This window comes from Lepidochelys kempii, chromosome 9 (genome assembly GCF_965140265.1).
Source record: "Lepidochelys kempii isolate rLepKem1 chromosome 9, rLepKem1.hap2, whole genome shotgun sequence".
Lineage (NCBI taxonomy): Eukaryota > Metazoa > Chordata > Testudines > Cheloniidae > Lepidochelys > Lepidochelys kempii.
In genome coordinates this window covers 77,486,735-77,775,092 of record NC_133264.1, presented here as the reverse complement: position 1 = coordinate 77,775,092, position 288,358 = coordinate 77,486,735, and the positions used below count along the sequence as shown (strand labels likewise).

Here is a 288,358-nt window from a genome sequence, read left to right as displayed (position 1 = left end):
AGCCGAAACTGAAAACTGAGCCCCACCATCCTGGGTGTGGGGGGCCAAAACCAAACCCCACAGGCTTGAGCCCCGCTGCCCAGGGCTGAAGCCCTTGGGCTTCAGCTGCATGCAGTGGGGCTCAGTCTTTGGCGTTGACCCTAGGCCCCAGCAAATCTAACACCGGCCCTGGCGACTCCATTAAAATGGGGTCGCAACCCACAATTTGAGAACCGCTGCTCTAGACCCTGTTCTCAGCCCCTTTCTGGGCTACCTTGGAGGGTTTCCCCTGCTCTGGTATAGAGCGCTGGAGCCTGCCCACTCACTATGGCTCCAAACCCTATGTCAGGGCCTTCTGAGCCAGCAAGCAGCTCCACACCCCAGACTGAGCTCTCCCAGCCCTTTTTTGAGGACCAGGTGTCCATTAAGTGATCACCTGATCCCCTTTGTCCCACCCCATCAGGCTGGGAAGCTGCTAATTAATTATGGCACAGGTGGGACTGGCCCCAGCTCCCTTTAAAGGGCCAATCACTTGCATACCCTGGCTATACTCTGATCTGCTTGTTTTCTGTGTGGATTTCTCTGAGACCTCCGGCAACCTTGCACAGAGTTACCTTGGGTTGTGGATAAAGGGGTAAAATCCTGGCTTCACCATGGTCAATGGGACTTTTGCCATTGACTCCAATAGAGCCAGGATTTTACCCAAGATGACCACAGCAGCAAGCTAGTATTCTTGGGCTGCATAGATGCTAACCTGCTCACTGGGTATCAGACCAGTTTTGGGAATCCCAGTCCCTCAGAGTCCCTGGGCACTGTAGCTTCCCTGGATCTCTGGGCTGCATAGCCCCTATCAGCTTGCTCGTGTGAAACATGCTGATCAGTGATCATGCTGATGGTTTGTTGCCCCAGCCTCTGGCTGAGGAGATGCTGCCCCTGGGCAGGGGGTCTACATTACCGAGTTCTGAGCAGCTCAGACTAGTATTTGATGGGCTTGTTTGGCAGGTGGCTCCCTTAGCTGGGGCTCAAGATCTGATCCCCAGTAAAATGCCCTGCATCTCGCCCACTGGCATTGCTAATCCACCTCCCTTCCCCCCACATTTCTAACCCCTCAGTGGCACACTTTCTGATGAGAAAGGAAAGAGGCATGATTTAAACGTGACCTCTCACCCCAAGCTGTGCCTGTAATCAGATGAGCAAACATTAATAGGCTGAGCCAGGCAGCAGAGCCCAAAGCCCAGCTACACCCAGCCCCCACGACAATTCAATTTCTTTCCATGAGATCAACATGCAGCTTTAGCAAAGCCACTTGAGAGGTCACTGGACTGAAACAATCTGGGCTGGCAGGAATGGTTACGCTGCCTTCAGGGGAGATAAAATGGAAACTAAGCAGAACTTTCCACAGGCAGCCCTGCTGTACTCACCTGAGCCACCCACCCTGGTATCCAATCTGCCTCAGTGTCTCCCTTGTTCCTGTCCTGCCTTGGTGCACACCTTGGACCTCACTTTCCCTTCAGTTCTTCTTTCCAACAAGAGACAGGCCTGTTAGTGTCCACCAGCATTATGTGGGAGATGTGACCGGGTGCTGATACTGATAATGCCACACTCAGGGCAGACTGCAAGAAACCCCAAACTGGTGGTTTATTCTGTAAGTAGATTCATCAAACTAGTAGCAACAGAGCTTCTGTAGCATCACACTGGTTAACAGGAAGCAAAACACAATTCCCTTTAGGCATTCCAGCCCTTGGTTCCCATCCAGACAAACTGGTCTAATATAGTGAGAGGATACTGAAAACCCAATTCACCGCATGTAAGGGTCTACCAATCCCAAAGGATCAGACACTTACCCCCAGGTCAATTAAATATTTCAGATCTTACCCAAATACCACGCTGTCAGCCAGTCCTTAGTAAAGTAACTAAGAATGTATTAATCAAAGAAAAGAATTGAGTTATAAATGGTTCAAAGATCATATACTTACAAATGACTGAGAAGTCCTTAAATCAGGTTTGTATCAGTGATGGAATAGTCTGCTGCCTTGCAAAAGTCTCTCTGGTAACTTCCAAAAGATTGGAAGGTCCTCAGTCCATTGTTCAAAATACTCCTTTTAGTTGTAAATCCACAGTCCAGGGAATTGGAGCAGGAATGAGGCAAAATGGAGATGTTTTAGTTGCAATTTATACCCTCTCCCACATGCAGGGAAAGTTACTATCCCATACAATGTTCATAGCTCATGTGCATGGAAAGTTACTGGCAAAGATGGAATTTTAGGTCACATGTCCATATCACATCCTTACATGTTTTGCTGAATCACATGCTTGGCCATTGGCCCCTTGCTGTCTGAGGCATCCTCAGGAAGAGGTATCTGGAGAGTTGATCCTTCTTAATGGCCCATCAAGCTTGAGTAGTCCATTCCCAATGGGCTGGCGAGACTGGGTATAAACTACCTTGTTGGTGTCACCCCAAGAACAAACACATTTGAGCTACAAATACATAGCCAATATTAATAATTTCAGATACAGTGATGATAGATGGATTTAACCAGGATACTCATCCCTGACAGATTGTAACTTATCCATTGATACCTTGCATGATGCACTTTGTATAAGATTTGTTGTAATTGTATAACAGTGGTAGGAACAATTATACAAATGATCATCTTCACTCATACAGCGCCACAGAAGACCCAGGGTCAGTGACTGCGGTTTGGTCCCTTGGCTCTCATCCCCTGGGAGCACGTATGTGGGGAACATGAGGAGCTGCTGAGAGAAGGGTACGTGTTTTGTAACACAGCACTGCCCCCTGTGGATAAGTAAGGAGTGACATTAAGTGGCTTAAACCTGAGGGTGGCCTCAATGATTCAGGACCTTGAGGGTGGGGAGCACAAAGAAGGGGGAGCCTGAGAGCTCAGACACGGATGCAGGGGACACCCCAGGGACGGAGATGTCACTATCAGTGGGGTTGGATATTTTATGGCCCCAGCACAATGGGGTCCTGAGCCATGGCTAGGGTAATACCAATGAATAATAATAGTAATAAATAATAACAGCTGTTGGCCAAAGCAGATTGAAAGAGAAGGGGGCAGTCTCATGGCACGAGCCAAGGAGGAGGGAGAGCTGTGTGGAAGTGCTGCTTGCTCAAGCCAGGGAGAGGAGGCATCGTAAACCTGCGGGTTCTAATAGGAGTCTAAAGCAAGTATTTAAAAGGGAGCAAAAATGAGTCCTTCCCTCATCCACCCCCAGCACCTGGATGCCAAATCCGCCCCTCCCCCCAGTGAGTTACAGAGCCCAGGTGTGGTGCAGGAACACTAGTGGGTACAGCTGCGCTGGGCTGGGAGGAGAGTCACTGGGTCTCCCCCTGGCTCACACACACAGTGCCGGAAACTGTCCTGCACAGCATGCCTGCGGCGCTAAACCCCCAGTCGTCCCCCACCCCTGCGGAACCTGCTGTTCAGCCTTGTTCTTCAGTGACACCCTGGGGAGGGGAGTTTAATAGGGATGGGGGTGGGGAACAGAGGGTGAAGAGTATGGGGGGGGTGTTTTCCATGTCACTCAGGAAATGGCGACTCCCATTGCTGTAGTGAGTGTCCCATCCACATGAGAGAGAAACGATGCCAGGTTGTTGTGCTCACTGATCTTAGACCTGGATAATACGGAAACCTGGCTGGAGCTGGGAGTGAAACGGGGGGCTCTCCAGGAGACGGTTGAAGCATACTGGTGGGATGTTGTGGGGGACACTTACCCTGTCGCTCCCTGTGCTCCCTTGGATACAGGCCATCAATCTCCAGGCCTGGTAAGCCAGCATCTTTCCCCTGTGTAATATTGTAGCTATTTTCATATTTGAAAATAATTCAGCATAGAGGTTATTGATCACCTCCATCCCCTAGGGCTGTGCTGTGTGGTGGACCAAAGTCACCTGATGCCTGGGTCTTTGTACCCACTGGCAGAAGAGGGGTTAGTGCCCACTGGGGTGGAGAATGTCTCTGACATAGTATGCTGCATCCATCAGGTAGAGGGGAACCGAAGTGAAGCTGAATGGGACAGAGCAGCAGAGCAGGTGGGTAACCAGAATAGGAGACCCTTGAGTAGGGCTGCGCAAGCCGCTCACAGGTGAGGCTTCAGGGCCCTTCCCACTATGCTATCTGCCCGAGGCAGCCAGAGAAATGACCACCCTCTCATGGGAATGCTGCACTACTTCAAAGGGTGGCAGTTTTTCGCCAGCTAAGCCAGTTGGAGCAAGATCCCATTTGTTGAGGTGGGTTATCATTAAAGCATTGTCCAGTGCTCTGGGCCCAGGGACATTATAAACAACAGCAAATCTCACAGAGTCTGGTCTCTCCTTACCCCAGCAGAGTCTCAGGAGTAAATGCCAACCTCCTTCAGGAAAGCCTGAGAGAAGAGTTAAGCCTTGCAGTATGCCTAGGATGCCTAGAGACTCAACTCTCTTGGACCAAGGGGGATACAAGTCCCCAAGGGCTCTTCCCAGAGCCTCCTCCTCCCACTCCCCCCCACACACACTGTTACACCTGAGGGTTGTCTTTGCCAATACCTCAGATGATACCAAATGCCATCTGATTGCATGAGGCCAGAGATTTTTTATTATTCTTAGTACCAAAGTGTGATTGGGGCACCATTGTGCTAGGTGCTGTACATACACACAGTCACAGGACAGCCCCTGCTCTGAAGAGCTTACAATCTACATAGACAAGACAGAGGAGAGGGTGGGAGTAAGAAGTGTTGTTGTGCCCACTTTACAGATGGGGAACTGAGGCACAGTGAGATCGTGTGACTTGCCCACGGTCACACAGGAAGTTTGTGGGAATTGAATGCTGTTCTCCTGAGTCCCAGAGCCCTGCATGAACCACAACAACCCCTTCTCCTAAATGTTCCCTTCCCCCCCCCCCCCAAGTGCTAGCTGCTCCCTCCAGTGCTCCAATACCAGGGGCTCTAGGAATGCAGCAGGTAATTCGATTCAATTAGATATTGATTCTCCTCTCACCCGTGTAGATCAGCAGAAACTCCTGTGAAGTCAATGCAGTTACACCATTGTAAAACCAATGTGCGTGAGCAGATAATCGGGTACATTAACTGCAGGGGGTCTTGCCTGAGGCAAAGGATCCCAGTCCATATTTGCAGTGACCGTACATATTTTAGTAAGGATTAAGCTCAGGAGTCATTTTTAACTCTTGGGGCTTCTCTGCAGAGTGGGTAATGCACTTGATAAGGGAGTGATTTCTAAAGCGGCCCAAAGTGTTGTGCATTGCTTGGTCACTGCAGACCCTGCTGGTAACAGTACTACATTAACACACACTAAGGGAACAGCTACTGTGCACCAGCAGGGTCTACCTGGACCAGTTAATGAACAACGTTAGGGCAACTTCAGAAATCTCCCCCCTGTCAACAAGCCCCTGGAGTGTTTCCCTCCTACATTCCCATGTCCATATTTTAAGCTTCATAGATGGAGGAGCTTTGTCCTGTTTGGTTTTCAGCAGCAGGATCTGCTGGCATTGCCTCTCCCTGAGCTGCTCTACCCGCCTCACCCATCAAAGCCAAAGTTTCTTCTGCACTCACCATGACGGGGTTCCCTTTTATCTTCAGACTGGAGCGGGCTGAGGCATTTCCTTTGGTCTGATCCGGAATAGATGGCTGGCATTCCCTTGTGCTATAACCCAAGCTCAGCTTCCCCAGCAGGTTCCTTGTCTGTCCTATTTCTACCTACCTAGCTAAGGCCTCATCTACACTGGAAAGGGTTTGCCAGTATAGCTCTACCAGCAAAGCCCCCTGGTGGAGATGGAATTTATATGGGTTTTTAACAGCTCCCTGAATGAAATAAACTGTAGCAGCAAATGGAATTTTTTTTGCCAGTTTAACTACATCTGCACTAAGACTTTTGGCTGTATAAAAGTGTGATAAAGGATCACACCTCAAACTAATATTATTATACTGGGAAGCATTTCTAGTGTAGACCTAGCCTAAGGCTTTGAGAGAGCACCATTCTCTGCAATATCTGGGTAGCTTTGTCAGCCACATTTATGGCCTCTTCTAAACTCTTAGGTAAATGAATTCTGATTTTACCCCTACCCACAGTAACAAAATAACCCTGAATCACTGACTCTCTAGTAGCTAAATCATATTCTACTAAGCTTTCACTGCCAGGTGGCACGCCATACCAAAAGCACTTTATGCATATAGGTGTAGTGAATAGAGCATGGAATCTGGCGTTGAGATACTGGGATTCTCCTTCTAGCTCTGCCACAGATTTGCTTTAAGACCTCAGGGCAAATCTGTTCCCTTGTCTGTGCCTCTGTTTCCCCATCTGCAAATCACGGATAACAATCCCCTCTTATGTAACGTGCTTGGAGATTCTTGAGTGGAAGGTTCTCTCTGAATGCCAAGTATCATGTTATTCTTCTGTTCTGCAGCCCCAGCTTTCTGCAGCCACTCCAGGGGTGCAGCCTGGCTCCAGTATGCATGGACTGTAGGTTCGAATTGTTGCTTTAATGTCTCTTTTAACTTCCATAGTCACTTTTCCCCTCAGGTGGTAAATCTCTATGCACCTCGCTTTCTCATCCTCAGAATAACAGAATTAGAAAACAGAGCCTCCTTCTCTCATTCCATCCATTTGCTTTTATAATTCAGACTGCTCTGCCCACACTATCCATTTATCAGACACTCCGCTGAATGACTCTGGCAGAAAAAGCGGTGCTCTCAATCCACCATGCTGAGCCCCAGCCTTCTTATCTGTCATTTCAGTGCCGCTATTCCAGTACTGTAATTGCTCTTATTATGAATCTGCCCAATCCCACTAATTGCCTCCAGTTTGTAACTCACTGTTATCAATTTGTAACCCATTTCTCCTTGGTTTAGGAGTTGCTGGTAGTGCATTCAGATCCTTTGTTAATAAAAGCAAATGCCCACAAGGAAGCCTGCACCTAAAACTTAAACTTCAATAACCAGGAAAGGACTGACTATAAAAACAATCATTTAAAGTTCCAGTTCCTGAACCTTAGCACTCCCAGGTCATGTTCAGAGATCATAAACTCCCCTGGTTGTTGCATGTACAATTCCAGCAATTCCAGTCTCAGGGAAAGAATTAGCTCTTAATTCCCTGAAACCAAATCAGGACACAATATTACCCATATTGTTCCAATTTACACCTCCTTAAGAGTTTCCCAGTTCCCTTTATAGTCTCAGTCTGCCTGTGTCCTGAATCATCCAAATTTCCAGTTGCTAGTTCTTGAACCTTGCAATCCTAGAGTCACCCAGTTGCTGAGTCTTGCAACTTTTTTTTGGACCCAACCACTGGATACTCTATATGCAAATAAAGAAATTCTGATTGGCTGTTGTCAACAGCTCTCTTTGACATCCTCTTCTCAATCCATGCTCAGATTGCACAGAAAGCTTTCTCTGCTTCCCTTGTGCTACAGTTACCCAATCATTTTAAGAGGCAAAGACGTAAAATCCACATCACTATAGGCCAACTTACCTTCGGAAAAGGGTTATGTCACAAAGACAATAACCATAAACCCAGGGGTCAAACTGGAGGGGGGTGGGGAAGAGTGCTATTGCGCCAGGCTCCAACCATGCGAGCTGCCAGAATGACATCGCTCACAGTAAATTGTACAGATCTGTGATCCTCTCTCTCCTTCCTTACACGGGGAATGAAAGAGTTAACGATCCTGACATTTAAATTATCATTCTGGGTCATCTCAGTTCATTCTTCACTGAGATGAATGGGGCAGTTACACCTGTCAGAGATGTCATTCCAGGCTCTTTGCAGAGTCATATAGACATCTCGGCATTGGTTACACTCGGTTCACACTTTGAGATTTTCTTCCCAGCCATACCAACTACAGGCTTGCTTTTTAAAACAAAGAAGGCTGAGATTTGGCAGAACACGGCCGAGGTTTCACAAAGCTGCTAGTATAGAATGTGGATGCATTTTGGCTGCTTCTGATATGTATCAACCCACCCCAAGAGTTCCCTGTTCCTTAACCCAAAGCACAAGTGCTCTGCAGCACCATCTGGGGTTGTGGAAATGTACAGATTAGAACCAAATTACTAGAGCCCTGACAGTGGCCCTACAACAATAGCAGCAAGAAAAGGGCTAGCCGCCTGGCCCCGACAGTTAAATACACAAGATGGAACAATCCCACGCTGGCAGGGTAATGGACTCAATAACCTTTTCGGCCTTTCCCAACTTTAATGTCTATGACTCCCTGACCCTCTCTATGGGTCGGAGGTTTCTGCCCCATTGCACCCAGAAGATAGAGACCGCTCTACCACTCTCCGAAGACAGAGACAGAAACCCAAGGGAGGAGAGGTGAGGATGGGTTTTAAACTTGCACTTCCCAAAAGCCTCCCCTTTAGTTCTTCACCTGCCTCCTCTCACCCATTGGCTGGCTCCTCTTCACTGCCACGCCCTGACTCGCGGAGCTGCTGTCGGTTTGCATTTGGCACTCCTGGCTTGCTGAGGGGAGAATTAATTGGAAATATGCTAATCGGGCCAGGTGCAGACAGCCTACCCAGCTGTTCATTTGGAAGGGGAGATCTGAGCAACATTTGGGCTGGAGCTGTACCGTAAACCAGTCACCTCTCCAGACACCAAAGATCTCATTGCTACCACAGACAAGGCAGAAGAGGTCAGATAACTTTGAATTCAGAGGGAGGGCACTTGGCTGGATTTTATCATCTATCAGTCCCCATCACCCACATGCCACCCCATACCACATGCTCACATGACTGCTTAAAGGGAGCCCTTCCCCTTCAGTGATTCAGCTCCTTTACTAGATCAGTTGGGGTGATTTGATGGGATGAACCATCAAATCAGCAAGAAGGGAGGCCATGTACATATTCCAGGAAAATCTCCTTGGATGCAATTCATTTTCAGATTCAATGGGCTACATTAAGGGATCTGAGCTGGTGTTTTCTTCTATCGGGCTATCCTCTTGCAATGCAAAAGTTCAGAAAAATGGTTCAGTGTCCTACATGAACCCATCAACTTAGTATGTCAATGGGAGAAAAGAGGTGCTGGGTCATGTTCGTAGAAAGAGCACAGAACATACAGGCTGCTTAGTAGACTCCGTTTGGGATGCTGGCCAGCAATGGTCACCATCTCACAGGGGAATGGGACATTGTTGCATCAGTACCACAGCTACACACACTGGACCCAAGTGGTCCACACAGCAATGACCCTTTGATACAGTTGCCGGACCCTGCTCCCCACTAGGCTATTTCCTGTGCCCCTTACCCTTTGTGTCGAGGTTACACTCAGCTCTGGACCTTGACAGTGAGGCTAGAAAGATGATATACAAATATCCATCTAATCTCCTGCCGAGAAGAGAGAGGCCTTGATACCCAAACTGAAATATCTCACATTTCCTAGCTGCTGTTATCACCAGGCACTTGGGCAGAAGGAAAGGGGGGAAGTTTGGGAAACCAGTGACCCTGCCAGAGCCTGTGGTATCCCATGAAAGTCCATTTAAACTGCTCAAGGAACCATCTGTGAAATCAACACCGTATAGCGGCTCTGCCTTTTAACAATGCTCCACTATGTAGCCTTGTGATAACCTGCCCCATTCCAGAGACACATGGCCCTGGGAGCATAGCCCAGCCCCATGGCATTCATCTCTAAGACATTGCTCACTCACACCTTAGCCTAGAGTGCCATCAGCAGCTGGAGCAATTGCAAACAGCTAGATAAAATCCCAGATGCCTTCCATGCACTAATGACCAGGGAAACGTCACACCCCACACCTCTCTCTTGTTTTCTTATAGCAGAGACATGAGCCTCATCCTTTATCAGTTGGTGTCACACAGGCACCATGAAACATTCTTTCTATATAGTTCCGAAAGGCCAGTCTGACCAAGCACAACCATCTTGCAACGGCTCTCAGTAAGGGACACTGACCCCTCATTCTGGCCGCTGCGGGGACTCCTTCCTCCTGGCAGCACAGTGTAACAAAAGGGGGGGGGGGTAACTTGATGAAACACTCAGAGGCGCTCCCAGCAAATTGGACCAAATGCTGTGAAGGTGACACTTCAACTCCCTTTCTCCCTGCCCTGAATTAATCATCAGTGGGCAGCCATCACAAGTGGGGAGGGAAGCCATGTAAACAAACCCTTGGGGGAGCGGGGAGGGATTAAATCATTCTTCCAAGGGGACTAGAGAGCTGATCGCAGAGGCAGCCAAGAGCAGCCCATGGACTTCTACAGTATGTTCTGCAGTTGGTCTCCTCTTGAACACCAGAATGTGGCCTGTGGAGATGACATCTCCCATCATACAGTGCTCCATCTTAGAGCTCTGCATGCTGGATCCTGCAGTCTCTGCGGGCCACACTACTGTGTTAGAGATGATGGTGGCTGTGCTCAGGTTGATTTGATGCTTCTGACAAGTTGCCAACACAACCCTCAACTGACCACTGCATAGGGCCCCCGTCTGGGCGAACAGGTATATGACATAGCAATTCAGTAACCTGTGGGGCTCACTAGCCATCAAGAGCTGCCCACTTTTCCTCAGTCAGGAAGGAGGACTTGACTGGGAGAAATAGTAGTGAGGTAGGTTATCCCTAAGCAGAGGAAAGTGTTTGGGGAAAAGGTCATTGTCCAAAGGAATATTTCCAGAGAGGGCTGCTGGCAACCAGCATGTTGGAAAGCTCCTGTCCAAAGATTCATCTGCCCAAGTCATGCTCCTGCCCAGAGTATCCTGAGAGTCAAGCGGAGACAGTTTATTTTTTGCAGAGCTAACAGAAACCTACCAGGCTAATTGGGGTGAGTAGGAGAATGACATCACTCTCTCCTGGAGAAAGGAGACCTACTAATGGAAACCAGGTGGCAATGCCCCCTCCAGGCCTGACCCCAGCTCTCTCTGGAGTATGACCTTGTCTGTGGGATGAAAGGAGCTATCCACCGCCTCTGCGTCACCCCAAACAGCTCTTTCTAATGCAAACAGGTGTGGGTTAGGGTCCATCCCACACTAGTGCAACCCCCCTACAGGCCAGGCCCTGGCGTAACAAGCATCTGTGTCCTGAGGCCAGGGCACACTTCCCTAATGGATTCCAGGACAAGCAAAATTGCCAAAGGGTCATGGCCGGAGACAGGCTGAATGGTTGTGCTGGAATTTCAAGGACAGGGTGGACAGATGGTCTGTGTCAGTCAAAGAACAACCCCGGACCTTGGCCCTCTCCCCACAACACTGGGTACAGAGATTTTCTTTCCACCCAGACAGCTGCTGTATGAACTGCAAGCAGCTTCAGAGCTGAGAAATAGCTACTCACCACAGCATGGATGGGCTTACCCCTGCTCCTAATGGACAGGTGGTCACATCTCAAATCCCACAATGATCATTAGATCCCTCTTTGTCAGTCTCACCAGAAAAATCAAGGACTGAATAGATCATACAATACAGACAGAACTCCTCTCCCACCCTGAGGGGGTGTCAGGGGACAGCTTTCAGGGCAAATATAACAAAACACTTCTCCCAAAGCAAGCCCTTCAAAACATCTTGCCTTACTGACAGATTCTATCCCTCTATCTGTCTGAAAAACTCAGGTGGAAGCTTCAGGCAGGCAGACTTGAATGAGGTTTGCCAGATTTCTTGTGCCAAGTCAGGCCAGGCTGGAAACACAGATGCTTTTCAACCTGTAGAGGCTTTAAGATAAGGTGGCAGGGGTCCCAGTGTATCAGTGACTAGAGGGGTGGGCATTTCCACTGAGCTCCTCTCCCCACAGTCCAGGGGCCTGATGTTACTGAGAAGGAGAAAGTCACCATTCTTCTGGTTTTATTCCAGTCCTTTCTCTTTGGTACATGTTATTCAGTAGGGAAGAAAGGTTGCTATTTCGCCATGCCCTGATGATAGGCACCAGTGTACTGTTTCTGCAGTTGTCCAGAGTATCCTGGCATTCAGTGCAATATGGGCCCAATCTGAAGTCAATGAGAATCTTTCCATTGACTGCAAGGCTTTGGATGTAGCTTTTGTATCTTCCTGTGTCTGGAGACCTGAGGTCCATGCTACCTACCAAAGGGAATTATTTCTGTTTATTTCTGGAGACTCACTGTTTGCTTTAGAGCTCTTACCCTCACTCTCCCTCTTCCTCTAGAATGACTGCTCTGGCTGCTGAGCGAAGGGAACTCCCTCCAGGCGTCAGAGACTGTGAGATGGCACTGAACCAGACTCCATTTCACTCCCGGTCCCTGGAGCTGTGAGTAACTGAAAAGTGCTTTTCTTACCACTATTCCTGCAGGTATAATGCTCCAAGAATAGCATTTATGCATAAAATTGGAATCCTTAATATGGGCTATATAATACCAGACCAGCAACCAGCACCATAAATCAGGCCTCGTAAATCTCTGATAATGCATGACCTGCACTCCGGCTGCAGAGCAGCTACAGGTAACTCAGCTCTGAAAGGAACCAAACTTGGTGACAGCAGAGAAATTAGCGATGGAAAAGACCTCATAGGGCCAGCCCCAGAAGCCAAAGTAGGCTTGTTCCCTCCCATTACTCCCATCCAGGGCTTTGTACAGACTAGTCTTTTACCTCCTCATGAGCAATGGGTCTTCCACCCCTTCCATGGGGAGACTGCTCCACAGTCTAACAGTCCTCACTCTTAGGAAATATTTCCTGCCATGCAGCCTAAATTTTCCTTGGCTCAATGCCACCCCATTTCTCATGATCCACCCTAACTAACTCCCCTCCCTCCTTGGTGTGAATCCTAGGGAAGAACTCTGTATCTGCTGTGTGTCTATTTCCCTCGCTCACACAACAGTCACATCTTTCACATATCTGCAGATGGTTAACACATCCCTCTTGGTCATTTTTCAGCTGGCTGGGCATACGTAGCTTGTTCACTCTTTATTACTCCTAAATCCAGTCTCTTGGCCCCTTAACCATATCTGTTGCTCTTCTCTACGTTACTCTAAATCTGTTGGTCTCTTTCTGGTGCAGAGGTGCACAGAAGTGAGCTCTGTATTCTGGGTAGCCTCACCAGAGCTCTACTGAGATTCACTAACCTTGATGCCTCTGCAGCCCCAAATTCTCTCTCACTGCGCTCAGATCTAATTTCATATTGTACCAAATTTCCAGTTTTGTACTGTCTAAAAGACTAATAAAACAAAATAAAAAGACGTTAACAAGATCCAGCTATAACAACAGCTTAGCTCATGATCTTTCACCAGAGGATCATTCACCCATATCTCTCCCCCTCCCCTTTGTTCAGTGTCATCCCTTCCTCAGTTATTGCTCAGGCACAAGCTCCATAAAGCAGGGGCCTCTCATTTTGGGGGCTGTAAAGCACCATGCACGTGTAAGGCACAATATAGTTTGCTGGTAAGTATCAGATTAGGTCAGAGAATAGCCACAGATGGAACCTCTGAACTTTCTCTGAGTTTTAGTTTTGATACTGGTGTCCTGGTCCACTCCAGGTTGGAATTCTACCTCCTTAGATTGCCCCTGCAGTCTCAGTTGGAGATGAGTCTTCTTCACTCCTTTCCCTAAGCTGCTGTGTACTGATGGTGAGCACTGTTAAACAGTCATTGTTCTGCCCCCTAGAGGCAGCTGCATTTCCCAGGTGGCCAAGGAGGAGCACAGTATGCAAAGTGCTTCAAGATAAAGGAGAAAGATACAGATTCTGGCACTTCCAAATGGCTCTCTCAGAGGAAAAGATGAGGGGAGTTTTCAAAGATTCAGTACAGAGAAGCACCCAAAATCTCAGGGGCCCATTCAGAGCTGCCTCTGAACCAATTGTGTTTGGAACCCTGTGATACTTCCAGCCACATCAGAAATACCATGAGCAAAGCCTCTCCCAGGATATTTCAGCTTCCAATCAGAGCCAGGAAACATAGGAGGGGGGATAAACAAAATGCTCTTCTCCAGACCTCAGGGAAAGGCTCAGGTTGAGTTCTGAGCAAGGGTTCTGAATGGTTTTAATCTTCCCTGGCCTCAGCATAGCATGCAAATGACTCCTCCTTGTTCACTGTCCCTGTTTTACTCTCCTTATGGACCCTGCTCCTGCAGCTCTTCTTGAGGAAACGGACTCACTGATGGCTGGGGAGTTTGGCTTGGGTAAGGACTACAAGACCAAAATGAAGACGGAACACACGTTATTCCCTCCTGGTTTCTCTTCTCCTGTCTGGCTATCTCAGATTATTTTCTTCCGTGTTGTCCTTGCGGGTACATAATGGCCACAGACAGATTCTCTTCCTTTTGTTATATCCTTGTTGGTGCCCCAGCATAGCCAGTGATCAGTTTTTCCAGTAGCACATGTTGCAGAACTGCTCCTACAGGCCAGCAGGAAATCAGAGCACAATGATTTGTTTTTGTCTAGGTCCTACATATAAACACTGGGTATTATTTTTATTAGTTTCTCAATACAGTAGAACCTCAGAGTTATGAACACCAGAGTTACAAACTGACCAGTCAACCACACACCCCATTTGGAACTGGAAGTATGCAAGCAGGCAGCAGCAGAAACAAACAAAGAAAAAACACACAAGGAAACAAAAAAAGCAAACTCAGCACAGTACTGTGTTAAACATAAGCTACGAAAAAAAATAAAGGGAAAGCAGCATTTTTCTCCTGCATAGTAAAGTTTCAAAGCTATAGTAAGTCACCGTTCAGTTGTAAACTTTTGAAAGAACCATAACGTTCAGAGTTACGAACATTTCAGAGCTACAAACACCTCGAGAATAGAGGTTCTGCTCTGAGGTTCTACTGGAACTCAACGGTGGGATTTTGTAGTAGCCATGATGATTCCAGAGGCCGTTTCCTAGCACACGGGTTCTCAACCTTTTTCCTTCCGAGACCCCACAACATGCTAAAAAAACTCCATGGCCACAACAACTGGTTTTCTGTATATAAAAGTAAGGGCCAGTGTTAGGGTGTTGCAAGCAGGGCAGTTGCCTGGGGCCCCGTGCCATAGGGCCCCCCGTGAAGCTAAGTTGCTCAGGCTTTGGCTTATGCCCTGGGCCCCAGTAAGTCTAATGCTGACCCTGCTTGGCAGACCCCCTAAAACCTGCTCACAGCCCCCCATGGGGCTCCGGACTCCTGGTTGAGAACCACAGCCATAGCAGCCCAGAATAATTTGAAGGTACGTCAATTTTTCAATCTTACCTTCCTAACAATGCACCCTTTCAAGAAGAAAAATGTATCTCCCAGTGATGTATGTAATTGCATTAACAATTCATTTTGATTACACATTTTGGCCCCGAAATATGCCTCACATCTCACATACAGAATAATGAAGAAGAGGGCTTTGCGAGCAATCCCTGGGGTTGGCCAATGTCCCCTTCCCCTCACCAGCCACATTCAGACAAGAGCCAGCCACAGGCATTTAGTATGGTAATGTGGTAATAAGACTAATCAATAAACAGCCATGTAATGCAAAGCGACAGTTGCAACTGGACCAAGTGTCTCTGGTGACATCATAAAGCAGGAGAGTGGAGCTCAAGGCACCAAAAGCCCTGGCTGGAATTTCCTTGCATTGCACTGTTGCACATATTTGTTATTTTTTATAATATGAGGTTAGAATGTTTCCATTCTGGCTTCCAAAAAAATCACATTAGCATCGGCAGAATGTCGCAGTGGGGCTAAGGGGGCCGCTCAAGCCACTCATTGGGAACTTCCCGAAACTGGAGAGCCTGTAAATATATTCTGTACATATGCATGTAATTGAGTTGCACTCACAATGCTCCAGGTAAAGTCCTGTCAGCACTCCAAGAATAAAGACCCAGTGGCAGCATGCTTCCTCTCAGACTGGAGGTTGGGGTAAGGGTTATTGGGAGCTCAGGCTTTGGATTCTGCGGGTACAGCCTCCCCTCAAGAACATCCTCCCTGTGCCCCATCCGGTACCTTCCTACTGAGGAGCTGTGTTACAGCTTTCCCCCGCACCCACCCCCCGCACCCCATAATGAATTTCACTGTATTTGCTTCACAAATGTATTTTGATTAGCTGGATGGAATACAGGCACTCAGGGTACGACAGCTGTTTGGTGACCAGAATGAACCAAGATGGAGTTTTTTCAGTCCACTGTCCCATGCACGTAAGTGTCAGCCCAAAATCAGCATCCAACTGGCCCTCTTTGTTGGCAGCCTCCTCAGCGAGACCAAAGGCTGATGGGGCTGCTGCCCTCTCCCTCCTTTTGAGAAGCCCTCCTGGTCAGAGAGACATCCTCAGGTGTTAGGGTGGGGGTAGGCGTGTGCTGTCACTGCCTCTGCTGTAGCTGGTAGCTAGTCTCTGGATAACAAGAGGATCCAGTCTCCAGCGCAGTTAATCTGGTGCCTTCCATCAACACCAAATACATTTTCCTGCACAGCTGAGCTCTCTAGATGCAGGACATTCTGCTCTCTCTAATGTGTACATAAAGCACAGAGATGGAACGGCAGAGTAACCCCCTTCAGACAGACCTGCAAGCTCCCTAAGAGAGGAAACACACCATTGTGGGGTGTTTGGGGAGTCTGGGGTGGGGTGGGGTGGGGGTACGTTTATTATTCTTCCTCCAGGCAAATAAATGGACACTCAGCGTGGAAAATTCTTGGCTTCTTTGCCAGATGTGCCCCATTCCTGTTATCATGTAATATTAATCAGCACGGCCTGTGTGTAATTTTGGAGTTTTGATTAGAGAAATCTCCCTTACAATAATAATCACTCTGGGGCCTGTATAAATACCAACGGCTCCAGGTTTGTTGGCTGGATAAAGTGGCATGTTGATTGCTGCGCTCGCCTGTTCATCAATCATTCAACGTTGCCCCTATGGTAGTCATCCTCCCGGAAAACTCCCTTCTTCCACACTCCCTCAGTGCTTGTCCTTTCATTAACAGCCTTCTTCCTCCTTCCCCTCCACCTCCATCCCTGCCTTCTTTTCCCTGCACTTTCTGTCCCGTTCCCCCCGCCTCCCCCGCTCCCTGCATTCATCTTGGATTATATCGTTTGGCTGCCTGGAGTAAAATAAATTGCAGGTTTTTGAAGGGCTGGGGCCATGTATATTTTTATGGTTAATGAATCTTCCTGTTTGAGTTGGGAAGATGGGAACATTTCTTTCTAGCTGCCATGTTCAGCTCAGGCCAATTACATCCATGGGGGCAGAAACATACCCCCCTCCCAGCTCAGAAAAGCATCGACTGACTACAGCCACCCGGTATCTACCAGGGGCCATTAGCAACATACTTGTTACACAAACTGCCCAGCCACAGAAGAACAGTTCTGACGCTCCACAGCAAACTCTCCATTGCAATAGAATGAGATCAAGGAATAAACAGATTTCTTCTGCTGCAATCTATTTTCCCTATCCTGCCATATGGATCAAAAAAGTGCTTGCAGATATTCAGCCAGTTGCTTAATTGTATGACTTCAGAATATACATCATTCACCTCTATATCAGGTGTACCCAATGGGCGGCCGTAGGGGGATCTAAGTTCCAGTTACTGAGTCAGCCCATTCGCAGCACAAACATGATGGTGTCTGTGCACACACACCCACACCACAGTGTATGGAATCACACCTGCTCTCGCATTTGTAATAATGTCACCCACGAATGGGTAGAGTTTCACTGAGGGTAAAAGTCCAGTGTGGACAAATAATTCACAGTGACTCATTTATTTGATGAATTTTACCTCTTTTTCCATTTTTGACTGGTCTGTGGGCAGATTGCAATTTTCTCTAATTTATTTAACATTCAAATTGATTCACCACCTACTCTTTATGACTGATTTCTTGGCCTATAGATTGTTCGCCTGCAGTTTGTTGAGTATATTTGACATTTAAAAGTCAAGCTATGCTGGTTAGTTTTGATTGGACACATGCCATAAGTCACATGGTATTGTTTCTGTTCCCTGACTGGCTGAGTGTAATTCAGGTTTCTGGTGTGAATGCTCACACTTCTGAATTCAGAATTCACTGTCTGGAAATATTTCCCACTGTTCTCTTAGAATTCACTCTGTTTCTATGAGCATTCTGAGAGTAATCTGCTCACTGCAATATTCATGGAGAGTGACACAGTCAAAGTGAATTTATTTAAAAATGCTAATGACTAACCACATAAAACTAGGGCAGGGGGTTGGGAATGAAGATGGGAAGAACTTTCCAGTCCTGCAGACTGGAACTGCTTCCTTCCCCCAAATGTCTGAACTGTAGTGAACAGCAAGGAGTCTCTTAATGCAAATTTCATCCTTACTGCATATACAGTCTCTGTCCCATTGTTGGGCTCCCAGAGAGGGACTCCAAGAAGACCCTTGGGGTATACTGACCTGGCAGTGAGTCCATAGCCAGACCAGTAGCTACTTGGAGTCAGTGCAAACTGGCCTCTGCCATGTGACATATTGGGTTGTGTAACCCTGATGCAGACCAGGGAACAGAATTCATTCCCCTATCAGCACTTCTGTGTCTCACACCCTTGTTACATTAACCCCATTAACACATACCTGGGACAAACAAACACAGAAAAAGAGCAAGAGGGTGAGATGTTGAGAAAATATGTATTTGTTTTTCAGATTCTAAATCAGAATTGCATCCAGATGGGATTGGGGTCATACACCCTGACATTGGCTTCCCCTTACACTGGTATTCAATGCAGATAGTTTTGCAAATTATCTATATAAAATATAACACATAGTTGTATGGGGGTTTTTTTAAGTCCATTTCCCTAGTCACTCTCCATTGTGATGTACTTCCTATGTCTCAGGTTCCCTGCTCCTTTTCTTCCTCTTATTCTGTTGTTCACACATCTGGCTCCCTGCATTTTCCCCAGATGGACAGTTTAATTTGAGAATGATTTCCTTCCCCACAAATGCCTGGTCAGGTTATTAGATGCTGCTGACTCTTCTAATTGCTGTGTCAGTGACCGTATGTTTTGCAGCCTTGTTGTGTTGTTTTCGGACATCGGAAATGTTCATAATGATAATTATCACGGAAAGAACATTATTTAAAAAGCAAACTGGATTTCTTAGCCTCCGGCATTATTTGCCAGTCTTGAGGGATAAACAACAAAACAAGTATGTGGATGAATCTCTTCGCTTGAAGAAAGGAAACAGTGACAATCATTGCTTGCTACTGGACTTCTGGAATGCCTGAAAATGTCACACCTTAATGATTTTAAAGTGGAAGCAATGCTGAAACTATATCCTACCTTGCTGCTTTCTACCTCATCCTAATCCAGCTCCTTCAGGATCTGTGGAGCTCCCAGCCTCTCTTAATTGAAATAGTGTCTTTCAATGGTCTCATGCTTCAAACCAGCATTTCCCCAAACCACCATGTCATAGGAAACCAGCTGCAGAAGGAATCAACTGCCTCCCCCATCACTGCAAGACACCAAATTCCAGGGAGAAGGGAGGAGCTCTGCTTTCTAAATTTACTGACGTGTTTTCAAGTTCAGATACAACGGAGATGAGCACAGCTAAGCAAGTTACTTGTAGCACATAACTTATTCAATTGAATTTGCCTCCTTTTCTGTTTGTGAATTGGCTGTGACCAGAACAGTGTTCTCAAATGTATTCATTATCCAAAATGATTGGGGGGCCTAATGCAGAGTTACCTTTCTATTGACAAATGGACCCTTAATAATTTCTGCAAAGAATTCTTGGCCTGTGTCTTATCCACAAGCAGATCACTGCAAGTATTCAAAATTCAAGCTATTTTATTAGCTACATAGGTCACAGGATGCTGCTTCTGATACCTGGCTGATGAGCCTCTCTCTTAGCATTGGGTTTCTGATGCAAACACTTCTGACTATAAATTCAAAATTTGCTTTCCATTAACATTCTGTGAGATTTACTTAAAATTAACTGTTTCCTCAACCCTTCCTGCCAGTAGCTCATTGCACTTGTTAGAACAGTAGTCAAAGGCAAACACAAAAGGGGCACAAGCACAATCCAAGTGAGTTTGTTTGAAAATCGGAATGATATGTGTGGGAAAGGTTTTGCAGCAGTTGCCCAGCTCCAATGATGAGTGCTTTAGAAATGTTTAGGAAAATGCTCCCCATTTCTAACCCATTTCCCTACCCCAACTACAAACCATCTGTCAACATTTTATTCCAGGAAAAAGAAACAGTAAATTATTTTCAACTGTTAACATGCTCCATCCTTCCTAACCAGAACAGACAACGTTGTGGTTTACAATACTAGCAAACTATGTAAATCTGAGTCACTAGGGAGTTGTGGTCCTCTTGTTTACCTTGCAAATAATCTGCTATTAACACGATACCCATTGAATATACTAATATGCACCACCTACACTCACATTACACATGCATTGCAGAGTATGGATGTACATGTATTGTCAATGATCTTCCACATGCCACTGTACAATGCAAGACAGTTATCCATATGTATGCACCCCTCATCTCCATCCCTCTGACTTTTCCACTGATGGATTCATGAAGAATAGAGAGCTAACAGTGGGCTCTTGTCTGTTGGACTCACCTCTGTTGAGAAGGTCTGTAGTTGAATTCAAAGCCATCTAAAGCCACCCCAGATTTCTACCACTTTCCATATTCTAGAAAGGACACTGATTGAAGGGAATGGGACCAGAGGGGCAGGGACACCATCCCAATCCCAACACCCAGTGTAGGAGATAGAGTCCTTAGGAATGTTACCCCATAGCCACCTATGGCTTTATCTTGATGATCTTAGCATGGACCTTATTGGCTTTTGATCTGGAAGAGCTGCCCCAGAGCAATATTCCCAAGGACTCTGTCCTTTATGCCGGGAGTTTAGATTGGGAGTGCAGGGGAGGGGAATCTAGTGGAACAAATGTCAGAGTTGCTCCTAGATCCGGGGACCGATATAAAAGTCCTCTAGGCCTTCCCCACCATGCCCATGTTTGTAATCTTACCTAGGAGAACAGGAATTGAACTGAAAAGAGACTTTTGATTGAATTCCCCTCCTGATCAAGGGGAAGGCTAATTGGCAGGGGCAGCATGGCGCACAGGTAGGAAGCTTGTATTGTTGCTTCCTGTCCTGTAATTGTGCTGGGGTTCCGCTCTTAGTTATAGCAGTGCAAATCCAGAATAACCCCATTAATGTCAGTGGATTTACTCCAGATTTACACCAGTACCTGAGAGGAATCTAGACCTCAGCCTCCAGGGCTGTCAAATACATCACCTTCCCAAGAACTACAATTCACTTTATAAAGCAAACAAAACAAGAAAACACATGTTTCTTCTATGTCATTTAGTAAGGAGCTGAGAAACGGCGCAGCTCTCTGATTGATGAAATGTGTACTATATTTGGACTAAAGATTCTAATAGATTATGATGTGATTCTTTGATTCATACCAGGCCATCTGGATTTGTTTCTATGAGATGCTGTTTTAATACACTTAAAATTTCCCATTGCGTCTCATGTACCAAAAAGAGAAGGAAGCAAAAAAGCAAATTTAATATCAGAAAGACCTGAAATCTATTAAATATACATTAAAATACATTTGGCTTCCCAATGGGTGCAAAATGCCATAACGTTTTCCTGGGTTTCTGATACTGGCAGAAGCTCTGAATGAAAATGGAGCAGAAAGCCCAGATCCCTGCTCAGTAGTTCATGGTAGGGAGAGAGAGTCGTCTCCAGTTTGCTAACACAAAAATGGGAAAGGCTTCTCAGATAGGGCCACAGAGGACACATTTCACATGTGTTTCTCTTAAAGATGAGCACAAAACCTGAAAAGCAAGAGCTTTTCTGTTGCAAAATGGCCACCTTTAAGTCTGTTACTGAGTGACCAGAGAGGTTGAAGTGTTCTCCTACTGGTTTTTGAATGTTATGATTCCTAATGTCAGATTTGTGTCCATTTATTCTTTTGCGTAGAGACTGTCCGGTTTGGCCAATGTACATGGCAGATGGGCATTGCTGACACATGATAGAATATATCATATTGGTAGATGAGCAAGTGAACGAGCTCCTGATGGCATGGCTGATGTGATTAGGTCCTATGATGGTGTCACTTGAATAGATATGTGGACACAGTTGGCATCGGGCTTTGTTGCACGGATAGGTTCCTGGGTTAGTGTTTTTGTTGTGAGTATTTGCTTCAGGTTGGGGGGCTGTCTGTAAGTGAGGACTGGTCTGTCTCCCGAGATCTGTGAGAGTGAGGGATCATCTTTCAGGATAGGTTGTAGATCTTTGATGATGCGCTGAAGAGGTTTTAGTTGGGGGCTGAAGGTGACGGCTAGTGGCGTTCTGTTATTTTCTTTGTTGGGCCTGTCCTGTAGTAGGTGAATTCTGGGTACTCTTCTGGCTCTGTCAATCTGTTTTTTTCATTTCAGCATTTGTGATTCACGCTGCATTGCATATCTGTCATGACAAGGAAGGAGACAAGGTGGCCACCCCGATGTGCTAATGCCCTTCTGTCCTGCCCTGCAGCCATTCCCCCGGCCCTCTCCATGTTACTCCAGCCTTGGGCTCCCTCTGCCAATGTGTCTCAGTCCTGAACTGCAGCCTCCAGGTGCACTCTTCACAATTTGGACAGGTCTACACTATGGGGTTAAATCGACCTAAGTTATGTAACTCCAGCTATGTGAATAACGTAGCTGGAGTCAATGTAGCTTAGGTCTACTTATTGCGATGTCTACACTGCGCTGGGTCAACAGAAGAAACACTCCTGTCAACTTACCTTATGGAGTACCAGAGTCAACAGGAGAGTGACCTGAGATCACCAGGTTAGCAGGTCTTCACGAGACCCGTTAAACTGAACCCTGGTGGATCAATCACCACAGCATCGATCCATGGTAAGTGTAGCAATCTGATTATCTGAAACCATTGGTCTAATGCTCCGTTCCCAATCTTGCACTCTAACACACCAGGCAGGTATACAACAGGGTGGAGAGATGTCAGGCAAGACATCAAACTTCATCACTGCACAATAGCTGCTCCAATAGTTGCCTTTGGCCCAAGACTGTTACCTTGGTACATTGCCAATGTTTGGGTTTAATTTATATTTGCACATCAGATGCCAGTGATCCTTTACCTCCTCTCCATGTAGGGATTTCATTTCTGAAGTGGTTGTCAAAGGTTAAGAAGTGCAGCAGCTTCATTTTTCCTGCACGCTTTGCTATTAATCTGTGAGCTCCTTGTGGGCAGGTTCTTACTCCATGTCTGTGCAGTGTCATGCACACTGTTGTTGCTTATTAAATAGCAAATCATTATAATAATAATCAGCTCACTGGGCCCAATTCAGACTTGGTGAAAGTCCATTAACTTCAGTGGTATGCCAAAGATTAGTATGGCCCATTGATTTTGGCCTTGGAGCTTGGATTCTCAGTGTGCCAGGTGTGAACAATTGCTTGCTCTAGAACAATTCTTAGAATCACCGGAAGTTTTAGAGAGTGGATCTTGTGTCCCATATTTGTATTGAGGCCGGGGCAAGGTACTAGCAGTAGGGATGGTGAACCGCAGCATGGAGTTGCCATGTGCATAAGCTACTCCCAATATTGAATTTTAATTGAACTATCCTGAGCTTTGAAGCACCAACACTGGGTTGGGATGTCAAGAGAGCAGATGTATGGTATTTCTGCCCTTCTGCTTCTTGTCCAAGTCACAGCTGGAACATGCAAATGTGCACAGTGAAAATTAAAGTAGTGAGAGAAAAATTTTGCCTAAGCAATTTAGGACCTAAAAAAAAAAGGTTGGTTTGGGTTAATTTCAAGCTTAAGTCACTAGTTATTTTATGACAGGTTTCAGAGTAGCAGCCGTGTCAGTCTGTATCCGCAAAAAGAAAAGGAGTACTTGTGGCACCTTAGAGACGAACAAATGCTCAAATAAATTTGTTAGTCTCTAAGGTGCCACAAGTACTCCTTTTCTTTTAGTTATTTTATCTGAACCATACCAGTTCATCCATCCAGAAGCTAAAGAAGACCAGCTCCACATTGTGCTCCTGAAAAACAGTACACGTGTGTCTGTTCACCCGCAAGTCTGTGTGTGACTCAGTGAGTGTGCATGCTCATATATTTGTGAGTTTTAGTTCAGTGAGTGTATGTGGATTTTTGAGCGTGCTAACTGTGTGTGTTCTCCTTTTTGAACATCTCCAAATGTCATAGCTGGTATGCAGCCCAGTTAACACTCCCACTGAACGGCAGATGTTCAGGGTAGACTGAGCCAGCATCAGGCCAGCTTTCCATGCTGTGAGAGTCTCTTCATCCGCTACAGTTAGGGGAAAGTTTCCCCAAAGATAGAGTCAGCCAGCAGCCTGGAGATAATGGGAAGATGTTAAGGCAACACAGCCGGTAGCCATCAGTGCACTGTTAATAGCTGCTGAAGTCCATTGCATCATTGTTCGAAGAGGAAGAGAAATGCTGACCTCTGACCACCTTCGGATCCAACTTTCACTCAATGGGTAAAGAGTGCAGGAAGCCAGAACTGCACAGGAACAGGATGAGCTTCAGAAACAAGACCAAATGCAGCCCTGATTGGTCACAGATGGCCAAGCACACTGGGAGCAGTTCTCCCAATTTCAGCACCTACAAGAATCCCAACACTAATGTCCTGGTGGGTGAATCCCTTCACATTTGAACCCTAGCGAAGGTCTGGATAAGAACCAGACAAATGTTTTGAGTTTCCAGAGCCACATTCTTTATAAACGCCACCTAATTTCACCACTGTCTTATGGATATTTTTTTGCAAGATCACAACTTTCTGGGGCATTGTGGGGAGGGGGTGGAAATGAATTTCCAGGATTCACCCTCTTTATCTTCCCTCCTTGCACAAGTCTTAGTTCAAGCTGACCCAAATCTCTAACAAGGCACCTCACCTCACCTGCAACACTCCCTTTTTCCAGTGCTTTACGAGTGAACCCAGACCTAACAGAAACTTACAGTCATATTAAAGTTTTACCCATGATCTGAAGAAAATTTAAAATCATTGCTAGTAAAAATTGAAGATGATATAAAAATTGGTGGAATGGTAAATAATGAGGGAGGCAAATCAGCTACACAGGCCGATCTGGATCATTGGGTAAGATGGGCTCATTTGAATAACATGCATTTTAAAACAGCTGAATCCAAGGCCATACATGTAGGAACAAAGACTGTAGGTCATATTTACAATATCCAGTATCCTGGACAGTGACACTGAAAAGGACTTGGGGTCATAGTTGACAACCAATTGAACATGAGCCCCCCACATGATGCTGTAGCTAATAGGGCAAACATGAGCATTGCATGCATAAGCAGGGAAATAGCAAGTAGGAGTCGGGAAGTGGTATTACCCCTGCATATGGCATTATTGAGACAAAACTGGAATAAGTGTGTCTAGTTCTGGTTCCCACACTTCAAGAAGGATTTTGAAAAGTTACAAAGAATTCAGAGAAAAGCAAGAAGAATCGTTCAAGTAATGGAAATATGCATTGGAGTGACAGACTAAAGAAGCTCAATCTATTCTGTTTATCAAGAAGTTTAAGAGATGCCTTGATCAGAGCCTACAAGTACCTACATGGGGAAGAGACTTCTGATAGTAAGTGGTTCTTTAATCTAGCAGAAAAAGGGATAATGAGCTCCAGTAGGTTGAAGCTGAAGGTAGACAAATTCAGATAAGAAACAACATACCTATTTCTAACAGTGAGGGTAATTAAGCACTGGAACACCATCTCTAGGGATGTGGTGGGTTCTCCATCACTATAAGCCTTTAAATTGAGACTGGATATTTTTCTAAAGGAGATGCTCTAGCTCAAACAGAAGTTATGGGCTGATGTAGAATTTACTGGGTGAGAGTATAGGGCCCGTATAATTCAAGAGGTCAGACCACATGGTCAGAATCCTCCCTTCTGGCTTTGAATGGCTCCCTTTTAAATTAATTTAATTCCATTTTTAATAGTAGTTTAAAGGCAGACTTTAGCCAGTAACAAAAGGAGCTTTAAAGTGTCTAGGAACACTGAATGCTATGAAAGAGGCTGTGGAGCCCAAGGGACTTCATTAGGAATGCCAAAGACAATCATAAGCCAGCTGCCAAACACAGCTTGCTGGCCTGTAGGGAACAGAGCTTTACAATGAATGTTGACCCACCAGAATCTCTCCTTATTCCTGTACCTGCCTCCATCGCACCAGAGTAATAGACACGGGTATGAGAATCCGCAACATGAGAACGGATAGTCCTCAGTGAAGGCTTCACTGCGTTTTACTTCTACTGTTAAAACTGAATCCAGTGTTTGTGACAGTGAGACCATCGTTGTTTGGAGCAGAGGTTCCACAGACTGTATCTAAGATTTCCAAAGGGGTCTTCACCTCCATTTGAAATTTTGTAGGGGTCTGCAAATGAAAAAAAAAAAAAGGTTGAAAACCACTGGTGTAGAGCCAGGCACAGCACAGGACAATGCTAATGCTGCCCTTCTCCCCACACACCTCACTCCAGAGCTCCAGCTAATTAATATCCCAAACCCACCTCCACTAGTCCAATCCTGGTTGCCTACAGAACTCTGCCAAGCCCCTCACTCCTGCCCTGCAGCACCCCTTCCTTCTGCTCCAGCCCTGAACTCCCCACCCAGCTCTTCCAATACACCTCACTCCTGCCCTACAGCACTTCACCTGCAGCTCAGGTTTCTCCCAAGCTGCCTGTAGAACAAGGCAGCTGGTGGAGCAGGTTTGTGCCCAGACCAGAGATAAGGTATAACTGAACTGCTCTCCCATTGAGAAGCTTGTCTTCAGACAAATCTCTCTAAATACATTCCAGTGCCCTGGGGTCACATGTCTGACAGGTTTGCATTGTACGATGAGATCACATGACCATTTCTACAGCATTAAGTTCCAGACACATCAGCAAAATATGAAAACAGCTGAATCTAATAAACAATCTCAAGGCTGGGGATAACGTGCAGCTACAGATAAGGAGACTTTCAGATAAATACACAGCATGTGTATACATAAAGCTGCTGCACAGAAAAAGAGCATTCCTGCTCTTGGCAGCTCCCCCAGACTCAGTAAGATCCAAAGAGCTCTGAGCACTAGCTGCCAAGCCCACAGCCATCTTGATAAGAACAGGTCATTTACATACAAGAGCTCACTAGAGCTCCAACCAGCCCCTGGTGCGGTAGGCTCTTAGAACCCTACTCGGAGATGTTTGGCCACTGATATCACTAGGCCTGATGGATGGATGACTCCGCTGGAGCTCCGTGAAGGCTGAGCTATTAAAACACCAGCCAGAGCACTAGTGAAAACCAACCTACAGGAGGGCACTGTCTATGGCTTGTTCCTAGAAGCCGCGCTATGGCCTGTTGCTGGACAGCTGCTAGGATCACTGCAATTGGCTTATCCTAGATAGAAAGTATGATCTAAAGGGCAGACTCTTAATATTCTTCCTCTCTAGATTGGAAGTTTGAGTGGATTTCTCTGTGTAAAATGTCCATATCTGGGCTTAGATACATGCTGCAATTTCTACAGTATTATCCAATGACAGTTTTTGAAAAAGAAAGGGATTGATGTAAGAATCACCAAGTCCACACTACCATGCCTAATTAGACAGAAAGACAGATTTGCAACCATAATATAGGGAGCCAAATTCAGACCTGTTTTATGGAAAGACAAGAGATGGATCTGGTCCCATCAGCTAAGGGTCTCAAGACATTGGATACATTATTACATTTTTTGGCTGATCTCCATAGTCTTTAACTGCATTCATTATAATTAAAATGTCTACAAAGGAATCTGGCTGTAGACCAGGTTCACTAGTGATATCAATGACTTTCCAATATATTTGATAGCTTTAGCTAATGCCACCTCTAAGGTCTCCCCAGGTCTGTTTTCAGAGGGCAGAACTGAACAGCAGTGAGGTCAGAGACAAAAAATAAGAGATTGTCAAAGTGGACAGGACCAGGAGAAATAAAATAACTTTAACAACTCTTTAACCAATAGGCTGGTAGCGTGCAAATTACTGAATGCAAACTGTGTGCCAATTGGCTGATGCACCTCCATGTCATAAATCCATCTATAACATGGATGGCAATACCCAGCGCTTATCTAGTCACTTTTTCCTTCAAAGCATTTTATAAATATTAATTAAGCCTCACAATCCCACTGGGAGATAGGTATTATTCCCATTTTACAGATGGTGAAACTAAGTGACAAAGAGGGAAAGGCATTTGCTTAAAATCACAATCAGTGTCAGAGCTTGGAAGAGAACTGGGGAGTAAAGCTACATAACATTTTTTGGACAAAAAACATTTTTTCAGTGAAAAATTCAGAGTTGCGTTGACTGAAACACGTCACAAATTAATATAGAATTTGTCAAATTGTTTCATCAGAAAACACACAAAAAGTCCAAAAAAGACTAAATGACTTGTTTTGAATTTTACTTTCATTTTATTTTGGTAAAAGGTAAAAACACTGAAAACTGAACAAACTGTTTTGTCTTATGTTGAAACGAATTTTTTTCTGATTTTTTTTTTCATTTGGCCACTGACTCAAAGAAATTGGTTGTTGGCACACCTCTGCTCAGGAGTCCTTAAAACCACTTTCCGTTTCAAGGCCGGAACAATGGCTGCTCCAAAATCTTACATCAGAAAACAAATCTTAAAATGGTTTTCTTCTGTAGCAGAAAATTTCTGGTGAGTAGGAGCCAAGAAAACATGCCTAACGTTGAGGTGAAGTGCATGATGAGGCCCAAGGACTGTGGAAAGAAATGGGCCCAGGGCATTTTGTGTCCAACATTTGTTCATTCACATAATAACAAGAACATTATAACAACATATATCTGCAGCACTTCTCACCATCTCACAAACTACAGTGGTGCTGCCCCCTCTGGAAGAAGGCAGTCAGATAACCAGTCTTTAATGGGTCTTAAATGTTTAGGCAGAGCTAACAATGTTATGGTCTCTACGTGCATAGCCCTCAGTTAATCTAAATCAGAAGGACAAAAAGCTGAGCTGCTAGTCCCTGTCAATGGGCCAACAAATTTATAAAATTTAGGAAAACTGACTAGGGCTCTGAGCATATCAGAGAGTTCTAGGCTTGCAGATTTACTGATCGCTATATTGTTCAGAGGTGTGCATACCTGAATGCAGGTGGTGTGTGTGTGTATAATCCAAAACACTAATACTTAGAACTTCTATGGCACTTTTCATCCACAGATCTCAAAGCAGTTTACAATGGACTGTTACTAGCAGTGTCCCCATTTTACAGATTGGATGCACCTGTGCATGGGGATGTCTATATGCATGCATGTCATTTTCTTTTGTGCACCCAAATACATGCCAGGCGCCTTCACAAGATACGTGAGAAAGCAATCCCAGTCCCACAGAGCTTACAAAATAAATGCCCCCTGACATACAAGCAAAGATCACAAGGAGACAAAAAAGAAAGGAAAGGAAGGTAAGTAAACAGGAGTAATGAATATCAGATGGTTAATCAGTGAGGCATGGATACAGCTGGAAGTTTCCATTAATTAACTTTTAAGTGTGTGTGTAGTTATTATCTGTATCAGACCCTAAAGTGTTCCAGATGCCTTCACATAAAAAAAATGTGGTTCCCCCACCCCCTACAAAATTTAAGTGGGGGGGGGGAGTAGGAATAAGTGATGTCAACAAACAATGGAGTGGCAAAAGGGAGAACAATGATAAATAAGGTAATAATGTTATTCAGTCTGTTACAAGCATATGCCACAGATTCAGCTCTCTCCCCACCAATCCTAGCACTGTATTCTCTTTAACTCATCGCACTAGCTCTGAGTCCCCATTCTCCTTTTTTGCCCCCTGAGTTGCACTGAGGTTTGATACTTGTATCATTTGCTAAAGAGCCGTAGAAAGACATAGCAAAAGCAGATCTGCAAACACTGGGGTCTGCTTAGGAACCTATGGTACCTCTGGGCCCTGTGCAAAACGGGCCATTTCCACGATGAACAGCTAGGGATGCAACTTGTGGATTTATAATGACAAAATACAAAGTGATTTAGGATGTTTAGGAAGGTTAATGCAAACCAGTCATAATTCCCATCCCTGGGAGGGCATTGATCAGCTCCACCTGAAATTGAAAATGAACTCAGAGGTTCTTTTGTTACACTGGGGCATCAGTTCTCAAAGGATATGAAATGCAGAACCAACTAGCCAGTGTGTGAGTCATTGCAGCCTGGTTCGTTATGGATGTGGAAAGTGCCGGTGCCTCCTTTGGGAAAGTCTGTGGAGGCCTTTGACACTCAAGGATTCCTCAGTAAGGATGTCAGCACTGTGATCCGTCTCCCCTTCCCTTCAGACAATTCTTTTATTTCCTCCAAATTATTACTTGGTAATTAATGTCACTCTGCCCTTCGACGACAGAGGTTTCACATCACAAGTATACAAGCCCCGGCCCAGTGTGGTACTATTAACCTGAAAGCAGGAGGCATAAAACTACTTTCAGCTCCAAATACAGAAGCAAAACCAGACAAATTTACATGAGAACATTTTAGTAATCTCCGGAGAGGCAGAAAATGTCTCTCGATTGAGCTTTGTGGTTTCATTTGGGCTTTGTGATTAAATGTGTGGGATGGTGGGTTTTGTCTAACAAAACCCAAGGAAGTCCTCACAAAGCTCACAGGACCTCTGGTACACCTTCTCCATGCAGAGAGCTTCACAAAACTCACTGCTTTCACTTCAGTTTCACCTTGACCATGGTGGTTTCAAACAAACCCTATATTTAAAGTGAAACATCTGGACTGAACCTGATGCAATGTTTGCAGAAATGCAAATGAACTGAAAGCAGAAATTTTCCCATGGCCTTAAATACTGCATTTGAGGGGTAGTGTGCCCAGAGGGAATATCTGACCCATAATGAAGTATCTGCATTTCAGGGAGGGTTTGGGGAAAGACATATTTAAAGTTCCCATTGCTTGTCCCCAAAAGGAGGCACTGCTAACCCCAATTTCTTAGCGAGATTCCAGCTCACTGTCCCCTTCTTTACTGCCACACTTTCCTTTTCAGTTTCCTTTCAGTAAAATCTGTTAGCCTGGCACTTCTCTGCAGTATTGCTGGTGATTGCCTGGTGTTTCACCAGGGTGAGGGAGGCATTTCACTGCAGGCAGTGAAGTGATCCCTTCATGAAGCGTATTCTGCCATCATTTTACAAAGCAGACTCCCATTGAACTAGGGGTGGGATGTGGGCATGACCCCATAATTCAGAGCCTTCTCCAGTTCACTGAATAGTAGATTATGGTGTTTGTCTCCACTGGGTCTTCAAATCCCTTTATTCCTGTTTCTAAATGAAGGGCTTTCTGGTTTCTGCACTGGTGCTATTTTTCTAGTCAAATCCCCTCCAGAGAGCTCTTTTAGGGGAAGTCAAAGTCTCTCTCATTCTTGGCTAACCTTTCCAGTCCTAGTGTGTGCTCAGCCATGCCTTTTATTGCTCATGTGTGTGGAAACAACACAGCCCACATCAGAGCAAAGGCAAGTCTCCTGTGAGAGTGCTCACAGGAGAATAGGAGGAGATGGGGCTTCTTACCCCACCCACGGAAAGGACAATGGAAACCTGTCACATGCTTCATTCCATTTATTGCACACAAATGGGACAGAGATCTGGCCATGTCGAAATGATCTTATTTAAAATACACAGCAGGGCACTAGAGGAAATGGCATCTCTGTTCCAAGCTACAGCTGCATCTCGTCCAAAGGGGATTCAGTTGATGTTTCTGAGCCATCTCCCAGAAGCATTGGATAGAAAAGCAATAATATTAGGGTTTGGGGAAAGCAGTTGTTGTTGGACATTTATCATAGTTTTGCCAAATGAGCCTCAAACATTGTGGGTTTTAATTCAGCTGACTCAGCTGCACAGCATCATCACATCACCTTGAGACCCAGGGCAATAGCATTTGGAGCATGGTGTCATCACACTGTGATGCTGCCCTGCAGGTGTCATTCACTCCCTCCCGCCCTCTCCCGGAGTCTACCCTGAGTGTGGGTGACAGCTAAGGATTACCCACGGCTTCCACGCGGATAGCAAGCCAAGCAAGAAGTGCCTTGTGGTGCTGACTCCTATACTGCCTTGTACCTTGTGCCTCATTTTTACCTGTTCAAAGTAAGTGTAAAGCAGCTGTAAAATGCTACCAAAAGACAAGGTGCAAAGCAGTGGAGAATGAGACTCAGAGTCTATTCCAGAAGCATGGGGAGGAGAGGTCCAGGCACTTCTTCATGTGCACAGCCCCACCAGCACTACATTCCCGGTATTGTCCTCACCCCTTCCTTACAGACCCCCAGTACCCAGTATAGTGTTGGGACTGGGGATACAGACAAGCCCATTACTTCGGGGGTAAGGAAGAGGAGACGAAAGGCTAAGGATCAGCTGCTCCAGATCTAAATGAAGAAGCAAACTTTTCAATAATTCAGGCCTCCTTGCATCTAGGAAGGACCTAATGTAGCGCTCACTTGCTGTGCCCTTTGCAGTGTGGCACAACGGAGCAGGAAGAGCAGCACAAAAATTAGTGGAGCAGGAAATTCCAAATGATGTGGAAATGATTGTGCTGAGGGAGAAATCCTGGACTTCCGTGACATGGGGTCTCTTTGCTCCTGATATTAACTTAATTAGGCCAAGAAGAAGTAGAACACCTTAGAAATCCCCATGCAAAATGGGTGAGTGGCCATTAAGAGGCAGAGAGAGTGAATGCAGGATGAAACTCAAGGTTGGGAGGTGCAATCTTAAACTGTTCCAGCAGATGCTGTGCAAGTTTCCATCACACAGCTCTGTCAATGCACCTGGTTCTGGACCAACGCACCCTCTGCTTTTTCAGTCCACACAGCTCGGCGAATACACCTCCATCCTGCTTTCCAGCAGGGATCCCTGCACAGCTCTGTGTCCTGCTTTTCCCGGTGTGGGCCTCTCCTGTGCAGGGACTGTCACCCATGCTCAGTTTTGCTGTAGGTTGGTTTGTTTGCCATCCAGGGACGGTGAGTGTCCTTTTAACATGAGTGCTATTCAGCCATCTGACAAATGCCCATTTTTATCTTCTGGCTGAGAAGCCACAAAGCTGATGGTGACTTTTGAACTCAGGACTCTAGAGATAAAATATAATGTCTATAGCCCACCCTGTCTAGCACCCTCCCCATATCTTCCCACTAATCAAGTTGGCAGCCCCTCCTCCTTCTCATTCATAGGCTTTTGCCTTTCTCAGGACATTTGTCAAATATTAAGTTTTAAGGCTGTGGTTTCCCCTTGATGCACCCCCACATCTCTTTACAGGTGGGGGTGGTAGGATATGTATTTTCACTGTAACTGCTGCAGAAAAGGAGACGTCAGCAGACACACACACACCGGTTCAATTACACTGTCAGGAGCACAAAGTAGGGAAAACATTGTACCAGAGCAGTGGGTGCATGTAACAGAGGCACAGGCATCTCCTCTCTTCTCTCCCCCCCCCCCGGGAGGAAACAGCCCCATAGTGCCTCATTTTCTTAATCTCTCTCTAGGTGGTAGCCAGAGATAACTAATCACCCACTAATTATTAATCAGTTCCCTGTGACTTTATCTTGACTAGCCTCTTTTCCATTCACCCTTCTCCAGGACCTTAGGCCAAGATCCACAAAGGTACTTAGACTCCTAATGTCCATTCAGGTCAACCCCACAGCCACTCATTCCCCACTAGCCTCCCTGCCCCACTCTTACCCTGTAGCCTTGCCCCTCCTCCCCCACATTAATGTCTCCATTTTTGACAGTGTGGCTAATTGGCCAGGCCCGGGCAACCTAACCCTCCCAAATTGCTTTCACATGGGCTGCCCACTGGTCCGCATTCCCCACTGGCTCCAGCTGCAAGCAGAAGGCTGGGTGCTGCCCCAGCACTAACTATGTTTATTGAATAAGACTTAAAAACCTAATTCAGCTAAACTGAAACCTAACAGCCCACAGCTAGGGTGGTAGCAGCTGGCGGGGCTCACCCAGCGCCCCCTTTTATCTCACTTCTCCCCAACCCCACACTTGTCATTGGGGGAGGAGGAAAGTTAACAGCCTGCCCAACTTGGAGAATCATATTGGCCTGTGTAAACCCTGCTGGTGAGGCTGGTCTGCCTGCCTGCTTCTCTCGCACCCAGGCAGCCTGCCCCACTCACGCTGGGGTGTTCCCTGGCAAGCAGAGGAAGAGAGGCAATGAGTGGATTGCTAGGGTTAATGTATGGCCCATTGCCAGGAAAATAAGGTAGGTACACCCCAGGCTCTGCCTGCTGCTGGGGCAGTACTTTTAGCTGGGAGCTGCTGGCTGGAGAAAATGGAAGGGAAAGAATGGAAAAGGAGGAGGAGAGAAAAGGGACTCTGTAAAGAGGGGAAATGAAGAATGGCTGGAGCAGAGGGGAAAGGAGAGCAGAAACGAATGAAAGGGAGTGACAAGGAGTGTGGGGAAGGAGGAGCCAGGTGGATACACAGCTGGAGAGATGCGTGACAGGTTGCAAAGAAGAGAGGGAAGGGGAGAAAGCTACAACAACAGGAGAACAGAAAATAGTAGCCCAGAGAAAGTCAGGAACCGGGTGAAGAAGCCTGGGGGTGGCCTACAGCTCCTACAGCATGGCCAGAGGCTCTGCTTTCACTGTTTGCTGGGCAATACTCTGGTCCCTGCTCATTCTGGGTATGTCCATACAGCAAGCCATGATGTGATTGCTGCCAGGCTAGGTAGCACTTTGTGCCCTTGACATGTCTGAGAGAGATACTGCTCCCCCAGAGCAAGGCAGCTAGAGAGAGCAGCTGATTATTTCCCAGCATGAGCAAGTGAAGGCAGAGTTGGATAGGCCAGCCTGTTACTGGAGATGCCAGCCTGTGTCACTTGTGTGTGCTCTACCATGAGCCCAGCTGCTAGAAAGTGACTAGCCAGTGGGAGTGACAGGAGAGAGATAGCAGCTTCCCATTATGGAGCTGCTGTACTGGTGAGGTGGCAATGGAGATGGGAAAGGGAACCTTTAAAACAATTAGAGCCATCAGATTAATTTATAGGAGCAAAACTCCTCTGAGCGCTTACCTGCCAATTTTATTTGCCTATAAAATGCCCTGAGCATTTATGGTGTAGTATGAATAATAAATCCAGACACCTAGTCGATAATAGCTACTCATATGTCCGGTCTGCCCTGGGGAATATCTGAGTGCATCGTGCCTTTCTTTGAATCCCTCCACTGACTTTCCCTTCTTCACTACATCAAGTTCAAGCAGAACTCCATAATTAGGTGTTTTTGCATCTTTGTACATTGATCCTCATCCCCGCCATTCTGCCAGGCATACTAGACCTGTCGCCCTATTTGTTCAATTCTTTCATGCCAATTCCCGGGCATGGAATGCTGTTCCCAAGCTGCTACTCCAGGTCACCACACTCTCACCCTTCAAAACTCTCCTCTAGACATTAATCTCCCAAGAAACCTTCAAGAAGCAGCCAGCTAATAGAAGAGGCTGCAACTGAGGATAGGTCATGCAAATAAACAATCACGGTGAAACTCTTACTCCTGTGCCAGCATCTCCCTGATCACTCTGTACAATGCAGCCTCTTCCTCTGTCACTCCATTTTGTCTTTAAGATGCTTGGGACAGGGACTGTCTTCATGTATGTCTGTACAGTGCCCAGCATAACAGGGCCTCAGTGCTGAGTATTCCTGCAATAGAAATAACACTCAAAGTAAAGATAAAGAATTGCATGGATCTGGCTAGTGAAAACTCCCTGTCATGTGGTTCAGGGCTGGGGGGCATTCCCAGTGCTTCAGAGCTCCAGGCTACTAATGAAGTACCTGATGGTCATTGGAAGCAGACAACTAGTAGACTAGGATTGTGGGGCAAGAAAGGGGGACCCTGCTTCTGAATGTCATGGTATTTACCTAGTCCTGGACACGGACCTTCAGCTAAGACTGAATAACATAGGAAGTGTGAGATATATGGATACCTTATACCACACACTATATCAGATATACAGCCAGTCAGGTTAGGGAGTCCCCCAGAGGAGGTCCACTACTCCGCAGTGGGGCCAGCCCAGAAAAGCATATACTTCCTCCTAGAGAGATCACAGCCCCATACCCAGATTGATCCTTCAGTACATCCTACATCAGACAAGGAAAGGAGAGGGTAGGGACAGCACCTGGAAATTGCTACCTTAGGCTTAAGTTCCTTCCAAAGCCCTACATTTGGCTGGGGATTGCGTGCAATACAAGGTAGGAGGGAATCCTTGGGAAAAAAATCTTTTAACTGATTTATTCCTATTTCAGGTATTTCAATGCATTGGCTGTAATTAAAGTTAAACATCTGGGGGGAAATAGGAGGGAAATCTTCCAACCACTTTAAAGAGAGGCTTTCAGTGAGGAAAAGCAATAAAGCTTGCCATGTTTAAACAAATCCTTTTTACCTTTCATCATTTCCCTACACAGCCCTGGCTAATTATCAAAGCTATCCGTGTTCCTGGGATGGGCTGACGTCCCTCCTGGGCCCCTTTTCCCATCCTTCTGTGTAATTGTAATTCTGAATCTATGGTATCCCAATCAGTTACAAGGAAATAGGAATCATGTCAAGCAGGGTTTATCTGTTGGCTATTTGGTGGCAAAAGGAGTTTGCAGAGTCTCAGGCCAGTTCCTCGTGGACATACATCCACATCACAAAAACTACCAGCCCGCTTGGCACCAACTGGCCTTTTTGTGGGCGTGTTTGACAGCCTGAACAACAACTGAATGGGTTCTGGAGAAGCAACTCCCCTCTCAGTTGCTGGAGGGGTTCCTCTTGGGAGGAGGTTTGTCATTTTGGAGAGGCAGCGTGTATGGGAAACTTGCACTGCCGTTCTTTGTGATCTCTCTCCTGTGGGTAACAGAGGCCTTTAGTCTCTGGCATTGTCAAACTGGCACTTTCCAGCAGCACAGAATTCACCCTAAAAAACGTTTTTTAAAGAAAATAAAAATGAACAAGGAAAGGAATCTGTCCTTGCTGCAGGGCATAGCAGAAAGGGAAACTAGACGGAAAGGCTGAACAGCGCCTATTCATATTCCAGTCTCTGGGACAATTCAGTGTTGAGGAAACTACAGTTAAATTAAGCTGCCTTTTGTTGGTGTGGTCTTTTTCATGTTTATCCCATGTTGTAATGGGCTTGTTCACACACTCTTGAGTGGCTGGAGGGCTGAATGAAACTATGGCCCTGTCTACATTCGATTTACTTTCCTAACATTTCCCACTGGTGCAGTTCTACCCATGGTAACAACAATGGGTGCCCAACTGTAGATGGCTATCTGTATTTTAACCACAGGTCTAGAAATCATGATACTTGAAAGACTGATAGCCACCAGCACCTTGTCTACACTAACTCTTTCAGCATTGTTATCAATTGCAGGAAATATATCAAGTGTAGACAAGACTCACTATTGGCCAAAGGAGATTCCCATTCCCACAACTGCTAGAGCAGATGCTCCTGGATTCAGTGGTTCCCGCTTAATGGCATGAAGAAGTTTATCTTCGCCACCTTTTCAGATCACAAACTCTACCTGCTTATATGTTTCACGTAAAACATGGCTGGAAAACCGAGGAGGGAAAATTAGTAGCATTACTAGAATAGTGATAGAGTTAATGCAGTAGCAGGCAAAATGATTTTCAAATAGTAAAAAGTGATCAAGTAAACCAGTTTAAAGGTCTTGTTGGGAGCCTAGGTTTTCCCTTGGAGATCCCACATGACACGTGCACTGTACGGGCACCTCCTAGAGGCATACAAGAGCTGGAAACAGTGCTGTTTTTTAAAAAAAGAATAGTAATTTAGCAAAAAGGAGGTGATGATGGATTGAAGCTAAGGCAGGGAATAGGTTGGACTATGGAATGAAGCAGTGAAGGAAGGCAGTGGTGTACTGTAAATCAATGTAAGGGGGAGCTGGAGACATTATTGGAGAGGAGGAATCTGAGGGTATGTCCATAAATGAGATTTGGGGGGGGCGAAAATGGCAGTATCTAGGCAGATTTGTGTTTCCTGGGCCCCATGATGAGCCAGATGGTCTTTCCAAGCCTTAACTATGTTGCTGTGTTCTCATGTAATCAGCACTTTGTTCTTAATCTCCAGGGAAAGACAAAAAGTGGGGGGGAGAGGGAAATGTTCTATGAAATTTCCCTTTGTTCTTAAAAACAGAAACAGCTGCTGTGATTTATGGGAGGCTGATTGGCCAAGGCAGTAGCTAGGGCGGAGACTCCACCCTCAGGAGGAGGAGTTACTGCAGCCAATGGGAATAACTGTTGAGAGTTTGGCAAGAGAGAGACACATAACTCAAGTTGTCAAAATAAAGAGTTGAAAGGGACAGGGAAGTGGAGAGAGAATGGAATTGCTATTGTAAGTGAAGGAAAATAGCTTTACCCTTTGTGCAAAACAATTCTTGAATCCATCTCTGGCTTTTGGAGCAAGAGCTACCTGCAGGATGAAGACAAAGTATGAAATTTTTTAAAAATAAAAATTGTAAAAATCCAAGTGCAACATTTTCAGAATCCAGCAGCAGCCGCCACCTGCCAGGACTCTGGGGATTTCCAGAGTCAAATGCAGGAATTACTGATCCCAGATGAAGCTTCTGTTCCCTAGGGAAAACTGGTTATGTTCCACTTGGGTTTGCGTTGGCCACAATGACCCACAGAATGGCACTGGTAGCACATGTGAAGAAGTGAGAGAATACATGACCGTTAGCTATTGAGACCAGAGTTATTATTAGGGATGGGAACATCCTTATCTCACTGTGCATGGGAGCCAGGATTGGAGTATCAGCAGGTGCTGGGACTCAGAAGTGAAGTGCATTGTCTGAACTATAGCTAAGAAAGCTTGCACACTGTCTGCCTTCCCCTGTGCATCTTGTAGCTATCAGTGCTCTCAGCCCCACCCATTTGCCATAGTACCAAATTCACCTTATCATGCTAATCAAACGTGCCAGGATCAAAGAGACTAAACCCTTTGGAAAATCAGAGAGGGCTGACAAACGCTCCTTGATGGAAGAAACAAAGGTGCAAGGGAAGTGTGGCTGGAGTTGGGAGGGAAGCCCATATTCAGGGACCAGGTTCCACTCCTAAAGACATTTACAAATGAAATAAAGTAAATGTAGCTTGAAAGAAGCCCCTGCTCACTTCCATGGGGTTAGAGCACAATGTAAACTCGCCCTCCTCATGATGCTAACTGGAGGCCTGAATTGAGACTGAGGAAAGGGGGTGCCCCTCCCTGCATGTGACTCCATTAGGGCTGAGGGGAGAGGAGGACAATGTGCTGCTGCAGGCAGCCTGGACACTAATCCTGCTTGCAGTCAGATGCCTTTACCCACTCCTGGAATTGTCTCTCAGCGGCAAGCGCCCGCTTTCAGATGGCACCCATCTCTGCTCATTACCACAGACCTGAACTGCCAGAGGGGAGGGGCTGAACGTGACTTGTCTTCTCCAGTCCCACTGTCAGGAGGAAGCTGAGCCAGGTCCTTCTATCAGAGGGCAAAATGGGGCTCCCCATGAGCTGAAGAGCTACTCTTGGGTAATTAAGCACCCTGTGCTACCCACTTCTGCAGCTTTGCCTGCCCAGCACTCATCTCCTGATCCCAGTGCTGGTCATGTCCCTCCAGCTCATCTGCCCTGACCTTGCCTATTCATCCATACGTGTCATTGCTGACACACTCTGCTGCTGTTCTCCCACCGCTGTACCTGTCACCGCTCACCCCCAAACCATGCCTCGCCACATACCTTTAGCTGATCAGCCCTAAGCTAAAATTGCTCTTTCCAATGAAGCAGATCAGGGCTCCCAGGCCTGCAGCCCAAATACACAGAGCAGAAACGAAGGAGAAACGCTGCTCTCCAAGTCAGCACGTGTGGGTGGTTTCTTGTTTGCAGCACTGAGAGACTTTTGGCAGGTCAGCTCTGAGGACATGCCAGCACGACAGGCCGCTTGCCATCTGTGCACTTGCCACTGGCTGCCTCCGGTGCCTTCTGGTTTCAGTTACCCAGGCTGGTCACATTCCAGTGTAAAGTGCATTTTTCATCCCTGCCCACCCCCTTGGATTTAGTGCTTTCGAACAGTTGCAGGATGCAACCTCAGAGCCTGGGGGTTGTGGCTCAGATACAGAGCCACTAAGTGGGGAGCACAGCTCATGCTGGGCTACCCTCTCCCTGGTGACATACCTTCAGCACGACCAGGAAGCAAAGACCTGTGTTAGGAGCAACATGAAACAGATCATTTTCCACGTACACTGGCACCTCAGTTTGTTTGCAGCGAGCCAACTGCATCTCCTCACACTGATGCAGGTGTGCAAAGCCATGCAAAACTGCAGTGCATCTGCTTCATTCAGTGACACACTCGTCCTGTTTGTGCCCAGATGGCACAATCTGGGTGGTCCAGCGTACTTTGTAAAGCAACAAATCGCACTGAGCAATGCAGTGACTCTGGGGGTGAACCCAGCCGCTGTTCTGGGCCCAGCAGCAGCATGCAGCGGGCTCAGGTGTTGGGTACCATTTTATTGAGAGAGGGGGGATTAGGCAAGAAGTAGGATTATTCCTCTAAACTGTCCAAGAAATGGCCTGGCATATTTAACTGCCACTGGAGTAAAGAGGATGCAAGCCAGCAATGAACTAAATTGATGGAGACAAGCCCATGTTCTGGTCCAGGGCTTGAACTCTCAGGCTTCAGACCACACCATGAGAGGAATCATTAATGACATTGTTTGGGGGCAGATCAAGCCTTGTGACAACAGCTTCAATGGGAGAGGATATTGTGGGCTTCCAAAAATTCTGCAGTACCTGAAAATGTCTTTTCTGGTAGAGCCCCACCAAGGGGTTGTGGCATTTTCTTCTTCATTCCAAGAGAAAAAAACCATATGACAGCCTGGCTGGAACAAAGCCAGTGAAGATGGGATGAGGAAACAAGCCTGAAAATAATAAAATAAACTGACTCAACTCAAACCAAAGCCATTCTCTAGAACTGGGGTCATGTGAGACTATGGACAATTATTCATGAAATTTTCCGCCATTTAATTTCTCCTCTTCTTGTGTGTCCAACATTTTGTGATTTTTGCAAAATCCCACCAAAACTATGAGCACTTATCTGTAGAAATGTAGGAAATCAATAAAAATTACCTGTGCCTGCAGTGAAAAAAACTGAACCATGATCTAATTATAAAATTAAGTTTGCAATAATGGGACCAGTTTTGAATCGGCTCAGTTTTGAATTTGCAACAAAATACATCAAAGCTTACATTTGGAACGTTGCAGCAAATATTTCTCCTCCTCTGTCAGCAGTCCTTTGTGTGCTTCCAAAAATGCCATCTGCCTACACCAGGTCACTGTAGTTCCAGGGCCACAAAGAGCTGGACAGAGGAGACTCTCTTTGGGCCTGGCTGGAAGCAGAAAGTTCTGGCATTTTTGATTTTCTCCCAAGTGGGCCCATTCTCATGAGATTTCCAGTTCAATTTTAAAGCCACAAGAGGCTGGCAAATTCCAGAGAAACAAACGTATGTTGGGGTGTTGCTTCACGCTGTTTGAAATTCAATCGCCCCTAAGGAAAATATGGGGAAACTGAAAAAGAAGGACTAATGCGAAAATAATAAATTGCAAACATTCCTGTGGTGGAAGCGGATTCCCTGCCTCCTTTTATCCCTGTGTATTGTCTTCTCAGCAGTCATCTGTGAAATTATGCTGTTATTGAAGTAATTCTGGGTGTAATTAGAGTTAATAATTTGGTATTTTATTTCTGTCCTCCAATTACTGCAGGGGGGAAAAAATCGAAATCCAGGCAGCAAAAGCATTTTTCTCCTTTTCCTGGTAAGAAAACTCCCTGTCTGGGTCAGATCCCTTGGTATACCTAGCACTGCGTCTCCCCTGCCTCCCTCCGATCCCTTGCTGCGCCCATCCCTGTGCTCACCACTGCATCCTCCCCCCAGGATCCCTCACGGTGCTAACTCCTGTGCCCCCAGGATCCATGTCTGTGCCCACGCCTGCAACTTTGCTGCATCCAGGCTTGGGCCCATTCCAATCCCTCGCTGTGCCGGCCCTTAACTTGCCTGGAACCCTTTCTGTGCCCAGCCCTGTGCCTGCCCAGACCCCTCGCTGTGCTCACCACTTACCCTGCTGGTTCAAGTTGGAAGTGACGGAAAGTCATTCGCATCTGACAGCTGGCCTGAAAGAGCTGGTGGGTTTCGATCCAATTCTTAGTAGACAAGTGTCCCCATCTCCTAAGGAGCATTATGTGACACACTAGTGTGCCAATGTTGGCAGTCTCAGCAGAGATGCCAGGCACCGACTGGGCCTGGAGCCTGACAGATGTTTTCTCCATGCTGGCAGGATGGCATGTAGGGACCTTGCCCTGCTGCTACTTGTGCAGTCTCTCTTCTGGTGATACACAGAGGAGGTCAATCTTCAAGGCTTTGCAAAGGCCAGAGGTGGGCGGAAGGTTTCAGTGATACCAGTGGGTGAGGAGCAAGGCGTGATTCTCTCTAAATTCCCTTGTCATTTGCCTGGCAAGAGCACATCCACCATTAGTATAATCTACCAGAGTTAACCCTTTAGCAGGGTTAGCTGCTGGTGGTCTCCATCCAGCGAGTACGTGTGCGGCATGCATATTGCTGATTTCAGCCTCCATTCTTCAGTGGCGTTTCTGAAGTGCCCTTGGCTATTCTTGATTTTATTGCATTTACCTGTTTGAAACATTAAAGAACTTTTCTGTTAAATTATTTTGAATTAAGTTTGGCAGCTGAGACCCTGAGGAAATCAGTCCAATCCCTCCCGTGTGAAATGAGTTTGGAGGAGACTCTGTCTGGTTCCACAACTAATTATCCTGCACAATAATTAAGAAGTCATCAGTTTGGGGGATGAAGATGGGAGGAAGAAGGGAGGTGAGCCCACGCTGGGGGGGATCTACTCAGCCCTAAAGCTGGGCTTGGCCTTTCAAAACACGATTAGGGCAAGAGACACACATACAGCGCAGGAATTATTAGAGCAGGAAATTTCAAATGATATGGAAATAATCTTCTGAGTGTGAGTTTATTTTGGAACTTTAGACTTAATAATTCAGCACTTCTGGGATTTGGAAAGTGAAGTGACAAAGATTAAAGGCATATTGTGAAGTTCACAATCCTATATTTTCAAACACCACGTTTCCTTACCTGGCTTGCATACACAGTGGGATCTCATTCATACTTCACTAATTTCCACACTCCAAGATTTGCATTGACCAAACCTCCCTCTCTCCCTGCTGTGCAGCAAAGATGGAATAGCTGGGACAGTGCTGTAGTGAGATCTCATATTACTAAAACTAAAATATCCTTCAGAACATGTGCTAGCACATGACAAAGTATAATCATAAATAATTAAAACTTAGCCACACTTGTCAAATAAATGAACAAAGTAAATCTTGTGATGCATTATCCTTGTTTTCTCTTGACTGTGTTTGTCGCTCGTTATTAGAACAGGGCAAACTATTTTTACCAAACAATTTATTCAAGGCATTTTGCCCTTTTTTCCCCCCTGTTTGTAAACTGTTCACAAACACACTTTGATTCCTCACTAATTTGTTCACTCTTCGTAATTGCTCAGAAACGGTTTCAAGCTGAAATTCACATGCATGTGGGTAGCTCACAAATTGTGTCCACCACATCTATTCACTCTTGTTATTCCCGCTCTGTGATTGGACACTCTAGTCACACGGGGTCTGGTTCTTTGCCACACTGTGGCCTCTTGGGCAACGCCTGCTTCACAAAAGGGCCATAAAGCCAGCTTAACTTACTACCTGGGATTTCCCTTAACAGGGAGGCTTCTCAAGTGGCATGGTGCCAGAGTTGATCTGTGGGAGAAAGGGCCTCCAGCACCAGTTGAGACCCATTCCTCTAAAAGCTGTATGGACAAGGAACTGACCTCTGAGGCAGCCTCCCTCAGCAGATGGGACTTGGGCTTCAATCTCACTATGAGATGAATCTGTCCAACCCTCCACCCCCCATTCCATTGGGCTCCATTCTAGAGAGGAGTCCCCATCTGTTTATCTTCAATTTGAAAGGGAAGTCACCTAATCCCTGCCCATTCCTTGTTATTGGGGTCTGGCTCAATTCACCCTGTCTCTCCATGCCCACCCAGCACAGGCTAGAGAGACAAAAAACTCTGAATTCTGCCAAAACTAAAAAGGCGCGTCCAGCCTGGAACATACCCAAGAAGAAAAAGCTTCCCCAGGAAGTCAAGGCGTCTGGGGCAAGGCTGCTCGGGGGCAGCTCTGACTTGGACTTTGGCCATCGTCGGTGCAGGATTTTACATGACCAAACAGTTGTTCTTTGTGACTGGTTTTATGAGCAAATAAGTGGAACAAGCTACACAAAAGGGGATTTCAGAGCAAGCGTTTAATATTCACGTTGTTACTGTTTCAGTGGGTGGTTTCTTTATTTATACACAATGTATTGCTTTTTTTTGGAAGATTCACTTTAACAGCAGCATTTCTGTTAGCCCACTGCCTGCCAAGGTCCCGCATGTTGTAAGCCCACTTTGCAACAGGGCAGGAGGGAGCCCTGGCTCCTAGCAGATAAAGGTGAGGAAAAAAGACAAGTCCGTTGGCCTCCCTGCACCATTCTCCAAAACACCCACTCTGCCAGAAACATGACAGCACCAGAAAACTAGAGGTATCTGGCACTGAACCCCATACCATAGCTGGCAAAGCACAGATTGCTGGGTTGGGATTAGCCTCCCAGAAGCCGAGATGCCCACCTGAAGTATATGGGAAGCATGTTAGCCTAGACACTTCATGAGAACTGGCTTCTACTCCCACCAGTTTTCTGAATTTCTTCAAGGGCCGAAGCACTACAAGAAGAGCCTTTCTATATGGTAGCACCTAGGTGCAAGGGTGATGAGCATGGTTGAAACACCAGATGGACCTGCAGACAAGAACAGACTGCAGCTGGGCTGTATTTTTAGTTTTAAACTTAGTAGGTTAAAAAAACAACAACCCAGAATGAATGTTTGAACTGTAATAATTTCCAGCCAGGGATCAAAGCCCAGAAGAGAAATACTAGAGGTCAGTGGTTAGGACAAATTGCAGCAATGTTCCCATGTGCACTAAGTGCATGACAGCAACTCCAGTTCCCATCTGTCTGAGGTGTTCCCAGGTAGAATTTGCCATTACTCTGTGCACCCATCACGCCAGCAAAACTCCCTCCAATTCACTGAGAGTGTGCCAGCTTCCACATGGGGGATAAATAACCATATTTGTTCTGCTGGCAGAATGCTTTCCATATATTGCCCAAGAATAGGCACAAAGGAAAGAAGGTGATACGTGATTCTAGTGTGGAACAAGTAGAGGTTTTGCTTAGACTATTCAGACACTTGGAAAAAGACACAGAAGAGCCTAGAATGGGTTTCTGTGTCCCTTGGACTCTGGGTGAAGGTCTGAGGAGAACAGAGAAATCTGAACCTGGCTTGAATACCAAATGGCCTCTGGGAACTCAACAAATGACTAACCAGCTTTTGGTCCAAACCCACCATTTGGAAGGAGAGTATTTGGGGAATGACTACTCCGCAAAATATGATTACAAAAGTTGGCATCACTTATAGCAACAGCCAATCAAAACCCTGACATCACTTCCTGAAAATACCCCTTTCAGGTATGGAACTTCCTGGTGTGACCCCATTCAACATCGTCATGGGCCAGTCTAGAGATAGGCGAGACAATCAGAAACCAACACTGCCCACCATAATCTTTTTCTCCAAAATCAAGTGGGCCTCTCTCCAGGCTTGATAACTGAGTAGGTCAGAAGCAGCTCACATCCGAAGATGGAAGGTGACTCGGTAAGTACTAAGCTGTCCTTTCCTCACCTTGCACCTTTGGGTGCAATGACTGGAATCTTTCTGTCTTGGAGGCTGTGATGCAGGGGTTGTCCCATGCAGATAATCCATGAGATAACCCACTCACCAACTTCAATTCATGAGAATGTAGCTGGAGGCAGGAGGTGACTAGACAGTAGCAGTCTGACTGAATCGACCCCAGACATCATGTTGCTGACACACCCAGACCTTGGTTTCCAGCCAACGCCGTGCCCAAACAAAGACAAAAAGCTGGGGAAGGAATTTGGCTGGAGGCCGGTGTCTCATCATGGCCTAAGCAGTCTGGTCCAGTCTGGTGCCGGCAAGAGAAGCACCCAACTGTCAGGAGAAATTTCCAAACAGAATAGCAGCCAGATCACCAGAGGGCAGCCAGTTCCCAGTTAGTGCTGCCTCTCACACAAGTACAGGAAAGAAGCTTTAGCTTGGGTAAGCCAGAAAACAGTCTGAGTTGCTCTACCAACACATCCGAGTTCTTGTCCCAGGAGCATTCCATACTAAGATCCTGTATTCTTCTGCATCCCTCCTTATAACTCTGATAGCATCCTTCCCGTCTCCCACTCCCACCCCTGTATGCAGTTTCAGGATTGCAGCTGTAATGCTATTGGTATCGGATGTGTTTTTTGCCCTGAAGGTTCTGGGGACTTCCCAGTTCTGTTCCAGGTGTGGTTAGTCAAGGAATTCAGTCCAGTCATCTCAGCCAGTTAAAACACTTACTAACTACACTTCAGCTGGGAATTTCCTGCTCTGAGGATGGGAGGGGGCTAGAGACATGTGGGGATGCCAGGAGGGAGGGCTGGAAATTCCTTTCAATCCAAAACTGATGGCAGAAAAGGAGAAATTTTTCACTATCTGGCTGAGGTTTGATTGTTTTAGCCTTGCCTGACACAAAGAGCAAGTGAAAACTAAATAAAAAGCGACTGTTAAAACATTTCAGCATTGCCAGCTCCAAGTACTCAAAAATTATTGGTCAGACCTCCCCTCCTGCCCCCCCCCCCATTACTAGATTGGCTTAAAAATCACTAGATTTTTTAAAATGAATTAAAGTACAATGTAGGTCTTCTTTATTGATGAGTTTCTGAGACTTTAGGGTGTCTCGCTTCACATTTTCAAGTTTGTCTGTGCACCACAATGGTGGCGAAGGCTGAGATTCCTTTGGCTCCAGAAGCTGAGGCTTTAAGAGAAACATCAAATATCTCTAGTGTTGCAAGATTTGGCAACACTGCAGTTATAGAAAGATGCTAAAACAACACAAATTGCAGGCAGAGCAGACACAAGTAGGCTTCACTGGATAGCATCTGTTTGAGAGCACGGGTGACTCCATCATACTTACAATGAGCTGCTGCCTGAGCAGCCGTCCCTTTGCATCCCTGCAGACTGAGGACTGAGATACAGCCTGGACAGCAATAGTCCAAGCTGTCCCCACAACGTTCTCAGCCAGTGTCCCTCCATCCTATCCAGAACAGATCCCCCTTGGTTCCATGGCCTGTTCAGTCATTGGCTTCTCTCCCAGATGATCCAATAAGAGCCAATATGGTAGTAAGTTTTGTGATGTGGACACTGCTTTCTAGGAGATGGGCTGAGACCAACCTAATTTCACTTCCTTTCAGGCACTAACCTCAATTTTAACTAGTAGCCTAGAGATGAAACACTCCATCTTTCATTCCCCATCTCTCTGAGCCATCCTTCCCTCCATCCCCTAGTGACCTCTGATGCCTCTGAGTGAGCATCAGATGGCTCTGAACCCCCTCAATAATGCACCTCACACAGCCTTTCTCTGGCAGTTACCCTGCATTGGAATTTTAGAGGCATTTTTCAACATCTCTGGTCTAACTGAGAATTACTGAGGGACTGTCACAGACAATGCCTTGCCCTGCTAGAAATTGGGATTCAAACTAGAGAGAGAGACTCAAGCCACAAAGGAACCATCCAGATCTCAGATTCCCCAAGGTTCAGACCTGGGGAATTGCATTAGCCTATTATAAAGATATGGGGCTAGTTGCAAAATTAGGCTCCAGGTTTGGGTTTGGATTCGAAACACCCCTTATGCTCAGCGATATTTGAGCCAGAGTGCTGGCTCAGGCCCATCTCCAGCTAAAAACCTGGATATGAGGTGGGAGGTTCCTGGCATCCTAGTCTACAGGGGCTGTTTATCCACAGTACAAAACCACCACAGGCTGTAGAACACTTAGCCCATCTCTGCTCAGGGCTGGAATAATACTGAGGGCTTTTGAAGGATTTTAGACCTTTCTATGTCTTTTCCAAATGTGGAAAATGAAGAGGTACTTAAGAGTCTGCTGTTTATATTGAAAGCTAAAATCCCTTTAGAATTTAATCTCCCTGTGATGGATTTAAAACTGTTACAGACAGTCGAGTTCTTATTTCATCACTGGAGTTGTGGTAATGCTTTGAAGCAGGATTTTATTGAAAGCAGCATTTTAGTTTCCAAGCCCTTGTCAGTGCGATGTCCCTGCTTGCATCTGTCTGATAGATATTAACTGGTAACTCCAGTGAGGGAAGTCCCGTTCTAGAGAATTCCTGTTCAGTGACACCATAATGAGGTTGAGTCCATAACGATCCTACTTTAGGGTAAATTCCAGCCCAGGATCCTACCAGTAATAAGATTGCTATAGATACATGGACTGTTTCATTGCAGCTCACTTTACATAATATACCTACCCAGGAATCAATTCACCCAGCTCTTGGGCCCATTCCAGTCTAACAGCACATAGCAAACAGCGTAGGGCAGAAAGTAAAGAAAGGGAGACTGAAGGAGAGAGAAAGGCGTTTCCCAAACTGGAACTTGGCCTGCTCTGGGGTAAAGTTGCATGGGTTCTTTAAATGGCCACAACTAGGCAAACCCCTAGTTTTCCACTATATCCAAAAGCCAGCAGCATAACACACCTAGCACCGCACTGAGGCATTGGTTTAATTTGGACTCAGAGAAGAAAGCACCACCTATTGAATCACCAGCACCAGTGCCCTCAGCTCCCTGGATGCTGCTTGCTGGCCTTCCATCCTGATGCTGGGCTGACCCAACGCCTGCTTAGCTCGTTAGATCTGGCAAGATGACAACCCATCATCCTCTTGTTGCAGCCATAAAACAAGCCCGTGAGGAGGGAAATACCAGAATCAAATTGCTCTAAGACAAAATAAGGGGAAGGAAGTGGTGAAAATTGAAATGTTGGCTTATATTAGCTTCAGGAGAGCATTTACTTGGCTCTCCCCTGTGGCTGAAGTCTTTCTTAGGGCTATCTCACCTAGAACGCCCTGTGGTGGAAATGTCCAAGCAACATGCTTTTCACACAACATTGCTCTGTCATTTGCTCCAGCAGCTTTTGCAACTGAAGAGAGAGATGAGCTCTCCCAAAAACATCCTTAGTGACAGCTAACAGGTGATTTGTCCCAGAGAAGTACCAGTGCCTCCAGCATTCCCTTTGTTAAGTGAGCTACCCACCTGGAGAGATCACATCCCACAATCTCGCAGTTCCCCATGATCCTACAAGGCAGCACACAGACTACTTCACAAATGCACACGTCTTCCCTAGTGTCCGTGCAGCAAAAGCAATGCAGTGCTGGCAAATGCAGATGGCAACTAGGTGCCGCTGGGAGTATTGAGCTGCTGGGGCTCACACCCACAGGTTGCCGGTACGCCAGGAACTAGCTGATGTGGGTGGCAGGCCAGTGCCAATAATCTTTTCTCAACAGAAGCCGGAAGAGTGAGTATGGAACACTTCTGTGGGAGGATCCATGCTGGAAAGGGACTCCTGGCCTCTACTTCCATCTCTGCCATTGACATGCTTCAAACCCCTGGGCAAGTCATGTAATCAGGCTTGAGTCCTTGATCCCTTCCCTGACTAGGCCACGGATTCTGGCTTCCTACCAAGTGGAGGGGTGGGAGAGGCCAGCTATAAAGTTCCCTAGATCCCCACGTGGATACTGGGGACAACCCATAAGAAAACAGTGGTTGTGTGAGGTGGAGTATTAGTAATATTTGCCCAAGCTGAATTATATTTGCCCTTTTCCAGTCCTCTGGAATCTCTCCCATCTTCCATGACTTTTCAAAGATAGGTTTCAGAGTAGCAGCTGTGTTAGTCTGTATCCGTAAAAAGAAAAGGAGTACTTGTGGCACCTTAGAGACGAACAAATTTATTAGAGCATAAGCTTTCATGAGCTACAGCTCACTTCATCGGATGCATCTTTTTCAAAGATAATCACTAATGGCTCAGATATCTCCTCAGTCCACTCCTTGAGTATTCTAGGATGCATTTCATCAGACCCTGGTGACTTGAAGATATCTAACTTGTCTAAGTAAACACCTATCTTCCCAGCTCTCCAGGGAGACATGAGGGATAATGGGCAGGAAGGAGCAAGGTATTCAGAGAGCATGAAGAACAATGGGCAGTGGAGCAGGATGAGATATACTCAGAGCCATGGAAGGGAGGAAGGTTCAATTGAGGTGAGACTGCATGTTGGAATCTAAGGGTAGGTCTACACTGCGGGGTTAAGTCCACCTAAGTTATGCAACTCCAGTTACGTGAATAACGTGGCTGGAGTCGACGTACCTTAGGTCGACTTATTGCGGTGTCTGTACTGCTCTGGGTCAACAGGATAAACTCTCCCGTCGACTTACCTTACGCTTCTCATTCCAGTGGAATACCAGAGTCGACGGGAAAGCGATCTGCAGTCGATTTCGCAGATCTTCACTAGACCCTCTAAATCGACTCCTGGTGGATTCATTGCTGCAGCGTCAATGCACCACTAAGTGGAGACAAGCCCTAAAAGGGGCAAGGAGCTGAATGCTGCAGACAGGAGTGGGGACTACGAGTGACATAATGATTACTGAAAACTAGAAGAAGGGAGACTGGCAGTGTGACTCTAAGGCCAGAAGGGACCATCATGATCAGGTGAGGGGACTTAACCTCAGATGAGCCTGTCAAGCACAGTGGAAATAGGGGGTGGGGAATGTGATGGATTTTTACAGCCCTTACCGCTGCATCCTTTATTCATCAAAGAGGAGCCTGCCCCGGAGCTTGGCCTCTGAACATTCAGATCCAGCCGCTAATTCTCTAGCTGGCCCCACTTTCTAACCCCAGCCCCCTAGAACCTGGGGACATTTTGGACCCCGAGTAGAACTTGGCAGCTGAGGTGCATTTCTAACTCTCAGCATGGTCAGTTAGTTTGCACTTTCTCTGCGTTCCTTCCTCAGCCAGGTAGAGGCTTAGGGAACATGCTGCACTACTGCTGAAATGTAAACCTGGAGACTAGCCCTCGCTCCTCCCCGTCAATAAAGCTGCCGGCAGGAGTCACTGACCTTGTCCCCATCTTTCAACTGCAGTTTCAGGAGATTCAAAGGGGAGACACAAGGTCACTGTCTTTTGCCTGAAGCTGGCTGAGTAGCTGTTTCATCACCATGGAATAGCCTGGTGCTGAAGAATGTCTTGGCGCTGGGAGAGGAGCTGAAAGATTGGTGGTATGCAACATGCATGCAGCGTGCTGGGCAGGGACGCAAGCAGGGGGCTGGGAAAGGAAGGAGGGCAAGTCAGCTTCAGAGAGAAGGATGAAAACTGAGACCCTTTTTCTTTATCAATAGGCCCCTTTACTTCCTGCCTTGTTGTTGCCCCTTTAATGACTTGGAGGGACCACCCTGTCCTAGGGTGCAAGGGGCTTCAATCTTCACAGCAGCTCAGTCCCCGCTATGCCTCCCATGAGCACAGCCAATGCCTATTCTACCAAGTCATCATGTGTACTGAGTTTATATGTGAAAGACTGAGATGAGGCCATCAAACTCACTCACTTCAGCTTTTCCAACACAGCTCACAGGGCCAGAATTTGCAGAGAAGATTTAATAGCCCACTGCTGGCTGCAATACTTTCCTGATAGTTTTATCACTTTTAATGTTCATTACTATCCAACGCTTTAAACCTTACTCTGTCCCAGCACCTTTTACATCATGCTGAGAAGTCACTGAGTCATAGGGCACAGCACCTTCTGCTTGGAGATAGTTGCTATTGGTACCCTGGAAAGATTTCTTCCTGAGTGACAATTGCTGGAGTCACTAAAGAAAGTGTATACACCCTTAGGAAGGAGCCCTGAGCTGGAACCCCTTACTACTCTGACATCACGGATAGTCATGATGAGTTTTGGCCAGTGAGGTTTTCCCTGTATGCAGGGAGCAGATTTTTGAGGTCAGACAATATTGTGTGTGTTGTTGGGTTTTGACTCTAGTGCTCCTGCGAGTGAATAGAGAACACCACCTTTGTCTTCCCTTCAAACTGCTCTGCCAGGGCACTTCCATCCTGAGCTGCTATTTCAGTGCTGGGCTTCTTCCATGCATTGCTGTGTGCTATGTTAGGGAACATGGGCAAACAGCCACTACTGACTGGAATAAGACAGTCAATCCCTCCCCCCGCCCCCGCCCATCTTGCTGGGACCCAGTTAGGATTTGAACACTGACCTTTTGCAATGAGAAGCTAATGTGCTGCTCCATGGCAACCCCAATGCCCTAGGGCAACATGGCTACGAAGGGGACCTGTCTGAGAAAAGCACCAAAAAGGGGCACAATTTACCAGAGATTGTGAGCTCTTTGGGGCAGGGACCATGTCTTCACATACATTAGTGCAACACCATGGTGCCCCATTTTTTATGGGAGGCCCTGGGAGCTACTGCAAAACCAATATTTTACAATTAAAAAATAATAATTGTAAATCTCAGTTTAGGAAAAACCCAGGACTGGAATAGCAGGAGGAGGGAGCTGTGAGCCAGGCTGGGAGTGCCCGGCAGAGCTCGTTCCCTGCACAAAGCCTGCTGCTCCGTGACCTATGCTATGATCCCCCTCCATTTCAGAAGCATCAAGTTCATCCCTTACTAATTTAAAAATCATAAACGCAGCCACCATTCCCATGGAAGAAGGTCCTGAAAAATTTACTAAAAGAGCAAGAGCCAGAAGAGCACTCGGCACCACCTGAGCTTAGAAGTCTTTTAGCAGCTGTCATCAATGACAGAAAGAAATGTTCAGCATAAAAGCCTGTTATTTGATAACAACCACATTAGAAGTTAACCTTCTCCCCTTCCCCCATTCATAGCAGCAGGATTTGTGGAATGCTAAAAGCCTACGACCATGCAAAGGGGAGAAGCCTCTGCTTCCTATTGTCTGGGAGCTGCACAGTGAGGCCTCAGTGTTTCTGCCCTGCCAGCATTCTTTGTGCTTACGTTCTCGCTCACGCTCTCTTTCGTACCCCTGACTTTCGTTCTGCTCCGGTGGTGCTGCTGACAGAGTGGAGCTGTGTTACAACGGCGCCTCCGAGGCTGGGAGCATCAGATAATGCTGGCTGCACACTGGCTGCTGAATGTGTGGGGTGCACCCTCCCTTGGAGGATTGAACCTGCCAATGCTCTGCCTCTTTAGGCATGGGTTCACAGGGCACAGGACACCTAACGGGCATCCAGAGACACAGGATGCGGTACAAAGGGTTTGCCTTCATGGCAGATGGGGTATAACAGGGGCATAATCACAGAACTCAGAAATCCAGGGAAATCTTGCAAGTGAATTAGTTAAACTGAGCCTGATGTGCAAGAACTGCTATGACCGCTGAGCCCTTTAAAACCAGGCTAGTGCTTAGGTTAAGTGCTGGAAGACAGTCTGTCAGAGCCAAACCTGCACTAGACCCTAGGGTGGGGAATGGGCCCTAATTTTTACAATTTGGTGTTTTGCAGATGTGTCCCCAGGGGCCTACTTAAATTAAAGATTCAGGCAGAATGTGACTTATCAGGAGTCTGTGTCTTGGCCTTTCTGAACAAGGAATGTGGGTGTAACTTGCATTTTACAATGCACCCAAAAGGCACAGGAAGCGGAGCTGGGGAGTAGCAGGCAGGGCTGGATTAAGGCAGTCTGGGGCCCTAGACACACTATGAAATGGAGTTCCCTGAGACTTAGCCCTGCAGATCCACCCCCACCCCATAACACAAGCATACCCCAGAGGCATGGGTGGCACTAGAGGTCTCCCTTCTAACTCCTGGAACTTCCGGCTCCAGACTCCCCTCAGGAGCAGATGGAGTCCCCTCTCTCCCCACAGAGAGGTAGGGGTCACAGCAGTGGGGCCCAGTGGGGATTTGAAGCATCCAGATTTCTGAAAGGTGAGCCAAATACAGCTAAAGAGGTCAAAGATGTTCCTATGTCAATTCAGGCTAATTTCATTACAACTAATACTACTAATATATCCTTACAATGTTCTCTCATGTATAAAACACGTATAGCACCTCTCACGTATAAAACACAACACAAGCCCTGCCCCAGTGGGCTTACAATCTAAAAGGCAATAAAACAGACAGCAGGCGTGAGGCAGGCCACAACGTAGAGGTAAAGAAGCCAAGGTGAAGTCTGACCACTTTGGTGACTCAGTGAACTGACAACACAGATCCAGAATGCACGGAAATCACGTCGGATTCACTGTACGTAACAACAAGAAGGGACTATTTGAAGTCCTGAGACTAAGAAAGGCTCCCAGAGCACAGTAATGCAGGGGTGCCAGACTTCAAGAAAGCCGGTTTAGGGGACACAGGGAACCTACTGAACATGCAGCAGTTGGAGGAAATATTAAAATCTATGAGTGTGGAAACAGTCTGGAGAATCCTAAAAGACACCCCAATAAAGGGATATGAAGTCCCTTTGCAAAAGAAGCAGAAATGGTCAGTATGTCTTCAAAAGGAGCTGCTCCAAGATCAGCGGGGAAGAAGACTTTATGCACAATGGGAAAAGGGTGAAGAGGAACAAAGAGCTTTGACAAGTATCTTAGAGGGAAAGGACATAGAGAGAAAGCAGATCATAAGGGAGGGAGAATCATTTACTAATCATTCTAATATAACTGAGTTATTAAAACAGCAGAGGCATGAACAATGACTGTAGCTATTTAAGAAGTAGGTGTCAGCTTGCACGCCTCCTGTTGTGTGAACACATTCCATGTGCGGGCGCAGTTAGGGATCTGTGCATCCACATGGCCAGAGAAGTGTCTGCCTAGTTGTATGCACACACCAAAAGGTCTAATTGGACAGGCCCAGGCAATACACTGCACACTCAGAAGTAGGTGCAGTCCTCAGGCCTTGGTTTATGAAAGTCAGGAGCAGGAAGTAATGAAGACCTGGTTGTCAGCACAGCTGTAGATTGGGGCACTGGATGGCTCGTAGGCTTATTAATGGAATTTGGAGCCTTTCATCTCAAACTCATCAATTCAAATCTAGTCCAGATCAGTAGTGAGCAGAAGTTGCTACCATCTGGCAATGCTTTGTAGAGAAATGAACAGGAATTTTACCCCAGTGGCTGGAGGAAAGGAGAGTTGTTTGTCATACAAACAACCATCAGCATGAGCACTCACTCACCATCCTTCTTGACAGTCTCTGAGAGGTGAGTAAACGTCACGCTCACTCCTACAGCTGGTCCTTCCAAGAAAGCGTTGGGGCACATTGGCAAGGGGTGATCTGTAGTGTTCTTGCTGTTTGTGCTGCCACCATACTGTGGTGCCCAGTGGCTGTGGGCTCACTACATAGGATGCATACTGTGGAAAGTGTAGTGATCTTCTACACTTTCCACAGTATGCATCCGATGCATCCGATGAAGTGAGCTGTAGCTCACGAAAGCTTATGCTCAAATAAACTGGTTAGTCTCTAAGGTGCCACAAGTACTCCTTTTCTTTTTGCGAATACTGACTAACACGGCTGTTACTCTGAAACCTTCTTTAGCAGAGTTGAGTACAGAGGTGAGAAGCCATCAGTGACTCCACAGCAACTTCACACAAGTGGGAAGGGGTAATAGCAAAAGGCATGAAAGGAGCGCTCCAGCAAGGGCCTTTGCTGGGCATGCAGTTCAGCTTCTTTGTTAGCAGCACTCTGCAGAAGGTCTCCCTGTCACTGCCCTGGCCCTGTTTCAACAGAAACAGTCACAGCTTTTTGATCTCAGCGACAGCTACGACAGCTACGAGCATCTTATCTGGTTCCTGAAAGCGATTTTGAGCCAAAAGGTCAGCCAGGTACTTTTAGCCCTGTCTTCATGGCAAAGGAATGACAGGGCCTGTTAAGTCTCTGCCTGCTCACCTGGGCACTAGCTCATTGGAGGTCTCTGCATCAGGGCAGCTGCACTTCTCTGAGGTGAGGTTTTCAGTCACTTGCAGGAAGGGAGATGGACTAACATCTCCCACTACTGCAGTAGCATTTTCCAGGGATACCTTCCCCTGCCTCCCCCTTGACCAAGGCAAGTGAAAAACTATGCCAGCCCCAGAAAGGAAATAGAGATGTGGGCGGGTGTTAATCCATGTTAAGCAGTCGTCTGAGATGCAGCTAGTTCTAATGCCACCATGCAGGACAGGAAGTCAGGAATCACATAGGGTATCAGGTTTCAAAGTGGTAGCCATGTTAGTCTGTATCAGCAAAAAAACGAGGAGTACTTGTGGCACCTGAGAGACTAACAAATTTATTTGGGGATAAGCTTTCATGGGCTAAAACCCACTTCATCGGATGCATGCAGTGGAAAATACAGTAGGAAGATATATATACACAGAGAACATGAAAAAATGGGTGTTGCCATACAAACCGTAACGAGACCAATTAATTAAGGTGGGCTATTATCAGCAGGAGAAAAAAAAGCCTTTTGTAGTGATAATCAGAATGGCCCATTTCAAACAGTTGACAAGAAGGTGTGAGTAACAGTGAGGGGGGAATTAGCATGAGGAAATAGTTTTTACTTTGTGTAATGACCCATCCACTCCCCATCTTTATTCAAGCCTAATTTAATGGTGTCTAGTTTGCAAATTAATTCCAATTCTGCAGTTTCTCATTGGAGTCTGTTTTTGAAGTTTTTCTGTTTGAAAATTCGACTTTTAGCTCTGAAATTGAGTGACCAGGGAGGTTGAAGTGTTCTCCAACTGGTTTTTGAATGTTATAATTTTTGATGTCTGATTTGTGTCCGTTTATTCTTTTGCGTAGAGATTGTCCAGTTTGGCCAATGTACGTGGGGCATTGTTGGCACATGATGGCTTATATCACATTGGTAGATGTGCAGGTGAATGAGCCTCTTATGGTGTGGCTGATGTGATTAGGTCCTATGATGGTGTCCCTTGAATAGATATGTGGACGGAGTTGGCAACGGGCTTTGTTGCAAGGATAGGTTCCTGGGTTAGTGTTTTTGGTGTGTGGTGTGTGGTTGCTGGTGAGTATTTGCTTCAGGTTGTGGGGCTGTCTGTAAGTGAGGACTGGCCTATCTCCCAAGATCTGTGAGAGTGAGGGATCGTCCTTCAGGATAGGTTGTAGATCCTTGATAATGTGCGGGAGAGGTTTAACTTGGGGGCTGAAGGTGACGGCTAGTGGCGTTCTGTTATTTTCTTTGTTGGGTCTGTCCTGGAGTAGGTGACTTCTTGGTATTCTTCTGGCTCTGTCAATCTGTTTCTTCACTTCAGCAGGTGTGTACTGTAGTTTTAAGAATGCCTGATAGAGATCTTGTAGGTGTTTGTCTCTGTCTGAGGGATTGGAGCAAATGTTGGTGTATCTTAGAGATTGGCTGTAGACAATGGGTCATGTGGTGTGGTCTGGATGAAAGCTGGAGGCATGTAGGTAAGTATAGCGATCAGTAGGTTTCTAGTATAGAGTGGCGTTTATGTGGCCATCGCTTATTAGCACTGTAGTGTCCAGAAAGTGGATCTCTTGTGTGGACTGGTCCAGGCTGAGGTTGATGGTGGGACGGAAATTGTTGAAATCATGGTGGAATTCCTCAAGGGCTTCTTTTCCATGGGTCCAGATGATGAAGATGTCATGAGCGTAGCGTAAATGGAGTAGGGGCATTAGGGGACGAGAGCTGAGGAAGCGTCGTTCTAAGTCAGCCATAAAAATGTTGGCATACTGTGGGGCCATGCGGGTACCCATAGGGTATCGTTATTTCAGGAACATACAAACAGACCAAGCATCACTTCAGAGATCAGTGGGACCTGACCACTAAATGCCTGATCTCTTCAAGGTGTATGATGCGATCACTTCAGGGTCATAGTGTTATAGGATCCAACGGGGCCAGGAGCATGCAGCCATGGGGCTAATGACAGAGCCGTTTGACTCCTCAGGAGCCAGGGTCCTGGCACTATAAAACAAATGCCGGAAGCTCTTAGGGTACTGTCACTCAGACTGCTTTTCCATGGCGGCTTTTCCCAACCTGAATGCACTGAAAGGGTAGGCAAGATTAACCTCGCTCCAGAGAGCAGCAGGTGTAGCCAGACTGAATGAGGGGACCTTTGGCATGTGCTTCAGCAGAGGAAGAGGAGGAACTGTTCCCCATTTGCTTCATGGAATAGGGGCTAGGCTTGAGTTGTCCCCTGCCCCCAGAGCAATGTATAAGTATTGACCATCCCCATGGCCCGATGGCTGAATACACCCCGCCTGAGGTCTGGTGACATTGCCTTGTCCTGGTACAGATCATAGCCATTTCTCAGAGGAGTCTTTTTGCATAGAATTTACTGAACCAGATCATCTCCCCCTTCCCCCAGGCTCTCTGCCCTCAAGTGAGGAAAATGACTGGCTCAAGACCGCACAGCGAGTCAGTAGCAGAGCTGGGAACAGAACTCCCAACCCCCTGCTCTAAACACTAGACAGTGTTGGTGATACCAGGGTAAGGGTCAGGTTTGCACTGGGCTTTTGATGTGTGGGAGGGACAATCCCCAGAAGCCGGATTTATCTATTCACACTTCTTTTTAGGTAGTTCCTTTATGCTTATGACTCTAGCATCAGAGTTGCCCCATTCCCCAATGCATTTGTGGATGGCGAGGCGCAACATACACACATTCCAGTTTCTAGAAATATATCAAAGAAAGATCCCTGATACTCACTTGGAAACAGAGACACTTCAGCTAAGAAGAGACCTGAGCTAAGTCCACAGTGCTCTCTGCTCCAGCATAGAGATGTCAGCATGGGATCTGAATCTCCCCCAGCCCCCATTAACTTCAAGGGTAGTTATAGGTTCTCTGCAGGGGTTGAATCAGGCTGGTGTCGTTTACATCAAGCTGACAAAGCTGTGAATAAAGACAATTGAATCCCATGACCCCAGCTGACTGTGCCTGCTGCTTTCGGCTCGGGTCAGAGTTTAAATCACATGCAACAGGGCAGTCTCCCAGCTGTGTGAGAGAGCAACATATTCTTGCTCCATTAGGTCTGATCTGTGTAGCAGAGATGAAGATTATTCATCGCCACCTCAGCAAAGATGGACACAGTTGTTACCAGATAGTTACTGTCATTGCCAAAGGAGATCAGCAATAGTGCCCAAGTATTATGTGATGGTGGTTGGCGACTCAAGAACTAACCTGCCTCCCCATTTATCACCCTACTGCACCAGGACTACCCTGCTTACACAGAACTTGGAGGGTGAGGAGACAGCTGTCCTGCCAGCTCATATCTCTGAGCAACTCCCAGAGAGCTCCCATGTGATCCAAACAACAGTGAGAGTATGGCTGGATCAAGGCATCACCTGGTCTGTACTGCATGAAGAAGACACTGGTTGCAAGTGCAATTGCTCTAAATTTTCTCAGTGCTGGTTATAAGGTTTCTGCAAGTTGGGATACAGTCTGGGTTTCTTGTAGCTCCCCTAATCCAGTTTTTTACAAGCCAGAGCAGTTTGGATTAAATTGCACAATGCTTTGGGTTATGTTTACAGACTGTGATTAAAAAGCCTGCCCAGTAACTGCATGGCTCCGCACAATGGTATCTTTGTCTCATCCAATCTGTAGATCACAGAATGAGGGCTCGGAAGAGGCTGGCCATTGTACCAGCCATACACTGAGTGAGAAGCAGCTCTCCCAGCTCCATGACAGGAGAAGAGCAAGGAATCGTGACTCATGCTGCCTGTGCAACCTACTCACCGTTAAAGGGTTCCCTTTGGCCCAAACACAAGTGATCCACTGGGGCCTCGAGTACTTTGCTTCCTGCTGGATATTTTTATGAACCCTCATGTCTTTCTGCTTCTTCTGTAAGTTACCTTAGCACACCACTGGGAGTGGTAACAATAATGAATAATCAATGTGGCCCAATACTTTGTGTTGATATATTTCAGCCTATGGATTCCTCACAAATTATTCCCTTTCAAACACATCTTCGACTCTTCGTTATTCAGGATGTGATCAGTAACTTGGTGCAAGTCACATGAGACTGTTTCTGTTCCCTGATTGGATGATCTAAACTTGTACAAATAGGGGAAGGGAAATCAATGAGACTTCAAGGTGGCTGTGCAAACCCTTCACATTGCAACCATTGTGCAAATCTGTGTTCACACAAGACTTCCACTCATGAATAATCCTTCAAAAACGTAAGAGATCCTTGTCAAGAATGCTCATAGGACATGAATAAAATGGGATAGAGCTGGCGTGAATTCATGTTCTGTATTCAACTGAATCCTCACTAGTGCTTTTTGTACTATTCATCCTGCTTTAGCTGGAAGGATGGGATCAGCCTATGAGATGGGTCAGGATTTCAGATTTCCCCCCACAAAAAAAGAAATGCAGCACATCGTGCATTTGCTCCTGTGATTTGTTTCTTTGCCAGTCTTTCACGGTCTTATTATGTACTTGCCTGTCAATAAGACTACATCCATCCTTTGTTAGCCCTGCTCATGGTGTCCCCAAGAGGACGTGGCATGTTAGCCCTGCTCATGGTGTCCCCAAGAGGACGTTGAGGTTACAGGGACAAACCATCCCGATGAGTCGAAAGAATAGTAAATATGGCAGGCGACCAGCTTGGCTTAATGGTGAAATCCTAGCGGATCTTAAACATAAAAAAGAAGCTTACAAGAAGTGGAAGGTTGGACATATGACCAGGGAAGAGTATAAAAATATTGCTCGGGCATGTAGGAATGTTATCAGGAGGGCCAAATCGCACCTGGAGCTGCAGCTAGCCAGAGATGTCAAGAGTAACAAGAAGGGTTTCTTCAGGTATGTTGGCAACAAGAAGAAAGCCAAGGAATGTGTGGGCCCCTTACTGAATGAGGGAGGCAACCTAGTGACAGAGGATGTGGAAAAAGCTAATGTACTCAATGCTTTTTTTGCCTCTGTCTTCACTAACAAGGTCAGCTCCCAGACTGCTGCGCTGGGCATCACAAAATGCGGAAGAGATGGCCAGCCCTCTGTGGAGATAGAGGCGGTTAGGGACTATTTAGAAAAGCTGGACGTGCACAAGTCCATGGGGCCGGACGAGTTGCATCCGAGAGTGCTGAAGGAATTGGCGGCTGTGATTGCAGAGCCACTGGCCATTATCTTTGAAAACTCGTGGCGAACCGGGGAAGTCCCGGATGACTGGAAAAAGGCTAATGTAGTGCCAATCTTTAAAAAAGGGAAGAAGGAAGATCCTGGGAACTACAGGCCAGTCAGCCTCACCTCAGTCCCTGGAAAAATCATGGAGCAGGTCCTCAAAGAATCAATCCTGAAGCACTTGCATGAGAGGAAAGTGATCAGGAACAGCCAGCATGGATTCACCAAGGGAAGGTCATGCCTGACTAATCTAATCGCCTTTTATGATGAGATTACTGGTTCTGTGGATGAAGGGAAAGCAGTGGATGTATTGTTTCTTGACTTTAGCAAAGCTTTTGACACGGTCTCCCATAGTATTCTTGTCAGCAAGTTAAGGAAGTATGGGCTGGATGAATGCACTATAAGGTGGGTAGAAAGCTGGCTAGATTGTCGGGCTCAACGGGTAGTGATCAATGGCTCCATGTCTAGTTGGCAGCCGGTATCAAGTGGAGTGCCCCAAGGGTCGGTCCTGGGGCCGGTTTTATTCAATATCTTCATAAATGATCTGGAGAATGGTGTGGATTGCACTCTCAGCAAATTTGCGGATGATACTAAACTGGGAGGAGTGGTAGATACGCTGGAGGGGAGGGATAGGATACAGAAGGACCTAGACCAATTGGAAGATTGGGCCAAAAGGAATCTGATGAGGTTCAATAAGGATAAGTGCAGGGTCCTGCACTTAGGACGGAAGAACCCAATGCACAGCTACAGACTAGGGACCGAATGGCTAGGCAGCAGTTCTGCGGAAAAGGACCTAGGGGTGACAGTGGACGAGAAGCTGGATATGAGTCAGCAGTGTGCCCTTGTTGCCAAGAAGGCCAATGGCATTTTGGGATGTATAAGTAGGGGCATAGCGAGCAGATCGAGGGACGTGATCGTTCCCCTCTATTCAACATTGGTGAGGCCTCATCTGGAGTACTGTGTCCAGTTTTGGGCCCCACACTTCAAGAAGGATGTGGATAAATTGGAGAGAGTCCAGCGAAGGGCAACAAAAATGATTAGGGGACTGGAACACATGAGTTATGAGGAGAGGCTGAAGGAGCTGGGATTGTTTAGCCTGCAGAAGAGAAGAATGAGGGGGGATTTGATAGCTGCTTTCAACTACCTGAAAGGGGGTTCCAAAGAGGATGGCTCTAGACTGTTCTCAATGGTAGCAGATGACAGAACGAGGAGTAATGGTCTCAAGTTGCAGTGGGGGAGGTTTAGATTGGATATTAGGAAAAACTTTTTCACTAAGAGGGTGGTGAAACACTGGAATGCGTTACCTAGGGAGGTGGTGGAATCTCCTTCCTTAGAGGTTTTTAAGGTCAGGCTTGACAAAGCCCTGGCTGGGATGATTTAACTGGGAATTGGTCCTGCTTTGAGCAGGGGGTTGGACTAGATGACCTTCTGGGGTCCCTTCCAACCCTGATATTCTATGATTCTATGATTCTATGATTCTAATTCTGACTGGCTCTTACAATCACGCAAGCCCAAAGTCACTGGTGCCACTTTCCTTCTCCTGTCAGGTCCTATGCCCAGTTCCTTTGCAAGCTGATAATTACATTGTACTAGACGTGATAGTCGTAATGAGACCAGGTGCTGGTTTCCCATCTAAGCAATTTACACTGTGGATCCTCCAGCAACAGATGAATCCCACCAAAGGATCTGGGGTAACGGCTGTGTGTGAGATAAATGCAGAGGGTCAGAGCAAGGATAACCCCTCAAGCAAGGAAGAGACGAGAGAGAGGGAAGGAAAGTGGGAAAGAGGACTGCAAAAAGGAAGGAAAGGGAGAGAAAGAAAGAGACAAAGGGTGGGATGAAAAGGTAAGAGAGGCAGAGGAGAGAAGCTAATAGAGACCTATGAGCAAGCTAGAGAAAGAAAGACATTGATAGATGTTATTTTGTGGGCTCCTCATGCCTAAAGCCCTCTGGCGCCTTAGCAAAAGGAGCTGAAAATAGAATTCTAATAAACAGAGGCCATATGCCTATAAAAATACCAAAGCCAGAGAGTTACAATAAACATAAAAGCCCAAAACAAAGGAACTCAAAAGAAAACAAAAGCATCTCAAGCTGCACCCAAAAGATACCTCAGAGATGCCCTGATAGATGTGGAGGGGGAAGCATTCTGTAGGGAGAAGGGGAGGAGAGAGAGGCTATTGAGAAAAGGCACAGAGAGAGACAAAGAGAAAAGGCAGCACATAGAAAGTGCACAAGACTTTGTGACGTAAAACAACTTTCAAAGTTCTGTTATTAGGGGAGGAAATGGATGAAAATAGTTTCTTTAAAAAATCAGACTTTATACCAATGCTGGAAGCCACCACCATCCCTGTCAGTTCACATACTGACTGGCTGGGGCCCTCTCCAGTCCCATCTTTCCCCCGTGCCCTCAGGCCAAGCAGTTCAACGCAGCACTCAAGGGCCTGATCCTCCTGCACCACTGAAGACAACGGGAGTTTTGCCATCAACAGGAATGGGTGCTGAGTTGAACTGCTTGTTTCTCAAGTTGTCATCAGACTGACTTTCTGCTGGGAAAAATTAGTAAAATGGCAGCTCCCACTGTGAGAGATGTGCACCAGACACAGTTACAAAATGCATGAAACTGCAATGGATAGTCCTAAAAACTGCTTGGGGGAAAACGTGCTGCCCAATACCTTGCCTGACTCTGGTGCCCACCATCTGAGGAGGTCAAAACACTTTACACACACAAGCTAATCAAATCTCCCCTCGTTACCCCATACTACACTGAGCAGAGGAGGAAATTACTTGTCCAAACTTACATAGTGAGTCTGTTGCAGAGATAAGACTAAGGCTCAGGAGTCCAAAATCCCAGGCCTGTTCTTCAGTTGCAGTTAATATTGATCTAGCTCTCCAAGGGGCCGGGGGGGGGGGGGGGGGCGCCTGGCTTCTGGCTGAGGTTTCTTACAAAGGCAGCTTTCTTAGAAGCTGGGTTTCAAGATCATGCCTTTATCTCCAGGAGAGTGAGAGTTTACTCAAGTTGAGTCTCACTCAAGAGGCTTCACTTCCTGAACCGTCCTCTTTGAACACCACTCCTTTTATGCATCAGCTATAGTTATAACAGAGTCAGGAGACCTGTTTACAGTACAGTGGTCCTGGGTTTTAACCTAGTTACAGAGCCATTGTAAGTTCTCATCTCCACTGCACCTTTGAATCCTGTCTTACCTTGTCCCCTGGCTTGGTTATAGCTGTAATGGCAACAGTGTCATGGAGGGAGCTGGCTGGGCCCCTCTCCAATCCCATCTAGGTTTCCATGACACCTACGGGCTTGCAGCTGCTGTAAACTACTAGAGAAGGATGCTAGTGGGAGAGGAAAGGAAAATACAGCAGCGAGGGAGAGGCGGGAGGGGGGCTGATGGTGGTTACTTTGCCCCACTTGGCTTGCAAAGCAATGGAGAGACCTGAGGCCACTTGCAGGCGAAGGCCTGTAAAGGCCTGTCTCCCTCGCTATCACCATGGCAATCATTCACACCTGCACTCAGCTCTAGCTCTGCCAGTGGAAGTGGCAGCTCCCATGGTGGAGACCCGTGGGGCAGGACAGAAAGCAGCAAGCAACATCCTGCTCACTCCAGAGAGACTCTGATTTGGGTTCACTGATTATGTAGCACTAACCCCTGAACACACAGCCGCTGCCCTTTATAAGTTCAGTCCTTGTCACCAAAGGATGGCGGGAAGCACATCTAGCTGCAGCCTGCTGTGAATGCGCAGTGACTGGTGCTGTCTGTGATCAGTGGCGATACTCCCCTTGCGTGGGTCTGTGGGATTTAGCCACCTGCCTCATTACGTTCCTGATCTTTATCAGGTGCCAGATAAGCGGAGTGCTTGGTGGCTGCCCACTTTCCCCAGCCTTTCTGCCCGTGCTCAGTGAGTTGTGTTGCATGTGGGAGAGAGAGGTTCTTGCATCAGAGTTTCACAAAATCATGGCCATACAGTGAGGCACAACTGCAGTTTTCTGCTCCAGAAAAGCCCAGGACTGGAAGAGCAGGAGGGCTGCAGGGCGAGACTGGGGCCCTGGGCAGAACTCAGGGGGCTGGGGAGGATGGGATTCACGATGAGTGCTTCAGATCGAGATTGAGGTGCAAGGCAGAGTTGTGTGAGGAGCTCTGGACAGGTGAGGGGCTGCAGGTCAGGGATGAAGGGCATCAGCAGAGTTATGCCATGTGTGCACACAAATGGGTATGGGAGGGTGGATCTAGGACATTTGCTGCTTGTTAAGTTCATGCAGCAGCAAGGTTAGCATTTGTAACAGAAAATGCAGTCTGGGGTGGTGAATGTGCCCTGAGCAGAATGGGGCTTGGACAGCTTTGAGCATCATTCTGCTCAGATTCTTCTCTTGCAAGTTACCTGATTCCAGCTCTTGATTAGTGACCTGGCATTTTACACAAAAGCTACCGTAAACCAAATGTTCTGTTCATCTCCAGCCCTCCCAGTAGCTACTATGCTTGTAGTTCTCAGAATGGGATTGGGATCTGTGTGGAGTCAGGGAGACCCAGACAGAAATAAAATACCCAAGTGATCTAAATGTTAGGGGGGAGGGGGAACATAATAAATATGAATCTATTTTTGTTACATCTGCTGAAAAGGAGCTTTAGGACAGATGCTTTCTGTATCCTATTTAATCTTGATGTTAGTATAATGAGCTAAGGTCTGGGGTCTGAGCTGATTGTCTCCAGAGGCAAATTCTTAAATAATAGTGAAAATTCTGCTTCCAGCCAGGCAGGCAGCTATTCCTGGTTCCCTTTCTCCCATCTGCTGGAGAGTACGGGACTTCAGCAGGCTTCAAAGAGCACCCGCTGCTGCAGCAAGTAGGACAGAGATGGAGGGAATTCATCTGTTCCTTGCTCCGCTAGTAAAACCAGGAGTGTGAACGGTGCCCCTGCAGGTGGACTTTTCAAAATTTGGTTGGGTATTTAATTGCTCAGAAAACACCTCAGACAACGATACAGAAGGGAAAGACAGTGGCCGGAGTGAAGTTCAAGGGAGAGTTCAACGCTAAGCTCTAGGGCAGGTAAATAAACCACCCTGACTCCAGTGTCATTGCCATGCTGATGAGCCTCCTAGGCTTGTTATGAAAGTGTGGAGACCAATCGTCCTCCTGCAGCTTGGTGCAATGGTGTCAGTCTAAGAACAAGGCCCAATCATATAGCTCATTATTCCAGAGGCCCTACTACACAAGAGACACCAGCATCAGCCAGTTAGGAAGACTAGCATAAAGGTCCCACACCTGGCCTCTTTCCCAGCATTTTGTGCTGACACACGCATGCATGGGCCTGACTGTGGAAGCCAGCAAATGGTAATGAGAAGAGATAGGCCCAAATCATAACCCCAATCAAGCCAAACTGCTCCATTCCCTCTTCGATCTGAACTTTCTCTCTCCCATCTGATTCTCTCCCCCAGTTGCCAGTCTTCCGCTCCCCTTTATGTCTCTACTGTTTATTGGGCATAGTTATTACTCTGACCTTAGAGGCTTTCTTTTTAATTTTGTAAATTACAGCATAATTTAGACTAATTATTGCTTTGTCCCTCTGATCTTATTAAACCTTTAATCCCCCAGAGATTCCCCACCCAGAGCTCAATCTGGTTTTTTCACATTCATTCCTGAGCTGGAGCTCATTTTCCCATGGGGGGCGCCTCCTCCCTAAGGCAGCCTCACACATTACAGCCCCCCAGAATGGGCACACTCCAGCTACTCTGCACTGGAGTACAGCTGGGTGGGAAGGATGAGGGTAATATGTCCAGAAGTCTCTTCCTTTTGGCCCATGTCAGGGTGAAGTCTCCAGAGGTAGAAACGACTGACCTCTGCTGCCATTAGAGACCCTACTCACTGTCCTTGAAAGCCCAGGGACATAGGACACAGACAACAGAATAAATGATTCCTAAGAGACATTAGAGACAAAGACTTGATTCCCATTCCCAGACACAGCACCCCCCAGCCCCCAATCAACCTGCCCTATCCCCTGAATGCTCTGCTGACTCACCACCCTGCTGGCTTTATTACCAAATATTTCCTGCCATTGCAACTCCAGGCAGAAGGCTCATTTAGATACCAGTGGCGGCAGGCATTTCTATGTAGCTGAAGTATCTAGCCCAGCCATACAGTGGCTCTGACTATTCCTCTCCAACAGGACCTGGAGAGAGATGAGCAACTGCTGCTGTTCTCCAAAAGCCTGCACCTGCAGAGTGGCACAGGGACACACCCCGCTGCCTTACCTTGTCGACCCTCTCCTGTTCTTTTACCAGGCCGTCTCTGTTACTGCTCTCCAGTGATGGTCTAACTCAATGAATAAAAAGTATCATCCCTTCTGGAGTGACACAGCATCCGGGACAAGAACCAGCCTTGGCAAGCCAAGTCCCCAAGCAGCTTTGGGAATCCCTGCCTCTCCCCACCAAACACCAGTTCCTGTTTCCCTGCTTGCTGACACTCCTGGTATCCTCTCTGTGTGAACCAAGTCAAATCAAACCCAGACTCTCATTCACATTTACCCTGTCCCAAAGGCCTATGTGTGTGGGAACCCCCCGCAGTGTTGCTCTGCTGGCAAGGGAAATGAATGCACTTTCCCTGCGCTCCTCAGGTTCCTGCAAAGCCCCAAGTGACCCCGTTATCCAGCTACAGCAAAACCACTTTGCATAATAAACTGTACCCCAAGGCATGTTATTAGAGCCCAAGTATTCATTAAGCAGCAGAAATGAGCAGGGAGCAAATCACTGGGGAGTTCAGGGATCATTAGCCCTCCCCAGATGGGGTGAGCAAGCAAGAAATAAGGTTCAAAGATATTGGATCAATACTGGCACGTATCCTAAAGCTATCCCAGTCCTCGGCCCCACACAGCTCTGCCTGTGCCCCTCAATCCCTCCCTACAGCCCCCTCCACTATTCCATTCAAAAGCCACCACCCAGCTCCACTGAAGCACTTTAGTCCTGACCTGCAGACCCCCTGTAATTCCGGGCCTGAGCCTTCCATCTGACAGCTCTCCATCCAGATCACAGTACCTCCTATTTTTCCATGCTAGGCACCCTCCTGAGCGGAGGCTGGTGATGACCTAGCCAGGCTGCAAAGTGGGTTTTCTGATGCAGACAAATGCCTGAGAATAGAGCTGGATAAACTTATTTTCATTGTGAGATTTGAAGCTGGGGTTTCGCAGGGTGGGAGGCAAGTGCATTATCCAGCCCAGCTGTACCCTGTAAGAGTGAGACCCCCTTACTCGGGTGCTCACTTTAGTGCATTTCAGCAGATCCAAAAATCAATACAGCTAAGAATCCAGCTGTGAAACTCTCATGTTAATTTGCTTGGGCAAAACAGATTATAGAAATGTACTTTTTATAGCTACCAAGTTAAAGGATTTTCTGACCATCGGCTGCAAAAATCCCCTTAATGAAGCCCTGCAGCTCTCAGGGGCTTTGGGAAGAGCTCTGGCCCAGGCCCCCCCACCCCCCACACTTGAAGTATTGTTTCTGTCGTCCGTCTCCTGCCAAGAATCTCTTCAGCTCTGCAGCTGGATTTGATACCAGGGGGAGGGGAGCTCAATCACAAAATAAAGAGAACGGGAGAGGAACTGTTTGGGGGAGTCTTTCAAGGAGGTGGATTTAAGAGTCCCCAAGTGCGAAGGGGGATCCCAGATGTGCTACTCAAAGCCACAAAAACAGAGAGGCTGAACAAAACCTCTCCCAGCCCTTTTCTGTCTCTAATTTATCCCAGCCCCAGGATTCAAAGTAGGTCACTAAAGCTGCTGCAGGGAAAGGGTGCGCGAGCAGGGGTGGGGGGACACACGCCGGTAGCAGTGTTAGTGTCTATTAACCAATGGTAAATCATGGCCCACAGTCTATATGAAAGCTCACACGTTCTGGAATTGAGCCTAATTTACAGTGGAGTGTGAGATGCACCAGAGCAGGATGGAATCCCAGAGCAGCAAGGGGCGAGCTAGGAGAGAGATGGGAAGAACAAGAGCAGTACAGGAGCTAGGGAGGAGGGGCGGCTATTGCCTCCCTCCCTGAATCAACGGGCTCCTGCTGAAATGGAACACGAAGGGCGGGATGAGCTAGAGAAACTAGGAGACATGAGACCAGGCTGCTTTAGGAGAGAGGGAGCAGAAGGAGACCCCAGGAGTCATTTTTCTTAGTGGAATTTATAGCAGGATCCTGCTCCTGCCCAGGCAGGTGCCTCTGAGCAAACAGCTTGTGCCCCACCATTGACTGTGTCCCTTCCAGCCATGGAGTGCAGCATCTGCTATGGCCCGCATACAGCTCTGACCTCCGGGCATCACAAACAACAACATTGGGCATCTGATTCCAGAGAGACTGTGGCTCTGGAGCAGGACTTCCTTCATCTGCTGCAAGGTGTCAAGATGCAGAGGCACTGAAGTACAAATGAGACCAAACTGTTTGTATAAAATAAGAGCCAACCCAAACCTCCAGTCCCGAACCATATTCATTATGATTAATGGTCACAATTAGTATTTGGATGTGGGTAGCGCTGAGCAGAATCAGGTCTCTATTGTGCTGAGCTTTGTAGAAACTTTGGGAAGTTCTTTGGGATTCCAAATACTCGGAATGTCGTTATTGTTCATTTTTGTGCTGCTTCTGCATTTTCTGATCCCAAAACAGGCCACGAAAAGCTGCTTTCCTGGTATCTCCCAACCAGCTGAGATAGGAAGTTGTGGAGACCTTATAAGAAAGCGCATTCTCCTGAGATTCCCAACCTAGCTCTGCAGCTGTAACCCTCCAGACCTTCTCAGAATCTCCCATAACAGCTTTTGAGCTATCTAAGGAGGCGTGACTAAGAGCACTGCACATACCTAGTTCCCTCCTCACATTAGATGATAGGCCTCCAATAAAATGATTATAGGTGAAACATAGCAGAACACCTGGATCTAAACGTTCTCCAAATGTAAGGCTCTGGGATATGGAAATATCTCCTGACCAGAGATGTCCTTCATGTTGTGGTTTAATAAGATGTCCACTAGAGACTTATAAATTGAGGTCTCTGAACATTTTTCACTTTTGAGCCAAGGCAAGATACTAACTCTTGTCTGCTGAAGGGAAAGGTTAGGCTGTGAACCCACCTCTCCATGAAGCCTCCAGCTTTCTATCCAGGTACGTAGTATACAGCATAGGTACACAGATCAGCAGGTCATGGGCTGATTGTGCAAAGGGACTGACTGCTCCCCATTAGCACAAGCACTAACCGGTCTGGGAGCTTTGCTTGCCAAAGCAGATGCTTGTCCCATATGCTGAGCTATGAACCTCAAGGCAGCTTCGTGGGCCCTGCAAGCAAATAACCCAGTCAGAATGGTAAGGGAGGTAAGTAACAGGTGACGGCCCTGCAGGTTCATCTCACAGTACAGAGAAAGCTTGAGTCATCATGTGAAATTTTGCCCTGCGAAACCCATAAAGGCCCATGGAAAAACCATCCCTGGAGAATGGTAAGGAGTCAAAGAACCTCATCCATATTGGAAGTCACATTGTTTGAGGCATTTAAGTCTGGAAGAGAGAATGCTCCATATGAACCAATCTTGCACTGGCCCTTGGGTGACAGGAAGGGTTGGATACAGAGAGGACTACGTGGACATTCATGCTGGAGGACTTTCCCAACTCTAATTTACAGGGTTCTAAACATTCCTAAAAACTCATTGTTACACTTTAGTTAACAGAACCGCTTCCCAAACCAGCCCAGACATCCTTTCTCCCACACACATACCCTCTCCCCCTTCATGACAGGCTGAACCTGTAGCCAGACCCCCCTCAGCAACATTGGGTCTAAAACCAAAATATTGGCAAAAGGCTGAGCTGGGCTGTTGCCTGTCCCATTTCAGCTTTGGTGCCACAGAAAGCACCACAGTCCAAACCACTGACAAACAGGCAAAAGCAAGACAGCAGCTTGCTGGGATACCCTAATAGGGGCAGGACAACACTAACACACACTTCTGGACATATTGCCTTCATCCTTCCAACCCAGCTGTATGCCAATGCACTCTGCCTCTGCTGGCCTCCCAATAGACTGCAGGGCTGAGCCAAACTAAACCATCTCATGGTGCAAGGATCCTCCCACATGAGGAGATTTCTCCCACCCACAAAAATCTGATTTTCATTTGTGCAGAAAGCATCGAGTTGGTCGTGAAATACCCTTCCCCTAGGCCAACATGCAAATAAGTACAAGGAATCGTGTGTGCATGCAAGAAGCCGACAAGACACTCCCCTGCTTTCTGCATAGTGTGAATCAGCAGCAAATGAAGCGAATGTTGGGACTTTGCAAACAATCCCATGCTCCTGAAGATCAGAGCAGCACAGCTTCCCCCTACCCCACCCTCCTGCAGCCACGCTGTACATGGAAGGAATCCTTGCAAGTGTTTCCAATTACCATCTCTGGAGAGTCAGAAAGCAAGATACACCTGCAATTACCAGGCAAAGCGCCTCCGAGCACGGAGGACAGAAGAGCTCACATTGCTCCCGACTCAGCACAAAGAAGCCTTTACATCAACTCTGCAGCAGACATGCTTTGGAGAGGGGAACAATTATATTTTTATTCTCTCATTTCGGCTCTTATTAACATTCCATAACACAGCAGCAGAGGGCTGAGCTGGAGCAGACGGGTGTTGTTGAAAAGATAGATAGGTAGAAAGGCAGACACCAAAAAGCCAAGCTTCTTTGACAGTCTTCCAGAAGGGTTATGATCTTCACCTACTAATCCTCTGCAGAATCACAGGTTCTAGTCGCGGGGCACCAATGCACCTGGCCCTTCCTTCCCCAGCTCCCTGAGTGCAAGCTCTCCTCCATCACTTGCTATCCAGCCAAGAGAATGCCTCCATCCGCCTTCCCAGGTGCAGAGACTCATTGGCGGTGTGGGTTCACATTCACTCAAGATGTCAGGGGTTTTATGTATTGTCCTCACATTCTGTCACCTTCCCACAATCTCCCCTCTGTAAAGGTGAGAGCCTTCTCCTCTGCATCTCCTGCCTCAAGGAACAGGACAACCTTATCCCCATCTCTCTCTCTGACTTATCCACTCCATCTATGTAAAGTCTCATCAGATCTTTCCTCTCTCACACATCCTGCCCGCCTTCATTTCACTCCCTCTGATTGGCCTTAGGTCAGGATGCTGTAATTTGTTCACCGCACATACACTCTCCTAGTTTGCACTGCAGCCTGCTGTGACTCACACCATACAGTGTCTGCCCTGTATTGTCAAACTTAAAGTTTGGATGAAAACTGCTGTTCAGAATGAAGCTCTATTGGATTGGGTAATTCAGGCTCCACTTGGGTTTAAGCATCTCCCAGCCCCAGCTGTACAATACACTGTGATAAACATGTAGCTATCCTCTGAAAGGTGACTAGAAAAACCCCTTAAAGATTTCCAGGTCAAATTTGTTTCATTTACAAGACACTCATATTGTGAGCCCTCAGCCCTACAGCTCACCCTCTTATGTAATATCTCAGGACGGGGCACAGAGATTAACTTTCTAGACACATTAATGACCACTTCTTGGAGCAGCTAGTCCTGGAACCAGCAGGGGAGAGGCAATTCTTGATTCAGTCCTAAATGGAGCAGGATCTGGTCCAAGAGGTGCATACAGCTGAACAACTCGGTAATAGCGAACATAATGTAAGTTATTCCACTTTAAATATATAATTGAATAATTAAGTGTGAATTGGGTCAAAGATAGCTAGAATAACTCTACACCCTAGTGGTTAGGGCACTGTCCTGAGAGGTGGTGGCCAATCCCTTAGCACCATCAGGCAGCGGGAAAGGGGGACTTGAACTAGGGTCTCTCACGCTGGGTGAGTGTACTAACCACTAGGTTAGAAGTTATAAGGGAGCTCCTTCTCTGGCCAACCCAGCTGTTTTGTGGAGTTAGGCAGCCTCTGAGCACATCTATCATTTCAGGCCCTGCCCAGGACAGGCATCTGGCTGCCTATCTTCCCCGGTTTGTGAATCACACACAGAGCTAGGCACCACCTAGAAACCCAGACTTACGGGCCTATCTCTGGGGGAGGTGCAGGGCTTAGCACACACCTCTGACATCAGCATCTCCTATTGGCTAGCTTTGGCTTGCAAGCTGGGCTTCGTGGGCAGCAGTAAAAGGAGCATCAGCGCTCAGGAAATCTAAACTGTCCTAATGTCAATCCATGTTGTAAACAAGCAACTCGCCGCAGATCCCTGAATCAGCCGTTCCTGAGCCCGGGGTCTGTGTGCTGTCTCCAAAAGCCAACTGTGTAGGAGCGGCTGTGTCCAGCCCATTGGGTCAGTCCACAATCACAAGCATTTGGGCTGGTGGCCAGCAGGCTGAACTGCTTTCCTCAAGGAAAGAGGCCAGCAGGCTCTGCGGGCAGCCACACCTGGCACCGGGTACAGAGTTGGTTCCACTGAATTCTGCAGAATGGACTAAAAACAAACAAACAAACAGAGCACAACAGTCCCCTAAGAGCCTCTTCCCAACTGCCTCCCAGAGCATGCAGAGCTCCAGGGATCACCAAGTGCCTCCATCTGCTCAGGGGCTCCTCTGGCAAGGGAGACTTGGCAGCACAATGCTGCAGAAGAGACCAAGGATAGGACACTAAGCAGAGCAGCTGCACAGGGCCCTTGAGCCTGCATCATACCAAGCTGTATATTAAGGAATGAAGCAGGCTGCAGAGGCTGTCAGGACAGGCAGCTCAGAGAAAGGCCAATGAGAGGGGCAAAATGAAAAGCAGAGGTTTTGGATGGGAAAGGGCAGGTGTATGACTCACACCAGCAAAGGCACAGATATGCCCGGTCATATACACATGCCCAAACTCATAATTATGGCATTGACATACAAAGCATAGCCTCATCTAGAGAGAGAGACTCATGTACACACCCTGGTGCACAGAGTGTCACGCACACCCAGACACTTTGACAGACATATACAGCTATACACAGATACCATTTGTTTATGCACACATGCTCTCACACATCCCTGGACATGCTACATTATGGAGTCTCTCTGTTTGTGTCTCACTTGGGGCTCTTGTGCAGGGTGACTGCACACTGTGGCCTTCAGTCTTAACCCAGGATGGAACATCATCTACCTTGTTTGGAGGCCCAGCCAGAGCCAACTAGGAGTGTGAGCATGGCCCCACCCCTAAGGAAATAGAGGCATGCTCTTGCCTGGGGTCTCCCTGGAGCTCCTTATTGTCCAGCACATGAGAGCTAACTATAGTCGTGAGTCAGAACCCTGGATCTGAATCTCCATCCTCCCATAACTCCTGGGGAGTTCATAGCCTGCCTCCGAGCAAGGTGACCTGGGCCCACTTCTGCTCAGAACTAGAACCCTCATGGGCTCTTTCCTACAGACTGGCAACAGAGCAGCTCACAGGTGTCTCTCATTCCAGTCATTGCCAACAGAGCTTTTGTTTTATGGGAGCAGTTTGAAATAGTGACATTTTTCAGCTTGAAACACAGAAAACAGGGGTACTTGCCTTTGACCAATGATGGAGAATGGCTTGTTCTCTCCATGTGTACGTGGAGGACCTCAGGGCCCGTAGAAGATCAATGTTTATCAAAAGCAAGCCTTGTGGAGACACAACACTGAGCAGTGGGCACAGGGTGTGTTGGATGCACATGGATTGCACTGCGTGTTATCATCTCTGTGCTCCTAAAGACTAAAGGGTGCCACACAAAACCCTGAAAGGAGGAAAAAAAAGTGGGGGTTATAATGCTAGTCTCCTGCCTATAAATCATTGTAAAAGGTGGCCGTTTGCATCAGCTTTAAAAGCAAGCACAGGTTGGAAACCGTCTTCTGCACACCATGTACAGCACTGCATGGGGCTTGAGAGCTACTCTGACCTTCTACAGGCTCTTCCCTTCCCTCCAATCCTCTCAGCCTTTTCACCACCTGCTGTGGCTCATGGATGATTTCTCCTCTGCAGCTCTCTTTGTGCTTGGAGATTTATGCTGAAGACATGTGGCTGTAACTCTCATAGTCTTACCTGTGGAACTGGCAAGGGCCTGTACAGGAACCAGTCACTGAGCTGCAATATGGTGCCATCTGGTAGGTCCCATGATTTCCCTTAGGCCATCTTGCTGAAAGGTGATGTCACGTCTGACCCCAGCAGTGGAGGGACAGAGAGCAGGCATGGCAGGGCTTGGGAGCCAGTCACTAGGTCAGCGCAGGAGCATCTTTCCTGTCATGTCACACAAGAGATTTCCACACTCAGGGTGATTTTATGTATCTACCCACTCCTGTTCAATGACATGGAGGGTTGTTTTGTAACACACACACTAACATGGGGCAGATTTCACGTAACTACATTTTTCGTGCATGCTCACAGACACATCCATCATCTTGACGCTCACTCATGTGCGGAAAGCTGTGACTTGTACATGATTCTCATTGCATATCACTTCTCCCAGTCACACTGCAGTGGTGGGACTGGTTTAAGAATAAAGTCTCCCATGAAAACAAAAGGTTTCATTTGTAAATGCTAAGCGTTAAATAACATCATCTGACCCTTAACCCAAAATTAAACGCAAAGTGGGGAAAAGGCTTCCAGTTTCTGACCCTGAGGGAGCCCCCCCCCCCGAAACACTGTCGGGGTCACCACTCAGGAAGGTGGAAGCCTCCAGCAGGGGACTGTGAAAAAAGACCCTATTCCCCCAGCCCCTCTCACAGTTTACTCCTGGTAGGAAGCGCTGCCCCCTTCCCCTCCTGCCACTTTCAAGCTGCTCTGCTGAGCAGAAGGGGTGGGTTCCCTCTCAAGTGCAACTCTCAGACTTGAGCAAACTTGGAGGGACGGGGCCAGGGTTACACAAAGAGCCATTTACTGGGCTGCGAAGTCCCTCCTGACTCTATTTGCTGTTATTTCTGATCTTCATATTGAGTCACTGCTGGTCTCCCTCCCTGCCTGGCTTCTCTGGGCATGGAACAGCACAGACATGGACAGACTCAGAGAGGCATAAGACAGTATGAACATTGCTATAGGCACAAGAGCAACATGGACCTGGAGATAGACACACCTTAGCACAGAACAAGCAAGAGTCCTGGAGCAGAGGTCGTTGGTGTTCTGGGAATTGCCTACCTCTTTCAGACTTGGGGCCTGGACCCTACACAGGGCTACGTTCCTTATCCAGCACCCACCCCTGCAGTCTCTTAGTTCCTAGGCCATGGTCTGCACCTAGAGCCAATCCTCCCTGATGAACCATCTCAATGCTGCCCAAGGTCTCACTGGGCTGGCAAGGAGAATCCAGTGACTCCTCCCAGGGGCTTCTTCAGGGGTGTTACTGAATGTGTGAGGCTGCAAGAGTAGTTAGATTTCACCCCTAGCTAGGGCCATCTTCGAGAGTCACAAGGGAAAATAAGTGAGGGCTCTGAATGGGGGAGGTGCCAAGCTGGGCGACCCACTGCATGTGCCAGGATCCCCAAACTTAGGGGACATTCAGCTGCCTGACAGGAGGCTGGGTGGGTAGGATGCAGTGTGACTTCCTGTACTGGGTATGACTCATAATAGTTTCCATGACCACCAGTTGTGATGCCACAAGCAGGCAATGAGCCACAGAAAGAGATGACTTAGAGACAGGCCTGACTTAATCAGCATCCAGGGTCCTACTTTGGGGTTCACTACAGAGATAGTGTGGATCCAGTGCACAGATACAATGACAAGCAATGAGGCAGCTATAAAGACTCCCCCATGTCCAGGAGTGTTTGCAGCTGGGGTTCACTTTAGGTCCATGTCTCCTGTCTATGGTGCGATGGAGAGAGAAAGGCAGAAACAGTGGGAAACAGAAGCCTAATTGTTCCAAACCAGGCAAATTCCCCTAGTTTTCCAGGTGGTACCAGCTGCTTTTTCCAACAACCCCATTTCATTTGCCAGCCAAGCGAAAGAGGCATTCCTGCTGGCCTGACATGTCTCTGTCACAGAGCCCCTTCCCCTCCTCTTCCCTCCCCCTGCCAGGGAAGCTCAGTACTTGTAACATTTCTCAGGCAAGACTCCTGCTCAGACTCAATATCCCTTCCGTTAAGGGGGTGAGGAAAGGAGGCAGGTCATGGGGCAGGGAAAGAGATGGAGAGATGCTCTTCCACACCTGGAATCAGCCTGCAAAACTGGTGCTCATTTGTCATCTTGGTGGCAAGGAGCCCTGGTCCTCTTCCCCTCATCTGGCCCCAGTGCTCTGCAACAGATGCTGGGTTTGGCCTGTTGGTGGAAGGACCTGAACTGTTCTAGGCTTGTAGACTGTGATCTCTTGGGGCAAGAGCTCTCTCCTCGTTAAGGATCTAGCACCTTGTCGGTATTAAACAATAGAGACAAATCGCTGGCTTTCTGTGCCCTCGGCAGTGGTGTTTGGAGTCCCGGCCAGCGGGGCTCCCCATGCACGGCACAAGAGCAATTAGAAGTTGTACACGCGCTCACGCACACACACAAATGCTACGAAAACTCACAGTTTGTAGCCCTGCCATTGCTGCAATAGTCATGTCTGCTTTGTGAACAGAGCAACCCTGAGGGAGCGCGACTTACTAGAGAGATGCTGAGGCAACACATCCAGTGCCCCAGTAAAAAGTGTGCACAGGAGGCCCAGGTACTGAGCCCAGGAGGAACCGAGGGGCTACATTCAAGGCTCCTTGGGAAGGGGGATTCTTTAGCAGGGGTTGCACACCAGCATGGAGGAGCCGAGAGCAGACAGGCGGTAGAAGGGGCCGTGGGATTGGGTGGGTGACAGTTCTTTGTAAAGAAGCCATTACTGCATCGCACTTGTTAAACATGCACAGAGAGTAAATATGCCTGTCCTTTGTGCCACCTCAGGGCCTGGCTTGTCCCATGCTGGCTCCATTTCACTGCACAGGCTTTTGGCTGGGAGAGCCAGCCGTGGCAGCCAGAGCCATGTGCCCAACTGCAGGTCCTTTCCAGAAGCAAGCCAGAGCCCTCTCGGTCCACAGCGGGGCTCACATTCCAGACACCGGGTGCTAAGCTCCAGCCGCAAGATGCCATGAGGTGGCTTCATGGGAGTTTTGGGGTGGGATAAGAAAAAACTTCAGAATAAAGAGAGAGGAGACAATGGGAGACCCTGTCCCCCTCCCCCCAGCTGTCCCACAGACTCCCCCTCCGCTCTCAGAATCGCAGCGGACAAAGATAGTCACTATTGGTGGAGCAGGCAGAGGCGTTTCCTAGCCCCTGCCCTATCGCTCTGCCCACAATCACCATCTCCCTTAATCTGACCTGACAGAGTCATCACATCACCACCCAGTGGCAACCCAGCCACCATGATGACCAGGTGCTGTCACACATCATCCTACCAAAAGATAACTTAGGGCTCCCTGAACAGCCTGCAGGCCTGATGGGATGGAGAGAAAGCAAAGGAGCCAGCTGGGAGGATTGAGACCATTCTGCAAATGCCAGGTCAGGCGAGAGTCAGCAGCAGGTGAATTTCACAAGACTGGGTTCAGATAACCCCACCCCAGGGGCCATGCTAGCCTGGGACCGAGCTGCCCCGCTCTGGGGGGAGGCCTGCAGGCCATAGGGCCAGCTGCTCATATCTGTTGGCCAGGACCCATTGAACAAGCTCCTCCCATTCACAGTGCCAGGTCATACAGCAGAAGGACCTCCCCTTCCCCACAAGGGATGAGCACTGGCCCACCCATCCCTGACCCTTTTCATTGTTTAGAGCCATCAGCAGATGAATCTTTCCTGCAGCTAGCACAGAAGAGTGAGGGGCATGGGGATGGGGAGCTCTGGCCCGCTGCACTTACCCTAAGCAACCCCATTATATAACATGGCTGGGATGTCAGGCTGAATCACATCAGCGAGCACCACGGCTTCCCTCCAGGGAGGAGGCATCAGCAGCTGCCAAGTCACATTAGGCAGCACTGCATGCACTTAGGGGAGCTTCAGAAGACGAAGGCAGAGAGCAGGGGGTGGGGACTTAAGGAAAGGGGGACCCATGCCCAGGGCAGGGGAGGGCAGCTTCATCTCGGTCTGAATCCTTCTCCTTTGGGGTCTTACGGCCAAACACGGTGCCACTGACATTTCCACTCCCTTGTTTTCAGCCAGCGAGTCGCCCCACCTGCCACTCTCCTCCCTATTCCTGGAGGGAGCAGTACCCCTGCTCAGCCCCCCTCACACCACTGCATTGCTGCTCAAAAGCTGCATGGGTTTTTCTTGGCCAGGAGATGGTGCACCACTCCCAAAGCTCCTCCCTGCAGAGGCCAGGGACAAAGGTTTACAGGTCAGATGCCCTGCAGGTACAGATTAGAATCAAGAAGAAAGAAGGCAACAGTCTTTCTGCAGTCACAATAACGCATCAAGCCTTTCCCTGCTGTCTGATGCCACGCCCATGGGGAATGATGTGTCCTGATATGACAGCCCCACAGTAATGCTGATTGGCTACATCCAGAAGTCCTGCCTTTTGGGGGCAGGGCATTGGGAAATGATATCACTCTACCTGTCTCTAGTGCCTTCCATTGGAGGATCACAAAGTGCTTTACAACATTAATGATTAAAACTCACCACCCTCTTGCAGGCCCTGTCAGTACCATTATCCCCATATTATAGATGTGGAAACTGAGGCACAGAGGGATTAAGCCCAAGGCTCCCTAACAAGTCTGTGGAGGAGTCAGGCATGGAACCAGGAGGCCTGACTCCAAATCCTTTGCTTCAATCACAAGATCTCTCCTGCATTGTTAAACTTGGACACAAAAACATTTTCAAAGTTTATAAAAATGTTTTGCACCAGAGCAGGCAAAATCCCCTCTCCTGCCATAACCCTACAGCCAATCCAGGGTGGAGTGGTGGTGTAAAAACAAACTCCCTCCTGACTCACAGCAAGGCTAGTGCCCAGCACAGGAGATCCAATAAGGTCCAATCTGTGCAAACGAAGTAAGAACAAAACTAACTATCACTAACAAATGTACATCCAGCCTTTTTCTTAAAAAAAGAAAACTCCAGTGGAAACAACAGTCAGAACAAATAACCTTCCCGTTGCAGTGTTTGCAACCTAAATCAGGCAGCGCTGGGTTAGTGCAAGAGAACCTGGAAGGAAAACTGACTAGAAACTTTCGTTATCCCACCTGAGAGAAATGAAAAAAGTATGCAGACAGCATCAAGACTGGGAAGTAAATCAGCTCTTTATGCTTTACTGAGGTGGTTAGTGACACAGGGAAAGGAAACTGGTTGGATTTTTTAATATATAGGATTTATAACGTGACAGTGTCTCTTTAAAAAGCCCATAGTGATTGAAAAGGGGGTCAAACAGGATAAATTCTCAGCTGTCTGCTTTCCTGTTTGTGAGAAACAGACTAGGCTGGACTCCTTTGGGTCCTCTCCACAGCTCACATACACCACAGCTAGACCCCTGCTCTGTAGTTCCCTCTCAACACCTTTTTCCTTGAGAGAGGCACAGGAGCAGTTCCATTTCTTGGGAGACATGACTGCCCAGGAGCAGAGGACGTGTGGGTGTCAGCGTGTGACAACTGTGTGCATGGGAATGGTTTATCTGCTGCGGGTGTGAGCAAGCTGTTTATGTGAGAGAGAGTGAGCAGTATGATTGTGTATACACGTGCTATGGTGTTTGTGTGGGAGGTGTGGGGCTGGGACATCATGCTGTCTAGTCCAACTCTCCCAGGCCCATCAGAGCAGTCTGTGCTGTGTACCTCAAGGCTAGTACCCCAGGGGAATACTGTGGCAGGGAGGTAAAGTTGGCAGGATTCGCCTTGCAGCATTTTGAAACTCACTTTACAAATTAAAAGTGATTCAGAATTCACTTGGTTCAGAGCTCTGACGAGACAGTGCAAACAACAATGAAACAACCTGCTGTCTGGCCAGTGTCTTCAGTGTGTGAGACAGGCTGCAGGGAAAGGGGGGAGTCGAGGTCTTGGAGAGCCTGTGAGAACCTGCCAAAACTCCATGCCTGACTGGCTTTTACAATGGAAACCGACACTGAGCATTGGCAGTTCACACTGGAGCCCTCTCTCTCATTTGTTTGGTTTCCAGAACCGCCCCAGAAGCTGGAGGGGAGGAGAGTCACTCAACACCCAGGCACTGGCTTTGCAGATTCAAAGAATGACGATTAGCAGAGAAGAGATGGGCCCGATCCAGAGCGCTGGAACTTTGGGAGAATACAGGTCTGGATCTGGATCCAAACTTTGTGCCTCAGGCCCATCTCCGCTCGGTGATTCTGAACCACAACAGCAGATCCACATTCCTCAGCCTCTAGGGCTGGGCCCATCTCTCTTTCAGCCCAAACCTCTGGTGAGGTCCCCAGGCATTTGGGGAACTTCATTTTGCCCTGGTATGTTTTTATTGTTGCGGCAGCCTGTGTGCCTGAGTCACAGACTGGCATGGAAGGCGAAGAGCTGAAATACACAGAAATTCCTAGAGAAGCTGCTCCCTCCAGCCCCAATGCCAGATCCTTGAAGACACTTCAGATCATCCTCCAAACTGCAAAGCCCCAAAGAACAAAGAGAGAATATCCCAGAGAAATAATCCTAGACACAGAGCAGGCTCTTCCTGGAGTGGGGAAGGGAAAAAAGTTTGTCTCACGGTGAGCTACAAATGGTCAGGGCATATGCGTTTGATTGCTTGTGTGCTATCTGGGGGCGGGGCAGGGGGGGATCCTTAAGTGAGAACTTCATGGCTGTCAGAGGAACAGGGGAGCTGCCTGATGCCCTTAAAGAGACAGGCTCAGAGACCCTACATTGCCCAGGTTTCTTTGGGGCATAGGTTCCCCCCTGGATTTGGAGATGGGATAGTAGATAATAGGGTATGAAATTCCTACAGTGAGAGGAACACAGCCCTCACTGTACAGTAACAAAAAAGCTACCAGTTACAATCAACTCAAATTAATTAGCTTTGATCTTACTTTATTCTGGATTTTTTATTCACTTTGGAGCGAAAAAGATTGTTTCTCTCTCCGCCCAGATATGATACTGCAAGGGGGAAGGATTAAAAATAAAAACATGGGGATGGTGCACAGCCGAAAAGATGGTTTGTGTTCATCATGACAGCCTCAAACTCTATTTTAGGCCCCCAGGCGGCTTGGGTGTTAGAGAATCTCCTTACACCAGGCCCCCTGAGGTGGGGGAACATGCAAGTCTCCACGACGCTAAAGGACTCTTCTTTCCAGCTCAGGATTGCCACACCAGGGCTCATGTTGTTGCTCTACCCAACACAGGTACCAGCCTCCATTCCCCAAAATCAGCCCAGCAGGCCTCTTCCAAAAAACAGTGGGCTGTTTGTGCACTGTCTATTTGGGCCTGAAATAACAGGAGTAATGGAGATGCCAGGCCACATCAGACACTTGGGGCATCTCTCTGCATTTTCCCCAAGCTTTAAATGGGGCTAATAATACCTACCTCACAGGACAGGCATGTGAGGATTAGTTCAAATGCCTCAGTGTCTGTAACGCACTTTGAGATCCTTAGATTAGATGGCAGGTATTAGAGAAGAGCAATGTGTCATTAATCCAGTCTCAGCTTCAGGCCACGTTGGATGGACATTGACCCAGTGCTTCTGAAACCTGTCTCCAGCAGAGGCCAATAGCTGATGCTGCCAAGGAAGGTGAAAAATCCCCATTAATACTTGGACACTGCAGTACATGAGGCAAAAATTCCATCCTGACCCCACAGACAATCAGCCCTGAAGCATGATATTTCATTGCCCTTATCATCTTAGTTTGCACTGAAGGCATGAAATAAATCATCCAGCAACCTTATCACCTAGCCTTGAAGAAGAACTAACCTTTCTATCCCACCAAGTCTGCAATACGTTATAGGCTTGGACAGGGCCAGCTCTACAGTTTTTGCGGCCCCAAGCAGTGAAAAAAACTGCCGCTGCGGACGGCAAAAGGGAGAAGCTGCCGCCGATTTGCCGCCGCCACCGGCGGGGCAGAGGGGCTGCCGCCGATTTGCTGCCGCCGTGGAAACACTGCCACCCCAAGCACCTGCTTGGAACACTGGTGCCTGGAGCCGGCCCTGGGCTTGGAGCTTGACACAGGCAGCTCAGGGGGTTGGTTTGAGGCCCCAGCAGAACTTTAGGAAAGCCATCTCTTTGCTCCACTCAGCAACTCTGCCAAAGACTAGAGGATTCATTTTCCCTTTTTATTAAGGTCTAATTATCCCTCTATTAGTTTGGGGAAGGATACTGCCAATGTTTGTAAAATCAGCATTCATTAACCCTTTCACCCCAGCCTGGGATTAATTTCCCCTTGACCCCATGCTAGGCGATGCACTTCCAATGGGAGAGCCGGCCATTGATGGAGACAGTACAGGCTTTGTTCAGCTGCGCAGGCTGGGTTTGTTGACAGAGTATTGCCTTACTTGTCAAAAGTTCCAGCTCCACTCCTGGCTTCCAAGAGCAGCAAAGCCCAGCAGGCAGGAGGATTATTATTGAAAGTAATGGAGGAGAAGGCAGAGGCATCAGGCTTTCGCAGGGTCGCTCTGATGGGTCTTCTCTAAGGGGAATGTGGGGTGGGGGCTTGAGTAGGTATGAGGTGGAGAGAAGGGGGAAGCAAGGAGAGAGAGAGGAGCAGTGAGAGGGAGAGGAAAAGACAGAGACCATGAGAGGGATGAGAATGTGTGAAAGAGAGAGCAGAAGGGAGAAGAGACAGATGGGCTCAGAGAGGGGTGACTTGAGGAGAGAGAGAATAGGGGCAGGGGGGATAGAGACAGAGGGGAAAAGAATAGTGTGAGGGGAGACGGAGAGCTCAGCAGCCAACCCATCAGTCCTGTATTTTGTTGCCAGCAAGCTGTCCTGAGCCTGGTGAGGGGACTTTCCCTCTCACACCCAGCCAGGATCACGTTTCTCATTTCCATTTCACCCAATGGCCAGCACAGAGCATTTGTGACACAGGCCCACATTCGTGCGCTGGAAATGAAGCCCATGACACTAGATAGAACACACTACATGAGCCTGACACCAGTCTCCTTTCAATATACTGCAATTTCACTCTAGGCACAAATTCAAAGTGGGGCTAGGCTCGTTGCAATGAAAGGCCTAGGCCCATTCCGTACTCGCTGGCTCCTTTCTTCTGGGAGGAGGGGGCAGAGCTCAGAACCATTCCCTTGTGAAGGCTTCTTGCAACCCTGCACAGTCTCCTCGCAGGGGGAGCTCATCCTTGCTTAGCCAGCAGGTGCCTCGTACTGGAGCAAAAGGCCTGGCTGGGTAGGTATTTGTATTCTCTCTTTGTTCCTCTGGGGTATCCTGCCCTCGCTCAGCATTTGCTCTGTTCCTTGGCACCACTCATGATGCATTCATTCATTACTCAAGGTCCCTTAGCAAGTTTGCCTTTTAAGTAAATAATTACTGGAGTCCAAATTCTTTATTGAATTAAGCAGCTCTTTGCTAGGCTGATCAGAGGTTCCAAGTCATGTCTTTTTTAGACTCCTGCTACATAATATGATAACATAATTGTGGAATTAATTCTACATGTCACTCCTGTAAGTCAGTATTTTATTTAGAACAAGTCCAAGGGTGCGGAAGGGAGTGGTGCTGACGATTCAGCAGGCGTCCCTGTTCCCTGTGAGTTACTGCTGACCCCAGTGCCCCAGCCCTATGCTGTGGAATTTGGGGAGGAGGGGAGGTGACATTTGGCTAGTGGAGATGCTGTCTTAGATATAAAACTCAGGTTCTAACTGGTCGTCATGGGAGTTGGCACTTTTCGGAAGAGCACATTAGTGTCTTGGGCAGATCACATTCATTCTGCCTCAAGTGCCCTCTGCAGCTTCACTTCCCACCCTAAACTCTTAATCGGTGTTACTTTGGGTCTGCTCAGAAAGGCTAAGATGCTGATGTGCATGGTTTGGTGTGTGCCCCAATTGCGCTCAGTGCCCATTTTGTTGCCATGGGACTTTGGTGAGGGCAATGGGATTGTCCCCCAGAACAATAGGATGTTGCACCCAGGGACCCAAGAACACAGTACACATTCCGTATGTCCCTGTATTTCAGAACTACCAGCAATGCTGATGGACCAGTGGTGATGTTTGCCCTCCACATGTATGGAGCCAGCCCTGGGTGTGAATGATTAGTAAGTTCATGAACAAGGAATGTGGCATCACCACTGGGCAGCTGGCTGGATTCTGTGGAGGCAGGATGCATTTCACCTGACACCTTTGCCCTCAGATCCTTGGACACTGAAGTAATACATTTGCTGGCTGAGGCCTGGGAACATGGCAGCTTCCTGACTGTTATTGCCAGGTCCAGGTCCCAGGTGAGTTCCCAGAGTCTCCATTCACTTGCATGCTAAGGGAAGGCCAAGCAAATTGACAGGTGACTAGACACATTTTCTACAGACACACAGACTCACCTTTATCCCAGATGGGGACTTCATCATTGCCCAGATACTATGGTGATGGGCATAGCAATAGTAGGTAGAAAATCCTGCCACAAACTCACCTGTCTTGCAGAAGGGACACTTGAGCAAAGACCATCCTAAAGGAGATGGGGTTCCTGTGGCTTTGTCTGATTTCGGAGGACTCTGTGCCTTTGGAACTAAGCACACACACACACGCACACATGCACAAAATGCAGATCATGGTTTCATGCAGGGCACTAAAAGCCACTTTCCTAGAGTGACGGGCAGCAGGGCACTGGCATCCACACAGTGACCAGGAACTGCAGGAAGGCTTCCAGGACCTTTCCTCTCATTACTGCAAAATGAAATAAACCGCACAGCCGGCTGCCGTAGCGTTTCTGGCTATGGCTGAGCTCTCCCATCTTATCCACCACTGTCTCCCCCCGATTTTTTCCCTCTCTCTATTCTGTCCCCTTTTTTCTCCCTCCCCCTCACAACCGCTTTACCTCCCATACACACACTCGTTTATTTGGTTTTTTTCTCTATTTCACTGCCATTTCTCTCTCCTTTTACTTTAATCTCTTCAGGCTGGATTCAATTTCTGATTTTTCCTCATCATCTGTCTCCTTCACTCCTTAACCACCCCCCAACACACACACACTGCTCTCCTTTACTTCTTGATTTCTCCCCCTTGCTCTCTGCTCTGAATTTCCCTTTGTCTGTCCCTGCTTTCTTTGTACAGTGGATGGGGGATTGTTTTTTGTTTTGCAAAATCTCATCTCAATAGAATTTTGCTTTTTCTGGTCCAGGGATGGTTCTGATCCAGGTTCCATTTCATCTGAACCATGATAGGGCGCCTGGGTGAGGGGAGAATAAGATCAAAGGTTCCAGCTTGGGCCCATTGCTTTATTCCAGGAACGAGCACAGACCAAGTTTCCAAGGTGAGAAACATCTCCGTTCCCCTTAGCACTGTTCTGGCAGCTTCTGAGGAGTGGCAGCTGTCCCCTGCAGCAGTTCTTTCCCTGACACACATTCTTGGGATGGGTTCAGACAGAGTCTTAGCTCACTGTCAGGATTCAGGGCTATTTGCACCCGCATTAGACGCTGTCTGGACTGTTTTAGAGCCCAGGGGGCTACCCCACCTACCTCCCCCCAACCCTGATGAAAGAGACCGGAGCCTCCCCAATGCCATTTCCTTTTGAATAGCCGTCTCTCTTTTCTTTCTGGCTCAGCAATGTTGCAAAGACCCCAGAGCCGCAACAAGAGCCAATTTCCAGCAAGAACCTGGCGCTCGGCTCACTCAGGAGGATTACACCAGCCTGCAAGAATTAGAAATGAAAAAAACCCAGCTGAAATCTAAGACTCCTTCAGTGCTTCCCACCAGGATTGGGGAGGGTCTGAGTCCAAAGAAAGGCAGAGTAATTACAGCTATTTGAGCCTTGCACCCTTCTCCACCCTGCACATCAACAAAGACCAGCCCCAGATGGATTTGTTTCCCCCCAACAAATGGACTCTGGGTGCCACCCCTGGGAGCAAAAAACCTGAGCTGGAATCTGGGTGCTGCCCAGGTAAATAAGTGCCCTTCACAACTGTGCCCCAACCTCTGGGTACGAGAGTGGCTGTGCTCTGACCCAGAGGGAGTGGAGAAAGGCCATCAGAGAAGCAGCTCAGGAGAGGCTTTGCATGATGACCACCCATAGGCAAGCACAGCTGGTATCCTGGCTGGAAACTGCTGTGTGCTGGGACAACAGGCCACCCTAGCCTGTTCAGGAGAGTAGGCCCTTATCTCTCCGGGCAAAGCATGGCCACAAAGCTAAGCAGGAGATTGGCATCAGAGGGACATTCTAGCTGCAGCCCAGAATGAGTGACATCTATTTATGGAACTTATCTGGGCCCCATCGCTGTCGTAACTGAGCAATCTCTACTATATTTATCCTCATGACACACCTGTGAGGTTGAGCGGTGCCATTAGTCCCAAGTTACAGATGCAGGACTGAGGCTCAGAGTCACTGAGGGCATGTCTTCACTACAGACTTAAGTTGACAGGCCTTACCAGGAACACTTCCACCCACTGAAAAGGGGCAGTGTGTGGGGCTGACAGCCAGGACTCTCAGCTCCACGCAGCTCCCCACCGGGAGCCCAGATCACCCCCAGGCTCTTGGGAGCAGGAGTGGGGGGTGAGCAGCGGCCCGGGCTTTTCGCCTCCCAGAGTGGAGAGCTGAGAGGGCGCAGCCCAGCTGGGAGCAGGGATCTAGCTGCCCAGCTTTCTCGATGAGACAGTCAGCAGCCAGTGTAAGTAATGTAGTGTCTGTGTAGACACAGTCTGTGTAGGTACTGTGTCACCTTAATTACAACGATATAAGCCCTACACCTCTCAGGGAGATGGAGTTATGATGTCAGTGTAGTATGACACTTACATCAGCAGGACAAGGCTGTAGCGTGTATACTGACATAATTAGGCCGATGTAAGCTGCCTTACATCAACCTAACTGTGTAGGGTAGACCAGGCCTAAGTGATTTGCCCAAGATCATACATGAAGTCTCTGGCACAGCAAGGAATTGAATCAGGGTCTCCTAAGCCCTAGGTGTGACGTTCTGTACCTCGGGGGAACATCCAGCACCCCCATGTTCATCCTTATAATGTGATTGTGTGGTATCTAATGCAAAGTTTGTCATGCCGGCTGTCTTCGGAAGGCTCATGATGTACTGAGCATTGTTGTTATGGTAATGTTACAGTAATCATTGTTACCGTAATATTATAGGTTTTAATTTCATTTATATAGTTACGAAGCTGAAAATGTGTCCTCCTGGCTTAAAGATAGCCCAGACAAAAACTCTCCAGAAGCAAAGGGGAAGTTCACACCTCATCAGGACATATATGGGACAAACCCAGCCCAGCCTCACAGAACAAAGGACACTGGCATAGGCAACGACAAAGGATCTGTTGGACTCTTGAGTGAGTCACCCCCCCCCCCCCACTTCCTTTCGTCAGTTTGGGACTGCGATGAGGTAATGCTCATCTGACTCTGAAGACGGGAGAGGGGAGAGAGGGGGCAAAGCCAAAAGGGAAGAAAGAACACGATAAAAGCAAGAAACATTTGCCATGCTCTTCCTCTCTCTTCCACCTACATCTACAGACAACACACCAAGCGACTAAAGCACTGATCAAAGGGGAGAGCCTGGCTGAAGGGCAACCAGCCAGCCTGTGGTGAGAAGCATCTAAGTTTGTAAGGGCAATGAAAGTGTTAAAATCAGCTTAGAATGCGTTTTGCTTTTATTTCATTTGACCAAATCCAACTTGTTGTGCTTTGACTTATAATCACTTAAAAATCTATCTTTGTAGTTAATAAATCTGTTTGTTTATTCTACCTGAAGCAGTGTGTTTGGTTTGAAGTGTGTCAGAGACTCCCCTTGGGATAACAAGCCTGGTACATATCAATTTCTTTGTTAAATTGACGAACTCATATAAGCTTGCAGCGTTCAGCGGGCATAACTGGACACTGCAAGATGGAGGTTCCTAGGGTTGTGTCTGGGCCCGGAGATATTGGCTAGTGTCATTTGGTTGCACAATCCAAGGAGCAGCTTACGTGCCAGAGGCTGTGTGTGAACAGCCCAGGAGTGGGGGTTCTCACAGCAGAGCAGGGTAAGGCTGGCTCCCAGAGTCAAGGATTGGAGTGACCTAGCAGATCACCGGTCCAGATAACACCAGAGGGGAACGTCACAGTAGGTTAGTGTCCAGCCGCTGGATCATCCTTCCTCTCTAGGAAATGAGACTCATATATACCATGGCTCCCTCCACACATATACACCCCATGCCAACCTACTAGGCCTCCTCCCAATCTTGGCCCCAGCTCTTTTGCTTCTAGTGACACACATCTAGCATTCGTATGAAAGCATGAACTGCAGAGGCGATCAAACTGGATGCGAGGAGAGCTGGTAGGGAAGTGGAATTCTAACATCTCAACATTTCCTTCTATTCTGAATCAGGATGAAAAAAAAATCAAATTGCAAAATTTATCATGGAATGGAAATCTGAAATATTTCATTTCAGAAACATTGAAACAACCATCAAAATATTTAATTTCAATAATAAGATTGAATTATTTAGATGTAAATAGGAATTGTGTGTATCTAGCAATAAATTAAAAGTTTAAAAAATTAAGATAAAGAAAAATGAGAAGGCAGATACCAAATACTCCACTTCAGTCCTGAACATTTTGAAGTTTTTCCACTGAAATCAATACATTCCTGCAAAACATTGTGGATCAGCGTTTTCTGCTGGAAAACTGTTCTGTTGAAAAACTTTTGACCAGCTCTAGGCAATAACAAAGACAGAACACGGCAGCCTGCTGGCACCACTGACATCAGCCATCCCTTCCCCCCGTGCTCATTGCAGGTATAGAGGCTGCTGGGAGTGGGGCCCCAGTCAGTCCATTGGCTTATGGGCTGGCTGCACATACCATCTCCTGACCTCTCCACAGATTCCTTGCCCAGCCCATATCCAAGTAGAGGTGGGGGGATTCTCACTCCAAGGAGCTGCCTCCACAACAAACTGATTATTTTTTTGTATTAAAGGGAGTGCCATGTTGGAGAAAGATGCCAGATTGACAGCCCTGCTGACTGGATGGACCCACAGAGCAGGTGCAGCACAGACAGTGGCATGGCCAGCCTCCCACAAACATCATTCCTCTGCAACGTACCTCACTGCTGAGCTGGGTCAGTGTTGATGTCAGTATTGCATGTCAGTTTTGATTCTGAGGGTGATCTCTTGCCTCCTGCCAGCGGTGCTTATAGGCCCTCGGTTACCATGGTCATGAAGATACCAATGTCCATAGACAGCATTCAACATTGCATCATGACACCACCATATAACATGTCTATAGACCATTGCATGATGACACATTTTAGTGCACGAGATGGCCCCAGAGTGCAAGCTGTTAAGGTGGCTTCCTGTCCCCTGTGGACTAGGAGAGGGGAGCTCCATTCCCACGGCCCCATCTGTCCTTGGCCTGTTTGCTCAGACTGGCAGGGAGGAGGCAAGGGCTATGGCTAAAGAGGTAATACTAATGTCACAGTGGATCATTACAGCACACTACATGGACATGTCTGATCTGCTGAGGGTGTCGATCTGCAGGTCTATGTACCCAGGAACACAGGGTACAATCACAGCATCACATCCCACGGGGCTCCATGGTACCCTGTGCCATACAGCGCAGGATAAAGCACTGTAGACTGGTGATAAAGAAGGGCTTTCTTCTATGTGCTGTATGTTTCACTAGGACCAGCGCACCTGCTTGAAGGACGCTTCATAGGGAAACTGAGCTCAGTAACCCAGACCCAGGCCAGCAGAGACTGCAAGGGGCATGGAGTGATATGCTCATCCCCAAGGAAAGGGAAGCACCCCATGTTGCTCAAGTGACCTTCTCTGCTCCCAATCCAAGTTGCTCTAAGCCACATCCAGCCCTTTTTGATTAGATGGATAGGTTTATCTGATGCAAGACCATGGGGGAGAGGGGGGACTAAAGGGAGGTCATTGTGGGGAATAAGGATATTCTGTGGGATCCCCTAAGGAGCCTGATTGAGGATCCCAGAATCTGTAAGGTGCACTCACCCCTGAGGTCCCATCCCTCTGTTCACCACTCCTACATACTGCCTACACACAAAGACCTGACCAGAAAGGTCCCAGGGTCTCCATCCCCAGCACTGCAGAAGCTGGAGTATCCATTCATTTCCCCCTCAGCTGGGGCTCATCTGTTCCCTGACTACTTCACACCCCACACCCTTCTGGACATAAAGCCCATCAGAAAGAGAACCTCCACCCCAGCCTTCTCCTTACCTCAGCTAAGGCAGGCCAAGGACACCCAGTGGCCTAACCACCATAGGATGCCTGATTCTGTCAGTCTTCAGCCTCACACAATGGCTGTTCCCAGACAGCTCTCCACAGAGCAAGGAGATTCCACAAGTTGCTGCCATCCAGCAGAAGCAGCAGCAGGGTTGGCTCTGGGGTTGGGTTACCCAGCCTTCCCCTCACAGCTGAAAGGTTAGGCGGACTTGGCTTCTTATCAAGTGAACAAGGAATATAGGAAGGGAAACAAGAGACCATCAGCTGATGGTGACTCAGGAGGAACCCCTTGGGCTGGGGTCCACTTCCATGGCTGACGTCCCCCCCTGCCTGAGGTGAATCAAAGACAGCTCTGAAATAGTGGCAGCAATATTTCGTGGTCTCCACTCATTCTGTAAGCCACTGGTTTTCACTCATCCTGAGGTGTAGGTGGATGGGCCGCAGTCCCGGTTGTTTCCTTCACCTCCTGAGATTAGTCTTCAGCTTCCTGAGGGCATTTTGGCTGTAAAACTCAATCCAGAGGGAGAGAAAGCTGAGCAGAATCATTATTACAGAAGCTGGAGGAGATTTGGTTAAGCTGGGCCATGCTTTAAGATGTCCCAAGCCTGCCACACAGCCTTCACCAGCACTGGAGAGCTCCATCCAGCCTGCATTTTATGGGGTGGGCCCCTTTGCCATGGCACTGTCTGTCCTGTTGGCAGGGTGCTGAAATCCCCAATCACAGGGAAGGGGGAATGCCTGTGGGGGGCATCATGACTTTGCACAGGGGGTCAGGTTTTGTCCTCTGACAGAAATCTCTGGAAACGGCAGCTCTTCTGGGGCTTATAAATATGTGTGGAATTTACCAGTGCTGAGTCCCAAGAGAGACAAGGACTAGGGAAGGCTGAAAGGTTAAATCAAGGGTGGCCAAATACTGCTTAGGCGAGGGGTACCTGGCAAATTTTCCAAGTGGCCAAGGACCACGTCTAATTGTACTAAACGGAGCACATTGCAACTGGAATGCCAGTAGCCTTCACTCAGCACACGATGGTGCATTTCATGCTGGGACTTGTGGTGCATGGGTCACACAAGTAAGTCATTGGGCCACATTGTAGAACACTGTTTGCTGATTTTAGCGTATCCTGATCTCCTCTCCTTCTCTTCCCTACTTTCAAATGCTGTTCTGTGAATTTGGGTAGAGACCACCAACAAATCCAGTTACCAGCAGCAAGGGTCTGAGAGAGCCTGCAGGACAGCAAGGGAATCAGGCATGTAAAAGACATAGTGCCCTGCAACTTTCCTGACAGCAAAGCCTGAGACATCTCATCCCATTTGAATTCAAAGGGGAAGGTTCTGTCCCTTCTCTAGGCCTAGATTAACCTGGTCGTTCCTCCGTCATGAAGAGAGGTAGGGGAGGATCGGTGGTGCCCAGTCCAAATCTGAGTGAAGGTGAAGGGGTCCCCAATTTCCACAGTGCAGGGGCCCAAAATTCTTTAATGTGGTGGCCTTTTCTGTCCTGCCCTTTCCTCCTTCCCCCTTCTTTACCGCCTTGCCTCCATCCTCTCCTGGCCACGTCCTTCTCCCACCATGCATTAGTGGAGAGGTATCCCTGATGGCACTGTCGGTGTTGTTGGGGGTGGCGGGAGGTATCACAGACAGTAGCATTCGTGCTGATGGATTGTTGCCTGGTGGGGGTGTTGCTAGACGAAGTGCTTGTACCAGCTGACTGTGGAGGCTGGTGTTATGGGCTGAAACGTGGATGTCTTTGCTGATAGTAGTGGAGATAGTTGGCCAAGGTGATGTTAGAGAAAGTGTTATCCTTAGCAGTGTTCACTGTGGCTCCAGCATTATGGGCTGCTGGGATGTGGAGGGTCTCAAAGGCAGAGTGGGTGGAGACTGAGTTAGTGCTGGCTTTGGTGAGGGCCTTATTGGCGGAGAAGGTCTTCTAAGGTATTCTTATTGCCATGTCGGTCCTAGAATATGAAAGAGACAAGGAGGGTGAGGTAGTATCTTTTATTCGACCAACTTCTGTTGGTGAGAGAGACAAGCTTTTGAGCTCCACAAGCTCTTCTTCAGGTCTTGTCTCTTTCATTAACTGAAGCTGGTTCAATAAAAGTATTCTGAGTAATTTCCTAGGAGCTTCTTCAGCATAGATTCTCCACCACATTCCCCATCTATGCGAGGCTCCTTTCTAATACTCTCTCCCCTGTCCGACTGTTGCTATCATAGTGCTCTTACTCCAGGTTAGAGAACAGGGAGGCAGCCTCTGTGTAGCCCAATGCCAGCAGCACTCTGGGAATTGCCACCTGTTCGACAGCCATTTGCACAGGGCATTCAATTGGCACCTTCCCTCCGGAACCCTTCAGAAACCCAGCAGCAGGAAGGAGGCAGCTTCTGAGCTTTGGGTCTCCTGCAGCCACCACTGCCTAAACAAATTAATATTCAGATGGGCCTATGAAAAATAGCCCACCAGTGAATTGTAGTTATTACTCTAATTACTTGGCCTTTGGGACTAGTTGCATACCATGGCAGGTCTAATGGATCTTCCAGGTTCTTCCTTGTGCGAGCTTGGAAACCAGGTGCAGCTTGGCTGGTGCAGGTTATAAGAGGCTTTGCATGTGGGAAAGGCACATGGCCTCAACCAGTGGAACCTGTTATTTATTCTGGAGATACCTCAGGGAAAACTAGGATAAACTTCTTAATCCCCACTGCAGCAGCTGGCCCAGGCAAGATTTATTAGATGGCATTTTTATTATATAATCTAATGCAGTTTGGGTTTTTCTAATGTTCCTTTTTGAGCTAAAGTGGAAACATTCAAAGAGGTGGCTGGACAGGTTACGAACAGCCGCCTTCATGGAAAAGCAGATAGTGTGTGTGTGGGGGGGGGTGAGGGGGTGGAAATGGGTGGAGACAGGAGGACTAGGCTAGCTATGATGTGACTGAGGGGAGGGAAACCCTCAATACCCCAGAGACTGGAATGAAGCAGAAAGGGGAAGAGAGAAAAGAGAGACAGGGAACATTGAACCTCCCTGTTAACTAAAGATTAGAAAAGCATTTTAGGTCAGTGGCTGCACACAGGTTGCTATGGTGACCCACTCAACCTTTATACATCCAACGCCACACAGGCTGTCCCAGTGAACCGAGAGACCTTCCCCCCTGCTCCCCAGCACCCGGAGGGAGGTGACTGTGGGACAAGGGCTGGGGGCAGTAAGGGCCTCCACCTGCTGCAGCAGAAGCCAGCTTCAGTGGGGCACACAGCCAGAATTCTGTGGCACTCCTGCCACTGGTTTGTGTTATCCAACAAAGAATCTTCACCTGCCTTTGGGGCCCTCGCCAGAACCCGAGAAGCTGAAGAATAAAACAAAGAAAGGAGAAGCCCTCAGGAGGGCTTTGTCCCTGGGACACAGCTGTCAGGAGTCATTGCTCAGAGCAGCCTCACATACCAACACTTTCACTAAATAACCTCAGGAGATTTGCCTTTCTTCTGCCCTCTTGCTGCTGCTTCTTGAGGGTCTGATTTATTCTTGCAGACATAGACCAGCCTCCACTGCTCACTCTGTCAGGGGAGCCAGTGATCTGAGGTGTGTGAGAATTTAGATACCCTGTGTACCCAATGCCTGGCCATCATGTGGAGACAGCACGCCGGGGAAGATCAAGGTGCAGGGCAGTGGAAGAACGTGCCAATATTTCAACTCTTGGAGGCATAAGTTCAGAGTCAAGTCAGGTGCCTGGTAGATATTTGTCAGCTGAGCTTTTCAGAATGATCAGCATCTGTGCGTGACAGGGCCTGTTACAGGTCTGGATTGAGGGGCATTGGCAGAGCTGGTCAGGAACGCAGAGCACCTGCCCACACTATGCCTGGTTCCAAGCAGCACTGTCAGTCCTGGGCTAAAGCATTTTGGAAACTGACACAAGCTAATGGGATCTCCACGGGAGGCCGTGTTGTTGCTCAAAGCATATAGGGAAAATAGACCCTGGGTGAAGCCACACTAGAGGCTAGTGAAAAAACTCCTGGTTTCATGATGCAGGGGACTGGACCAGGTGAGCCTGTCAGTTCCACTCTGACTGCATCACACCACGTGTGAGGAGTCTGCTTCATCTACATCATGTAGAGCTTATCCCTGCGAGTTATGGAAGGCGCAGCGCTGTGAGCCCTGGCTGAAGTGGGTGCACATATACATTTGCCAGGACATCCCTGCACCCACAAAATCAACAGTGCTGGTGACGCACAGCTACACCCCTGACTACTCGAAGCCACCCTCTCTGAGTGTAGCTTCCCTATCTGGGACCGGTAAATTACACACACCTCTCTGAGTAAACTGAGTATTCCTCAGGAGGCACTTACATAAACGGAAAGCTCAAAATACACCAGTAACATCTGAAAAACATCAAGTCTCTCCTTGCAGTCTGCTTTCGATTCGGGGAGGTTACGGCTGGGTTACATGGATCTGCTGGTATGTGAGTGTACGGAGGCAGGGCCAAAGGTGGCCCGAGAAAGCTCTCTGCTTGGATCTGTTGCATTCATAATAACCTGACCCTTATGGAAGTGCAGGTATGCACCCCATGTGCAATAAGAGCGAGGGCGTGCGTGCTACAGCAGCGAAGTAAATGAGCCATGCATGCAACATGACTAGGTAGGCAGCGGAAAGAGTACACTCTGCATTGTCCCTCAGCTTCCTCTGTGTACTCTGCATGCAGCAGATATGACCTGTATGCTCAGCTTGCAAGATACTGCACATATCTCCGCTGCTTGACACATGTATTAATACATTATTTGTTAATCACGCGCCATAGGTGAGCAGGGTTCAGTCAGTACATTTGCTGGTACTTCCCGAGGGAGTGAAAGGTGATTTCTAATGAGTCTGAGCCAGCATGATGTCTGCTGTGACAAAGAGGAGTCTCAAGGAACACTTTAGGCATAATCTGGGTGTGGCCTCAAGCCACTAGAAATCTTAGCCCAGTTTCTTCTCAAATGGAAACTAGAAATGCAGATCTCCAATTCTCCCTTAACTCTTCTGATAGTCTGTGGGCCATTAGGGACTGGTTTGATGCTTGGTTGGTTGTGCGCTCATGCACCCTGCCCACTCTTATTCTCTCCCACCCCAAGTTCAACCATGCGTTAGTCTGGTTACTTAGTACTGTCCAATTAACCTATATAATTATTTCTCATTCTGGGCCATACCATTAACTCTGCACTGAACACTAAGTAAACCACTAAGCCCCACACTGGGACAACACATTTCAATTTAGAGGCTGAAAATGCAGAGGCATGATATCACAACCTCAGCTAGACAGTGGGTTCTGTTCTGGGCACTTCATTACCAGAAACGTAAAGATAGAAAGATGTTGACAAATTAGAGTGTGTTCAGAGAAGAGCCACAAAAATTATCCAGGGGCTGGAGGAATTGATTTATGGAGGAAGGATTGAAAGAGCTGTAACTGTCCATCTTGGGCACATGGGATGTGAGAACAGTGTTATGTTTACAGCATACACGGAAACGTTAGAGAAAAACATAAAATACCCTTGCTGGGAAGTTGCAATGTAACACTACATAGTATCTGAGAATTCAGAGCACCACCACACAAGAACCCTAAAACACAGAAAGACAAAGCAGACTGCTCCCAAAAGCAGAGATGCACAACTCACCATGCTCTAGGATGGCTCTGCAGATGGGAAGCTCAAGGCCCAGATGTCACACAGCCTCCAGGCCTGCAAGCAAGACTGGGAAACCCCTTGCAAACTTAAAGTGATAGCTTGTGATTTTAACACACTTTTCAATACACCACAAACAAACAGTCTGCAACTATCTGATGGGTGCAACCACAAAGGAAGGAGATGAGTCATTTGTTGTGGTACAAGTGGTTGTAGTTGGAAGTAAAGGAATGGAATTTAGAACAGGAAAATTTAGGCTGAATATCAGGAATAACTCCTTGTGAGTGAGATGTATCAGGCTGAGGATGAAGTTGTCTCCTAAGAAAAAGGATGGAAAGACACATTACCTGGGATGTTGAAAACTAGTGTAGAAATCATTATTAACTATACAACCAATAATAATGCTGCATAGGCCAGGAGATGGTTTAGATGGAGCCATGTAGGACATTTTTATCCCTGATATCTACGATCAATAATTTGTGTGTTGGCTTCGGGGGTTTGGCCTGCTGTGAAGTTTTGTGGTCAAGAACAGCACTTTGGCTGCCATTGCAATACCCAAACACACACAGCGGCATGGGAGAACATGGAAATGAGTTAATTCTGCCAAGCTACATGTGAAGGAATTGGGGATGGTGGAGAGGGGACAGTGCAGGGTGACTCCTCCAGCAGATCCCAGGTTTAGTCATGCTGGGCATGAAAAGCAACTCTCATCTCAAACTCAGAGGTAAAAATGTATCTGGGAGCCCAGTGGTTTTCAAATGACATGAACAGCCTGTGGGAGCCGCAGCCCCATCTGACTCCCCAGTTTGAGGGAGACCTTTTGACAACAGTTGTATAGCTTGTCATGCCAATAGCATAAAGGAGACAGATTGCTCAAGTGTTGGCTAGAGGTAGGTACAATTTACCCCAGTCAGGGCTATCACAGGGCCCTTTGTGGTCTCCCTGAGTGCACCTCCGCATGTGTCAGGCCTTGTGCCATTACTTATCAGGGGTAGAATTCTGTCTCTCTGTCAGACCAAGCCCTGGGCATACAGCACTCTGGACCCTATATATTACTATGTATACCCAACAGGTCCAACTGGATTCAGCATCTGCAGTTCTTCCCTTCAGGAGCTTGCAACCAGCAGCAAACAGAATGACCAGACAGCCTTCTTAAAACTAACAGTACTTTGGTTTTAACAGCTGGAGCAAAGAATTTGGAAAGAGAATTTTAAACAGTCTATACACATCTATCTTACCTAACAGTGTATCATTCCCGGACGGTAACCTAGGCAGGCCTAATTTCTTCAGATATCCTACCAGGGTCCTGTGTCTCTGTCTGGTTCCCCATCCTCTTCCCCCTCTTGAAAGTGTCCCTGTAAAAATCTGCCACAGTCCCCTTGATCTTCAGGGCATTTGGCCCTTTACCTGGTATTGTCTCTTAACAACCCTCAAGTGTTTGCTGAGAAGTGGCTTATCTTGAACGACTGTTTCTCCTTCCTGTTTGTTTTTTCTTATAGCCCCCTATTAAACACATATATGCATATAGTAAACACACCAACAACAATACAGTATTAATAAATTATTACAGAGCTGCTTGCTTAGAAGTTGATACAACTTACCCTATACCCTCTGTGGTTGGGGATTTGACTCCTGTGTCCATTTGTCAGCAGCATCCATCCCTGATCAGGGTGCAGATTGCTAGCATTACACAGAACAAAACTTTTGTTCTCTCGCTCCTTTCTCCCTGGGATCAGACAGTTTTCCCCCATTCATTTTTTGCTGACAAGCCATTTACAATTCCTAATAATTTGGGAATGTCTCTCTCTTGCGCTCCTTGTATTTTGAACATTGAGACACAAACAGTTTGCACTTCAGTCTCTCCATTGTCAGAGACTCTCCATTGGTCGCACAGCCTCCAGTAGGGAATGCTGCTCATGCAGGACAGTCCAGGGAAATCTCAGCCCAAGAAACATCCCCTCCCTCTAACCCCAATATAGATCCAACTAGCACTCACTGCTCCTGAAGGATGCTTCCAAAAGAATCTCTGTCTGGGGTCACCCCTTCCTGGACTCCCACACACAATAAGCAAGCTCTGTTCTTAGCCCACATCCTATGACCTTAAGCCCCTATGGGCTGCTTGGCTTGTCCTGTTGCTTCACAACTGTGCACAGTGAATGCACAGCAGGTTCCTCTTTTGGCTAATATCCAGCCACCATGAACCCCAAGCTGCTCCCACCCCAGGGTCCTGTCACAGCTCACACCAAGTGCTTTGCATTCCCAACACATACCCTGACCCTGACTCTCACTCTTCCTGCTTCTCCACATTCCTCTCTGACACTCCACAGAGCCATGCTACTTTCAGTCAGATCCATGTTTACCCTGGACATAGTGGGAGGCAGTTAAATTAGCAAAGGAACTGGGAAATGGCTGTTTCTTTATGAGATACAATCTCCCCCCTCGCCACACTGCCTGCCGTCCCTCCCTCTGCAGTTAGATCTCCAGTACATCCTAAGGCTACATTCCACATACATTCTATGAGTGGAAGAATCCCTCCCCAAGGGAGAACTATCCCAGGAAAAAAGAACAGGAGGACTTGTGGCACCTTAGAGACTAACAAATTTATTAGAGCCTAAGCTTTCGTGGGCTACAGCCCACTTCATCGGATGCATAGAATGTAACATATAGTAAGAAGGTACCACAAGTACTCCTGTTCTTTTTGCGGATACAGGCTAACACGGCTGCTACTCTGAAACCCATCCCAGGAAAATACAGCTCAGATTCTAAAAGGGACCCAGAGCAGACAGTGACTGCAGGCACAGAAATTCCAAGGCCAGGCCTCCCACAGGCTCCATTAGGGTGACATCATGAGGTTTCACTCTCATTTCTTTCTATAAGAGAACTCTCTGTCAGTTAATTAATCCATTCATGAATGTGTTCATGAGGACACTTTTCTGCTGAGTCAGACCTGGCCAGAGCAGAGCCACAGTGGAGTTCATGGCCCACAGGAAAACATGTGGTCACGATAAATGGAGAATAGTGCTGATCTACTGGACAGAGTTAGCTGCCTTATTGGAATTACGATGCTTTGTAGCAACAGCTGGTCAGAGATGGACTTCAGGAGGTCCCCCTAAGCTCTGTTTCTGTGCTGAAGGAACCTTCTGAGGTCAGTCCAATTCCTTGGCAGGGGTTCAAAGACAATTTTAGGAAATGAATCATGGCCCTCAGTGATCCAGCTGCTCAAGGAGTTTTCTTGACATACATGGATCTACAGGATGAGAGGTATAGATGACAAGCATGATTGGAATATATGTTTAATAACTTAATTCCTCCTGACCCTCAAAAATCAGAAAAACTATCCACCTCCGTTGAAACCGAAATAGGCTCCACCTAGTTCTGAACTAAACCTAGAAGCTAAAGAAAATAAGAAAACGATTCATTTTGCATTAGATACTTTGTCTAAGGAACCACAGAGAAGATCAAGAGAAAGGTTCCATCCCTAGAATAGAAATTGTTCACACTTACAAGGGGGCAACTGAACAAACTTTAAATCAATATATATTGATTACCTTCTCACCACCTACCCTAGAGGTGATCACTGCAGGGAGAAGTCAGGCACGTCGGTGGAGTTGGATGGAAGGCAGTGATTCCCAAACTTTAACAACGTGCGAACCCCTTTCACTAAAATGTCAAGTCTCATGAACCCCCTCCTAAAAATGAATATTTCCAGGGATTTTCTCTTTTACCCAAGAATAAATTATAAAAGCAGTGATCTTGGAAATATAAAATTTGTTTTTGTGACATGCTTATTACACACTATTTATTATTATTAATCATTGCAGTATTTTTACTATATTATGAAAATGGCAACACTCTTCCAAGATCTCACTTTCGTAGCTTGTATCACTTTGAATAAGCCTGTAATAGACAAGTCTCCTATGTTTCATCAAGGAGTATCAGATGTGAAACAGCAGGAAGGTTTTTAAGAAGCCAACTCAAAGAGTTCCTCCTACACAAGCATTCAGGTCTTGAGCCGTCCAGGCAAACAACGCACGTTACAACAAAGCTTAAACTTGTTCTTTATAATAATTTTTAAAACAATACTAGCTGCCTATTTAATTTTAAAAACAGCAAAAAATATCCACCTCCCTTTCCATTTCTTATAAGTAGTCTTGAAGTTTAAATCTCCTCAGTGTGATAGATATGCTTGCTTTGATCTGCTTAGCTCTTGGAAGTCCAGGGGCTCCGGGCTGCTGGCCCTGTGCTGCCCAGGGTCCCTGGGGACAGCTCTGTCCACCATTAGGGAATTTTTTCTCGAGAACCCCCTGTAACATTTCACGAACCCCAGTCTGGGAACCACTGATGTGAGGGATGCTTGCACTCCACAGTCCATCTTGTACTTATGCAGTGTAAAGGGGACTTTGCAGTTCACAGTGGCATCTTTCTACAGCATGAAATTCACGTCAATCTTGTTTTAGTGCACTTTGATTGCCCTCCCCCAGACCCTCTTTCCCATTCATTGCTAATTAGCAAGGTCAATGTATAAAGAACAGCCCTTTTCTTTCTAACCAGCCTCCTCCTGCCTGGTTCATGAAGTATCTCTGATCAGGACATTATATTTCTGTGGCACCTTTCATCCCACATGATCCCAAATGCTTGAGACGTTAAGTCCCATATGAACTACATGGAGGGATCCCTTCACTTACCCTGACATCCTCTCTGCATCTTGGGAGGTTGCTGAGCCAGCAGATTTTGCTTATGGCATCTTTCCCAGTAAGAAGGGCCAACCCCAGATGTCCTGATTCCCAGTCCAAACCCCAGGAATATACAAGAGACCCTCTTCTAAGGTTTGGATTCATCCATAAAGAATCAGAAATGAGCCCTTTCCCTTATGAGGGCTTCTGCTTTATGGAATCCCACAGGCATCTGTCTGGAGAGCATTAAACACTCCCCACCAGGAACTTCCTTCACAGGAAATGAATTCGACATTTCACATTCTCTTGAATCATTTCTGCAAAGATTCTATCTGACATAAATCACAGTCTTTGTATTTCACATGTCGAGTGGCTTTTAATTTAGCATATGGAGGCAAGCGGAGCAATGGCAGAGGGGCTCTCTTCAGAGTTGCTAGGGAGCAAGGCATCTTTGCAGGTTAGTGGGTGGAGGGAGATAGCAACATCCTTACACTTTCCATTCCACTTGGAGAGAGGGATCTTCCATTTCTATAGTGCCTTGCAGACCAAAGGGTCCCAACTAATGGAAGTACAGTTGCCTCCAAAGTGGAACTTGGCTGAATAGAAAGTCTTAAATACATGTTCACAGCATCACACAGCACAGTGTGACAGGAACTAAAGACTACCAAAGCCAATCACCTGGGAAGTCCTGGACAGTTTTCCACTCAGGAATAGACAGCTCATTGTGCAGCTGCTTTCCCTATTCTCCACCCAGGGGGAAGGGAACAGCATGTCTTAGATGTGCCACGATGATGCATCGGCAGTGAGTACACAGACTGGCACTTGGCAATAGACTAGCACAGGAGCAGCAGCTACTGGCCTCCAAACCCACCCAACTTGCCGTGAGAAATGACCAAGCAAAGCAGAAGGGCTCCACGCTCAGTGGCATGGGGATCCATTTTGCTAATGCTTCTCATCTATTATTTATTGCATTTTGTGGTACTTTATAGTCATGTAAAATCCTATTTTAAAGCAGTTATAAATAGGCAGAGCAACAGCTATGGTGGAGCCTGCTTCAGAGCTGGTTATAGCACCATCTGTTAAGGATTTATTACTGCCATTTCCCAGAATGACTTTTTAATAACTTATTAAGTTATATGGAGGAATGATTAAATAAATATCAATAGCGAAAGGGGGCCTATGCTTCCAGCCCTTGGGCAATACTCCCAGAGATTAGGTACAATCTCAGGGCATTGTCTTCAGTACAGGAGCATGGCGCTCGTGGTTCCTGCTTCTGCTGCCAACCCCCCAACTTCAGGCAGATTCCGCTGGCTGGGCTTTCACAAGGCTTCCTCACAGCAGCCAAGTACAATGGCCCTGGCAGAGGGTGCTGATCTCTGGTAAAGTATTTGTGCTAAGGAACAAAGATCCTGATTTCACAAAAGCATCCCTAGGACAGTGAACGAGACACAGAAAGCCTGACTTGTTTCCAAATGGAAAAATCACTCCCAGTTCTTTGACGCATCTGCGACTTGGTTTAATATTTAAGGGCACTATTCAGTGTTGATGGAAGATGCTGGCCTGACAGTCCCAGGCCTGGGCTACAGTGGGGTGGGGGTTTTCAAACTAAGATACGCAACTTCCGCTATGCTATTCACACAGCTGAAGTCGAAGTATCTTAGTTGGAGTTACCTGGCCGTCCTCACGGCGGCGAGTTGACTGCGGCAGCTCCCCCGTCGAGTCCGCTTACTCCTCCTGCTGAGGTGGAGTACAGGCATCGATTTGGGGATATATCTAGACGAGACGCGACAAATCGATCCCCGATACATCGATCACTACCCGCCGAGCCGGTGGGTAGTGAAGACGTACCCCCAGTGACTAAAATTCTGTGTCTCTACAGAACACGAGCTTCCCCCTCTGGCTGCCCTCTGCCAAGGTCCTGTAGCCCGACCTCAGGGAGAGAGGAGAGTTCCGTCATGGCACATTTGCTTTTTGGCTGAGACAAAAATCCATTGAAACATTTACACTGGCCATTTGTATGATCTGGGTCCCAACCCCACTAGCACAGGATCAAAACCCCTTAACAAACCTATTTACCAGAGGGCCAATTACTGATAGGCAGATAGAAAAGCTTTGGTGGGTTCTAACTTGAGCCTGATTCAAAGCAGTGGCAGTTTCACGTTGCAGTTAAGGTTGCAATCAGGCTCAGCACTCCATTGTGCTTGGAGCTGTACAAACACAGAACATGAGATCTCTGCCCTGAGGAGCTAAGAGTCAAACAAGACAAGTGAGAGGGGGTTACAAACGTGTGACCATTTTTTAACAGTCAAAATAAACTCTCTCCGAATGCTTTTCAGTCTAGCACTCAGCACCTCAAGGTACTGCTTCGTAGTCCATTATCAATTCCCTGAGTTAACCTTTTCCTGGTTCTTTTAAAACAACTTTATTTCCAAAAAGAGTTTGGGGCAGGAACAAAAACACACAGAAGACTGCTAAGTTTCCATAGGAAAAAAATCTTTTATTTAACAATATATCAGGTTCCATCATGGCTCCATGGAATTCAGATTCCATATTACTGATTATTGATGATATGATACTGGGTGAAAGCAGCTGTGTAAAAGGCAAAGGAATAAAAAAAAAGGAACATGACAAGAACAAAAGAATACATGGTTTGGGTGAGCATGGCCAATAGGATTCCAGGACTCTGGACTGTGGCCCAGAAGCCAAACCAAAACTTAACAAATGGATGGAACATGATTAGAAACCAAGAGAGGATCAACCAGCCAGTGAGATGCTTGCCCACTGACTATCTTGCTCTAGGGCAAGGAGAAATACTCTGCACCTTACACTTCATCATGAGGGTGGGAAGGGAACAATCGTTCATGAGAAGAGGCACTCTCATTTTGGAGTGTTTCTCAGACCAAGTCATCTGTTGCCTGCCAAGGAGAGGCCTGAGTGGATGGACTCTCTGTGGAGAGGCTGGAGAGAAGGTGAGTACTTTAATTCTGTTAATGAAGGCAAAATGTGTAAACACTCATTAGCCCTGTGGCTGGAGAGCATCTGTACTCTCTGCATACAGATGAGGACATCAGTTACAGCAGCAGGGCAGCACAGCACTGGCAGCCTGACCACTAATCTTGTCCCAGAACGTGTTCGTGAATCACCCTCCTTTGTCTGGTTCACTGACACTCCAGAAATGTATGAGGAATACTTGCTACCTCAGATCTTTTACAGTTGGGAGTACCCTGCTGGCAACATCAGCTGTAGGGGCAAGAAAGAGCTTGAGGTGCAGGAAGGAAAGGCGAGAGCATGATCCAGCCAGAATGCCTGTGAGACCATAACTGACTGTTACTGCTCCAGCACAGACGGGCAAGGGCGGCCGAGGCAGCAGCGCCACTGGTTGATCACATGACTTAAGGTCGTCCCCAACTTAGGAAAATGGAAGGAAGTTTAACTTGCTGCAGAATACTGGATTGTGGTATTTAATGAGATGACCCAAATGTGCACATGGCTGTGATGCATGGGCTCATCTGTCATGCCAGGGTGTATTTGCATACACACGGTGTGTACACCCCCCACGAACGTGTACCTGTTTACATCTCTGAAATGTGGGTGCACGCCTCGTTACGGGGTGTGTTTGCGCGTGCACTGCCATGGAGACAATGGGTTCTCTTGACCCTTTCCACCTCATCAACTTATCTTAACATTCCAGAGAACCTGGCACTGCAGTAATCACCTCACATGAACTCATTGTGTTGCTATAATGCAGAAGGTTTTTGGCATAACTAACTGACCAGCAGCTTTAATACACAGGGCAATCACCACAGACTCAGTCCTCGGAGACAGACGTACTAGGCCTCTTCCATCTCTGAACCACCTGCCATTCGTGATGTGACAGCAGAGCTGGAAATGGTTTCCATGAGGCACGTGCACACCTTCCCCCATGGGACTAACCTTTGGTGCTTCCCCACTCATTCACTTTAGTTAGGCAAAGTGCACTTCTCTAACATGAAGGCATCAGGCACAGTAAGGAGGGGTGGGGAGAGTTTAGCTTTCTCTTATCAATTAGAAAGAAGAGGGGGTGGGTTAACATCCCACCCCAGCACTGACAACTCACACATCACGAGGTAGGCCCCCCAAATTCATGAGTTTGGCTTAAAAACTTTTTTTTAAAATGTGTGTGGGGGGGGGAGGGAGGGATTTACCAACTGCTTTTAGAGCCTTTAGAGCAATGGTTCTCAAACTCTGGATTGCGAACCAATTTTAATGGGGTCACCAGGACTGGCTTAGACTTTCTGGGGCCTGGGGTTGAAGCCGAAGCCCGAGCCCCACTGTCTGGGGCTGAAGCCAAAGCCCGAGGATTTCAGCCCTTGGCGGTGGGGCTCAGGTTACAGGCCCCCTGCCTGGACTGAAGCCTTTGGCCCCTCACGTGGGGTGCTGGGGCTTGGGTGGGCTCAAGCTTCAGTCCCTCCTCCTGGGGCCATGTAGTAATTTTTGTTGTCAGAAGGGCATCGCGGTGCAATAAAGACCCCATTCCCTGATTCTCCATAGCTCCACCGAAGTGCCCGCGCACACACACCCTTTCGCCGATGAGCCTCCTGAATTTGATTGCGGTATGACAATGTTTTACACCCGTTCTTGCAGTTATTTTTTTTTTTAGTTCTCATTTGTTTTTCTAAGAAAAAGCAACCAGAAAATAATTCAGAGTTTATACAAAACATCTTTACATTATTTCTTCCAAAAAAGACTAGTATTTACACACAAAAACAAAACAAAAACAAAAACCACCTTCAATTCTTTCAGTGAAAAGAACAAAAGGGACACTCAGTTATAGGACCCAGCAGACTGAGGTGTGCAGCAAGATTACAGTTCAGATTTCACCCCTTGACATGGTTACAAGTTTTTTCAGCTGCCCACAGCTAGAGGAGTTAGTTACGTTTATGGGGGTTACTACCAAGCAACCCACATTCTGTTGATGATGGGTGGTTTTGCCCTTTCATTAGCAGTATACTACTAAGATTTAAAAATCCCAGAAAAACAGAGGAGGGGCGAGCGGACAGTCACTGCATTCAGGGGGCAGTAATCACATTGGAGAGCTAACAATAAAAGTTGGAACAATTGTATTTATCTACTTTTGGTTTAAACATCTGGCCAGCCCAAGCCCCTTGTGTCTCCTAGCCCTTCCCATCAAGCATGCCTCCAGCTTGACCATCGAAGTCTCAAACCACTGCCAATCACTCCTTTCCAGGCTGGGAGGTGAAACTCCTTGTAAACAAACAGTTCTTTAACAATGCACACAGGCTGGGCTGCTTCTCCAGTTTTAGCAATCTCGATTGTTTTAGTTGCACTTGGAAACAGGATGCTGATTTTTTGGAGAGGGGGGATATCTCTAAGATTAGAATCTTTTCGCAGTTTTGCACAACAGACTCAGTCAATCCTCTGTGGAGTCCTGAAAAACCTGGACCTTGGCCAACGACCTCAGCCGAGCAAGCCTCAAAGTGCACTTTTGTCTAAGCGCTTTAGAAACACCTTGGCAAAACACTGCCCAGCCTGGCAGCTATGCGGCACAGCACGGCATCCTGCACAGACCCCCACAGCGGGGAAGTAAAGGTGCATTTGGGGAGGGAGCAAAACTGAAAGGTGTAAAATGAAACCTCTTGCAATCCTGACATCTCTCAGGGGCTGGCAGCTGAACAGTGTCCCTTCCGCTGTGCCTCAGCCCAGAGCCCACAAGGAGGGACAATGGGATCAGCTTAAGTTCCCTGTGATTCTAAGGCTCTTCTCCTCCCACCGTAAAGGCAGCCATGACTCTAGCCGGTTTATTGCCCTGCACGGTGCTGAGAAGTGGAGGGTGGGGGGCATCCTGCTTCTTGCCCTGTCTGGGATTGGAGGGAGAGGGAGAGGAGAATGGTGCTCTGCTCAACCCTGAGCTCTCATTTTTTCATTTCTAAAAAACTGAACAATTGCTCTTTGATGCAGCCCGCAGGAGGCCATTTCCACAGAGCACAGTGCCCGCTTTCCCCTCTAGATCTCAGTGGGCCCCATATCCCTCCTGGTTTTACATACGCCTTATGGAAATAAGTGCCCTGGGTTAGAGGGAGAAGGCACAAGGGCAGGATTCAGGAGAGACTGCCTGTAATGAGATCAGGACAGTGGAGTCCCCCACCGTATGCTGTGCTTTGTGTTCCTTCTCCCTACTTACTGGGCTGTACCTGGAGTTGGGCCACATCTCCCCTTGCAGCCTGCAGGCATGTGCTTATTGCACCCAGCTGCATTGCATGGTGGTGCTCTCCGGCCATGCACTTCCAAAAAGCCAATTCTGGGGCCACCAGTAAATGTGAACAGTTGAATACACACCAAAGAAACATGCAGGGAAAACAGAGGGACGGTTAGGGCACTAGCCCAGCTCCTTAAGCAGAACCCAGCTTGGAGGTTGATGTGGGTGCTGTGGGCCCCTGTCATGTCCTGACAGCCTCTGGTTCCCAAGATAGTTTAAGATACTGTGCTGTAGCCAATCCCTTTCATGGATTTACAAATGGGATCCAGTAAACTAAAGAGATGACTAATCCCCGCCCAGAAATAGGGCTGGGAAAGGCAGATGGCAGCCTCAGAGTGAGTCCAGTGGACTGAATGACTCCTAAGTACTGTGCCCAGCAAAGCAGGACCTGCATGGGAGAAGTGATGACTCTTCCCCTGCTCCATACCTGAATCTTACAGAGAGGACAGGAAGGGAGAAGGGACTTTCTGTCTCTTGGAAATATCTTCACTATTTGGTTCAAGGATGAGTTAAGGAAATGTCTATCCCACAAATTTTATCCCTCACACTGCACTTCCTCCAAAGCAGCCACTTCCCAAAGGAAAAGGCAAGGAACAAACAAGCAACTCTCTCACTCCCCACCCATTCTCACGCCTGAGGCGGAGGCAGCATCAGAAGGGTCAGAAAACCCCCCCTCCCCGGGACAGCCGTGAAGGCAGCCACACAAGGTCACAGAAACACTGGCTCTCACCTTGTTATCACATCACACTCACTTAAGACAATGCTTCTTTTAGACCTCAGCTGGAGAACTGTGTCCAGTTCTGGGCACCACACTTTAAGAAAGATGTGAGAGTCCAAAGCACAGCAACAAAAAGGATAAAAGTTGTTAGGGAACCTGACCTATTAGGAAAGGTGAAAAAAATTGGGCATCTTTAGTCTTGAGAAAAGACGGCTGGGATGAGGGGGACCTGACAACAGTCTTCAAATATGTGAAAGGCTGTGATAAATGGGACAGGGAACAATGGTTCTCCATGTCCACTGAAGTAGGACAAGCAGTAATGGGCTTAAACTGCATCTAGGGAGATTCAGGTTAAATATTAGGAAAAGCTTTCTAACATCAGGGTAATTAAACTCTGGAATAGTTGTGGAATTATTATAACGGGTGGTTGTGAAATTGCCATCATTGTCTAATGCAGGGGTAGCCAACCTGTGGCTCCAGAGCCGCATGTGGCTCTTCAGAGGTTAATACGCGGCTCCTTGCATAGACGCTGACTCCGGGGCTGGAGCTACAGGCGCCAACTTTCCAGTGGGCTGGGGTTGCTCACTGTTCAACCCCCTGCTCTGCCCCAGGCCCTGCCCCCACACCACCCCTTCCCCCAAGGCTGCCATGCCCTCATTCCTCCCCCATCTCCTCCAAAGCCTCCTGTGCACCACGAAACAGCTGATCATGGCCATCAGGAGGCGTGGGAAGGGAAGGGGAGGTGTTGATCGACAGGACTGCCAGCGGGTAGGAGGGGCTAGGTGCGGGGAGCTGATGTGGGGCTGCTGACGTATTACAGTGGCTCTTTGGCAATGTACATTGGTAAATTCTGGCTCCTTCTCAGGCTCAGGTTGGCCACCCCTGGTCTAATGTGTTCTTAATAGCCTCTGAACACCTGTGAGGGATGGTCTAGGTTTACTTGGTCGTGCTTCAGCACTGGGCAGCACAGCATGGGGAGGAGGTGACCAGCCCTCTGTGGAGAAAGAAGTGGTTTGGGACTATTTAGAAAAGCTGGACGAGCACAAGTCCATGGGGCTGGATGCCCTGCATCCGAGAGTGCTAAAGGAGTTGGCGGATGTGATTGCAGAGCCATTGGCCATTATCTTTGAAAACTTATGGCAATCGGGGGAAGTCCTGGAAGACTGGAAAAAGGCTAATGTAGTGCCCATTTTTAAAAAAGGGAAGGCGGAGGATCCTGGGAACTACAGGCCAGTCAGCCTCACCTCAGTCCCTGGAAAAATCATGGAGCAGATCCTCAAGGAATCAATTCTGAAGCACTTAGAGGAGAGGAAAGTGATCAGGAACAGTCACATGGATTCACCAAGGACAAGTCATGCCTGACTAATCTAATTGCCTTCTATGACGAGATAACTGGCTCTGTGGATGAGGGGAAAGCAGTGGACATGTTGTTCCTTGACTTTAGCAAAGTGTTTGACACTGTCTCCCACAGTATTCTTGCCAGCAAGTTAAAGAAGTATGGGCTGAATGAATGGACTATAAGGTGGATAGAAAGTTGGCTAGATTGTTGGGCTCAACGGGTAGTGATCAATGGCTTCATGTCTAGTTGGCAGCTGGTATAAAGGAAAGTGCCCCAAGGGTCGGTCCTCGGGCCAGTTTTGTTCAATATCTTCATAAATGATCTGTAGGATGGTGTGGATTGCACCCTCAGCAAGTTTGCAGATGACACTAAACTAGGAGGAGAGGTAGATACGCTGGAGGGTAGGGATAGGATATAGAGGGACCTAGACAAATTAGAGGATTGGGCCAAAAGAAACCTGATGAGGTTCAACAAGGACCAGTGCAGAGTCTGCACTTAGGACAGAAGAATCCCATGCACCGCTACAGACTAAGGTCCGAATGGCTAGGCAGCAGTTCAGCAGAAAAGGACCTAGGGGTTACAGTGGATGAGAAGCTGGATGTGAGTCAACAGTGTGCCCTTGTAGCCAAGAAGGCCAATGGCATTTTGGGATGTATAATTAGGGGCATTGCCAGCAGATCGAGGGACCTGATCGTTCCCCTCTATTCGACATTGGTGAGGCCTCATCTGGAGTACTGTGTCCAGTTTTGGGCCCCACACTACAAGAAGGATGTGAAAAAATTGGAAAGAATCCAGCGGAGGGCAACAAAAATGATTAGGGGACTGGAACACATGAGTTATGAGGAGAGGCTGAGGGAACTGGGATTGTTTAGTCTGCGGAAGAGAAGAATGAGGGGGGATTTGATAGCTGCTTTCAACTACCTGAAAGGGGGTTCCAAAGAGGATGGATCTAGACTGTTCTCAGTGGTACCAGATGACAGAACAAGGAGTAATGGTCTCAAGTTGCAATGGGGGAGGTTTAGGTTAGATATTAGGAAAAACTTTTTCACTAGGAGGGTGGTGAAACACTGGAATGCGTTACCTAGGGAGGTGGTGGAATCTTCTTCCTTAGAAGTTTTTAAGCTCAAGCTTAACAAAGCCCTGGCTGGGATGATTTAGTTGGGGATTGGTCCTGCTTTGAGCAGGGAGGTCCTGCTCAAAGCCTCCTGAGGTCCCTTCCAACCCTGATATTCTATGATTCTATGAAAGGGGGCTACACTTGCCCTCTCGAGGTCCCTTTCAGCCCTACATTTTTATGAGATGTTGGCAAATCCCACCCCAAGGACAGACTGGGAATGTAGCCACCGACCCCTTGGACACAAGGTCAGCATGGCAGGACCTTCTCAAAGACGTGCCAAGATCCCTCAAACACTGCCACTCAGTCATGTTACTACTAGATCTGGGGCCATAACTGCAAGGAACTGCAGTATTCCTGTGATGGGTTCCTCTGTAGTGCAGGACACAGCCATTCCTGCCCTGTGAGGTGGGACGCATGCATTCACGGAATGGAGCCAGATAGGGTGATCTGTTACCTAGTAAATCAGGAGGATGGAGCAGGGTCTTTGACTGGTGTTCATGCCATGACAACAGCAATCAATAGGGTTTGCTGAAGCCATGAAGGAGCTAAGCCCAGCTTCTAGTGCTGAATGACTGGCTCATGCCTGGCAGTCACTAGGGAAAACAGATCAAACATACATAAGAGTTCTAGAAATGAAAGGGTCAGTGGGAGAAGAGGCCCAGCTGCTCTTTGTGGAAGGGGTGAGGATGCTGGGGTACATGGGGGCCTAGATGGCCTTTGAGTTTACTCAGAATTCCAACCACCCCAGCTCAGCCAGGGTCAGAACAACCTAACTGTTGTGGCCACTGAATATCTGCCCCACCCCCAACATCAATGCAGTTTGCTTTCTCCTGCTCTCTTAACATTTGCTCTAGCCTCCTGAGAACATGTCAAGTACGGGCTTCAGAGCAGGCATGATTCATTTCGTTTCCTGTCCAAATGGAAGCCCTGTGGCCTGAACCCAAAGAGCAAACCAACTTCAGGATCTGCGGAAACGACAGAGCCAAGAATGAACCCTGTGACTAAGTTACTGAATGCTCCCACCCTTTCTCTCAGCCCAGTCCCAGATCCAGCCTGACTGAGGCGATCAGTGAATGCTGTCCTCCTGCCCTCTCCCTGATGTTGGAGAAAGTAGCTCAGCCTCTGTCCTAGGAAAAGAGATCAGGCAAGGGGCATGCCATGAGGAAGACATGCCTTTCTGAGGAGTTCCCACAAAGGCTACTGTCTTGTTGAAAGGGAGGAGGCTCCTGGCTCTGGTGGCATGGGGTAGAACCCTGGATTTTCTCATGCACTGACCATTTGAGTTATATTTTTCCTCTCCCCCCTCGTTTAAGCAGGTAAACAAGAGTTGACTGCTACAAACTTAACACAAAAGTTTAAAATGGCAAGGACAGCAGAAGGTGAGAGTTTGTGTCCTGGCAGAGCATGGCCAGGGGATTGGCATGGCAGAGGGAGAAGAGTATGCCAGAAGGCTGTAGGTGGTGGCTCAGAGTCCCACCAATATTTCACAAAAATAAAAATGTTACAAAAGTTAAAAAATAATTATAATAATAATAATAGTATGTTGGGTTTGTCAGCCTCCTCCCTGCACAGGGTCTACGTCCTTGGCACACCTACGCAAAGTGCTGCCGCAAGCTGCTCATTCCTCAAGTAAGTGGAGGTTCTTCTTGGGGCCCACAAGTTAATCCGACTCCTAGGACAATCCTGGACCAAAGCAACAACCAGCACAGCCCCAAGCACAAGAATACTTAACATAATATAGATGGAAAAGCTGAAAGGGACATCCCCAAAACAAGAGAGGGCAGAGTTTTCTGGTATCGCCAGGGGCATCAGAGTGAGGAAAGGCACAGCGCCCACGCACAATGGCTGCTGTGCGCAGCTAGGGCCACATCACGGTTAGATGTGTCTAGAGCCAGGATGCAGTCTGAAGCAGGAGGAGGATGCTGAAGGTCCATCCTCGAGTTTTGGGATTACAAAAGCTGAGAACTACAAAACTAAATACAAAGGGGAAAACAGAGCGAGAGCGTGCGAGTGATCCACTATCAGGTGCGAGACCCTTGCGCTCCCCTGGTCTTGGCATGTGGTTCTTTTCACTTCCTCCCTCACAGAGCGAGCACACTAGTGGGGAGAGCCAGCGGCTGCCCCCAGGGCCCTCAGCTCTCTAGTGCTCTTGCATTGGTAGGATGCCGAGGCTCAGACCTTGTAGTAGGCCTCAGACCTTGTAGTAGATGTTGGCTGGGCTCTGAGGGGGCATCTCCTGGACAATGTAGACGGGGTGCCCATAGTCCCCGCTCACCTTTTCATAGTGAGGGCAGTAATTATTTTCTGTAGTCCGTAAGGGGATGATGATATCGCTGGGTTCTGAACCTGCATTACCACTGCACTTGGGACTGGCCAAGGTGCTAAGTGACAAGGCTGCTGACCGCTGCTGGGTGTGCTTCCGGTGCCGCTTGCGGATCTTGATCAGGAGGACAACAAGGAAGATGATGATAAGGATGAAGATGACACAGCCTGCACCGATTGCAGCAAATACTGCCACCTTAGAGCTGAAGAATCCATCACTGCTACCTTGGGTGTTCTGCCCATCTTGGTTAACGGAGCCTGGGGCATGGGGGAGAAAACAAGATGGATTAAAGTGAGGAAATGACCTTCCTGCCCAAGCATTTAGTCATTCTCCCTTCCCCCTCGGGGAACCTGGGCTCTTCTCTTGCTTAACCCACAAAAAGAATTTACATGGTCTCAGCCTAATCCTGTTGCTCCACTGCAAAGCCACCACACCCAATTTAGCAAGAGTGGTGGACGGGAATAGCAGGGGGAACTGCAAGTCAGGGATGAGGTACACTGGTAGAGCTCTCGGGAAGAAGCTTGTACGGCTACCAGCACTTGGCCCAGCTCCAAATTCACCCATCTGCATAAGGAAAAGGAAACTCAGTTCACTAATGTACTCCAATGGCAACTGAAAAGTAGCTATTATAGGATGGGACAGAAGAAAAGGTTAAGATACAAGACTGGGCATAACCCAAAGAGGCAGAGGAAGAGAGTTTACCAGGTGATTTCAGGGGGTAGGGTTTGAAGTTCAGTCTAAGGCTTGGTCTATACTTAAAAGTTATGTCAACGTAGCTACAATGGTCTAGGGTGTGAAAAAAATCCCTAACCAACATAATTATGCTGACATAGCCCCCAGTGTAGACGCAGCTATGTCGACAGCAGAGTACTTCTGTCAATATAGCTAACATCGTTCTGAGAGGTAGTTTTCCTATAACAGAAAACCCATCTGCCGGTGTAGGTTATGTCTAGCCTGGTATAGTCCCCATAGTGGAGTCATACCCTATGCTGACACAGGCTATGTCTAAACTATGGAGCCTAAGTACCTGGTTCCAGTACCACACCCAGATTTGAGTACACACCAAGGGGCTGGCAATACCCCAAGGGCCCCCACTCTGCTATATTTGCATCTCCAACCCTTACAGATGGTAGTCAGCAGCAAAGCCCTTCTTCCGAGTGAACTGAGATAGCAGAGGCAACAGTCCAGTTAGTGGGAACATGAGACCCATTGATTCCAGGAGGAGGAATGGGTATATTCTGGAGAAACCCCAGCACAGCAGTGTCCACAGCATATCTTCTTTCACTTTGCATGTACTGGATTCCCCATGTACGTAACCCCAATTACTCAGTCTCAAGAAGCAATGCAATCTCAGGATATGTTTACACTGCAAGTGACGATGTGTTTGTAGCACGGGTAAGAATACTTGTGTGTTACCCAAACTACCTAGATTAAAGCTAACAATAGCAGTGTAGACATAGTGGCACAGGCTAGCAACTAGAGTAGAATATTTACCCAGGCTTCCTAGAGGGCCTGTACTCTGGTTGCTAGTTTGTGTTGAAGCCCATGCCACCATGTCTACACAACTATTGTTAGCTTTAATCTAGCTAGCACAGGTAACGCAGGTATGCCTGCCCATGCTATAATCACACCTTCACTGGCAGTGTAGACATACCATAAGAGAGAAACCTTGGCCACTCACAGACACTGTCGTCCCATTGTTGCCCCCTTTCCTCACCCTAATCTGACATCCTCTCTTTTCACGTTCACCTGACTGGACTGGAGACAGATGGCTGTTCACATCCAGTATGTAATCAGATGAACCCCAGGAGTCCCTGCTCCCCCCAGAAGACTAGAAAGCTCTACTGAAAGTGGTTCTGATGCCTGTAGACCTGCCATATCCTGTTACTGCCCCCACCTCCCTCTAACCCCCAAGTACAAGGCAGGTCTAAGACCCATGAGGGGAGCAGTTTGGCTTCCTGTCTGTATCACAGATGGAGAAACGAGCAACTTTCCCCCACTTCATCGGATTCCACTTTTCCTGACAGGAACTCAGGAAACCACCTTCAAAGGCCTTTCACCCAGGCTTGGCTCAAAAATCCAGGCAACCTCTATTTTTCTGACCCCCCCAACTCTGCCTCAGTAAACTGACAGATAACAACCAATACAGAGGACAGGAGCAAGAGAGTGCTAAAGGAAAACTCCCCCTGCTTAAGACACCGGGGAGCTCCAGGAACTATCCTTCAGAGTCCAAGTCCATTCTGCCACTGCTCTGGACTCTGGCAGCATCTCACTGTCTATGAGCAGCGACATCAGGAGATGCATGGTGAGGGAACCCCAGATGATGAATTTGCAGGAACCTGTGCAGAGAGCTTGCAGATGTCTAACTCCCTACTCTAAGGTATCTCGATTTCCCTGGACTCTTAGAACTGAACTGGGCCTGGCTCCTCTGGCAATCAATAGCTGGTCCAGGACCCACTAAGAGCACTACTGGTTTTCCTCTCTTTCTTAAAATGCACAGGCAAACCTACCTGGCTTCCCAGGATCCTCCATCACAGGGACCTTGTGGCGTGGACTGTGTGTGGCGATTTTCACTGTATTGTCAGATTCCTTGCTGGGCCGACTGGTTGTCAGCTGCTCTGGGATCACAGCATTTGGATCTGGGAAAAAGAAAGACGGAATGAGAAATCTGCTTCCAGGTGCTAGATTACAAGATCAAGAGCTGTTGCTCTTCCTCCACCGTCAATCGCTTAAACCTCACTCCTTACCCTGGTATCTGAGTGCCCATGTCAAACGTTGTTCATAAAGGTGGTGCAGCACAACATGCTGCGTGTGCACAAGTGCAGGCTGGCCCTGTGCAAGGTCTACATGCTTGTATGGGCAGGAGGAAGGAATCAGAGGCATGGGGCAAGGGATTGATGGGTAAGAGTGGGAGGCTTGGTAAAGAGGCTTAGGAACACTGGGTACATTTGCCTACTATGTATGGAGGAGCAAGCATTCCCCTTGGTTTTAAACGTGCACTCTGATTCTCATGTCCCCCAGCTCCAACGGTGAGTGCTAGGCTAACCACATAGAGAAAGGGTCGGGGTGAACCAGAGTGATACAAGGCTTCTCTCCCTCATTCAAATAACCAGTGTTCAGGACTCTGGGCCAAAACAGCCCCTGGCGTTCTATTGCACCAGCAAGCATGATTCCTGGAGGCAGGCACAGGTCCTGCCTTGGTTTTGCATTTGAGGCATTTCCTTTTAACTAGAGGATGTGTGATGGTTTGAGGTTAAGTCCCACATTTGAAAGTCATTCTCTAATCAGTCTCCGTGGTTTCCTCCACACTACCCCTTTATGCAGGGAATGCCCTCCCTGAATTAATCTGTAAGGCTACTACTGTTTCCTCTTTCTAATCCCTCCAGTAGACTCACCTCTGCTGTGACACCCGCAAGAAACTAACCAGCCAACAATGATTTAGTTGTAAGTCAAGGAGAGTGATTTGATTGAAATTTAAGACAATTGAGAACAATCAGGACCACCAAGTTGCACAAGTCACTAACCTAATGTGAGGCATGATTTTATCTTCATTATGCTCCTCCCTCACCTCATCTTATCGTCCCTTACATTCAGTAATTGTTTACAGGGAGGGCTCTTTAAGGCAACACTGTATCTTCCAGTGTGCACAAAGCACCCAGCACAATGGGGCCCCAATCCCTATTGGGGATTCTCAGTGTGACCACAATACAAAATAGTATCAGCTGTCTCAGGAACAGAAAGAGGGTGGTGGAAGGTGGTTTCACACAGGCACCCCTTCTCAAGAGCAGTACACGTTAAAAGGCAGGACTGTGAGCGAGGTTGCGTTTCCTGAGAACACTCAAAAACAAACATTTCTCCTGAACTCCGTCTGGAACCCAGCTCCGCCTGGACGGTTCTGCACCTCACAGGGCTGGCCCAGGAAATCAAGGGGTTACATGCTGCAGAAGCAAGACTGGATTGGGCCATATCTACCCCTAGGGTAACATCACTGACTTCAGAGGGCTACACCAGACATGAAACTGGCCACCAAATGGAGATGAAGAGAGGAGCAGCTCAGAGTTTTATGGGGAGCGTGTGTGCCTGGGAGGGTGCGCGCACGGGAGGGCGCGGGGAATTAAGGAGTAAGATCCTTATCTGTTGCCAGAATGCAGGCGTTTCCATTAGATTTAAGTGCAGCTCATGGATAGCTTCATTTCACAAGTAATACAATTGTTCAGTTTGGCCCCAGACATACACAGTGTGCTGCAGAACACTGCAGGACTGGAAGCACAGGCCCTGCCCTGAGACACTTACAATCTAACAGGAGAATGGCAGACACAATCCTCGGAAAACAACAGCAAGCAAAGAAGGAAGGCGCACAAAGCTGAAATGTGGTCATGGCTGCTGAAGTGACACAGGGAGCATCGCATCAGCTGCCATATTTAAAGTAATTTTGTTGGCTTGAGTAGTATCTGTTATATGGGTCACTGTCTGAGGCCCTGTGAGCAAAGATGGGTTTGAAGGAGGGATCTGCAGGAGGGGAATGAGGCTGCGCATTGTAAGGCTGAGAGAAAACATTCCCTGGACAGCCTTGGAAACGGCACAAAGGAATTTTTACACCGAAACAGAATTAGCAGAGGGTCCAAATAGGAGGGCAAGCCAGTGACCAGCGACAAGACATAGGTGGGGCTAGGACCTCAAATATAAGAGTGAGACTTTGAATCTGATATGGAGCCTAGAGAGAGAGAGTATGGACACTGTAGATCATAGCTGGTAACGCTCCGTCTTGAGCCAAAGGTCTGTGCTGCTTTTGCATGATACCCTCAGACCTCTAATCTTGGTGGTATGCAAGAGAGACAAGCTGAAGACAAGCGCTAGCAATCTGTTTCTTTTTAAGACCATTAGGATTGACATTGCCTGAATTGCTTTCAGTTTGGGGGAGTCTAGGCAATTCCCTTGGCTCGGTGGGTGGGAAGTCCTGCCATCCCCTTCAAGGCTAGAAGTACTAGAGCAGAAACAGCAGTGAGAGTCAGATAAACAAGAAGCAGAGGTAGATTCCTAGCTGAATCCTATACGCACCAGGATCTCCCCTTTGGACAACGTTACAAACTGCATTTTACTGTAATTAGTTGGGTGAAGCTTGTGTGGGCTTGTTGCCTGTGGGCCTTTTGGACCACAGTAAGGCCTTCAACTTAAACACTAACAATATGTGACAAGCCCCATTAGATATTTTGTTCCCCCAAAATGTTTCCACCTAGGGTTTAGGAACAACCACCTGAAGCTGGCGTATTTTGGCTGCCCTCTTACCCGCCCCAGAAAGGGAGCTAATAAATGTGTCCCTCCACTCCCAGTTTAACATAGTCATGGAGTTTTAAACCTTTGTGAGTATCACACAGAAATGAGCCTGTCATGGGTGTTGCTGGGAGAACCCAGAGCTCCAGACCCACCTCCTGCCGCCTCCAAGGCATTTGTTGCTCATTGATGAATAATGCAAGTAGCTCCCTTGGTGGTAGCAAAATGTCACAGAGCAGGGAGGGCATTTGACAGAGCAGAACAAGATGGCTTTCTTGGTGCCTCCTTGGCAAGACCATGGTCTGTTCAGCATCACTAGAGGATGGGCAACACAGACAAGCCAGCTTCACCCTAGCTGCAGCCATATCCCCCATCCTTCCCTTTCACGTCCATCTGATTATGTGCCCAATTTTGCATTCTAAAGTGACCACATCAAACACAACCCAGGGAGCAAAGATGCTTCACCTACTCTGGCTGGAACTTTGCTTACAAGCAGACCAAAGGGATGCATAAGACTTGACTGAGTGTGGGAAACCAGCAACAGTCTGAGAGCCAAGCAATTCCTATTACTGCTCCCCTGGTCTGGGAAGTGTGACATGATGCAGAAAGGAAAGAGGCCAACCCACAGGAGTTACTGAAATAGCAACATCAAAGCTAGTCCTCTCCGCAAAGGAGCATTAACAAAACAGGCAACAGAACCAGACTAACTGCCAAATGAAAACCACGGAACTAACAAGCCATATGCTAACTTCAGCTTCAGTCAGTGGCCTGCTGCTGCCTCCCATCCCCTAGTTTGCTGTCTTCTATTTAGAGTGTAAGCTCTTCAGGACAGGGACCTTGTCTGCCTCTTTGCCTGAAAGGCATCACTCTAGAAAGCACACATGAAAGGGCAGTGATGAGGTAGCACTGTCTTTAAGGGAGGGCAGAGGCATCAGGAGGCTGAGAGAGAGGAGTTCGGGGACATCACAGGCTTGGAACATTTCAGAACTTTGGGGGAAACAGTTTTTTGTTGGTGGTTTTTTTAAGATTCCTTCTGAGCTCCAGTGCATGGGTCTGCGCATATTTCCAACAAAGGCAGCTGAGCGAACACAAAGGAATCTAACTTTCCAGGGCAGCAGCACTATTCCTTTTGTTTTGTTATAAATACTGGCTCCAACAACATCAAACAAAATAACGAAAAGCAGCCACTCTGAGCTCTGCATCCAGGGAGTGAGCTGGAGTCAGGCCTGCGGCATCACTGGGGCCCAGAAGAACTCCACAGATTGGGAAGAGGATGTTTTCAGAGAGCTTCGGCCATCAGAAAAAATTACACAGCAGAGCACATTTAAAGGACTCAGATAGGTCATGGCTGCACTACAATCCCTTATTCTGGGGGCATTTCCCAAGGAAGCATCAGATGTCAGAAAGAATTCGGTGCCTCAGCCCTGTTCCCACAGCTGCCCCTTCGCCATGACCTCCTTGTAGAATCCCAGCATGCACTGGGAAAGCTCATAGAAGGCCAAAGAGACTGGGCCATGTGGTACCTCTTGGAATTAAATTGCAGCTCCAGAAACGCCATTTGGATGAAGCTGTGATATCACTCCCAGAATATCTCAAAGCACAGAAGGTGAAATTCATTAGTATTAGGGGCAAAATCACTCTCCCCTGAACACACTGAAAGGTCCAGGGCCACAAAACGACAGACTGATATTGCCTACAAATATGCAGGGGGCTGCTCAAAGGAGAGTCAATGGAGGAACAGCCATCTGTGCCTTGGGTGCCCAGGGCCCTATGCAATGCAGTGGGTTTTGCAACAAGACCCACAGCCACCTTCATTGTTAATATTGATGAGCATCTAGTGCATTGTGTTGGTAGATGCATTATCCCCTTTAGGATCTATCCCAGAGAGAAGATAAGGCTTCTGCCAGATCTCTGTTAGCTCAAGCAGTAGTGACCTGAACTGTTGACGCTGAATGCCCAAGGTTTAGTTGTAGCTCCCTGAGTCGGCTATCTGCAGAACATGGATTCCTTGAGGATGGTCTGCAGAAACTGCAACTGCTAGAATGCAATTCTTAGTCTGGGCAACGTGGCTTCTAGGACCTCTATTCCTGACTGGTTGCAATAAATTCCATTTTATGCAAACTAGGAGTAACTATTGGACTTTGAGCTATTTCAGAGGGGAAGCCCCTAATTTCTAGCTCTCCCTTCTGATGGCCATCTCTCGCTCACTTCAATAATGGGACAGGTGGGGAGAGACAGGAAGCCCCCATTTTAGTTTAAGAACTGGATTTTCTTGCAGAAAGCAGTTTTTGCCATCTTACTTTGGTGCAGAATAGTTCAGACTTGAAAGTTGTGTCTAGTTTATATATTAGGCAGGAACTGAGAACAGGCCAATTCAGCACAGGCTAAACAACTTCAGCTATTTCTAGGGACCTGCAGTATCCAACATTCAGATTTGTTCTCCCAGCAATGGGGAACATGGCAACCCCCTTTATGTATGGCACTGAGGAAGCTGGAGGACTCTGCCCGATCACAGATCAAACCAGTTTCAGTTGACCATCCATCTCAGAGTCTGAGCTCATTTCCAGCGAAGTGATAAAACCAAGGTGGGGTGGAACTGACACTTACTGTAACTTGGGCTCATAATGCTGTGTGTGCACAAATGTTGGCCAAAACAGGACCCTAAAACTCAAACTCTGCTGAACAATTGGGAAATGTCACTGCTCAAACAGCAGTTGCCCTGTACTCCCTAATCAACATGCCAGACTATAGCCAGTAACCCCACTTTGGGCCTAGAGAGGAAGAGGCTGCTATAAAAAGTTGCTTGAACTTTCTAAAGTGTTAGCACAAAAGGGAAAAAAAATAATTCCAATTAGATCTCTGTTTTGGAGAGACCACCCTCTTGTGGGAAAGTAATGATGGAACATTTAATTAGATGGAAACAGCTCATTCCATTAGCAGCCAATCAGAATATCTGTTGCATGGGCCCTCCCAGATAAGGCCATGAATGCTTCAGAATCTTGAACCATGATTGGCTGCTAAACTCAAATGATTTAATCCTCTTCATTAAACTCAAATGATTTAATCCTCTTCATTATCTAAATGACATTCTAATCAAATGGGACAGGGGTGGGCGGTATTCACAATCAGAAGTGGGAAGTCTGGGGCACTGGAAAATAAAGTGTAGGAAACAACCCTGCACTGCCCCCTGGATTACAGGGGACTTCATAGGTCGTCTTCTCTCTCAGTTTCTTCAGTATGCCTGGAGCAAAAATGGAGCAACCCAAAGGCATCATCATCACCTGTATTTTACAGCATCAAATGAGCCACAGGCTTCTGGGCACCATAACATTTATTATAGAATTGATCAACATAAGTTAGTGATCAAATACAAAGACATCAAACTAGCTCCTTCCTCACCACTCCCCACATGATGTCACAATTAAGATAAACAACTCAACCAAAAGACACCAGTTCTTCAGTCCTGCCCAGCTCAGTCCCTTCATGAGAAGCCTCCTGTAGTGTTGGGAGTTGCAAACCTGCTGTCCCAATGATACTTTGTCAAGCTCCCAAGAAGGGTTTGCTAGCACATCTCAGCAAGCCTGGACTGCACAGCGGCTATGTAAAACGTAGCACATTTCATTTCAATACTGATTTCATGTCCAATGGGAAAACTCCAGACGACTGGAGTGACTCACCCTGCCCCACTTTCATGACAATCTTCATAGAGCGTGTCTGGCAGACTCCACCTTCTCTGTTCTCCAGGCCTTCCAGAGTCCCATTGGAAGTGGCTACAGGGAAAAAGAAGACTCAGTTAAAGAGCATTTATTAAATGGAAGGGTCTTCAAGAAGGCAAGGAAAGAGGCATAGATTAACATGGGGGTGGTGCCCCAAAAAGAGTGGTTCAAGAGTTACTCTGATCTCATGTCTGTGCTGAGGTAACCTAAAGGAATGGGGAGCAGTTTAAAGAGGATTGCTTGTGTCGCTGCAGAAACACAGGGGGCTCCATGTCTCTTCAGCTGTGTTCTCTTTGCTAAGCAGTGGGATGCAGTGCTTTAGACCTTTATTCAGTGGCTGGTCACCTCAGGCTAGCTGTTCAGAAAGGTCCCAAGAAAAACCCTGAGGGTTTCTCCTAACATTACCGTCGCAAAATTCTGTTTACAATCAGAGTAAGAGAATGAAACTGAACAAAGAAATTCAGAAAACATAACAGGAAAACCTCCTGAGAGCAGGAGCCAGTTAGGCTACAAAATAGTATTATATGAGTCCTAGTAACATTTTCCATCTCTCTCCTGATGTGCGCATTCATTCCACAATGTTCTCACCTCCCTCCCCACTTCTAGCCTTCGGTCAGGATATTTATGGGCTTCCTCATTCTATAGTCCTGAGCACACAGTAAATGTTTAATACACCGAACTCTAGTCTTCTGTAGTCTTCTCCAAATCCCAGCTGCTCCACCCCCCAGTTCCACTCACTCAAACCTCCAGCCCATTAAAATAGTTATCCTGCTGCTTGAACTGGTTGCTGAGCTGCTAATTAGATTGTACTCCAAGGAAAAATGAGAAACCGAATCTGACAAAGGCCAAGGCTCCCATTCCACAGCCATAGCACAATGAGGATAAAAGCTGCAGAGAGGCAGCAGGGTACTGGAAGAGAGGAATGCTCCGGAGGCTAAACTTTCCAAGCCATAAACCAGAGAGATTCTCTCCATCACTTTGTCTCCCCTTAATAGGGAGCTTGTTAACCCCATGAGGACAAAACGTGAAATGTTCTTTTCACCAACCTGTCGCCCTCCCCCTCTTAAGGCTGGTTAATGGCTTTCTGAGCAGCCTGGGGCACTAGCCTAACACTTAAAGGGGCTGCTACTGCTCAGAAAAGTGGCAGTTGATGGACAGACCCCAGCTGCCTCATGGAATGGGGTCTACAGTCCTCTCTCCCCTCCTTGTTACGCTGTCTCCTTCTGACCCAGTCCCCAGCTCCAGCCCCATAGCAGCTTCTCCTCCAAGAGGCACAGCACAGCACTTGATGAGCTCAGATGATGTCTGGAATATGGGCTGCTACAGCAGCACAGACCAGTGGTCTGTCTAGAACTGGATTATCCCTCCTCCTCCTCATCTCACTTGATAAGACTGGTCCATCTGTGCAGCATGGCTTCAAGAAGATGCTGCAGAGGAAGGAGACAGTTCTCGCTCACACTCACTCACCTCTTCCCACCCATACTAGAAGGTTCAGGGGGGATTTCTTCCTGCCCCCAGCTGCTGCTGAGTTTATGCTCTGAAGCCTGAGGACTTGCAGCCCTGAAAATGTTTACCTGAGAGCATGTCACAGTAGATGCTATTACACCAAGTTTTTCCTTATTTTTTTTTTTTAAAGAAGGATTGGGGGAGGCACTCCACACATGAAGTATAGACAATTCAGCATACAGTCAGGAAGGATGGTCTTTCAGTTAAATCACAGGACTGAGATGGAGAAGATCTGGGTTCAGGACCCAGACTCTGCCACATAGACTGAGAGACCATGGCAAGTTTCTTGATCTCTCTGTACCTCAGTTCCCCATCTGTAAAACAAGGACAATACCACCTCCTTTCTCCACCTTTTATTTGTTTTGCCTATCTTCAATGCAAGTTCTTTGGGACAGGGACTGTATCTTACTATATATTTGTTCAGTGTCTAGCACGAGGCCCCAATTACAGTTGATTTCTACCATAAAGCAAATCATAAATAAAAGAATCTGGGAGACATTTTTATTGCCAGGAATAAAGCTTTACTGGTTATTTTTTGTTTCGCAACCATTTCATACAAATAAAGTACAGTACACACAGGAATTACTTTACAGACCACTTGAATGCACTCATCTCTGAGCGCAGAAGAGAAAGTGGCTGTTTAACAGCAACGTCAGGGCCACTTAAAAAGACAGTGTTTCCCATGATAAGGAAGCAGTTCTGAATCAGGCCCTTCATCACCCATACCTCATCCTCAAGGCTTATGGGCCCTTCATCGCCCCCTCTACCGCCAGTAGATAATTCCCCTTACTGCTTGAGGTGTGTGATAGGAACATGTATGTATGCACAGTATAAATTATACATATATAATTACACACTGTGCATCAAAGAATGTAAACTCAGAGCCCCAATGGATTCGAATGACTATAATTTCAGGGCAGAAGTCAGCTAAACTCACATTAACTTTTTTTTTTTTTTTTTTGGTCTGTGCAGATTTTAAGTCTCTTTTGTTCCTGTGGGAGTGAAGTAAGCCACACACCTCTTGCTGTTACGGAGAAGAAAATGACATATCAACATGCTCAAGAGCCTCCTCTCGTGACTGGAGCAGCTCTGATATGCCTGCCTGTGTTGCGGCTAGGACTGGGAGTCATGTGTAGTTAGGTGCTTGGTTAGACTGTATACCACCCTAACAAGCACCATATAATTATCAAAAGAGAAACTGCTGTGTCTCTGAATTTAGAATAGTGCCCCAGGATAATCCTGGCCCTCCAAGAGTGGATGCTGTGGGTGGGAAATGGAGTCCCTTGATACGGATCTTTTCGCCTTGCCTTCTGATCCCCGACCCGTCCGTTATATGGATGATGCCATACTAGGGCAAAACAGAATTTGGCCAGGATATCTGGGCTAATTCCCATCCCTAACTCCTGCACAGAGCACCATGGCATATTTAATAGCCAAAAGAGGATAGGAGGTTTGTGAAAGGCCTGAGCCCTTCCCTCCCTCTGTAGTACAAAGAGTCTTATTTTAAGGGGAAACACAGGAAACTGATGACATGTGGCTGACTGGAATAAACACATCAGGAACGCAAGGGAATCTTTAGGGTTACAAATCTGATTCTATCTCAGCTCGGATGTTATGGGTAGTAGCAAGGGCCTGAAACAAGGTCTCTTTCCTAGTGACCCAACCCAAACAAATAGGGTTCCAGGATTGTTCAGTCTGGTGCCTTGGTCAGAATCAATAAACAGTGATTCACAGGAAGGTACAGGCCTTCCTTAGTATACCTAGTTAACAGTGCAATGCTTTGCACAGAGAAGAGGAACTGCCTGATGAACCCACAGGAATCTGCTGATACTCTGAAGCAGGTGATCAGATACTTCCTTAATATGAAATAACCACAAATGTTATAAGTGATCAGAAAGTTATCCAGCCACAGGGTGCCTTGATAACCCTCCTGTGGCACCAATTTCCCAGACGACCAACTCGTCACTGCCTGAAGTCTTATTTCACTGTGTGTTTGGGATTCACAGGCTGTTAGTTTCATTAAGTGCTCTGTCACCATCAGACCTAAGTCAACTGGATGGAGGGGCCGGGGAAGTTTCCCTTTGAGAACCATGCTAACAATTTCCATCTCTTGGTCAGGCCCTGAACTCAGACCCCTCACAGCAGCATTTTAGGGAGATAATTCCTCTGTCAGGAGAAATGGGTAGCTCCAGAACAAGCAGGGGTGCTGGAACAATTTTTATGGCAGGAGTGCTGAGAGCCACTGAACCGAACAGTAAAATCCTGTATATAATGGAATCCACTTCAAGTCAAGGGGTGCAGCAGCACCCCCAGTCCCAGCACCTATGGGATCAAGAAGAGATATGGTTCCCTCTATGCCTTCTCACCCTGCCATGTAAATTCAGGTCAGGCCTTTATCTGCTTCAGATTTTCTAGAAGACTATCAGTGTTACCAGCCTCTAGCCCACTCTTACCAATTTACTATCGATGTTGAGAACTGTCAACTCAGTCCACTACTCAACTTTTGCGTATCAGAAATTATAATCAACATACACAATAACATCCTGTGTTCCATACAGAGGAGTGACAGGGTTCCCAATAAAACAAAGGATCACTAGTGAGACAAGCAGGCCCATAATGAGGACTCTTCGTTGAACTGACGAGCAGGCAAATGAGAGAACGGTGTAGGCGAGTTCATTTCATTTCCCCTCAGAAACAGCAAAAAGGTTTCTTTGAAATCATCTGACCTACAAATCCTGAACTTCCCCTTTGTTGTGGAAGACAGGGCAGTTACCCTATTTAGATGGCTGGAGGGTACAGGACAAGCCAGTGGGCACCCTAACAGACTCTATGATGCCATGGAGATGGAAAGATGCCCGCACACCCATTCACTCTTCTGTGTTTAGGGTCCAGAATAAAAACAGAACTGACTAATGGCCAAAAGCATAATTCTAAAACAGTTTCACATACAGGAAACTACACACACCCTAGCCTACCGTTACAAGCAATGGGGCTATGGGAACGCGACAAGTGTAAACTGTATTCCATACACCCATAGCAGTCAGTTCATCTTTGGTGGGCACAAGGCAAGATATTTTGTAAGATAAAAATCAAGGAACACTCCTCCTTCCCCCTGCCCCACTTGTGACTGGTTTATGGGAAGAAAGGGGGATTACAAACAAAAGAAAATGTAAAACTGTTGGATACCTTTCTCCATCTATCAATTTTTACCCTATTATAGAGAAAACCATCCAGGTCCATGGGGTGCTCTGCTCTGGTCCTTAGATCTAGCCCTTTAGAAACAGGAGCACAATAGCCAGAGAAAGCTGCACAAGATTGCACCGACCAGAGACAAGGCAGTGGCTCCTGACAGAGAAAAAGACTCACGGAAAAGATGGGTGCAAGCTATCTCTCTGGAACCAAAGAGAACATTGGCAGGCATGGTGAAAGCAGGAGCAAGAGCTCAAATTGCCCCACTCCCTTCCTAAGCAGCACCATCAGCAGCCAGTACCGGAAGGAGATCAACTTGACGTGCCAGTGTAAACCACAACAAGGAGCTAGTGCTATGGCAGGGAAGTGCACACCACAGAGTATTTCTAAGTCGTGTAGACATTCAGCTACATGGTCCGTTTGTATGGCCTTGCTGTGATGAGCATCACCACCATGCCCTCTCCACAAGAGTATCAGTGCCACATCCTCAAGCCAAAGCAGCAGCAGCTGTGATGAGGAGATTGGATTAGTATCATGCCCCACCATGCTTTTTGCTGCAGAAGGCAAAGGTCCCTTAATTAGTATAAGCAGGAGCTCAGCAAAGCCAGCCTTAGTGGCACTGGCCATACCAGCATTTTCTTGTAGCCACATCAATTTCTGCAGGATTTTTCCTTCATTTGCCAGAACAGGGAGTGGGAGCCTCCCCTGTGCAAACTCTCTTTTCATGAGTTTAGCATTCGGTTTGGAGAGTCGTTAGAGGTCTCCATTCATCTCAAGGGAGAGTTAACCCTCGGACTCAGCGATAAGAATGTAATGTCAATGCTGTTAACTACATCACTGCTAATCAATTTAGGAGAAACACTCTGCTAATACAGAGCTGTGAGCAGAGCTTGAGCTGTTGATAGAGCATGCTTATGGCTTCTAAGCACACGACAAATAAAATGTTGAGAGAAGGCTGAAGCTCACCAATTGGCTAGTACATGGGGTATTAACATACCAGGTGGAGGTTTAGGAGAATCCAGATACACAGGATTCTTCCTGTGTCTAGCTACTAGCAGCAGGAATATCCTCTGTGTGGGGCCTTTCCCTCATATCAGCTGGTCATGTCTTACTCTCCAGTGTAAATGCTTAAATGGTGTACAACAATTTGATTTGGGAGGATCTGAAGCCATGGAAGGCGTACCTGTTGGCAGACAGATGCAGGGGTCTTTTAACTGGTCAACTTTGGATGGAATAAGATGTTTGATTTCTCTCACGATTCCCTTTAGCAGATCTCTGTTATGATTTGGGCCCCAATGCACAATCAACATACTGAGACTGTTGCAAATCCAAACAGTTTTTCTTTTATTATTCTTAAATACTCTGCCATCTGTGTACAACAGCCTGACGCTAGGTGCAGCCAAACACAGCACAGATACAGTACGCAATCTGGCTCTGCAATCCCTCTTCCTCTTCTCCAGAACTGTGTGGGTCCAACACCCTTATATAGCCTTCAGTTAGGGCCTTTGCTTTCAGTCACAATGTTTTTCTTTTCTTTTTAAGAAGATGATTTCCCCCTCCCCTGGGCAGAGTAAGATCTGATGAGCTCCCACCTCAGAGAGCTTAAGAGAAGCTCCAAGTGTAGGAACATTAGGCTCTTCAGCCACAAGTGGCCCTGCAGTTTGGGAAGGGAAGGCTGGGGCAATTACACTCCAAGAAAAGAGCCCATTATCTAGCCAGATGCTAAGAAGAAAGACGTAGATTCCCCAACTCTTAGCTCCTATTGATCTCATGGTTAAAGGAAAAAACAGCTGCATCACAGCAACCCCACTGCCTGCCTCCTCCATGCACTCTCCCTCTCCATTGGTTGTTCTGAACAGTGCAAGAGCACATCATGGGAAATTTAAAAAAAGAAAAAGACGTGACTCCCGACTACACCCAGACAAGGACAAAACCCTCTAGAAGAGCTTGGGCTGTGGTTTTGTTGTAATTGCAGGATCAGGGAGAGTCAGGATTGAAATTCTGCCCTCTTTGGGAGAAAATCCATACACATGCTTCATCCGTTCCACAGGAAAGCCTGGGCCTCTCTATACGAGGCAGCTAATGAGCTAAGGACAAGGCAACAAGATGGAGACCAGCCCCTCACCAACATCCAGAGGGAAGTGGAACCAACACACTTTGTCTAGTGAATTTATCTTTACATTTTTACTAAATTATCACAGATGACTATTCTTTCAGCAATAGGTTCCTTCTGTCCCATGCAACCCATTAAGATTCCCCCCACCTTCCCCATCGCCTCACCTGTGCCAGTCCTGGCCATCATACCAGTTTCCCTCTCCTTCCCAGGTCCTCCCCAGACTTCCGAAAGCTCTATCAGGCAGGGGAATTTTTACTGTGTCTTTACTACAGAGTTTATCTAGCACCCAGGTATTAGCACCTGGGTTAATCCAACCTGAGTGCGAGTGGCCAAACGCAAAGCTCTGCCTGAGTTATTGTGTCCTCATTGGTGTTGCACTCATGTGTGTGTGTCACTAGGACTTCTGGGGGCATATCCCACTGCTCTTTGTATTGCACTAAGATGAGCTGCTCTGCTTCCATCCCAGTGAATTGGGGAGGAACTTATCTGTCCTTCTGGGCACATGGGGGGAAATTGTGGGAGGCACTGGAGAACTACCAGAAGGTTTAGCCTGTGCTCTCACTACGAAGTGAGCAGGTTACTAACCCGACTGAAAACAGCACCCGAGCTCCAGCCAGGCCAGCTACCCCAGGGTCAAAGCACCAAACTTCGGTGAAAGGGTTACATCTGTGTGGACAGGGAAGAAGGTTAGAGGCAACACCCGGGTAAGAGCCCAAGTTAACCCTGCAGTGAAGACATACCCTAAATGTCTCAGAGGCACATGCTGACAGGATTCTATGCAAACCCACAAACTGTGGGAGGGTTTTAGATACAAATCAACTCCTGCATTTTTTTTAGCCACTCCTTTTGCCTGCTCCTCCCACTTCTGGCTTTGCACTTTCTTTCATGACACTTCCTCCATGGCCTGGAGACCAGAGCATAGCTATCAAACTCCCGCTGAGCCCAGGGTAAGAGATTAAATGGTTTCTCTACCTCCAGTTCCTATGACGCAAGTTACTTGTCGCTTTCTCCGCAAGCCATGGTGCGATCTTTAAGGATGTTTCCAGGTCACAAAGCAGAGCCAATCATGTGTACAGGAAACCACAACCACAAAGCCTTGTTTGAAAAGCATAGCTGAACAAGAAGGCATTGCATCCTCTACCCCTGTAGATGGAGTCCCATTTCCCCAGTGTTACCTGGGTGATACTACCCCTCCTTTACTGCACATAGCAATAACTGTAGAGGCTATTTCATTTCTGGGCTATGCTGTAGGGCAGGGGTCAGCAACCTCTGGCACCTGTACCAAAGACGGCAAGCGAGCCAAGTTTTAAGGCATGCTGCTGCCGGCAAGGTCCCAGCCATCGGCCCTGCTCAGCCCACTGCCGAACCCAGGCCGGCAGCGGGTTGAGCGGGGTCAGCGGCCGGGACCCTGGCTGGCAGGAGCTGGCGGACAGAACCCCAGACCAGCAGCGGGCTGAGCCACTCAGCCCACTGCTGGTCTGGTGTCCTGGCTGCCGGCCCCACTCAGCCCGCTGCCGGTCTGGGGTTCTGGCTGCTGGTCCCTTGCCAGCCAGGGTCCCAGCCGTGGGCCCTGCTCAACCTGCTGCCAGCCTAGGTGAATGGAACCCCAGGCTGGCAGTGGGTTGAGCGGGCCGGCGGCGTAAGATCAGCATTTTAATTTAATTTTAAATGAAGCTACTTTAAAATTTTGAAAACCTTGTTTAGTTTACATACGACAATAGTTTAGTTATATAATATACAGACTTATAGAGAGAGACCTTCTAAAAAACGTTAAAATGTATTACTGGCACGCAAAACCTTAAATTAAAGTGAATAAATGAAAACTCGGCACACCACTTCTGAAAGGTTGCCGAGCCCTGCTGTAAGGTAACAGCCTGATGTGTACTGATGTTTTGCTCTCCCTCTCCCGACATTGCCGCCCGTCTTCCCTCCCCCTGCAGCACACATGCACACAAGCCCCTTCCATCAGATCAGGAACAGTTATTCAACTGCCTGCCAGAGCAAGTACGGGGAGGTTTGTGCAGGGTCTGGCAGGCAGGGGACTAGGATGCTGAGCTGTCACTCTGCCAAGGAGTTTGTGAACAACCTTTCAAACTGGAGAGGCAGCTGCACTGGGAAGGGGACTCTAAAGCCACAGAAATTTGTACTGAAGCCAGTCCAGCCCTGTCCCAACCCCATATTAGTGCAGCATGGGAAAGGCTAGGGTTCCACACACCCTCATGGTATCTCAGGAGCAGAGGATCCAAGTTCACTTTCCAGTCTGGGAATCTAAGGAAAAGAGCAGCCAGCCTCTCTCTTTCTCTGCTTCCATCTACCTAGCTTTTTACATGCCCCATATCAGTACGGTAACCAAGAGCCTCTGTCACCTTCAAGAAGGCTAATCCTGAACTGCATCAGGCAGCACGTGTATTACATTTAATACATCAAATTCTTCATTTCTCTCAAGACGCAATTACCTCATTACTCACTTGGGAACCCTAAGCTTTCCGTAGTCAAGGCTAGCATCAGCAGCTCAGCAAGTGACCAAGGCTTGTATCTAATGTATGTTAAACAGAGCAGACTATAGCCTTTTATTGTTATTTTAAATATAGAGAGGCAGGCTGGGGGTCTTCAGATCCCAGCCTGCAACATCCCATTGAGTAGGAAGCAGCCTGACAAAGGCAGTGCTTGTAGACCTACCCTTTCAGAGCAAAGACAAAGGTAGTTGTCTGATCTAATCCAGGGGAGACTACAAACATTCCAGAGCATGCTAGTTCTGGACAGGATGGCAAAGTGAAAAGGAATAGCCTGAAATTAAATTGATGCCTGCATCTAGATGAACTCTGGTGGGAGAGGGAAAGATGCTACAGACCAAACCTAGCCTATAAATCTCACCCCAAAGCATAGCTGCCAAGGTCCCCAGGGTGCTCTTTCTTCCAGTGGTACGGTGCATCTCAAACAGAGAGGGGACTTCCCTGAGTGGCAATTAGAGATGAGCAAAATAATTTTGGATGAATAGTTTATTCAACCAAAAAAAAATATGCAATTTTGATTCGACTCAAAACTGTTTGTGAATTTGACACAAAGAAATTGGCCATTCACAAAAGGGCCAGCAGTGATGGTACTGGTGGTGCTACCACCCCATAATAGTCTTTAGCACAGTGGTTAGAGCACTCACCTGGGATGGGGGAGACCCAGGTTCAAATCTCTGCTCTAGACAGACCCAAAAAGAAATGTGTGTGATTGACATGCCAGTTACTGAAAATGCTATGGCTCCTCAAAAGAAAAAAGCTGTAAACTAGTCTGCACTTGCCTTGGTGGAAACAGATTAGAAATCCCTAGGTTCAAATAGTATTTCTCAGGGTTGGAGGGCTCTGGACAGGCCCGTGCACAGAGACTCAGAACAGGGATGCCACAGGCCTGAGTGGTTTCCATACACTATAACCCTTGACATTTAAGGGCTCCCTTTGGGAAGATGTAATTACTGGATTAAAATGCCTGAACTTTCAGATCTTTAATCACAGGCCAAGCTTCCATGGAGTGAAAGCTGGTGCTGAGCTGGTACTGGCTCCAGGTTGAAGCAGGTGGCTGCAAGCCAGACTCGAGTTAACATTCTGCACTCCCCCATTGTCCTGAGCAGATAGTAAAGATGCACGATGCACACACACAGGTTCCCAGACAGTTTGTCCCTCTAGTCTCCATTGCAACAACAGCACGGGGCAGCTGCCCTTTTGACCTGATTCCTGTCACCAATAACCCTTTTTGCAGATGCTAAAAGGAAACTTACTATAGAAATGGGTCAGCAGAAACAGTCACTGCACCATCAAGTTTCAATACAGATGCTGCAGAGTGAAGCAAGTAGGGTCTTTTCAACAACCAGAGACAGAAAAGACCTGGTACACTAAACTAGTTCATTCTCCTACTCAAGAAACAGGGCAAGATTGTTACCTGCAGTGTCTTCACCAATCTAGTTTTAAATATCCCCAAGTCACACTCCTTCCAACACCTCCTTTGAGAGACCCACAGTCTAAGCACTCTATTACAAACTGTTTCCACATTGCCAACCCCAAGCATTCAGAAACCATGAATCAGCCTCCTCCTCCTCCCCCTCAACAGCCAAAAAAAATTAGCTTAATCATGAGTTTTTAAAATGAATAAGTTTTGGGTTCTTTTTGTTTGCTTTCAGGGTTCACATTTTCAGGCTTTCCTACACAGCCACGAGGGATAATGAAAGCTGAGACTCTCAAAATCAGAGGACTCCAAAAGCGAGGTCTTTAAAAACACTGACTATAAGAGCTGGCCACACTGCTATTTCCCAATATTCAATCTAACATTACCTTTGCTTGATGATATCACCACACCTCCTTATTTGTCCATAAAAGCCCCATATATCCTGTTTCCATATGGGCCCCACTTGGAAGATGCACTCTTAACAAGGAAGACATGAGTATGCTGTGCAGGAACAGGTATAGGCAGTCAGTGATGCCATGTGAACATGCATGTGCTGGAGGTTCCATCAAGTCTTTATATTGTTCAGTTTCTCTCACAAAGGGCTAAGCAACAGCCAGTATCTTACTACAGGGACAGCAAATTTTCACTGAGCACAGACATAGTGGCATGGCTTGGGGATATACAGTTAGTGCATTAACCATTTACCTCCAGAGACCAACGTTCAAGTACTCCAGCACTTGAACCAATACACAGAAATTTAAACTAACCAAAATAAAGATCTCTGAATATTTCAAGAGACTGGATGGACTTGAGAGAAAAGCCCTTTATACTAATTAATACTCTATGTTGTGTGGCACTGGATAATAGGCTCATTAGAAATAACCTACATACAATATAAATCCTGCTTAGGGCACATTTGAACTAAATTTGGTGGCATCTGCCTAGCTTGTTCATGGAAAACACTACAAATCACCACCACCTACTGAAAATCAATTACAGTACAAGAGAAATAGTTAGAGGTGCCTCAGCAGAGGTCTAAGGACAACACATAAAAAAATCCAGAGTGTGATGGGGAAGGGCAGAACACAACAACAGTGCTGGTTCATGAGGAGCTGGGGATAGGCAACAGAGGTACTAGGACACCCATGAAACTTGCACTTCATTGAGGGCCCCAGCAACAGCCTCCTAGCAGTGTTCTGGAAAGCAGGTTAGGCTCTGCTGAACTCCTGGTGTGCTCACCCCTTTGCTCCAAGTGGATATAGTTCCCTCCTTCACAAGAGGGCTAATATTTGGAGGGTCTCCTGAAGTATGCGCACTGGCTGGGAGCTGCTGCTGGCTCTCCTTACAGGCACCTCTCAAACAGGAGGTTAAACTTGCCTGCTTTTTATGACATATGGAGATGGACTGCCTCCTGGCCTGCAGTGCAGGGACAGAGTACAGCCCCATCCCTGTGCAAGGAATGAAGATGCAAGTGGCCTTCTGCTGCCTCCACTATTTCTAAATAGTTTAATTCCCTCCAGTCCCCAACTATGTAGCACCACAGCCAATTCTACAAGTGTGTATCTGCAGTGAGAGGTGTGCCACCTCAGCTTGGGCTCTCTGATCATGGTGATAAGGAGATGACCCAAAAGCACAGATTCCAGTTTGGGTTAAAAGTGGTTCCCTTTTGTTTTCACAGAAAACAACAAATTCTCGATGGAGATGGAAGAGACTATTAGGTTGTACCTAGTCCATTCCTCAGTAACGGGGAGACGAAGAGACGCTCATTCCTGTGGCGTAACCTTCAGTGATTTGCACACAGAGCCCAACAACTGGGTTCCCAACTCCTTCCATTGGGAGACTACTTCCTAACAAAATAGCATCTCTCTTGCTTAGGAACGGCTTTGGTATGAAGGAAATAGGAATAGTCAGGGTGAGACAATCAAGAAACACATCATTTGCTTCACACCATTAAGAATCCAGGCTTTCTTTCTAGCTTGTGTTTATAGCTTCAGCAAGCTGCAAAACATCCCACAAAGTCACAGTAGCCTAACTTACAGAAAAGTTATTTTAGATAAGTTTTGAAGACATTCCTAAAAATACTGAAGTATACTGTATAAAGTATTATTTCACCTCCCCTTATAAAAAAAAGGAATGAAATGCAAAAGTTACCATTAATGCAATGTTATTGTATACACATGTACAAGGAAGTCAGGAAATTCAAAATGTTGGAGTTCTCATACATTAACTCTGTCACATTTCTGATATGTTCTGTTGCTGTTCTTTGTTACAGGTATACCGTGGATTAGAATTTTATATCAGCCACAAACTGCACAGTATGTACAATGTGGAAGAGTTAATTTTATACCAAAATATTAAATTTTCTTGTTTGATTTCCTAGCCTTACCATTAGATATTCCTCATGTTCCCAGTCTCCTGTGTGTGCTAAACTCCCTGGTTGGACCACATCTCCCATAAATGCATCCTGGGAGCTATAGTCTAGCCAGGAGCCTGGCCCAAAGAAGAAAAGAGGGACATGAGGTAATTGAATTACAGCTCCCAGGAGGCGCCACAACAGCATTTCAAATAAAAATATTTCTGGTATTGGCTGTTTGGTGAAAAACTGACATTTGGTCCGAAAATCAGACACTTCACAGAGATTCTTGTTTAATCAAAAACCCCATTTCCCATCAAAAACAAACAGTTTAGATGGAGAATTTTTGACCAACCCTAATCAAGAGAAACAGCTACACTGCCTGTACTCTCACTAAACCGAGAAAGGCTCTTTTTTAATTGGCTCTGGGATCTTTGTTCTGTTCAAACTCGAGTTCTCCACAACATTCAGTGTAGGAGAAAAGTCCACGAGGCTGGGGCAAAAAAGGCCTTGAGGAGTCCCTGTAATCTTCGCCGAGCTATCCCTAGCAGCACTGCACGTACCCGTTCATTTTAAAGTGCTGCTGGGAGAGGGACACAAAAATAAAACCTTTATTGTCTTTTTAAAAGAAAAAAAAAACAACAAACAAGAGAAGAGACATCAACTAAAGGAAAAGGTCATTCACAAAAGCTCTGTGGTGGCCCTGCACAGTTATATGTCAGAATAAAGTGCCATATAATTCTCCACCTGATGCTCTGCCGGAGTCATTTGTTGGCCCCACAGGGACCAGAAGAGGAGGAAAGCACTTACTGAGTTTTCACAGGGTGTAAATCTCTCCAGTTAGGTAGCAAAACATCCAAGACAGTGAATAAGAAATTTGCTATTAAGGGAACAGAAAGATTCATGTGGGGATACTGCCAATCCCCCAGTTAGGCTAACGACTGCTCTTTGTTCACTTTTATGTTAATAGCCTGCATAGAAGGAGATGCAGACATACCAACCATGAGCGACACTCCCCTTTGAGACTGCAACTGCAATGCTGGGCTTGGTCTGGCCACCTCATTACCGAAAAGATACCAACAAACTGGAGGGTATTCAGAAAACAACCACAGTTATCAGGGGGCTGGGAAAGACTGATTTATGTCCAGAGATGCAAAAAGAGCTAAGTCTGTCTAGTTTGGCTAAGTGACAAATAAGGGGGAGAAAGCATGCAATGCTCTGAAGGGTGTAAACCATGAGAGGGGAAGGAATTTAGGGGGGAGGGGGGACACAATAAGGAGGATTCAAATTATAATTAAAGGGAAAATTTTGCATGAATATCAAGAACCACTTAGTGACAATGATTTATTTGAAGAATCATTGCCCAAGGGAAGGGTTGGCAATCCCCTAATTTGGGACATTTGAAACTAGACTGGATGATACATACAAAAGCGTGCTGTTGGAGCCAGTCCTGCACGAGTGGAACAGGACGAGTGTATCATTCAGGCGGAAGTCAACACCCATCCTATCCTCCCCATAATGCAGTGTTCTGTTTATATCTTGATAATATGTTATACAGTAACATCCATAACGCTTGGGCCTGAAAACTGGTGGAAGGGAGACAGGCAGAGTAAGCATGAGGAGTGTTTACACTCCAAGGGTGAACTGGTCATATATTTGATACCTAAAGCATCAAGGCATTATTTTCTTGACTGTGAGGGGCTGTGCAAGGTGGTCCTTGGGGAACTAAATAAAAACACAGCTGAGAACTCTCCCCCCAGGGAGCACTCTGGGCACTCTACACTGGTATGGACTCAACAACACACTTGCAACCTTCACCTCGTTTTCTGTGTTATGGAATTGTTTGGTACTCTTAAATCAGCCCTAATCAAGCTCCTGGGGTGTACTTAACCTGAACAGAACTAGCTCACTTGCCATTTGTGTCTGAAAAGCAAGAGAAAATAGTGGACAGAGGAGACAGGCTGCTTCTTTCCCAAAATTAATACCTGAAACCACTAAAAAAAAAAAAAATCTTTCCTTCTCTCTTTTGGTCAGCCAGAAGATCTCCAGGGCATATGGGATATTTTATGGGAAGGAGAATATAACTACCCAATTCATCCTGTCTTGTGCTCATTTTCAGAAGAATGTAGGGAGCCCTTCATCCGATCCCTCCATTAACCTTGCTGTTCTGCAGACAGCCATTGCTGCCATAACTGGGGCTCAGTTAGTTGTGTTAATATCAGCTCTGAGCTTGGAGCCTGGATCAAAGAGCACAGTCATTACACAGCAGCAGCAGGAGAAAAAAAATCATCACTCCTAGGGCAAAGGAACTTCAAAAAGCAACTAGGACTAATTCTCGCAGGAAAGACAAGCTTTTAAAGGCAGAGCATACAAACTGGAGAGTCCTCAGCAGGACACTCACACAGTTTGAGAGGATTTCAAAATATAGATTATAGCCTCTACCCATTTTGGTCACACACCACATTAGCATCCACATCAGCCAGCCTCCAAATGTGTTAAGACTCCTCGGTCCCATACCACCCCTTCAGTTCCAACACGCAACCACCCACAATGCACACATCCAATTTCCCTAAATTACTCACACACACCCCCTTAACACAAACCTCAGAAGGATACAGATCTCAGAAGACCAACTTATTGTAAAGCATGCCATTTCTATATAAGGAATTTTGAGGTCAGGGTTAAGGTTGGGCCTTTGAGTGAGACTCTCAGGAACTAGATGTGTGCACTGTGGGCGGTGAAACCGAATTAAGTTTGTCGAGAGAGGGTAAGAATCAGAGTGCTTATCTGGATGTTGTGTTGCTTTGTGAATCAAGGATGGGGAAGATCACAGAATCATAGAAGATTAGGGTTGGAAGAGACCTCAGGAGGTCATCTAGTTCAACTCCCTATTCAAAACAGGACCAACCCCAACTAAAGATGTTAGTCATCTTAATTGACTAGCTTTAGCTGTGTTATGCCTATAAGAAGCACACGGGATCTTTTTCAGGGGAAAAGGCAATACGCCACATTTATTGAAGATACAACAATTAATATATGCATTCAATCACACCACATACATACACACACACTATCCTGCTAGTCGATGTTATAGTTACTAGTCCAGAGTCCGGATCAATCTAGTGGCCAGCGAGGCTGATCACGGGTAGGGAAGAGCTGGGTTCTGTCGGCCATGACACGATGCTCCGGGGAAGCGCTGGCAGGACGAACCCAAAGTTTCATGGTAAGACACCCTGTTTATATTGTGATTTTTCTTCACTGGGACCAATGAGTTTTGCACCGTCATGCTGTAATTAATTGTTGTTTGACGAGTGCTTGTTTTTTTAAATTGTCCTTCTCATTCTTTATGCCAGCTATTTTGTCCCCATTGATAGGTGCCTGTTTTATTTTTAGAGTCGTTAATCTGCCCTCCTCTGACATTTCAATAGGGGTGTATGGCAGCCTCCTGGCGCCCTTATGTCTATTTTTGGTTTCTTCCTTGTATATTTGGCTCAGCGATGGCCTTCACACTTATTTTTTTTTACACATACATTCCTTATTCACACACAGAACAGAATTAATTTACACAGAACATTTTGAACAGGAACATTAAATTGCAATGCACAACGAAACAATCATGGCTATTCTTTTACTTGTTTTAAAATGCTAAACCTACAACAAAATAGTGACCTTAAAACGTCTGTTACTGCCTTGAAATTAGCCCAGACACAGATTCCGTCATCTTTACCAAATGGTCCATTAGGCCATTCCTTTCTGCTATTCAAAAAGGGTGGCTGGCAGGATATGATTAAATCATATACCAATACATGTAATACATACTACATTATTATTTTATTATTTTTTATTTTAAATTATACAAAATACAAATATAAAATTCTACTACTACAACTGGACATTAGCATGTTTGTGTGGGAATACCCCTGACATTTTAAATTAAGAAGAGTCTAAAAGAGTTTGGCATAGAGAGCAGCCTTGTTCTGGTGATCATCTGACAAGCAGAGACTCCTCTGCTAAGAGGGCAACTTTTCTGACAAACTTCCTACAGAGAACAGCCCTACTCTGATGGACCATACTAGGTACACCAAGCCAGGGCTGTCTGTGCTGACCTGTCACAGGCCCCCACAAGATGAAGGGGTGATAGTCGCATAGGGCAGGAAAAGGATAGAGCCAGGAGGACTAAAGGAACTTGAATTTCTAGGTGCTGGGAAGCCAGGGAGGCAGCACTGAAGAATGGAAGTTCTCTGTGAAGTCCAGTGTTGTCAGCCTCTGTGGCTAGAAGCAGAAATTATCACTAACCAAGTAGCTGTCTACACTTATATTTCCCCATAAATTCCCCTGGAAAGCCTCTTCAAAACTGCAAGCTTTTATCTTGAGGCTGTAAATGTTACAGGAGCCCAAAAAACATTAGAAGCTCAGTCCAAAAGGACAAAAACAATGAGGAGTCCAGTGGCACCTTAAAGACTAACAGATTTATTTGGCCATAAGTTTTCATGGGTAAAAAACCCATTTCTTCAGATGTGTTCTTTTTGTGGATACAGACTAACACGGCTACCCCTCTGATACTAGTGCAAAAGGAGTAATTTTTTAACCTTTCCAGTTCTACTCAGAAGGCTCTGAAGAGCATGAAAAGCACCTGGAGAATCAAATCAAGTCCTCCTAAAGTAGTGAGAGTTTAAAAAGGGTTTCTGTGAATTTTCATGTTTAATTAAGGGACCACAATCAATTATTCTGGTGACTTCAGTTTTGTCCTCATCATGAAACAGCCATGCAGTTGGTAATTTCTGGTTCAGAGAAGCCCACAACTGGAATAGCAGAAGGAGCAGTGGGAGCGGATTGAGGTACAGAGCTGAGTCTCCGCTCAAGACTGAAATAGCAGGGGAGAGCAGATCAGAGGTAACTGGCTGAAGTTTGCATAGTGCCTATCTGCTGCATTATGCCGAACTACAGCAAAGTGCTATGAGTCATCTCAGCTGTCATAAGCACTAAAAATTTTATTTTTCTACCTAATGGGATAAGTCATCAGCTCAGTCTACAGAGAGCCCCAGCTGCAAATTGGAAGCATTTTTTCTGGAAAGCATTGAGGCTCCAGAGTGAGCCGAGAAGAGTCTGCACCCATAATTGAATCTAGTTAGATTTTCCTTTCACTTAGAACTGCACCAAACATTGTGGAATCAGGAAGAGAGGTTTCCCCAACAGGAATTTCATGGAGCCTACACAAATATCATACTGAAAAAGCTTCCCCTGAGAGCAAAGGTAAGTGTAGGAAAGGGCGAGTGAAAACTCAGTCAAATTTGCCCTGCTCCTAAAAAGTTGAAAATGATGGTGCCATTACCATTCACTCTGTTCTGCACAGAAGCCTCCCCTCCTCCCCAAGCAGTAGATCAAAGTTCTGGGTATTTACCTCCTGGTTGGGTGCAAGGACACAGTCCCTTTCTGATAGGGCTTTTCATCCCTATTAGTGCTATGAAAGGCTCAGCTATGAGATCAGCTGCCAGGGGCTGTACAGGGACAACTCTGAGCTGGAAAGGTCAGGAGGGAAGCGGAGAAGAGAAAAGAGGCAGAGGCTTAAGGACAGGGCTCAATAAAATCACATTTACTCTGGTCACGGTCTTCAGACAAGCTTCCAAGACAAGTAACCATGTGTCACCTAACAGCCATTATTTGGGTTTGACACATCCAGCGCATACATAGGCTTTGAAATTCTGAGACATACACTATTACAGGCCATTTGTCTTCATAACAGTAGATTGGGCACTCCCACATATTCGATCACAGCACCTCCTGGGGGAGAGGAGAAGTTGCAAGCATCCTATAGCCAACACTCCATCACTCACTCCCTATTGCAGCTCCTGATGGAACTGGAAAGGCTGCAGGTCCATCCATTCAACACCACACAGATACTCTTCCTACTCTACTCTCTAGAGTCCTCCTGTTGGGAAAAAAGGGGGGTAGCAACCCTCATTAATGACTCCATAGCAAGGTCCATAGTGAGAAAGAAAACGGTGTCATCTCCCAGGTACCGAACACTATAAGGGTAGTGGATATCTTGAAGTATTTGGAGAAACTCAATGGTCATAAGCCTTGTGGAAATGACCACTAGTACATTAAGATTCAATTAAATCAAGAACGGGTTTCAGGAACCTAGAGAAAAAACTAAAATGACCTGGAGAAATCCCTCTGGGCCCAAGCACTAGTGAATACAAACCAATACTGGAAACCAACTGATTGTGCCACTGGTGCATAAAAGAGATTTTGATTCACAACACTGCAATGCCTTCAGAGAGAAGTAGTAACTTTAGATTAGTCTGCACTTCAATAGGGTGCCAACCTCCTAGGGTCAAGCTGCTTAGGGGGGCTTTATTTACAGAAATCTCCATTTACAATAGACTAAGCACTTCCACTTTTAACTTGGAAAATTAGGAGCTTTTAACTTAATTAATCTGGCATGTACCTCCACCATATCAAACAAGTTGTTGTAGAATAGAAAATGAAGAGTACTGATATATTAAGGTATGTAAACACATGTAATCAGAATGGGAAAACAAGCAAGGAGAACTGTCACTGAATGACAAACTGCCATCTGCTGGGTTGATGCTATGTAACTTGAATATTGATATAAACAGGTGCAATCTATTTAGGAGAGACAAAGGGAACATAAGAACGGCCATACTGGGTCAGACCAATGATTCATCTAGCCAAGTATCCTGTCCTCCAGCTGTGGCTAGTGCCAGATGCTTCAGATGAAATGAACAAAACAGGCCAATGTATCCATCCTCAGTCCCAGCTTCTGGCAGCCAGAGGTTTAGGGACACCCAGAGCATGGGGTTGTGTCCCTGACTATCTTGGCTAATAACCACTGATGGGCCTATCCTCCATGAACCTATTTAATTCTTGTTTGAACCCAGTTATACTTTCAGGCTTCAATGCATCCTCCGGCAACAAGTTCCACAGGCTGATTGTGTGTTGTGTGAAGTACGTTCTTATGTTTGTTTTAAACCTGATGCCTATTACTTTTATTGGGTGACCCTGGTGCTTGTGTTATGTGAAGGGGTAAATAACACTCCCTATTCACTTTCTCTGCACCAGGCATGGTTTTATAGACCTCTGTCATATCCCCCCCTTAGTCGTCTCTTTTCTAAGCAGAACAGTCCCAGTATTTATTTATTTTTTACTTCTCATACGGAAGCTGTTCCATAGCCTTAATCATTTTTCATTGCATGTGTCTGTACCTCTTTCAATTCTAATGTATCGTTTTTTGAATGGGATGACCAGAACTGCAGACGGTATTCAAGATGTAGGAAGTACCATGGATTTATACAGTGGCATTATGATATTTTCTCTCTTATTATCTATCCCTTTCCTAATGGTTCCATAACATTTTGTATTTATAGTTGGGGATTATGTTTTCCAATGTGTATTACTTTGCATTTGTCAACAATGAATTTTATCTGCCATTTTGTTGCCTAGTCACCCTGTTTTGTGAGATCCCTTTGGAACTCTTTGCAGTCTGCTTTGGACTTAAATATCTTGAATAATTTTGTATCATCTACAAACTTTCCAAATTTATTGTTAACCCCTTTTTTCAGACCATTTATGAATGTGTTGAACAGCACTGATTCAAGCACAGATCCTTGGGGCACCCCATTATTTACCTCTCTCCACTGTGCAAACTGACCATTTATTCCTGCCCTTTGTTTCTTATCTCTTAACCAGTTACTGATCCATGAAAGGACCCCCTTTTATCCCATGACTGCCTACTTCGCTTAAAAGCCTTTAGTGAGGGACCTTGTCAAAGGCTTTCTGAAAATCCAAGTACACTATATCCACTGGATCCCCCTTGTCCACATGTTTATTGACCCCTTCAAGGAATTCTAATAGATTGGTAAGGCATGATTTTCTCTTTACAAAACATGTCATGACTCTTCTCCAACATATCATGTTCATCTATCTGTCTGATCATTCTATTTTTTTACTATAGCTTCAACCAATTTGCCTGATACTGAAGTTAGGCTAACTGATCTGTGATTTCCAGGAACACCTCTGGAGGCCCCCCCTCCCCCGCTTTTTTTTTTTTTTAAATCAGTGTTACATTAGCTATCCTCCTGTCATCTGGTACAAAGGTTGATTTAAGCAATAGGTTATATACACCAGTTAGTAATTCCGCAATTTCATACTTAAGTTCCTTCAGAACTGACCTAGTGACTTATTACCATTTAATTTCTCAATTTGTTCCAAAACTACCTCTATCAACACCTCAATCTGGGACAGTTCCCCAGATCTGTCACCTAAAAAAAAATGGCTTGATGTGGCAATCTCGCTCATATCCTCTGCAGTGCAGTGCGATGCAGAAAAATTAATTTAGCTTCTCCATAATGGCCTTGTCTTCCTTGAGGGCTCCTTTAGCAGCCTGATCATCCAGTGGCCCCACTGATTGTTTGGCAGGCCTCCTGCTTCTGATATATTTAAACATTTTAAAAGATATCTTTTGTCTCTAATTACCACTTTTACCCTGGTTAGCCATAGATTTTTTTGGCCCTCTTCACATTTAAAAAAAACCCCAAAAACGTGAGTACACATAAGAGGCTCAAACTATATGGGTTTTAAAAAAGTTTCCATGCATCTCGCAGGCATTTCACTTGTGTGACTATTCCTTTTGATTTCCATTTAACTAGCTTCCTCATTTTTGTACAGTTCCCCTTTTTGAAGTTAAATGCTACTATGGTGGCCTTCACTGGTATTCCCCCCCCAAAAAAAATAATGTTACATTTAATTACTTTATGGCCACTATTACTGAGCGGTTCAGCTATATTCACCTTTTGGACCAGATTCTGTGCATCACTTAGGACTAAAACAAGAATTGCCTCTCCCTTTGAGGGTTCCAGGACTACCTGCTCCACAAAGCAGTCATTAATGGTATCTAGAAATTTCATCTCTGTACCCTGTCCTGAGAGGACATGTTCCCAGTCAATATGGCGATAGTTGAAATCTCCCGTAATTACTGAATTTTCTGTTTTTGTGGCCTCTCTAATCTCTGAGCATTTCATAATCACTGTCACCTTCCTTGTCAGATGGTCAGTAGTATATTCCCACAGCTATACTCTTATTATTCAAGCATTTAATTTCTATTCATAGAAATTCTATGCTACTGCTTGATTCATTTAAGATTTTTACTATATTTGATTCTATGCTTTCTTTCACACACAGCCACTTCCCCACCAGCACAACCTATTCTGTCATTCTTATATATTTTGTACCCTGGTATTACCATGTCCCATTGATTATCATAATTCCACCAAGTTTCTGTGATGCCTATTATAACAATATTCTCATTTAATACCAGGCACTGATGTTCACCCATCTTTGTATTTAGACTTCTTGCATTTGTATACAAGCACTTATAAAATTTGTCAGTATTTGTCTGCCTTCAGACCCTTTTGTTTGACTGCTTCTCTTCAGTTCCTACCTGTACATCATCAACTTCTATCCTTGCCTCTTCTTACGATATAGAAATGTCTCCTGTAATAAATCCTCCCTGTGTCTGTCTGAAGCCTGTGCTTCTCCACACCTGCAGCTTTCCCCAAGCCCTTAGTTAAAAAACTCTATGACCATTTTAATTTTACATGCCAGCAATCCGGTTCCATTCTGGTTTAGATGGAGCCCATCCATCCTGTATAGGCTTCTCCTTTCCCAAAAGGTTCCCCAGTTTCTAATAAACCTAAATCCCTCCTCCCAACACCATCATCTCACCCCACTCATTGAGACCCTGCAATTCTGCCTGTTTAACTGGCTGTGTGTGTGGAACTGGAAGCATTTCAGAGAATGCTACCATGGGGGACCTGGACTTTAATCTCTTACCTAGCAGCACAGTTTGGCCTCCAGGACCGCTCTCCTACCTTTCTCTATGTCACTGGTGCCTACCACTATCACCGCTCCTCCCCAGCATCACACAATTCTGTCTAGATGTCTTGAACAAGAGGAAGAGGAAGTGGAGAAGACATACTTGCGTAAAAAATACTGATGATTCAGAAACAGAATGGAATGATTGTGATGTTTTGGTAATTACACAATAAATTAAACAAGAGGCATCGGAACATCAGGGCTATAAAAAACAAGAACGAAACATTCTTGGCCCAGCTCTAGAAGTACTCAAAGCTGCAATGCTACTCTCATGGGGAATTTTAACTATCCAGATAGCTGTTTGTGTTTTCCAACAGCCAAACATACTCAAAATGTACTTAAGGTACAAAAGACTACTTTGTACTCCAGAGACTCCAGCCACAGAAGAACCCACCTAGATAAATGCTGATAAGGAAGAACCAATTGAGAATAATACACAAGATTGGTATCAGTGACTGTGAGCCACTTACATCACCACAAGAAAGAATGGATACCCCTGCATTGCTTCATTTTGTGCATTAATTTTTCAGGATAGCAAATCTGGGGTAAGTTAAACAATTTAGTGAGATGTGATGGGAAGTAGTACTGAAATGTGAAAGTGCAGAATATTGGGCTATCATTAAGGTAGAGACTACAATTTGTCTGAAAAAAAGAAGAATGACTCAAGTGGCTTCATGAGGGGTTGGTTTAAAATTTGGGAGGAAAAAAACCCAACACATATGGGAAATAGAAACAAGCGCAGGCAACTGAACTAGAATACAAAATTAGTTCGGACTTACAGGGGAAAGGATTAGGGAAGCATAAAAGAAAGTGTTCATGGTAGCTAAAAGAGTTAAGAGAAGTAAGATGTTTACAGATTAGATATTGATTAAAAACAGGTAGATAAATACCTGGGAAAATGAAAAGGAGTACTTGTGGCACCTTAGAGACTAACCAATTTATTTGAGCATAAGCTTTCGTGAGCTACAGCTCACTTCATTGGACGCATGCAGTGGGGAGATTTATATACATAGAGAACATGAAACAATGGGTGTTACCATACACACTGTAATGAGAGTGATCAGGTAAGGTGAGCTATTACCAGCAGGAGAGCAGGGGTGGGTGGGTGGGGAACCTTCTGTAGTTATAAGCAAGGTGGGCCATTTCCAGCAGTTGACAGGAACATCTGAGGAACAGTGGTGGGTGCGGGGGGGGGGGGGGGGGAATAAACATGGGGAAATAGTTTTACTTTGTGTGGTGTGGTTCTGCACAGCTGAGGTTATGGGGCAAGTGATGCTGCTTTTCCACAATTTCAGCCCGTGCACGTCGGCGGAAGCACTCTATGTAGAAGTCCAGTCTATTGTTTCGACCCTCAGGAGGAGTCCACCCAGAATCCTTCTTTTTGTAGTCTAGGTAGGAAGGTCTTTGTGGGTTAGTATGTTGTTCAGAGGTGTGTTGGAAATATTCCTTGAATTGCAATTAATTTGCAAACTGGATACAATTAACTTAGGCCTGAATAAAGACTGGGAGTGGATGGGTCATTACACAAAGTAAAACTATTTCCCTATGTTTATTCCCCACCACACTGTTCCTCAGACGTTCCTGTCAACTGCTGGAAATGGCCCACCTTGATTATCACTACAAAAGGTTTTTCTCCCCCCGCCCTCCCTGCTGGTAATAGCTCATCTTAAGTGATCACTCTCCTTACAGTGTGTATGGTAACACCCATTGTTTCATGTTCTCTGTGTATATAAATCTCCCCACTCTGTTTTCCACTGAATGCATCCGATGAAGTGAGCTGTAGCTCACGAAAGCTTATGCTCAAATAAATTGTTTAATCTCTAATTTGCCACAAGTACTCCTTTTCTTTTTGTGAATACAGACTAATACGGCTGCTACTCTGAAACCTGGGAAAATGTTAACATAATGAGTTTTTCTGGAGGAACCAAATCCTAACATGCTAAAGGAGCTGATTAAAACCTTTGTGAACCAATGCAAGAGAAGGCAAGTCACATTAATTACATTTACGATTGATACTAAATTGAGAAGAGCTGTAAACACCAGTGAAGACAAACATATAACACAGAAGTACTTAAGACACTCAAATACAAGGGAGAAAGCAAGAGATTCAACCTGGGGAAATGCAGCTAATACTTCTAGAATATAATTCTAAACTCAAATACTTGAGGGATAAGGAAAAATTTGGAAAGTAGCAAAGGCTGAAAGAGGCCTGCATCAGACCAAGAACTGTCTGACTCTGTACAGCACCACACACAATTCCTATACTACACTAAAAATAAACAGATCGGGTGAAAGCGGAAAGCAAATTAAACAAATACTTCTAAAGCTAAAAAGAGACATTACAGACTGAAAAGATGCAGTACATGGAAAATTATCCAAATTGTAATCTATCACTTTAAAGGCTATGGGGCTTTTCCTAGCCTCACTTGCAGACTCCGGGATCTGTAGAAAGGTGTGTGATTCCAGACTTAGCAGTCAGTTTTGCAGACAACCTGGCCTCCAGCAAGGTGAGGTAAGTTGTCTCTCTTTGCCTAATGGAGCAGCCTGCTTTGCCTTGTCTGCTTTTGGTTACTGGGTATTATCGTTCTCGATTCTAAGGATGAAAATAGCATTATATTGGAACCTTCCAACAAGAGTATTTGATGTTTCTGTCTCACTTCTCTGAAAGTACAGTGGAGTCACATCTTACGCAGGGGTTAGGTTCTAAAGTCAGCATGTAAGGCTAAAATCGCGTATAGTCAAAATTACCCTTGAAAATCCCTTAAATCGCCCATAAAGTACAGTATACTGTACAAAGTTGTGTGTATACAACCCTGTACAGTAATATCTATAAATGTATAATTTATATAGTAATATACAGTATATAATGAAGAGTACATATGCAAAATATAATTTTACAGTACTGTATTATTAATTACAGGGGGTAATTACAGGGCTTGATGTCGATCCAGGAGACGGAGAGCTTCGGTGACGGAGAGCGAGTTGTAAATGAAGTGGCTGGCTCTGGTTCAGCTCGAGAAGTTGATTGCATAGGCTCATCTGAAGCTGGCTCTTTTTCCTTGAAAAACATGGTGATGGGCAACTGTCACTGTTGTCTCTTGAGCTGCTTAAACATTTCTTGATACAGTCTCAAATCTTCTGTAATACTACGTGTGATTTTGAGGCTTCGTTCCACAGAAGGATTATGTTCAGAAATTAAATCATTCTTCATTAGCAGATGCAGCTTCACCAGTAGCCTGCACATTTTTGAGATTGAAGCGGTTCCTAAAACTGTTAAGCCAACCTTGGCTGGCTTTGAATTCCTTCTCATCAGAAGGCTGTCCCTCTTCGGCAGGAGGTTTGAACAGCGCGTAGAGGCTAAGAGCCTTTTCTCGCAACGTGTTGCCATCAGTAGGCACACGTTTACGGTTCATGTCTTCCAGCCATAAGTTTAATGCCTTTTCAGTCTTCGCTAAAGTCTTATCACGCACCTGGCTCATCACCTTAGCAGTTATTGGAGCACTTGATGCCACGGCTTGAAGAATTTCTCTCTCTTGAATCTTAATGACACGGATGCTAGATTCGTTGCAGCCATATTTACGAGCCACGTTGGAGACCGACATACCATCTCTCAATAAGTCCAACACAGCCAGTTTTTCCTCCCCCAGCGTTGGAACAGATCATCTGATGCTCAACCGAAGAAACAGCGCTCACTCTGGGGCATATGCTCATTGAGTGGAATGGTGGGTAGAATCGCCCGCACTATTTACAGATATTGTTATTTTTCTTTTTTTTTTGCCAAGCGCGTATAGTTGAATTCATGTAAGTTAAATGCACGTATGATGCGACTCACCTGTATGCCATGAATATAACAAAAGGACATCTCTAGTCCATCTCCCTACAAATGCATATGACAACAAACAAAACCAATGCATTTTGGGGCTGTATCCACAAAGACATTGCATCATGGGACAGAGCGAGTATTTCCTCTCTCTATACAGCTTTGGTGCCAATACACGTGAATTAGTACACTTATTTATGGGCACATAGATTTCCAAATTGGAGCAAGTTCAGAGGAGCAGAAAAAATAATTAAGACCTGGAGTAAGTTAGTAAGATATAAACTAAAACTGAAAAGCTACCTAGGTGTTTACTGGAGGAGGAAACCATAAGAGTCTACAAATACTTGAAGGATGTAAACACCAGAGGAGATTATTTAGGTTGATACAGTAGATGTCAGTGTCAGTAGATGAGGTGGGCTGGAGTTAACAAGACACAATTTAGACTGAATATAAAAGTTCCCGAGAGTGAGATCTCTTATGCTGTGGAATACAGTCTCCCAAACTAGGTGGTGTAATCCAGGTGTAATAGTAAACCACAGCACTAGTATTTGCCTTAGGCTCCTGCAGCAGAATCTAACCCCTCTGCTGGCTCCCAAAATGGCTTACCAAACATTTGCATGGCAGGGCCTGTTTGCCAATACATTATTTGGGACCGCAGCAGTAAAAATGTTATTCAGAGCCAGCTGCCGTGCAGCTAGAACCAAGATGGCCATACGCTTCTACAGCTTCCTTTGGATCCTGCACTTCCCTCCACATCTTACAGATTCCGTCTGGATTCTCTTACAAGTAGAAGACAGGAGTTAATCACGACTGGATTACAGGTCCTACCTTCCAGTTACAATGGAGAAAGGGGCTGGGACAGGGGAAATTAGCAAATGCCACAAGCAAAGCTGCACCCATATCTTTCATTCTGCTGTTAGGTGGTGTGAGTGGTGTATGCTCTACTGTAGGGCATGGCCTTTTGAGGAATTTTCTCCTCCTTCAGAGCCAGACCACTTACCATAATCCCCACACAGGATCCCAAGGGGGTCCCTTTCTTTCATTCCTACTTGCTGGTATATCTCAGCACTAGGGCCTCTATCCTCACTGGCCACATGGATACCCTACAGGAGGTGGTGTTAGAACAGATGTGTTTCTTGTCTGTGCATCCTCCACAAGAAGGGGTGGGAGGGGGAAAATCACAGCTACCGAGGCCACGCCCTTCAACTCTTCCCAAAAAGCCACCTGCTAGAAATGTTGACCCATGGCTAGAGGAGTCAGAACAGTCTCCACTCACACATTACCACCCTGTGGAAACTAGAGTGATTTGGCATGGAGAGGACAAGACACAAGACAACAAAGAACTTCCTGCCAAGGCAGCTTCCCACACCCACACCAGTTGTTGGGAATTTGCCACTTGTTTGCAGGTGTTGAAGAGCTGCATGCCCCCTTCAACCCACCAACAGAAATCCAACATTCCATAAACTCGAGCCCAGCACATGCAGAAGTGTTGTGCCATCTGTTTATTGAAGCACTTACAGAACAAAGTGGAATACGAAAAACCCTGGTACATGTTTGTTCTCAAGGCTCCAGTGCTATAGGCTGGGCCCAAGATGCTCAGCTCAAGGTGCTACTCTCCTGTTGCAGCCCAAGGAGACCCTGGCCAAAGTTTGGACATGCAGACAAGGGTTCTCATGCTTTATTCTTTCAGAAAAGGATTAGGAGAGGAATCTTCTTCTCTGCCTAACCCTTGGAGAAAAGATGCTTTTAATGAAAGCCTTAAAATGGCATTCAAGTGCTTGGCGCTGGGAGTCTGAGGGATGGGGAGAGGTTATGTTAGCTTTCAAAGGCCTTTTTGATTGCTAAGCAGTCTAAGCCCAGTCCTGGGGCAGAGCCCCCAGATGATGAAAGTGGCCCTAAATGAAGCTTGGCATATCCAATGCGGCTGTGAGGGGAGTAAGGAAGGGGGAGCAGCCACTGAATGAGGATGAACCCCAGGAAGCTCTCTCGCTCCAATGGCGAGGATTTTTCAGCTGGTCTTGGGAAGCCAGTGCCTGGGCAGCCCACATCATGTTGCTGTCCATGCTCCTTTCCGTTTGAACACAGCTTCCCTAAGGCTTAAAGCCGTCAGTAAATGAAAAGGAAGAAAAAACCTTTTGTGTCTCAAGGCAAGTTTGAAAGAAAAAAAAAAGAAAAAGAAAAGAGACAACATGTGGGTGGTCTGCATGGGAGACTTTTGACTTTGTTTTTTTGGCTATTTTATTCCTTGGCAGAGAGAGTTCCTGGGGCTTCTTGGCAGAAGGTACAGCCAGATCGCAGGAGCATCTTCAGCCCACCCAAGGGCCAAAGGTCAGTTCACAACAGACACAATCCTGGAGCCAAGGAGGCTGCTTCAAAGAGTGGAGAAGTCAAGAGAAATTAAAGTGAGAAATGGTCTTAGGGCCAGAGGGGGTGTCAGGCTTAGGGCTCTCCCGGATTCCTTAACTCCCCTGTTAGGGGCTCTTGGAGAGGGGGAAATAGCATATTAAGCGAAGGCCCTTTAAACAGAATTGAGGCACTGGCAAAATCTCACTTCTGCTGAGAGGCAAAGCCCCGATTCTCAAGCTCCCCAACATTCCTCTATTGCAAGAAAGCTCTTGTATTGGATGTGAGTTACTGGGCTATGCAACAATAGATCAAGAAGCCAGGAAGCTATATTTACCACTTGCACCTACAGGTAAAGCCTGATTTTATAAAGGTCTTTGGGGCCATCCCAGACATTGGTAAAAAGCAGTATATGACACCGTTTTTTCTTTGATACATGATTCAAATTTTGGGTAACGGACTCCAGTTAGGTCAAAATTAAATCAGTTTAGCACCTTGAGCCTAATTCCTGACTTATGTACGTGCTCAGATTATGAAAACAGCAGACTGTACAATAGCAACAGGTGATGCAACAGGTCAGGATTGAGGGATACTGGCAAAGCTGCAGAGGGCCCCAGGTCTGGAAGAGCTGGAGTGATACAGATGTGTTGGCAGAGCCAACACGGATCCTGCCTGCATGATGGCAGATAAACTCAAAGTCACTCCTCCCTCATGAACAGTGTTTATATTTTGCAGCACACTTTTCCATCACTGTTTGTGGAAAAAAAGCCTTTTAGAGCTAAAGGCAAATGATTTAAGCAACATGCTTCTGTGATATGAAACACCAAGTAAATTCCTTGAATTTGTGAAATCCAGAACCTCAAAAATTTGTATTTTCCTCCCCCCGTGAAAAGGAAAGGATGACCCACCCCCACTCTCTGGTTTCCTCTCATTAATCTGGGGGTGTCAGGAGCAAGAGCATTTTCCTTTGAGAGTTTGGAAAGGATCAGTAGCAGAGAATGGAAATCAAAGCATTGATCAGTTCCGATTTTGGGAGTACAAGATGTTAAGCTAGTGCAGTGCTTCCCAAACTAAGACATGGCTCCATGGGGCAGCCACAAGCATCTCAGAAAAAATATCCATATGCTGTTTGGTTTTTTTTCTAATTAAGAGTATTAAACCAGGCTTAAAAATCACCTGCATCTTACCTGTGGGTCTGCGTCTTATGCGGCTGCTGGCACTGGGAACCTCTCTGTGGTCTCTGCCCCTGCAGGGGGCTTCAGCAGGGAGACTTCCTGCTGGGGAAGCAGTGGGTGGGAAATCTCTGTACTGAAAGCTCCCTGCTCAAGCAGAGGACACAGGGAGGCTCTTGGTGCAAGCAGCAGCAACACCTGCTCTAGCAGATAGGGGAAGGAGGCTTAGGGAGAGACAGTGCATCTTATCTTTATAATGGAACAATTTTTACGAAGTGCTAAGCCTACAGGTAACAAACGATTGACTGAAGATGATTTTAATGAAGTTAAACAGAAAAGGAAGAAAAATAGACAGCACAATGATAGTTGTTTGATGTTTGGATTTTCACTTCTCAATATTATGGCAAAAAGTCTACAACCCCAATGTGTCATTTCTTTTCAAGGGTTCGTGAAAGAAAGTATGAGGGCAGAGAAATTAAGAGACATTTAGAAACCAAACATCCAGAATTTGTAAATAAGAACTGCAGTGTTTTCCTTCAGAAAGGAAAAGAATTAAAGCAGCCAAAAAAAAAAAAAGAGTCAGATCTGAAGAAGCAACTGTTCCTTAAAAGCATCTTACACTGTGGCCTTACGAATTGCAAAATACAAATAAGTACATACTATCTGCAAGACCCATCTACTTCCAGGACCAACAGACATGTAAAATTATGACTGGGTAAGAAGCAACAATGGCACTAAAAACATTCCTGTGTCAAATAATAATTCTGTTGATGCACCGATGGCCTTGCAGAAAATGCCCAGGACCAGCTGACAGAGCATGTTAAGAAGAGTAAATATTTTGCACTGAACCTCAATGAATCCACAGACTCAGCCAACGTGGCTCAGCTTCTGTGTTATGTGAGATTTGTCAAAGCAGGTACAACAGCCTAAAAATGTTTATTTTGCAAAGAAAGTCCAACTGAAACACTGGTGAGGAAATATTACAGATCTTCAAATTTGTAGTGGACGAAGGTCTTAAATATGCCACGTCTGTGCGGCAGCCGGGACCAGAAGGAACAGTGAGGTTGCAGCACGAGTAGAGAAGTGGCATCAGCAGCCATTTGGACAGACTGCACGACTCATCGCCAAGCTGTGGCATCAAAGTACACAAAGCCCTCAACATTGTTATAAAAACTGTCAATCTTGTAAAACCCTTGGCACTGAGTATGTTTTAATATGCTGTGCAAAGAGATGGACTCTGACCACACTCAGCTTTTGTTTCACAGTGAAGTCAGAAGGTTTGTCACATGGAAAAGTGTTACAAGGCGTCTTTGAATTGCATGACAAAAGTCAGGATTTTTCTGCTTGGGAAAACAAGCTTTGAAGGTTACATGGGAAGTGTGGACTCCACGATGATGTTAGCTGGTGGACATGATTGGCAAACCTAACATGTCAAGGCAGGAATACAAACATATTAGATATCAAAGAGAAAAATCGGTGGATTAATGAAGACATTTTGTTTCTGGAGATGCCATATTGAAAAATGAGTTACCAAGATGTTTTCACTGTTATCAGACTTTTACGAAAGAAAAAGGTGAAAGTGATCAAAATGTTATTAAAGGCCAAGTATTAAACTAATTTGCTTGGATTGTATTCCCATTTTGGGGAATATTTTCCTGGAGTTTAACATGAACCTTCAGATGCCAACTGTATTTGAAAATCATTCTTGGTAACAGCTGATTCCATTTCAAGATCAAGTATTTTGGCTCAAGAAAATCTTAGAATTACCCAATGATCACACACCAAAGACCAAGTTTTCAAATTTAACAAACCAGGAATTCTGGATTTACATTAAAGGAGAGTAAGATGAACTCAGTGATAAAGCTATGAAGTGCTGCTTCCAGTCACTTCCACTTATCTCTGAGTCTCTCTATTTTCAGCAACAATTTCTGTGAAAGCGAAACTCAGAAATTATTTAAACTTGGAGAACAACTTATATCTGGCACCATTAAGAGATTCAACCAGACACTGCTCTACTGTGCAGTTCGAGACAGGCCTGTTCTGCTCACTAAAATCTTAAAAATGTGTCTGAACATGCCAAACAATTCATATTTTCAAATTATAATTTTAGAAACCGGGATTAGACTGGATTATATAATTAAACTGTATATAGTTGAATAAAGTTGAAAAATCACCACAACTCTAATGTCCCTTGTGAATCTACTGTTCTTGAACACTTGAATCTAATGTCCCGAGTCAGTTAAATAAACAGCATTGGTTCTGGGGAGCTACCACGTTTTAAAATATCTGTATAGGAACTGCAGTACTAAAAAGTTTGGGAACTATTGACCAGTGATTCTCAAACTTTTGTACTGGTGACCCCTTTCACATAGCTAGCCTCTGAGTGCGACCCTCCCCTTAAATATAAAAAAAAATGTTTTAAATTTATAACACTATTATAAATGCTGGAGGCAAAGTGGGGTTTGGGTTCAAGGCTGACAACTCATGACCCACCATGTAAGAACCTCACGACCCCCTGAGGGGTTCCGACCACCAGTTTGAGAACTCCTTAGCTAACGGGCTTGTTCTGGTGCATGAATTGTCATTCAGTCTTTTTTCCGCCCCACAGTTACAGAGGTCGGTAGGTTTCTTGCTCAGAACTGCTCGAGTCAGCTCTGGTACAAGAATCCCTGATGTCCCATGGGGTGTAACACAGAGGCCCCGGTTGGGACCCCTGCTTTCAATCCTCATTAGTTTGAAGAGTCGACTTCTGCTTGAACTTGACCTGCAGTGACCCTTAACTTGGAAAAACCAGTGACCGAGTGCTTCAAGATGTTTGCCCGGGATATGAAAGGCTGACTCGTTCCTTTGCATTTAGCCCCCTCACCTCCCGCCTCTTTTGCTCACTTTAGGGAAACTTGCAGCTCAATCAAATCTTCCTTTGGCTGAGAAGCTGTGGAAAGGACTGAGGTGTGACCTAGCTGAGATTGACAGCTGCCATGCTGGAGAAGGCAATCTGCGTTGGGGCCCTTGACAGCATGCAGCAGCAACGGCTGGCTGCACATGATGGGGGCCCCAGGAATGAGTTTCGGATTCTCCATTCAAAGTGCTAACAACATCCTGCAGAAGCAAGCGGTGGTTGGGAATTAAGAACCATGTGAATAAAGCATGTGCAGGTGTGAGTGGGTGGGTAGGGGAGTTAACTCAGGGTGAGACAATGGAACCACAATCCCAGCCGAGAAGGTGAGACTGGAAGTGAAGATGAAGATTAGTCCGGGAGTCAAGTGGCAGGCTACTTTGCTGTTGGAAATATTAGGAAGGACAACTCTCAATGCTGCCACCCCCATACCAAGAACACCCTGTTTTAAAGCTGTTTCTATCATTGTTGCCAAAACCCCTCTACTCCTCTTGGCACCCGTATAACAATGGGAAAGGGGTGGGAGCAACTGAGTCTCATCACTGACTCCCAAACCTTAAGCCTCACCAAAGAAGTGTGGTGCTGAGCTGGGAGACATCCGCCGGTCTACCCAAGAATGGGGTGCGGCAGGGGCAGATCCTCTAATGACCCCCCATTCTCAGGGGAGATTGAGGATGGCAGGTCAAAAAAAAAAAAACTGGTGATGCTGAATTGCCAACATCTGGTTCCTTCCACCCCTAACTTTGAACTGTTCTTGAAAACTAAAACCATAATGAGCTGGTTGTAGATGAATTGTTTCAGGCCTTCCCAGCACAAACCACGGCTGCAAAGACATCACACTCGGCACATTCATATGACCAGTTCAGTTTCTGCTTGCTAGTCACATCAACAGTGCCAACTTTCTGTAAGTTCCAACACCAGCCTCTGCTCCCACCAAGAATTAGAGATGGGCCCAAGCCAAAGTCTAGATTCATACAGTCCCAAAAGTGGGTTTGTCTGAAAATCTGTATCTGGCTCTGAATCTTGTAACCTGAGCCCATCTCTACTGCTCTCCGGGCACCAGGTTCTGTTCAGTTTAACCCAAAGCAAAATACAGACACTCCATGAAGATTTGGATCTGGCTAGCTAAGATGAGCAACGCAGCCCCACAAAGGGCTTATAAGCACCTACCACAAAGGCAGTCACTGTAACCAGGCAATTGCTGTACTTGTAGCATACAGTTAATGTTGGTCTGGTAGACTCCGTCCCCACCCGACTGCCAAGATGAGATATGTGGGCTAGAATAGATTTCTGAATAAGGTGTGCCCAATTACATGTCTCTGAGCTCGACCCTGGCACCGCAGGCTGATCTTTGGTCCAGGCTGCTGAGGGGCAAGTTAGCAGCATGTGACAGCAAGCAAGCAAACAAGGAGCCAATGATGCATGAGGTGACAGATGAGTTGTGGTGGGGCCGCTGTACCCTTTTCCTGCTTTCTTGCTATTGGGTTCGTGCAGTGCACCAAGTCGAGTGGCAAGGTTCAGGAGAATCCACAGGAGAAAAGAAAGAAGAAAGAGAAGCCTACCTAACAGAATCCAGACACGGCACACTGAACCCCCATCACAACCAAACTGACTGCAGGAGATGAGGTGACTGCAGTGCCCTTGCTTTAAAAAAAAAGTCAACACATGGAAAGAGCCCCTCCCCTTCTTCAGGGCAGATCAAAAGGAGTCCTATCTATACAGGATATAGGTGTCTCCTTCTACAGCAATAAAGAGGCACGATCAGCTGAACACATCCAACATGGTCACTTTCCTGTGTCTGTGAGGACCTCCAGGCTTTGGAGAATCTCAGTCCTTCCCCCTCGTCATCTATTATGAAGCAATGAAACAATGTCAAAACTAAGGCAGTGTCAGTAACATTGCAAGTACGTTTTGTCTAAATACCAAGATCCTTTGTCAAGGGCTGCTTCTGCAGGCAACTTTGTGGTCAGTTTCAACAAGGACAGCTCCAAGCAGCCAACAGGCTTAATTTTAACTTCTGTCCAGAAGGGAAACTGAACAGCTGTTTCCTACACTGGGCCAATTTCTCACGGTTAGTCTGAGATCCGATACCTACAAAGTTCTTCCTACTTCCAGAACAAGCCCTTAAAAAAGGTCTCACATACTGACCTCTTTCCTGCCCCACAGAGATCACTGAACACACATGCTCCAAGGATGCTGCAAAGAAGTAACTGAACATGGCTCTTTCCCCTCCCTGGTCCATTCGGAATTTGAGAAAATATTCCCTGCCCCTTTAACTAAACAAGAGTGTGTTGTGGCTTTTTTGAGGGGATGGAGGGAAGATGAGGGGTGCTTACTCACTCAGCACACTGGCAGGATAAGAACCATACACCAACCCAAGAGGCAGCTTACATTCCACTCCTCACCACTGTTCTCCTCCCCATGATCCCCCACAGGAAAGGATCAAGGAGAGTTTCCATAAGTGTCAGCCATGAGCAGGGCCCAAACCAGAAACATCCCTATGTGCTAAACGTGTTTGTAAGCCTCCTCTTGATCCTCTAAACAAGACAATGAAGTATGCCCTCTTGTGGTGAAGTGAAAACATGCCCTAGCATTGGCCCAGAAAGCTACTAAAAGGGAGTTTAATGGGGGAACAACCATCAGGCCAATGAAAGGCTTTGAAAGTACATGGAAAGACAGCTGTAAACTGGGGCAATGAGGAAGAGGACGACTCACATGTGATGAAGTAGTCCTGCTGCCTCTGGAACTCCAGGCCCATGTAGTTGGGGCTGAATTCTTGGAACTTGATGGTGAAGCGGATCTCCTTCTCCGGCCGGTTGCAAGTCACCAGCACATTGGGATCCATGACAGTGCTGCAGGACTCTGCCTGCTCCCGCTTCACCAGGTACAACTTGTAGTATTCATAAGGTCTGGAAAGCTCCGCCTTGGGACAGATAATGTCCAGCTTGTCCCCGATCTCTGGGTAGATGACCAGCCCTTTACCCGCCATGAATCTAGAGAGGAGAGAGAGTAAGAGATTAGATTCATGTGCCCTATTTGGATGCAGATGAGCGGGGAAGCTCCACATTGTGCACCAGGGCAGCGACAAGTTTCTGCTTGGCTGGGGCAATATTCACAAATTTCATCCTGACCAGAACTGTGTCCCCCTCCCTCCTGGAGGGAAACCTAGTACTTTCCCCAGGTGGAACTCCCACCATTTCCATGCCACAAAACATTTTTTATGTTGAAACAAGTTTTCCTTCTCATGACAAATGCCAGCAGTGAGGATGGAAAGTGCCATTGTCTGAAGGTTCCCTTTCAGCCCCACGTTCAGACACTTATCCCCTATGCCAGGGTCACAGCCAGTTTGCTGCCTACAGTACATTACCCAGGGCTCGGTTCAGTCCATTTTTAAATGGAGACTCAGGCGACAGTCCCTCATTCTCCTCACTCTAACCTTCCTGAACAGTTAAGTCTCACACAGCTGCCAGGGAGAAGTCTCAATCTCTCACCACGCCCCAATCTGGAAGTGCCACAATATGGTTAGCCTATGAGAGAACTACGTTGTTGCTGCTGGGACCACTTACTCTCTTCATGGACTAGAGTACCGTGAAGACAGTTCTCCTTGCACCCAGGAACGGAACACAGAGGGAAGTGAAGGGAAGAGTACCTTGTCCAGATTTCCATGACTGGGAAGGTGAGGTTCTGCCACTGGGTTTCATTTAGAAAAGGAGGATTAACTGGGAGCATGAGAACTGGTGAGTGTGGAGAGATCCCTCCCACACCCTCACCACCAACGGAATTGCTGAATAGGAAAGGGAAGAAGAGCTCTATTTCAGCAGGGTGCCTCCTGCCAACACAGCAGTTGCCTCGAAGTCCTAAACTTGGCAATATGCCCAAGGGAGGACTGGACAGAAAATGGCAAGGAGGGGTAAAAAAAAAAAAAAAAAATCTATTCAGGGCTGGAAGGCAGGCCATTACTAAGCAAAAGGAAGGAAGGCAATGTGGCTAACACTTAGGCTCCATTATTACAGGGCAATTACTCAGCTGAATTTTAAACAACAGCAATTAGAGAACTGGGGCAGCAGAGAGGGGAAGGGCAAAACATCTACCTAGCATAAACAGCATAATCTCTTCTTGATGGAAGATAACCAAAAATTCTCTCTGCTGTGCAGCCATGGCTCCCTTGATGCAATATGGGTGCTTTGAGAATTGGATAGAGCTCCCAGATGGGCTACACCTCCATTCATTTCTCTCGCCCCTCCCAGATGTAATCAAATCCCTTCCCCCAACAAATTGCTAACCAGAAGACATCACTCTGAGGATATGCCCAGCAGATTTTATTGTCCCCTCCTCCATACCAAAGAGATTTGCACAACTCAAAACTATAGGCATCAAAGAAACAAGATCAGACATACAAGATCAACCTGCTCTGTGGCTCTCATACAAGTCTTAGCAAGAAGCCAAAGGGCTGAAGCCAGAGCCAGCAGCCTGGGCTTCAAAATTCCCATCACATGAGCTCCACAGAGAGGATTGACAGCCCAAGCTCAGAGGAGGCCGGCAGGAAAGGTGGAGTCTGAGCCCACATACTTTTGGCAAAGATTCCAAGTTACATTCCAGCTGCAGTTAAGGCAAAAGACAGCCAAAACTGATCTCACCTGCATCAATTGCTTCAGAGATTGGAGTAGCCCTGATTCTAATTGCCATTGCCCTCCCCCCAGACCTCAACTAGCCCAACAAGACAGGGTGAGGCTATGGGGCAGCAGGAACATTTACTTTTGATAAGAGCCACTCCCTGTTCTAGAATTTGATTCAGATATAGTATTTGCATGCTATCTGGTGTAGCATATCTGCTCAAACTCTTCCCAGCAGCCAGAGCTCAGCAGCAGCTGGAACTTAACACTCAGTAGCTAACAAGCTCTCAATGCTTAACTACAGGGCACCCATCAGGCACATGGGAAGTCAGTCACCCTCTGGAACTCTGACTGAGCAAGTTATCTCACCTGTCCGATTCCAATACCAATAGCACATATCAGTTTAGCTGATGCACTTTTACCATGTAAGCTGTGGGGAAGTAATGAAATTTAATAAAAGCCATGACTCCTAGACCAAAAGATACACAGTAACCTTAAAAGGTCATGAAACTTAACCCCTAAGTGACTGAGCTCTGTCACTGTAAACTGCAAATACAGAGAAGAAAAGAAGGTGGGAAAATGACTATTGCACTAGAGTTTCCAGTGCCTCACAAGGCATGAAGTGAATGATGCAGCTGTGTTCCAACTCAACAGAGCTGCTGGCATGTAAACTAGATCTGGCCCTCAAAGGGGTCACCTCACAGCTATGCCACTTGTCCGCTAGCCAGAATGCTTTTTCCAAGGTACTGCAAGTGATAAAGGCTTCCCCACCCATCATCTGAGCTTTGATGCAATCCCCTGAACATGCTTACATCTTGTACAGAACTGCCCCCTCTTTATCCACCCTGTGACAAGCCACAGGTGTGCACATCTGGTCCAACAAGTAAACACTTGTACACACACAGGTTTCCACCCTAACAGGAAGCAGGATCTAACCTCCACCTCTCCAAAGCTCGTCTGACTCACACATTTTCTGGTGAGATAACTCCAAATTCCCGGCTTCAGCCTCTGCTGGCTCCTTCCTAACCAAAAGATTCCAAATAGGAAGCTACAGACAAAGCAAAGCAGATGTCTTGAGGTTTTGGGGCAAAGGAGGAAGAATGCTACACATTTCCCACCTCAGTGGGATCCCAGCATAACTTTATCCAGAGGGGTCTTTGCAATGATACAAAGCCCCTCAACAATACCCTATATACCCAAATGACACCATGCAATAACTGTATAATTATGATTAAGGTGTAACAGGGTGTGGTCTCAAAGAAGATTAAACGGAGTTATCAAGACATTACACAGTATATACCTGAACACTTAAGATTTTCAGCTTTCAGAGCTAGATCCAGATCCACCACTTTGCTCTAGCTCAGGGGTGCTAGAGGGCCACATCTGGGAATAGAAATTGTATGGCGGGCCATGAATACTCACAAAATTGGAGTTGGGGTGCAGGAGGGAGTAAGGGCTCCGGTTGGGGGTGCAGGCTCCAGGGTGGGACCAGAAATGAAGAGTTCAGGGTGTGGGAGAGAGCTCTGGGCTGGGGTGCAGGGGGAGGCGGGGTAGGGTGAGGTCTCCAGCTGGGAATGAGGGGTTTGGGATGCAGGAGGGTGCTCCAGGCTGGGATCGAGGGGTTTGGAGGGCAGGAGGGGGATCAGGGGGTTGGGGCATGGGGAGAGGCTCAGGGGTGCAGACTCCAGGCAGCGCCTACCTCAAGCGGCTCCCAAAAGCAGCATGTCCCTTCTCTGGCTCCTACGCAGAGGCACGGCCAGGAGGTTCTGCACACGGCCCTGTCCGCAGGCTCCACCCCTGCAGCTCCCATTGGCCACGGTTCCCGGGCAATGGGAGATTCAGGGGCAGCGCTTGGGGTGGGGGCAGCGTCCCCTAGCTACACCTATGCATAGGAGCTGGAGGGGGGCCATGTCGCTGCCGGGAGACACATGCAGTGCGCCCCGACCCTGCTCCTCAGCTGGAGCGCAAGAGCAGAGCAAGCCCCAGCGGGAGCTCGAGGGCCCAATTAAAACAGCTAGCAGGCCGGATCTGGCCCACAGGCCATAGTTTGCCCACTTCTGCTCTAGCTACTTTATTTCACTCAAGTAATGTAAATCAGCCAAATTGTAGTGGCCACAGAAACTGGGTTTACATCTGCTTTGCAGCATCAGACTGCCACCAAGCTGCCCGTGTGTATACCCGTTTTGCCTCATGTCCTGTCCCGCCCATTCCTGTATACACATGCATTCACTTTTCTTCTCCTTCCCGCCCCCATCATACTTCCCCAAAGCTTTGACGAGTAGATCTGGCACAAAAGGTATTTTTTTCAAAATTAAATAAGTAGGAATAATGGGAATTTGTTGACTTTTTCATAACCGTTCTCTCTCAAGCAAAAACGGACAAAATCTTCAGAGAAATTCATGAAGAACTGAATACTTTCAAAATGGCTGCCAACTTCCATTGTTCTCAAAAAAACTGAAACCACAGGTTGCCATCAGTTAAGATGCCCTTTTCCAAAACGGCCACCAACTCTTATTGTTCCAGTAGCAGTTCCCCAAGTTGCTTTCAGGGAAGATTGCAGCTCCTAATCTATAACAAGGCAGAGAAAAACAGGCAACCTGTGGGAACTACATTTGTTAAGGGTAGCTTGTAGTCTCCATTCTGTTGAGAATAACAAATGGTAGACCTTTTGGAAGAGGTCAGTTCTTTATGGAATTCTCTGAAATAAAGTTATTCTTCATGTTCTGCTGAAGTTTTTCAGTTGTGAACAGCAGAAAAAAATGTACTATTAGTCCTAAAGAAATTCTTCATATGTGGCCTATACATAACATGGTAGTGACATTTAACCATGATGCATATGAAGAGTGCATTATTCTAGTAAGCTCACTTGGGGCGGAATCTGACAGCCGGTGCCCAGTCTCTTGAATGACCCATTTATAAATTAATCTGATCTAAAACTAACGACCAGATCTACTCGTAAATTAACAGAAAATTCATTCTGTGCCCTAAGAGCATGTGCTGTAACCTCAGGAGGATCTGCTGTATTTTTCATACATAAAGACTGAGTTCATTTCGTTAAAATGCACAACTCAATTCAACCTTAACTATGAAGCCATGACATGCACCTCCATAATAAAGCTCTTTGGGATGCAGGTAGTATGTACTAGGATAAAGTAGATTAAACCATGGAAGACAGACACCTCAGAAAACAGTAAAAGTGGCAAAGCATTGGGTAGAAGGGTAGCAAGGAGAGTACAGATCAGTTGCTTGAAGTGCTAATCTACCTACCCATCCAGGATATGGCTCAAATGACACCAACCAGTACAGACTAGCTCTGGCAATGTGACTGGGCCCACCTTATGGCCCCATGGAAAAATCAAAGATCTGGATTGTGATCTACAAACGTCTCCTCTCCACATGGTTACACTCTTTTGTGACATTTGAATTGGAAGGACCTGGGAGAAGACAACAAGCACGGAAAGCCTAAGAGCACCCTCTGGCTGCCTATCCATGCTGATGCACATTAGTGCTATCAGCCAATTGGAGAACAGTCTGGTATGTCAGCAAAGTCAGAGCAGAAAACAGGGTTCTCAGTGAGAGTGGGCCCAGCACAGAGACCCAATATTTTTTAATCCAGTTTCCCAAAACACGGCAGCTTTTAACTCTATCTTCCCGTATTTAGAATTTGCAAGCACTCTCCATTAGACTTAACAGAGAAGTCTTAAATTAGCTGACAGCTTTCCCTGCTTTGAATTACTACCTTTGGATCCCCCAAACTAACCGAAGGGCAAAAGCCAGGCACTGCCACATGCAACTGCAGCACCAAGGAGACCCAGGAGCTTGGTAGGCCCCTCACAAACAAAACTGGCAGTGAATCGGTGAGAGATGGCCTGGAATCCAATAACCCCAGCCAATGATACTGAAGAACACTTGTAGTCTTAACCCTTTCACTGCTAATCCTTCAGTGCACCTGCTGAGCTGCTGCATTCCTTAAACAGCCCATGGAAACCAATGAACAGGCCAGCCCAGCAGGCAATTTCAGTTATTCTTGTTTTGAGGTAGAGTGCACACACAAAAACACACACACCTGTTGCCAGCAGCCATCCAAGGGACCAGGACTAGCAAAACAAAAGTCAGTTGCCTAAAAGAGGCTGGCCTAACAAAGTTATATTGGAAACTATAGAATTCTTTAAAGAGAGGCCTTCTAAGGAGATTTCCTATTGAAAGTGAGGCCTTTACTATAGTTCTTACTAACATACAGCATCTTTCATCTCAAGACACTTAAAGGTACATATCCCCATTTTGCAGATGGGGAAACAGGCTCAGAGATTAAGTGTGATTACCCTAGCTTTAGCAGAAGATCTATATTCATTCATCCCTGCAACAAAAAGGAGTTATAGAAAAATGGGGAAGGACAGACGCAGAGTGGTATTAGGCAGGATCTGTTAGCCACCCATCAAATTTCAAGGTAGTGAAGAGAACGGCAGACACTGATTACCCACTACATGCAATCCCTTTACAAGAAGGGGTGGTTTCTTGACGCAGGATCCCCCTGATCAGAGAGCCTCTTTGTACCATGACCAGATGGATATTCTGACCAATCAAGCAAATTAAAGCAGAATCCAGAGAAGACTGAAGCATGTCCTCAGCTACAGTCCCCGCTCCTCCTCTCTTGGCTCTCCTTCACACAGCAAAGGACCAGCGTAAATCCTCTCATTCCATTCACAATTTACTTCCCCCCTTAATTTCCCCACAACCTCCCAAATCACACTACCCCCTTTGAGGCAGTCTGTGGTACTACAACTTGGGATGCAGAAATGCAGCAGGAACCAGGCTGGGGTGGGCAAACACTGGTGTAGAGCAGTCTCCTGTTAAGTGTGTTCTGGGAGTGACTGTCAACTCTAAAGGCATGCAGTTACCAACAGCCTCCCTACAGGTCCCACCAGATTTGGTTCCATAAACCAGACTTAAAGCAAATGCTGGCTTCTAGGCCAGCTCTACTGTGAAGAGATGGTGCAAAAATAGCGTAGTTGTTTTGCTTGGCTTTCAGGGGGCCAGTATACTTCAGAGGAAGCAAACATTTATAGAGAAATGTAAAAGTACAGGGTGCTGCACAAAAATCTCTGCCCTGAGGGACTAACAGTTTGAGGGCACCAGCTAGAACAATTCCCGTTACTACAAAAAGAGGAAAACACTCAACTGATGCAAATCACAAAACTTATGCTTTGCATGGCTAGATCTCCTTTCATTTGAAAAATGAAGTCCTTTATGAACTTGGAGCCTCACAACCACAAGAGATGGTTAAATAAGTCCCTCATCTGCCCCCAACTACCAGTTTTTTTGTGATTGGAGTATTAGGCAATGGGCCAGATTGTTCACTATCAGATAGCTGCTCAGTGTGGGACCCCATTCCACTGCAGTTTATGCCACAAAGGCTGGTACATCATTGATAATAAAACCTTCCCAGTTGCCCTTAGCACCACACTGAAGATCCACCCCTCAACTCTCACATCCGGGATTCCCTTGAAGCTCCTCTCCCAGCCCAGCCTTCTCACCACACCACAAGAGGGAGGTAGGGAGGATGTCTAGTTTTAATTTTGCAGTCAGGTAATGGAGTTAGTCATTAACTGAAGATAGCACAGACTGAGACAGCTACTGAAGACCTTTTCTTGGTTGTGGGAAAGATGGGGCAAGTCATTTCAGTTCAAAAAATCTTTACTGGCACAGCAAGCTGCACAAGTTTTCAAAAACACATCAGGATGGGAGTATTCATGGTATTTATTTGCATTGTTAGCAGGAGGACTGATTACTCTAAGGCCCTGGAGTTGATTTTTGGATAGAACTCCTGTTACTGCCCTCCACCCTGAGACCCACAAAGCCTCTCCCGTGCTGGGCCACTGAAAGCCTCAGTATGCCAGCCAGCTGGCCCTCAATGGCCAGAGTACAAAGGCAGGTTTCGCTGTGGTTCTTCTTGCAGGGCACATACAGAAGTCTGTTTGCTGAGTGAATTCCTTGCTCTGCAGGTTCCTTGGGAGCTATCAGGTGGCAGCATCCAATTTCCTCATTGTTTCGGGAGGTGTTTTCTGATGGGAAAGGTGAAAAGGGTATTTGTGAGGCTTGTAAACTGATTCCTCAGAGTTGGGTAAACAAGGAGAGCTCTGTTGGCAGCAGGCCTCAGGGAGTCAGAAAGATGCCCGAGCTGAGAAACTAAATTAAAGAGCAGTCCCCTCTCTGGGAGAGAGGGGCCTCAGTGGCCCCCCAGAAATAGAGCCTCAAAATCAAAGGCTTCCATTGCAACCAGACAGGGCTGCATAGGCCAGTCAGCATGGCAGATGGGCAGGAGGAGACCAGTCAATACTTTCTGCCTGGCTCAGGAGACACCAATACCTCTGACAAGTGCACTCACCAATGCAGGGTTAATCCAGGCTCTCTATACAGAGTTTTAAAGATTCAAAAGGCTTAAGTGGAACCTGACCTTATGGCATGAGTACCATAAATGGCCTGTTAATCCTCTGGCTCCACTAGTGCCCAGTATAGACGGTGCTGTGAGTATTCTAACGCCACTAATATAATTCGACTGAAGAGGGTTGGGTGGTGAAAGGATATTCCCCCGAAACATGCTGCTGGAGTTTGTAGCCAGATTTAAATAGTAGCTTGCCCCTTGGTCCTAGCATGATGCATCTGAGCATGGATTTAAAACAGCAGTCACCCACCACAGTGAATTCATGAAGTGGAAGACTAAGATGGACCGCAGACTGTCCATTGCCCTCACCTGAAAATCCTAGGGAATGGTTTGGGACATATGCCAATCCAAGTGTGATAGATAATCCCTGCTTAGTTCTCCAAAGGAGGAGACAGGGAATCCTGGTGCACAGAGAGAGGCTGGTGGAAACTGTCCGGCACAGCCATTTGGGAGAGAGAGTCAAGGGTAAGTATGCTCTTGCGCAAGGGGCCAGAGCAAATTATGGAGGTGGCACTCTTTAGCATGTGAGAAACATGCCCAAGAGTGATCACCACCTCTCCAACTCAAGCAGACCATAGCAGCAAGCATGACTGAGCAGATGTGGGTCCATCCAATTCACTGGTGGGATCAGCTATCCAACTACATCAGAGCAAATCTCAGACAGCATAGCTCCTAACACGAGCTCAGAACCTGGACCCTACCCAGCAGGTGCCTCCAAGCACAGCCCTGCTTCCTCTGTCCCAGGACAGGGAAAGTTAGTTGGTGGATACAGTCAGCTATTTTCCAGCCTTGCTGCAAACAGATCAGTTGTCTCCCTCTGGAAGAAATAATCTGTTCCTTCAGCCACAAGGCTTACTGCAGCCATAGCTCAAGCACAGACTGCAGGAAGCTGAAACAGGAACAGCAAGCTAGAACAGAATGTGTGAACACGGGGGCCCCCTGTCTCCAAACCCCTGCTTGGGCCAGCCTTGAGTCCCTACATTTGAAATGCTAGAGGCTGCCATGGCACTTGGCATATATCCAGACCAGGAGCCAGCCACACAATAACCTGAGTTCTTAAGCACTAAAAGAATCAAGCCCAGCTAACATGAATGAGTTCTCAGAAAAGACTTGGAAGTGATCGGTGCAAGCAGCACTATTCTGTCTGTTGCCTGGAACTTGACTTAACAAGGGTTAAACAAAGCAGAAAGGAGCTAAGAATCAAACTAAGATAATAGGTTTGCTTAACCCCAGAGCTAACTAAGGAATCTGCAGAGTGAGTGAGTCCTTCCCCCACACCCAGACCCCTTTTTATTTGGTATGGTCATGTCTAGACTACGAACACACTACACTTTTTTAACATGACCTAGTCAGCATGTTTTAAATAGTGTTTTTAAACACTTGTGTAGCACAAAAAGGATACCTCATCTTTAGAAAAATGCCAACTGATCAGGGAATCAGCCCTCAGAGGGATCCCAGAGTGACCATAACAGCTAACCTGTGTTTAATTTTAACACACACATCGTTCTTGAGCTCTTTGGGGCTGGAACCTGTTTTTTTACAGGTCTGAAATGCAGGGCACATTCACGGATAGTATATGTATTCCCACATTTGCACTTCTCTGAAGAAAACAGATCAGCATTTAAATATACGTCTCCTTGTATAAACTGCCACACAGTTCAAACTCTGGCATGCACAGAAGATGATATATGGTCTTCTAATTTCTTCAAAGAAATCCCAAACCAGTAGTATATCACCAAAGGATATCTACTTTTAGTTCTTGTATATATGTGCAGTTAAGGCTGCAAGGTAGTTTAGGAAGTCTTGGGTGTTAATGTGTTGTGGAAGGAGGATAGTCGTAAGAGTGAATATGTTTTATGTCGCTGTAGGCAGAGAGAAGTGTGAGGCTGTTAATAACTGTATCTGCTAGCTTTTTAGTGTAGAGACTATAAACCAAAGTGAACAAGCAAACAGGTCTTATAAAGAACAACAATGTAGTGGAAAAAAAACAGCAGCTGAAGCAGGTGTTCAACTCTGAAGAAATGCTGACGTTAGATTGAACACAGTCATTGCAACTTGGTGAATCTGCTGTCATGTGTAAGAGATCGGATATTACCAAGGAAAGAATGTTGTCATGAGTTAACCAAAGCTTTCAAATTGGCAATGCTGAAATCAACATTAGAGAGAATGAAGCCACTGGAATTTGACAAATCTGCTGCAATGTACAGACACAGGTCAATGCCTAGCAATCAGTGTCATCATATCATTAATGTGGTGCTTTCAAATTGGCACAGCTCAAATCAGTTATGAAATAGTCTTCCCTCATTCAAATTCCAAAAAAGAAATGTAACTACTAAATATCTACATACTAAACTGGAAGTTCAGTGCAGGATCGCTACGTGTATTTATTTTTGCAAAAGGGTTCTGAAAAAAGTGAAATGCTAGAGACCCAATTTAAAAAACCATCTGTTCTTATATCCAAAATATTTGTAAAATACATTACTCCACTACAACCTCCAGCTTCATAGAAAATTAAAAGCCGTCCTGCACTATTTTGCAGGCTTTTTTTTTTCCTAGAATAAATCATTTAGCAATTATTTTTATTATTTTCTCCTGTTAAAAACAATTAACAGATACAACCATAACAACTGTGGCTTTGCTATTACTCCACCATAAATTCCCCACCTCTAGAATCACTCCCTGCTTCCCCAAGCTCACAATCACTGGCTACAGGAAACTTCAGTGTTCTTCACTTCCTCCCTACTGAGGGAGGAATCCTCCAGAATCTGCATACATTGTGAGACCGTTCCTTTTTCCAGAGGACATGGGCTCCCCCTGGAGCCCACAACTGCTGCTCAGCTCTATACAATGCAGTCATCACAACCTTGGCAAGCATATTTATTCAGGCCTACTAAAATCAAGGGGCTAGTATCAGCAGATTGTGGTACATCAGATTAGGCAGTAGCACAGTCAAGTAGAGACTGGGAATGACAGCCCTGGCAAAAAACAAAAAAAAACAAACAAAAAAACCAACCCACCAGCATAAACAGACTTAGACCAAACCAGAGGGGAATGATGGGGCCAGAGGGTCCTTTTGTCACCCATAGTAACCTGCAGTTTGGTTTGTGACACCCAAGTTCCTTCTTTACGGAGAAAGTCACAAATTAACCAAAATCCGAAGTACCAAGCTAAATGGAAAGCCCTGCCCATCTGCCTCACCTATCTTGAAGAATTACAAGGTGCATCAGTTCTGCTCACAAGGACAAGTTTACAAGGTGGTTCCCCAGTAAGGCCTACAAGATACCCTTACTTTGAAGGCCCCTCAATGGAGCTAACAGCTTGTGTCATATCATAAGTCTCCCACCATCCCTTATGCCTCAAAAGGGCCAATAAACTAGGACACAGGAATTCATACAGAATCAGACTAATAGTCCATCTTAGTCCAGTATCCTGGATGTCAATGTCCTGTATCAGATGTTTTAGAGAAACATGCAAGAAACACCAGAGTGGAATCTTAAACTCTTCAACTCAATGATATCCTGTGGAAGTGAGTTCCACAAGATAATTATGCATCATGTAAAAAAAATCTTAATCAGTTTTACCTCTGCTGCCTTTTTATTTGTTAGACTGAGCTGTTCATTATGAGAAATAGTAAATAGCAGCACCCGATTCACCATCTCTATACCATTTATTAGTTCATATATTTCTGTCACGTTCCCTTTTCTCATTTATCTGCTTTCTAAACAGCACTTTTCCCTCTAACCTGAGAGCATCTAGTTACTTTCATTGTCTTTCTATAGACCTTTTCTATTTCTGCTATGTTATCCTTTTTGAGATACAGTACGAGGTAATCAGAACTGAACACAGTATTTAAGAGGAGCCGCTCTTAAAAAATACTATCTTGTTTGCTCTTTGGCCTCAGTGGCCCAGAGGAGATTTTTTTCTGAGCTATTCACAATGCCATCTAGGTTTTTTTCCCCAGAGTGGCTGCAACTGTTCTTTCCAACATGCATTACATTGCACTTGTCTACAATGTATTTCATCTGCTGCAGTATTGTGCAATCACCTCATTTTGCTAGGGCCTTGCAAACTTGTGTTCACAAACCTGTCTTGACAGCCTTAAGCTGTTTAGGGATAACTCTGAATTTTACCACCTCAGTGGTCACCCTCTCTCACAGATCACAAACATTAACTTAACACCACACAACAGTGGAGCACCCTAAGTGTTAACCTCCTTCCATTCTGAACACTGACTATAACTTCTTGTTTTCATCTCTTACCCAGTTCTATATCCATTACAGAACATCACTTCTCACCCAATGACTAGTTAATTCCGCCAGTAAGTTTTTGGGAGGAAATCTATCACTGGCTTTTAAAATCCAAACAGATTCTGTCCAGCAGTTCTGCTTTACCCATTAGTTTGCTGACTCCCTGAAAGAATTCGAATAGACTGAAGGGGCACAATTTTCCTTAACAGAAGCTGTGATGCCTTGTCCCTATTGTAACTGATTTTATCAAATAGTTTACCCAGTTCTGAAGTAAGACTAACTGGTCTGTAATTCTCAGAATCATTCCAAATGCCTTTAACAATAAGCACAGTATTGGCTATCCTCCAATCCTCTGATTTTAATGATAGATTACATCTTGTTAGCTGCTCAGCCACTTTACTTTAAATGCCTTCAAAATTCTTGGATGAATACCATCTGCTCCTTCTGACTTATTGCAGTTTAACCCATGAGTTTGTTCCAGTACATTTTTATACACATATACACAAACACCTCTGTTTGACTGTCTCTCATCTTTATTATCTGCAAAGCGCTGGTCCAGGATAGGCAGCCTCCCCAGCATCCTTTTTTATGAAGACTGATATAGCGTCTCTATACCATCACTCTTCCAACTGCTCCCTTTACTCCCTGATCAGCCAAAAGGTCTCACAGGCTTTCCACTTCTGATGTACTCAAGGAATGTGTGTCTATGACTACTTAGTCTTCAAATTTCCTCTTACTACTTTTACTCCAGCCTATGTTTTGCCTGCCCTTATTCCTGTCTTTTGCTGTCACTTAGGATGGATTTCTACTTTCTGAAGGATGACTTTTTGGCTTAAATTAATTCTTTTATATTGTCATTTAGCCATGCTGTTTTTCTTTGCTTTGCCCTCCTGTTTCCTTTTTTGTCTAGGGGAAAGTTTTGCCTCCAAGATGCTTACATTACTGTATGGTTTTGAGGCCTCTATGCTAATTCCAAAATTTTGATTACTTAACTTTTACTGTTAAATTCTTTTTAGCCAGCTTCCTCGTTTCCTTGGTTATTTTGTCACTACCATACCAAAATTGGGAACTTCCATCCATCCCCTCCCACAAAAGAAGTTAACATCCTCACAAACCCCAAATTACAGCTACCCAGCAGGTGACCATGTGCATGTAGCAAGCTCATGAATATTAATCAGCCCTATTAGCATAACCACATGGCCTTGGGAATGTAACCCTAAAAGGAAAATGTGTGATGGCTGGAGGGGGAGGGATACAGACTCAAACAGATGCCTTCAGCTTGTCTAATCTTTTCATGTCCAAGGGAGGAGAATCCCCACACACCGTATTTCATGCCATACTGTATAGAGCACTTTAAATATGTCATCTCTTTACACGCTTTGCTCCAAGTCCACCACCACAATACCACCTTATTTGCATACAAAAGGTGGCTCAAAGGAAAGCTTCCACTCCTCCCCCATTCCCTAGATCCCACCCTGGAGCCCATTTTAGAAGCTATGCCTCCTGGATTTTATGTTCATCTTGATAAACAGCTAATCTGAGCAGCAGATGTCAATAAACACAGAATGTAAACGTCACGTGCCAGGCACTTCTCAATGCAGGGTGATTTAGAGAGACATGAGATCCAGGGAGCTCAGCCAGGCCTAGGCTCCATTGACAGGACCTGCTTTCCACAGCTACAAGAGAAGAGGTAGACATGCTGAAACGAGGGAGGGAAGATTCTGTAAAAGCACCATGCAGCGGACAAAGAATGCAGCACACAAAGATGTGAGATAAAAAGAGTCTTTGAATAGCTGCTGACAGTGAGGCAATAAGCTCTCGAGGGAGATTCGTACTGCTAGAGAGCACCACATCCCTAATTCGTTATATGGGGCAGTATGGTCTAGTTGAGAGCATGTTAGCAGGTAGAAAAATATAGCTTCTACTCACACATCTCTCACTGGCTCACTATGTGACTTTCAGCAAATCATTTTAGCACACCCTGTGTCAATTTCTCCCTCTGAGAGATGAGGATAATTCTTATCCCCATTTCTAAGGCACTGAGATGCTCAGGTGAAGAGTGCTATAAATGTCCAATGTTTCATCATGTAGAAAACACCCAGCTGTTCACAAGGAGTAGCTGCGCCTTTTATGCTCTCTGTGAAAGTACCGAGCTGGCACACAAGCCTGGAGAGAAGAACTTGGACAGAGAAGCCATTGATTTGTGATAAGATGTGAAGAGTTATTTGGGCAAGAATCCAGGCTCTCACTCTTCATCAGGAAAGATCAATTTCATTATACATAAACCACTCTGAGAGCTAGCCTCCATTTCTCCACCTAGAATGTTTCCAGGAGAGGAGATTCCACAGCCTCCCTGAGGTGCTTGTTCTGCTGCCCCATGTTCTTCATGGAGTTTGAAAGTACTCCTTAATATCGAACCTGAACTCTTCCAGAGGAAGAATGAAAATGCCCCACCCACCCCAGCCACTTATAACATCCCTCCCACATGTTTGCAAATAGAGAAGAGCATGGGAGGATAAACTGGGCATCTAGAGCTAGAGTAACAGCCATTGGCAGCAAAAGCCTTAAAACAATGAAGTAACCCCTGTTAGTGGAGGCATAGAGCACTTATGCTGTGTTATTCCAAAAACTGAAAGGATGACAGTCCAGCTCATGGTCTGTCAGCACCAACATTCCTGAGAGAGACCAGCCTGCTCTCTTGTACCCCTGACAACTTCCCCAATCAGAAAGCCTAATGGGAGAGGCTGCCAGTGTTTGGAGTGGTGGAATAATCTAATAAGGCCCAAGTGACCAGGCCTTTCCTCACTGCAGGGAGAACTCCCTTTAATTAAATTATGTAAAATCCTACCAGGTGCTGCACCATGGGGAGATGCTCTAAGAAGGCCCCTCCTCTCCTAGCACCCCCAATGGAAGCAAGCCCACATCAATTGCCAGGGGTTAAAGGCCCCTATTAATAAAGTCTGAGAGATAAGCAGCAACTTGAGGGCTTTTGTTGGCTGCCCTCTTCACTCCTTCCACTCGACCCGTCCCCCTCCCAGACACACTTTAAGGGAATTTTTTTCACATTTCAGGTTTAATGAGGCCCATTCAAGCCTCCCAAAGACAAAAGGCCCTTCTCGTTTCTAAATGGATTTACACAACGCATCAGTGAGGCATAAACGGTTGTCATGGTAACCTCAGCTCCCCCAAAGCAGTCCCCTTCCTCTCTCCTGTGCTTAACACAGAACAGTTGAGAATTGAGAAGCCACCTCCACAGATAAAGTCCATGGTCACGGTTAGCTCCAATCCCCTGAACTCTCAGCCCCATCCTCCTTCAACAGCTGCCATTTTGTATCTCCATTGCTCCAACACTCTCCCATTGTGTTAGGTATGGCTTTTACATTCCAATCAGTTGGGGAAAAAACAAAAAAGTTAAACCCCATTAACACCCCCTCTCTCTCCTGGTGCCAAGAGAGACAGGAAAGAGGACGTGAAGCCCACAGCTAAAAAGGAAATAAGCTACTGATACTCCATGCAATGGAGCTATGGGAGAGCTCCCCTCAGCCTGTACAAGAAATGCTAAGAGCACACACACAGACAGATGGAAGTTCAAACCCAGTCTGTGGGTGTAAACTACAGTTGGAGTTACCACCACCTCCCTAGAAAGGGTTCCCTTTGCAGACAATTCCTCTATATTCCAAAGGGTCTATTGCTCCCTTTTGTTCTTTAGCACCAGCAGTATATTGTGATGAACATGGGCTCAGTTTCTCAAGAGTTCAGTTACTACGGTTGTTTATCCTTCCTCTAAGATCACAATCCCATCTGTGGCACAGTCATCTTCACAATAACCAACTGTGCTGCCACATACATGGTATTCTGCAGACATCTTTACTGATTAAGAATTAAAGAAGGAGACCAGCCTGTAAACGGGAAGATTCCTAAGACACAGCAAAAGGCCTTCATGCTCCCAAATAGGAAATGTTCTCACTATGGAAACATTCTTTCCAGCACAATCAAACTTTTGCTATTCAGATATTAAAGATGCCAGTGCCTCAAATTTTAGGACTTTTCCTTGGTCGGACATATCCCTAAACCTCTCTGAAGAAAACCTGGATGAGGGTTTTGAAGGGACAAAGCAGGAAAACAGTCCCTGTTTTGTTTGCCTCCTGAGATTTTTAATGTACTTATTGTTCCAGCATCAGAGTTCTGGTATCACATGGCAAGGCTGGCTGCTAATATTTGAGGACATCCCCTTTTTGGTTGACGTACTGTGGATTAAGACTCACTTTCTCCTCTTAAAAGTCCTACTGCATAAAAAGCACTGGGTTTATGAAACAGAAGTCTAACTGTCTCTCTCTTTTTTTGGCAAAGCATGCAAAAAAATCTTTGCTTTTCTTGAGGACTTCATAAATAATGTTAGGTCCCACCACAAACTCTGACATTGAGAATGGCCCCTATTTGGAGCCTGAAGGATACATCTAATTTCTGCTAAGATATTTCCATTGTGCCCATCATATAGTTTGTAAATCATATAATCAAATATGATATTATCAAAACAACCAGCAATACTCTATTTGCATATTCCACAGTAGGGGAATAGAAGTTACTAGTTTGTTAAGTTCACCAGCAGGGACAAATCCTAAGGCTACTGGAGGAGAGCAGCATGCTAAAGCTTTGCCTGTTAAAAAAAAGAAATCATTAGCATCCACACGCCAGAGTTCTGAATCTCAGATACAGCAGACCTGAGGACTGCAGTTTAGGTCTTCAGGAACCACAATCTGAGTACCCTCAAATCAGGGCTGAAATTTTCTAACTGAAGAGAGCTGGAATAAAGGTAATGTTTATTATATACACATACATAAGTCATTACTTTTGTACCAGTGACTGATTCTCAAGTTTATAATCAAATTTAAGCTAAAACTTACGCAAAACCCCATGTGAACCCCAACTCCTGAAAACCATCATTGCCTGGAAAGAGGTTTTAACCTTAAACCTGGGAAGTGCTAAGCTGATTAAAAGCAAGGTAGTCTTTGATAGATAATGGAGGGAGTTTGCTAGCTGTGCTCCTGGGCATTGGACATCAACTCATACATTCAGCTTTCTAACCAGTAGCAGCCACCCACTACCTTCCTGGTGGTCTAGTAAATGCGTTCAGTAGCCTCCAATACAGCCAGATTATTCCTACCTAAATATGGTACTTGAACTTCCTTCCCGACCCCCCTATCAGGTTAGAGCAGGAGTTTAAGTTCCCTACTCAGACAGAGCTCTGTCTCTCGGCATGCAGCAAGGGCTTCCTGTCACCAACCACTCACATGAACATGGGCACTACAATTCCATCACTGCTCTGTAATCTACTGCACATACAGATGGTCATGCTAGATGGGGCCTTGTTCAGTGTTTGCCCCCAGTACAGATAAATGGAGCAATGAGACCTATGAGACTCCTACCTGCAGGAAGGCAGAACAGTGTTCCCCTCTCTTCAGTGTTTGGAGACTATGCTCATTCTCTCACTATAGGACATAGTAACAATGGGCACCTCAAGACAGGACAACGCCCTTTATTAGCATAATCATTCAAAAGCCAAGCAGCCACTCCAGTTTATCCAACAGAAGGCTGCCTCATTTAGCCAACAAGGCTGAACAAGCTGTAGAGACCACTTACAAGTTGCACACCTTCCATTCCCAAATCCCTTCTGGCTTCAAGGTCTGGGCCTAATCTTTGGAGTCAAGAACAAGGTACCTCTGTGCCTGCCACCTCAATTATAGCCTTCCGAGACCACTTAATTTTTCATGTACCTGATAGATAAAGAACTAGGAATGAGAAAAAGTCCATTCTAGTGCTAGGCCCTAAACTCGAACACTTTACCAGGGGAGATCAGCATCATGCGTTCTAGACTGACCAGCTTCAGTGCCCAATGAAGAACTCATTTCTTTGCCAAAAGGTACCCACAATAACAAAACCTAAGAGCATGACTAAAAAATTCCAAGTACAAGCAAGCAAGTCCTTGGAAAGGGAAACCAACACCCACTTTAGTTTTAAGGTTCTCCCTCATTTTACTGTATTTCAACACCTACATGATGCACTGACTTCTTACCTATAAATAGGTAAGTCAATTTTGGGAAGTGACAAGGGAAGATGATATTGTAGGTCTGAGACCAAGGCATTCACACTAAAGAAGGGGGAAACCAAGTGGGATTTCTCCATTACCCTAGCTGCACCTAATCAGCAAAAGAAATGAGATCAGAAATTTATCTTTAAAAGATTATACTCACTCCCAGATTTCCACAATGGAACACCAAATTACGGCTGCAAAACCATACTTGAGAGTGTGAGAAGGAAAAACCAGGAGCTGCTAGCTGTCCCACCCCTGCACCCTCAAAACCCCACAGGCAGTTCTGGGTGGCACAATAGTATACTGTATCCAGATTCACTCGTGATAATGCATTAGGATCATCCCTGGTACAGTCTTTCAAAAGGAAGTTCTTTCCTACATCTTTCACTTTTGTCTCAGCCAACAAGATTCCCCAACAAAGACGACCACCCCCTCCTACCACAATGAGGTGTTGGTGTAATGCAGACTCATCATACATTACAATTAGGACTGTTGATTAATCGCAGTTAGCTCACGAGACTAACCCAAAAAAATTAACTGCAATTTAAAAAATTAATCATGATTAATCACACTGTTAAACAATAGAATACCAATCAGGGTGGACAAAAATCAGTGATTTAAAAAAAAATCAGATTTTTTTTATTTAAATCTGATTTATTTCATTAAATGATTTTTGAGGACAAAATCCTACCTAAAGATAGGTTTAATTAAGATACATTATAGCTCAAAGATGTCTCATCATGGAATAGGGATTATAAATTGTAACTCTATAGTATGAGACAATATATTCATGTAATGTTTAAGAAAAGTTTTTGTAAATGAGTTCCAATACACCTCTACCCTGATATAATGTGACCCGATATAACACAAATTTGGATAGAACGTGGTAAAGCAGCGCTCTTGGGGCGGGAGGGTGGGCCTGCGCTCTCTGGTGGATCAGCGCGCCAGCATGTCTGGCTCCGACATGCTGCTGCTCTGAGCGGCGTGTTAAGGATGCTGGGCTGGGGCCGAGGGGTTGGATAAGGGGCAGAGGGTCTCGGGGGGAGGGAGGGGCGGTCAGGGGACAGGGGGGTTCAATGGTTCGGAGGTTCTGGGGGAGGGACAGTCAGGGGATGGGGTCGTTGGATAGGGCGTGGATAGGGGTTGGGGCAGTCAGGGGACAAGAAGCAGTGGGGGTGGGGTCCTGGGGGTGATTAGGGATGGGGGGGTCCTCTGGAGGGGGCGGTCAGGGGACAAGGAGGTAGGGGGCTTAGATAGGGAGTGGGGTCTTCGGATGGGTGGTTAGGGGCGGGGGTGTCTCTGGAGGGGGTAGTCAGGGGACAAGGAGGAAGGAGGCTTAGATAGGGGCTGGGGTCTTGGGAGGGGTGGTTAGGGGTAGGTGCGTCTCTGGAGGGGGTAGTCAGGGGACAAGGAGCAGGGAGGGGTTGGATGGGTTGGGGATTCTGAGGGATCAGTCAGGGGGTGGGAAGTGACTAATAACAGAAATGCTCGAGGCCAAAGCAAGTTCAATATAACGTGGTTTCACCTATAATGCGGTAAGATTTTTTGGCTCCCGAGGATTGCGCTATATCGGGGTAGAGGTGTACTTCATGGATCAGGGACCCAATCTTATGGGGTTGCAGGGGCTTCTGTATAGATTATTTAGGTTAATCTACCCAATGGGACTCAGTGCTCAGTCTAGAAAATACCATCAGATATGCTTAGTTTTGCAGTTCTCAAACTGTGGATTTGTCTCCAGAGAGAACATGCTCGTTAACAGCAAAAATGTTTTAAAATAAATAAATAAAATAAATATACAGAGGTGAGAAACAACAGACCTCAACCCTATTGTCCCTCTGCAAATTTGTGTACACAGAGTCAATCCCTTACCTCTCTCTAAAAGTGCAAAGTTTCAAAAATAGAATAGAAGGTTGCTGGGGGCGGAATAGGTCTGGACAAGGAGAAGAAGTCTGGAGATAAATGTGAGAAGGAAGGGACAGGCAGTAGAAACAAAAATGAAACTGTTTGAGCAGCATATTCCAGAACTCGTGGTCTTTCTGAGTGTAACCTTCATTGATTTGAGATCTACCATACCATTCTCTCACTAGAAGGGAAAACTTATAATGGCAGCAGGCTGTAAAAGAGACCCAGTTTGGGAATATTTTAATGAAGTTCCTCTAACTATGAGAAAGATGGGCATGAGTGCAAAACGAAACAGTGCAACAAAGACATGCAAGGCCTGGTTGCCCGAATGAAACATCATGAGAAGTGTTCCTTCTAAGGAGGAAGCTGCATTGAGGACGATGAAAGGAACATGTCTGAACATGCAGGATCTTCAGGTTGGTAAACTTTTTTATTTCATACTTCTTTCTTAAGGACTGTCTGTCTTCCTTCTGGATTATTCTTGAATTCTCATGTTTGAGCAAAAATATGGTTATTACTCTATGGTACTATCATTTTAGATGCAGCTGTGAAAAAAAAAATAGCTGAAATAGGCAGATCTTCCTTTTACAATTTCACCTTTAAAGTAGTACTGAGTGTCAGTGAATGCAGTGAGTAATACTAAATAAGCAGTATAGTAATAATTAAATAACTGCATTGACTTATTTTGTTTAGGAGACTCCATCCTCAACACACAGGATTCTGAAGACTATCCACCTTCAAGATTACTATCATTTTCTATAGTTTCAGAGCTATCTGCCAATGATAGTGTTTCAGTCACATCATGTATGTCATGTAGCCACAGTATATCACCTGAAGCAAAAAGAAAAAAAAAATCTCCATCATCCAGAAACAACCACAGATAAGTTTGTGATAAGAATCAGCAAATTACAAAAAGAGGTAATTGATGAAAAAATTGCCTGGTTTGTTTATGCAACAAACTTTCCTTTCCATTTGATTGAAAACCCACACTTCATTAACATTGTTCAGTCATTAAGACCAGGATACAGTCCACCCAACAGAGCAGATGTCGCAGGCAAATTGCTGGATAAAGTGTATGAAAGAGAAATTGAGCAGTGTGCAAAAGGTCTAGAGGGTAAAACCGTTAACCTGAGTCTTGATGGGTGGAGCAATGTCCACAATGATCCTGTTGTATGTGCTTGTGAGACAACAGAAGAAGGGAATGTCTTCCTTACATCAGGAAGATACATCCTTGATACATCAGGAAATGCACAGACAGCAGAATACTTCCAAGTAGCAGCAGTAAAAGCTGCAACAAACTGAAAAAAAATTCAAACGTCTAGTACGCAGCTTGGTCACAGACAATGCTGCGAATGTATTCAAGATGAGAAGAAATTATTTAGGAGAGAGTCCCAATCTAACAACATACAGTTGCAGTGCTCATTTGATGCACCTCCTCGCCAAAGACTTCAGTGTTCCAGAAATAAAGGCTAATGTTGTTGAAATTGCAAAATACTTCCCTAACAACCACTTTGCAGCAGCTGCTCTGAAAAAAGTGGGAGGAACTAAGCTAACTCTCCCACAAGACATGCGATGGAACTCGGTAGTGGACTGTTTTGAGCACTAGATCAAGAACTGGCCTAATCTGATGAGAGTTTGTGAACAAAATCGTGAAAAAAATAGATGGTGCTGTCACAGCCAGAGTTCTCAACATTGGGCTTAAGAGAAATGTTGAACACATGCTGAGTACCCTGAAGCCAATTTCTGTGGCCTTAAACAAAATGCAGGGGAATAGCTGTTTTATTACTGACGCTGTTGAAATTTGGAAGGAACTGAGTGAGATCTTAAAAAGAGAAATGTGCAATGACTGAGTTAAAAGCATTAAAAAAAATGAATGGGACAAGCACTATCTTCAGCTCATTTTCTTGCAAATATTCTCAATACTCAGTACCATGGTCAAACCTTAACTGCTGAAGAAGAGGATTTGGCTATGGCATGGACATCCAGCAATCATCCCTCCATAATGCCAACTATAATATACTTCAGAGCTAAGGGTGAACCACTCAAGAAATATATGTTTGCTGATAATGTTTTAAAGAAAGTCACACCAGTGAACTGGTGGAAGTCACTTAAGCACTTGGATTCAGACACCGTTGAAGTGATCATCTCACTTTTAACAGCAGTAGCTTCTTCTGCCAGTGTAGAAAGAATATTTTCTTCCTTTGGACCAATTCATTCCAAATTGAGAAATCGTTTGAAACCTGAAAAAGCAGGAAAGCTTGTTTTTCTTTTCCAGATTATGAAAACAGGAAAATGAAGGTGAAGATGACTGAGTTAGTTGCACAAGCCAATATTTTAAGTTTCTCAAGTTGACCTGCCTGACAGTATTTAATTTTTGGGTTTTTTTAATATTTCATTTAACTATTTTAGTTAACAATTTTAACAAAAACAAACCTGATTTAAAAAAAAATACTTGAATGTTTAACTAAATTCCTTTAAAAAAAAGTATTATATGTTTGCTTTTTAAGAAAAAAATGCAGAATACATAACTTTGTTGTTTGAGTTAAATAAAACAATTTAAATGTCTGTCTGGTGATGTTCTCCTCCTAATACAGCATGGTAAGAAAATCCTCCAAATATTAATGATTAACCTGTTGAATTGGAGATAGTTCACCTCCCAATGACTTCATAAATAACTGCTTCAATTACCTGTCGTAAATGAAATAACCAATCATTCATTCTCTGATAGAGCTGTAGAACTATAGCTGTTTAGGTTGGAGATTAGGAAAAACTTCTTCACTAGGAGGGTGGTGAAGCACTGGAATGGGTTACCTAGGGAGGTGGTGGAATCTCCTTCCTTAGAGCTTTTTAAGGTCAGGCTTGACAAAGCCCTAGCTGGGATGATTTAGTTGGGGATTGGTCTTGCTTTGAACAGGGGGTTGGACTAGATGACCTCCTGAGGTCCCTTCCAACTCTGATATTCTGATTCTATGAACTAATCTGAAAAGTTTTCAAAATAAAACACTAAAAAAATGTACAGCGTAGGTTCCATTTTCAGAAGGTACACATCTATCTCTGAGTTGTGAAGAATATTAAGGTTATAACAATCAACAAGAATGCACTTTTATGTAGAAATCCATGATCCAAGTCTTCCTGACTAGTGATTTAAATCAATTTTATTTAAATCAAATCCACCCTGATACCGATTGAAATTTATTGAATGTTTTTGGATGTTTTTCTACATTTTCAAATATATTGATTTCTGTTACAACACAGAATACAACGTATACAGTGCTCACTTTACATTATTATTTTTATTACAAATATTTGCACGGTAAAAATTATAAAAAATAATTTTTCAATTAACCTCATACAAATACCGCAGTGCAATCTCTTTATCATGAAAATGTAACTTACAAACGTAGATTTTTTGTGTGTTACATAACTGCACTCAAAAAACAATGTAAATCTTTAGAGCCTACAAGTCCACTCAATCCTACTTCTTGTTCAGCCAATCGCTAAGACAAACAAGTTTGGTTATATTTATGGGAGATACTGCTGACTCTTTCTTATTTACAATGTCACCTGAAAGTGAGAACAGACGTTCACATGACACTTTTGTAGCTGTTGTTGCAAGGTATTTACGTGCCAGATATGTTAAACATTCATATTCCCCCTCATGCTTCAGCCACCATTCCAGAGGACATGCTTCCATACGGATAGTGCTCGTTAAAAAAAAAAATAATGCATTACTTAAATTTGTGATTGAACTTCTTGGGGGAGAATTTTATGTCTCCTGTTCTGATTTACCCACATTCTGCCATATATTTCATGTTATAGCAGTCTCGTTTGATGACCCAGCACATGTTCATTTTAAGAACACTTTCACAGCAGATTTGACAAAATGCAAAGAAAGTACCAATGTGAGATTTCTAAGAATAGATACCACACTCAATCCAAGGTTTAAGTGTCTTCCAAAATCCGAGAAGGAGGAGGTGTGGAGCATGCTTTCAGATGTTCTAAAAGAGCAACAGTCAGAGGCGGAAACTACAGAACCCAAACCACCAAAAAAGAAAATTAACCTTCTGCTGGTGGCATCTGACTTAGATGATGAAAATGAACATACGTCGCTCCGCTCTGCTTTGGGTCGTTATCGAAAAGAACCTGTCATCAGCATAGACACATCCTCTGGAATGGCGGTTTAAGCATGAAGGGACATATGAATCTTTAGCACATCTGGCACATACATGTCTTGTGATGCCAGCTACAACAGTACCATGTGACAGGTTTCAGAGTAGCAGCCGTGTTAGTCTGTATTAGCAAAAAGAAAAGGAGTACTTGTGGCATCTTAGAGACTAACCAATTTATTTGAGCATAAGCTTTCGTGAGCTACAGCTCACTTCATCGGATGCATACTGTGGAAAGTATAGAAGATCTTTTTATACACACAAAGCATGAAAAAATGGGTGTTTACAACTACAAAAGGTTTTCTCTCCCCCCACCCCTCTCTCCTGCTGGTAATAGCTTATCTAAAGTGATCACTCTCCTTACAATGTACATTTTTTCATGCTTTGTGTGTATAAAAAGATCTTCTATACTTTCCACAGTATGCATCCGATGAAGTGAGCTGTAGCTCACGAAAGCTTATGCTCAAATAAATTGGTTAGTCTCTAAGGTGCCACAAGTACCATGTGAATGTCTGTTTGCACTTTCGGGTGACATTTTAAACAAGAGGTGGGCAGCATTATCTCCTGCAAATTGTAACCAAACTTGCTTGTCTGAGAGACTGGCTGAAGTAGGACTGAGTGTACTTGTAGGCTCTAAAGATTTACATTGTTTTATTTTTGAACGCAGTTATTTTTTGTACACAATTCTAAATTTGTAAGTTCAAATTTCCTGATAAAGGGATTGCACTACAGTACTCGTATTAGATGAATAGTATATTTCAATCTTTTGGTTTTTACAGTGCAAATATTTGTAATCAAAAATATAAAGTGAGCACTGTACACTTTGTATTTTGTGTTGTAATTGAAATCAATATATTTGAAAATGTAGAAAACATCCAAAATATTTAAATAAATGATATTCTATTATTTAACAATGCAATTAATCGCAATTAATTTTTTTAATCCCTTGACAGCCCTAATTAAAATGGATCAGAGGAAATGGCAGAGGAAGCTCAGATACAAGAGGCTGACACTGAGCATCAGCCAAAAAGGCCAGCTCCCTTCAACCTTGTGTCTCTCTGCCAGTTCACATTTCTGCCTGAATTCTAACCATGCATCCAGATTGCAGGGATATAACAGTTATACCATGGCCATTAGCAGGGAAAGGGGAAAACAAGAGAAAGATCTGGCAGTTTTACAATCCAGGCTTCAAAGTTGGCAAGATCTTGGAAAAATTGCTGAGGCTAAAAAGTTACAAGTAACCACCTATACTGCACTCACACCACCCCAGGCTCCTGCCACACACCTCAAAAACACCCACATCCTTCCCTCTGATGCCACTGAAACTGGATCATGCTATTAATCCCCCTTGTCTGATATTCTGCCTCTGGCAAGCGCAAGAACCTCATTATTCACAACTATTCTCTTGACCAACTGTGCAGTGACAATGTCGCGGAAAAGAAGATTCTTCCCTGAGTTACATGAGCAATAAAAGTGTTGGGGGCAGGATCAAGTTGGGGCTGTGCTATGCACTTTGAGCCTAGGAGACCTGTGTGTGTGCATACATTACTAAAAGGAATGACCTTGTAATGGAGATAATAAACTATGGGTAGTCCAGAGTCAGTTGCTAAAATAACAGTCATGCTAGGAAAGGAACCCAAGGAGAAAGGTTTGATATAGGGGGTATGGCTCTCACCAAAGAGGCACAGAGACTAGTATTTGCTCTCAGGTTTGAGACCGCTACTTCTAGCTGCCCCTCCGTGAGCCTCCGTTCCCAATGGCCACACACCCTCCTATTCAGTTGCATCCACAGCATACAATGGATTCATAGATATTTAAGTCAGAAGGGACCATTATGATCATCTAGTCTGACTTCCTGCACAATGCAGGCCACAGAATTTCACCCACCACTCCTGCAAAAAACCTCTCACCTATGTCTGTGCTATTGAAGTCCTCAAATCGTGGTTTAAAGACTTCAAGGAGCAGAGAATCCTCCAGCAAGTGACCCGTGCCCCATGCTACAGAGGAAGGCGAAAAACCCCCAGGGCCTCTTCCAATCTGCCTTGGAGGAAAATTCCTTCCCGACCCCAAATATGGCAATCAGCTAAACCCTAAGCATATGGGCAAGATTCATCAGCCAGATACTACAGAAAACTCTTTCCTGGGTAACTCAGATCCCACCCCATCTAATATCCCATCACAGGCCATTGGGCCTATTTACCATGAATATTTAATTACCAAAACCATGTTATCCCATCATACCATCTCCTCCATAAACTTATCGAGTTTAATCTTAAAGCCAGATAGATCTTTTGCCCCCACTGCTTCCCTTGGAAGGCTATTCCAAAACTTCACTCCTCTGATGGTTAGAAACCTTCGTCTAATTTCTAGTCTAAATTTCCTGGTGGCCGGTTTATATCCATTTGTTCTTGTGTCCACATTGGTACTGAGCTTAAATAATTCCTCTCCCTCTCTGGTATTTATCCCTCTGATATATTTATAGAGAGCAATCATATCTCCCCTCAACCTTCTTTTAGTTAGGCTAAACAAGCCAAGCTCCTTGAGTCTCCTTTCATAAGACAGGTTTTCCATTCCTCAGATCATCCTAGTAGTCCTTCTCTGTACCTGTTCCAGTTTGAAGTCATCCTTCTTAAACATGGGAGACCAGAACTGCACACAGTATTCCAGGTGAGGTCTCACCAGTGCCTTGTATAACGGTACTAAAACCTCCTTATCCCTACTAGAAATACCTCTCCTGATGCATCCCAAGACCGCATTAGCTTTTTTCATGGCCATATCGCATTGGCAGCTCATAGTCATCCTATGATCAACCAATACTCCAAGGTCCTTCTCCTCCTCCGTTACTTCTAATTGATGCGTCCCCAGCTTATAACTAAAATTCTTGTTATTAATCCCTAAATGCATGACCTTACACTTCTCACTATTAAATTTCATCCTGTTACTATTACTCCAGTTTACAAGGTCATCCAGATCCTCCTGTAGGATATCCCTGTCCTTCTCTAAATTGGCAATACCTCTCAGCTTTGTATCATCCGCAAACTTTATTAGCACACTCCCACTTTTTGTGCCGAGGTCAATAATAAAAAGATTAAATAAGATTGGTCCCAAAACCGATCCTTGAGGAACTCCACTGGTAACCTCCCTCCAGCCTGACAGTTCACCTTTCAGTAGGACCTGTTGTAGTCTCCCCTTTAACCAATTCCTTATCCACCTTTCAATTTTCCTATTGATCCCCATCTTACCCAATTTAACTAATAATTCCCCATGTGGCACGGTATCAAACGCCTTACTGAAATCTAGGTAAATTAGATCCACTGCATTTCCTTTGTCTAAAAAAATCTGTTACTTTCTCAAAGAAGGAGATCAGGTTGGTTTGGCACGATCTACCTTTTGTAAAACCATGTTGTATTTTGTCCCATTTACCATTGACTTCAATGTCCTTAACTACCTTCTCCTTCAAAATTTTTTCCAAGACCTTGCATACTACAGATGTCAAACTAACAGGCCTATAGTTACCCGGATCACTTTTTCCCTTTCTTAAAAATAGGAACTATGTTAGCAATTCTCCAATCATACAGTACAACCCCTGAGTTTACAGATTCATTAAAAATTCTTGCTAATGGGTTTGCAATTTCATGTGCCAATTCCTCTAATATTCTTGGATGAAGATTATCTGGGCCCCCTGATTTAGTCCCATTAAGCTGTTTGAGTTTCGCTTCTACCTCAGATATGGTAATATCTACCTCCATATCCTCATTCCCATTTGTCATGCTACCATTATCCCTAAGATCCTCTTTAGTCTTATTAAAGACTGAGGCAAAGTATTTGTTTAGATATTGGGCCATGCCTAGATTATCTTTGACCTCCACTCCATCCTCAGTGTGTCCCACTTCTTCTTTCTTGGTTTTCTTCTTATTTATATGGCTATAGAACCTTTTACTATTGGTTTTAATTCCCTTTGCAAGATCCAACTCTACTTGACATTTAGCCTGTCTCACTTTATCCCTACATGTTCTCACCTCAATAAGGTAGCTTTCTTTTCTGATCCCCCCCTTCTTCCACTCCCTGTATGCTTTCTGCTTTTTCTTAATCACCTCTCTGAGATGCTTGCTCATCCAGCTTGGTCTTCAACTCCTGCCTATGAATTTTTTCCCCTTTCTTGGGATGCAGGCTTCCGATAGCTTCTGCAGCTTTGATTTAAAATAATCCCAGGCCTCCTCCACCTTTAGATCCATAAATTCTTCAGTCCAATCCACTTCCCTAACTAATTTCCTTAATTTTTGAAAATCAGCCCTTTTGAAATCAAAAACCCTAGTTGCAGATTTATTTTTGTTAATCCTTCCGTTCAGTTTGAACTGAATTAGCTCATGATCCCTTGAGCCAAGATTATCCCCTACAACCATTTCTTCTATGAGGTCCTCACTACTCACCAAAACCAAATCTAAAATGGCATCCCCTCTAGTTGGTTCAGTAACTAATTGATGAAGGAATCCATCAGCTATCACACCTAGGAAAATCTGAGCCCTATTATTATTACTAACACTCGTTCCCCAGTCTATATCTGGGAAGTTAAAGTCTCCCATGATCACACAGTTTCCATTAGTATTTACTTTATTAAAACCATTAAAAAGGACCCTATCCATATCCAAATTAGATCCCGGTGGTCTATAGCACACCCCAAGCACTATCCCAGGGGAGGCTCTAATAGTTTTTTAATGGAGCATGAGCTGCTTCAATTTCAGTTTTATGCAAGTTAGAGGGAGCAGGAGCATCTGACTAGAAGGTGAGGGCCTGGTGAGACACTACCGAAACCACCAATTCAGGGCCCTGAGTGAAGTGGTACAGTTTCCAAAAAAGAGTTGGGAAGCAGACTGTGTGTAGTTGGAACTGAATTGAGCACACGTGTATTCCACCCAAGAAGCTCTAGGCTTCTGTTACAGTCTGCATTGTACTTCTGAGCTATACAGAGACTGCATAGGGGCAACTCTGACATTTACAGAGAAATTTTTATTTTCTAAACCCTGTGATGTGACAGTGGTTTGTTTACAAACATACAAATTAGGTTGCAGACACAGAAATAGCTATCTCCAGCCATGGGAAGAACAGAAATGCTTGTCTGTCTACCTAGTGCTTAAGTCTGTTTCCCTTGATCACAGAAGGGCTGCTGACTATGGAGCACTATACTGTGAGCACACTATATACCACTCTGGGGGTCAGCAAAGTGGATGGGGGTGACTTTTCATTCAGGCTGTACAATTTGGTATCTGGCCTTGGAAGACCCCTTTCCGAGGACTGCCTAAATGCAGGATTAGATGTGAATGGAACTGAAGAGTAAAAGATGGATCGTGCTCAGTCTGCACTGGGAGGTCCTATGCAGACCTTCTCTTTAAGGCTGGATTTATTCTGCAGCTCCTGATTCCTGTCAGGCAACATGGGCTTGAGGTGATGGGGAGCAGAGGAAGATACCAGACAGATCCTCAAACCAGTGCCTCTAAATTATACTTACTTTTTGAAGTGGCACAGCAGAAAGACTAGTCAGAGCAAACCCTGTGTGGTGCCAAGGCCATACAAAAGAATTCTCTTGGGCTTTGAAGTGCGATCTACTGCCAGTATAAGACTTGCCTGACTATTGCTACAAGTAGCAAGCTGTTAACCTAAAGCCAACAATGAAACACTGTCAGCCTTTCCTCCTCTATTCATGGTAAAGGAAGAGCCAAAAGGTTTTCTGGGAGCTTACACCACTTACACCTCTCCAATGCTGGATGAGAAGACTGGTTATTGTTCTCGCCATTCACCAGATCCCATGGATGGATGCAGATAGCATACAGTGAAGTTACAAGAGCATGTCTCTGGTGCTAAATGCTTAATGCAGCCAATTCTAAATGTTAGGAGAGATCCCAATCCAGCACAAAACAAGTTAAGATGTCCATAACACCCTGTACCCAAATCACATAAGAAACCAACATTAGCCCATAGCCACTGAAAACTGGTAAGTCAGGCCGTTGGGAGGAGATTTAACTGGGGCTTTGATTACCTCAGCATGCTGCTAGTGCTGCCACCTGCTGTGTTTTCGGTAGCTGTGAAAGAAAGGGCAGTTCCAGTGGGGCTATGACTAACACAATAACCTTTTGCCACTACAGACCTAGGGCACAAGCTATATTTAGGTCACAGCTGAAGCAAGTTTGATTGTCTCAGCCTCTAATAGACATGTTCTATATCCATTCAAAAGAGGCTTGAGGTCCAGTAAATAGGGCACTAGACGATTCCTGGCTCTGTCTGCTCAAGGCTACACAGGTCAGTGGCAAATCACTTCACTCTCGGTGTCTATTTCTGCTCCCATCCTTTGTCTGCCTTGTCTTTTTAGACCTTTAAGCTCTGAGACAAGGACTGTCCCACTACATTCATGCAGTACCTAGCACAATGAGGCCTCAATCTCAGTTGGGGCCTGTAGAGGGGTTTGGCCGGGGCTCGTCCCTCTCCGGGGCAGCAGGGAACCACGCTGCCTCGCTACTTCCTTCCAGTTGCTGACGGGGAATTAGCCTGGCCGCTGGAGTCTCTCGCCACAGCAGCAATAGAGGCAGACAGTTATTTGCGCCCAGCCCATGATCAGCAGGCAATAGCGAGCCCAGGGCTCAGGTCCTCAGGCAGGAGCTGAGCAAGTTTATATAATTAGCAGGCCCAGGGTCAGGGTGGAGCAGAGAGTCAATGGCTCAGGCCCTCAGGCAGGAGCTGAGCAAAGGCAGGTAAACAACAAGCACAGGTTCTTGGCTCAGAATGGCTTGGGAGAGGGGAAAGACTACCACCCACAAGCTGGGGTGGCAGGGGGGACTGCGTCCCAGCCCGGGTCCCTAGCAGCAGCAGGCGTGCTGCTGAGTCAGTTGGGATCCTGGCCGCAACACGCTGACATAGGCTCTGGCAGTGCTGCAGCCAGACTAGGGTTGGGTGTCCCCCGGGCTACTTCCAAACTCCCCCTCTGAAGGGACCCGAGTCCAGACAGTGTCTTCTGGGGGGGAGGAGGGAAGGGGCCCAAGCACCATGGGTTCCTCTGGGTAACTGGCAAGGAGCAGGCTGGGCAGCTCCTCCAGCTTCTGGTTGATATTGGGTGTCGGCAGGTCAGGCCAGTCCTCGGGTCCGCTGTAAGTCACCGGGGTCTCCCAACCAGAAGCTAGGCTGGAGGCGTCTGGCCTCTCTGGCAGCTGCTCCTCGAGTGAGCTCTGGGGTCGAGCTTTTATACTTCCAGTCCTGCGCCTTGACCTCTGGGGGACGGGCGCAGGACTTGCTGGCTCCGCCCACTCTGGTGTCAGGAGGGGCTCGTCCCTCTCCGGGGCAGTGGAGAACCACACCGCCTTGCTACAGGGCCTTTAGGTGCTACTGTAATAAGAGTCCAGGTGCAGTATAAGGACCTCTCAACATAACTACTGCTACTAGTTTCATGAATGTTATTGTTCACCCTGTTCTCGAACAAAGAGCTGCCTTCATGAACAGAGAGCAGTGGTGAAACAAGTCAGTATTCCAGACCCTGCTCAAAACAGGCTAAGCACACTGATTCCCCTACCCCACCTGATTGAGATTCTATACAATGGTTCCCCAACTTAACGTTAGAAGTGCCTCTTTTCAACCCTGCAATGCAAATGCCTGGTCATATTGCAATGAATAAGGGCTAATGAACCAAGACTGTCAAGTCCAAGCTCCCAACCCCCATTCTCTAGCCACACAAAACCACCCCACAGACCCTCCTAGAAACTAATTCTTTTTCAGGCACAACGAGTAACTCTGCTATTAGAGAGGGGCAACATGCATGGAGAGTTTTGAAAAATGATATATTTTCCCTCAGAAATGATATTGCCTCCACCTCCCTTCAAAAGAGACAAAGGCAAACCAAAAGTTATCTAATTAATGCCGTCAAGAAGGGCTGCTGTGTCTCTGCCACCAAGCGCCTGACCTGGCATTCCGCTGGCCCAGAGGGGCTTGCCAGGCAGACCACCACAATGGAGTCCCGGGGACCAGTCTCCCTGCCTCCTCCCACTCCGGCATGTCAGTGCTCATATCTCCATCAATGGGCCCCCATGCTGGGAATGAGGTAAGATGCAATTCAAAGGGGGGTTTGTAAGAGGTTTTGTTTTTTAAATGGGGGAGGGGAAGGGAACAGTGCTTGACAAGAACTGACAGACAACTGAACAAAACCATAAGGGCTATGAATGGCAACACGGTGCTTTAATTGGCGTAGGAATGGAGAGAAAAGTGAGACAATGAGGCGCAGGCTCTGATTGCAGGGCCCCAGTTGGCAAGGCTGTACTAGATGGGGGCTGCCTTGACATGGGCAGAAGAGGGTGGGAGAAAGCACTTCCCCCTCCCCTTCTGTTTATAATTAGGAGAGAGGAGGATTTTTTTTTTAATGGGGTTTCTCAAGTAGTTTGATAGGGGTCGACAGCTGTATGCTCAGCATTACGCAAGAGCTCTCCCAGCAGCAAGGGGAGTGGTCTGGATTTGAGCCAGGAAGAGAGAGGAGACACCCCCCAAAATGCAGAAAAGCTGAAGAAGAGAAAAAGCCATGAAAACAGGAAAGCAGTAAAAGCAGAGCACCAAGGGGCTCTCTTTCTATAGAACTTCAAAGCTCAGCAAGACCACCTGGCTGATCAACTGATCTCTGCTCCTTCTGCAAACCCCACTTACCAAGCCCAATAGAACTTGATACACACACACAGCTCACTCTGAGCCAGGGGGCTTCCTGCCTTCCAAATATCCAAGGTTCTTCTTGCAGGAGCCCAGCCAGAAAAAACCTCCAGTGGCCAAGCCCTGTTCACCACCAGGAATTTCAAAAGCTAGAATTCATCAGAAACGGCATGAACCAAAAATCCAACCCCTGGATGCCACAGATATTAAATGATCTGACGGAAGCAGATCAGATTCCCTGCTTGACTCAGTTTGCTTTTCTATTTTCCTTTGGTTTGGGGGAGGACCATGAATGCCTGTGTCTGCGTTCATGCTGCAGCCCTATTCTTTCTCTATTCATTTGGAGGATGGGGGAAATAGGGAGAAGGTTAAAAGGGAATGAGATTTGATCAGCAGGTGTCCCACTCCGTCCCTGACCCCTTGGAAATAAGACTGAGAAAATTTTGTCTCTTCGTTCCAAAGCAAAGAATTACTTTGGCCTGGAACACAGCAGCGGCTGTGTGCCCACTTGGAAGGGAAAAATGGCAGCAGCAGTAATACACCCAGGGAACCTGAGAGCAAGACCTCCCAGCCAAACCCCACTAATCGTAATGCAGATTAATCCCAAGTGAGAACACAGAGGAGGCAAATTACAGCCATCTACAACGTCATAGTGGACCATTACACAGGAAATCCAGAGCCTGGTGGAGGGACTGGTATGAATGGACTTCGTGTTCACTGCTACAACATCCCTTGCCCCCCACCAAGAGTAGGAGACCTGGAAGGGGGAAAGAGGAGGAAGCACCCTTTGTTTGGTCAAAGATCTGAAACCAAATGTAGTATTTTGTCCTTTAATCTCCCAAAGACTCCCTCCCTCTCCTGCTCTCACCAAAAATTCATTTTGAAGAATTAATTAAAAACACAAAAGCAAAGAGAAAATTACAGGCCATGGTTAATCACTTTGGGGCCAGAAGAACGTGTTTCCTCCATGGGCCTTAATCTCTGTAGCACAATTTAGGGACTTGACAGCACACAGAACCCCAAGTGAGACTGAGCCACACCTCTGGATCTGAAGGCAGTTACATCTGCCCCTATACCCACCCTGCCCTTCAGTCAGCTAGGGTCCCAAAATACAAAGATAATTAAGGCATAGTTGTTCAGTCAAACTCCTTTTAACACACTCCAGCCCCTGCAGGGAAGGTGAGGGCTCTACAGGTCCCAGCATTTCAAACACATGGGTGGGAGGGAGGAATGGTTAGCACCATGGTGAAAACCATTCTTTACACACCAACTGGTACAAGGAAACATTCGTAAAATGATATTGATCAAGAAGTCACACTAGCAAGTCATGCCACCATCACACAACTATAGGAACAGAAATAGGCCCTCTTCCCTTCCCACCACTGCCACCTCCACTACATTGCCACCTCAGATGGGAAAGGGATGCAGAACCAAGTCTAATCCATCTTTACAAGAACTCCAATGAACATAACACAAACCTACTTATAACCTATGGCTTCACTCAAGCATTCTGATCTCAGCCAGACTTCCTGGAAGTGCCAAGCAGAAAACCTTTCCACCTTTAATTCAAACAAAGTTTCACCAGTCAGCCCTGTGCCTTCCAAACTGTCATCCTATCAGTGATTCTAATATGGCTGAACAAGCCTGAGAGTTTCTAAGGCAACTCTCACACCTTGAAAGGAACAGGATTCATGTTCATGGATTCAAATGCCAAGGCATGTGATCACCAATCCACTGTGCCCAAACTCATCCTCTATGGCAGAGCAAGTTCATGATGCACACTGGATTAGAGCTTTGCTGACTCTTCACTGAACTTTTTCAGGAAACCATATGCCACAGTTACAGGGTTAGCTGCATCTCTGATGGTCTCCGAGTACACCTTCTCAGGTGATAGGCCTAGTGCCTTCACCTCTCCAACAGTGGAATCCCACAATTCTCCCACTCTTAAGCCAGGCCTAGGCTACAGTACCCTATATGTATACTAACTGCTCAACCAGCAGGTCCAACCGAGTTCAGCACCTGCAAACCTTCCCTTCAGGTGCCTGTGACCAGTACACTGATGACCTGACAGCTCTCTCAAACTGAAGTACTGTTTAATCTTAACAGTAGGAGGAAGATAAAGCATAAGAGAAAAGGGTTTTAAAACATGAGGGTTACACCCATCCTATCTTACCCTAGCCCTACCACCCTGTAATAGGTGGTCACACAGGTTTTCGTTCTTCAAACGGATCTCCGGCCACTGTCTCCCATATCCTTCCCTAGAGTGATTAACTATTTGGTGTCCTTTTGATTTTTTGGCTCCTAGCCTTCGCAAAACAATTCTTGTTAACTTGGCTGGGAAAATGCTACTTCTATACTCCAACCAACAGCTCAGCATTGTCTCTTAATGGCCTCTGCCATGTTTACTTGGAGTTGCTTATCTAGAGCCACTTGACTTCCTGCTAGTTTCACAGCCCTGCTATTATGCTAAATAAACGTGTAGGCACAGTAAACATTCCAGTAGCCCAATACAGCTATACAGTAACCATGTCAATAACCAAACCAACATTCATTGATTACAAATCAGCCACATGTCCTTCACACCATACATATGGGACCTATCTGCCCTTCACAACAGGCTGTTTTAGATGGGCTGGGAAGAAAAGCCACATCAGACTCCTAACAACTCAGAAGGCTGCCCCCATCCCTCCATGCACAAAAAGAAACTAGGAGTTCAAGAGTTCTGCATCTTGGACATTAAAGCCTGGTGAATGTGCACCCTGAGAAAGAGGATAAAGCCACCTTCTCGCTCACTGACTTGTTCCTAAAAGTCAAGAAGATCACTAAGTGGGAAACAAAAGGTTTCCCAAAGCCTTCTCCCGTTGTGGGGAGCAGCAAGCATTTATTATTTATTTGTATCATCATACATGCAGGGGCCTTACTCATGGACCAGGACTCAATTTGTATTACAGCAATGCGCCTAGGGGCCCCACTCAAGAGATTACAGCCACACTGGGCTAGACACTGTACGAACACAGCAAAGAGACATCCCCTGCCCCAAGAAGCTTGCAATCTAAGCAGCAGTGAACCCCATTGCCCCCCGTATGTATTCCTGCACTGCCCCCAGTTTCCCTGGCTAATAAATGTGAGTCAGAATAATGATCATAATATGAAGAACTCAGCAGCCTCAGCAAAGAGGCAAGAGACACAAGTTCACTGTTTTGTGTCATGTTCCAACCCACCTCCTACTGAACAAGATCTTATTCACTCTTGCTTTTCTGTTTTTAAACCAGATGACAGACAGACAGATACCTGAAGTCTATGAAAACCTACAGTCATCATTTGAAAGCATGAGAAGCACAGGTGAGTGAGGAAGACTGCCTATTAACTGCAGCATATAGAAAGACTGGGGACGCAGCACATACACCACCTCCTCTGAGAAAAGTCCCTTTGAGACAAATCCTAGAGGACTGGGTTCCAAAGAGACAGCACAAAAATACTTGCTATCCCTCTGTACCCAGCAAAAGTTGAAGCTTGGCCAGTGCCCAACACCACATGCAAGACAACAGGGAAGCAGAGCAACTGATATTAATGGCAACTTGGAGCATTTGCTCTGGTTCTATCATGTTTAAATACAAAAACTACACAGTATACCCCACTGGCTAACTCCCACTGCAATCATTTTATCAAAGCAAAACCAATGACAGCACTTATCCTCAACAGCTTTTTAGCTTCCACGGCTTCCTCCACTGGTTGCTTACACTCTTTGTGAACATCAAATCGCACCATCTGCTCACCACCAAACTGGAAGCAAGTTACATTGGGGCTATTCCCGCTCATGGCAAAAGTGGTTAAAAATCAGAGAGAGCAAAAGAGCTCAAGAGCCTGGCAGACTGTAAGGTGTTATGCAAACTAATAAAAATAACTTTTGCATTGGAAACTTTTATTAAGCTGGATCCTGCCTTCCTGACACTCAAAATGAAGCAACTGATAAATGAAGAGTTAAAATTGCTTCCTTCTCAAAGGTAGTTACTTAGGCTCAAAACCTTCCCAGTATCAAAGATTTACTCCTTCTGCCAGCACAAGCGCATGACAATAGAGCAAGAGATTCTACAAGGTGATCTTGGGAGCCCACGACCCTCTCCTCCTATCTCCACACTGGTAACACCTGCTCTCGGGATAGCCTTTGAGGGGCAGTACATAGGGTTATATATTAGCTTTACCCTCTGGAGACGGGACTAATGTATACAAAGCCAGGACTATTGTACACAAAAGTGTAATGAGTTTGGTATTCTTAGCTTAGTCCCTGTGGACATTTCTCACAGTTCTGCAAGATTGGTGGCCCCTGTAAAGGTCACATTTTGCATGTCAACTCAAGTCTATGTCCTAGGCCACACTAAACAGGACTACAAATTTCTCACTGATCTAGGAGGGGCTGGATCACTTCAGAAAAAACATATTCTCTTCCCCAAGCCACACCATAAATCTCGCCTCTTGGCTGGCTTTTTCTTACGGCTAGTCTACACTAGAATTGCTACAGTGACACAGCTGTACCGATGTAGCTGCGTTGCTCTAGCGCTGCTAGTACAGATGCTTTATGCTGACAGGAGAGAGCACAATTACTCCACCTCCCAGAGTGGCCAATATAGCGCTGTGCACACCAGCGCTTAGGTCGGGGTGGGTAAACTTTTTGGCCTGAGGGTCACATCTGGGTATGGAAATTGTATGGCGCGCCATGAATGCTCACAAAATTGGGGGTCGGGGTGCGGGCTCTGGCTGGTGGTGGGACTGGGGATGAGGGGTTGGAGGTGCAGGAGGATGCTCCTGGCTGGGACCAAGGGGTTCAGAGGGTAGGAGGGGGATCAGGGCTGGGGCAGGGGCATGGAAGCGGGCCAGGGGTGCAGGCTCCAGGCAAAGGTTACCTCAAGGAGCTCCTGGAAGCAACAGTATATCCCCCCTCCAGCTCCTACGTGGTGGCACGGCCAGGTGACTCTGCGCCCTGCCCCGTCCACAGGCGCTGCTCCCGCAGCTCCCATTGACCGTGGTTCCCGGCAGTGCGGGTAGCACTTGGGGCAGGCCCCTTGGCTGACTCTGCACATAGGAGCCACAGGGGGGACATGTCGCTGTTGCCAGGAGCCACACAAAGCCATGGCATGCGCGGAGTGGGGAATGCCCCCAACCTCGCTCCCTGACTGGAGCACTGGAACGGCACAAGCCCAGGACCCCACTCCCGGGCAGGAGCTCGGGGGCCAGATTAAAACGTCTGAAGGGCCGGATGTGGCCCCCGAGCTATAGTTTGCCCACCCCTGGCTTAGGTCAATGTAACTTATATTGCTCAGGGGCTATGTGAATAGCAAAGTCATCAGAAGCTACCAGCTTTCTTACTTCTAAAGCCCTTCCTTATTTGCCTGAGGGGAGGTGAAGGGCAGAAAGACACTGTCTTCCTGTTACAGGTGGTCAGTTTCCCCCAGTGGTTACAGGCTAACATTTCTACTGCACTTCCCCAAGTACCTTGGGTCAGTACCAGGGATTTTATGCTATCCCTTCACTACTCCAAGGGTCTGTGAAAGGCCAAGATAACTAAACTAAGAGGGAGATCTCTCATGGGACTCCTGCCAACAACGAACCTGGAATAACAAGGGTGGATGATCAAAGTGGTTAGTGCTCAAAGAAGTGCATTAAATAAAGTTAATTCCCAATTTTTCCTCTGTTGCCTTTAGAAGGCTCTGACTCTGCCCATGGGAGTGGCAGCCTAGGGACCCACACCCCAAAGTACCCTGAGATAAAAATGCCATTGATCTCAAAGGGTATTGATAATGTTGCTAAGAGCCAAGCCAGGACATTCACTGTACAAGGAAGCAGTCCGATAACTGCACAGAGCTCAACATTGGGAGGCAAATACAAGGTTTGCCATGCACACACACACCCCCACCACGGTCCAGTGCACCACAAAGTGAGGGGTTCTAAGCAAATATATGGAGAATACTAAAAGGTTAAGCATCAGCTCTGACAGTGCCAATGAGTGAAGTCAGGGAACTCCCCTAACCAAAATGCCCCTCAGAAGACTCCACTGTAGAGCCACGTACATTAGCCACCAGTTATGATCGGAAGCTGCTAACCCACCTCCATCCCCCCACTATATACACACAGGGCCAGCAATGTAGGCAGTGCCTTGTAACAGGACTTCGGCTCACACAAAGAGGGCTAACCAAGCTGTTGCCATAGTGTGTGTTTAATGAATACCAGAGACCCCTCTCCAACTGTCTTACTACAACACCACCCCAAACCACTCCCACCCTGGTGAAGTGCCAACAGCTATGCTATGACACTAAAACAGTACTGCAGGAACTCTACCCTGGGATACTGGCTCCCACAGAGTTTGCTGTTTCTCCTCATCCCAGAGCGTGGCATTCCAGAACCCACATCACACCTGACCTCCTCCCCCACATTGGTTTTGTACAAAGCAACTTAGCCTTCCCCAGTTTCCATGCAACAGCCTCCATTTGCTAAGATCACAGTAACTAGCACGCATTGCCCACAATGCAGAAACTGACAGCACTATGCACATTAATGATGCTAAACAGACATTTGTTCGGGACAGACCCCTCACTTATGATGGCAGTGAGTGGAGAAAAAACCTGAACCCGGAGTTGCAACTTAAGAGGAGGAGGGCAGACTGACTATTCTGAAATACTTAACAGCCGGTTGGATAAAAATCAATTATTTTAAAAAAATAAAATAAATCAGATTTTTTTAAATGAAATGTTTGAGGAAAAAATCCTACCTAAGGATCGTTTTAATTAAGATAATTATAGCTCAAAGATATCTCATCATGGAATAGGGATTATAAATTCTAATTCCATAGTATGAGACAATACATTCATGTAATGTTTAAGAAAAATTTTGTAAATTAGTTCCAATAGTTCATGGATTAGGGACCCAATCTTATGGGGCTCCAGGGGCTTCTGTATAGATTATTTAGGATAATCTTTCTATCTACCCAACGGGACTCAGTACTCAGTCTAGAAAATTACCATCAGAGATGCTTAGTTTTGCAGTTCTCAAACTGTGGATTTGTGTCTCCAGAGAGAACATGCTTGTTAACAGCAAAAAATGTTTTTAAATAAATAAAACATACAGAGGTGAGAAATAACCGACCTCAATCCTATTGTCCTCTGCAAATTTGTGTACACAGAGTCAATCCCTTACTTCTCTCTAAAAGTGCAAAATTTTAAAAAAAATAGAAGATTGTTGGGGGCAGAATAGCTCTGGACAAGGAGGAGAAGTCTGGAGATAAATGTGAGAAGGGAGGGACAGGCAGTAGAAACAAAAATGAAACTGTTTGAGCAGCTTTCAAAGTAACAGCCGTGTTAGTCTGTATTCGCAAAAAGAAAAGGAGTACTTGTGGCACCTTAGAGACTAACCAATTTATTTGAGCATAAGCTTTCGATGAAGTGAGCTGTAGCTCACGAAAGCTTATGCGCAAATAAATTGGTTAGTCTCTAAGGTGCCACAAGTACTCCTTTTCTTATTGCTACAGTTCACACTCACATACAGGTGGATACAAATGTAGGAGACAGATTCATTTTGAGGCAAGTGGAAGGAAAGGGAGTTTAATGCCCTTTAAGAAAAAGACTGAGCAAACAGCTGTCTTGGGAACAAGAACAACACCAGATAGACAACCCAGCTCAGGGGCGTGTGGGGAGGGGAGCAGAAAAGAACTCTCCAACTTCAGACAAAGCCTAGAAATTGCACAAAAACTTTCCTCACTGCAGAAGAGCTCTGAACAGCCCCTCTCCTCCTCCTCCCCAGGATCCTTAGCCTTCCGTTCTTTCTGTCTCCTTCTCACAGCTCATGAAAGGCTCTTTTGACGGTCTCCCAGCCTCCAACAGTTCCAATTTGCATCCAATTACTCCAGGTCTGTATAGAACTCATCAGCAAATGGGAAAAACTTTCCCCAGCATCTTTGAAGGAGGGAGGGGCATACCGAGTGGAAGAGCCATCCCCAAATCTCAAGAGTTGCTACTCCTTAGCGTGACTATATTTTCCAAAAGGGAAAACAGGATACCACACGGGGCTGGTCCGAGCCCCACCCTGCATCCTGCCGGCACGGAGCTGGTCCAAGTTCTCCCTCCCCTTGGCACACAGGGCCCAACTGAGGTCCCCTTTTCCTCCCTGCATGCAGGTCTGGCCTGAGCCAGTTGACAAAAGCAAACTGGACAAATGCAGTGTTTTGCCAAAAAATGTTGGGACAGGGCTTAAAAAAGCAACTGTCCCAGCTAAAACATCACCCTACTACTCCCCCAACCAGGGCAGTTCTGTGAGCAAGCCCTCCTAAGTAAGGGGATTTTGAAGACAAGAACTACAACATAGGAAGTTATCTGGAGCTCAGGAAGAAGAGAAAGCAGGGCTCACCAACTGTTAGAGGCCTGCTACTTGCTTCCTAGATTCCTTTACTCCTTATGTAAAGTGCTGTGCACCATTCTGGTGCTACACAGTGTAAACTGAGAAGTCATCTTCACCCCAATACTGAATTGAAGTCAGCGAGAAAGCTTGTTAGGGTGACCCCCTGCAAGAGGGGATTGCAAGTTAAGTCTGCCAGGATGGTCAGCCAAACCTTCTCTTTGGGTTGCAACCTGGAGGCTAGGCCAGTAGAGAACCCCAGCACCAGGAAATCCTCAACTGAAATTAAGCTTTGCTATTAGAGCATTCTCTTCCAGGGTCAACCATTGCCCTTTGAAGTACTTTCCAGTTCACTGGTAACTAAGTAGGATGTTAAACAACATCTACTATGGATAAACATTTTTAAGTCAGGAGGCCCACTTAACTTGCACCTAAGAGTCCTAAAAGAGTTGGTTAAGGAGATCTCTGGCATGCGGATAGCTTTTAATAAATTTTGGTATATTGGGGAAATTCCAGAATACTGAAAAACTGCTAATGCAGTGCCAAAATAATAATAACAACAACAACAACAACAACAACAGAGGTCATCCCGCTTACAATTAGCCAGCTAGCCTGACATAAATCCCAAGCAAAATAATGGAAAAAAGCTGATATGTGATTCAATTGATAAAGAAATAAAGGACAGGAGTATAACTAGCCCCACTCAACATGATTTTATGGAAAATAGGTTTCAAACAACAAACCTGGTTTAATTCTTTGAGATTATAAATTTGGTTAAGAGAGGTAACTGTGACATGTGATATACTTAGACTCCCATAAGGTGTTCGACTTAGTACCACACGATATTCGGATTAAAAATTAGCACCATACAATATCAATAAAGCACATATTAAATGGATTAAGAACGGATAGATCTGAAAAAAGTAACAATCAGGAACCATCAAATGAGGGTATTTCTAGTGGAGTTCTCCAGGGATCAATAGTAGGCCTGACACTATTCAACATTTTTATTAATGATCTAGAAGTAAATTGCTGATAAAAATTTGCAGATGACAAAGATTGGTGGAGTGGAGGGGGACAGGGCAGTCAGAGCACGATCTGGATCACTTGGTAAGCTGGGCCCATTGAAACAAAATGCATTAATACAGCTAAATGCAAAGGTATATATCTAGGAACAAGGAATACAGGCCATACCTACAGAATGGAAGACTGTATCCTTTAGTGGCACTGCCAAGGCTTTAGGGGTCATTGTGGACAAGCAGCAACTCAACACGAGGTCCCAGTGCAATGCTGTGGTGGTGGTGAAAAGGTCTAATGTGATCTTGGACTATATAAATGGGGAGAAGCGAGTTGATCTTGCCTTTCTGCAGCATTGATTAAACCAGTACTGGAATACTGAGTACAGTTCTGGTGTCTACATTTTAAAAAAGGACGATGAAAAATTGGAGAGGGTGCAGAGAAAAGCCACAAAAATGATTCCAGAGCTGGAGAATGTCTCTCACTGCTATACACTAAGAGCTCAATCTGTCTGGCTTATCAAAAAGAAGACAGGTGATTTAATTACAATGTATCAGTACTTTCACAGGGAGAAAATACTAGGTACTAAAAAACTCTTTAATCCATAGGGAAAGGGCATAACAAGAACCAATCGCTGGAAGCTGAATCCAGACAAATTCTAACCAGATATATTTCAGAGTAACAGCCGTGTTAGTCTGTATTCGCAAAAAGAAAAGGAGTACTTGTGGCACCTTAGAGACTAACCAATTTATTAGAGCATAAGCTTTCGTGAGCTTATGCTCTAATAAATTGGTTAGTCTCTAAGGTGCCACAAGTACTCCTTTTCTTTTAACCAGATATAAAGGCACACATTCTTAACAGAACAGATGAACCACCATTGGAACAAATTACCAACGGAACGGATGAATTCTCCATTGCTTGGGGAGTCCTCAAATCAAGACTAGATGCCTTTCTGGAAGATATGCTTTAGCCAAACAGTTCTGAGGGGTAATGAGGTGAAATTTAATGGCCTTATATTTAGGAAGTCAGATTAGATAATCTAATGACCTAATACTCCCAACTGTATATATTGTCTCGTCTTGTATTTACACTGTAAAGTCCTTGGGGCAGGGATGGTCTTTGTTCTGCATTTGTACAGTGCCTAACAGTGAAGTCCTGATCTATGACTAGGTCTCCTAGACGCTATGGAAATACAAATAAATAGTGGTCCCTTCTGACCTTCAACTCTATGAATCTATGAGGAAGAGTCTCTCTGCCTTTTATATTAGTCATGGATGCCATTGTAACCTAGGCATCCCACAGAAATGCTAACAAGACTCCCAGGTCTCCCCTTTACTACATTAACAGCCCATTTGTTCGGGAAGGCAGGGTGCAGAAACCACTAGCCACCAGGACTGCACTCTCCCCTGCAGCTAGAAAAGCTACAGTTCCAGTATTTAATAGTTTACACACATGCTATTTGGGATGCATTGGACAGGATATTTTGGGGTCAGACTATGTATATTCATTGTGTGTAATACCCCTCCATACCACACATAAATGAAAAGTGCAGTGACATAGGAAGCATGGGCTCAGCAAGGCCAGGAACATGCATGGGACATTTTCCACTCTTCTCTCAACAATGTCATAAGAGTTATGACAGCAGTGGCAGGAGATTTATGACACTTCTATCACTTTCCTACTGGCTTAACAGGGATGTATTTAAAGCTTCCTTCCTGAAACACACAGTCTCTATTCTCTAACCCATTTCAGTTACAGGACGTCGTTATTCTGGGGCAGGGGGAGGCTCTTACATGTTGTCCCGTGTCCTCAGGTTTTTAAAATTCTACAGGGTTCTTTTGTCACTATGGACAGTGCTTCTGCTGCTTCTCCTGCACATTTCATGTGTGGTGGGACCAAAAGTTGCAACAGTGTGAAACAAACTTGATCTCACTCAGTTTCATTCTGCTACTCTTGCAGAGCCTCAATAGCAGGAGGCAGAGGAAAGCATCCTGAGTAGGAGCAGCACTGGTCACTACTACTGAAGATGCACAGTGTGAGCCAGGAACAGGCTAAAGAAAAGGTTTTAAAATGGACTACTTGTGGAAATGGGGCTTTTCCCAACCTAATACTTCAAGTGAAGGAAGTGGAAGTAAAAAAAGATATTGGAATTAGTGTGGGAACAGACATGAGTTCAAAGCGATAAGTCAGACAAAGGAGACAGTGAAGTGAGGAGTCAGATGCCAAACTGAAAAAACACGGACCGATTATTCTATTTTCTACTGACTGTTTCAGACACAGAGGCCAATAAATCCAGATTACAGATTTTAAAAGTGCTTCCTCCAGACAGACTATCAAAGCAATTTTGGATTCCTATAACTTCTGTTTATGATGTTCATACATGTCAACATTTTACAGAACCCAGCATTTCAATAACGATGACCATAAATCTAGATTAGAGATTAAAAGACTGAGTCAAAGAAAGTTATGTCAGAGGCAGAAGCTAGTTTGCCTGAGCTCGCTGACAATTTTTACTGACTTTTTTACTTCTACCAACAGTCAGTTTTTTGATGGTTTTATACTGGCAGTAAATTTTCTAACTGTTGGCAACTGAGTAGCGACAGCAACTTAAGAGGGGTGAAAGCAGTTCCCGCATCTGGTAGCAGTAGGAGAAAGCTGTCTTGGCAGGAGTTGGAAGGAGTAGTAGCCAAGTCAAAGAGCCAGAGTCAAGTCATCAGCACCTGGAGAAAAAGTCTGAAGTTCAAAATACTGTGGAGGGAAAGAGTACCACTGACAAGGAAAACCAGGCAAGCCATACAACAGAAATTCATCAGGCAGTTGCAACAAACCACAGACCAAAAGCTCCTCCACCTTCTACAGCTAAGCATCAGAGTAATTTCTGGCAGGAAAGCTATTTAAAATTACAGGTCTGCCAAGCATTATGTGGACATGAAGGACAACTGCTACACAGCAAGTGACCCAATAGAGAATCTGGAGCAGCATCGCATGCAACATCACTGCTACAGCATAAGGAACTTGAAGATTAAATCCTATGGCGACTGAGGAACTTTTCATAACAGCTTCATAAAAATGTAACAACAAAACAAAGCACTGGTTCTACGAGGCGTTTGGAACAGAAAAGAGGTAGATGCCATCCAAGTGTCAATGGCACAACATTAAAACAGGAGGGCCATGGAAGGCCAGCTCTCCAGCTACAACCCCAGTTTCCTCTTAGCAGAGGTGAAGAAATAATTTCACTATACAGTAACTTCGTACGCCAGAAATAGAGTTCCATGTACTTGCAGTTAAGTGTGGGACACTAGAGTTTGAACCACAACTACTGGACCTTTTTCTGGTTTCTCTTCCTCCCTTACCCTTCCCTCTAGCCTCTCTATCCCAAGCTCTCTCAAGTCTCTCCCTGGGAATATCTCTGTCCTATTACACTTCCTCTCCCCCCACCCCCCTTTACTGGCCTTTCCGAGGTTAGCAGCTGCCATACAGAAGCATGTAAACACACAGAAAGGTAACAAAAGGAAACTGACTAGCATCCTCAGTTTCTCAGCACTGGAGGGGCAGAGAAGCAAACCTGAAACAGTACTCCTAGGGGAATTCTGTGTGACACCCACCCCCCCGCAAATTCCTATGCTTCCCCGCAAAAAACTGCAGGGAAGCCTCAAAGGACCGTGGGACAACCATGGGTGCAGTTTTTTTTTTGGGGGGGGGAGGACTTCCCCCCAAACACAGGTGAGACATGGGGGTGGCACACAGGGTTACTTCAACTGCCCCCCCACCCCCATTTCTGCAAGCACAGAGCTGCCCAGCTGAAGGAGGCTGCCTCTCAGCTCCCCTGCCTCTGTAGCTGAACGTCGCCTCCTAGGTCCTAGTGCCAGTCGTGCTCTTTCTGTATCCTGGGAGCCTTCCTGTTTTCTGTGCAATAGTGAGTGCCCATGTTGGGGCTGGGTAAATCCTGCGGGGGGGGGGATTATGGGAAGGGGGAAGGCAGTAGGGAAGGAGGGGGTGGTGGAATAGGGCAGGGGAGGGGAATGTGGGAATGAGGGGAGATGGATGGAGAAGAAAGGGGAATTGTGGGCGGAAGCAGGAATCCTGCATGCAGCATCCCCTCAACAGCAGCTGGGGCTTCCCCATTAAGCAGGCCCATCGAACCCTCACCCTGACAAGCCCTACCACCCACCTACACCTGGACCCCGACCCCACTGATGCCCAACCAGTTGCACCTGGACCCCCACCCCGTCAAGCCCCACTCCCCCAGGACCCGAACCCCCCCGCTGAGCTCCAACCACCTTCACCTGGATCATCTGCACAGTCCCATTGCCCCTGAACCCAGAACCCCCCCATGAGCCCCTGTGCATCCAGATCTTCCACTGAGCCACCCGCACCCAGATGGCCCCACACAGAAACCTCTCACCCCACACCTGGATCCCACTGGGCTGAGCCTGCCCATCCACACCTGATGTGCCTGGCACAGAGGGGCAGGGCCACACAGTGTTTCTGGGGCAGGCCAGCCCTTGCACTGTCAGGGTCAGGTGCAGCCTCACTGCAGAGTCCCTGTACCGGGAGAGGTGGGGGCTTCAGGGTGATCTCCCACCTAAATGCAGTCAGTAACCTGTGTTCCCCACTGCCAGGCTGGAACATTTATTTATTGACAAATAAATTTTGCAGAATTTTAAAATATTGTGGGCAGAATTTTAAATTTTTTGGTGCAGAATTTTTAGGCACAGAATTCCCTCAGGAGTAAAAAAGTCATTTTCCATCTGCAATCAGCAAAAGAAAACAAAACTAATTACAAGCAATACTAGTTACTTGCACTTCGCAGCCAAATCAGTGTGTAAAGACAGTTCCCTGGCTGCAGCTCCTGGCCAGCTTTCCACTGCCCATGGTATGTCCAAACTGGCAGCATATGACCAATAAGGAAGCATAGCAGCAATGTATGGCTGGCCTCCCAACACCACTCACTCCGGACATGTAGCTCTCCCCACTCCATTAGCTATTCCAGTCTCGGGTCCCCATGCAGCTCTGCAGATGCACCTCACTCCTGCCATGCAACTCCCTATATTTTCAAGTCCTTCATCTCTCCTAAGCTGTAACACCAGTTGTGACTGAATCAGAGCTGCTCTGTAATAATTTACTAGTATGTTGACCTAGTTATTGTGATGTTTACTGCATGAATATATTGATTTAATTAATAGAGGAGCATAAGGAAAACAACCAGGAAAGAGAAAGTATGACTCAAGACAAGCCAGTTCCCTGCAGTCTCTTGAGGGTTAAAAGAATGCCAGGGACAGGAAAAGGACCAGGTTCATGAAATCAAAAGGACTACAGCATTTTAAAAACAGACCCTCAGGTGTGGGCATTCAGAGGAACTCAATCTGCTGGTTTGCCTGAAAAAGTCAGGCTTGCCTAGGTTACCATGAGGGGATGAGAAGTCTTAAAGTTAGACAGAGATGAGCAGACTTATTTCAAAATCCTCTATGTAAATGTTTGGTTCCTACTGTTAAAAAAACAAAACAATATTTTAGTGTTAAGAAGGCTGTTTAGTCAGACTGCCAACAAGAAAGAACTTCACATGCTGAGCCCAGCCACACCCCTTGGGTTAGCACACTGGATACACAAGATACTGTAGCCTACAGCCCAGTCCTAAGAGTGGAAGAATTCCACCCCAGGAGAGGGGAAGGCACGAGGCCCATCACCTGAGGGTGTGCACTCAGAAACCACAGAGGGGACAGGGTGCAGCTAGCCCTGTAATGGTGACACCAACAATGCAGAGTCTTTGTTAAGAGAAAATTGATTTTGCAAAGTCTCATTTGAACGCGAGTCTCTGGAGAAGAAAATCAAATTTGTTAAGCCAACCAGGCCTCTGTTCTTCCTCAGTGAAACTATTCTGCACAAAGTTTTAATTTTAAAACCCTAGTCTGTTCCCAGAAAGGCAGGGAGGTGGAGAGCGGACTGTCAAAGGTTTGTCCTGTACCTTTTCAGATGGGAGAGGCCCCTAACTCAAAGGCTCCTCCATTGTGAGGGAGCAAGAGCGGCTCCAATCCAATTACTGTTCCTCCATTGTCTGAGGGGAAGAGCGCCCTTTAAGGCAGACATGGGAGATTATAAAGATGGGGAAGAACATTAGATAATCTTAGGTGCACCCAACAGAAGAACCCATTTCATTGACAAAAAAAGTGCCCTTTTCCTGACAGAATGAAAGGGCCAAGAGCTCAGCACAGAGTCCCAGGGAGCTCTCCTAACTGAAAGGAGACTGATGCCCTTTCTTGCTGGTGTCTCTCAAAGTCTATCAAAAAGTCCTATTTACATCAAAATGCTCTTCCAGAGATGCTCAATTTTACTTTTCCTCTTTTATCTCCCTCCCTACCCCCACCTTCAACAACCATTGTGCACACAGCATTTGTGGCATCTTACACAAGAGATGAGGCCAAGAAAGCTGCCAGAGTAAAAGAAATGGAACAAAGAATCCAGCTTAAAACCAGTCAGGAAACCAGAATCACTCTTGGTTTTCCCTATAGCAAGAGCACTGATCTTTTTCTCCTCTCTTCCTCCCTCCCAAGTCTCCAAGGGGGTTCCATTGTTCAGGATTTGCCTGTGGAAGGGTGAGACTGTGCGTTGCTGACAAAGTCCTAGATTTGTGCTGTCATAGAGTCTTCCTTGACAGTGTCACTCCAGCTCCCTAGTCAGGCTTTGGTAACCACAGATGGTTTTAATGAGCTTTAACAAAAGCCTCAAGCAATGATTTTAGAATTAACACTTCTGCATTTTGTACAGAGCCATTTTTTGCACCTCTGGTGTAAGAATTCCTTGGCATGGCCTCTTGCTAAGAAGTCATGTGGCTCTTTGCCTTGTCAGTGGAACTCCCCCAATAACTTGATGCTGCTTTTCCCGTAGGAAGCCCTAGATGCTTTGCTGAAAAGCATTGAGCCTAAACTGCCTCTGAGACACCCCATCCCAGGACTTACATCCCATATAGTAGCCAACCTCAAGGAAGCAGGAACATTCATTTTGCAGCTGCTTCATGTAATTCTGTAATCACACAGCAATTCACAGTTTGGCTAAGCAGGGTCACTCCTAACAAGGTAAGAGCTCTGCCGCTGGCACAGCTTGACAAGGAGACATTTTACAACAGAGGTTTTAGGGCCATCTCACAGGTACAAGTTTAGCTGCGAATGCCATTGTGAGACCTAGATGCCTAGTTGGGCCCCAATCTGATCTGAACTCCTCCCTCCCCATTGGTAGTAAAAGCATTGGAGAAGCTGGAACATTTCTTTCTCTGCCAAGTTCTCCTTTTCTATTTGGCAAACCAAGTATTTCCCACCTGCCCTCCTTACACAATTAGGATTTAATGAGGTTCTCATTTTCTCCCCATCTAGATTCTTATAACCTCTCTGTGCCCCAGCAAGTTGCACAGCACTCAGTGTTAAGTGCCAACGTGGAGCCAACAGAGGGAGCAAGCATTGTTTTGCTCTTGCCCCTACAAAAACAGTAGCCCTCTGTGTGCTTCTTGACATCTAAACCTCTTTCTCAGTACCTTCCATGTCAGATAACTATTACAAATTATGTTTAATTTAGGGACTAAAGCGTTAAAGCCAAACCTCAGAGGTGCAGTATAATTCAGATGCCTTTTGCCAGGCTTCTGTCCACTTCCCTTAAAAAAGCTTTTTCAGTCATTCCTTCCTATTGTTGAGTGTCTATTTTTAACCCCATGCATTATGTCTCCCTTCATGGCTTCAGTAACTCTCTGGGGAGGATACAGAATTGCTGAGCTTGTACAAGTCAAAGTGACTCAAGTCTCACCTTCAGAAGCACTGCAGAAATCAGGGGACTAATAAGTTACTCTCCATTCACCTGTCCTCTCATAGGTGCTGGAACTAGGGGTGCTGCCGCACACCCTGGCTTGAAGTGCTTTCCATTATATACAGGGTTTACAGTTTGGTTCAATGACTCTCAGCACCGCCATTATAAAAACTGTTCCAACACTCCTGCCTCCTCTCCTCTCCACTGAGCTTTTCCTGGTGCCAGCGTTTAGAGAAACTGCAGAGAGGTAAAACATACATTCATGGGCATGCCAAAGGGCACAAGCCATCCAGCATCCTTCCCTTTCTCTGTACCCTTCTTACCAGCAAGCCTGATGTTTCTGCATGGACATTTCCTTGGGAAAAGTCACAATATCTACAGCCAGGGTGCTTCTACCAAGATTGTAAGTGTGGTTGCAATTTATAAGTAAGCCCTTTTGTTTTCAGTTTAAACTGATTTTATAGAATCATAGAATATCAGGGTTGGAAGGAACCTCAGGAGGTCATCTAGTCCAACCCCCTGCTCAAAGCAGGGCCAATCCCCAACTAAATCATCCCAGCCAGGGCCCTGTCAAGCCTAGCCCCAAAAACCTCCAAGGAAGGAGATTCCACCACCTCCCTAGGTAACCCATTCCAGTGCTTCACCATCCTCCTAGTGAAAAAGTTTTTCCTAATAGCCAACCTAAACCTCCCCACTGCATTACTCCTTGATCTGCCATCTGGTACCACTGAGAACAGTCTAGATCCATCCTCTTTGGAACCCCCTTTCAGGTAGTTGAAAGCAGCTATCAAATCCCCCCTCATTCTTCTCTTCTGCAGACTAAACAATCCCAGTTCCCTCAGCCTCTCCTCATAAGTCATGAATCCCAGGTTTTACAAAGATTATTCATTTTTTCCTGATTTTCACCCTACTTTTGTATCATTCAAATATATAAAAAGTAACATGTTTTATTAGGAAAATACAATACAATGCAGGAGATGTATGTATTATGATAATACATTAGTCTGTGTGTCTATGCAAAGCTGCCAGTTGAAGTAAGGCTATGTATTGATCTGGAATATACACACAACAAAGAGGCATGCACACAAGCTCTGAAATATGTGCGCACCTCAAAGTACTGATGAATCTCACACCTACCACGTACACATTTTAAGCTGTTAGCAGATAACGGTTTAAAGATCTGACACTCAAATGGGAAGAAAACAAAAATCTATATCAGAATATGTTGCACAACACAAGGAAGTTTTAAAAAACAAAAACTTGAGAAAAGGATGAAGTTGAGTGTATGCACTGCAAATGGTGTGGCCTAATTATTAAATGTAAATATTTATAGCTTGATAGTAAGTCTACAACAGTAAACTGTTTATTCAAATGAAAAGTTTTATTTGGGGATTAGAGATATAGTGTTTTCTTAAACTCAGAGGTAGCATTGTGTTTTGAGTTCTGTTTTAGTTCTGCAGCAAACCACACTGAATTCCTTTGAGCAAAGCATTAATCTACTGAATACTTTTGTCCCGTCCTTCCATCCATCAAAATAAAACCTGATATTTACCCAGAAAAATTAATAGTTTTTTCCACTGATTTTCACCTGTTTTTGTTGCTGTAGTAACGAACACCGAAAAATTCCTGAGAAAATTTTAAAAAAATGAAAACTGAAAATGAAGGGTCCTATTTATAAGTTATGGTGGTTGTGAATTTAAGGTTTCACTTGAGAAGTGTGTTTTGAGCAGTTTACATTGGGAACAAAATAGATGTTATATGTAAATACAAGAACATACTTAAAAGCCTCTGCAAAAATTAACTTGCTCTTTTCCCAGCACAGCCCAGGTTAAGGTAGGACAACTTAGAATATCAGTGAATAAAAGGATCCAATTGGCTGAAAGTGAGGTAATGCCTTTAGTGCTGCAAAACTACAACTAGCAAAAAGGTAAGCAAGAAATATTTTAAATATTGATATCCCAGCATAAGTTTATTAAAACGAAACCCATCTTCAACAGCAACAACTACCCCTTAGACGGATTCAGAAAATGCTCAAAAAAGTACGTTGCCAGTTTAAGCCAGTGTCCTAAATCCTCAGAGGTGACTGTATTGTGTTACTCTATGCTGGTAACATTTGTGTTCCATTAGCCAGATGTTTAAATCATTTGGTATTTTCAACCTCCTAATACTAGTGTTAAATTGATGCTTTCTGCAAAAGATTGTGCCAAGATGCCAAAGAAATGTGGTCTCTCTCACAATTCAAGCATCCCACAGACAGGAAGTTGGGTTGGGGAAAATCAGAAGATTAAAATACAAGAGACTCTCACCTAGAATCAGTGTTGCCTACTCATGATCACACGGCCCATGATATTTGATATTTTTTATAAAGCCCCAACACTCAGATTATGTAATTGTGAGAATCTCAGCTCTCTTTTTAAAAAGTTTCTAACACCAATGGTTGTGGAGAAAAGTTTGGAAATGTGACCAGAAAACACCCTAAAGGTTCAAATACTATGACATAGTGAACCCAAAATTATTTTGTTTTCAAGCATGTTTTTTCTAAACCCATCTCATGATTCTTTTAGGCCTGACTCAAGATTTTTAAGCTTTGGAGCCGACAACCATTTGGAACACACACAAGCATAGATGTCCATGCTATTTTATGGGGCAAGCGTTTGTCTGGAAGTAATTAACCCCTTACTTTTTGTATTTGTCACCCTCTTTGTATTTGGGTAAGGAAATAATTTGTAATAGTTTATTAAAGATAAACCAACCTGTTTATCTTTAATAAACTAAGAAAGTGATTCCTTCTCTCCCTGGAGAAAGTAGGCTGCAAAGGCTTAAAAAGGCTTATGTCTTTCCTGCCAGTCACAAAGCATATGGGGCATGTGAACAGGATGCATCTTGGGAACAGGGTAGATACAATCATGTGAAGAGAGAAGGACATACTTGCATAAATGGAGAGGAGAGGTTGGAGATTACTAATAGCAATTAAGGGGCGCTGCTCTGTTCAGTGTTCGCTATGATCTAAAATTGCAGCTTGTTAATATTTTACTTGGCTACCCTTTTCTCCAAAACACTCAAATTACTTTAAAAACATGAATTAACCCTCACAACTCCCACGGGAAGCAAGCTGGTGCTATCCCATATTATAAATGTGGCAAAGAGAAAGGAAAGGATTTGCCCAAGGGCAAACAGCAAGTCTACAGCAGTCCCAGGAATGGAATCCAGGCTTCCTGTGTCTCAGACTTGCACTTAGCCTCAAATACTGTACAAACACAAAGCAAAGATGAGGTCCCTGCCCTGAAGAGTTTACAATCGAAACTGAAACTGATGCAACAAGTGTTAAACAGAAGGGAAGGGAGAGGGAGGACTAGGGTAGAGCAAAATCATTTCCACAGATTAGTTAGGAACATATCTTATGGTTCTGAATCATGTGAAATGGATCCATCTCCTCCCCACACCCTTTAAGCCAGTTACTGCTGACTGAAGTTCAATCTAGCTATCACTGACTGACTGACTTCTTGTCAGGACAGCGGAGCCTAGGGTGCACACAGGCCCTGATGAACATAAGACTACCCACCTTCAGAATAGCTTCTCCTCCAAAACAGGGCAAAGGCAGGTGGTTTGGGAAGATTTCTATGCCTCTCCTAGATGTTATGAAACCGGCAGAGCAACAAGAAGCTGCCTCAAGAGGATGGGGACAGCAAGGGCTATATGAACAGAGCTCTGAGGTTCCAGTTGAAATATAGGAAAGTTTATTTCTCATTCTCCTCTCCTTCCAGAAATAATTTTTCTCCAAAAAGCACGTTAAGCATAAACACCCAGAACAGCCCTACCCCAAGGAGCAGTTAGTGAAGCAGCTCCAGTCACAAAGGAGAATTAGTTTTGCTGCTCCCAACCAATGCATGGACAAAGCTTAGAAGTGCAATGTAAGTGATAATTTAACAGCACTCTCTCCAAGAGGAGCTGAGCCACAATACTGGCTGTTAGACTCACCCCACTGAAACAAGGGTCTGTCTCCCATTGCAAGCTGCTGAAAACTAACAGCTAAGGGCCTCTTTTTGGGAGTTCTGTCCCCAGCACAGTCCCTGCCCAAGCTGACAGAGGAAGAAATGCAGCTCAGTCCAGTTCCTGATCAGCCAGTAAGCCCATCTTAGGGAGGGAAGAGCCGGCACCAACACAAGGAGGGAGCGGCAGATCTATACATTGTTCACTGGCAGGAAAGTTCTGAGCACATTGTTCCCCACCTGTAAGCTACTGGGGTGCAACACTGGCCCCAATGCCACAGTAGTAGTAAAGGTTACACTTGCCAGATCCCAGCCACCCTTAATGTTGTGAGGCATCAGGCACCAGGGAACTTGCACAGATTTCACTTCTCATGGGAACTTTGAAATAACTCTGCCCTAAAGCCAAGGCACAGAGTCTCCCCTCCCAAGCCCATCAAGAAGAAAGGGGAAAGACCCATATATGGCCAGTCAGCTCACATACATGGGAGCATCTCCCCCTGGACTAAGACCATTAGAAGAGGAGAAACAGCTCCTCTCTGAAAGCCTTGAGAGGATTTTTATCCTTTCCCTACTAGCCTTTGCCTGACAGCAACCCACCACTCTAGAAAAGGCTATTCTCACACATTTCATGCACAAGTGAGAGATCAGGGAACATCTAATGAGCTAGTGTAACCAACATACCTCCTGGGTGTGGTGTTTTGTCCCATCTAGTGGCACCAAGACCACAGAGAGAGATAAAATGAGTCTGCTCTACAGCCTTAGCTAACAGGCAGTTGGCTTTTAGCTAATGTGTTACAAGCTCAGGCACTAAGCTACAGAGATCCCAGGTTCAATCCTGCCCGCTGGCAACCAAGGTCTGTCAGCATTACACTAGCATTCCCACTTACAGACCAGTTTGAGCTAGAGGTCTGGGCTGGCTTTCTTCCTTCCTTCAGGGGCCCCGTAACTACTTCCAACGTCCCTTACCCTCATATAATATATTGCACTGGGACATCTTTCTTCAATGAACCCAGGCATTGACTGTAAGATGAAGCTACAGGAGAAGAAAGGGCACACAACCAGCCTTGGAGTGAGAGCCAGTACCCTGAGCTTTTACACTAAGGGTGGGATAGGGCACGTGCACAGGGCGAGAGACTCATTTAATGATTAGATCACTCTGAGCTGCTGCACAGGAATGCAGAGCTTGAAAGGCACAGCTGTACGATGGGCTCTCCATTGACCTCTGGCCCAGCAAAATTATCCTGACAGGTTGTAGCTGCCCCAATTATTTCAGCAATTAGTTATAGACGACAAACTGCTAATGGTGGAGAACAGGAGAGGGGAAGAGTCCTATCTAAGAGCACTTTGTTCTGGATGCACATGCACTGGTGCACACGCGATCAGGACGTGTCTCCTGAGTTTATACAAAATAAGAATAATAGAAGTTTTAAAACAAACACAGCTGAAGGGGAAATTCCAGCCACCTTCAGCTCTTAGCACCTCCAAACTACTTCCTGAAACTTTAACCCAACCAGGCCTAGCTTTCCACAACAGCCTTTCCCTCATCAGCTGCTTCGGCCTCCAATCACACTCAGAAAGCAGCTCTTTGTGTGTCTGCCTGGGAGGGTGGTGCGGATCACAGGACATATACAATAACCTCAGCCAGGCCCTGCTGCCAAGGCAGTCTTCAACATCCAAGACACTAGTGCTCTGCAGCACATGCACACACACCATCCCCCTCTGCCATTTCCTCCATCAGCCTCACTCCTCCAGGTACAGCTTGTTCCCAGCTCTGCAGGGATTAGGAAGAAGAGCAGCTCCTTTGAGGCCAGGGCCAGAAAAAGGAGATGAGTACAGCACCTAAACTGCCTATTCCCCAGCATCACTTGAACAGCAGCCTTTAAAGTGGCAGGGCTGCAAGAAGAGGGAGAGGGACACAGAAAGGAGCAGCAACTGCCTACATTGTAGGCTTTAGATGTTCCCTACCAATGTTCAGCTTCTGCCTTTTTCTGCAGCAGTCAACAACACACAAGCTAGAATCCAGACTTCTACTGAGAGGTGAGTTGTTCAAGCTGGAGTTTAAAAAAAAATAAAAAAAAGTTGAGCAACTCTGCCCCGGGCTTCCCTGCAACGCAGCAGTGCCTCTCAGTCCTGACGCACAACACTTCTTACCACTCGAGTCCCACACTTCTGAACAGATCACTAGTGCGCAGCAGTTGCATGCTCTGGACCAACCTTTATTACCATGAATTTCATTTCACTCTGACCCCAGTGGTTCCCAGAGGAAAGAGGCTGTTCACTGATGCATTAGCCAGATCAGCCCCTCCCCACTTCAAGAAAGATTTTAATTTTTTTTTATTACTTATTCTAAAATAATTGACTAATTGGCCGAGCCCCAGTTGTGCTCTCTGAGTGAATTCCAGGTTCACTCTTGCATGAAACATTTATTAAATACATTGGAGCTAGAGATTAGAATAAATCAACACCACGCAAGCCAGAGAAACTGCGTGGTGTCCTCCAGGAGTAGACTCCAAGGGATGGAAACTTCCATTGCACCCAGAGAGAGGAAAGCCTGAGGTTAGTCCCAGTTATAGCCCACAATACACTTTTGCCCTGAGTAGGAGTGTATTCGAGTCAGATCAAGTACAGATACCTATTGTGCAGGCTAAGCAATGTATCTCAACCTTGATCTACATCTTCTACCAATCCTGTCCCTGTTTTTCGAGTCCAAAGAGCCTGTTACAGAGAAACCCACCCTGGAGTACTATGAAGGGAGATGAGATGATTGAAGCAATCTCATGTGAGAAAGAACAGAAGGCAGCAGCTCATAAGCTCTGCAACTGGCAGCCCATCAGATGAAGGGGAGCCTGAACTGTCCTTTTATCCAGAGGTGAAAGTAAGCTGGTACCCCCCCCCCCGGTACGGGCAAGAAGCAGAGGCGAGTTATATGGGCTCGTGGCTCCAGCAACATTGAGGGCCCGGGGGCCCGGCTCCACCAATGTTTGGGACCGGGCCTCTCCCCTGCCCCACCCCTTGCTGCCCCCACATGTCTCCCTGGGTCCCAGCAGAGCATCCCTCTCTCTCCCCTGCAGCTCCATGCTGCCTCCCTGCATCAACTGCCGCCACAGGGTCCTAATGTCCCCCATCCACTACTGCCAGGGCAGGCTGCCCTTACCCTGCCCTTCCCCCTCAGACCCTTTCATTTTCCAGCATGACCCTCCACCAGTACAGCCGCCCCCCTGCCCATAGTCACGGCTCCTGCCCCATGCTGGGCAAGAGGCAGCCCCATCCCCAGTGAGGCTACAGTGAGGCAGACCCCACCACTGCCAGGGCATCCACCACAGGGGAGGCGAGGAAGATTCCTGGACCTGAGAGGGGCCCGAGGAGCACGTGCAGTGACAGTGGTGGGGGTGAGTGTGCTGCCGGGGGAGAGAGGGGGCCCCTACCCCACAGCTCGCTGCTGCTGGGAGTGAGAGGGATGGGGGGGTCCTCCTCTCTGGCTCCAGTCCCTTGGCCTGCACCCAAGACCTGCCCCACTCCAGACCCCATATCCCCAGCCAGAGCCCTCATCCCCCCCACAACCCAGCCCACTGTCCTAGCCCTGAGCCTGTCCAACACCCCAAACCCCTTATCTCCAACCCCAGCCAGAGCCCCCATCCCCCCCCGCACCCTAACCCTCTGCCTCAGCCCTGAGCCCCCTCCCACACCCCAAACCTCTCATCCCCAGCCACACTCCAAACCCATCCCCAGCCCTCACCCCTGCACCCCTCCCATCCTCAAACTCCCTCCCAGAACCTGCACCCCCTCCCAGAGCTTACATCCTGCACCCCAATCCCCTGCCCCAGCCCAGGGCCTGCACCCCAGATCTCCTCCCCCACCCAAACTCCCTTCCAGAACCTTGGGCAGGTGGGGGGTGGGGGGAGTTGGGGGGGCAGAGTTTGGGCAGGGGTAGGTTCTGGGCACCACCGAAATTTCTACAAACCTGCCACCCCTGCCAGCAAAAGCCAGTGTGCTGTACCAGGGCAGACCGGCTTCCCCAGGCAGCAATTTAAAGGGCCTGGGGGTCCCAACAATGGATGGAGCCCTGGGCCCTTTAAACTGCTACCAGAGCCCTGGGGTAGTGGCGGTGGGGCTCGGGTGGCGATTTAAAGGGCCCGGGGCAGTAGAGGCAGCGGGAGCCCCAGGTCCTTTAAATAGCCCTCGGAGCCTGCCGGAGTCCTGGGGTAGTGGCAGCGGGACTCCGGTGGCTATTTAAAGGGTCCGGGGGCTCCCGCTGCCTCTACCACACCGGGCCCTTTAAATAGCTGCCAGAGCCCTACCACCACTACCCCAGGGCTCCAGCAGCAGAGCTCTGGGGACAATTTAAAGGGCCCTGGAGTGTAGTGGCAGCCCGAGCCCCAGGCCCTGCTGCCAGACCCCCAGGGCTCTGTAGGCAATTTAAAGGGCCTGGGGCTCTGCAGCGGCAGCTAGAGCCCCGGGCCCTTTAAATTGCCCCCGAGACCCAGGGCTCCCAGCCACCTCTGCAGCTGGGAGCTCAGGGTCTGATTTAAAGGGCCCCGGGCTCCCAGCTGCTGCTACCACAGCCCTAGCCCTGGGCCTTTAAATCCTGATTTAAAGGCCCCGCCCCTTCTGATAGAGGCCACGCCTCTTCTGGTTGAGCCCCCAGCCCCTCTCCTCAGGACTCCGGAGTACCGGCAAGTCCTTTAAGTTACTTCCACCCCGGCTTTTATCTCTAGGGGAACCCTCTCTTTACATTTGTATTGCACATAAAAAAAAAAAGAGTTGAGCAAGCCCAGCACAAGTACAGCCCACACAGACTTGGTGCCTCTCAAAGGACAGGAGTTCATTACTCCTCAAAGCCCATTTCTAAGGGGCGGAATCTAGCAAGGCCCCCTTTTCAATTTCAATCCATCACCACAAAACTTTATACAGAAAGGAGCTCTCACAAGCATGCACATTTCCTGGGGCTTTCCTGCCCAACCCCTGCCAGGGGCACGTGCCTCAATGAACAGCTCCAGAAGGGGACACAACTCCCACAAAATTGTACAAAGCTCAGGTGGGAAGAGAGAAGCTTGGTTAGTGCATGCAGTAGCTTCTCACTGCAAAGCATGCAGATTTTTTTCAGCAGTCACTCTGGGTCTAGCCAGCCTAAAGGGAGACAAGCACAATTCCATATAATCTCTATTTTAGAGATAGGGAAACTGAGGCACAGATGAGCAGTAACTTGTCCAGAGTCACAGGGAGCCCACGTTACAGCTGGGAATGAAATTCAGGGGCTCTCAGCTTCCAGCAAATAGATCATGCTTAAGGCCCTACTTGAAACACGGGATGATTGTCAAAAAACTGCAGGTGACTTGCAGATGAGCCATGGAAAAAAATCACGGAAAAATAATAATGGACCTTATTATTTGCAGTAATTTGGAGAAGGGCTGAGAGCAGGAGTTCCTACCGTCAAAACTGTGGTGGAAGCCTAATATTGCGGAATCCACAATTTTCCACATTATTGTGAATTAAGTAGGGCCTTAACCATGCTGCCTCATAGCGTGTTAGGAATGTGCCCTGTAAAGGCAGACTGCTCTCACAGTCGGTGCACCTATTTATTATTAGAGAGCTTTTAAAAGGGGCTATGGTTTTCCTAACCCCTAGAGGCAGTGAACAGAGTTTTCATCCAGGAGGAGAGGAGGAAGGCAGTCCCACTCCTGTCCTTGCAGGAGGCTGCCATCCCCTGGCTGCACTGCAGGCTAGCCTTCCCTCTCCTTTGCTTTCCTTTAATCCCAAGCACTTTAGCAGACCCCTTTTGGGGGAAATGTAACGCAATACCTGGAAAGTTTCACCCACCCGCTCTTTGCTCCCTGCTGTCAAATTTAAAACATATTTGATGCTCATCAATGGAGAAACATAACCTGCTCCCTAATTCCAACATGTTTACTTTTGGGGCAAAGAAAAAATTCACACACTGTCACTCACCACATTTTCCCTCTGCTTACAGTCTACACCCCTGCAAGTGAGAGCTGCCAAAAACCTGCGTAGGATGAACTGTGTATGCCCCATGGAGTGAGGTTTGAGGTAGAAGGGCCATATTTCAGTCCTATTACTCCCCTGTGCACATTGGGGAGTGAAGCTCCAGCACACCAAAAACAAGGCAAACCTGTGGCCCAAGAGGAATGGAACTGCTTTAAGGTTAATTCTCAATGGCAGAACGGGAGTATGACCAGTGTGAGTGCATGACTTATGCCAGACACCCAAATGGAACACATGTGGCAGACCAACAACAGGGTACAAAGCAAGTCTAGAAAGTGCTGACCTACCTCTCACAATAAAAGCCATGATGCAGCTCAGATTGGTAACATACCCCACAACTGGCCAGAACAATGAACACGATTAGGTGCTCAACACCATATCAAACTAGGTAGATTCAGGGGGGAAATGGACATTTGAACTGGAAGCTGGTTTTACCAGGAAGGGAAAATTGGATGGAAGAGGAGGAGATCTAGATGCCTACACCTGAGACAAACAGCCAATTGAAATGCCCATTCTGAGGAAAAAGATGGAAACCAGGGCACTGCTCCTCTCTCTCCAGTCTTTGGGGCACATTAGATACCGCTGGATGCTGAGGAGGGGAGGAACTTTCCAGCTCCTTAGAAACAGCCCTTAAGACCCCAGGCCATCCAGACTAACCAGGCCATTCACTTAAGAGTGCAACTAGCTAAAGCTTCAACAAGACACCCATATGATGCCATTGGTTGCTGCAGGAGGCAGTCCCAAAAGGCCTCTCTGCACCTGCAGCAGTCAAAAATGACTCAGTCCCACCAGTGATGCTTTACAGAAGAAATGCCAGTCATAAGAAATCCCTTGCCCTCCCTTTGCCTGAAGAATGGTTTCTGCCCAGGGCACTCCTGCCCAAGGAGCTGCCTCTCTCTCTTCATTGGATGTGCTTCTACTAAAGCATTCCTCCCATCTTGGCCTACCCCAGGGTAGAGCCTGCCACAATTGCCCCACCACCATTCATGTCCCAACCAATAGCAGTATGCACTCACCTCCGCTATACTCAGGCATTCAGTCCCTGCTGGGCCCCTTCACAGCTTAGGCCAGGCTAATGAGCCCATGAAAGCCTCTGTCTTTCCCTGAGCAAACTGTCTCCTCATTAGGATTCCAAGAGGCTCCAAAGTAAAGGAATTTTCCAAAGGGGCTTGGTTCTTAAGCAGAAACATGAAGCAGTGGAAAAAGCTTGTTGGAAGTTCGGCAAGGCAGGAGTTTAGGGTGGAGGAGAGCACAATGCGTATAGCAGATTGAGCGATCCGACAGGGCCCATTAAGAAAAAAAATGTAATACATTAGGTCTTTTCTGTGGACTCTTTCCTAAACCTCTATTTAAACAGCTAGAGCCTTGACATGCATATATAAAACAGATATGGTCTGTAGTGCCTACATGTGTACAGATAATATAGGCTATTTCTCCTGCTCATTACACATACCCAGGCTAGCTCTCACTGAGCTAGCATGAGTATAAATAGCAGTATAGCAGCAACAGCTTGGGTAGCGGAGGCACGGCTGAGCTACAGGGTACAAACCTGCCTGAAACCAGCGGCTATGTACTCTGCATGGCTCAGCTGCACTTCCGCTGCCACTGCCCTGGTTACCACCACTACACTGCTTTTACTCATGCTAGCTCAATGAGAGCTAAGCTGGGTACGTGTACACGAACAGGGGAAATCACACCTCTAGCTTACAGCATAGACACAGCATGACAGGCTGAGCAAGTCACATCCTTCCACTACCTGCCTCAGATGAGACAATGGCTAAACCCAGGAGCTGCAATGTAGCCACAGGGAGAGGCAGTGTTAAACCCTCCCTCTGTGTCCAGTGAGCCATCCCACCCTTTCCTGGGTGTACAGCTCCTACATAGAAAGGAGTAGGATAGCAGAGGACATTCAAAGAATTGCACTAACATTTTATTACATCTAAACTGTACCTATTACTTGACCAAAGACAGGAGACAGATTTTTTTTAAACTCATCCATGATTTTCCTTGCAGCCCAGACCCAAATATAAATTCCAGCCCTGCACAGAAGATATCAGACGGATGCTGCAAACATGGCTTCATGTGGGCCAGAAAATGGAGTCAGAGACTCATGTGGAAAGAGCTTTCTCCTCATATTGCTAGGCACTGAGGTGACAGACTACAGACCCCACTGATATATGCTGCAAGAGGGCAAAACAAGTACCCCCAATAATGTGCATCTTGGACCATGGGGAATGGCAAAAAGACGTGCCGGACTGTCCCCACGCCCTGTTGCATGGAGACAAGACCACTATGAGCTTTTGAATTCTTCAGCTGGCACTAAGCAAGAACGTGCGTGTGTATATATATATATATGGGGGGGAGGGGAGAGAGGGGCGTGACAAGACACCAAATAAATCTGGCAGCATGTGTTGAGCAGCTGAACACTCCCTCGGTCTGAATGCGGGAGGGTACAGTCCTGGCCATTCAGAACCAGACAAATAAGCACTCAAACAGATGAAATTTAAAGACCATAGCCAAGGCAAGTCGAAAAGCGGTCGGTAATAAGATTTGCAGACACCTGGAGGGGTACAGCTTGTCTTACAGCCCAGGAATTCAAAACAGAGGTAAGCTCTAATAACCCTGGGATCCAAGAGGAGTGAGTAATCCAGCACCCCTGACACTAAGATAGACACAGCCATAGATGCATGAAAAGCAAAGTCACAGGCCACTAATCACAGACTTGAGATGGGTTCTGAAAACCCTGCAGAAAAACAAACACGCTAGTAGGAACAGAGCTACCAGGAGGCTGGACCTTTGTTCCCAAAGCAGCTTCGCACTGCTTGCTGGAAGCTGGATTTGTACAGTTTATATAACACCCCAAGTGGGCATGGTGCTTTAAAGACCTCTGTAGTGACAAGTCAGTACTCTGACTGCAGACTGCAAACTGCTCAATGTAACACAGAAAGGATGAGGCAGCACAAGGCTAAAACAGCAGGAGGTCAGAAAAGAAGCTCTTTGTATGAGTGGACACATTTTATCAGGATATTTTTATATTCAGCTTTGGGGACAATATGGTCTGTAGACTGGGCTAGATCTCACTGTACATCAGAAAGCATCATCCATGGCTCCTTGCATGGTCAGCACCCAAGAAGCCAGCTCCAACTCTTCCCCAAACCCACAGATACAAGGAGGCATCTGATGGGCAATGAGACACAGAAGCACATTGGTCTCTTCAGTTTGCTGTAAGTCATGAGGCAGTGTGAAAAGTATAAAAATCTTTCTATATTTATGTTGCATTTTACATTTGCAAGATGGATTCTTCTCCAAAGATGATAAAGTCTCACTAGCCCCTCCCTTTCCCCTCCCCCAAACAGAAAATAAACCGGCCTTGAGCCAATTCTAAGCTGTGCCCCTCTCCATTCAGGACCTTTTTAATTTACATAATCGTATAAAAATCAGGAGGCACTTACTGTCTGCACCCCTGGGTCTTTGCTCAGAGATGGCCTTGGAGCAGATGTCTTTGTTAGATTCCCTGGCACTGCAGCTTCAGCCTGACTCTGCAGTGGACTGCTGGCCTGTAGGGAGGGTGTTCAGTTATGGGGTGGGGGCCATGGTCTGGCAACATTAGTTCTATCTGCAGGTCTCCTGGCGCCTGCTGACTCTGCTTTTGTACTCTGAAGTTCTCGGCTGTACGTGTGAAGAAGAAACTAGCAGTTGTGAACAACAGAGCAAGAGAAAGAGAAAGAAAGCAACACAAATCCCCAGGATAATGAGTCTAGAGGAGGGAGATGGTGGGCTCTATCTGAGAAGGGAGCCTTGCTTTTATTGGAGAGGCCTAAAAGGGCTATAAATCCTTAGATTCAAAGGCAAACTCAAGCTCTTTCAAGTCTGAGGAAGGCCTGGGATGTGTCAGCCGGTGAGGACTAACCACACTGCGTCCCCTGCTGAAGTGGCCTCTTCAGTAAAGCTGTTCTGCAGCTTGGGATATTACACTCAGATCCTTTCCATATGCTGCCCTTGCGGCGGTAGACAGGGTACCGCCTTAATCCCTCCCATGGCTTCCAGGGGAATTTCCCCCTGCACAACACAAACCATCTCACACTCTCCCCTAAAAGAGAGGCCCACTATCCCATAATCCTGAAAATGCCAAAAGATGCCTAACAATAGCCCAAGGGTCCCCCTTTGCAAAACTCCAGCCATCATACTGCTTTTTAATGGGGAAGAGTCACCATTCCACAGATCCCACGTTCACAAACACTGCATCTAAAATTGCTTCTTAACTCCAGGTGGGGAATGGACTTATACTAAGGCTTTGTAGGAAAACAGCAGGTCTCCCCTTTGTGTTCAGTTGGGTTACTACAAGAAAGCTAAACAAAGGAATTGCATCCAACCCTTACAGCAACTGTATTTACAGGCAGACATCCTTCAGTTCAGTTCTCGCAATCCAAATTGGGCACTCGTTTGTCTCAGTGCTGCTGTAACGGGGAGCTGAATGTCTTCATTTAATAGTCTCTCACACACACACACAATACCATACATGCAAACACACTTTAGAAACCCATTAAAATACTGAAATCGGTAGCAAAAGGAATGAAACGTAAAGTCTTGCAGTCACATTTAACGGGTCCAACCACAAACAGACTTCTCAGCTTTAATGAGAAATAAAATATGCAAATATTCAGTGATCAATACTAATGGCATAAGTGTATTTATAGCTGATAAGCGGCAAAGACATTTTGTTTTTTCTGAAGTACTGAACCAGAAGCTGTTGCATAATTAAAAAAAAATAAAATCAAGCAGTGCAGATCATATTCTCCAAGGTTCAGATGAAGCTGCAAAGAAGGGAACTTCAGTCACTACAAAAAAAAAAGAAGTAAAGCCCTTTACAGCAGGAAAAATACATTCACATGCTCTAGGTAGCGAAGGAATGTGTCAGGTTCATTTCGGTCTCTTCCATTCCTTTCCCCAGCCACCTGAGTTAGGAGCTCAGCCACCAGGGGGTGACACTTGATCTGCTCTTGAAGAATGTATTCCCCAAACTCACTACCAATGATATTCTCCAGGGATAGAGATGATTAGCTTGTATAGCATCCTGTCCCCAATTCCTTACAGTGATTAAGCATTAAGGGCAGAATCCCACTCCACTCTGGGGTGGGAGGGTTAGTATAGGGGGTGGGGGGATAGGGGAGAGAGAGAAATCTTACCATGTCCAGACCTGATACCAGTTGTTAGAAAATACATGCATGCTGCATATTTAGTATACGAACTAAAGATCTGAGCCTCTTCCCCTTCACTCCGCAACCCACCACCACACAAGAGCCACCATTACAAGCAACATACAGGCTTAAGAATCTACCCAGTCTGATTTACAAAACCCCAGTATACAAAACCCCAGTATCTTGCCTCAGTAAAGTATTCAACTTCCTCAGTCAAGGGAGGAGAGCCCACATTCAAGCTCCCAAAACACAACTCTCCAAGTAACTATATCCTTGAATAAGCTGAAAAAGGAGTTTGTTCCCCAATACTAGAACAGCAACCACCAAGCCATAGTCAGTGGGAATCCCAGCTGCAGATCATGTGACAGAATGACATTTTAAATCCTCTTGTGTTACTAGTTTTCACAAGTTGGTGCAAATCTGCTTTTTCCATAATATGGAAGAGAAAATACAACTGAAAAGTTGTGGTGAGAGCAGCTCAGGCTCCTGAAATCCCTCAGGATGTTTACACTGATGTTTTGCAAGCCACTAGCTAGCCCATAAAGCTGCATCTCAGATCTGGGATTTCAGGGTGGGGGAAAGGGGCTAATAAATAAAAAGGAAAACTAAAAAGGGCTTGGAAAAAAACAGTTCTGGAGCAGGTGCTCCAACACCCTTTCAAACTGCTACACCACATGCTAACATTTCATAAGGGTTTTTGTGAGTAGCAGTCACTCTGACATGACAATATCACAAATCTAGTTCATGCTTTATCATGTCAATATCTTGCACTCTAATAAGTTGCTTGTTAATTAGTCAGGCATGCCACACAGCTACAATGCTGGAAGAAGCCTGCTGGAATTGTGGTTGATTAGTTTCCAGTTGTTCCTTTGTCCTTTTTCATTTAAACCAGTAGGACAAATATGCAAGCTTTGCCCATCCCTATCTTTTACTGCAGAAGGGGAACAAGCCATCAATTCAGTAGCCAGGGTCACGGTACATAGAGCCAGATGTAGATTTGCTATTCTGAAGGTATTAAAGACAAGCTAGCAAGCAAAGTAAAAAAGAAATCCAGTTTGTTACAACTTCATTTGAAAACAGGTTTATCTCATCAGTATCAAGCTGTACATATTTGCCTTTATGTAGCTCCCTACCCTGATAGCCTACACAGTGATTTGTTCACCCACAGACTGGTATTTCCTCAACATGGCACAACCTGGCTACTATCCAAAGCAAGCACCACAGACAAAAGCTGACAAGACTGCTGTGGGAAGAGAAGAGAGAAGACAGAGCACCTGTGAAGGGCAAGCTGTAGTCAGGAAAGGTTATTCCAAGCAGAACAGACAAGCCAGGGTTAAAAATAGCTAGTTTTTTTTTTTTTTTTTTTTTTTTTTTTTAAGTGCAGCTGCTCAGCTCCAGGGCCCTGGCGGCCTTGCCATGCTGACACCTGAATAATTCTATATCCAGCTCTGGGGAGTAAATGGAGAGAGCTCTGAGGAGAAGTCATCGTTAACCAAAGCAAAGCCCTACCTGCCACCACCATCATAACTCTTGAGCCTTGCTTACAGCAGCATTTTTGTTTAATGCAGAATAGCTATGTGACTCTGACACTGCCCAGGCACTCAGAAAATCAGAGTCCTAGTCTCAGCTCTGTCACAAACATCCCGGGGGCCATGGACAAGTCATTTAATCTCTGTCTCTCAGTTCCCCATCTCTAAAAAGAGGATAACTCTTCCTTTTTCTCCTCTTTTGTCTTGTTTTAGACCGCACTCTCTTCAGGACAGAGAAAGGGTATGTCTTCACTACCAATGTTGAAGCAGTGTCGCGGCAGCGCTTTAACGTGGCTGTGTAGTCGTGGCTCCAGAGCTGGGAGAGAACTCTCCCAAGGCTGTAATAAAACCACCTCCGCAAGGGGAGTAGCTCCCAGTGCTGGTGCACTGTCTACACTGCCACGTTATAGTGCTGAAACCTGCATTGCTCAGGGAGGTGTTTTTTCACACCCCTAAGCAAGAAAGTTTCAGCGCTGTAAAGTGGCAGTGTAGACAAAGCCAAAGTCACTTCCTACGTGTTTGAACAGCATCTACCATGAAGGAGCCCGATCTTGTCTGGGACTCCCAGATGCTGCTATAATGCAAAAAAATTGTAAATCTTGCTCCATTGGTGGCAACACAGGGGCTGGGCCAGTCAGCATAGACAGGACAGATGTTCAGCACCACCTTGTCTCGCCCCACTGGGATCAGGGCAAGATAAAAACATCTATGCCCTGTCTGCAACTCTGACCAGCACTTCTACTGCTGGAACTGCATTGGTGCTAGTGCAGTAGCAGGCAATGTTAAAAACTGCTCATGTACACACAGCTTTTAAGGCTGTCCAGTAAGTAGCAGACTCTGCCCTCCATGCGAGGCTGTGGACTTCTGAGTCTCAACTGTAATGACCAACACAGACAGCTAGTGATAAAGCTTCACTAAGAGAATGAGCACCCATTAGCGTGGACAGTCCCCTGAAGGATTGGTGTGGGAAACGACCACCCTTGCGGAGCTGCCTTGTGACCAAAGAGGCTCAGCTTCTAAAACTCAGTCCCTGATACTCGAGCACCTCTGCCAAGCGTAAGGTCACAGAAGGCGGCTTTTTTGTTTTTGTTTCGAAAAGAGTTTAGATTCTTAGCCATACAAACTTTAGTAAGGTCTCGTCTACACATGAAAATTAATCCAGAATAAGGTAGTGTGAGAATTTAAAGTGGATTGACTATTCCTGATTGACCCCAGGTATAGACGCTTTTCCCCCACCACAATACAAGTGCCTTATTCCAAATTAACCTGAGGAGTGGGTTGATTAATTCAGAATAAAACATTTTTACTCCATGGAGTTAATTCAGAATAGCTCATCTAGAATACCTCCCTATGTAGACAAGGCCTAAAAGAAATTAATCAAAGGGGAAACAGACCAAAAAAAGCCAAAAGGCACTAACCTTCTAGAGGAAATAAGATAAGTATAATAAAAGCACCACCACATCACTGCATCCTTGCCCAGATGTGACATGATGGCTACTCCCTCCAGTTTCCTCCTATACAAGGAATCATTAATTAGACACAGAGTGGATTTCAGCTTTGTTTCTCCACACCCTGCTTCAGCTGCCAGATTCCAAATAGCATGTGCTACTGATCTGTACAAGACGTTTCTCCACTAGGACTCCTGCACTTCTCAAGCAGATTTGCTTCCAAGCACCAAGGCTTCTTTGACTCTTAACACTTTGTAGAAGGGCTACTCTGCTAGATATTAGCAGCTCTGAAACCTTTGAAGGAGACACTGAGAGAATACTACCCACCTAAGACACAAAAATCCTATAGAATAATAGTGCCGTCATAATCAAAGACTTTTAGAGAACTTTCTCAAAAAGAAAAGGAGTACTAGTGGCACCTTAGAGACTAACCAATTTATTTGAACATGAGCTTTTGTATGCTCAGATAAATTGGTTAGTCTCTAAGGTGCCACTAGTACTCCTTTTTTTTTTTTTTTTTGTGAATACAGACTAACACGGCTGCTACTCTGAAACCAGAGAACTTTCTAAACTCCACTCAATATTAATCCCATAAAGGGGCAAAAAGCTTTAATTAGACAGTCTGAAATACTAGCATTGGTCTTCATAACTAACACAATGAGGATAGGTCTCTTGCAGATGAGGTCTCCTTACGGGAAAGGCCTACATGATGCATGCTAGTATCCACACACCGTTCCACGGATACACTACCTGCATCTGCTGTACTATGCCTGTTTTGGACAAGACTCATCTTCTGTTTGCTAAACCGCTATGTAAAGTGTCATGTATATCTGAAATGGTCTATTTAAAAAAAATATAAAGGGTAGAGGATATATTGAAGTCACTAATTCCTTCAGATCAAATATGAAATGGGACCCTCTCATCTGAAACGCTGAAAGAGGGGGAAAAAAAAAAACCTCTTCCAAAGAAACAAAAGCTTTGATTCTGTCATAATTCCAGACCGTGTTTTAAGGTACTTTAGCAGCTGTTTAGCTACATGAAACTACAGCTCCTTTCACAGTCACCCCATCACAGCTCTTTTTTAAGGAAGCAATTAAATCTGTTTTATAGAATTCTGTGGTATTTACACAGCTACTGCAACAGTCGCAGCTTCAAATTCAGTTACCTCTTTTTTTTTTTTTTTTTTTAATTTTCTTAAGTCAACAGAAGAGTCATTCCCTAAAGACATTCAGTGAGCCTTGGGTGCTTCTTCCCTCTTGGCAAAGGCACTGAGAAAGGAAACAGGACTTAGAAAGAAAGCCATTTCCTCTTTCTCCGAAATTGAAGGTTACATTTATTCATCTCTTCCCTGAATAACGCCAAGACATGCCAAACTTGCCATATCCTCACTAGAATGGAGAGACAGGCAAAGTGTAATGAAAATCCCCTCCATCGTGCACGAACACAAATTTATGCAGATTTACTACAAAGTAGTTAGTAGACTGTTGCACCCTTATAATCACAACACACAAACAATGTTCTGCTTGCACTTTAAATTGAAGCTAGCCAACCTGGAAAATGCACTTTGAACAACCCTGCATAAAACTGAACTAGCATTATGCTCAGAATCATGAGGCCAAGCTTACATCTGAACTATTCGAACCAAAGCATGCAATGCTCTGAAGCCCCTTTTCCGCCCTTGTCTTCCTGGCACATTTGAGAACAGTTCTTTCATTCCAGCAGGAAACATGAACCAGGATTCAAGCTGCCCAGCCCCAGTTAATCCCAACCAGTCTTTGGAGATTAAGAAAAACCCTTCAGATGTACCAGTTAAAGGTGCATGCATGCTATAAGATCAGTTACGCTGCCATCTGGATATCCCCCACTCAGATTAGCAAGGAACCACAGCAGATAACAGCCAACTACTACCAGCAGAATCACTCTTATTCAAAAGGAAGGCTCAAAAGGTTCTACAATCAAAATACATTTTTAATTAAAAATAAGCAGCATGTATTCAATATTGCTCAACTTCTTATACTGTGAAGCGCCTCATGCACCCCCAGTACGGTAATTAAATTACATCTGCTCTTACAAGTGTTAGCCCACTGATGCAGAGCTCCAGGCCAACTACTCCCATCAAAAACAGCTTTCCCACAAGCACTTTGTCCCTCATAAAAGACATTAAAAAAAAGCAGAGAGACACCAGTCTTCAAACCCAATGCTTACAAAATTAAATAGGACACTGTGATGTCATTAAATACAGAATAAAAATACCACAAAGGATAAGACATTTTTGTTCTTGGCAGACTTTCTTTTTTAATTTGTTTTTTTAAGGCCGTAATTTTCTTGCTACAAAAAGCTAATAAGTGAGCAAGCCTAGGAGTAAAATTTTCAGGGGGAGGGAAAGAAAAGCATAGTAGGTTATAATCAATTCTTAAAAGCTACATGGATGATGTGTCCCATTTCCCTCTCCTCCCTATTAAAATGCTTTCTGGAAAGCCAAATTCCAGCCTGAAATGAATTTTCCAAACCATATTTTATTAGGAATGTTTCTTTTCAGCATTCAGCACAGAAGCCCACCAGGGTCAATATTTCTCCAAGATTACACTCATGGGATTTAAGATTTAGTCAGAATTTCTGCATAACTCCAAGATGTCTAACAATAGTACACCCCAGCCAATGATCAAAAACACTATCTATTAAATAACACACAGTCTGATTAAATCATTGAAACCACACTTCAATTTTTGTCCCCCTGTAAACTCAGAAAGCAGTTTTCAAAGAGCCCCCTTCAGAGATGATGTGATAAAATTAGAACCACATTGGTTCATTGAGCCCCCTGTAGAACAACTCTGCTCACTTCCAATGCAAAGCTCACTTAAAGGGGCACTAATCCAGTCAAAATTTGTCCGAAATGTCTGTTGAATACACATTAAAAGCTCAAGCCCATCAAAATCATCATCGTATTTTTCAGATACACATCCTTATCCTGCATTTTTCACAATACAAAATACAGTAATATGTGCTAGTGCAAAGGCCAAAAATGAAACTGACTAGAAACAAAAGAATTTTTCCGCATTTCTCACTCAACATGAACTAAGTAAAATATTTGGCACAGTGGAAAGTAAATTATGTGTCTAAATGAAAGATTTAAAAGGCTAGGGCATTTTGTTCATCTAGAAGGAAGTTCCCCTTCTACATCCAATATTTAACCCGATAGTGTCCACTTAATTCCAAAGGGTAACCACAGCTACTTCTCTCACCCCACGGAAGAGTCAGAAACCTGCTTGTGTAACAAAAATAAAATTATAAATTCATCCTTTATATGAACAGTAGCGGGATGCAGGGAGAAAAGGGCATAAAAATACTGACATACTTTAAAGTGACACTATCAAGCTCAGCCAGTCTAAAGTGTGATCCTTTTTCCCTTGTATCTCTTAGAAAATTCCACATGATATTTTTAAAGGCTTTCACTCTTTCTTCTAAAAAGAAGTATTCATTCTAAGCACTGTTAAGTGCAATTGGATAGAGAACGGATAAGGAATCACCGCAGTTCTATGTTTCCAAGAAGCACAAGAGAAAACATTTTTTGTGTTTCAAAAATCCTAGTGAGTGACTGGTCTTTAAATGCATCTACACAGAGGAAATAATTGTAATGTAACAAAAAGCAAATTGTTCATTTTTATTAGGTTGGGGGGCGCAAAGTGTGATGGGGGCTATGTAGGTTTCACCCCACTTTTTAAATATGTTTATTCAATTGCATTTGCTAGCGAGAGCAATACATAGTGAAAAGGGGGACATGTCTAATTGATCAGAACTTGCAAAAATCAAAAGCTCTAACACAAGATTAAAAAGCGTAGCGTGTTCTGTTTGGTAACCAGTCGTCTCCAATGAGACCTGAACCCCAAAAGAAAGTACCAGAGAGGGGTTCCACAGATTTAGTTGTGGCAAACCTTGAAAAACCAGAGTCTGGAAATTAGGAATTTGATTTTCACATATGTATTAAAACACAAGAGCAAGGGAGGATATTCCACAAGGGTCCAAGCCTTAGACAGAATTTGATAAACTTCACTGGTATCCACAGCCGCCTTCTATACAGAAAACTTACAGTGATACTAGAGACATAGAGGTGGATCTGTTCTATCTAGTAAGCTTGCAAAACAGAGAAGAAATGCTGTGAGACCAAGTACCCCAAAAAACTCAACCTATCCATAACTAGAAGACAGAAAACCAAAAACTGAACATTTTCTGTGTGGGAACTCTATCATCATGCAGAAGTTCCACGTTCATTTCAGCCTTTCACCACCACTGAATAACCAGCCAATCTTTAATTCCTATCTAGTTGGCGCTGCTTCAGCAGGTTAATTTGTAGAGGGGAAGGAGAACAAATGATTTTCAACACTGCTCCCTATTCACTCTGGTAGACCCCAGTACACGCCTGGCAATGGAGCTGTGCCTTTGTCCTCACCCAAGTCCTGCACTCTACTCTGGCTATTCAAAAGGGAAATTCTGCTGACACCAGAGACCTGCTGGCAGAAAAGTGAAGAGAAACAGAAATATGAATATATCAGAGATATAGGTTCTACATAAGCAAATGTTCCTACAAACTTTAGCTTCTGAAATCCATACTACGGGAACTTTGAAGTAGGACCAGCAATTCCACCATACTCCAAACAAATTCCACAAGCATCAAGGAGTGACCATTACCCTCCATTGGGTAACTACTGCACATATTCATCAAACCTTCTGTATGGGAAGGAAAACAAGGATCTTAACTAAAGAGGATGTCTCCAAATCCACCCACACATTGATCTTCATAAGCAATGAAACATTCTTTTAATTTAACCTTTCAGTGTTACATTCTAAGGCAAGTACTGCAACAACTTAGACTACAAGGGCAACCAGTTTTCCTGTGACAGCTAGGCACTCTGAAAATTCATTGCCATATGCTTGCTTTTGGGTGGGGCATTAAAGGAATATCATACTCCAAACACGCAGAGTAATTATTTATAAACCTCCTCCCAACCTTGCAGGCATTAACAATTTAACACTAAAAACAATTTAATAAGTCAGGTTTGTCTACTCAAAGTGAACATTTTACATTACCCAGATATGGAAAAGTACCAGAAATGCAGCTCAAGGGTATCAGCTAACTCAGAAAAAGACGACTCATCACATAATGAAGGAGGGAGTCTTCTTTTTGCTTCCCAGCACAAATGAGAATGGCAAGCTCTCTGCACTAAGAAAATGGCATCTCACATCAGTCCCATGCCAGGTACATCCACCTATGACTTCCCAAGATAATGCAATCAGTTACAAATGATTTCTAGAGCCACTCTTCCCTCCCCACCTTTCTTTTTTTTTTTTTTTTTTTTTTTTTAAATAAGCTGAGGTGGTCTCTGGAACCAATTTACTTTTTTTTAATCCCCCTCAAAGCCCGCATGATAGATTTACAAAGCAGATGGTCACTTCTTGGGGAAAGGGGCTCCTCTTGAGCTCCAGGCCCATGACGGTATCTTCAAGGGCGGGGGGGGGGGGAAGAAGAGAGGGAAGAATCTAATAGAGGCAATCATTTACTTGGATTTTATTGGCCAGAAAAAGTCTCTTTCCTAGTCTTTGTAACTTCTCTGGATCAGAATGGGAGCGTTTACATCCACATTCGCATGCTGATAGCAACATAAATTGGTGTTTAAGTGTTAGTGTCCAGCTGTACAGAATGTCCAAACTGTTTTATATTATTTCATTTTCCCCTTTCCTCCCTCTCCCAGAAAAGCCATAAACTCATTTGATTGTTAAGAGATTTGGAAAGAAAGTTATCAAGATAAAGCCTTTTTTTTTTTTAAATTCAGACGAGATGGGGATAAGATAAACTTGATTTACAAGATAAAGTTCAGCAAGACTGCTACCAAAAACATCCTGATGTAATCGGTCTCAAAATGCCTACATGTTATTAGTACCCAAGTTGGGTTCTTAAACGTCTTTTAAAAGCGTTCAGTTACTTTCTAATCCAAAAGCACATGCTGAAAAAGTAACTTTCATCATTAATATTTTTAAGTTAAGAGCACAATTGTTCTGGGATTCTACCAAACGTATTCTACATGAAGTTGTAAATGCCACGTTACAATAAGGACTTGAGGGAAAAAGGAGTGAATGCTGGAATCCCATCAGATATATAAAGTAGGATTTAAAGGAAGTGCTTAAATCTTCCCCGTCACCCTACCCTGAAGATAAGGGTTGTTTAAATTCTGGTTGTTTCAAAAGCTTTTCTGGTAACAGAATCAGTACTATTAGATTTCAGAAACCGGGGATGTAGAAGCAAAGATTTACGTCTCTGTTCATGTTTTAATGCAAGAAAGATTCCTTCCTCTCAGAAATCTTCAAAAAATATCTACTTTTTTTTAACAAGCCGTACCAGCCTTTCCATATCAAAGTACACCAGTACTGAACTGGTAAGACAGAACTATTAACAATCTTTAATTTACGGGCAACTCATGTCTAACAGCCTCTGGGTGCCTTAAATATAAATGAAAAACAATTTACAAAGAGGCAACATGTTCCATTAGGTTCTGAACAACAAACGTTTCCAAACAAAGACATTTACAGAAACAGATAGGAAAGTCCCCACCACTTTACACCAGGTAAAACAAACAGGCAACAACAAATTTGCCAGGAGCAAAGGAAGACCAGCTTTTGACTCAGAAAATAGTACTTCCAAGCCATTTTAGAATCAAGGACAATTTGAGGATCTGCTCCAAAGAAGCAGGCAGATGAGCATATCTGGTATTTTATTAAAGTACATATAAAGAGTAATATTTCTACAACTAGGTGTAAAGTGTTTACCATGTCTGTGTATCCTAGATCACCTAAAGACGGTATGTGCTACTAGGTGCCAGCCAGAGGCATTATTAAATAAAGGCTGGCACCAAAGTTTACAAACTTCTCTTGTGAAGCCAGTTGATATCCCTGGATGCTGGCTCCTGGAGTCAATGGGAATGTGAATTGCAGGCAGAGGTCTCCCTGGCACCAGCTTGCAGAGTTCAGGTAAATGGTAGAAACCAGGGGCCAGTTTTTAATATTTGCTCATTGGTCAAAATGTGTTAAAAAATCCTTTACAGACTAGCACAGTAGGGGAAGAAGAAGAAAAAATGGAGAGTGGGCCTAGAGTCAATCAGAACCTAGCACAATGGAGAGGCAATCTGTGCAGTTCTAAAGCCAGGGTAAAAAGCATAGATTACTTTTAGGTGATCTAATAAAGATATCAACAGAAATCCTGTTCGCAATAAAACTGAAGTCTTGTTAAGACTGCAAATAACTTGATACACATTCCAAGATCTCATCTGTATCTGCAAAAGCAGCCAGAAAGTTGTAAGTTCACACATTAAAAAAAAAAGAAAAGTTCTCACCCAATTTTTTGTGCAAAGGGAACATTGTTTTGGCATAAACTGACAGAGATGTGATGAGGTTTTGATATATTAACCTCCAGTTCTTTTGCCTCTAGCCCAAGTTTTCACAAAACATGTGAATTGAAAGCCATCTGCTGGCAATTCCAGACCAATATCTACAGCTTAAGTAGTAAGATTCTCAGTAACCTATTTTTAACAAGCAAAAAAAAAACCCAATCTCCAAATATAGCTATTACATTTTACAAGTAACTGGCAAAAGAGGGGCACTAAAATTTGGAATCCAAATTCAACTTGAAATCCCTTGTGAGCCATTAAAATAGAATATTTCTGAATAGAATGGACAAAATCATAATACACTTAAAGGTTCAAAGATCTGGAGAAAAGTCTGCATGACAAATAAAAAGAAATTTACCCCACTGCCACGCCACTTTTGCCAACACCGATTTCCCCTGAGGAAAAGGAGGTGGGGGAGAAAAAAATGGGGGAAATCTTGTGAAAGTGTGGTCATAAGACTGCAAAAAGAAGGAACAATTTAGGTAATGTTTTAAATGCAGCCAGGGAATCCTCGTGAAAGAAAAGAGACGCTCCCACAAAAATATTTGAACAGCAGCAATTAAGTGAGATGCAAGATTTAAAAATACAATATTTCTACACCACTTTAATTGGGCACATCCAAAAACTGGAATATTCTCCTGTAGAAAAGTAATGCCTAGAGCTTGGGACTGAACACAGACTGGCATAAAAGAAACAGATGGGACTCCAATATTGTACTTCTTGAACCATTTGGGCGGGGGGGGGGGCGGGAGGAGAGAGAAAGAGATGTTCTTCTCCCACTGTATTAACTGTCCCACCAGCATGAACTGAAAAATCAAATTAGATAAATAAGAAAATCTTCTTTTACTAATACATTGTACATGCTCCTTTCATATTATCATTGTCCTAAATAAGGGACCTGTGGTATTTCTCTAAGAGGCAAGGGCATATCATCAGTCTTTCCACCCTTCTTTGAGGGCATAGTCAGGGAGCATCTCCCCCAGGTTATGATTGATTAGAATAGAAAATGCATTATTAGGACGGTAAGATTAAGTGAATATATTTAGCTTTATCAAGTCAGATAGCCTAATAGAGGGGGTAAGGGAGAAGTAAAAATATGTGTTTAAATTCATCTGAGAGAGAGAGAGAAAATGCTTCATCAGTGATCACTTCGGGCTCTCGCCTCGCCCTATAAATCATTTATGTCCATCTGCGTATATGTGTTACCTACGGAGTCCCCAGCGGGATGCCTTGCCAGTTTCCTAAATGGGTTTCGGTGGAAGAGATGAAACCCTAGATTATCCAGAGCTAGAAAAGCTAATAAAATATTCATTTTAGTCTATTTAAAAACCTGGTGCATGTCATCTTCCCCGCTCTCTAAACGCTGGATCTAGGCAGAGCTATGTATTTGGGGGAAAGAAGAAAACAGACACAATGGGGCCGGCCCTTTAGGCAGGATCGGCCACGGGGAGGCAAAGTCCGCGGGAGCAACGCTGAACTCCGAACCACGTTACAGCCCAACGGGCCCGATTTAAGCACCGGGGCCGCGTTAAACTTCTGTAATTTCTCTCTCCTCCCACGAGCTTCCCCAGCAGATGCAGCGGAGACTCCAGACGCCTTCGCCGGGCACTTCAAAGGGCCGGGGAAGGAGGGAAGGCTGCGCGGCGACCCGCAGGAACATGACAGCTTGGTCTGCCACTCTAAGCAGCCGAGCCCAGCTCGATCCTTGCCCGGGGGAGAGCACCAGGGCAGGAGCGGGCACCGCAGACTCGGGGCGAGCTCAACCGGCTCAGAACGGCCCTAGCCTGTCGTGAATTGCCAAGGGATTGCCTCGCCCTGGACGCCAGTTCCTGCGCCAGACAGAGGCGCCCAGACCACACTGCCATGCCCCCGCCCCAGAGAACCGGCCCCCGCTAAAAGGAAAGGGGAGACGCCCGCGGCGGCGATGGGGCACCCGAAGATGCGGCACGTACTTGGGGTTGGCCGAGCTCCAGGACACCGGCTCCAGGTTCTTGGCCGGCGCAGCGAGCCGGCACATGGCGAGCAGGACGCCCAGGAGCCACTTGCAGAGACTGGGGAGCCCCTCCGGCAGGGCCATCTTCCCCCTCGCCCGGGGGCGCCGGGGCCGGGGAGCCGCTAATCCTCCCGGTGCTGTAAATCCCGCCGGCCGCTGCCCTAGTTCCCAGCCGGTTTCACGCTCCCATCCCCTGAGGTTGGCGTCCCCCGGCAGCAGGGCTCACTCCGCCCGCATCCAGAGCTCCCCGCGCAGCTGCGACGGCTCCCCCAGACAGGCTCTGCTGCACGGGCTATTCCCCTGGAGAAATCCGCCCCTCTCCCCCACGCGCTAGTCCCTACGAGCCGGGCCCCCCCGCGCCTCGCCCCAGATTAGCTCCTCAGGGTCCCCTCGGCTGGAGTCCAGCTTTCCGCGGGTCTCCCGGCTCCGCTGTCGGGTCCCGCCGGGCTCAACGCGCCCATGCACTGCCGGCTCCACACTGTAATTCCACGGGCTCAGCCCGTCCCGTCCCGGCGGCTTAGCGCTTCCCCTCCAGCTGCCTAACTTGCACAGCGCCTCAGCCCGCCCCGCCACTCTCTGTACTCCCCAGCGCAGGCACCAGCAAGGCCAGCCCCACCCTAGCGACCAATAGCGACACGGAATAGTGGGGCCTTCGCCTTCACCCCGCCTCTCAGGCTGAGAGGGGCGGGGCAGCCCGGCCTCTTAAAGGGAGGTGCAGCTGCAGCGCCGCGTGGGGCTGTGAGTTCGAGGTACAAGAATGTCTGTCCCGTGGAGCGGGCTCGTGAAGTGACCGATGGGGTGCATGTGTACGGCTGCCGGCGCGCAGAGCTGGGGTTGGTGCATGCGAGGGAAGAGGGTAGCGCGGTGGTGCGCGGCTGTAGTGAAGTAGGCAGCGTTGTGAGGAATGCACAGGATTACACGGGGGGGATGAATCAGCTGTTCTGGGGCGCTGTAGCCTTTGCAGCATTAGGATCCTTGTGCAGGACTTCGCTAGGGCTATTCTCCTAGGCCAAGCCTCTCCCTGCTCTGGAGACTGGTTGAGCCAAGAACCTTGGCAATAATTGGGGGTAGGCGGCTGCTGCTCTTCACGAGGGTTCTGGTTCTAGCTCCTGGCTCGGGCGCTCCCCCTTGCAAAGCGAAGTGTGTGGGGACAACACTGGGGTCTGGAAAGGAGAAGCCGCCCTGGGTACAGAGGCTTGGTGCACCCAGATAACTTAAAGCCCTGGCCCGAAAGCTCACACTCCATGCAGTTCTTAGCAGGCGGGTAAAGAGGGCTCACTTCGCTTTCAAGAATTGCAGGAGACTCTCCCTGTTTAGTTAAAGGAGCGGAGCGGAGTGAGAGTAGGGCTGGGGGGCGAGCCCTGTTTGCAGAAGGAAATGTCTGAGCCTTATCTGGTGTACAGGCTGCTCTGTCTCTGAGCCACTCGACAGGGATCTGCAAAGCGCTTCGGAGGTGTTGCAAACAGTACTGCTCTTCGAAGAGCTGGGTGGAAGAAACTGCGGAGGGGTTCGCTCTGCGGCGCCCCCTTCTTTACTCAGCAGCTCTCCCGCTTCTATAACATTCAGCCGTTTCTTTCATGGGGCAGGCAGAGTGGGGTTATTCTTTCAGTTCTCCCTCCTCGCCTCACCACACCCTGAGAATAATTCCGTTACATTTCTGCGTCTTCTCTACTGGTGTAAAATTAAATACAACATTTTATCCACAAGGTCTCAAACGTTACTCCCTCCCTGCTGAATCACGGATAGTAGACGTCTTCCCATAAAACACAGTCGCCCTGTTCAACACAAATAAAATAAAAGTCCGAAACAAGTTCTAGAACCCCGCAAATTGTTCAGCTATTTCCCTACGCAACATCTTTCTTACTTTACATAACCTTGACATGTCCAAGATAACCTGCTTTTAAAACGGGGGGAAAAAGTCATACTGTGTGTGCGCATTATTTCATTGGGATTATGATTATAAAATCCTGATTAAAATTAATCTGTCATAGTGCTAACTGGAGTGGATTACCTGCTATGTATCTAATGATCTCTGGGTTTGCCTGAGCCTCTGTCACTCTTGTTTCTGCCATACAGTTTATTGTTGTTTTTACAAAGGGTTTGTGAGTTTTGAGCATTAATATTGTTTGGTTTTCCGTTTGATTGGATTTTCTCTGATTTTGGGGTGGTATTTGAATGATTTCAAGGACATTATGGTACTCTGAGCCCTAGGATTTGGGTTTGGATTTTATAAATTTGTTTTTTCTTCTGTTACAAAAAAAGGGATTATTTTTGTAATATGTTGTTTTCATCAGTTACTCTTGTACAACTTTGATCTTTATCTGTGTTTCAATACCAATAATACTGCCCTAGGGTTCCTGTATTACGTTTTCCCCCTCTAAATTACTGAGACATGGCAGCTACAGCATTCAAATATGGACCAATATCTCCCCCTGCTGGCTAATAACTTCACTGTTTGGTTCATATCCATAGCTTGCTTCTTGCTTGAAATGGCTCACCTTGATTTTTAAGTATGATGTCCCTATTAACTGTTAGAGATAAACAGACTCTGAAAGACAGTTCTCTCATCCTGCTTTCAGTCCATAGCCTGATATGCCTCAGTGAGAGTCTATAAAGATTGCTGCAGGCTCAGCTTTTCCTCCTGTTGCTGCTGCTGCAGTCCTGTGGTTGAAGAGATGAGCAGCTGTCAGCACTAAATCAAACTCTTGGGCTACAGACAGTCCTCCAGGCATTTTCTCCATTAGATATTCTTCTAATCTAGAGAACTCCATTTCTCCACTTAAGAGAATGGGAGGGTCCCTTCAGAGCAAGAGGTAAACGGTAGCTTTCTTTCCCTCACTTCTTCCTTCATTTTGAAAATGCTTCAAGCAAAGTTCTCAAGTTATCTTTCATTGTTTCACATCTGCCTAAGTCATGGATAATGTGAGAAAGATGACACTTCAGGCCTGAGTTTGGAGAAGCAGCAGCAGACCTGTGGAGCCACTTCTTTTTGCTGTTGAGCTGAATGCTAAAAACAGATAGCATTCAAGCCAAAACTCTAGCCTCTTATAAGTATGGCATTTAACAAACCTGGAAGTAACCTAGTCTGAGATCCTTTGGTATTTGCAAACTGGAAGATAAAATACTCCTAAACTGAAGCTCTGCAGAGATTTCCCTGAAAACACAGGGATATAGCAGTGTCTTGTATTACCCATTCCCATGCTAGCTAAATTATTTTGTTAGGCACTTAAGGAGAAGTTAGAATCCTGAACACAAGTTGAAATTGTAGATTTGGTTTAAGCTAATGAGTGAGGCCACTTACCATTTTTATTTGATATCAGTTCAGAAAAGAAGAAAAATGTTGGGGGAAAAGAAGAAAGAGTTATTTTCTCTTTAGGTGGGAGGATTTATAACTTACAACAATGAGTTATATTGCAACAAAAGTAATTATTCTAAGTAAGTTGGCTGGAGAATAGAAAATTGCATTATAGCATCAGTGACTTCCTCTTGTGTCTTCCATCATTTCTTCCAGTCAGAAAATTAAGAATAACATCAAGAACAGAGACACTTTTACAAGAGATTTTATCAGACACGTCACAACAAGCTTAATAACCCCTTTGTCCTTTGTGCCAGGAAGTAGTTTACCTTTAACAGGTACAAGCTACCTGTTTTTTGCATTCTTTCTATTTGCATATCCCATTTCTAAGCAATGGGGGAAGTAAACTAGCAATTCATACTTTTCCTGACCTGCATGAAGTGCCCATGGAAACTGGCAGACTTTTATCAAGTATTCCTGACCAATAATCTCTGCACATGACAACACAATTGGTTTCCATGGAGATGACCAGTGTCACAGGATGATACTTCAGGTAGAAAATAAGCAGCAGGTGAATTCTTAAGAAACATCCCTTGTGAAAAAGAATAAACAATGGAAAGAGAAAATAGATCCAACGGAACCAGAATAATTTCTAAAGAAAGTAATTTAACATTACATGAAGGATGCACTGAAAAAGCCAATCTATAGAAATACAAAAGTTAGGATTCCAGCAGCAGTGATAGGAACATCTGGAGTGTTGCACATCCTGTATCTCTTGTGGATGGCTCTTAATATTTATTATACACAGTAATGTATGAAACTACACATTACAAAGAAAAACAGAACTAGCACACACTATATCTCTGCAATTTAGCTGGTTTACAATATACAATCATTGGTATATTAACTTTGGCATTTCCTGACTTTGATTTTAACACTGCAGATTTCAATCTTAATGTTGTAGTAATAATTTTTATATATATTTATTAGGTTTTGTTTTTTTAAAGGGAAAGAGAAGAAAAAGTGGGCCAACTTGTGCTTCCCAACAGTCTTTGAACTGTGCATTCTTCTACCCATGTGCACTTGGTATATCCATCTCAAACCATGCAGCCATAGAATTTACCAGTATCTGCCAGTCTTGGCATATCAAAATAACCCAGGAAAATTACAGGTGTGATTTTCAGAGGTGTTGAATTTTGGCTGATCCTACTAATTTCAGCTGGAGTTGTGCATACTCAGCACTTCTGAAAATGAGGGCCTAAGGTACAATCAGTCATTAACAAGCAATCAAAGGCCAGCTGGTACATCTTTATTGTTATCAAAGACCCTAAATACATGACCTACACAAAAACATAGCTGTGTATTTATGTGCTATATAAATATGCAGCTTAACAGCAGATTTTTACTATTTCTCCTGCTACTGGAATTTTTCTGACAAGCAGATGGACAAATGCAAAGTCATATCTCTCTAACCAAGCAGAAGCACTGGCACTCAAGGAGGACTATGTCAATGTCATCTTGAACTGTGAAAGATCAGAATTCTCTGTATCGAGCAGCATTTCTCAAACTGGGGTCTGCAAAGCCCTGGGGGTCCGCGAGGGTACTCCAGAGGTCCGCGGGCCCCGATGATCAACTCCTCCCCCGCCCTCTCTTCCTCCCTCCCTCCCAGCACCTCCTGTATGTCAGGGAGTGAAAAGAGGCGGGAAAGAGGAGGGGCAGGAAGAGTTGGGGCAAGGATGGGGCCCTGGAGGAAGGGGTGGAGTGGGGACAGGGCCTGGGGCTAAGCAGGAGGCTTAGGGGTCCATGGCAAAATTTTAAATCAAAATGTGGGTCCTCAGGTTACTAAAGTTTGAGAACCCCTGGCATAGAGGGGAGAAAAGGTCACAGAAACAAGAAAGTATATCTTCATTGTTGCTTCAAAATGAATGACTTCTGCTAAATTTTCCCCTTGGGAAAAAATAAAATCTCACTTTTGGGCTGAGAACAGTACAACTGAACCATCTCCAAGGAAAGATGTTAGCTATTATTTAGCAGAAATAGAAAAGATTTGCTATTTTTGATTTGGCTGGGGGGCGGGAGTGAGGATTTATAAGTAATTGCCAGGAGGCGAATTAATTGGGCAGGTACAGCTAATGAAATGGAACCCCCACCCTTCCTCAGAAAAATACATTTAAAATCCAAAGTTTTGTAAGCCCTTCTCAGGATTTAAAAAGCAGTTGGAAGTGTGAATGAAGTTAATATTCATGAACACCATCAAGTCCTGCCCAGTGCCTCTTGGTAACATGGGTGGGAATTAAATCATCCTTTCCTTGCTGTCTCACTCTCTTTGCCTTTCTGCTTAACTTCACTTGCAGTTTTACCACTGGACACACACTTCAGCATGGGACCACTCACACACCCTTGGGGCCTTGTCTAGGGTGACCATATTTCTGAAAGGGAAAACAGGACACTGCGCGGGCCTGGCCCAAGCTGTTCGCCTGAGCCCTGCCTGCCCCCCCTTGCATGAGACCAGAGCTGGTGTTGCCACTCACCGTTCGCTCTGCCTGCCTCAGACTGGAGCTGGTATCACTGCTCGCCCAACCCCTGCCTGCACCCCCTCCCCGAGTCCTACCTTCCCCCTTGCTCAGGGCTGACATCGCTGCTCCTTCCCCCTCCTCACTTTCCTCTGCGCCCCATTTTTTGACGAAACTTGGCATTTGTCCCGTTTGCCAAAAAAGTCAGGACAGCCAGGACAGGGCTTAAAAAAGGGACTGGCCCAGCCAAAACGGGACATATGGTCACTCTAGCCTTGTCCTTTACACCAATACATTTCAGTGGGAAAAAAGAGGGTCCTAAATTGGAATCGGGGGCAAGGGGGAGTTTAAGGTTCTGTCTGTGAAGTTCCAATTTGGTGACTTCTTCAGCCAATACGTTTAAGTACAGTAAAGGGATAAATGAGAAGCTTGGTGACTTGTTTAGCATCCACATTTTCAATTCTCCTCATTAACCAAAAGTGGAGACCAACTTGCTGTGTTCCATCCTCTATAGTATTATGATAGCTCATGGCTCAGGAGCACCTGTTAGGAGCAACAGCTAGAGTTCATACATTTTACCATGATAGCAAGAGATCAGAGGCTCAAGCTGTGATGCAACAAGCCCTCCCACCTGTCCAAAGGATTCACATGCCACACATCAGGACAAACCATTCTTAAAAGATTCCATGCCAAGAGGATGGATGCAACACGTGTGCATGGAGTGCAAATATAAACAGACACAACACAGATACAGAATTTTATGTAAGAGGAATACTTATGTTTCACAGATGCAAAAATATGCATGGAATACAGATAAAAACACAAGTACACAGCATGTGTACAGCATAGGGGATGTTAGATATAAAAGAAACAATCCAGGATGTAGCCAGCTCTCAGCTGCTGTGGCAGAAAAAGGCTGTTCTTCTTGCCTATGAAGTTTTGAGGCAGGACAGCTGGTTTATATATTAAACTAGTAGTCGAAAGCCTGTGTTGTCGCATGGGTGTGGCAAATGGACCAAGAAGTAATCTGCCATCTCTGTATTCGCCTTCATACACCAACAAAATCATTGTATGCAAATTAACTGTTGAGTACGTGTGGTGATTGGTTAAGTTACCTCTGATACCACAGTGACCTAGTACTCTTGACATGACGTAGAGACATACCTTGCTGATACACAGATTTAATCTGTAAAGTCAAAATGGCTGAGAACTTAAAAAGTGAATGGTAACACCTCAAATCCCAGTGATAATTGAACCTACTGATATTCTGAACAAAAAGAACTCTCAACAGCTGTTTCTGTTGCTTCACACTGACTCAACAGATACACTAGGCTTCAAAGTGACACACAGTGACAATCCTGGAATCTTTCATATATATATATATATATATATATAAATCAGTAACGAGTTTTTTGGGGGTCTCAGCTCCTCTTCACAAAGTCTGTAAAACATAGCAGTGCCCTCTTTCTATCTGAGGAGTCTCTTTAATCCAGCCCGGGGATTTTCTCTTGCACATATCCAGAAACTTTTTCTACAGCCAGAGGGTTGTTATAAGGACAGATAGAGCAGTAACTTTATTGCCATGTTTCTCAGAATGTTTGTGTTTAGGACCTGTCCTGTGTCACACTATTCTATACACACAATGGCCCCGTACCATTCCTCTCCTTTTAATCTAATAAAAAACTCCACTGCTATTCCTGGGTACAGAGTGGGGAAGTTCACCCCCAAATGCCTTTCTATTATTCCTGAAATGTTTTACTTCATTCCAAAGGGAAAGGGAAGGAGCTCCCTTACACACTTCAATGGACTTCAATATGCTTGTGACATACCTCTGCTTTCCTGTAACTTGCCTCTCTGTCTCCTCCAGCATTGTGTAGCCCACTGTTTCCCATAATGAACAAACACTTTCCCATCAAGTAATGATCTGCATCAAGAAATATATTCCAAAATCACTTCATATTTAAATTACCTGAGGAATTTTATAGTAAGGGAGTAATGTGATAAAACTGAACAAAAGAAAATTTAGGCTGCATACCTGGGGAAATTGCTTAATTGTTAAATCTGTAGATTATTCCAGTCAATCTCCCAAGGGAAATGGAGAAAGCCCATTGCTTGTGTTATTTAAAGCTCACTTAGACACAGCACTTTAGGGAATCATCCTGAACTGGTCCCAACAGTATGAACTAGATGGGACTTAATAGGTTTTTCCCAGTTGCTGTTTTCTGTGATGAAATGGGTAGGACCTAACACACCTGAACCTTTCTAGTGATAATTCACACAGTACACTTGATCCAATGTCACTTTTCAGTCAATGGTATAGAGAGAGAGGAATCACAACACACATCTCTAAAATATAGCTTCTCGAAAAGGGGCTTGACATGCCATATGATGTACAAATGGGACAGAAGGTGAATTTGGACCAGTACACTTTATAAACCCCACCATCTTTCATGGGATTTTTAACATTCCTGGACAAAAGACTTGTGGAGATTCAGACTACCTAGGTACTTGCTAGATAACAAGTGTAGCCAGCCAAAAAGGCAGCAGAAAACCTATGACCCAAAACCAGAGGACCAAATTCAGAGTTGTAAGGTGATATAAATAAGTTTCCCTTACAGTAACTTAAACTTTCTGGCATTAAGACTCCTTGAGACTTACTGATACCCTCCCCATGGATATGCTGGATATCAAAGATGATGTAATTTACACGCTGATTAACTGGAAGAAGATGTAAATTAAAATGGCCCACATCCTAAGTTAATGTCCACTTTTTCCCGGCTCCTTGCCATGTAAGTTATGCCAATTACATATTGATAAAGTGGGTGCAGATAGATTTAAGGAAGCTTAACCCACACCACCTTATTCATCATCTCTGAATTTGGCCCAGAGACTCCAACCACAAGAGAAAACTTTCTGGATCATCTACTGAGTGTTAGGGAGGAACTGAGCGAAGAGGTGAAAATAACACTGAACGTTGGAACGAGTAGTTATGTGCTATTTGAATCACAAAAGTAAGGAATGGAGAGGGTACCAAATGCAGCAGGAATATGAGGGTATTAGATTCAAGGCATATTTTATGGACGTGAGAAATCTAGAGACTAACGCTCAATGGGAGGAAGTATCAAAATCTATAAGCAGTTTTCAGAGACAGGATGATTAAGGCACAGCTAGTTACAATTCTATTGAAAAAGAAGAATGCAAGAAACAAGAATCGACAGCTTCACAAGGGGTCACTCATGACTTTGAGATTAAAAATGTCCATATCAGAGAAAGCAAATGAGAAAGGACAACCAAACAAGAGTATAGTCGATTAGAGTTTCCAGAGAAAAAATGCGGGCAGCATAAAAAAAGATTAGTGAATAACGCCACAGGGATTAAGGAGTCTAGGGCAGTGGTTCTCAACCTTTCCAGACTACCCATTTCAGCTTACTTAAAAACTACTTGCTTACAAAATCAGACATAAAAATACAAAAATCACATCACACTATTATTGAAAAATTGCTTACTTTCTCATGTTTACCATATAATTATAAAATAAAATGATTGGAATATAAATATTGCACTTACATGTCAGTGTATAGTTCATATAGCAGTATAAAACAAGTCATTGTATGAAATTTTAGTGTGCACTGACTTTGCTAGTGCTTTTTATGTACCCTGTTGTAAAACTAGGCAAATATCTAGATGAGTTGATGTACCCCCCTGGAAGACCTCTGCGTACGCCCAAGGGTACATGTACCCCTGGTTGAGAACCACTGGTCTAGGGCCATGATTCAGGAAAGCACTTAGCACATGCTGATGTTCATCCATATGCAACTCTAAGCACATGATGGCTTGCATGAGAATTGAACATGTGCTTAAATTCTGTCCAGAATAAGGATGCTTTCTTGCATCAAGACCTAAGAGACACTTTTGCCAATATACTGGGGGAAGAGTACTAGAGAGAAAGTAGGTCTTTAATGAGGTTTGAACTAATGATCACAAATGGATGAGAGATACTGAACGCATTATTTTAATCTGTTTTCAGCAAGACAAAATAAGTTTGGACAAGGAAGTAGGGAAGAATTTGTAAAAATAACTATCAATAAAGAGAAGATAAAACAATACTCAGAAAATCTGGTTGTATACAAATCATGTAGTCTAAGCCATATGATTACTTGTTCTGTTCATTCCCTCTGGGGCACCTGGCAATGGCCACTGTCGGAAGACAGGATACTGGACTAGATGGACCTTTGGTCTGACCCGGTATGGCTGTTCTTATGTTCTTAGAAATGTGCAGAAAATAAAATGATCCTAGTAGAAAAAAATATAAGTTAACCTACCCAGGAGAAAAGTAATCTAAAACACACATCACAAAGGAGGGAGAAACCAAGTATGCAGTAATAGCAAGACAGTTTTAGGAGCGGTAGTGGTCAGCAAATTAGAAAAGAGTTTCAATATGACAGATAAGGCAACAAAAAAGGACAATATAATTTAGGCTTAATATACAGTCATCACAGACCAGAGCGGTACCAGTGATCCTTTATGTCTTGATGTGAATCCATCTGGAATATTGTGTTCACTTCTGGGCACCTCATTATTAACAAGATACTGACAAATTGAAAGAAAAAAGAGCCAAACAAATGAATCAGGGCTTCAAAATTTATATGGAAACATTTAAAAAATGAGATCAATCTTGCTTGGGTTAGCAAGGACGAAGATAAATGATAATGGTGTACAAATATCTGAAAGGTTTTGGCACAAAGGGTAGAAATTATTGAGGGTGATACAAGTGGGTGTAAGTAGGAGGAATGGGATGATATTTTTCTCAAGGGAAAATGAAGTCTGAATATCAGCATCAGTTTCCTAACAGTGTGTTGTATCAGGTTGGAACATAGTCTCCCTTGGGGAAGAGGTGGAGTCTATGTCACTTAGGATTTTAAACTGGACTGGGCAAAGCACTAGTTTGCATGTAGCCAAGTGATGGACTGGGTGGTTTAGCAGGGCTTTTTCCATCTTTAAATTCAAGGATAATCTCCACACTGAGAAGACCAGACCTTAAGGTGTAAGGACTCATTTGAAAGACACACACACATACACAGACTTGATAGAACATGGATACTCTTAAGAGCAGATGAGAAGAGCTGAATGCAGATTCCTAGAGCCTATGCATGGCCTTAGGAGGGAACAAAGAATGATGCAGTCCTTCCCACTGTGAGGTTTGGGCATGTATGTATCCTCCCACCACTGCTGGCCCAATGGGCAAGGCAAGATCTCAGATCCCCCATGTGGGATTGAGGATATGAGATACTTTAATGTATTTTAAAATAAATTGTAACGTTATATTTGAATCATTACGTAACATTCTCATTGCAGTTTCTATTTGTCACAGTTTTCATCTATATACAGAGAAGAGTCTACAGAAACTATAGTACTTTTCCATATGGGCCTCAGCCCACAGAGCTGAGCATGATAGAGTGAAAGGCAGAACATAAGCTGCGGAAAAAGGTATATATTCTCACAACAATCACAAAAGGATCAACTGACCCCATGAATCGCTGCACAGCAGCATCCCTTTTGTGGGGCTGATAATTTCAGACACTGAACATCACTGAAAATATCTTAATTAGTAAAAAGAAAAGGAGTACTTGTGGCACCTTAGAGACTAACCAATTTATTTGAGCATAAGCTTTCGTGAGCTACAGCTCACTTCATCGGTTGCATCCGATGAAGTGAGCTGTAGCTCACGAAAGCTTATGCTCAAATAAATTGGTTAGTCTCTAAGATGCCACAAGTACTCCTTTTCTTTTTACGAATACAGACTAACACGGCTGTTACTCTGAAACCTATCTTAATTAGTGTTTATTTTGATGGCTGGATAGGTTTGAGATGACGTGTTTGGAACAGGGGGACAGAGGGGCAAACAGAACAAAAGAAGATTTTTTGATATGCTGACCAGAACCACAAAAATGCCTTTTAAAAAATCACTCCCCTGCGTGGACAAACACACAGGAGAGAAAAGAGGAGGTACAGGAAGGAAGAGAGAGAGAAGGATAATCAGAGGAAAGGAGAGAGAGGCAAGACAGGATGGAGAGACAGAGACACAGCTATTTGCATCTTTTATTGGCTCTTTGATTTCAATGTATTTACAATGCTTAATGCTAACACCCCAGTGGGAAGTTCTAGAGATTACTGTATTTACTCTCTATTTAGTTTTATATCTTTATCAAATGATCTGTCTCTCTATCCTCCAGCCAGTCATTTAGCTAGCTGTATATAGCAGTCTGAACTAGAGGAGACACTAAACCCAGACCCTTCCTGCCTATTCCTGGGAGTGGTTCAGGTGAAAGTTAAACAGCCCATGTCATGGCTCTTTCCAGAAAGAGTAAGGATCAACCCAGTGTCCTGACCTACAATCCTGTATCAATGAAAATCAGGTTCTAAGATCCAAAGCTGCCTTTAACAATGCGTCACCCCCTCCAAACCACTGTTTCTTCCCCTCTGGTCTCTCCAGATGCCTGACTTTTCACTCTATGTATGGCTGAATCTCTGGGAAGTAGCTTGTAATATAAAGGGAAGTATATATAAGAAATATGAAGAGTTGTAACATATGTGCTATCAAGAGCACAGAGGGGCTGCTGCATTTGCTCCTATAAACACAGCTATGGCCTCTAGGACTGGCGCCAATCTTGTTAGGGCAGCTTGAATATAGAAGGAACTAGAGAGATCCAAATTAGATTCTAAGATGCATTTTCCTTGGGCTGTCCCATTCTTTGTTTGTTTATTTGCTTGTCCAACTCTAACGATCTTGCTGAAGCATTTATGTAGTCAGACTGGATGGATTTTGGGAGTGCTCAAGAGTCTCTATGACTCACCCTAGTTACCAGAGGGAAGGGGAGAATTTGTGACAGATATATTCATTTCTTAAAAGGCTATTATGAAAGAAAGATTCTGACTGGCTGTTGAGGGTTCCACTGTGCATGTATCCGATAGGATTCCAATTTTCCTAGGATTAGAGCTTAGCCAATTGTTACAAAAACTCTTGAATTTCAGCTACATTTTCTATTGGCAGTGACGCTGAGTGGTACCACATCACTGGGTGCCCACCAGCATCTTCATCAGGTTCCATCTAACTTAATGTTCACCTGAGAACTAGAGAGATGCTAGTCTTTACCCAGGAGAATGGCACAGTTACTGAGTTTGTCCCATGAGTGCTCCATGTCTCTTAGCTTACCTAGCCTATGTCTCCCCCTGTTCATGTGATTCTCCTCTTTCTCTGGTTCTCTTTTTCTCATTGACACCTTCCCTTTCCCACCCACTGCTGGTCTATGAGCTGTACTTTGTGAAGTGGTGAGACTGTGACATCACAGGTTCCTCCCTCTGCCAGTGCCTTCCTATGAACAACTCAGCTCACTGCCAAGTGGTAGGCTGGTGACATTATTGGAGGTAACATCAATACTTCTCCTGTCCATCTCCGGCATTTCCTCCTTCTTAAGTAATTTGCACAGTGCTCTCCTCTTAAGTGACATTAGGCCCCCCCCACTCTAGTTGAACGGATATGACAAATGGACAGATAGACACACATACAGTGGCTGTGGTTATGACATAGGGAGATAATTAAGGCCAATTGCTTCTTTTGTTTTAGGTTTCAGGATATGAGAGATCCAGCTAACCATCAAGTTCCATAAATTCCAGTGTTGAAAACGTGATTTACAGCAATCACATTTCTGTGGGAACAGACAATTCTTCAAAGGGATTTCAAGACCTAGTGTGGATCTATCATCTTACAAAAGAGACCCTGTCACCTGGACACTGCTGTTCACTAGTCTATGGTTAGTTCTAGTCTCCAACCATTGACCCACATTGGATTTAACGGACACCATCCCAAAATGCACTCACTAACCCCAGTTATCACTCTGGAGAAAGGAAATAATGAGCACTCCTCCTAAGGCCCTTTGCAGCATGATTGGTCAGTAGGAATCTCCTGACCTCCCTCCACCAATCAGTGCCCATAATTCACCCAGTATTTGCGTGTCCTCAGATTGTGCTGATTTGTGACTAGGGTAGAACAAGTCATTTGAAAAATTTGGTCTCTTTCTGCTTGTGAATTGTCCTCAAGCATCTAAGGATTTTCTCAGTTCTAGTCACCAGTGAAAATTATATGCCAGAACATTTTTTTAGAGGAATTCTCAGCTGGTTTGTGATGTTAGCAGATTGTTGTGAGTACTTGGTATCAGCATGTGCTGTTCTAACAAACACCACTTGCTTTGACTAGATATAGCTTACATGGCATTGTTTCCTCTTCAGGACTAGATGAGCATAACTCTTCGTAACAAGTTTTCAGTATGAACACTAACTTTTACAAGACCAAATGCCCTTTCCCTGAATATTCTTTCATATTCATTTAAAATTTGAGGTTTTCTCATCCATCTCTGCCAGAAAACTCCTCCTCTCGGATATTTGTGGGAAGCTGAAGTAAATGCAGTTTTCATTTATGTGAATATTTATGGACATTCTTCTGAGAACTTGCCTAACTCTAGATGTGAAACAGCCTTGAGAGGAACATTAGGAAATCCAAACCCGTCAGGAAGCCAGAGCTTGTTATGTGAGAAGTCTTTTACTGAGGATTCCTTTCTACAATTCTCCTCTATTACTAGCCTGAGAAAGTCTCTTTTATCTCACCCTGGTAATTGGTATGGTTTTTCCTGACATTTAAACCTTGCTCTTTAATATATCTACAACTAAAAGCAATTAAGGAGATCAGTGAGCAGCACCTATTTTGACGGTACCTCCTGAAGAACATCCAGCTGAGAAGAGATGTTCCCTAAAAGAAGGGTAGAAAGAGGGAGCAGGTAACACAAGCTGAAGGCAGACCAGGGCTGGTGGTATATGTATGAAGAGACATCACGCCACTTGTCCAGTTGCCTCAGGAGCAATATTGCCCCGCCCACGACTAAGCAGCCACCCACCGATGGGAGCAGCATCTCTGTACAATATAGCAAACATGCAGTTGTTATTTTTATAGAGCTACAACCCAGCATGTGGTCCTGCACTGAGAGAATCAGCAGAGGCTGCTCACTCAACTTCTCAGGGGGTTCTCACTCAGCATCTCTCTCTTTTCTCACTCTCTGGTTTGGTTGGCTGCCCCTTTCACCTTTCCCTTTCCCTCCCTCACAGCTTGCCAGACACAATTCTTCTCACACACTTTACACACTTGTTAACCCTCCCTCCCTTCCTCAGGGGGTCCTGCTGCTCTCGCAGCACTTTCCTCAGACCCCTCCAACTCTCTAGAACTCCCATAGAACCTTCCAGGCTTCCACCAACTGCCACAGAACCTTCCGGGCCCTCCACCAACTGCCACAGAACCTTCTGGTCCCCCACATCAACTGCCACAGAACCTTCTCTTGTTAAAGGAGCATTACCTTACACACTCCTGCTTGCTGTACTGAGGAAAATACTGTAATGAGCTGGCATGTGTGCACCCATGCCCCCCTGCTCTCTAATGGACATCATCAGAACTGCTCAGCTATGAGTCATAGGCCCTATATCTCTAACAGTTCGAGGAGACTCTCCACAAGCTGAAATGGTAGGAAACGGTACCTTAGGGGCAGGAGGATCTCAATTTTTTTCCTATCTATAGCTATGAAGTTGCAAGGGGTTAGTGTGCCGCATAGTGACAACCATGAAGTTTCTATCTGGCCACAGACTAAGATACTATAGAGAACTGATCATTACCAAAAGCAAGTGAAGCGACCTTAAGAAAATGAAAAACCACCTGAGCATATAACTAGAACTCCAACCTTTCCTGGAGATTTGAAAAGGTCTTTTGCTTTTACCACCAATCCTGCACTTGCTAGTCTCCGCCTCAACCAGACTTCTCAGCAGTCGAGACTGTTTGAGCTATTGGCAAACTGAACAGACCCAGGAAATATTAAACTCACTGGGATTTGTAGCGCAGTTTTTAAACTGAGTCCGTCTGGACATGTCTGGAGAAGCAACTGAACTTCGGGATGTTTCTCTGAACAAAACTTGAAATCCTTTGATATTTGTCTATCACCAATTACTTCCCTTCTCAGGTACTTAAAATCATTCAGCCGCAAGGCCAGTTCTAATGGCCCAGAAAGATGCTGCCTGATGTATGTGTATCTTTCTAAAAGACTTTAGGGAGGAGAAGGGATCATAAACTCTGAATATGAATTTGTCTATCAGTTATACCTTCTGAGACTGCTTGTGGGTACAGGAGAGAAGCTGGTGGTTTGATGATGACAAAGACAGTGCTTTCCTGCTAACCAAAAACCCCTTCACCATACGGCACCATTTCCATGATAAATGATGTTTAAAAAGAGACCTGTTCTTTCCAGTGAGGCAGCAGATCAAAGGGGGCTCTATCTGCGAGGCAGATGGTAATTACTAGCAAATAATCTATCCACAGCCATTGCCTGGGAAGTAATGCTGAGTGCGATAAGGTGAATCTGAGGAATGGCTGAGCGAGATTGATTTAGGAACATAAGTAACAAATACAAACAGGGATTCCTTGATAAAAAGAGACAATTAACTTCATATACAGAGAAGCTCACTTAAAAGCCAGACCCTGTCAGAGGGCTGGACCTGTGAAAAGAATGAAGCACCCGGCTTATGTATGCACACTCTGAAATGCAAAAAAGCCCTTTCAAAAAGGAAGACCTAAAATTTAATGTGCTAATCTTCTTTGAGGTGCAGCATCCCAGAGACAGCTGGGTCTCTGACAAGCACAGGATGTTAAACAAACCAATCCCCTAGGTACCTGCACTTCCCCACATGTCTGTCTGTAAAACTACAGAATCACCTGAAAAATACATTTCAGAGTAACAGCCGTGTTAGTCTGTATTCGCAAAAAGAAAAGGAGTACTTGTGGCACCTTAGAGACTAACCAATTTATTGGAGCATAAGCTTTCGTGAGTACTCCTGAAAAATAGAGCCATGAAAGAGGGAGTTTAGTACCATGGAAAAGCACTCAGATGTATCCAGCTTGGAACACCAAACACCCATCATTTTTCATTGCTGTTGAGTTCAATGAATTGTCACTTTCAAGAAACTCTGCTCAACCCAGTCCACCAAGACTGCAGCAGAGTCCAGCAGGTAACAGATGTAAGTGGGCAAGAATGGGGTGTACTCTAGGTATGCATTGTACCCACCTTAATTCATCAGGGAAGCCCTGCTCTCTAACTGCCAGCATTTTTGTGGGATATTCTGCCTAAGGTAGAAGCCTCGGTAACCATCTCGGAGGGAAACCTCCTCTTTCACCAGTCACAGATAACAGGGTTTAGAAGATGTTGTTCAGAATCATTGCCTAATATAGTCCCATTCCTATGGTCTCTGCCCTTCTTCCAAAACCACCTTTTAGTCTTAATACAAAAAATAGCGCATCCCACATCCTTATCCCTCCCTCTTCCTGGCCCTGCACATGTACAAGGGCTAAAAAAACCCGATAATCCCATTACCAAGCTCTATCTGTCACTGTCAGATTCTCTATAACATTATGGGAAGCGGATAAGGACTTGATCAGATGTCTAATTAAACTTTAAGATATCTGGGCACTTCAGCTGGATCAGTAACAGCAGATACATTCTCACTCCTGCCTAATGGTCAGGAGATGCCCTTTTAAAGCCTGCCTGCTGAGTACAGCACCTATTGGTCTCTGTGTAAAGCATCAAGAGCTAATAACCTTTTGTGACAGTGGTGTGCTTCCTCCATCACAGACTGAGAAGAGAGCTTTCTTCCACTGTTGCTGTAGGAGGTAGATTTTGCCCAGATAAATCTGTTAATCTTTAAGGTGCCACCAGACTCCTTGTTGTTTTTGTAGGAGGTAGATGTGGTCACATGAGGACTGTCACTTTAAGAGCTTATAGAGCAGCATGTTAGCAGAAAGTACATGAAGAAGTGAGGGAGCCTTTCATTGACTTTAGAAAAGCACCTGCACAGCCATTTCAATAATAATAAATATTGAGCGAGGACAGAGAATCTGTATATACAACATTTTAATAAAGAAAACACTAAGGAAAGACAAAGGCAGATGCTGCTGTTTTCTTAATTTAGACAGTATTCCTTCCACAGGCCCGCTGACAGGGGTGGGTAAAGGGGGCAATTGTCCAGGGGCCCGGGCAATTTAAAAGGGCCTGCCAACCAGGAGCCCCCAGGCCCTTTTAAATTGCCCAGGTGGGCCACAGGGCTCCTAGGCTCATGTGGGGTGGTACCGGCGGCAGCGAAGGCAGTCGGGTGGGCATGTGGAAACCCTGGCCATGGTGGAAGAGTGTGCCCAGCAGCTCAGCCAGCAGCTCACTGGGCACCAGCAGCGCAGCCACCAGCAGCTCCCTGGGCACCAGCCAGTACAGGCACAGCACCACCCAAAAGCCTCAGCCATCCCTTTCTAGGGGGCCCATTCACTGTTCTGCCTTGGAGCCCAGAATTGATGATGGCGGACTTATCTTTCCATATTACTTGATGGAAGAGGCACACCCTTCCTCACAAGCACTCTCTCTTCCCACCAAACCCCAAAGCACAATATACCAGGCTTGGTTACCCATATGCCAAATTCAACTGAAGCCTAGAATGCACAATTTCATTGAAGAGTTCATCCCTGGGATACAAAATATAACTCCCCAAGTGCATGGAAAAGATCACTGTGAAATTAACATAATTGTCGTTAATTCTGTACAGTCCACACCCTTCCCCTCCAAAATCAAACCAGAGAATGATAATTTCCCATAAACATTCCTAAATGATGTACAAGAAAGGAACATTCTAATCCCATGTGATTGTCACAGGCTAGAACTGAGGTGCACTGGGTTGCTAGTTAATGGAGGAGGAGGACTGGAAGAGTAGAAGATGCACATCAGGACTGAGGTGCATGGTTAGAGCTGTTAGGGTGTTTGGGGTCCCTTGGGCTGACAGTGCAGGGAGTGCTACAGGTGAGGATTGAAATGTATTTGCAGGGCTATATACTGGGGAACTGGAATGAGGGGTCTGGTCACTGTTCATACAATGTCAAATAAGGGAAAGAAGGTTGCATAAGACAGGCACAAAGTACACTTGTGTCCTAACTACCCCTTACACAGAGCACTGACCACTATGTAAGGTTAATAACAAAGCAGATCATTGTATTCAATAAACATCCTTAAACAAGCTACGGATATTAGACTTGTAATATGAACACTTCCATAATTACTGGGTCTAGAGGCAGTTGGTACTTAAGTCAGTATCTTGTTGTCAGATTGCTAGTAACTGGTTCAAGTATAGACTTCCTACTGGCACATTGGTCCCACGAGCATCCTGACATGTTGCCCTGGGGCTGGCTCCTCCCATTCTCCCAAGTAACCCACAGACACCTTGATCTGGCTTCTTAAAATAACTCCAGTCTGGTCTAGCTTCTCTCCCCTGGGCAACCTTAGTGTACTCCTAATTCTCCCAGAGTAGTTTACTGGTCCTGCTTTGAGCAGGCGATTGGACTAGATGACCTCCTGAGGTCCCTTCCAACCCTGATATTCTATGATATGATTAAAGTTGCCAGCCTTGAGCCAATTGAAGACAGGGAGGAGGACTCTGCCAGCATCTTCCTGGAGCCCTTTTGTAAAGTGTGGTGACTAATTAAGTAAAAACTAGAGCTAGTCAAATGATATGTGACAAATTTTGGTTTCATCATTGCATCTAAATCATTCAAGAACCTCCCGTGTCAGCTGAAAATTGAATCAATATTTGTAAGACTTTGTTTAATAGTTTGAGTAATTTGCAGGATGCAGTTATTTGGGAATTGTTGCATGTGACTATATTCTGCATATAATGTATGATTAAGCACATGGTATTGTCTCTGTTCCCTGACTGGATGACAAACATGAGAATAGCAAATTGTGGGCTTTCAGGGTGAATCTGCAAAGTCGCAGGAGTCATGAACATTTTTCCAGCAGCCATCCAAATGTTCACAAACATTAAAGCATTTGATCCCACCAATAGCAGGAAATCAGTTTAAGCTGTTTATTCATGAGTATGCCCAAATCTGTTTTTTCACTATTCAGCCAGTGCTAATAACAACTAGAGCTGGTTGGAAAATGTTTGTTTTTTCCACAAAAGATTTCAACCAAAAATATACAAAGTTTGTATTTAAATTTGCTATTGTAAGTTTGTTTTGTTGGGGAAAAAACAAAAAAAATTGGCTTTTGGCCAAAAAGTTGTTTTTCAGCTGAAAAAACTTTTAGGTGAAAATTTCCATGAAAAACAGACTCTCTCTCGCAGCGTATACACACACAAACACACACAGAGTTTAGCTGAAAACCCAATTCTCCATCAAAAAGAGCTTTGTTGGAAATATTTCACTCAGCCCTAGTAACAAGTGCTTGCCAGAGACACTCCATGGCACCTGTTCACAAACATTTTAATTAGCAATAACAATCCTGTCATCTACAAAATAGTTGCATCCATGCCTTGCAGATGCAAACTAGTAAAAATTCAGTTCAGTTCCTCTTTTTCTCATAGAGGCGGCACCAAAAATTTCTTCTTAGGAGCCTCTACAGCAGGGGATCTACACCTCTAATATGTAACTCTTGCCTCCATGACACCTGGTTCTTGTCAGTGCCATCTTGACAGTCATTCAGTTTCAGTAATTGTAGGTAACTGGAGTCACGCAAACAGCCTTAGGGAAGAGGAAACATAAATAGAAATAAACCTGGATATTCTGCTCCAGTTTGACCTGCTCTGCTGAGCGCTCAACTCTAGTCCCCAACTCCTTCCATACAAATGAGAGAAGGAAAAGCTAAATATTACAAATTAATTTTCACTTGTCCCCTCTTTTGCTATTACACAACAATCACCTCACTACATCAGTCTATTTAGGCGTCATCAGGCTTGGGCTACGTCAAGAGATGGATTATATGGATCATTATTCTGTTCCATTAGGATAATTTCTATGCCAGTGCCATCTCTCCTGATTACTTTCTTTAATAGCCCTGGAGATCCCAGCTCAGTTATTGTTCAAATTAGGCCCAGACCCTTTAAGTCTTTCTCCTCACTCCCAGAAGGGGAGAAGGCCTAGGCATTTCGTGCCCCTAACATTCCCCACAATGGGTGAAAGAGGCTCCATCCGAGAAGCCAGAATGGGCGAGGGCTGATCATGTCAAAACATTTCAGAATAATAGTCATAAAACGCAGCCAGGCTTCAAAACAAGTTCAAACAGAGCTGCCAAGCTCTGGTCACCTCATAAACTACAGATAACATGAGAAAGGCTTCCCTAAAGCAGGTTTGATCTTCCTCCCTTCCTGTATCTCTTTCATAAACATCTTTGGGCGTCACAGAAGGAGAATCTTGATGAACTCTGAAAACTAACATCCTATGGATCCTGAAAAATGCCAACCAGGATCCCACAGTTACATTTTTTGCCTCCATGGCCAAATTTAACATTTTCTGTCAGCTCTGCAAAATATTTTGCCAGCTTGGTACCCACATGTTTGTTTTTACTGACTCCTGTCCTACTATTTCTGCAAAAATACCTTTAAACATATTCAATCGCCCCTGCCCACACGCCGTATATTAATAGGAATGAATAACTCCTACTTTTTAATTTTACAGGCTAATTGCAGACCAAGAATGCCCCCATTTTCAGTGCCTGTTGCAGTTGGGTTTTTATAGAAAATGGTCTGTTCTGGTTTTTGCAAATCCCAGCAGACTGGCCACCTAAAAGGGCTGTTGGCTAGCTTTGCTGGTGACATTGATAGCTGGCTGAGTGAGCACTTATGCATGTTGGGGATCACGCCAGGTCAGTCATATAAAGTTACCACCACTGTCTCCATGAAGCTTCCTAGTGAGCTCCTCTCAAGCTCACCTGCCTATACACACAGTCAAAGATTCTGGGCACTGTTGTGAGTGGTGAGCTTACTGGCAGCATGCTACGCAGACCCACTGTCCCAGACTGGGAACTAGCATACACAGTTCTGCTCTCATGCATCACAGGTGAGCACTGGATTGTGGCAGGGCAGTGGGGGTAGATGGAATCCAAGGAGGAAGAGGAGAGAAAGAAAAGACAGAGTGGATAAGTGTAGCAGAGAGAGGGAGAACAAGCAAAGGTGATGTGAAAAGTAAGGCACAGAAAGGTAAAGGCCAAACCTGAATGTATAAGGTTAGGTTCCTAAATTATATTTAGTCTCCAAAATGAATGCAGTGTGATTTTCAGAGGTTCTGAGCAATTCTCTCTGAAGTCATTGTGAGCCAGAGGTGCTCAGCATCTGCCTATTTTGTTTCTTCCAGCATTACTCTGCTCCTCATCTGTAGTGGGTTTGTCCCCTTTTTGTGCCCTGCTGTCAGTCTGCTGAGGGGCAGCTGGGCCTGTGCCTGGAAATTTCTTCTTACACATGGCTGTGTTGTAATACAAATGCAATTAGAGTAATTGACCCCAACTCTCAGTAGATATTTAGAGTAGAAAGAAAATCTGCCTACTCCTTATCTCTGCAGGACCCTCCCCACAGCACCCTCTACCCTTACAGACAGCAGCCACAACAGCTTTCTTCTCTCCCTTATTTATTATTTCTCACTAGGCTTAGAATGGTTGTTGGCTGCTTTTCCCAGCCAGGTCTCACCCTGCTGCAATTCCTCACACATACATACACAGGCACACTGCTGCTCCTTGTTTTCCTGTCCCAGGCCATGTCCCAGCACTGATAATGATAAGATTAAAAAACAATGGAAGGTAGAAATACCAGCAGCTGCAGGTCCAGACAGAAGGCCAAGACAAGGGTGGCCTGGTGAGGCTTCTTGATGCTGCTATAGACAACATCTGAAAGCCAGCAAGGGCAGTTCATTCACACAAGGGGTGCCTTCCATGGATATTGATCAGGCTGCATCACGGTCTTCTCAAAAATTCAGCAATCCATGGAAGGTGCATACCACGAGAGCTCCACCGTCAAGCCCTACCCATATCATAGAATCATAGAAGGTTAGGGTTGGAAGGGACATCAGGAGGTCACCTAGTCCAACCCCCTGCTTGAAGCAGGACCAATCCCCAATTTTTGCCCCAGATCCCTAAATGGCCCCCTCAAGGATTGAACTCACAACCCTGGGTTTAGCAGGCCAATGCTCAAACCACTGAGCTATCCCTCCCCCCCAAAAAATGTGTCAGAAGTGGGATTCAAACCCACGCCTCCATACGGAGACCAGAACACCCAGCCCTCGACAGAGGAAGGCACTTTAAGCCTTGAGTCTGGCGCCTTAGACCACTCAGCCATCCTGACACCGCTACATTACCATTTACAAATTGATAGGGGATCAACACACCTTTAAAGTAGGTATTCCCAGTGCACTAGAGGACAGTTCATCCCTGTGTCTATATTCTACTCAACCCAGGGACCAAAGAGAGACCAAGGTGACCGTATACCACTCCTATCTTCAGGCTACCCTGGGCCAGTCCTGGTATGGGTAAGAGCAGCCACAATGCTTCCCTAACTTGATCCTGCCTGCCAACAGCCCCTATGGGCCATTCCAGCTGCTAGGAATATCAAGGCATAGAAATACCCCAGCCATGCCTCCTTTCTCCTACAAATGTACTCCACTACCTCCACTACATGGGGGGAAATTCCCCAGTGGGCTCTCAAGGCTATCAGAACTAACATAAAATGTCCATAGGGCAACTATGAATCTGGCCTCTTGGGGCCACACTGAACATCTCAATACCATGTTCAACCCCTACTCTAGAGAAGGAGGAGGATTTAGGCTTGAACTCAGTTCCAGCCTACACGGCTTAGCCCATCTGACCTACACATATTGTGCTTCTCAGTGACAGACCCTTTCTGGAGCAACCTTGGGAATCTGTTGATCTTTGAGGACACCTGGAAAGACAAGGGAGAAGAAGCACACTCTGCTTTCTACTATCTGTGGAATGTGGTGGCTACAACTTTTCAGGGGGAATAATGAGGGGATGAGTGTGGGTGAAGGAAACAGAGACATTTGAAAACAGCAGGGATCTGCAACAACTGACTGTGTTTAGTCTCATCATCATTCAGACACACAGAGCAACATTTGCTAATTTAACAGAAAACATTCACAAATTAAAAACAAAAACCTACATTAATAAACATCTCAGGCATTGCAGTCAGTCAGGCACATATCAGAGGAAACAGCATGGTTTACATGGCCATTGAGAGCTTAGCATCTGCTAAACTCAGAATAGTCTTTAACCTGATAGGAACCCTACTAGGCTGGGAGCCAAAATGAAGCTAGGTGGCTTTCCAGGCCCTTTTGTATGTGATAGGAATTCCCATAATCCCTTCTGGTTTTAAAGAGGCAGTGCAAATAAAGCACAAATTACCATGCAATCAGCTTTATATCCTTGTTACTATCCCTCCTGTGCTCAGTTAACACATATTCTCAGCAGCCACAGAAAGAATTACTCAGGAGAAGTAAATATGTTTTTAAACTCAAAAATAAGCAAAATGGTCTCCTTCATTTCCACTCTGTCAGTACTGGGTGCTGTTATGTCTTGGGTCGTTTCTGCTTTCCCTGCCTATTCTGTTCTAGCCTTGCTGCAACAGCTCAATCTCACAACAATGCCTACTCACCCACTCAGTGTTCCTGCTCACTAATCCTAGCCACGCCAGTGCTCTTGCACTGGGTAAAGGAAGCCTTTGCCCTGTTGAATGGAAGACCTGAGTGCAGTAGTAAAACCTATTAGAAACATGAATACTAATACTGGATATTAATAAATAATAGAATTGTTATTCATGCTTTGTATTTCTATAGCACCTTTTTCCAGTAAGGGTCTCAAAGCACTTTAGAAAACTGATTGAATATTTCCTACAATTCTTACCTGTGAGGCAGGTAAGAATCATTATTCCCATTTTACAGATGGGGAAACCAAGGCAAAGCAATTTGTTCAAGTTAATACAGAAGGTCAGTAGCAGAACCAGGAACAGAACCTAGAGCCCTTGACTCATAATACCATGATGTAACCACTGGACCATGCTCCCTCTTCTATTTCAAATAGAAGCCTCAAGGCAGGAAATCAGACTAACCTCTGAGAGCGCAGATACCCCCCAAACCAACTTGTGGCTGAATTCCTACATGACCAGTGGAAATCAAATCACATATCACACAAACTAGAGCTGGGAAAAGACTCTGTGGTCACCCACAGGCAATAGAACATTTAAAGCTATCAGCAGGGCGGGGAAACCCCAAGGCAAGCAGAAAGAATGTGTGCAGTGCTGCTGTGCTGTGGGAAAGTATGTAAGCAAGTGTAGAAAGAACAACAAAAGGTATGAATCAATGTGTGCAATGGGAACAAAGAGAGGCAGGGCCTCTCCCACTCATCTCTGTGTGACTACAGCAAAGCAAAGGGCAAGAAGATCAAAAGCCAAACCACTAGGCAGCCTACACCTTCTGGAGTTCTGCCAGGTGTGCTGCTCTGGCACATTACAAGCTAAAAGAAGCTAACCTGCTCCCTCCCTCACAACACCTAGGATCCAGGGGCCTTCAATGTATCAAATCTCAATACAAGCTTAACTAATCAGGTAAAAGGCTCATCAGCTTCCTGCTGCTGAAATCTTGGACTGGGGTGATTATGCAACAGTCATAGCTCCTTCCTTTTGAAATGGGGATATTTATAAGAGCAAGGGGAGTGTTGTTTTTTTTTTATTTTAAAATAAAGGTCACACTGGAACTAGTGATGGCTTGAGAGCCCTAAAGAGTGAATGGGGACAGCCCTGATTGGAGAGACCAATTCTCTGGCTCAGGTGCTTGGCTGGCCGGTTGCTGCTCACATGCTCAGGGTCTAACTGATCGCCATGAGTGAGGTTGGGAGGGAATTTTCCCCTGGATCAGATTGGCAGTGACTTTGGGGGGGGTTGCTTGTGTTTTGCCTTCATCTACAGTGTGTGGATGCAGGTCATTTCTAGGATTATTAATCATTTCCCTGCCATTGAGGGGGCCTCAAGCACTCACACACCTCAGTCCATCCTATTATCTGCCTGTGGCATCACATAATTGTCTAGCCTCCTGTGGGCTGCAATACTTTGGTCTAATTTCGATTATTGGGTTTCGTGTGTGGTTGCTGGATGGTGTTGGTGGCCTGGCCTGTGGTACATAGGGGGTCAGACTAGATGATCCCATCTGACCTTAAACTATAAGAAGAATACTATTCACCACATTCAGTCCTTGGCCTCCCTACTGAGGTTAGAAACAAGGGGTCTAGTTAGTGCCAGTTGTGCTGATGATGCCTGTCCACTAGGAATTACACTGAGACCCTTGTTTAATTTAACACAGCTCACCAAGCAGCCATTGGGATAGTAACGTCTTCTGGATACTAAGCAACCTGAGCTAGAATGTAATAATGTGAAAAGATCCATCTCCCCTGGCCCACCCCAGTCACCTGAGCCATCCTGTTACCATGGGTTTATGGAAAATAGATCCTGTCAAAATAACCTGATATCTTCTTTTGATGAGATTACAAGTTTGGTAAAGGTAATAGTGTTTCAATAATATACTTTGGCTTCTGTAAAGTCTTTGACTTGGCATTACATGACATTTTGATTAAAAAACTATAACGATATAAAATTAACATGGCACACATTAAATGATTAAAAGCTGGCTAACTGATAGGTCTCAAAATGTAAGTTTGAAAGGAAGAATCATTGTTGAGCAGGTGTGTTTCCAGTCAGGTCTTGCAGGCATTGGCTCTTGGCTCTACGTTATTTAACATTTTTATTAACGACCTGGAAGAAAACTAAAATAATCACTGATAAAGTTTGTAGATGACACAAAAATTGGGGAAGTGATAAATAATGAAGACAGGTCAGTGATTCAGAGCAATCAGGATCACTTGCTAAACTGGACACAATCAAATGATGTGCATTTTATTATGGCTAAATGTAAGTGTGTACATCTGGGAACAAAGAATGTGGGCCGGGGTCGGCAACCTTCGGCATACAGCCCATCAGGGTAATCTGCTGGTGGGCCATGAGACATTTTGTTTACATTGACCATCCACAGGCATGGCCCCCCGCAGCTCCCAGTGGCCATGGTTCGCCGTTCGCAGCCAATGGGAGCTGCGGGAAGCAGCGGCCAGCATGTTCCTGCGGCCTGCACTGCTCCCCGCAGCTCCCATTGGCTGGAAACGGTGAACCACGACCACTGGGAGCTGCGGGAGGCTGTGCCTGCGGACGGTCAATGTAAATAAACTGTCTCGCGGCCCACCAGCGGACTACCCTGATGGGCCGCGTGCTGAAGGTTGCCGACCCGTGATGTAAGCCATACTTACAGGATGGGGGAACTCTATCCTAGGAAGCAGTGACTCTGAAACAGATTTGGGGGTTGTGGTGAATAATCAGCTGAACCTGGGCTTGCAGTGTGATACTGTGGCCAAAAGGGCTAATGGAGTCTTAAGATGCATAACCAGGAAACTCTCAATTAGGAGTAAAGAGGTTATGTTACTTCTGTATTTGGTGCTGGTGCAACCACTGCTGGACTACTCTGTCCAGTTCTGGTGCCCACAATTCAAAAAGGATGTTGATAAATTGGATAGGTTTCAGAGAAGAGCCACAAGAATGATGAGAGGATTAGAAATGTCCCTTATCGTGATAGACTCAAGGAGCTCAATCTATTTAGCTTAACAGAGAGAAGATTAAGGGATGACTTGATTACAGTCTATAAGTATCTACATGGGGAACAAATATTAAATAATGAGCTTTTCAATCTAGCAGAGAATAGTGTAACACGATACAGTGGATGGAAGTTGAAGCCAGACAAATTCAGACTGGAAATAGGAAGTAAATTGTTAATGGTCAGAGTAATTAACCATTGGAACAATTTATCTAGGATCGTGGTGGATTCTCTGCTACTGACAATATTTAAATCAAGATGGATGTTTTGTTAATAGATCTGCTCTAGGAATTATTTTAAGGAAGTTCTCTGGCCTGTGTTATACAGGAGGTCAGACTACATGATCACAATGGTCCCTTCCGGCCTTGGAATCTATGAAAACTCTGATGTTGGTCCAACAGGAGATTAAAGAAATGGAGGGTCAGATCCTCAGTTAGTGCAAATCAGCAGTGCTGCATTGACTTCATTGAAACTATATTAATTTATATCAGCTGAGCATCTGGCCCACTGAGTTACACAAAATCTTCTATTTCCAAGAGACACAGCAACTCAGTGGTTCCATGAACTCTCAGAACATGGCAGTGAGGCAAATGGAGTGAGCAGCTATACATTCCAAATGCTGTAAAAGGGGATTCCTTGTAATGCAGATCATTACTGGGGATGATATGCATGATATTGGCTGGGCACCAAGGGGTTAATTTACAAAACTGGTTACTCCACATATTAGAGAGAGCTAGAAGTGAGTTGGGAAATCATCTTTTCAGCGTTAACAACCTGCCATTGCAAATTGGATTCTGTTCTTGTCTGTCCCAAAGAGAGTCATGGGGGGTAAGGGGGTTGATGCTTTTGTGGAATCTCTTCTCCATGTCTCAAAGACTGTATCTGTACAAGCAGCCCAGACTACCCTCCCCACTTGATCCAGAGAGACCCATCTGTCACTGTCACACCGAGACCCAATTCTGGGACATGAGCCACACTTCCACTCCTTCTCTCATTCATCATGGCCAATTACCAGGGCACACATGGTCTCTGGGCTCAGAGACTCTGCTGGCAGCAGGAGCTGTGACAGAACACATGTGGTCAGATGCTAAGAGAGAAAGAAAAAGCAAAATTAAGAAAAAGGAAAGATAAATCATTATGTTAGTCACTATTTTCCCTGAAAAATATCCCTCATCCAGTCAGATTGCTGAAAGTTAATAGCAGGGGCATCATTTTAGAAAAATTCTGAAGGGGCAAAGTTGTGTCAGCATATAGAACATTATATGTTATTATATTATATTATCCTCCAAAGTTTTGGGGGGAGGGGGACAAAAAGTGAAAGATGTAATCGAGTATATATACCTCTGAAAAATCTGGTCGGGCAAACCAAGGTCTGGGGGCAGCTGCCCCCCTTGTCCCATAGCAAATGATACCCCTAATTAACAGTCATTATTCCCTGAGATTAACTGCAAAAATACAAAGGACAGCGTTGTCAAACCTGGGTCCTAAGCACTCAATAAGTCACTTGATTTTCAGAGGTGTGGAGCACCCACAACTCCCCTTGATGTAAGTTGTGGGTGCTCAGGCCTTTGGGAAACCATACCATTTAGCTAAGTGTTTAATGTGGATTTAGATGCATAACTTTGCCCAAAATTGTTGAAATTGGGTGCTTAAAGTAACCAATAACAAAATAGATGTAATACAACTCAGCTGCCCTACCCAGCCAGCTGGCTGAATTGATTTCCCACTCCATCCATAACAAACGAGGCTAGGGACTGGCTAACTAAAGACTAGTTCAACTCAGATTGGCCAGTCCAGATACTACACTGCAAAGTTCGTGACTGAGTAATAGAATGATGGTAGGACCATAGGAACATCTGAGGATGGGAAGTCAGACTAAATCACAATCTGCTGTCTCTACTAGTTCTGTCCAGGAATCTAAAAGTGCCTACAAACATTGATGAATTTGCATCTCTGTGACAGCAGGTGAAACTGGGGTACGTACAGAGTGGGTGACTTGTCCACAGTCACAAAGCAAGTCAGTGAGACAGCCAAGAGTTAGAAACCAGGAGTCCAAACTTCAGGCCAGTGTGTCAACAGACGACTATCCACAGCTAAGCTACAGAAGGTACCACCCTGCCGCATCTCTCCACCACTACACACAAACAGCCACACCCAACTCCTAGCAGCTGATTCATAATCCAAGCGAGACGGGTGCATTTCTTGTGTATTTCTGAAATAAAATAGCTGGAGCTGTATTTACTCTGTTTATCTTTCTGACATTATTTATTTCCTACCTGTTGATAAAGGTTTGGAGGATTTTTGGCACTGAAACTTCGCTAAGCAAGCAGCCAGGATCATATTGACTTTGGCAAAGGGACATCAATATGTGAGCCAATGTGCACAGGGCTGGATTTGAAACACTCTCTGGGTCTGCAGTGTAATACAGGTAGGGACCATAGGCTGGGAGTGTTTCTCTTTTGTGTGGGAATTGGGACCAAACTTCAGGAGTCCAGCAAGTGTGGGTTAAAAGCCTCAGGGAAAGATCCTGTGTACAATACCCTGATGGGTGGAAGATGGGTGCAGGGCAGGGAGATAGGTGGCTATGCTGCAGTCTTGCTCCTCAATATTGTGGGTTCAAAACCAGAAACACATAGAGTAGCAGGGGTGGGAGGAGATTGAAAGAACGTTTGTATTTTTAGTTACTGTCACTTTTGTATATGAGACTCCCCATCACATATGTGGGAGGGGGGAACTGAGTACCACCTTGTTTTGGGGGGTGGAGGGACTCATCCTCACTTTGGGGTAACCTGGCTCTCTTCCTGATCTCATCACTGCCTAAACAGCATATGGGCCTCAGAGTGTTTGCATAAAGGCCAGGTGGTCTGTACAATTGAGAAAGCTCATCTTTCTCTGGGTGGCAGGGTTTCTTTGTGGAAAACAAGGAATTTTCTCTGGGGCAAGTGGATTCAAAGTCACAGCTCTCCTCTTAATTCATATTTAACCAACTGGATGTTCAGATTGGTTATTTTCTAAAACAGAAAAAAAATTAGGACACTGGGAAAGCAGCAACTCTGGGGAGAATGACTCCTCTCCAGAGTCCATATACTGGGCTGGTGGGCACAGTAAGGGTACTGAACAGATGTTTTGTGCTTCAGATGCTCTGTGCTTCCATCCTCCATTGCTAGTCCACAGGGGTTGCTTGATCCCAGAAGAATTACCTGAAAGCAGCACACCAGTGAACTCCATATTTATATTCAAGTAAAGGGGAAGGGGGCCCAATACCGTGAAGGGGGCCCTGCAGCCTCCCAGCAAACGGATGGGCAGACATTCATCAAGATGGCTTTGAGTGTTTACTCTGATCACGATAATCAGCATGGACCATGGATTCCTGATGGAAAGGGTCGGGGGGAGGTTCTTGGTCTAGCTTCAGGGCTTCCCATCTCATTCTTCTCTTTCTATGAATAAAGGAGAAGAGATACTTTAAAGGGAATTGATATGGAGGCATCTTGTGGTATTGAGAAGCAGAATGGGGAGAAACTCAAGGATTTAGATTCTGTTTCTTCCCTGATTCCTTGATGGGAGGGGAGAAGCCCAGCAAAGGGGGATGTCACCTTTCTGTCAGGAAGGTGTTAAAACTTGCAACCAAATCACACTAAGTGAGCATCCCACTAAGGCCAGGGTTTTCTGAGGCATCTGGAGCTTCAGTATTGATCTCCCAGGTTGAAAATACTCAGAAACAGAACCACTACTGAAGTGCCCCAGAGAGAACTGTGCTGCCCAGTTGTTTCTCCCACCTCATCATGGGCATCTAGACACAAGGGGGATGTTAATGCTCACAGCTCACACTGATTCCCCTCCACCCTTACTTATTCACTCATGTCTCCTCTAATTTGGGCTCCCATCTGCACTATACAAACAACTATACAAACAACTTGCAAAATCTCCTTTTTCTTTTTCATTCTGACAGTGATTTTTGTAGCCAAGAAAAAACCCAGCAGCCCATGAAAGATTTTTAATGATGCCAAGATCAAACTGCTATTTAACTTAAAATAGGGACATTTTCTCTCCAAATCCCCTCTAATTCCTCACAGTTATTAAGTATAGTTTGTTGTAGCCAGACCTCTGAAATAGTAACTCCTCCAATAGTTCTGAGGCCAATGCCTTCCTGTAGGCTCTATTTGTGGCTAACCCTTGGGCCAAATACAACCCTGAGTTATTGTCATTGACTTTAATTGAATTTGGTCCCTCCCCAACTATTTTTCTCTCGTTTCCCTAAATATGTATCATGAAGAAAACATACAGGATCCGTGGGCTTTATAGAGGCAGCTTGGACTGCCTTCTCAAACTTACATGGACCGTGCGATATACACTTACTGGAGGGTTCCCTGTCCTAGGACCAGTAATTTGTTATTTGAATAAGTATGTGTTAGTGGATTGGACATGATTGTGCTGTTCCTATCATCATTCCGGGTAAATCTCCAATGGGAATCTTCAGCCCTTTTCCACTGTTGGTCTAGCAATGGCACTGCTCCAGTAGTGATAGCAACAGTGGAAGCACTGATGTAGAGAGAGCGATGCAAGGCACAGGCCTTGTTACCACCCTGTCATCTAACCTTCCTCCAGGCAAGTCTAGAGACGTCAGAATGTACAAATGACTGCATCCTTTCTACACTAGCACTTCCACCATTGTTGCTAACATTGGAGCTGGACCAATGGTGGAAGTAGTGCTAGTTGAGAGCTAGTACAGTCCAGGCCTCTGGGAGTTAGGCCTGAATAGATTTGCAGGGCTCTCCTGTATTTTACTGTATTATCTTTTATGTAAAGCTGCCAACCTCTGCTGAGAGGCAGCAACCCAGAGAGAGCTGACCTCAAAGATACAGGATGGGGAATTAACCACTCTCCTGGGTATTATCCCTCCCTGTATGTACTTATATGGCCTCCATCATAATAGTATCTGAGCACCTGACAATCATTAACGTATTTATTCTCACAACACCCAGTGAGATAGGGAAGTTCTATTGTCTTCATTTTACAGATAGGAAACTGAGGCACAGAGAGGTTAGGTGACACGTCCAAGGTCACACAGGAAGTCTGTGGCAGAGCAGGGAAACTCCTAAGTCCCAAGCTAGTGCCTTAAGCACTAGACCCGCTTTCCTGTGTGTTCCTAAAACAGTGGAGTCTATTGAAACATAAAGCCCTGAGAAAGGGACATTAGCGCCATGGAAAAACCTTCAAACACATCAAACAGAAATATCCATCCCTTCGCCCTGAGTTATGTGAAATGTCACTGTTTCAAGAAACTGCCTTTCCTACCAAGGTTGAAGTAGAGTCCAGTATTTAAAGGGTAAACAGGCAAGTGCAGAAATGGGATGCACTGTCATATCCCCCTTAGCTGTACAGGATAGTCCTATGCGCTGATGGCTCTTGGCTGGAGTTAGGGGCTCCTGCTTGGGCAGTCAGGTCAGTTGTAGGGTTTTGTGCTGATTTTTTAAAAAAAACAGTAATGCAACAGAAATTTGAAAGGAAAAAAGCACACAAGTTGTTTTTCGGAGTCTATTACAATCAAATCTCTCCCATGCGCCCTGGAATTGTAGAGAGCAGAGAGCAAAGCAGCCAGCTCAGAGGGCTTTTCATTCATTCCAGATCCCTTAGATGTGGAACTACATCTGATTTAAGAGCACAACACACAACCCTCACTATGCTGAAACATGCACTTGACCTTTAAACAATTGCCTGTTATGGAAAATTGGGTACCAGCCTCACTCACTATCTCCTCAAACGTATTGCTAACTATTCCACACACTCTCCCTCACCGTCACCCCCGTTTCTCCCTCCAACAGTCATTGCTTTGGGTATTGCTTTGCTTTCAGACACTTGCCCCAAAGATTCCAGCTAATTAATGAATTGCATTTTTTTCCGAGGAAAGAGGAATTTGGAAGTGGAATACTGCTCCTTTATTTCAGACTTCATTCTCTGCTCAGAAAGAAGTCTGATACCATATTCTGGGCACTCAGCACACTGTAGGTAGGAAACTGAGGCTGGAGCAGCCCTTATCGATAGCTTTCATAAGCCACATTATTCTCCCAGACCTGTTTCACAGTAGAGCTTCCAAACCTGCCAGTGATGGACAGAGTGTTGAATATTCTATTCCAGAGAATACTAGGAGTGTTGTGGTCAAAGGAGAAAAAAAAGACAGATGATGCATTTACAGTACCCTGAAATATTGTTCCCTTTAGGGGAACATACATGACTGCCAGTTAAGCACAGTGTCAGTGTTATTTATGTGAAGCATTGTCACTATCTGGTAATGACACTGAAAAGCCAGAATTTGCTCAGGATTTCCCATTCTCCACACCCTATGTACAACATTGAACCCGCGCAGACAGCAAACTAAAATAGAAGGCACCTCCAAACCAACTGCAATCTATTTGCCCTATTGGGTTTTGAACCTGTTGAGGACTTGTGCCACCCTCCCACTCAGACAGCTACCTGCATCTGGCCTGCACGTCTCCAGGCTGAGCCTCCTGTGTATTCCTCTCTCCCAGACACTTCATCGCTACAGGGCAGGTGTTCACTTTTCATGCTGCCCCATCTCTCTGAAAGCTCTCTTGCTCAACCCTCTCTATCCCCTCTTTAGCTTTAAGCCTCCCCCTTAGCTGATCTCTGCAGAGCCCAAATGCTTTGGATGATTGTGTGTATAACAGGCACAATCTCATACAAATCAAAGCTGTTGTATTATTGTAGCAACTACTCTCCATCCTCCCATCTCCTTTGCTTGTCTGACATGAAAACGTGTTGTCTGTAATTGTTTTCCAGCATCACAATGGCTTATTCTATAGAACTTCACTAATGAAAACAGTTCACGGGCAAATGTTAACAAGCTCCAGTTTATAAGGAGAATAAAACAATTATTTGATTCAAACATCATGTCCAAGTGGAAGCTTCTATTTACTATACACTTTGTTAGCGTGAAAACACTCATGCGATCATCAGCACCCTGGCGTCAGGCCAAACCAGAGCTGCGCACTGGTCCAGGGACACACACACAGCATTTCCTTGGCACTGCATGGCAGGGTTGGGAGTGTTTGCACAGAGAAGCGGGAAAGGCTGAGCCTATGATTCACAAAGCGAGGCCCTTGGGGCACAGAGTTCCTGTGAGGAGAGAATGCCTATGCTGGCACAGAAGGGGTCTCGTTCTGGAGGCATCCCAGGGAGTGAACCTCTCCCATACCCATACTTTGCTCCTGCCGGACATGAGGTTCTGTGTGGGCAGCGTAGCCACAACCTCTCACCCACGGGAAATTCAATAGTGATTTCTAACAAGCTCACTCTTCACCTCCCAGGCTGGATTGTACCATTTGTAAAGAGACCAATATACTCAATACCATCTTTTCTTTCTGAAGACTAGAGACCTCCAGGATTTCAATGGAGCGTGAGAGGGCTCCCCCCAGTTCCAACCCTGTACCACACAGGAGCTCCTCCTTGTGGCACATGCACCAAAGAATGTAATTACGCAGATTAGAGTTTTATTAGATTGTATATCCTGCAGGGCAGGGTGTGTCCCTGCTATTATGAGTGTACAGTGCCTACTGCAGTGGGACCACACCACAGTACACATAAGCAATTGGCCATGATGCTGGACTCACCCCGATTCTTGCAAGAGCCACAAAATCCTTCAAGAACAGGACCCTGGTTTTCTTTGCACATGAAAGATGGTATCTCTGGCAGCACGTACCCTGTAGCATTTTGCTGGAACACTGGGGTTACTACCATCAGAGAGGGAAGAGTACCCCCTCTGCCCTTCACGCATTACAAACAGCACTGGCAGCAACACTTGTGTTTTCCTTGGAGGTTTCCCACCCAAGTATTAGGCAGCCTGGATGCTGCTTAGCTTGAGAGAGCTGGCACAATCACAGCCTGAGGTTAAAATGCCTTTTGCCGTGAGAGAAAGCACCAAAAGTTTGAAGAAGCAAATGCACTGACTGATTCACTGCGTAGCTATTGGGCAAAAATGGGAGGTCTCAGCAGCTTAGCTGCAGATATATTCATCCAGGCTGCAGTTTGGAAATGAGTGGTGTTGCTTGTCTGGCTGTAACAGTAGAACCCAGAAGGTGCAGAAGCTGCACACACTGAGTTCCAGGTTCATCTGATATCTCAACAGGAGTTATTATTCTACAGACACTTTCTAATGCAAACAGAAAGAGCCCTGGGCAGTGCCCTTTTCCCATGATGAGTGACCTGTAGCAGTGTCCCTCTGAGGCCAGGGCAGGCAGGGCCACTGCATGTCCTCAGAAGGCTCAGGCCTGCAGATCCATTCTGGGGAGTGATTCATGGTCATCTCTGTCCAACACATGCTGTGAACATCTGTTCCACAGCCAATGGATGCTAGTCCCACCTCACGCCTTGCTGGGTCAGGGCCAGGGGTCAGGGGTCGCTGTAATACAAACTGGAAGGCACGAATCAAAGCTGATGGGCCCTCCAGACACAGCCTGGAGATGGAACAAGGGCAGCTAGAGTAGCAAGTCACCATGATAATGTTAGTGTCCCTTAGAGAACCTAAAGGCAGAAATGTGAGCCCCGTGCTCTCCCCCCAGCAGTGCTGTCTGCCTAGGTAGGGTGCAGCTTAGTCACCCAGACAGAGTCACTCAGAAGGACTGGAGGTCAAGCCACGGTGAGACCCTTTAAAGGGTCAGTCTCCGCCACAGATCTCGAGCAGCCCAGGCTTGGACAGCAGGATAGGATGTGCCAGTGCTATTGCCATTGTGAGGCACATGCAATCAGGAGTGACACACAGAGATTCTCTGCATGTAGAGAAATTACACCATAGTCCCTCCCCCATACCCAAGCACATACAGGCCTCTCCCTTTGACCAAGCAACATTAATGGCTGCCCTCAGAGGTGAGAACTCATCCCAGCAGCTGCAGCCCTTCTAGCTGAAGTTGCTACACTCCGCGCTTCCTGATTGGAGGAGCCAAGAGACAGACCAGTTACCCACAGGCTGAATTGGGAGCCTATGTGCATATGCATGTGTATGCAGTGTGGCTTGTGGTATCTTCCTTCCGCCGTGACTGCCCATTGCCAGCCCACAGGGCACAATAGCATGATGCATTTCTGAGGCAGGTAGTTGGGGCGCTCTGGACAGAAACTGTATTAAAGCGGCTCTTCCATTGTCTATTCTGTTCTGTACAGATTCTGGTCCTGCCCTCCGCACCATCGTGTCTTAGCCTCTTCCAGAAGTGCATTAAGCAACGTGACTAACATCTGTCACGTATGAGTCATTCTCTCTTGCAATCTCTCCCCAGATGAAGAATTGTGTGTGCAGTGGAGTGTTTTGTGATGCAGGCTTTTTTAAATGTACACACTACTCTGTTTTTATGTTTGAGAAGGGAGGCCGAAGAAATGTGCCTGGCATTTGGAACACAAGGTGGTGAGGTTTGGGATGGTCTTTAATCTCAGGCCTGCCCCTGAGAAAGCTCTGTCTCCTGCACAGATGAACTTGCTCTTGTGGTCCATTGTGCCAGAGGAGCAGAACTGTCAACCACGGTTCTCATCCTAGAGTTCTAGATATGTTGGGCCCAGACCATCCAGTGCTGGATGAAGCCATATTTCTGGATGAGCTACCCCATACCCATAATGAACCTTGCTGAACCACAGCCACTCAGAGTCATCCAGGCCTCCCTCACCTTGTGGGACATGGTCATTCCCCTCCTGCAGTGACTGTGTATTCTCTGGAATGACATGAGCCATTGCACCAAAGAAAGCCCTAGGCCAGATGGCCTGTAAATAACTATCACAGGGCCCTGTGGCTACAAAGGCCACAAGGGTCACTGAAATCAAAACCAGGCAACCCCTTTCCACAAAAGGGTCACTGCCTCTCCCCTGCCCTGTGCTGCCCATGGAGCTTTCCCTCCCTCGTCACTAATCCATCCTTCCCTCCCTCTCACCTCCTTCCTATTGCCCGATCCTCAGCATTCTCTCTCTTCACACTATTCCTCCCTCCCCTTCTGCCCAGGCAGGGAAGTTTAATTGCTTCAGGTTTCGTTGTATGAAGTGTATCCCTTCACATGAGACACTTGCACTCAGGGCTTGTTAGAAAAATTCTCCAAAACATCTTCTCTCAAAATGTGTCAATTGATGAATACTGAACCGTTTTGTGCAGATGGTTTGATTTCAACAAAGTTCAGACAAAACCCAGGCAGATGCAGTTGGATCCTGCGTGCCAGGCAGGTTTAGAATCAAGCAACTATCCTGCCAGTTTGCCCACCTGGCTCCACAGCAGTCACCATGCGAACAGCCTCTGAGATGGGGATCCCAGAACGTTCAGGATCCACAGCTCCAGGGCAGTGTGCCAGGCAGACTTCCCTTTCAGGGAGAATTTTGAAATATTTGCTTTTCATTCCAAATCAGAATGAAACTACATTTGAAATGTCGAAATGCTCCATGAAACGAACAATCTTTTCCCACCCAGCTCTACTTACAGTGTCCAATCCCAGCTACGTAGGCAAGCTGAGCTCCTGCCTGTGTAGGCCCTGCTGTTACGGCTGAGCTTGTGCAAGGGGCAGGCAGGGTGTGAGTGAGCAGCAGCCGCTAGGATTAAACTGCATTCTTTGCTTAAGCAATTTCCCATTTGTATCAGGCCAGCAGCGGCTTCTCCTTCCGTCCCTGACTCTGTCCCCCAGCTCCGTCTACTGTTCTGTAGTAGAAGCTGCATTTTGTTACTTCTGCTTTGTACAATTCCCCTTATGGCAGCAGATAGCTCCAGTGTTTGGACACACTGGGTTAAATTCTCAACTGGTGCTGATGGCTGTAGTCCACTGGAGTTAATGAAGCAAAGCTTATTTACTACCCCCCTCATTATTATTAATATTCCCCCCAGTGCTCCCTTGCATTACCTCCACTCAGAGATTTATGATCTTTTTTGTCCTACTGTATTAGTATCATGAATATGCCAGCCCCCCAGAGCAGCCGTTCATCCCCTCTTGGAGCAGACAGCGAAGGATTTCATTCCCGCCCACAACCCTCACCCCAGATTTTATAGTTCTGTGGAGTGGCTGCAGTCATGCTGCCAGAAGGAGGGCCAGCCTTGTAGTCAGGTCTCAGGAGATCTGAGTTCAGTCCTTGGCTCTGCTACAGACTAGCTGTGTGAGCTTAAATAAGTGACAGCCCCGCTCCGTGCCTCAGCTTCCCCATCTATATAATACTTGTTTTTGTACATGCTGCCAAAAGCCTAGGAGTTTTCAGTACTTCTGGAGTTCTTTATACTGTATGATGGGCTGCACTGTGTCTTCGGTAAAATGGCTCTATCCGTGTGAGATCCAATACTTCGCATTCTCTGTTTAAGAAACACTTCATCTCTTGAAGAGACAGAAACACAGAATTCACTATCATAGGAGAACCCCATTCAGTCTATAGGGCTTTAATCTGCACACACACACACCCCAGTCTGACCTCTCGGGAGCCACCCTCACAGTAATCCCACCCCACCATAGCCTAGCTGACCTCTGGTTGCTCATTAACTGCAAGGTATAATGAATCATAAATCAAGCCCAGCAATCTGATCAGACTTTAAACACTGGCTCAGGCCCTGAACAATGCTTCTCGGGCAGCCAAACCCATACCATGCTGTCCTTTTAGGAATACATACAATTCCTTCCTAACCCCACATCCCCAAACCCAATGGCATTAACACTCATTAACATTAATGTCATGCACAAGCCTCCTGAGTTGCATCGCCCTCAAAGCTACTGAGGAGCTGCTAGCTATGCTGGCTCGCTGCTCAGCTTTTTGTAACTTGCAGACTCCAGTTCAATCTAGGAGTAAACAGACTCCTGAGATAACAGAGCTGGGCAACCTGCTGAAGCCCTGTTCCCTTCAGCCTGCACGTCCCATTTGTTTTCTCTCCACCAAACACCATCGTTTTAGTTTTACTGGTGTTTATTCTGAGATCAGCCCTATCACACAGAGATGCCAGAGTATCTAATTGTCTCTGAAAGCCTACCGGTATTTGCACCCTAGAAGCTGCATCGTCTGCATAAAGTGAGGCAGAGCAAGTTTTTTATAGCTCCAGGAAGGAGGGTGATGATCTTTATCCAAGGTAACTAGTAAGTCATATGTACATATCAGTACATACATTATATATAAGCAGGGATGGTGTAGGAAGACATCCCTGACCTTGTATTGCAGCTGGGTGGCTGATCTTTCTTAATACCCACCTGTACCCTCTCCCAGCTTCTATCACATTCCTGGGTAAATCCTAATTAACCCCTCACTATTCCAAAGTACTCTCACACCTCCATAGTTTACAGATTTTGTCTCTACAGTGAGCCTTATCCTGAGCTTCTTCCTCAGTTTTTGGTCAGATCTCTCAGTGTACTGGCAAAACTCCCAGTCTTTCTGAGAGCAGCCTGGGAAAAGAGGGGTGATAGCCCTGGTTGGAAAACCTAAGTATCTTCCACTGAAAAATTAGGAAGAAAGGGGGAAACAAATTTCAAAATTTTTCAAGGTACTGTTGGGGAAGTTTTGATTTTAAAAAAAGTTTCAGTTTTCAAACATGAAATATAGAAAGAAACAATACATTTCCATTAAGTTTTTCATTTAATAAAAAAGACTAATTTTAATTGGAAATTCCCCCTCCTGATCAGCTCTGGTAAGAAAGGACTTCAGAATATTACCCCGTTTAAAATGCAAAGGATAGAACAGTCAAAGGACAATCAGACAAACAACTTACTTATTTAACTTAAACCCATTTCCCCACCAGCTTAATTCAGAACCAAACATTGGGCATCTCACTTCCCATTAACTTCCCATCCCTTCTGCCCTGCCAGTATTGCTAGCCTCAACCCAGATTTGTCCACTTCTTATATGACCACCTCTTTGCTTTTTCTTCCAGGCCACTCCTTACACATGCAGCATCTTCCATCTGATCTGATCTCTCCTCCTCTTCTCAGGACCCCCCACCCCTCTCCCCACACACACACACACATCTACCTGCAAGAAATTAACCAATTGATATTGTTTAGGAAGAGAAGCGAAAATGACACATCTTTGATTGTACGTTTAGTCGTTCTCTACCACTGTTCAGTTGTTTGTCTTCTTAGCTTGTGAGCTTTCTGGGGCAGGGACTGTATCTTTTTGTATGTGTGGACAGTGCTTAATATACTGCGGGCACTGTCAGAATCAAGATAAATTGTAATAAATCTGAGACTTGCTTGTTCTTCCCTCTCTACATGTTCAGTCTATCAACCACTTTCCTAGGGGCTTCCAAAGGAAGGTGTTTCCCCTCCATCTTAGCTGTTATATGGCTTGTATAAAATAAAATCTCATTGGCACCCTTACTTGTTCAATGGGACAAAAATGTTGCAGTCTAGTTTTTAGGCACCTTGTTAAAAATGATGGAACAAATTCTGGTCTCATTTGCATCAGTAAATTTCCTAGTATCTCTACTGATGGCCCTGAAGTTACTCCACATTGGTGTAAGCGGGAGCATAATTTGGCCCTGATACTATTAATTGTTTATGTGAACAAAGGGGTTTGGGCTGTGGATGAACATTTCAGCAGGAACCATAACCTCATAGAATCATAGGACTGGAAGGGACCTCAAGAGGTCATCTAGTCCAGTCTCCTGCACTCATGGCAGGACTAAATATTATCTTATCTAGACCACCACCGACAGGTGTTTGTCTAACCTGCTCTTATCTGATGCTTTAGATACAACCAGCACGGATAACTTTTAGGTATTCTGGGACCCAGTACTGTTTGCTATGTGCTGCTCTGGCTGCACAAAGCAGGCAGAAAGCCACCTTAACCCTTCTGTTGGGGACTCCCAAAGAATAGGGGAAACATCAGGCTGTAGCATCAGGAGCATGGCCAGAGCACTGCTGCACTCTGGTCATCCTTGGCTGCCATTGCTGGTACTACTTAGGTTGAGGCTGCTCTAATTAGTTCCTCAGAAATGGATTGGCTTACAGCTGTGCTGGGGGCAGCAGAGCCATTCCCCCATTCCCCAGAATCTGAGCCTCCATATCTGCCCCTTCCACACAGTATCTCAGTTTTTCTCACCTCTTCATTCTCTCTGTTCCATAGCACTGAGAAACAATTGCTGTGCATTCTGTGGCCATATACTGAGTACCGATACCCTCCCATGCAGTGAGCTTTCCGATGTTTTCCTACACATTGGTGCCTGCTATTACCTGCCCTTTGTGGCTTTCCCCTCTGCCTTCTCTGAACCCCTTCTCTCATTGTCCCTTTAGACTTCCCAGTCCCACTCCTCTCTTGCTCTCTCTCACTCCTGTCACAATGAGCTTCATCCCTTGTTCTCAGCCTCACCTATTGCTGCAGAACATGATCACATTACCTGGAGAATGTGCCACTGAAGGCAGGAATTGATAGGGAATCTGCCACATGGGGCTAATCCCGTAACAAGTCATTGTAGGGAGAAAGCATCACTGCATTATGTGCTTAGGTTTCTGAGCCCACTCGATTCCCATGTGCCCCAGCTGCTACACTGGCTCACCAAAATGGGACTGTTCTTCTCAGGGGCAAGTGCTCCTGCTAGAGTGGCTAGAGAGCCTATCCTTCCACCCCACACACTGAGCCCTCACAGGAAGTTAGGGTGAGTGGGGATGGAAGGGGCTGTGATGCTATAGCCAAGATGGAGGAAGGGATAAATTTGGTTAATTTGTGGGTAGCAGCACCCATCATAAATGTCTTCTGCCATAATCTACCTGGTGACCTATACTCCTAGAGCACAAGGTAGCCTATTCCCATCGCAACATTCTGGATGGGGCACCATGTAGGCTTACTTGTATGCACAATTCCTGTTAACTGAAACATCAGCTATTGTCCTCTGAGTAGGCAGGATACTGAAATGACCATTGGTCTGATCCAATATGGCAAATCCTATGATCACATGTTATCATGGGACTCCCATCGGATTTGCCATATTGGATTAGGTAATCAAACTTTCCAACTTCTACTGTCTGAGAATGAATTCCCACCCCACATCCGTGCTCCCCAGTACAAGCCATGATGCTGCTAGGATCACACTGGTCTCATTTCAGAGGAGATAAGGATGTGTTCACCCTTTTCCAGTACAAGCCTGGGCAGGAATTGCCCTGCACAGGGATGGAATAAGGTACACTGTAGAGATAGTGGATTTTATTCTCTGTATTTTGAAGTTGATTGTTAGAAGCTGGAAATTCCCACTTACCATCCACTGGAATGCAGCCACTTCTGGGGTGGAACACAGCAGCTGTTTTAACAGCAGATAATGCCATGACAACAATTTAGAACTGAAAATGAGGTTGAGGATACAGCAATGGAGAAAGGAACAACAGAGGATATGAGAATGGACAACAAGAGGAAAGACAGTGCGAATACCAATGACAGTAAGTCAGGCAGGCAATACTGGCAGTAAAATGTGTGAAGAATCTGGGCGAAGCCAAGCAGAAACAACTCAGATGTTTGTACACCAATGCAAGGAGCCTGGATAACAAAATGGAGGAACTAGAATTACTGGTGCAGGAAGTAAAACCAGATGTAGGAATAATGGAAACATATTAGAATTGTAGTCAAGAAAGAAGTAAAGGTTGTAGAATAGCATTTTATATTAATAATGAGGTAGGCTATAAAGAAATTAGAAGAGATGGAATTCATAAAGCAATCTGTCTGGGTCAAAATCACTTTGGGGAAGAAAGGTAACAGAGGCTCCACTGGAATAGTGCTACTAGGGGTCCACAATAGACGCTCATAATCTGATTTGGATATGGATAGAGACCTCTCTAATATTTGTAATGAAATAAAGACTATTGCGAATTGTGTGATTATGGGAGACTTTAATTTCCAAGATATAGACTGGAGCAGAGCATTATTAATAAAAGTAGCGCCCAGATATTCCTGAATGTGATAGCTGACAGATTTCTTCACCAAATAGTCACCGAACCAATAAGAGGTGATGCCACTTTTGATTTAGTATTGGTTAGTGAGAAGAACATGGAAGAACATGTTGCAGAGGACAGCCTTGGTATGAGTGATCATGAATTAATTCAGTTTATACTAAATGGAAGGATAAACAAAGTAGGTCTGCAACTAGGGTCCTTGATTTCAAAAGAGCAAAGAAGGGAATTAGTTAGGGAAGTGCACTTGACTAAAGGACTCAAGGGTCTGAATGTGGAGGAGGCTTTGTTTCTGCAACTTCAACTTAAAATAATTCTATCTGAAGCCTGCATCCCAAGCAAGGGGAAAAATTTGTAGGAAAGGGTTGCAGATCACATTGGATGAATAAGCATCTCAAACAGGTTATTAAGAGAAAGCAGAAAGCCTACAAGAAATGGAAGAAGGGATGGATCAGCAAGGGTCTCTTGGAGGCCAGAAAGTGTAGAGGAAAAATGAGAACTGCCAAAAGCCAACCAGCACTGGACCTTGCAAAGGAAATTAAAACCAATAGTTAAAGGTTCATTAGCCCTATAAATAACAAGAAAATAAGGAAAAAAAGTAGGACCACTAAATACAGAGGATGGGGTGGAGATGAAAGCTAATCTAGGCTTGGTCTGAAACCTAAATGAATACTTTGCCTCAGTTTTTAATAAAAGTAATGAGGAGTTTGGGGGACAGTGGCAAGGTGGCTAATTGGAATGAAGATATGGAAATAGAAATTACCACATCCAAGGGGGACATCAAACGGCTTAATGGGACCAAAATGGAGACCTGGATAATCCCCATCCAAGAATATTAAAGGAACTGGCACATGAAATCAAAAGATCAATAACAAGTATTTTCAATGAATGTATAAACTCAAGGGTCATATCCTATTACTGAAGAATTGCAAATAAATTACCAATATTTAAGAAGGGGAGGGGGAGGGGGGAAGTCATCCCAGAAACTTCAGGCCCGTTAGTCTGACTTTAATTGTATGCATGGTCTTGGAACAAATTTTGAAAGAGAAAGAAGTTAAGAACATAGAGGTAAACGGTAATTGGGATAAAATAAAACATGGTTTTACAAGAGGTAGATCATACCAGACCAACTTGATCTCCTTCTTTGAGAAGATAATTGGTTTTCTAGACAAAGGAAATGCAGTAGACCTGTATTTCAGTAAGACATTTGATACAGTTCCACATGGGAAATTATTAGTTAAATTGGAGAAGATGGAGATTAATAAAAGTATCTAAAGATGGGTAAGGAACTGGTTAAAGACTACAACATGTCATCCTGAGAGGTGAACTGTCAGGATGGAGGGAGGTTATTAGTGGAGTTCCTCAGGAATTGGTCTTGGGACCAATCTTATTTAACTTTTTCATTCATGATCTTGGCACAAAAAGTCAGTGTGCTAATAAAACTTGCAAATGACACAAAATTGAGAGGCATTCCCAATACAGAGGAGGACCAGAATGTCATATAAGAAGATTTGGATGACCTTGAAAATTTGGAGTAATAGAAATGAGATAAAATTTAATTTTGCAAAGTCATGCACTTAGAGCAGTGGTTCCCAAACTAGGGGCGCCGCTTGTTCAGTGAAAGCCCCTGGCGAGCCGGGCCGATTTGTTTAACTGCTGCGTCTGCAGGTTCGGCCAATCGCGGCTCCCACTGGCTGCAGTTCACCGCTCCGGGCCAATGGGGGCTGCAGGAAGCGGTGCGGGCCGACGGATGTGCTGGTCACCTTTCCCGCAGCCCCCATTGGCCTGGATGCCTACTGAATAACCTCACTGCTTACAGGGACCTTGGCTTTCCTTGGACATCTCCCATCCAAATACTGACTAGGCCTTCTTCTGTTTAGCTGAAGAGATACAGCTGAAGACAGTATCAGTTTAGCTATAACCCAGTTCTTCAGTCTAGGTGAAGGAGTAACTGACTCAGTACTGAAGTTATGACCTATACAGCAATTAAACACCTGCTGCTGGCCCATGTCAGCTGACTCAGGCTCACAGGGCTTGGGCTGCTGGGCTGTAATACTGCTGAGGTTTGAGCTTGGGCTGGAGTGGGCTCTGGGACACACACACACACAACGTCCTCTTGTAGGTGTTTAATTGCTGTGTAGACATACCCTGAGTGCCTGACTGTACAGATTAACACACTGAAACAAGCTTGTTTCCAAAATATACATTTAATAGGAAACAAATAAAACTCTGTTGGAACCAAGAGTAAATAGGAAATAACTGTCTTATGCTAGTTCCCTGCAGTTTGGATGTTGCAAGATATACCCCATTTATAGAGCAATTGTGGGGTTTTGGCCTCGTCTCCATCTATTGCATTGTAACAAGGCTCTCCGTTACTGGGCATTTTGTAGTCTGCAGAGCACCAGGGAATCTTATCAGTTTAATGTCAGACAAGTATAAACTTGCAAAGCTTATCAATTGCCCTGGAGGAGACAGCTCCTGACTTCACACTCAGAATTTCAGGCTATTCGCAGCAAACGAATCAGCAGCATCTCTGAGTAACTGAAACTAGGTTAGCACGAGGTCCTGCAAAATGGGTATTTTTCAAGAAGCAATCAGAATGCAAAGATTTTAGATGCCAAGTTGACAAAAAAAGTGTCCATGGTACATCTAGAAATTATATCTATTTGCAATATGGACTCAGACACTGAGTGTAATGTGAGCCTGTGTGAGTGTCTTACATTTCTGCTCTGAAATAAAACCAGTGATGCACGGTCACAGCACACATGCATCCATCAGCATACACAAACTGCCCAGTGCACACACCTAGTACAGAGGCAGACAGATACACACATGACCAGAAAACTACATGCGCCCATGCACTCCCCCACCCATGCATCTATACACACATCTGCTCACCAGTGTTTAGCGTTAGCTCCAGTCCCATGAATCTTTGTGAAGGCCTGTCTCTCTGCCATGGGTATTTCCCTTACAGGTCACTGGTGTACAGAAGGCTACGCTCGGCCTCTCAGCAGCATAGCAGGAAGAATGACTCCAGCTAAATTGTGCATTCCCCGCACACATGCTGCTCATCTCATCACTTCATTTCCCCCCCACCTCACAAGCATCTTTTCAAACACCCATCTGCCCATTCCCAGCTGAGGCATTACAAATGGTTCCAGACATGGTTCAGAGGTCCCAAGATCTTCTCTAATCCCCCACTGTCAGAGCTGCAAAGATGTGACCCCTGTCCTGTTTCTGCTTCATTCCACACATGGTGTTGGTGTCAGGTTAGCACTTCAGAGCAATCAGTGTCTAAAACAACAAGCCTCTAGCAAAGCAGGACCCTTCTCACTACTCCCAGGGCATTTATTACACAACAAGACTGCTGCATTTCATCAGGTCTGAGTCTCCCCTGTACATCTGCCATCCTTAGCCTATAGGATCTGGTGACAGTTCCTATGCAAACACTAACACATCTTAGTGAGTAATAAACAGGCTAACAGGTCTCAGAGGGAGGGATCAATGGTGTTGGGAACCAGGAGTGAGCTTCTTCTCAGGCTATAGCACAGTCCCCTTCCCCCACCTCCAGAGAGAACTGGACCAAGCCCTGGAATGGCTGGGTAGGCCTGGATCTGTTAGCATTATTGCTATAGCAGCATGAAAAAATTCTCACTGCCAATGAGAAAATTGATTTCATGAGGAAGTGAAACATTTCTGGTTGACTTGCCTCCGATTTCCACAGAGAAGAAAGTGCTGTCTCCCCCAAATAGACTCCAAAATGGTGAGACGCTCAGGAGAAATGACCAGTACCTGCACGGGCAGGGAGGTTCAGAGGGGAATGAATTTTGCCACCTTCATTCTGACCGTGACTGGTAGAAATGAGGGAAATCCCAAATTTGTACACACCTTGCAAACAATCTGCTTTCACCTCCCAGTATGGCTGTGATCTTACTCTTTCTGGAGAGAGCAGATGCTGTGGCTCAGCACAGTGCATGCTGCATCTCCAAGCCTGTTCAGCTGGTTGGTTTAGACCTGCTGTGCTGCTCCAGGGTGTGTACTCCCACTGCTCTTAGGTCTCAAACGGCTCTCAGCATTTGCTGGGAGTCACTGTTATCAGCTGCAATTCCTGGCCCCAAACAGGGCATCAAAACCAGAAAGTCTGAACGTTAAGATTCTGAAGGGGAAGGAAGGGAGAATCTGGGTTCTAAAACCAGAGATGGGGATCCAGAAAAGGCCCGTTGGGTCACACCATGTGACCTTGCACTTTGCAGGTTGTTAGGTGCTCCTTAACAAACAGCATTTCAGTTCCTCCTGACCATCCTTGTTAACATCACCACTTCATCTAAGTGCCTCCCTAGCCTGTATGCACAGGGGGGACCAAGCTGGCCCTCCATCTCTACACTCTCCATTCAGAAGCTTTTCTAGTTTTCATTCAGCTTCTTGCTCTCCTTTCCCTGCTGCTCGTCTCTTCCATATTTCTTCTCTTCTTTTCCCCTCAAGAGCTGGCATCTCACATCTCATTACTATGGAAAAGGGCCAGTGTTGTGTCTAGCAGCAAAGTGTGTGAGCATGGCACATTGCCATATTAATAGACAAGGATGCTTGCTGAAACTTGCCCTCACTTTCTACTAGGCAGGCAAGGGGGTTGCAGAGAAATGGGGCATGAAGGGGGCCTATTCACCCTTCCAGATCTCTCCAGCCTATGCACACACTCAAATACAATACCAGCCTACTGAAACCGACTGGGTATTGCACTTGGATATGACAGTCTCAATGGGGACAGTTTGATTGGAAGGCACAGAACTGTTTTCCTATTGCTCTATTTTGTTTGTAATGTTTGAATTTTGCTTATTGTGCATGTATTTAGCTTTTAGACTGGCACAATTAGACCATCCCAACCCTTCACCTACTCAGCAACATTAGAACATTCCCACCCCAATTACAGTGACCATGCCTGTCCCTTATTACACTTGTAACAATCCTAACATTCCCATAGGGCTTTCAAGTGTATAACAATGCAAAGATGTAAAAAGAAAAGGAGTACTTGTGGCACCTTAGAGACTAACCAATTTATTAGAGCATAAGCTTTCGTGAGCTACAGCTTACTTCCTCAGATGCATATCGGATATGCATCTGAGGAAGTGAGCTGTAGCTCACGAAAGCTTATGCTCTAATAAATTGGTTAGTCTCTAAGGTGCCACAAGTACTCCTTTTCTTTTTGCGAATACAGACTAACACGGCTGTTACTCTGAAAAATGCAAAGATGTGTTTAACGAATGATACATGAGGCAGATCTGGCAGGAAAGAGAAAGCCCAGCACTTCTGCTAACTCCACAAGCATGCCGCTCAGTCTGAAGCCACTCGTGCTTCTGGAAACTACAGCTCCTTCACCCCGGCATGCTCACAGGTTAAAACAGGTGTCAGCCTAGTCACTCCCATACTAACATCACATCATTTAATAGGAATTGGCACTCCCGTGCTAGAAACTTGAAACCCATTTTTTGAACCTTCTCCCTTTTAAGCCACTTAGCTCCTCAAGCTGACAACTTTAACACTGAAATAATAACACAAGGTAACTGCTTGATAGGTGCTGAAATACTTTTCAAAGTTCCTCACTTACACACAGGGCTGAAATAAAGTGTAAATAAGTATCTGGCTGGTTTTCTCAAAACACAGCTGCTAACATTTCTCCCAGCAGGCTGATTATGCTGTGGCTTTAGCCAGGTGCTACTTGGGTTGACAGCCGGGACAAAGCTAGTGTCTGTAATGACGCAACATTTGGTAACACTGGTCTCTGGAATGATTCTGCAGACCCTGCGACAGACTCCTTGAGGAATCAAGGGTTCACCTTTTTTTGAGAGATGCCTCAAGCATTTAAAGTAAATCTTACTGATTTCTCTGGTACCTCTAACCATCTGTTTCCATAACCTCTGATTGCGACTCTGCTGTGGTGGGAACAGCTGTTACCAGCTCAGGGGCTCAGGTGAATTGATTCTCAGCCTGGGCTGCAGTTTGTACACCTTACATAGTAATATTTGTGTTTTTTCTGTCTTTCTTCCAGCTGAATTTGCAAGTGTGAAATTTCTGTAAGTTGGAGTAACTGTGGTCTTGGGGGAAAGAAAGTCTTTATTCCTTTGACCATTTGCATCTGTGCTGGGGAAGCTAAATCTTCTGTTGGTGCAGATACTGCAGGGCTAAATGCAGAATTCTTTATTGCCATTGGTAGCTTTCGTTAAGAGCTTTGTTACTGTCTGAAGAATGCTTTTGGCCATCCCATTACTCTGGAGTATCCTGAGGAATAGATGTTGTGGCCAAACAGTGAATCTTAGTGAATTTCTGAAATTCGGCAAATGAGAAATAGGTTCCATTGTCAGTTCCAAGACCCGCTGGCATCCCATGCCTTGTGTACTGTGATTTGATAGGGGTAACCACCAGTTGTGTTTCTTAGTTTTAAAATGTCCCTGAATTCAGGATATTAACCAAAGCACAGTAATGATTTCTTTGTCAAACTCAATTATATGCCTTCTTTGCCTTTACCATGGTCTCTCAGGGATTTTATGACACTGCACTGGCTCTTTTCATGAAGCAATTATGTCACAACAAGGTCTTGTTTCTGTTACCTGAGTATTCAGGCCAGACCAGAACAAAATATACCTTGTTCTTTGCTTACATTTTTCAATATCTGGATCACTATTATATATTTTAGTGAGTGTCTTTTTTCTCAGAGCTGCTGGGACAATCAATCAGCAAAACGTTGTCCCTTCCCCTAATTCCTTCACTAAGTGGCCATTGTGGTTCCAGTTTGGGATCTAACTGCTCTTTCTTTAGACCAGCCCTACAAAACTCATAATGTCAGATTAGATCTCACTGTCTTTCAGTCTGAAATTCTGGTACTTATAAAGTAGTCATAAATCATATTTCTCTATCACCTTGATCGATTTGGTCCATCAGCCCTCACAGAGAGAGCACTGATCACAACACATCATTCAAGCCATTTCTTTAGCCACTCACTGGCCAGGCTTCTCAGTGGCACTGGACACCTGATCAACATAGAGCACTGCAGCCCAGAACCCAAGCGATCCGCCAGCCTCAGCCTCTCAAGTAATTGGGATTACAGGCATGCACCACTGTGCCTGGTATTCCTCATTATAGGGGTTTTATATTCATTAATATGACTTATAGGGCATGTTGATCTGCTTACTGCACTGCTAAATGAATATTTGCAATATGTAGATCCTTACCCAATGTACCTTCCACATGGAAATCATAGCTTTGCAACTGAAGCAAATGTTTTTAAAACAAACTTAAGTATTTTATCATCAATTTCTGTATGTACCTTTTCTCTCCCATGTATATTATGCTATATTGAAGGACATTAAGACCAGACAATTTTCAGTATCTCTGTCAATAGTTTCTTTCTGTCTCATTTAAAGGATTCTACACGAGGACAACTGGCTGCCTTTCCTGAATAAGGCATATACCTCCTCCTTCAGCATGCAGGACAATGTAACTGGCTTAGTTAAATCACAATTTTTTTTTTAATGGGTGGATTCATGATCACGGTTCTGAGCCACACAAACACCTGTTTCTGTCTCTTTTCCCAATGCCAAGAAAATTCATTTTCCAGCTATGCCCATAAGGGCTTATGTAACATTTAGATACCTATGATCATTTGGAATGAGTTTTGTCAAGTGGTTAATCATCCCCATAATTCTCTGCAGGTCCACTTTACATTGTGAACTGGACATTTCAGTTATTACTTTTAGTTTATCTGAATTAGCAATTGAGCTGTCTTTGTTCAATTTATGTCTAATAGAGATAATTTCTGCTAGACCAATTAATGACTTTTTATAGGTTCATTGTATGCAGGTGAAGGTGTCTTTCACTTTCTCTCTGTAAAACTGTCCCAAGTCTTTCACTGAGTTATTTAAGGACCCTAAGCCAAATTAAAACATAAGCCATTATAACTTTAATGCCTTATAATACCTCAGAGACCTTGGACTTACTCTCTGAAATGGTGTGGGAGCAGAATTAATGCCAAATGGCATTTTTTTTTACATTTGAAATGTTCAAGAGGTGCATTAAAACTCGCCACATTATAGTTTAACTCATCTAACTTTACTTGCCAAAGTGCACCTCCTGCATTTAATTCTAAGAATACTTTTGCTTCTGAAAGCTTTACTGCCTTGGCTTCAGCAGTTCATAGGATACTGTTTACATTTTATGGCTTTATTTAAATCATGAGGAGCAATTCATATCTGTTCTTCATTTGGCCTTCTCAATTACAATCACTGAATTAATCCAGTCTATAGGCAGCTCTGTTTTTCCATTAATGTCCAGATTTTTCCACATAATTATCAAGTTCATTTTTTCCACTCTATTTCAGAGGACAGATGGCACTTGGTAGACAGAGCACTGGAGTTAAGATCTGTTTATATCTCAGACATCCTAGGCTTTGGGAAACATCTGAGAATTTCCCTAGTGAACTGTGACCTCAGAGGGGGCTGACAATATTAACTGGCAGAGACAGTAAGAGAATTTTGGGGCTGACCTGAGACAATTTGTTTCTCCATACACCCCTCCCAACATAACCGACTCCTCTCCACCATGACAACAAGGACCTGAGGATTTTGAAGAGGGCCAGCTAAAGGATTTGTTTAACCTTTTATAAAGATAAGTATATGTGCTATCCTCTCGTGCTTTGGTATTAGAGCTGGTGGGGAGACGGCTTTCCCATCCCACAAAAATTTTCAATATGTAAGAGAAAAATTTTCTGTCCCAAAATGGGCCAAAAATTTTAAATCTTGAAAATGTGTGTGATCTGAAAATAAATAATAATAATAATTAATAATTATTTTGGGTCAACTGAAACATTGTTTTGATATTTTTGAAACATTTTGGGTTTCTTATTTATTTTTTTACTTTGATTACCTTACGTTT

At 45.6% G+C, this 288,358-nt stretch overlaps 1 protein-coding gene and 1 non-coding gene across 2 annotated transcripts; both read right to left on the bottom strand.

Annotated features, from left to right (window-relative positions):
* Positions 1-108,904: 108,904 nt before the first annotated feature.
* On the bottom strand, positions 108,905-236,748 carry EFNB1 (ephrin B1). The gene is made up of 5 exons (XM_073360981.1): positions 236,127-236,748; positions 157,966-158,243; positions 121,990-122,082; positions 115,552-115,680; positions 108,905-113,298 (listed from the first exon to the last, which is right to left on the bottom strand). Exons 1-5 carry the CDS (start codon positions 236,249-236,251, stop codon positions 112,910-112,912), a joined length of 1,014 nt encoding a protein of 337 aa, XP_073217082.1. The 5' UTR covers positions 236,252-236,748; the 3' UTR covers positions 108,905-112,909.
* Positions 236,749-259,086: 22,338 nt separating this feature from the next.
* TRNAL-CAA (transfer RNA leucine (anticodon CAA)) lies at positions 259,087-259,204 on the bottom strand. The gene is made up of 2 exons: positions 259,167-259,204; positions 259,087-259,132 (listed from the first exon to the last, which is right to left on the bottom strand). It is a non-coding gene; the product is annotated as a tRNA-Leu (tRNA).
* Positions 259,205-288,358: the final 29,154 nt, after the last annotated feature.

Bases quoted from the DNA above. Each gene is read 5' to 3' on its own strand.
- EFNB1 (XM_073360981.1), bottom strand. From the start codon at position 236,251: ATGGCCCTGCCGGAGGGGCTCCCCAGTCTCTGCAAGTGGCTCCTGGGC. The intron at 122,083-157,965 runs GTGAGTCGTCCT...TTTTCCCTGTAG, and splicing joins GCAGGACTACTTCATCACAT to CCACTTCCAATGGGACTCTG. The intron at 113,299-115,551 runs GTAGGTTTGCCT...CCCATGCCCCAG, and splicing joins GGAGGATCCTGGGAAGCCAG to GCTCCGTTAACCAAGATGGG.